At 40.3% G+C, this 243054-nt stretch overlaps 1 protein-coding gene across 1 annotated transcript; it reads right to left on the reverse strand.

The window, feature by feature from the left end:
- Positions 1-47468: 47468 nt before the first annotated feature.
- SCN11A (sodium voltage-gated channel alpha subunit 11) lies at positions 47469-157985 on the reverse strand. The gene is made up of 26 exons (XM_063115299.1): positions 157719-157985; positions 154187-154305; positions 152828-152929; positions 141213-141341; positions 139852-139946; positions 136283-136456; positions 135470-135536; positions 130595-130736; positions 129779-129976; positions 128683-128856; positions 125695-125824; positions 124402-124640; positions 120708-120887; positions 119562-119927; positions 117867-118298; positions 82680-82793; positions 81837-81951; positions 79821-79975; positions 76099-76272; positions 65622-65723; positions 64893-65162; positions 64165-64218; positions 61133-61274; positions 55886-55986; positions 51502-51772; positions 47469-48499 (listed from the first exon to the last, which is right to left on the reverse strand). The coding sequence occupies exons 1-26, from the start codon at positions 157983-157985 to the stop codon at positions 47469-47471; spliced, it is 5343 nt and encodes a 1780-aa protein (XP_062971369.1).
- Between the last annotated feature and the right edge of the window lie 85069 nt (positions 157986-243054).

Raw genomic sequence — 243054 nt, forward strand, 5'->3', positions numbered from 1 at the left:
CCACTGAGCTCTAGGCACTTTCTTGAATTCTTCAAAGGTTTTGGTTCATGATCTGCTTTAAGTCTCATTCTACTTTCTGACCACAACCTTTTATTTATTGACATTTTCAACATTTGTTCCTGTTTAAACTTCATTTGGACCTCCAGGTTACTTTCTCTTTGTCCATGGCTGAACACTTCTTTTCATAGTTAGATCAGACCCATGGTCCACCATTTTAGCCACTCCCTTATCCTTATCCTGAATCCCATGCCTAGGACAATGCTAGAGCAGTCTAAGTCAGATTTTTTGAATCTGAACTGCTGAGGGATGATGAGGAACATCAGTACTGCCTGAGAATCATATGGTTTCCTTAGTCAGCAGTTTCACCTAGTCTGAGATTTCAAATACCCTTCATGTTTTCTGACTAGTCCCTGTTTCCTCTTGCAGTAAGTGACCATGTTTCCTAGTTCTCAGAGAAAAACAGAACTCCTTGACTTCATGCCACCAAACCTCCAATTTGCCTATTCCTACACTCTTCTTTCCTCCTTCTCTCCTATCACATGTACAGGGAGGTAACATCCCTCATTCTGGCGAAGACCAATCTTTTCCCTCTGCTTAGAATCTTTTCCCCTTGCTACCTCATTTTCTCTACCTCCTTGTCTCCTGGCTCCTTCCTATCAGCATTTAGAGATGCATAACTCTACTTCAGACTTAAAAACTTTCACTCGATGCACAACCCATCCAGATCTCCCTCTTCCCTTCTCCCACTCTGTGCTGGGCTTCATAAAGGACTCATTTCCGCTCATTGTCTCCAGCCACTCTTCAGTGCTTGCAGCTTGGCCTCTGCCCTCTATCTCACTAAAATTATTCCTTGCAAGTACACCAGAGACCTTCTTATGGCTAAATTCAGGAGACCCTTCTCAGTTCTTATCCTGGTGGTCCTATTGGCCATTTTGACCACTTTCCCCTTGAAATACTCTCTTCTCCTTGGCTGCTGTGACCCTCTCCTGGTTTTCCTAACTTTTTGTCTTCTCAATCTCCTCTTCCTCATCTTCTCCCATACATGCTTTTGAATCTTGGGGCTCTCTTTTATGCTTTTTTTGTTTGTTTTTTAATAATAACAATAACAACAGCATTGATAATAACTAGCATTTACTGAGATTACATTATGTTCCAGACACTGGATTAAGCAATCTGCATGCAGGGTCACATTAACAATCACTGTACCCTATGAGGTATTATCTCCAATACATAAATGAGAAACCAGAGCAGAAAAATTTAATTTTCTAAGATCACATTACTGAGAAGTGGTGGAACAGGTACTGAAACCAGGTCTGTTGGACACAACCTCCTGGGAGCATCTCATCCATTCCTATGTCTTCAATGTCTTCAATTCTCACCTATATGCAGATGACTCCAGGGTCTTTATCTCCAGCTTTTATATGTCTTTGGGGCTCAGACCCTCACTTGGCATCTCCACTTGAGTGTCTCATGGGCATCTCACACTCAACATGCCCCCAAATGAACTCACTATTATCTCTCCACCTTGCCTTTCCTCTATGGCTCTCTCCCTCTGTTGGCACCAAATGTCTATTTCTGTGCCTGCCCACAACCTGGGTGTCATTGTTATGTCCTTTATGTTTCATATTCATATACAATCAGTCATCAAGTGTTGTTGATTCCATTTCCTCAGTATCTTCTCTCCACATCTGTCCAACCACTCCATTATATTTGTCCAGCTACTGTCATCCCAATGGCTTCCTATGGGTCAGTTTGCTTCCCTTTTAATCCTTTCTAATCCACTGTCCAACTGTAACCATATGATCTTTCTAAAATGCAGGTATGGTTATACTACATCCTTATTTAATATCCTTCTAAATCTCCCCATAGCACTTAAGAAATCCCAAACTGTGGGCTTACCTCTCCAACACTGTAGTCATCAGCCATACTACTTTTATTAGTTTCTTCTTGAGTTTGACCCATTGTTTTTCATCTTAAGTCTTTCCATTGTTCTATTTCCTTTGCCTGAATTTATCTTCCAACTTTTCTTTGCCAATCCTGTCTCATTTTTTAACTCTTAGCTTTGAGACAACTTCCTCCTTTTCTGATCCTATATGAAGTCTGTGTTAGGATTCCAGTTTCATGCTTCTATAACTCTGCAATTTCTCTATAAACCTTTGATTTGTAATTTCTGCTTGCTTTTATATTTCTTCTACTAAATTGTAAGCTCAGTGAGGGCTGGGAACATATGTATTCTGTTCAGCATCAATTCTCCAGAGCCTAGTACAGCATCTGTCATTTAGTAAACAATAGATCGAGGTAACTACAAAGCTCAGGAACTGAAAAGCTAAAGAACATTTTGTTTAGGAAAGTGCAGCAAAAATCACAGATCCGATCATAGAAATATAAGGAAGCAAACATATTATTGAGTCCAGTGACTTCTTAGAGCTTTTTAGCACACCCCAAAGTCAAGCAGATGCTGGTAGAGGCAGCATTTGAATCTAAAACCTCTATAATGGAGACCCGGCTGGCTTCCCCCAGGCCTAGAGGCAGCTCTTGTTCCCATACCCATATGAAAGAGACCTGGTTTGCTCTCAGCAGTCCTCCCATATACTGTAGTCCTGGGAGGAGCTCTCACCCCTGTGACCACCCCTCTTCCTTAATGTCCCCCATGACTTTTCCTGCCTCCCTCCCTTTCCTCCTGCCCATTTGTACTTGGTCTGTCTCTTAGGGAACTTTTCAAAGTCAACTCACATATGTAATTGAACATCTATCTCCTATTTCCTTTTCTCCTAGAAGTTCTATGTTTCATGTGTCCACATCCTAATTAACATGGTGAACTTATGCAATGTCATTCAAACACTGCTGATTTTATTGAATCCAGTCAATGTCTTTAATTCTTCTCTTTTGAGTAACAAGGACTAAGTTAACTTTCTCTCCTCTGTCTAAAGGAGAAAAGCTACTTATATTTTGGAACCAAATTTGAGTTGCAGGATTCAGTTTTAGAGGAACAATGCAGGGGTTCCCTCAGTGACACTGGAGTACAATGGTGAAGATTGACAACAGGACTAAGTCAGACTTCTGGATGCTAGAGCTGGGGCTTGAGGTCAAAGCAGACTCAGCCATGAGGCTGACTTGATGCCAGGTGTCCATAATTCTACTGGACCACCATGAATCCCTCTGGCCAAGGACAAGGTTGTTTTCAGAGTTGAGGGTGACACTGTGCCCACTGGTGGGATTTTAGACTGATGTGATGTAGGTAGAAAGACCCAGTCCTTCTCCCACATCTTTCCAATTGGAAGAGATAGCTCTGAATTTGGGATCCATTGATAAAAATTGTTCTCTCTTTTTCCATCTTTTGCCCAGCATCTTTACATGGTGCCCTGAGACAAACGTGGGTGCAAGTACTTTTTCTGAGAGCTAACTTCAGTAATCTCATAGAAGAGTGAAAAAGTAAATAGGAAGAAGAAAGCAGTATTTTTATGAGTAGATTACTTATATGGGCAACTAGGGCTCAGAATTGTTTTACTGAAGGATATGGTTACTGGGGGTTTATCTTCCAGTCCAACCCCTCACTGGTTGAGGGTCACCCCAGGGCTGTTAACTCTATAGAACTTACAGCAGTGGCCAGAGAAAGCTCTAGGCAGAGAGAGATGCAGGAAGTCAACATGTAGGGAAATGTCTCCAGATGACCTCTGGGTTAGATCCCTGGGATACGAGCAAGGTGCAGATAGTGACTAATACATTTCTGGGCTGTGTTGAAACTGTTTGCAACCCTAATTAGGAATCTTTATTTCTGGGTCCATTTGACTGTGGTGGGAAGGGATATCCCTTGTGAAGTAACCATAATGGACCTATGTGTTACAGGATTAATCTGGGCCTGGGATTCACTTCTTGGATTGACAGTTGAGGAGAAGGCAAACCGGGAAACTTTTATTCTGCTTTAGCCCCAAGCTCAGCCGTGGCTTTTAAATAGTCTGCATGACTATTTGCAGGTATATTCCCTCCAGCCCAGTAGTTGTTCCTGCTAAGCAAGCCTCCCTATTTGGTGGCCATTTGGCCCTCCCAGGATGAGCCAACAGGGCTATTTTGTTCCCATTGCCTACTTAATGTCCAGTGGGAAAGGGCCTTTCTCTATTTCTCTCCTCTAAAGATCCCATGTCTTCCGGAACCTGCAGAATCTCTGGGGGAAGGTTAAACTTCCTTGATACTAACCTCAGTGATGAACAGAGACTGTTAGCTAAAGGGCCAATACTTTCTTCTCTGTAGTGAGGACCCTGTCTGACCCTAGGTCCCAAGGGCCTGACCCAGGCCTGCAGAAATTCCTCTCCAGGCAGCCCCCCCATCACTCACATAGAGTGATCAGACATAGGGGTTTTAGCTCAGAACAGTCAGAGAGAATGTGTAACCCCGCATTTCCTCCAATGTGTTCTGCAGAATTTTAGTGTACTGTAAACAAGTGTTCTGTAGGAAAAACAATGTTGGTAAAATTTTCCCTATTAAAATGCACTTGTGAATAAGCATGGAAGACACTAACATGTTTTATTGCTCTTTTTATTACGTGATGATATGCTTTTAAGAAGTGACATTTATTCCTGAACATGTCAGGGAGATAGAGGAGAAGGCCCACCTCCTTGAGTACATAGCTGTGCTTGCCAACTGAGAGTGTGCTTTTGCCTGACACTCTACAGCTTGGCAGCATATTTATAATTTTTTTGTTCTTAATAAAATAAATTATTTAATTTCCCTCGTTAGTTACTTTTATTTATAATATAAAGTTTTTCTTTAAAAAACCCGTATGAATAAGATTTTGATTATTCCTTAAGGTGATAATTCATGATCCCATTTTTGCATCTTACATCTCCCGAGAGCCCAATGTGACTGATGACTGATGTGCATGATGATTTGAAAGTTGTTCAGTGGTCCCATAAGCTTGCAAAATCCTGGCCTACCACATGCTCTCTAATGCTGTCAGAAAAGATGTCTGGAACCCCTGGTCTGCCATGTTCCATACAAACCTAGGACAGCGCTTCAATGACTCTCTAGGTTTTCTATGGTCTGCAATATTCTTTAGGGAGCCTGTGTCCCCAAGGGCTCTTCTGGAGGTAAATAGGACAGCTTGCCATCATAGATGGGTAGAGCAATGTCTGTGTGACACTTTTGCCGCTTGCTCTAGAGAAGCTAGAGCTGATGCTCCTAACACAGGCATCAATCCTCTTAGTTGTCTACAGTAACCATTGACTCTGTGGATAACATAGTTCTCCCACCTTCTGAATGAATATTCAAGAGATGTGAATGGATATGTGAATATTTGAGGAACAGTGCTTCTTAGCTGACACTAGGATTGAGTTTGGGGAAAACAGGTAAGAGAAAGCACATGTACCTGAATTGTGAGTCTGGAGTGGGTAGAAACTGACTATATCCCACATTACTGAAGAAACAAGTGTCTTCCGTTCAATAACAACTCACTAAAATCCACCTAATTTGGATAAAAGTGGTTCTGTAAAGTGGGAGGAAGATGATGAAGACTGGAACTAGGAGGATCGTGGGGGTAGAAAGGCACTGAGTATTACAAAGATGCAGTAGCCAAAAAGAAAGAAGAACAAGGATATATCAGTGTCATAGAAACAGCAGGCAGAGAAGTTTTAAAAACTGCTGAGCCCTGTTCTAGTTGTGAGAATAATTTTAGCTATGGCGACTCAGGGGGAGTGTACATAAGTACCCTGGAGTGGAAAGGATGTGACTAGATTGCTCGAGTTTCTGAAAGAGGGTGGTTGAGATATTGGAGTAACTGCACACATGACTAAGCTAATTTTCAGAGATACCAAAAGAGCAGGGCCATGATAATGAGCTGTTTCAGATTCTGCTGGCATGACTTAGCTGCCTGGCAGAACAGCAAGCATTATCCTAGTAAGGATGTTACTAGGACTGAGAATGTGTTTGGACCTTTCATAGCACTGGATTGAGAGTGTGCTTGAGCAGGTGCTGAGAAATAGTAACCGATGCATTGGTACATATAAAGTGAAACTGTGTTGTGCTTAGTGCTGAGAGTGTGATTATGTTCTCTAGTTCATGGAACAAATAACCAAGCTAGCTTTAGCACTGGGGATATTGCTAAACACTGCATGACAATGGGAGCATGGGATTAAATGTCCCTGCTTTGGGGGATGTTGAAAGACTGGTTAAGACTTAGAGAAGATTGTCCCTGAGCATTATATATAGTCGTCTATTCTGATATATATCTAGCTAAGTGGTCCATTGCCATGAAAAATATAATCTTTAGACATCTGATTGGAGCAACAGGGCACTGGGCATGTGAGCAAGCTATCTAGGGGGGAAATATATTTTGAAGTACCCATGCCACTGGGAAAGTGTAATAAGCTGCTTGTGGTGATGAAAGCGACATCACACTATCCATAATCCTGCCCAGTCGTCAGACACCAAGCCTCAGCTATCTGTGACACCAGAAAAATAGCATGGAGCCATCTTTGAAGTTGAGTAATCCTGAGTTTCACCTGGTGCTAAAGGAATGGGGCTAGGAGGAGAATCCTTGCTGAACATGACTTACCTCTGAGTGATGCAGAGATAATAGCTAACTAATCTGTTTTTGGAATACGAACAAAGTTTCTACAGTGAGGACCAAAGCACGTGCGCTATCCATGGTACTGAAAGAACGAAGCAGGGCCTGGCCTGGGCTAGAGCTGTCCGTGGTACTGAACGAGAGAGGTGGGGATGGTTGAGAGCTGAGTGGAACTGGTTTTCTGTGAGGCTTGGTGAGTGACTGATCTGTTTGTAGAGCTGAATGAGCGTGCCAAACTGAAGTGCTGAGAATAGCTGTGTTGCTGTGGGAGCTGAAAGGGAAGAAGGGTATAACTCAAGGGGAAAAAAAAGCTAAGGATTTGGGGGAAGAAAGTGCCTAATAAGGCATTTAATCAAAACAGCTCTGCCTCCAGCATGGAGAATCAAATGAAGTTGAAGAGGAGGAATATTTCTTTCTCAAGAGTCTTTTTCTCCTTAACATCTCCTCCAACCCATTGAAAATGGAATGAGAATGAGGGAAGAGATTTCGGTTTCTAAAGAAGAAAAGAAGTTTCTCATCACAGGATATGAGAGTGTTGTGGAAACAGAAACTCAGGATGATGGGTTGAGTCACATCCAGAGACTTTGAGTTACAATTATTCAAAAACACCAGAGAGGTAGAGTGCTTTTGTTGAAACAGCCATTGGCATTGGAGACAAGGCATGAATTCTGACATTGACTGGGTCTATTGAATTCTATGACCTTCATTTCTGTGATTTGTAGACTGGAGATGATTACCTCTGCCCTGCTCATCTGACACTGTTGTTGGGGAAATCAAATAATGTATGTGAAAGCACTTTGTAAGCTAAGTGCTGTACAAATGCACAATATGAACCTTAATATTCCCATTACACATGTGATTTAGTAGCCAATAGCCACTTAGCTTATTTCAATTCGACATCACTATCTCTCAGCATATAAACCAAATAAACATGTGAGGGCATTTGCGATTAAATGCAGTATAAATAATTTACAATGTTCCACTTTACTTCTACATACCTGACTTTAGTGTGTGAATACTATTAAACATGGTTCACCTACCCCAAATAAAAGTGTTTCTTTGATTAGGTAGTTTAAATTATGATAGACCCAAGAAGTTAAAGGGGATTCTTGCTGTGGATAAAAGTTTTTATTTAAAACATATAGAATCTAGTTTTATTCTCCTGTTCCTAATCACTCTATCCCCCAAATTCACACACTATTCAACAGGACATTGATATATCAGAGTATATCACTAACTGACCTTCAGAATTCTTGGGGAGAGCACCTGGAAAGCACTGTGAGCCTTGGAATTTTTAAAACTGTGGTTTAACATTACCAGGTATATTTAAGTAAGCCAAAGATTTTGTAAGGATGGAGTGCAGACTTGATTTAACAGGAATATTGAAATCACCAATGCAAATAATTCCTTGCCATCTGTAAAGTCCTGATGGATGGTAGAATTTGGGCAGTCAATTTTATAATTTATTAAGTTTTCTTTTCTTTTTTACTTTTCCAGTTATGGGTCTGCAGCATGTTAAAGGTTTTCTAGGGATGCTCGGGTCACATAACATAGTAAAGAACATACATGAAAAACGCATCAGTACATGTTGCTACTCCTAAACCCAATCTAATATATCTCTCCCAGCCCTTTTCATCAAAGCTTTTACCAAGTTGAAAATGACCTCCAGGGTGCCAATTCCAGACAAACTTTTAGACCTCTACTTACTTGACTTCTCAGCAGGATTCAACACAGTTGATCACTTTATTTTTCTTGAAATACTCTCTCTTTTCTGTTCCCTCTAAGTTTCGTTAAAGGCTTCTTTTCTACTGGGCCATTAAATATTGGAGCTTCTTGGGATTCTGTCCTAACCCTCTTCTACATCCCCTCTCATTGAAATCTAATCTTCTCCCACGGTTTTATCTTCCACTCAAATCTCTCTTCTGTGCCAGACTTGACCACCCACCTGTTCTTTTTAAATATTTCCTCCCTAAAAATTGGCTTCTTCTTCTCTTTTCTCTATTTGTTAAATGGCACTGTCAAGCACCCAGTTGTTCATATTATAAACCCATAGACTCTGTCTCTCCCTCACTGTCTACATGTACTCCAACCACCAAGTCAAATCATCTCTTATCTGGCCTCTATGCTTGCTTATTAACTGGTCTCTCACATATTCTTTTTGCCTATGTTCACAGTAACCAATATGATCTTTTAAAAATGCAAATCTTATCATATCACTCCTCTGATTATACCTTTCAAAGGCTTCTCAACCACTTCAGACAATGTTTAAAACTATTCAGTTGGCACACCAGATCTGCTAAGATCTGATTCCTGCCTATCACTTTTTTATACATCATTCTTTCCCTTGTTTTTGCCCTAGCAGTTACCTTGGTCTTCTTTCAGTTACTAAAATTTACCAGGTTCCAATCTGCTTTGGTCTCTTCACACATGCTTTTGTTCTCTCTCTTAGTAATGCTTTTTCCATATCCTCCCCCTGGCTGATTTCTATTTTTCTTTCAGTTTAGTTTAAATGTCACTTCAAAACAGCCTTTCCTGACCCTCTGAACTAAATAAGTTTTCTTTGTTGTTTGCTTGCATGGCATCCTGCACTGCCTCGATGGCCAGTTATTTCAGTAATTATCTACTCAATGTCTGCTTCTGTGCTAGAAAGTAAGCTTCCTGATGCCAGAGACCATGTCCATCTTTTTCTCTGCTGTATCCTCAGCACCTAAGACAATGTGACACAAGTAAGTGTTTGATAGATATTTGATGTGTAAAGGAATAAATGAGTGAATGATGATGGCTCTCTCAGAGATGGACTATTTTAGAGGAGCATCATGAATGTGCAGCATGATTTTTCAGGCTCAGATATCTACTGTCAGTATGCCTGGTTTGACCTTACAGTGGAGAGATTGTTCTCAGACCTGGAAGATGCTGAACATGACTGGGCTTCTCTTGTGAAAAAAAGAGGAGCCTGGAGCTGAAATAGGAAGACAAGAAACTGATATGGAGATGACTGAAGGATTTGACTGTAGTCAAATGTGGACATAGGCTTGTGTCTTTAAGGTTCGGGGGCTTTTCTCTTGAAAATATCATAGCTTGGATAAGCCAGCTGAGCTGCTGGAGGTCAAAGGGTGAGTCAGCAAGACTTAGCTCTTTGCCATTCTGTTGACTGTTTTAAAATGCTTTTATTATTGGTGGTTGCTGAAAGCCTACTGTGCCTTTAGCACTATTAAGTGTTGTGGAAGATGGTATGGTAGTGGAAATACCATTGGGTTAAAAGTTAGGAGACTGGAGTTCCAGCCATAGGTCTGTAATAAACTGTGTTCAGTCTTTGGGCATCTTCTCTTTCTGGATTTTAGTGTTCTCATCTGTACAGTGCGGGTATTGGCCTAGGCCAATACTAAGCCCTGTCTGTCTTGACAAGAAGCTATGTTCCTTATTTTGGAGGCCTTTGAGTCTACTTGGGGAGATAAGAAGCCTTAACAATCCGGAAATAATTAGAAAAATAAATAAGGGCCGTATTATGTGGTTCTGACCATAGGTTTTTTTTCTTTTTCTTTTAGTTATTTTAATTTATTTTTTTCATTGTACATGCTTATGGGGTAGTTTGTTGTTTCAATACGTGCATATATGACCATGGAGTTTTAAGTTATAAAAATAAGTGCTTTGAGATATTACAGAAGTAATGGATCAACATAGGTGAGAGAAGGTGGTGAAGGTGTCCTGGAGGAAGCTGCTGGTAGATTGTTTTTATGACTGTATGTGTCACAATATGAATGCTATATACTCTAGCTGGGAGAGGTGCCAGTGCACTCTGGGCTCTGGGGACACTGAAGAATATGCAAATGCTTGCTTGGGCTAAAGGCCCCCACTGTGTCTGGCCTTGGTTGAACAACTCCTAAAAGCATGGGCACCTATATGGGGCCTCTGTCCAAGAGGCAATTCTGTGGTTGTTAATCTTTTTCTTAAACATTAATTATTTTAGAGCCAAGTATGTTTCTCATGAACAATAATCCCCCTTTTTCTTTGCTAAGTTTCTAAAGAAAAAATATGCAAATTCTAATAAAAATTGACAGGTAGAAATGGGTTTTGGACAAGGTTCTAAGGCAAGAGCACTGCGTACATTATGTAAATGCCAACCAATAGAACGCAGTCCTTCGGTTTATTCCCGGGAAGCAAAAGGAACTCAGAAAATTCGCTGTCGCTGCACAATTCCTGACATTGAAGGAATCTATCTTTTGTTCACAAATCACATTCTGATTTGGTCCTCCAATTTCGCTTCCAAATGGCGACTCCTGACAAAAATAGTGTATTTCCTTTTAGGCTGAAGCTTAAATGTCTCTTCCTCAGAGAGTTCTTTCTTGAACTTGCCTGTCTAAAATAGGTGGCCCCAAGATGATCATCCAAAGAATCCTGTTCTTTTCTTCCCTGGCACTTATTACAGTTTATAATTATATTTACTTGTGTGTTTGTTTAATATCTGTCTGCTTTAGTAGCCTGTAAGTTCTATGAGGACAGAAACAAAATTTATTCTGTCCTCAGCTCTGTGCCCCAGTGACTAGCACAGCCAACAACATGTAGAAGGTGCTCCATGTGGGTTGGTTGAATGTTTGCAATGAAATATTGTTATTAGGTAAAAGTGGAGTCTCAGTGAAGTAGTCACATTTTAAAAACTATAGCATGTGCTTAATGTTTCAGATTTTTCAAAATATATTAGTTTGCATCTGTTTGAGTCCTCTAAATTTTTAAATACAGTTTTACACTTATATTCTTACAATAAAATATTTTTCATTGGTTAAGAAACCAACGTTTAGAGAGGCAGCATAATGTAATGTTAGGTTCTTGGATTCTAGAACCAGACTGCCAGAGTTTAAATCCCCACCCTACAAATTACTAGCTGTGGAACTATGAGGAGATTACTTAACTTCTCTGCGTCTCAGTTTTCTCATCGATAAAACAGTCAGAATAATAGTAGTATAAGATAGTCATGAGAACTAAATGAATGAATATACATATACATATTGCTTAGGACAAGGACAGGAAGTATTATATTAATTTTGCTATTGATATTATTATTAATATTATAATAGGTAACATAATTATTAAGCAGGTGACCCAGAAGTGCTACCCAATCTGTGTAATTTTACATCAAACCATACAGTCTCCCTGAAGTACAGCTATCTACAACCAACAGATGAAGAATCTGAGACTCAGGTGGAGAATAGATCTTGCCCAAGGACTCCAGTAAGTAAGAGGCAGAGCTGGGACAACAGCTGAGGTTTTCCAGTGCTTTTTAGACTGCAGCACCAATGCTGTCAGTTTCCCCAGGATTCCTTTCTCCTGCCCTCATTCTGATTTCCCACAAAGATTGTAATAGATTGGAGCAGGAGATACAGTGCAGGGTCTGGGTGAGTAAGTCAGACCCTGACCCAGTGGGCCAATCAGGACATTCTGAGCCCTTCAACCCTCCCTTGTTTTATAGCAGGGCGACAAGCCAAGAGTCCTGTCAATGCTCTCTGAGCACCCTGCAACAGGCTCTGGGGCAGCCAGTTGACCCATGAGTGCCATTGACCCATGCTTGGCCTATGATCGTCCACCAAGCCAGCTAGCACTTAAAAAAAATTATGACTTTATTTGTTTAAAAATTGGACAAAAAGGAGATAATTATCTTGCTAATAAATACATCTTCTTGTTTGCTTTCTATACACTGGTCACAATGCTAAGTATTTTATGCACATGATGTCATTTAACTCTCACATGATCATATGAAGCAGACCCTAATATTAACCCATTTCTACAAATAAGGTCCTAAAGTCTTGAGGCTGAATTAGCCAAGGTCATAGTCTATTAGAGCTCTAAGTCATTATTCTAATCTCTTCTGCCCAGTAGGTAATGAAATATTAACACTGATTATTCTTGGGGAGTGGTATTATTGGTGTTTTGGTTTTTTTTTAAGTTGAGGAATAATATACATAACATAAAATGCACAAAATTCACTAACCTAAGTTTACAGTTTGATGCTTTTTTAAAGCATTTGTAAACACCTGTGTAACTGCCACCAACACCAAGATATAGAATAATTCCTGCACCTGAGAAGGCTCCCTGTACCCCTTCCCAGTGGCTACTCCTCTCCCATCTGGAGGTAACCAGTATTCTGATTTCTATCACCAGAGCCAGCGCTTTCTAGGTATTTCTGATTCTTTGCCTGTCACTGCACCCTGGAAATAGTATGCTCCCCTCTCTTTTCCATCTATCTAAAGCCCAGCCACTATTCAAGGCCCTCCTCAACTTCCTTTTCTCTGACTATCCGCTGATTTGTGTTGCTGGCCAGCCATGTGAGCATCTCAAAATAATAACAACAGCAACAACAATATTATTATTATTACTGCGACACCGTCCACCTTCTCTCCCTTGGGACTGTGTCTAATGTAGGTCAAGCTCACACTTGCTGATGCATCTATGCTGAGCTTTGAATGCCTTGGCTCCTCCCTGAAGAGTGTGAACAAAATTTTTCCAACAAGACTCCTGTCTTGTCACCCTGGAGCCAGTGAGTGCCAAACAGTGTTGGGGGAATTCCTCACTTTGTGGGCAGTGGACTGGCATTCCTGCTTCTTGTGCCAGTAACCAGCTATGTGACCTTGACTAAATCTCTGACACTGAAACACTAAGTCTCAGTTTCTTTATCTATAAAATGAGAGCATCAGAGTAAATATTAGGAATAAGAGCTAATAGGCTGGGCTAGGCCTGTTTTGTATATCCCCCTGTTTAATCCTTGCAATAGTCTGTGACATGGGTGTTATTATGGCCATTTCATAATTGAAGAAGCAAAGGGAAGGGGAGTGCTAATAAGTAGCAAAACTAGGACCCTATCTCAACTCTGGCTCAGACCTCAAGGCCAAAGCTCTTAGCCACTGTACTCTGTAACTGGCCATGGTCACTCTGACCCTTTCCTGCTCTTGTGGACTAGTTCATAAAACTCGTTATTTTTGGAGAACCAGAGAAAAATACAACAAATGAACAGCAAGATAAGAAGAATGATCATAGGATCTAATGAGCAAGATGGACCAGAGTGACATCTCCCTAAGAACAAATAGTTCTAAGCCTCTCAGAATCAATGCTGGCAGGGAAGGGAGAGAACATATTTGCTTGAGCTGGGAGGATGAGAGAAGGTGCTGTCATATTTGAATCTTATTCCCATGTGATCCAGGACACCAAGCCATGTTTTTTATTCAGTAAGCACTTATGGAGCTGCTAATGTGAGCAAAGTTTTGATGGGGATATAAAAATCAAAGAGACAGAGACCCTGCCCCTCATAAACTCACACTCTGGTGGGGAGAGAGCAAATACAAGCAGTACAAACAAACATAAATGAAAAAGTGAGGCGGACTCAGAGGAAGGGAGGAAGGGCACTATGCCTGGTGGGAGAATGCGATCTATCCAGGACTTGGAAAGGCAGGTAAGACTGGGGCAGGGGGTGATCATGCAGAAAGGGCAAGCCCAGCATATGCTGAGTGAATAAGAAAAGGCATAACAATCGGGGGGAGGGAGGGGAATGGATAGTGTTTCTCCGTGGGCTCAGAAGTTACAGACTCCAAACCCATAGTATTACTTTGTATCTGGACTGGTCTGTGTCCTGAGAGAGGGGAAGCTAAGGGGAAGCTTGAGGCTGATACTCATAAAAGAAGCTGAAGGTCTTAGGAGGCTTCTTGACTTGTTTGGGCTTTGACTCAAGGGAATTCATGACTGCACATGCCCAGAGTCAGTGATTTTTCCTCCTGAAATAGCAGTTCCTTGGCAATATTTATTTGTAAAAGACTCTTTACCACCATTTACCATTACAGACCATTCTCAGGCTTTTTTTCCCCATTCTTTCTGATGATTATTATCTCATTATTATTATCCTTGTAGATAAGTACTCTTTCATATGCCTAGGGTAAAAATATGCTGATATTTCAATTTATATGCTTGTTTATCATCATTATTAATACCACCATTATTTGACTGATAAGGGAGTGGATGAGGAACTAGGAAATTACTTTTTAAGTCCACTCTAAAATCTTCCTAACATTTCAAACCAACTTTAGCAATTTCAAAACAAATTTTTCCAGCAGTCTAAAAGCAATTCTTTTCTCTGTGTCATTTCAACCTTCCTCCCACACCATGTGGCTAAAAACCCAACCTTGTTACTCAAAATATATACATGTGGTTGTTTCTACCTAAAGCTGACTCAATCTGCACTTTAAGATTACAGCAGACTTTTCTCTTTTTCCAATCAGGTAATCTCAAATAGTAAAATCATGATCAAGAATCAAATTTACACTAAGTACAATAGAGCTATGGGGGAGAAAACGTCAAACAAAGCCGGAACCACAGAATTTTCTGGAGAACACTGAAAGAAAAACAGATTCCTAGCTGTCACCCCTAGACATTCAGGAGGCCTATAGTGGGATCCAGGAGTCTGTGTTTATAAAAAGTTCTCCAGTTATTCTGATGTATGACCAAGAGCGAAACCACTGCTCTGACCATTACCCAAACCTCTCTAACAAGAGTATAGTACTTGTTTGAGGCAAAACGTATCTCTGAAGGTGTATATCACCACCTACTCAAAGACCATGGAGTCTCTACTTTCTGCATCCATTTTTATTTAGTTTTAGCAGCTTCATCATACTCTCAGGATATTTGGCCTCTGTTGTCATGATTTTAGTAAAATTTCTGAATTCACACCTGCATAAAACATCTTTTTATATCAATGCGATTCATTAAAGAGCAAAAACTGGACATAAATGTGGCATATAGAAATTGATAGTTTTTGAATTTAGCTATAATTTTTCTCTCTTATTCATCAAAGGAAGAGAAGCAGTGGGGGACTTCTATACAAACAGATTAATACTATTTTTCTAAGAACTATGGTTGTTTTGGGAAGACAAACAGCCTACAAAATGTTTTTCATTTTTGGTTCATGGATAAAATCTGTAATTCTCCCCATAATACCCCAAGCATATACCTTTATACCATTAGCCATAGACTGGCCCCTGAGTCCCACAGCCAAACCTTTGCTGCTCAATCTTGCTTATCTTCTAGGTTAGAGATCCTCTCTTCTGTCCCAGATTGCCTCCACTGGAAACCATGAGCTCCTGGAACATATGTTCAGCTTAATATTCAAGCATGGCAAAAAGAAGAAACTCCATCTGATGTCTGTTCCCCCGCCAAGAGGCTAATGGGCGGCTCTGGTAGGGTAAGCAAGTCTGAGACCCCCGGCTCTGCAAAGACATACACTTGTTTGTCCTTCTCAGTGAAGGTACTCCAGCTTCTCTGATGGGAACTTCGCTGTAACTCTGGAAACTACAAGGAATTGTGCTTTCTTGGGTGTCATTCCCATTTCCCGTCACGAGTTCCACCCTGGTTGCTGGTGCTCTAGAAAGTGCACTCCTTGGATGGAAGCAGGGCGGGGGTGGGGGGAGAAGAGTAGGGAGAGGCTTATGTGTGATTAGATGGTAAAGTAGTAAATGTGATTTTAAATATTCTCATGGGAAATGCTGAAACCTGAGGAAGCAAAGAGGCTGTACTTAGATAACAATGCCTCTGACATCCACAACAGACTCCCAGCCTGGACCAGGCTGCCTTGATAGTGGAATCAGCTCTTTCCTACCACTGACCCAAAAGAGCAGAGCCGCACCCATTTGTAGGGTGCCCTCCTTGTCTTCCAGAATAACCACTCACATTTACTGAAATGTTTCTGTTCCCCTTCCCAAACTGAAACCGAAAAATTGTATTTTTGGCACTTTGGAGTAAATTCATTGGAAAAGGGTTTTGGAGAAATCGTCATATTCTTCATGCATACTCAGTAATAGACCAGATCCTATAAAACAGTAATTGGAAATAAAATTACAAAAAAAAAAAAAAAAAAAAAGAGCAGGAGGAAAGAACCACAGGGCTATGGAACCAGAGGGAGGGGAAAGTCGCCCAGAGGGTCCCTGCCCAAGCTGACATCTCCGTGGCTGTTTAATCCACCTCGGGCTAGAATAAGAGTTGTCCCCAATGTCAGTTTATAGTGCAGAAAATTGGCTAGAGACTTTATTACATTACACTCCATTTATTCAAACCCCCTCCCCCCCAAATCAAACAAAAAGCAGCTTCTTTGGCTCAGGGTTCTGTTCTCATGAAGCCTTGACCTCTCCCTGCAGGGACAGAAACTTGTGAATGGACAGGCCAAGGACAGCCAACACCCCTGCTCCAAGGTACAGCTCAGCAGAAAGGGTGGAGGTGAGAGGATATGAGCATCAGAGCAGCTCCATGGGAGGAGGGAGAGGAAGAGGAGGATAGTGCTTCTCCCACCTCCAGCAACCTCCTTAAGGTGTTTCTGCTGGCGGTCTATCCAGGTAATGGCATCTGAACTGCCTCGAAAGATGATGATTACAAAATATTTATAGGTGGAATGACATGATGTCTGGGATTTGCTGCAAAATTATCTAAGGGGGAATGGGGTGAAAATGAAACCAGATTGGCTCTGAGTAGGTAATTGAGGAATTGGAGTAAGAATTTACTGTACTTGAATATATTTGAAGTTTTACTATACTTGTGTATATTTGAAATTTTCTGGTACAAAAAGTTTTTAATATGTGATGCTCATGCAAAGGCATTAGTACTAGGCTGTCACATGAAAAGTGGATTATAACACTGTATTGATCCTAACTTTGTGAAAAAAAAATTCTAGCTATGTCCAGAGAATATTGTCTGGGAGGAAAGACACCGAAAGTTTGGTGTTTGTATGTATACAGTAGAATTACGGGTAATTCTGATTTTCTTTCTTTTTTTGTCTTTGAATATTAAATTTTTTCTACAACAAATATAGTAACTTAAGACAATATTTGAAGAGCCTAGTGAGGGCTCCATCTTTCAGAATCTCTGCTCTCCCTGTGTCAGTTTGCTGAATAAGAGGGATTGACTGCTGAGAGTGTTAACTGGGGAAGGGAATCCTTTCATTCAGGAGGTGTTCCCTGAGCACCTCCTGGGTGCACACTAAGCCCTGCCATCGCTAGTCATATGAATCTGCACAGCTAGAAAAGGTTGCTCTCTGCTTTTAGAAACCACCCTTCCCACTTGTCCTCTCTTTCCCTCCCAGCCTAGAACCAGGGCTTTAGAGCTCTTAGAGGTGGCATTGTTAGGGGAAATAGCCCTGGAGTTGATGCCGGGCGGGGGGGGAGTCAACTCTCCCACTAGCAATTTTTGTGTCTTGGACAAGTCACCTGATTTCTCTGGGCCTCATTTTCTCCACTTGTGAAAGAAACAGGTTGGGCAGGGGGACCTCTTAGCTGCCTTCTGTCTATATACTTCTGTTTGAACTTAGAAATGTTATAAAAATTGCTAGCCATCTTTCTCCTTGCCAATGCTCAGAAGTCTTACCACCCTGTGGGTATAGTGTGATCTTTCCCCTCCTGTAACTAATTACCACAGCCAGGGTTCATCTGAATACACTTACAGATTGATGTTTAAGGAAAAGCTGCCAATATTTTAATGTGGCTGTCTTTACGGTAGTTCAATTTAGCTGGAAACACTTTTGCTCTTTGGTGTGCAAGATCTGTGGCAAATACCTTCACTATTTGAGGTGGAAGAGAAGCCACGTTCACAGAGAGGGAAGGCCTGTGGGGAAAGTCACCAACTGGAACTCCGCTTCACCCTCACAACTCCCCTGTCACTCCTGGACCACTTACAGATGCTGGTTAGTGTCACGGTGTAGTTGAGAGAGTAAAGACAGTCATTCCAGGGAACTTTAGACATCTCATGGGAGGAGAATTTTCCAGCTCTGCACCAGACCCTCATTCAAATATATGTTGCTGAAATATTATTCAGCCATAAAAAGGAATAAAGTACTGACATATGTTATACAATTAACAAACTTTAAAAAGATTATGTCTGGTGAAAGAAGCCAAACGAAAGGCTACGTATGCACATTGTGCAATTCCATTTGTATGAAATATCTGGAATAGGTAAATACATAGAGACAGAAAATAGATTTGTGGTTGCCTGGGGAGGGAGGAAGAGGCGTGACTGAGAGTGGATACAGGGTTTCTTGTCAGGGTGATGAAATACCTGGAATTAGATAGTGGTGATGATTATATAACTTTGTGAATATATTAAAAATCAATGAAATGGACACCTTAAAAGAGTGAGTTTTAGTACGTGTGAATTGTACCTTAATTTAAAAAACCCCAAAAGTCAGGTATGTTAAAATTGTATAAAACTCTGTATGAAGGAAGAGGAGGTGAAGGAGGAAAGGGAGGCACGTAAAAGCTGGTGTACTCTACGTAACAGTATTGTACCAACATCAGTTTCCCAGTTTTGGCAATGTACTATGGTTATGGAAGATATTATCATTGGAGGAAGCTGGGTTAAGCATACATGGAAAGTACTATTTTTGTAAACTTTTGAGTCTTAAACTATTTCAAAATAAAAAGTTATGAATTTAAAAACATGTTAGGGCAAACCTGGTAGTGGGTGAAAGAGTGATGGCATGGAGAGGAGGCAAGTCCTGGCTTTACTGAACTCCATCACAAGTGGCCTGATTGCTTTTAGTACCAGTTATTCCTGGTGATACTTAGGGCTCTGTCCTAGATTCCAAGACTCCATTGTTTGCAAAATGTTATAGGCAGTCCTAATCAGACCTTCCTCCCCAGTGACCCACTGCTGGTTGGGAGCCCAAATCTTGAATGACAAATGTCTTTAAGCTACCAGAGATGATTGGTTTAGGGGACAAAAGAGCAAAGGAGGTGGGCTTTCAACATTCTGATGATATCTGGGCTGTGGGGTGTTTGTCCCACTCTAGTGAGCCCGTTGGAGGTGGAAGGGTGCAGCTTTCTGTGGTTAAGATGGTGGGTCTATAGCAGAATGAGGATGTTGGTTGTATATATGATGGTGAAGATGATTTCAAGGGATCGCCCATGTGTCACTGCCTGCTCACTCCTCTCACTAGCCTCCAGACTCCAGTTAAAGGGAGGAATCATCTGAATCTTGAATTCCTGTCCAGAGGGAGCAAACTGGAAGATGGAGAGGAATGGATATATCCAAGTAAGAAAGAAGCTTTGATGATGGACCCAGCCCTCAGACCCCCAGAATCCCAAGGAATTTCCATTTTTCTCCCTGTAGACTCATGAATCTGCTCTCAGTTGATCTCTGACATTGATGGACATTCTCTTTGCAGAAACATTTCCTTCCCTTGGCTTCTACTGTCAGAAGGTCCTCCTCAGCCTCTTTTGTTGGCTCCCCCTCCAACTGGCTGATGAATCATGAAATTGTTCAAGGTTCTGTACGAGGCCCTCTTTCTGGTGATTTCATTCTTTCCTATAGTTTCAATTACCTCCTATTTGAGACGGCACCCGACATTTATCTCCAACACAAAGTTCTCCCCTGTGTTCCAGACTCATATATCCACTTATACAGTGGAGTCCCAAATTTCCATTTATGGGGACCTCACGAGCATCTCAGAATGATTATGTTTAAAACTGAGCTAATCATTTCTGCACCTGTGCCTCACCCCGAAACGGTCCTCCCCGCATCCAATAGTGTCTTCATCTACCTGGACAATCAAGCCAGAAATCTAAAGATTATCTAGGCCTCTCTCCTCTTCCTCCCCTCCACACCTACCCTCCACCAAGTCCTTTAACTTGAAATCCTAGAAACCCCTGATGCCATCAGCTTCTTTTCCACATCCATGGCCACCATCATGACACAATCACCATCTTCTCTCTCCTAGATAACTTCAGTGACCTCCTAACAGGTCTCTACACTCCACTCCACCACTGTCCAGTACATTCTCCACACAGCAGCTGTATGTTCTTTATGAAAACAAAACCACTTCTGCCAAGAACCACTATATGTCTGCCCATTGATGTTACAATGAAGTCCCAAATCCCAGAAGTGGCTTAAGAGCTCTCCACAATCTCTCGGCTTTATTTCAACAATGCCTCCCCTGCTTCCACACCCCAGTGACACTGAGCTGCACTTGGACGCTTGAACACAGCATACTCTTCCAATTCAGAGCCTTTGCAGATGTTGTTCTTTCTTGTTTTCTCTCATTTCATTTGTTCCCCTCCCCACCACTTACCATCTAGTCACCTTTTACTCCTTGTACTTAACATCACTCCCTTGAGAATACATTCCCTGACCCTCCAAACTGAGGTGGATACTCATGTTGATTCATTCTTGTTAATTCATTCAACATATATTTATTGAATTCCACCTATGTGCCAGGAGCTTACAGTCTAGTGGGGAAACAAACACTGAACGATCACTAATTCTGAACATGACCATGATAATGGGTCTCGTGATGATGTGATGACATTTCCCAGAATAATACACATTCAGACAGACAGCAATCATCAACTGGCTCTCATCCCTGCCAGCTGGCTCACCCTGGTCACTTCATGAGCCTCAAGATAACGCAACACACATTTTCCATGGCTGAACTTTTTGGTCCCCACTTCAGGCGTAATGGCAGGATTTTACTGTACTACCAATTGCAATAGGAGTTTTTCGAGGAAAAATAAAGGGAATGAAGTGCTTATAACACTGTGGATATACAACACTTCTTCAAGCCACTTGTTGAATGTCTATTTTTCCTACTGTTTACTTATTTAACCAGTACTTAATGAAAACCTGCTATGTATCTATGCTGAGTGCTGAGGATACCAAAATGAAAAGATGGAGTTCTGTGCTCATGGAGCTTACATTCTAGAGGGGGAGATAGCAAATAAGCAGTTAAATGAATTAACAAAAGCACATTAAAGGACAAGAATTAATTTCTGGAAAGCAACATATTTTGCAAAGATATTTTTCTGTTCCGGACAAACAAAGTATTTTATGACACAGACCAGTGTCGGCCCCTTTGATTCAACCTCCTTTTTGCACACTACATCCCAGGAGCCTTCCTGCCTCTAATAAAGACACTCATTAAGTTCTCTTCTCCAATAAATTACAGGCTTCCTTCTGGTTTTGTAGGTGTATGTCTTGTGTTCATCTCCCTAACAAGTTTTATTTGTGTTCCTTGAGAAATGTGTGACCACGTCTATTTTGGGATGCTTCACTGGGCTAGACACACAGTAGGTCAACAAGGAATGCTTCTTTGAGGCTGGAATTTACCCAGAGCAGGGCCCATGACTTATTTCTAGATTGCCAGCCCCTACCATCATGCCTGGCTAGGTAGAGAGATACTGAGCTAAGACATTTGGAAGGAATAAAGGAATTGTTCCTTTTTATAATGTGTCAGCATCTGACATACATGCATTTATCTAATTCTTTTGAATACAGATTATATTTTAACCTGCTATAGTAACAATCCCTTATACATACAAGGGCTTTATAGCTTACACTTTCCCTTTGAATAATGATACCCAGCAAATATCTGGTGGATAAAATTGTCCTTATATTATATATGGGGAAACTGGGCTTAGAGAGGGTGAGAGGTTTCACCAATGATGCCCAGCAATGAGTATCAGAATGAAGATGAGAACTCAAAGCCTTCTGGTCCAATGCTTAAGACATCAGAAATTTCCCAGATGTGACTCTTGCCTTCTTTGGTTACTCTCTTGGGTAAGCCAACTCCTTTCAGGCAGTAACTGTGGCCATGGTCAGATGAGGTGGAAGGGAGAGAATCATGGCCCGTTTCTTGGTCTCTCTGCTTTTCCTGTTCCTCCAAGCCCCTTGACCTATCTCTGTGCTCATCATGTGCCCTGGACACAGGTTGAAAGGGGAGGGGAGCCCAGGGACAAGGATGAGCTGGTGGAGTCTGGCCTCCCTGTCAGAACTCCAACACCAGGGAAAGGAAAGCAGCTTGGTTTCCATGGCAGCCTGCCCACCCAGTCCCTGCAGCTGCAGCCCTCGTGGGCCCCTGAGGTGGAGGCTGCGGGTGCCCAGAGCCAGCCCTGTGCCCACTCAGCCCTTGCTAGGTTCTGGGGCCACAGCAGGTGGGAGGGAGTTCAGGCCTGAGGCAGGCTGCTCACTCTGAGTTGGAGCGTTGCCTGACATGGTTCCCATGGGGACGGCTGTGGACGCATGCTGTCCGTGGTCAGATACCCAAATCAAAACTGCTCTGCAATTCAGGCAGCTCCTCTTGAGTTCAGGGCCTTTGGAAGAAAGACTGAGTTTTAGGTGCTCTACCCCCTTAAATCTCCCCCACCCCAACCAAAGATGGATTTAAGAACTTGGGGCTATGGGGCTTTCTATATTTCACATATAGGGCATTCCCTCTGTACCAGGGCCTATGGACTGAGGCACAGTCACCACTTTTAAGGAGAAGCGAAGAAGACAGGCCATCAAGCTCATAATTATGATGCAGCATGGCCTAGCAATAGTGCAAGTCAGAGCAAGAAACAGAGCAGGGATCCATCAACTCTAGGAAAGTTTCAGAGGTAGAGGGGGAGCCATTCTAGGCAGAGGGAGGGGCTCCTTCAAAAACATAAGATGAAAGAACATACTCTGTGAAATCACGAAGTTTGGAGTGGAGTGGAAAGGAAGGAAGGAGCAGGTGGAGTGGGGGATGGGCAAGAGCCCCAAACTATAGAAGATTGTGGAGCTGGGGTTGTATCCCACAGGGAAAGAGGGGTTATTCTATAAAGGGCAGGAAGCAGTGCAGATGGATTAGTGATCTAGAAAGGCTACCGTGGGTGCTGTGAGAGGACCAGTTTAAGGAGGAGGAGGCATAGCTGCAAAGGGAGATGCCTGTGAGACCCTTCAGGACCTTGTATAGCCAATGTTCTGTGGGAAGATATAATAAGAAATCTGTTTGAAAGGCCTGGGGTTCTGTAGGCATGAGATTTATTGAACCACCTCCCACCCCAAACTCCTGAGAAATGAAGGTCGCTGAGATGAAAGAGAACACTCTACATAGAGATCACAGAGTCATCTAGGAGGAAATGGATCGATGCCTTGACTTTTCCCCCTAGGGTTCCAAATTACCAGGACATGCATGGACCAAGTCCAGTGAATCACTGGGATTCTTGAACTTTGCGTGAGCAGGTGGCACTAGGAAAAAAAAATACCCTCACAGCAAACAAAATGGAGCTTGGAGTTATAGTAATTTGAATACTAAAGGAGATGTGATTTTGTTTTGTACCCCAAGCTCCTAGTTACAATAAGATTGGATGGGGGTGGTACTGGTGAGCAAGATGAACTATTGCCCACATTATCTTTAAAATGGATTAACATTCATTTAAATGACAATTATTTTAGAGTCATAATTGATACCTGTTTTCATAATTTCAAAGAAAGAGAAAAAGTAGGTAGAAGAAAGGATGCCTAAGTCAGCAATGGCAGTGGAATTTGGAAGCACTGTTCCTAGGCAATAGCATTTCATTTTACAGAGGGCTTTTCAAAAGAAAATGCCTTGCCTGATGTGGATTCAGTGCGAGCTGGATAAAGGGGTTTTTATAAGAAGAGAAAACATTTGGGATCTCAAAGCTCTTAGCCCTCAGCTGGAGGAAAAACTCAGAGATGGGCTGAAAGAAGTAGAGTGTGCTCTAAGAGCTATACCATGCCCAGGAGAATCAGGAGCTCGGAAAACGACTTAATCTAAATGGACAAAGGAAATACGGAATGATGTTAATGGATATTTCAATCCAAAATGAAATATGAGTCCAAGGAGCATTTCAATATAATATATATTTAATTGAAATGAACTACATATCTTAAATCAAAAATGATGTTAGCAATTCCATGCAGAGTGAGAATTGCTCTGTGACCTTTATTTTCTCCCTCTCTAATGCCTATTTGGGGAGAGAACTGTTAGCTCAAATATTTGCTGAATGAATGATTGAGTGAATGAATGATTGAATGAAGTTGAAATTGGCAGAGGAAGGTTTCAAAAAGATACTTTTAATAATGCAGTTAATTTCCTGTGCTTTCCAGGTTTTCTTCAGTGAAATGATATTCCTTTGATAATTAGAAAAAGATTAAAAACTGAATGTGGGGACTGGTTAAGAATCTGTTCTCTTGGGGGTGAGTTTCCAAAAGAAGGCAGTGAGGTGCCTGCTCTCCTGGGCCAGAGATGGTGACCTTCTGACCCATGAATCTCCCATGGGTGACAGATAGAGGCAAATGCTGGTCACAAGGCTGGGGCAGTGAACCACCCGGGACTGAGTTTTTCTGTATCAGAAGTTGTACACGGAGCTGGCATTCCAGGGGAGGGCACTCAAAGAGCTCACAGTTTGGCTATGAAGGCTCATGCACTTGACACATAGAACTCCAGAATAACCTGTCTGCCCGTGGCTGATAAAGATAGCAGTGCTGGAGGGTAGCTGAAGAAGGAGAGCTAGCAGATAGGTAGGAAATGTGTCTATTGAGAAACTGCTGTAGCGTCAAAGAAACGAGCATCCGGCCCACAACCCCCCTCACTGGTCAGAGATGACTGAACATGACAAACAGGGGTCAGGGTGAACTGGAGCTTTCCAGGGAGGGGCAGAGCTGTATCTGGACTCTTTAGGATGCGGAGGGAAGAGAGGTAGGACAGGGAGATCCAGCAGTGGGACGGGCAGAGGGGCAACCAAATGTCATTGGCAAGAGTGTCCTGTCCAGTAGTACCTGTCAAACTTCAAAAATTGTCTGGGGTGATCCTAAAACGCATATTCCAGAGCCCCATTCCTGGAGATTTTTCCCTTTCCTTTCCTTTCTTTCTTGCTTTCTTCTCCATTCCCCCTTCCCCCTTTTTGGGTAAGTTTGGTGTTGGTTCTAAGAATCTATGTTTTTTGAAAGTACTAGGGATGACTTTGATGCAGAGGGTCAAGCATTACAGCGTAGGCACTGTATTAGGCCAGCTGCCATAAGAAAATACCACAGCCTTTTCAGATCTCTCTCTCTCTCTCTCTCTCTTTCTCTCTCTCTCTTCCTCTTCTTCCAAGGCCACCAGTCCTATCAGATTAGGCCCCCACCCTTAAGACCTCATTTAACCTCAGTGACCTCCTTAAGGCCCCATCTCCAAGTACTGTCACATTGGGGGTCAAGACTTCACCCTGTGAATTATAGCTAAACACAACACAGCCCACAGCAGGTATCACTCCTGCAGGAGCTTAAGGCCTGAATACCTGGATGAGGGTGGTGGGGGATGTCCAGTGAGACCTCGTGAAGGATCTTGTGCAAGGGGGTGACTGGATGTCAGTGCTGCCACCCTGTTCCAGGTCATTTGAAGATTTGTGTGCAGCAAGTAGGGATTTTAAGTCACTACTATGCTCTGATGCAAGTAATAGTACATTCTTCTATTTTTCTAAAATTAAATTAAATGTTTCTCTGAGTCCCCGTCCCTCGGGGATGAGAACATCATTTCAGTCATGCCCAGGGCTCTTTCTCTCTGCACCTCATCCCAGGAGCAAGTGATGTTCTCTGGGCCTTCCTTACAGTCTGGACACTAGGGGAAGGTGCTCTGGCCTTGCACCCACATCCGTCACAGTGGTACACCCATTGTCTAAGCCTGCCTGGTCTCTTGAAGGTGGCAGGTTACTGCTTGGTGCCCTGCTTAGCAAGACATCTTTTTCCAGGTCTAGGACACCCAGCGTCTGGAATCCAGCTTCCCTTTTACATAACAAGGCCGTTTTTCTCTGGTTCTGCTGTTTCTCCTAAACACTCCCACTACTCCTATCTCAAAATGTCTCCCAGCCAAATTAAATAGGGTACACAAAATATTGAGGTCTCTAGCACTCAAGTAAGTCCCATTCCTAATTCCAGGGAATGTCCACTTCATCCTTGGACCCAGGCAGTTGATGCTGCCCCACTCCATGCCCTCCTGCTGGGGGAGGGTCCCACACAATCTGTGTCCAGAAGGCCTGTGACAGAACAATGCTGTCCCTCCATGGGGATAGGCCTTGGGGAAGAAGAAGCTGAAAACTGGAGATTTGGTACCTACTAAAGTTTGAGGACCACTACCCTGCAAAGTTTAATGATCTATCCATACCAGACTCCTCTCAGCATTCAGGTCTCTTGAACTCAGGGTGAAAATCTGCCGCATCACTCAGCCCTGGAATGCAGGAAAGAGCCAGTGGGTGTATTTCTTAGCTATCTGAAAAGTAAAAGGGCCAAAAGAGATGCAGAGTATCTCCAAAAGGGTGAGTACATCTGAGAATGTCAGCTGTGGAAGAGAACCTAGAGCTCACTTTATCGGCCTCTGTTTCACAGATGAGGTATCAGAGGCCCAGAGATGGAAAGGGACTTGCCCAAGGTCACAAGCTAGTCAGTGCCAAGGCAGTACCGATCCCGAGACTCCTGACTCCCAATCTGGCCCTGCCCTGCTCATTTTTCCCTGGTGTGGGTCTGGCTCCCCTGCTCTACCTAAGTGTTGTGATTTACTTGGCTTTGCTAATTTTAAAGTTACGGTACATCTAGAAGCCCTAGGGAAACACACACACACACACACACACACACACACACACACACACACACACACACACACACACACACACATAATCGTCGCCATCATCATTGTCATCACCAGCACCACCACTACAAGGTAACCACTGTTAGCATTATGGGGGACATCCTTCCAGGACATGGAGAAAAACACCTGTCTCTAAGCTCGGGCATGCAGCTAGGGGAAGCGGCTTTCACACTTTGCTTCCGGAACATCCTCCCCACCCAAGGAGTGTGGATCACTGCATCCAGCCCTCACCACTGAGCTTGGAAAAGCAATGGGTGTCCACAAAGAGAATGATGCCAGACCACAGAGTGAAGGCAGAAGATCTAGAGGCTCCTCTTCTGCAGGATTAAGCCCTCAATGCTCCACCATTAGGAAAGTGGTGAGGTGCTTAGTGCATTTCTTTGTGACACGGTGGCCATGCATCCTGACCTGGGCCTGCTGCAGCTGAGGCAAAGAGAGCAGATGACCTGGGTGTGGCTTGGGTTCCTTAGCCAGCAATGAACATTTGTAGTAAGCTGTGCTGGCCTATGGAAGAAGAGTGAGGCCACAAAGGACAGTGAGAGCAAGGGAGGCTAGCATTAATGCCAACGGCAATCCTAGCTGACACCTTACTGGTGTCTGTTATGTGCAAAGAGCCTTACATGGGTGATCCTACTTAACTTTCAGAATGAAGTGTGACATCTGCGGGGCTGGAGTTGACAGGCTCCCTGATGGATCAGTCTGGAGCACAGAGGGTAGGGGGAGCAATGATGGCTCCCAGGTTCCTCTGATAAGACATTCTAAGTGAGTTCAGGCCTTCCCCTGAGCTTACCCATTAACTCCCCTGCCATCAGCGGGAGCCATCCACGCTGGTAAAAAGCAAGTGAGGTAGAAGGAAGCAAGGAAGGAGACTGCTCTCAGGACCCCTTCCCTGCTGATTCTGGCCCCCAAACCACATCCCCCAATCCCCCATCTCCTTCCTGACCAAAGCTGGTGGCAGGAGAGGCAGCCACCAGGAGTCAGGGGAGAATGAGTTGGCTCTCAGAAAAGAGAGGGGAAGAGAGGTTCACTTAGTCCAGTTCCTTCTCTGGAAAGCATTCCCAGGCTGAGCACAGAGAGGCCTCAGACAGGCAGACCTTGGAGCCTGCCGCTGCCTTGAAGAACACTGACTCAGTTTTTTGGGTAAGTGGCGGTTTGCCATAGTTATTCATGGGGTTCTCCCTCTTCCTACAACTTCAGGCCCAGCTCCAAGAGGGGATGCTCTAGTTCTCTGAGAGCGACCCTCTGGGAAGAAGTGAGTGGAGCTGGTAGGTGGACCCCTCAGCAGAGGTATAAAGGAGGAGATACCAGTGAGGCCAGGACTGACAGTGACTTCAGAGGGAAGATGGCATGGACTGATAGCCCCAGGGACAGGCAGCACGCCTCACTCCTTCACCTGCAACCCTCACTGAGCTCTTGCAGCAGCCCTGGAGACTAGGGGCTTGATCATTCTCATTTTAACATTGAGCAAACCTTCTCAGGGGCATATTTTTCTAAGATAAAAGTCAGGTGACATGCTGGTGGCCAGTTCCTTGAAGATCTTTACACTGTTGAGTGCCCTGGAGAAACCCATTTAGAACTTACCCTCAGAGTCCCCAGGTTCACTTGGATACTGACTCCTGGTGGATCCACCCAGAGGCTTGTGGGGGCTGGCTCCCAGGATACGGCCTCACCCATAGGGTCATTTCTTTGGCAGCATCTGAATGACTTCCTGAAAATCAAAGGCATGAAACAACTCTCTTTAAGAATGAGATTGGGGGTTCTTTGAGGGAATAGGACTGCTCTTTTGTCATCTTTGTATCTCCATTCCGACCCTTCAACATTTAGCAAATATACATATAATAAATATTTAATAAATAGCAACAGTAGTCAATGCTAATTGAGTCATATCTCATTTAAGGGTCACAGCTACCTCATAAAGTGAGTATTGTCATGATTGTCTCCATTTTTTAGATGATTAGAGCCTCATAGAGATTGAGGAGTGGGTCCAAGGTCACTCTGCTGCTATTTAGTAGAGTAGATGTGTGACCCAAGAAGCTTCCCTGTCTGCCACGTTTTCCACCACAGAATGCAACTAAGAGTTCCTGCAAAGAGGATGGAGTAGACCTGGGAGCAGACTGCACACAGCCATTCATAGACCCAATGGCAAACTCTGTAGCTCACCCCATCCATATTTGTCCATTTCTGGTCATTTAAAATCCAGTTTCAATTCCACTATTTCATTCCGGGAATGGAATACTTAAGGACGTATTGCATCACCCTTCATGGTTGATGACAGAATCATTGTATCAGTTAGAAATTCCCCACACTGCTTGGAACAGAGTCTCAGGAAAGAGTGGCTTAAAGAATATGTGGATCCCTTTTCCTCTAACATAATGATGTGCAGAAGTAGATGGTTCAGGGCTAAAGCAGCAGCTTCATGATTCCGTCAAGTCTCACACTCTTTCCAATTTTTGACTCTGCCATCCTTATGATATGACTTCCTTTCTTTAGAGTGCCTCGTAGACACAGGATGGCGACTGCAGCCCCACTCTCACATCTGAATTTCAGGCAGCAAGAAGGAAGAGGTAGTGAAGGATAAAAAGGCATATACTAACTGATTTAGTCTCTTCTTTTAAAGATCTTTCCCGAAAGCTTTTCATCCAGCAATGTCCACTTATAATTCATTGACCAGAACTTAGTAAAAGTTTACTCCTGGTTTCAAGGGAGGATAGAAATTCTAATATTTTGAAAACTGGTCACTTTGATGCTTCAATAAAATCATATTTCTTTTAATAAGAGAGGAGCTGGCTGGTTAGCTTGCTTGGGAGAATGTGATGCTGATAACACCAAGGTCAAGGGTTCAGATCCCTTTACCAGCCAGTGCCCTCTGAAAAACAAAAAAAGAAAAACAAGGGGGTGGGGGGGAGTGGATATTGGGTAAGCTCCCCACCACCTTTGCCACAGTTTTACTTTGCCCTGGCCTGGCTTTGGTTTCTGTAACCAAGGACAGCCCTTGGGGGCATTTTCATAGTGCCCCCACCATCAGAAGTGGCTTCCACCATCAGAAACCTTGCAGTGGGTCTGTCCCTGCACTAAATTCCTTCCAACAGTAGCCTTAACAGCACAGCTCCTCTCTGGACTGGTGTAGGTAGGACAGCACCTAAGTGTGTGGAGAATACCCTTGGCTTGGCTATGCCCAGTGGAGGCTCTGAACCTCAGGGGAGCTACTGCTTGTGCCAGCCCATCATAAACTAGGATGCCTCTTCCTGATGTCACCAACTCAGTTATTACTACCTGTCTTAGTCCATGTTGTGCTGCTATAACAAAATCCCTAAGACTGGGTAATGTAAAACGAACAGGCATTTATATCCTCACAGCTCTGGGTGCTTGAAAATCCAAGATTAAGATACTGGTATCTGGCAAGGTCCTTCTTACTGCAGTATTACATGATGGAAAGGCAAAGAGAGAGAGGGGGAGGTGGAACATGCCCTGTTATAAGGGCATTAATCCCAGCCATGGGGACAGAGTCCTTATGGCCTAATCAACTCTCAAAGGTCCTACCTCTTAATATTGTTACAATGGCAATTAAATTTCAACATGAGTTTTGGAGGAAACATTCAGATCCCAGGACTGACATTGTCCAGGACCTCACTATTCAAATGGGGTCCATGGGCCAGCAGAGTTGGCATCACCTGGGAGCTTTTAGAAATGAAGATTTTCAGACCCATTATAGACCTACTGAATCAGAATCTGCATTTGAGCAAGATCCTAGGTAATTCTTGTGCACATTAAAATTTGTGAAGCACTCCCCTTAATAGTGGTGGGCCTCTATAAGTGAGGCCAGGTGACAGGAGGCAGGTGAGCCCACCTGAGACATTTCCTCCAGCATGATTCAAGTAGCTTGGGAAAGTTATTCTCCCACTCTGGGCTCAGTCTTCCCACTCTAACATGGAGGGTGTTCATCAGACTCCTACTCCATGAACTGTGGTCTTGGACCAGCAGCATCAGCACCACCACGCTGTTAGAAATGCAGAATCTCAGGCCCCACCCCAGAGTGATTGAATAGTAGTGTGAATTTTAGCAGACTCCCTGGTGATGCACGTGTACCTTAAAGTTTGAGAAACCCTGCACTCAATGCTCTGTGTGTCCTGAAGTGAGAGAAATAAAAGTAACTTGGGCAACTGGTGCCAGGTTCCTGGACAATGAAGTGGATGATGGGAGGTGACCGATTCCTGCAGCTCCATGAGGTGGGCTGAGTGGAGTGAAATTTCCTTGGAAAGCTCCGTGACTGGCAGACCACAGGGTCAGAGGGCAGTGAGTGTGGTGAGCCACACGGCTAGTGCTGTAGGTCTCTGGGCTAGATCTGGGGCGGGGGTCAGTCTTGTGGGGTCCTCATCCGGCACTTCTCTAGAGCTGCATGAGGACCTGCAGGTGAAAGCAGGAGCTGCAGGCAGGGCTCTGGGGATGGCTCTGGACTACACCGCCCACCTCCCCTTTTCTCTCCAGGGTAGGTGGGCACATCTGAGGAGCATCAGTGAGCTGTGAGCACAGCACCGAGTCAAGGGAGCCTGCTTTTCAGCAGGAGAAGGAAGCGGAGCCTACCTCACCAGTCTTCTTGCTACCGAACACTCGGTTGTTAAAAGGAATCCTTTAAAACTGTTTGATGTTTTGTACTAAATAAAGCTATGTTCCCACTCCACTTGAGCTTATAATGGAGTCTAATTTTATAAAGAAGCCAATTAATGGCCTTGTAAATATAAAAGAAAGGATCCCTGCTTTTTTTTCTTGGCCAAAAGGTCCCAGAAGTTCGTCCTGTTAAAAATGTCAAATTTTGCTCTGAAGAATGGCAGGACTTCTTCGAGGAGAATAACAGGAAATGACTCACGGAGGGCACCCTGAGGCCGTTCAGCTGTACAAAGAGGCCCCCTGCATAGTAATGCCTGGCTGCTGGCCCTGGCCAACTGCAGGGAGGAAAGTGCCCCGCCCACGAGGGGGGGTGCTGCCCATCTTCTCCAGGCAGGGGCTGCTCTGTGGGGCCCCAGGGACTGCCCGCATGCAGAGATGCTGTGATGCTGAAAGCTGGACAGAGTCAGGATTTGGTGCCGCAAGGAAAACTCATCTAGAAATAATGCTAAATTAAGCACACAGAATTGCCATTCTAGGGACTCTCAGCTGTACTGGCTTCTCTAGCTCTCACCTTGATCCCATTTGAAGAGTTAGGTGGGTTCACTGCAGAGCAGGTGGAGTCCTGGAAGATACCTCTCTTGATCTCTTGCAGACTAACTCAGGCCTGAATCTTTTTCCTTCTGTCTAGCTCCCCATCTGCCTCCTCTTTACTTCCCTTCTCCCTTTTCCCCCTTTCCACACCCTTGTCCTGTTCCCTCCTCAATATCTGGGCTCTGCTCTGAACAAGGCCTTCAATAAGGTTGGGGACTCCACCCCAAACTTCCCAGATCTTTTGGTGATGGGTCAGAAGATATTTAGATGGAACATTCCAGTACAACCACAGCATTGTGAAGATACTGAACTTCTTCCATACCAGTGGTTAAGTGTGGCTGCAGCCTTGAACCCCTGTATTAGTTAGTCAGAAAACATAATCCACCTCAGATGGATCAGGAAACTTTAATGAAGCGACTATAGATGGAGTTGTATTGGTTATCAACTGTTGTGAAACAAATCACCTCAATACTTTGCAGCTGAAAACAACAAGCATTCACTATCTCTCAGAGTTTCTGAGGGATGAGAACCTGGGAGTGGCTTAGCTGGGTGGTTGTGGCTCAGCATTTCTCCCAAGGTGGTCAAGCTGCCTGCTGGGGCTACAGTCATGTGAAATCATCTTGAGACTTGCTTGGTGCTGCAGGATCTGTTTGCAAGCTCACTCCGAGGATTGTTGGCAAGCTACAATTCCTTGCTGGCTATTGTTAGTGACCTCAGTTTTTTGCCATGTTGGCCTCTCCATAGAGCTACTCATAATCTGGGGGTCTGCTTCCCCCATAGTGAGTGATCCAAGGTCACTGCATAGTAAGTGATCCACTTGAGTTGTACAAGCGACCCAAGAGAAAGCATGCCAGAAGGTACCCAAGACAGAAGCAGCAGTCTTTTGTCACTTAATCTCAGAAGTAGATGTACCATCACTTCTGCTCGATGTTACTGGTCATACAAAGCAAACCGGATACAGTGTGGGAGGGGACTTTGCAAAGGTATGAAGACCAGGAGGTAAAGACCACTGGAGGCTATCCTGGAGGCTGGCTATCCCAGGAGTTAAGGATGTTGAGACAGTCAGAGACTAGCAATAGCAGAAAGCTCTTTCCATCCATAGACTGGATGGGGAGAAGGGAAGACAGTGTTGCTGGAGCCAGGAAGAGGTGAGACAGTGGGAAAGGTATGCATGACAGGAGTTGTACCACTAGAGGAGACAGCCATGCCAGAAACACAGCCCGGAGCAGGGGGGAAATGCCCCAAGTGACTCCTCTTCTTTCCCTTCAGTCTCTTGCTGCTGCTTCCCATTCACTGAAGCCAACTGGGAGTCAGGCAGTGAGAAGTCTAGTTGATGTAGCCTGGAAGGGTCTGCCTCCCTGGACACAGACCAAAGACGAGAAGGGCAGAGAATGGCTCTGAGGTAGGCATGTGGGTAAATGGATTCTAAATAGCACCCTAAGTGTTCTCTGGCCGCCCAGCCTGCCCTGGCTCCTCCCCTGATGCCACACCCCCTAAATGTCCTGGGATTTAACAACTAAAGTGTCGCACCCAGCCACACCTCTAATTCACACTTTCTCTACCTCCCCTTTGGCCAATCTCAAGAACTGTCTCCAGCACTCAGTGACATCCATTCTGTTTGTCCGGTGCCCAAGCCTTACTAGGGGTTAAATATTTTGATTATTACCTTTGGCCAGAACAGTCAGTAAAGAAAATGATTTGAACTAAAACAGAATGATGGCCCAAAGAGAGGTGAGAGAGGGATTTTGGTCTAGAAAGTGGAGAACCCATGGTTCACACACTGTTCCACATTTCTGAAGCAGCCTCAACCCAAGGCAGAAGAAGGCTCCTACATCCCATGGCCAAGGGCTCCCCTGACTCAAAAGAGCTGCCATTTTGAATTTGGAACAAATCTCTCCAGGCCACCAGCATTTTACCAGTGGTTTGGCATGCCCTGTATGGCCCCTGTGGTGGGATGAGGGGCAGGATACAGATCAGGGTGCAGCAGACTAAGTCCATGTTCCTGAACAGAATGTCCTCCTCACCTTTGTCCAAGCTGTTCCCTGCATAGTGACGATAAGTCTTGACAGTCAGCTTGGAATAAAGTTAGGCAAAGAAACTTCCCGAGATTGAGTCCAGAGCTGTGTTGGGAAGAGAAAAGAAGGGGAGGGTATTCCCGTGGAGGAAATTGGTGTAAGGAGGATTCAGGATGGGAACTGCCAGGATTATACAAAGAGCAGCCTGGGGGCTGGCAGGGTCTGAATGGGAAATAGTGGGTGGGTGGATTAGAGGTAAAATGCCCATCACGGCCTGCAAAAGAGAGCCCCGGTACCTATGTTCTTTCTCTCCCTGGGGTCTGCCTGGGCCACTTAGTCCATGTCTGAGACCAGCTGTGGCATGACGGGCCAGCTGAGGAAAGGTCTGTGATGGCAGGCCGAATTGGACACCACACAGGAAAGGAGGCCAGGTCATTGTAATATGGACTGTACTTTTGCATAATTCTTTGCATGTTTATTATGATGTGTTTACTCTCTAAATGAGCAGAAACCCATCCAGAATTTCTCCTCTTTTCCAACAGCTCTGGTTTTCGGCATTTCTGTCCCTGACCATTCCCTCACACACCTCCAACCTGGCGTACATCTCCCTGTCCTTGCTATGCTCACCCAGAGATGAGCGCCTATAGTATGAGCAAGCCGAGCTCGGAACTCAGCGAGCACCTGAATCAGCTCTTCCATTCTATTAAGGTAAAAATTAAGCCCAGAGAGGAGATGGGTTTTGCTCAAGGTCACGCAGCGAGTTGGTGGGAAAGCAAGGATCAGCTGCCCCTGCAACACTGTGAAGAAGGGCAGGGAGGTTTACTCAGCATCATGGGGAGGGAGCGGGGAAGTAGCTGCAGCCCCAGTGGCTCTGGGAAAAGGCTGATGTTGGGCTCATCAGAGCATTCTTAAGTGTAATTGACTTTTAGACATTAAACTTTTACCAGAATGAGCTCATATGGTCTGTAGGGAGAGGGAAAGTGCCTGGCATTTCCTGCCTCTTGGGGCAGCGTCTGGGTGCGGACAGCCCATCCTCCTGGCTACAGGATGGAGCCCTCCCCGGGGAGGGAGAAGAGGGGTGAGGTCCCAGGAGAGGGTGCAGGCCAGGATACAGAGTGCTCAGTGGCCAGCTGGTCCTCACCAGCTCTGGGCAGGGAAGGGACAGGGGCTAAAATCACCCACCCAACAGCCCTCAAGGAGTCATGCTTGGTGCTGTGAGTCACTACTGCAGGAGTACAGGAGGAGAGACAGAGAACTCAGTCCCTGCTCATGGTCCCTGACTATGCTCACTCACCAGTTTGTCCCTAAATCTGTCCTACCATTTTGTTTAAATCACCACCAGTCTCTGGCATCAGTTTTCTTATCTGTATAATGAGGAGCAAGGCCAGATGATGTTGTGAAGTTTTCTGAGCTTTGTCATTCCTTAATGAGGGAGTTATAATTCTTATCCCAAGGGCTTCTTTCCAAATATTGGGGCAGCCATTCCCTATCCCCAGGCAGGGGTATCCCCAGGCAGGTAGGCGGATGCCAAAGCTTAGCAGCCATCCCTGGAACAGCAACAGCCTCTCCATTCAGACTTTAGTGCTAAAATGAGGGATCCAAAGGCTTATTGAGACTTCCATTTAGGCCCCCAAATCTCAAAGGCTTGTTGAAGTTGACATCCCATGAACTGAATGTATTTAAAGTGTACAATTTGATAAATTTTGATACATATTATTCACTGTGAAACCATCACCACAGTCAAGGTAGTAAACATCCATCATCCCCAAAAGTTTCCTCCTGCCCCTTTATCCTCCCTTCTTATCAACCCTGCTCCCATCCCCAAGTTACTACTGATTTACTTTTCATGATTATAATTTAGTTTTCTAGAATCTTACATAAATGGCATCACAAAGCAAATACTTGTTTTTGTCTAATTTCTTTCACTTAGCATTATTCTTTTGCGAATCATTCGTGTCATTACATGTATGGATAGTTTATTCCTTTGTGTTTGCTGAGTAGTATAATATTGGATGGATATACCACAATTTATTTATACATTCACCTCATCATCTGTTGATAGACATTTGGTTTGTTTGCCGTTTTTGGCTATTAAAAATGAAGCTGCTAATAGCATTCATGCACAAGCCTTTAATTTTTTTGAGCTTTCTTTTCTTTCTTTTTTTTTTTTGATGGCTGGCCAGTACAGGGATCAAACACCAGACTTCAGTGTTGCAGTCAGCACCACGCTCTAACCAACTGAGCTAACTGGCTGGCCCCTGTATTTTTCTTTTGAATGTTCCCATTTTTTAATTTGTTGTCAATCTTAATCCCATTTGGATTGCATTTACTTTCCTGATTTTTTAAAAATTATTTTTAATGACACGTAATTATTGTACATATTTATGGAGTACAGTGTGGTATATTGATACATGTATTATACAATGTGTAATGATCAGATCAGGGTAATTAGCATATCCATCATCTCAAATGTTTTTCATTTCTTTGTGTTGGTCCCATTTAAAATTCTCTCTTTTAGCTATTTGAAAATATACAATAAAATATTGTTAACTATAGTCACTGTGCAATTCTATAGAACACTAGAACTTATTCCTCCTATGTAGCTATAATTTTTTATCCATTAACCTACTTTTCCCTATCTTCCTGCCCCCACTCTTTCCAATATTTAGTAACCATGGTTCTACTCTCTACTTCTACGAGATCAATTTTCTTAGCTTCCACATTTGAGTGAGAACATGTAGTATTTTATCTCTCTGTGCCTGGTTTATTTCACTTAACATAATGTCCTCCAGGCTCATCTGTGTTGCCACAAATGACAGGATTCCATTCTTTTGTATGGCTGAATTAATATTACATTGTGTATATATACCACATTTTAAAAATTTGCTTACCTGTTGATGGACACATAGGTTGATTGCATATCTTGGCTATTGTGAATAGTGCTGCAATAAAGTTGGAAGTGCAGATAGCTCCTCAGCATACTGATTTCATTTCCTTTGGATGTATACCCAGTAGTGGGATTGCTAGATCATGTAGTACTTCTATTTTTGGTTTTCAAGAAATTTCCATACTGTTTTCCATAATGGCTGTACTAATTTACATTCCCAACAACAGTGTATGAGAGTTCCCCTTTCTCAGCATTCTCTCCAGTATTTGTTATTTTTTGTCTTTTTGATGATAGCCATTCTAACTAGGGTGAGATGATATCTCACTGTGGTTTTGATTTGCATTTTCCTGATAATGGTGATGAACATTTTTTCATGTACTTTTTGGCTATTTGTATGTCTTCTTTTGAGAAATGTCCACTCAGATCATTTGCCCATTTTACACTTGACTTTTTTTTTTGCTGTCTAGTTGTTTGAAATCCTTCTATCTTCTGAATACTAATCGCTTGTTGGATGAATGTTTGCAAATATTTTCTCTCATTTGGCAGGTTGTTTTTTTCAGCCTGTTGATTCTTTCTTTTGCATGCAGAAGCATTTTAGTTTAATATGATACCATTTGTCTATTTTTGCTTTTGTTGCCTGTGCTTTTGAGGTCTCATCCATAAAATCTTTGCTCAGACCAGTGTCCCAAAGTACTTCTCTTTCGTTTTCTTCTAGTAGTAGTTTAATAGTTTTGGGTTTATATTTAAGTGTTTAATCCATTTTGAATTGATTTTTATATATGCTGAGAGACAGAGGTCTAGTTTCAGTTTTTCTGCATATGGATATCCAGTTTCCCAGCACCATTTACTGAATAGACTGTTCTTTCCCAAGTGTATGTTCTTGGAACCTTTGTTGAAAATCAGTAGGCTGTAAATATGTGAAGGTATTTCTGGGTTCTCTATTTTGTTCCATTAGTTTATGTGTTTGTTTTTATACCAGTACCATGCTGTTTTGGTTACTATAGCTTTGTGATATATTTTGAAATCGGGCAGTGTGATGCTTCCTTTTGTTCACGATTGCTTTGACTATTTGGGGTCTTTTGTGGTTCCATATGAATTTTAGGAATATTCTTTCTATTTCTGTGAAAAATGCCACTGGTATTTTGATAGGGATTACATTGGATGGGTAGATTGCTTTGGGTAGCATGAATGTTTTAACAACATGAATTCTTCCAATCCATGAACATAGGGTATCTTTCCATGTTTTTGTGTCTTCTTCAATTTCCTTCCTCTGGAAAAAATATTTTTCAAATGTTTTACAGTTTTCACTGTAAAGATCTTTCACCTCCTTAGCTAAATTTATTCCTAGGTCTTTTATTTTTTTGGTAGCTATTGTAAATGGGATTGTTTTTTAAATTTATTTTTCAGTTAATGCATTCTTGGTGTATGGAAACACTACTAATTTTAGTATGTCAACTTTATATCCTGCAACTTTACTGAATTCGTTTATCAGTCATAGGAGTTTTTTGGTGGAGTATTTAGGTTTTTCCATCTACAAGATCATGTCATCTGCAAGCAGGGACAATCTGACTTCCTCCTTTCGAATTTGAATGACATTTGTGTCTTTCTCTTGTCTAATTTCTCTGGCTAGGAGTTCTGGTTCTATGTTGAATAAGAGTGGTGAAAGTGGGCATCCTTGTCTTGTTCCAATTCTTAGAAGAAAAGTTTTCAAATTTTCTCTATTCAGTATGATGTTAGCTCTGGGTTTGTCACATATGGCCTTTGTTGTGTTGAGGTACATTTATTCCACAGCTACGTACAAATCTTTGTGTGGTATGTGTTTTCATTTCTGTTGGGAAGATACCCAGGAGTGGAATGGTTGGGTTGTGTGGTTGGTAGCTGCATGTTAATTTTGTAAGAAATAAGGAAACTGTTTTCCAAAGTGGCTGCACCATTTTACATTCCCACAAGCAATGTTGACAGTTCCACTTACTCAATATCCTCACCAAACTTGGTAGGGTCAATTTTTTAAAATTTTCTTTTTCTTTATTTCCTTTTCACCATTTGGAAGAAATCCAGTTTATTGACCTTTTTGTTCAAAAATTAGTGCTTTATGTGTTGTGTTTATGAAATCTTTTCCAATTTAAGATCATTAAGATTATCTCCCATGTTTTCTAATAGAAGTTTTGTAGTTTAGCTCACATTTAGGTCTATGATCCATTTTGAGTTAATTTGCACATATGGTGAGAAGCAAAGGTCAATGTTCATTTCTTTCTTTTTTTTGCATATGAATATCCAATTATTACAGAACTATTTTTGGAAAGAGTATCCTTTCCCCATTGAATTGCCTTGACAGCTTTGTTAAATACCAATTGAGCATATATATGTGTGTCTATTTCTGGATTCTATTCTGTTCCTTTGAGCTATTTGTTTGTATTTATGCCAGTAACATACCATCTTGATTACTGTAGCTGTATAATAATTCTTGAAATCAGATAGGTAATGTTAGCCTCTCCAACTTTGTTCTTTTTCAAAATTGTTTTTGCTATTCTAGGCCCTTTGTATTTCCATGTAAATTTAAGAATCAGTTTAATTTCTACAAAAAACCTGCAGGGGCTTTGACTGGGATTATGTTGGGGGAAAGTTAATATCTTAACGATATTTAGTCTTCTGATCCATGATTGTGGTATTATCATTTTTAGTTGTTTAGAACTGTTCAGATTTCTTTCAGGACTGTTTTGTAGTTTTCAGTAAACAGAGCCTACACTTCAGTTGTCAAATTTATCTCTAAGTATTTCATATTTTTATGCTATTATAAATAGCATTTTTAATTTTTTTTTTTTTTTTTTTTGTGATCAGCCGCACCGTGCTCAGCCAGTGAGCACACCAGCCATCCCTATATAGGATCCGAACCCGTGGTGGGAGCGCAGCTGCGCTCCCAGCACTGCACTCTCCTGACTGCGCCACGGGGTCAGCCCACATTTTTAATTTTAACTTACAGTTATTCTTTGCTAGTATGTAGAATTACAATTAATTTTAAAACAATAATTTTGTACCTGCTGGCTTGCTAACCTCACTTTTTTCATAGATTCCATGGAATTTTCTACATAGTCAATTATGTCATTTACTAACAAAGAGAGTCTTTCTTCTTCTCCAGTCTGTCTGGATGCCTTTTATTTTTTCTTGCCTTATTTCCCTGGTTAGAATTTCTTGTACAATGTTAAGTAGAAGTGATATGAGCTGACTTCCTTCCCTTATTCCTGATAGGGGAAATACATCATCATGTAATTAGCTCTCATTTATTTCATGCCTTTCATCATGTTGAGGAAGTTACCTTCTATGCCTAAATTGCTGAGAGCTTAGAGCATTTTTGGTTTTGTTTTTTTTTTTTTATCAGAAATGGATATTAGATTTCAGTAAATGACTTTTTTGAAGCATTTAAGTCTTTCTTTCTGAGTTCATCAACATGGTGTGTTACACTGAATTGATTTTCAACATTAGACAAACCACATATTTCTGGGATAGATTCCACTTGGTTGTGATGTATTTCTTAAATATATCTGGATTTGATTTGCTAAATTTTATAAAAGATTTTTGAACTATGTTCATAAATGATATTGGTTTGCAGTTTTCTTTTCTTGATGTGTCTTGGTCTGGTTTTTATATTAGGGTAATTCTTGCCTTACAGAGTGAATTGGAAATATTATCACCTCTTCAACTTTCTGGAAGAGTTTGTGTAGAATTGGAATTATTTTTTCATTTGATGTCTGATAGAATTTGCCATCTGAAGCCATCTGGTCCAGGAGTTTTCTTTGTGGAAAGGGTTTAAACTACAAATTCAATTTTAAAAACAGATATAGCACTATACAAATTATCTATTTTTCCTTGAGTGAGGTTAGTTCGTGTCTTTGAAGAAATATGTTTATGTCATCTAAGTTGTTGAGTTTATCAGAATAAAATTGTTTGTGATAATCCCTTATTATTCCTGTGGTGATATTACCTCTTTCATTCCTGATATTATTCATTGTGATGGCTAATATTGGTGTCAACTTGATTAGATTAAGAAATACCTAGAAACCTGGTAAAGCATTATTTCTGGGTGCATCTGTGAGGGTGCTTCCAGAAGAGATTAGCATATAAGCCTCAGTGGACTGGATGGGAAAAATCCACCCTCAATACGGGTGGGCACCATTCAATTTGCTGGGGACCTGGAGAGAATAAAAACAGAGGAAAAAGTGAATCTTTGGCTCTATCCACTGGAGCTGGGATATACTCTTCTCTCCTATCTGTGGACATCAGAACTCGAGACTCTTTAGACTTTGAGTTTCAGGACTTACACCAGTGGCACCTCCAGCTTTCGGGCCTTTGGCTTCAGGTTGAGAATCACACCATTGGCTTCCCTTGTTGTGAGGCTTCCAGACTTGAATTGAGCCACATTACCAGCATCCAGTCTTCAGACAGCCTTTTGTGGGACTTCGCAGCCTTTATAATCATGTGAAAGAATTCCCCTAATAAATCCCCTCTCATCTATTTATGTACATATCTTATTGGTTCTGTCTCTGTGGAGATCTCTGACTGATATGGTCATTTATGTCTCCTTTTTCTGATCAGTTTAGCTAGAGGTTTCTCAATTTTATTGATCTTATCAAAGAGCCAGCTTTTATTTTCATTGATTTTATCTATTATTTTTCTGCTTTCCCTTTTGTTAATTTATCTCTTATTTTTATTATTTTATCTCTTCTGTTTTCTTTGTGTTTAGTTTACTCCCCCCCCCCCCCCAGTTTGTTATGATGGAAACTGAAGTCATTGATTTGGGAACTTCTTTTTTTTCATATAGCATTTTAGTGCTATACATTTTCCTCTAACTATTGCTTTAGATGTATCCCACACATTGCCATGTGTTGTATTTTGTTTTTATTTAGTTCAAAGTACTTTCTAATATCTCTTTTGGTTTCTTTTATGACCTATGGTTTATTTAGGAGTATGTTACTTTTAGTTTTGAATTTTAGGGATATTCCAGATTTTTATGTTGTTGATTTCAAATCCAACTTGATTGTGATCTGACAACATATTTTTATGATTTGAATATTTTTAAATTTATTAATACATTTTCTGGCCCTGTCTTAGTTAGTATTCCATACGTACTTAAAAATAATGTGCTTTTTGCTCTTGTTGAGTTCTAAAAATATCAATTAGATAGAGCTGGTTTATAGTTTTGTTTAAATCTTCTACATTTTTTATATTCTTGGCCAATTGCCCAATCCTAGAGCAGTCACTCCCAGCTCCAGGCAGTGTATTTCCTTTGTTTGATAAGTCTCCCTAGATGGGTGGACCATTGCTTGGGACTCTGCTTCCCTCTTATGGAAGAGCAGAAACCTCTTTCAAACTTTAGTGCTAAAATGGGTGATCCAAAACCTCAGAGATCTCCATTTAGACCCAAAGAAATTTTTTTTCAAGTGTTGCACTTTAGAGAATTAATTTGTGAGAAAACCAATCTGGAAGTCTGACAAAGGCTCATGAATCAATAGAGTATGAGCTGTCAGTGTGATTTGGCTCCAGAATTGCTTTTAAAATAAAGGAAGAGCTTAGAGTATGGGAAGGGGGTCAGGCAACTTGAAGCTGCACTGGCACATCAGGCACAGTGTTTTTACTTAACCTGTATTCTCATTCAGGGTGTCTTGAGTTGGGGGATTAATGGAGATTAAAGAAGTCTGAATTAGTACCCCCAGGATACCTGTTTGTATCACTACTGTCTGACTAGCATACTTGCAGTCTACATTAATGGAAGTATATTGTTCAAAGGGAGGGATAGTCCCACTGCCCCCTGTGCACCTGGTTTTAGAGGAGATAGATTAAGCAGAGTTTGCCTGGAGAAGAAGGGAGAGTATGGTAAAAGGATGGAAACTATCTCAAAATACTAGGGAACCAAATGTATTGACAACTGAGTATGGTAAATTTGGAGAGGGAGATTGGCCTCTCTGTGATGCATGTTCCCATATCGTAAAAAGAACTTTGAAAGCAAGAATTATCTCCAAAGGAGAAGAAATAGATGGTGAAAAAGTTTACAGACACTGCCAGGAAAACCCTGTACCCACCCTTCAACTTTAACTGTGTTATCCCTTTTTGTCTGGGAAGCAGCACAGTAGTGGTTGATAGCTTGAGACCTGGAGCTGGAATGCTTGGGCCAGTTATTGCCTTTGTGGTCTTGAACAAGCCTCTTATTTCCTCTACATGCCTCAGTTTCCTCATCTGTATAATGAAGGTTAAAAATAGTTTCTACCTAGTAGAGCTGTTGTGAAGAGGTAATGCTGGTAAAGTAGCTACCTGGCCCAGGATAAGCGCTCAGTAAATGTTAGCTCTTGTTTTCTCACTGCCTCTTTGATTACTCTTTGCATATTGAGGGACAGGATTGCCCATTAATGACCCTGAAGGTTCTATATGGGTTGCCTAGCAACAAGCTACCCGGGACCAGTGGCTGCCCCTCCTTGAGCAGGAGGAGCTGTACAGGATTTCAACTTCCCCAAGGGCATTGGGTGCTAGTAGCTGACATCTAAGACTGCTCCCCAGAGCAGATATCTCCTGAGCCCAGATTGTTTATAAGGCAAGCTTTCATCCTTGCCCTAAAAAAGGATAGAGGACTAGGGGATGGGATCTTTTTCTGGAATACAACCGTGGTGTGCCTTGACTCCTGCATGCTTCTTGGTGGAAAGAATGAAAGTGTGGGACTGTGTATCTCATCTTGTAGCCTGAGTTTCTCCAGTGAAACCTACTCTGTGCCCATACTGTGTTGAGATGTTTACCTTCACCTACCCCCCACATCCTTCCTTGAACTGTCTCACTCCTCTTTATTGTCTAAAAGCATGCCTCCAGGGCAAGTCCTCTGCCTCCTTTTAGATCTTGCTATGCTTTCTCTCCCAAAATTTCGTCTGCTCCTGGGGTTTCAGATGTCACCCTTGTGCTGAGGACTCTTGCCCACACCTTGTCCTCAAGTTCCAGGTGCGGCTGGACATTGTTAGTTGGACCTGGCGTCTAAATCTTCAAACTATTTAAAATTGAGTTAATTTTTAGGTTTTCTTCTTTCTTAGCCATGAAAACAAACATAAAGAAACCAAACAAAAAACCCTCTCTTCTCCTACACTCAGGAACTTTGTGACTTGTACTGTCATCTATCTTGTCACCCTGGTCAAAAACCCTAGGGTTCCCGCAGGCTCCTCCCCATGGCCAGTCAGTTGGCACAAGCATCCCAGAGTCTGGCTGCATTGCCCCTCCTTCCTTCCCAAATCAGGGCCTCTTCCCCACCAGCAGTACTAAGGTCTCTTTCTCCCCCATTTCACCTTGCACACCCTGTCGAGCCAATTTTCCTTCAGTGCCTCCCATTACCTAAATATAACTCTTCACTCTGGTACTTGAGGCTTTCCACACACAGTCCATTTCTAGGATTCAGTTGCTGCTGCTCCACCATCTATACTCTATGGCCAGTAAACTGGGTAACTCATACTTCCTTACACTTTCTAGCTTCCATGGTGCTGCCTGTCCTGTCTCCTCCATGTCAAACACCTTCCTAAACCACTTTCACCTGTCAAAACCCTACACATCTATCAAGCTCATGCCAGATGCTCCTCTCTCGGGAAGACTTCCTGTGAGCTTGCCTCCATTTATATCCTCTGAGAAAAGGTGTGTCCCTGGTTTATGACAACTTGTTATGTTCTATTGTATTATCATCACATGGACATGTTGTGCAATTCTTTTCAATTAGCATATATGCTCTTGAGGTTATGGCTATTAGAAACAGTTTATACAAGGTGTACTGCACTGGTCCTCATGAATATGTCTGTCAATTGAATTGAACAGGGGCTGATTTACCTGGAGAAGAGAGACTCAGAGGACTAGGGGACTGGTTTCATGTGCCTCTATTACTGTTTACCATGGATACTCAGCGTGGTCCCAGGAAAACAGAGCTTGGACCAACATCTCTGTCTCTTGGGGGTATCCTGGGTCCTCGCACAGCCAGAGGCATCTTTGGGGAGGATGAGCTTCCTGCCACCCATCCAGGGTTTTTGATAATTCACCACTTCTTGCCTTGGCTCTCCCCTCTTCAGCCTCTGGCTCTCTATGTGCCAGCCTCACACACAGATGCTATGCAGCTCTCGGAAAGGAACATGTTGGACATTTGCTGCCATCTAGTGAAGGAAGCGTGGTTCAACCTCTTGCTAAAGCCAAGCAGATCCTGTGCTCTCCTTAAAAGGTGGCCCCAGGAATCCAGTTCTGGCCAAACAGAACCAAATGGACATGTACAGGTGTGTGTGTTGGGGGGGGGACCAAAACTTCTCCACAGAGCAGATCCCATCCAAGCCCCTAAATGGTAATTTGGAATGATCAAGACCATATTCTTCCAGATCCTCCCAAGAGGTACTCCTACTGGAATGATGACCAACCCTCTTTTTCAGAAAATTTGGTAGGAATCTATAAAACACTCAGAGTTCGTAATCAGAGGCATCTTTCAGAGGAACTATAGGTCATTTCCAGTACCTCAAGGAGAACTTGGCCATGACTTCAGAACTGATGATTTTCACAAGGCCTTCGCAGTCCTGCATAGGAACCCCTATGGCCCATCTCAAAGGTATTCTGGCCCTGGCAACACCCACTCTCCCCTTCCCCAGCATGAAACAAAGGCTCAGGCTCCACAAGGTAAGTGACAATGTACAAGTCACTTAAGCTCTCTGAGCCTCAGTTTTCTCATTTTTATTTTTTGGTTTTCTCATTTTTAAATGGGGAATACTTTCCTCTTTCATTGGGTTGTCATGAGGTACAAAAGAGATTATTCATGAAATTAGCCAGTGCCCTATGCACACAGCCACTAAATAAATATTAGGCAATGATATTATCACTACTTTCACCAATGCTCCAATGCACAAGTCTGCCTACAAAACTAACAAAATTCAGGCCCTTGATGTGAATACATCAAGTCATGGTTAAATCTTGTACACACTGAAAATAATCACCCCCTCAACTTGCCACAAAATCCAGTGCTGCCCTTCTCTCTGCTGGGCAGTGGAGGAATGTCAGAGGCTTGGACCTCAGATTCCAGGCTGCTGACAGACACATCAGCTTCCTATCTATCTGAGGTATAGGATTCAGGGCTATTTCTGTGAGGTTTTCCTCCACACCTAGACTATCACGATGTAGGTATTTTGCCCCCAGCCCAGCCTCTTTGGGGACTGAAAGCCTAATACCTTTTTGGCCTTCGGGCATTTCCAGTTTTAAGGTAAGTCCTGCGCTTCTCTTGGGCCAAGCACTTTTGATAGGCCTGGGTTTTTCTCTGCGCTGCATTTCCTGCACACATTCGGCCAGAACCGAGTATACGGCTCATCAGATGGCTAAGATCACTGGCTAACCAGCATGTCTTGTGGCTCCCCGCCCTGTGGCCTGGGTGTTGCTCAGCGGGTGCTCCCTCTGTTCAAGGTGCTCACTGCAGATATTTTAACCAGCGTCAAGTGGGACTTTCTTATTAGTTCCAGCAAATGGTGCACTGGAGCCAGCTCTGGGCAGCTCTCAAGAACTTATTCAGAGCATCTCTTCCCAATTCCACATCCTAACATTACGTTAGCAGCTTGAAATCAGCCATAGTGGGAGTATTCACACCACAGAAATCAGTGAATGCTGCAGAGTGTGGCTTTTTCTCTTTCCCCCTGAAGCACCAACTGTTAAACACTTATCAGATACATGGCTGGCTCCAGCCTTTCATTCCAAGTAAAGCACAACATTTAAACCACTACTTACACAGGCACCAAACAAGAGGGAAATATTAGTATACTATCTGAAAGAAATGCAAACTGAAAGTCTCATGTATTTATTTTTCAAATATATATAACAGAGATTGCAGCTGTGAAAGATAGAATGGTAACTGACAAGTCAATATCATGCCTTTAGGTTTGAAATAAATCCAAAATATGTAATGTTGATTTAAAAAATCCGCAATAAACCATTCACTTATTGGCACATTTTGGATTTCCACTTAGCTTGGAAAAGAGCTGTATGTCATAAACCATACACTTGTACTGGGAAAAACATCCAACAAATGTATAGGGTAATGTACCTAGCAACATACGGAAAAACACAATTTAACATGTTAATGTGTTTTTTGTTTCTTATTCCTTTGTTTTGACATAATTTAAGTTGTGTTTTGATCCTAAAATTAGTGTGTCTTCTTCCTTATTAAAGCAGTAACAGTGGTTAATAGTCAGGCAGCCTTATCCTACATCTCTCTAAGAATCATTTAAAATGAACATTTAAATATCACTTCTTTTAGCCAGAGTAAAATGGAGTAGCTAGTTCAGTGAGTCCACTGCTTGTTCATACACTGAGGTGTGGCCCCCTGGAACTCAGAGGCTATAGGCAAGGCTGTGAGGCTGTGAGGCAGGGGTGGAGGTGAGGGACTCAGTCACAATGGACCTTGCCCTTGGCCACCCCAGAACTGGACAAATCTCCATTGCAGAGTGTCTGGAGTGGTGAATGAGGCCTGTCTTCCAAGGCACACAAGCTCATCTTCTTCATGTGCTTTCGAAAGGCCTTTTGAATAATAGCAGCACCTCTCTCCTCTTCCTTTCTCTTGGTGGTGGTGACAATAGGTTCGTATAACTTCTTGTAAGGATTGGCTTCCATAAACTTCTCTTCCATCATTGCTTTCATGCTATCCAGGCCATTGGAGTCACCCAGTACCCTAGTTGTGAATGCGAAGAGAATATCCATGCAGTGGAGGCGATCGCCACTCACCATAGGCAAGTCCATTACTAGAAATTGAAATTTATTTGGCTTTGCCACACGCAAAGGCTCAGGCAGGGCATCAGCAAAGTCAGAAAGGGCAGAATATTCGATAAACTGTGTTGCTTCTGGGTCAAACTTTTCCCATACTTCGTAGAATATATCAAAGTCATCTTCACCCAAAGGATCCTCACTTTCTTCCGTGGCTGTATTGAAGTTCTCTAAAATCACAGCTATATACAAGTTGACAACAATGAGAAAAGATATGATGACATAACTGACGAAATAGGTTATGGCTATGGCGGGGAGGTGGCAGTTCTCCGAGGAGGGGTTACATGTGTCGTTTGATTGCAACATGGGGCTGAGGAGGGTATCCCAGCCTGCTGACGTGGTTATCTGGAAGAGACAGAGCATGCTTCCAGCAAAAGTTTGAAAATTTAGTATGTCATCAATTCCAGACTCTGGCTTCACTTTGGAAAAACAGTTCATACCAAAAATGGCGTAAATAAACATAACCAGAAAGAGTAGAAGACCAATGTTGAATAGAGATGGAAGGGACATCATCAGAGCAAAAAGGAGGGTCCTAATTCCTCGTGCTGCTCGAACAAGTCTTAGGATTCGGCCAATCCGAGCCAAGCGGACAATTCTGAAGAGTGTTGGAGGGAAAGGAATGTGCTCCTGGTTTTCCAAGGCAGCAACCATTGTACCTTAGAAGAAGGAGAAGGATCATTGAACTCCCGGCAGGCATACTGGTTTCAGACTCAGCTTATTTCCTGCTGCAGAATCCCAGTAGAGCCAACTTTTTACTAATACTTTGTAATTTATGCACAAAACTAAGATTTTTTTTTACCAATACCAGGGAAAATATTTATCTGTGCTTTAACTTGGAAAATGATTTCCAAGGGCCATGCAATTTTAGATAGTACTTTAGATGGGATAGTACTTTAGATGCCTAAAATACTGAAGACAACCAAGGAAAATAATGCAGTTTATGAAAGGCTACTTTGTAAATTATCTCATGTACTTGAAGTGTATTATCTGTGTTGGGTTTTTAAAGCCACTCATGGGGTAACAAATAACAGTGGTTTTCCATATTTATTGAATATATAGAATGGAAAACAGGTAAACTATAGAGAGTTTCAGGTAACAAGGAGAAATTTCTGCTACTGAAGGTTGGCTTGAGCCTGAGCTGCCAGTAGAAATTGCGGAACCCCTAACTCCAAACTTCCTTAAAAGGGACAGGTTCTTATTTGTTTAGAGGAATTTGGACACAGCCTTGCTAGGGGAAGGACAGCTTATCTGCTGAAAAAGCCACAATGTGTGTGGGGCTGGAGGGAGACGGTGGCACTGGGATGCTCATCTTTAGGCTAAAACTACCCATGAATCTCTCGTATTTGTCAATATGCTCATTCCAAGACTCTTACAGTCCCAACTCAAAAAGCTTAAGGGACAAAACTTGGAGATACTTTCGCTACTGTTGTGGATGCCCCAGAAATGGCATCTCAAGCAGAGGTTTGTGCAAACAGCTGAATATTTGACCTAAAATGTCACCCTGTTCTCTCATTGTCTGCTTTGCAGGCAAGTCATATAAGGACTTAAAAAAACTCAAATTCTGGCCTAAGTATTATAGAGTGGCTGGAACATGCTTGCCTTGTGTAGACACGGCCTTGTTCTTTCTCTGAGTGTTCTGTAAAGTCATTAGGGATCATGAGCAGTCAAAATGCTTCTGTCATCACATAATGACTAAAGGGAACTAGATGATATACTTCACTATCTGCCCAATTGTACCAAAGAAGTTTAATTCATATGTTAATTGGGCAGTCAACCCTGGCAAGATATAAAATTTACTGAGTGCCAACTGAGGAACAACTAGAGGAGATCCATCCCTTAATGCCCACCTCCTCCACGAATATTTTTCTGGTCATTCAAGCCCACAGTAATCTGTTCTTTTTCTGAGCTCAATCCTTCTGAGTACCATGTGATTTGGTGTACAATTAATTTTCCTATCTTTTTCTGACACTTTAAGGTGGGTAAATTTTAATACCTCAACTGGAATGTTAACTCCTAAAGAGAGATTCACTTCAATTCACACCCATTTTGTATTTCTCTAAGAGCTTAGGAAGAAGCTTGAGAAAGTATTGAGGTGAAGTGTTGGATGGCAGACATACTAGCAAAGGCACATAAAATTCTGTCCACACTGGTGAGTAGGACTTAGCTTAATGTGTGGATCTTTTCATCCATTGGAGCAAAATGCTATACAGCATGTGTAACTGCAATTGCCTAGCAGCTGTTCAAAGGACAGAAGTCAGAGATATTTCCACAAACTGTACAATGCCTGGCACTGCCTGGAATGATGAAGCTGCTTGTCACATATCAGTGGAAGGGCTCTTTGAACTCCCAGAGGGTCTGCCCCAGACTCATCCTACAACCATTTTCTAACTTTCATTGCTGCTGTCAACTTTACCAGAACTTGTGATTGAAATTGACTCATAAAGATTAAAGGTCTGTTTAGCTGTAAACATGCAGAAGGATTTCTATTGCTAAACTTTATCTACACAAACATCATGGCTAAGAAACCAGAACAGACTATGAACTGCAGCATTTTTTCTACTCTCTGAAACATCTGCATTGCTGTGGTAGCAGTAACAGCCAAAATGTTTAGATCCATCATATCTGTTTGATGCATCCTTCTGAGATTGCACAAAAGCTTCCACTTGTGAAATCAGTTTTTCTTGTCTTTACTGCTTTTTGAACTATGAGAAGGACTCCTGGACAGTTTTACACAATTATGAAAAGTCAAATTAATGGTTTAGTTAAAAACAAACTTCGAAAACCAAGAGTAAACTCTTATAATTTAGCTATGAAAAATTTAATTTCAAGGTTGAGGTGTATGTGTGTTTTACAAAAAGGTATATAGCAATAACCCTTTTTCTTTCCTATTGTTCTTCCATAAACCTTATCACTAACCCTGCCTATGGTTAGAAAAAATATGATTATCATATAAGCTTATTTATATAAGCACATTTATATTATATATTTATAATAAGCAATAAATGCTTATTATATGCTTATTATAGTTGGTGAGTGGGGGCGAATCAGTTGAGATGATAGTTCACACTGTGGTTTAAGTTCACATGATATATAGAATAAAGAGAAAGCACTACTTGTTTGTATGATACATTCTTGGAAGCCCAATCTACAGTTAGCCATGGAGACTTGCATAGGAGGTAAGAGAAGGCACAGCAATGCCACAGGGGGCATAATAATTGTGATATCATAGCCACATGGATTTTGAACAAAGGAAAAAAACATAAGAATGAAATGCCAATTCCTCAAAACTATAAAATGCTCTTTAGGGCTTATAATTGCAGAGGAAAGGTAGAACTTTGATTCAGTTACCTAGATAAGTTAGGTACCACCACAAAAACTTCTAAGTCATCTTAATTTTGTCTGTCTCCACTGACTAAACGGTCCACGTAATTATTTAACTCTCTATTTCAATTGTGTAGACAGTCAAGGTAATGGAAATTACTCTCTATCTCCTGGCAACTTTCACATAGAGAATGGCAAAATACACCTGTCTTTATTTTTAGAAACCACATTAAGCCTAATTTTAACAAATAGTTTAGGCATACTTTCAAATGATAAGATTTACAAGTTTACTTCTAGCTGTCAGTTTAAAGCCACTCTGGCTGCTGATTTTACTTACTAACAATAGAAAGAAGCACAACCACACAATCAAATAAATTCCAGCCATTGGTGAAGTAGTATTGCCTCAAAGCAAAGATTTTGATGAGACACTCTATTGTAAAGATGACTACAAAAGCCAGGTTGAGACGCTCAAGGATGCATTTCATGGCTTCAGGTTGGTTATCTGATTCAGCCATCATGCTAATCATGTTTAGGATAATGAGACTTATGATGACGATGTCAAAGACCTGGTTTGTGACTAAATCGAACACGAGACCTTGGCATTTGCTCTGAGAAAAAAAGAAAAGAGAAATCACAGATCATTTTGAGTTGCAAGAATGAAATCACATACCTAAAAGGCACATTAATGCAAAAGAACTTGTTCTGTCTTACAATTAAAGCAGTTCCTCGAAAAATGCAAAGACTCTTTCCAAAGGGCAAGGAATTCTTGTAGATACCCAGTGTTGCCCTACATATTTTCATTTAAATTAAATTAAATAACTGGTTTTAAGTGTTTAGGCTTGTACCTTTAATTCCGTTTTAAAACAAATACAAATAAAAAAGTCTTAGTAACAACATGACTTTGATGTGATTGGTGATGTTTTGCTGAAATAAAACAGCATATGTTGGATTATATAATAAAAAGTCTCTATATTTCATCTGTTTCTGTATTTTTACTTCAATAATATCAATGCAGAGAATACCTGCTCACATAAGTATGTTGGACAAAATGGAATTAACACCTCCAAGACTCCATTTGCCAGTTCAGAATAATCAGAATTTATACTTAACCAAAACTCTGTATTTGGAGCAATTCTTGAATGCCAATTTTCTACTTCTTGTTCATTTGAAGATAAAGCTAGAGAAATGGAATTCTGATGCAATGATTACTAAAAATGAAAACAGAAAAACTGATTATTTCATATTATTACTGATGGTGAACTTCCATATTGGTTTCTTTATAGAGGACCATACTGCCCACAAAGGGAGTGTATTCTGATTATTCTTATATAGGCTCAAACTCAGGTTTTCATATCTATCTACTATGTGCAGTGAAATGACTCAATTATTTCACTATTTTCTTTAATATGACTATTGTGAAGCACTACTTTGTTCTATACTTTGTGGAAAATTGTTCTTGAACACAAACAGACACTGAAATTGTATGGCATTCTTGACTATTCATTGCTTGTTTTATAATACATCTATATATTGAATTATTATATGTTATCATCTAACTAAAGTATTCATACACTATTCTATTTAGAGAACTCATAAAGCCCTAAGAATACATCTTTAGATCCCCCATGGATCTGTTATGGTAATTCAGGAAAAAGATGATGCTGTCTTTTGTTGGTAACAGTAGGTAAAGATGTAAGCATGTAGGTTTAAAGAGCTAATACGAAGATAGAAGCAAGAGCAGAGTGTATGAATGCAGAGGCCATGGGAAAGTTAAGGCTGAGGCTATCGTTTCTGGTTGGTGGAGCTCTTTAACCAGCCAGAGAACAGAGGGTGATGCATTTTGGAGGAGATGATATCTGTCCTGAGCAAGTTGAGTTTGAGGTGCATCCAAGGTAGAAGTACAGGTTTGGAGCTCGGGTGCAGAAACTGGAATGCAGATGTGGTGTTCAATGGCATCAATATGGATATGAATTTAAACCATGACAGTGCATGATATTACTCAGGGACAGCAAGTGCAATGAGAAGAAAGAGGGTAGAGACAGCATTGGAGGGATACGACACTTAAGTTGGTGACTTTCAAACCATGTGCTGGAGCCCTATGGCTTTTATCAAGGAACCTGGAGAAGACACTTGAAAACCAAGTACGTTACCTATGTGAGAATGCATCTGGAAGGTCAGAAAGGAGCTGGAGAACAGATACTTTTAAGGATGCTCTCCAGGGAAGCAGAATGAGGGGCAAGAAGAAACAGGACGGAGGATAAATATTGGCTCTACAGTTAATTCTAACATTTATTTAGACAAATGGAGGAGAGTAAGAGCATAAATTACCTGAAGTGTTAGATGATCAAAAACATTCTGTGTCACTTTAGAATGCATAATGACTCCTGCAATTTTTAAACAAAGTAAAAGGCCACCATGTGGGGAAGCTTCAGAAGAAATCAGAAATGGTGGGCCGAGCCCGTGGCGCACTTGGGAGAAATCAGAAGTGATTCCAAATCCTTTGCTTTAGTGCTGGAAACAAAGCATTGCATCAATGCTCTGACTAAAACAGCTGGATTTTCCTCCTTATGGGATTGCTACTCATTTGTCCCAAAGGTCAAAAAATAATATTTATATTTCAGAATTTTAAAAAAAATCCCTGGAGAGGTAAAGTTGTGGATAAAGGGCTAACAGTTGATATGAAGCCTTAACTCAGACTCAGGGACATCTGGCGATATGATGTTGTATTTATCTCATGCAACACTGCTCTTTGGAATATAGAAGTTAAGATAAATGTGCAGCATTAGCTGGTGAGATTGTAATTGGTTATCAGAATCTTTCATTAAAGGCTTGATTGGTGAGTTGTAGCTACACAAGGAAGGCTATGACTTGGCACTTACTCCCAGATGAGGCATGTGACAAGCATACTATAAAAGACAGTTGAGGAATGAGGAAGCTTTCCTGTGGTGAAGTCGTCCAAGCCCACTTTAAGTTCATTTCTTGCAGGCTAGCATGCCCTGTGCAGTGCAGGGGCCAAGAAACTGTACCTGTGTTGTTGCTACTTCTTTTTGGCTGTGTGCTGCACTGCTTGAAACAAACTGGTAAATATGTGGGAACATACTGTGTCTTGTGAGTCTTTTAGTTAATTCCAAACCTAGGACCAACTGGTGTTGAGTCAGTGGTTGCGCAGCATGCACATGTAAAACAAAAATTCTTTTTGTCTCTTGTTCAAAGAAAAACTTCAAAGTGAAATTAGTACCAGAAAGTGAAATTGGTATTTCAAAGCTAGATTCGACTTGGGTAAATTGAAGTTCCACATACCGTTGATAGATTGAACCTCCCCAAATATAATTTTATTGTTAACACTGTGGTCAAAAACCCCTCACTGTGTAAAGGATAAATTCTAAATACTTAAGCCCTGACATTCACAGACATTTTTAATGCAACCCAGATATTTAATCCTAGTGTCAGACTTTATTTGTGCCCTAAAACATTTTCTTTCATTTAACAAATAGTTACTGAGAGTACATGTTATGCCCGGCTCTGTTCTGAATAAATTAAACATACTTTTGATCATTTTGGGTCTCGTGTTGGAATGAAAATCTCCAAATCCTCTGCTTGCTTCAGATTGCAAGCCCCTCTTCTATACCCCTTTCCCTGACTTCTCAGCCCTACTCACCCTCCCTGTACTGAAAGTTTTCAAACTCATTTGTCAGAGCTACTAACTCTACCTATTGTGTTAGTTTACAATCTAGTGCTGTCACATGTGTATACAGCATCCCACCTTCCCAACTGGACTGCAGTCTCAGAGCAGCACTGAGTGGTGCTTCTAGCTTGCCCCTTAGTACCCGATAAAGCAGGAGTTACAGAGAGCGAGGCTCTACAAACTGGCCCACAGGCCAAATCTATCCAAACTGTTTTCGGATAGCCCATGAACTCAGAAAGGGTTTTACATTTTTTGACATTTGGGAAGAAAATCAAAAGAAGGATAAATTTCATGACATATGAAAATGATATGAAATCCAAATTTTCGTGTCCATGAATAAAGCTGTGTTGTAACATAGCCATGTCTATTTGTTCTCTATTGTCCACAGTGGTACTTTTTGTGCTACAATAGCAGAGTTGAGTAGTAGCAGCAGAGATCATATGACTGCCAAAGCCTGAAATATTTACTAAGTGGCCCCTTACAGGAAAAGTTTGCCAATCCTTGATATACAAAATTTATCATAAATACTTGTAGAGTGGCAGTGAGTATATTTGATCTCAACTTCACACGAGCAAAAGCTAGTAAGAGGTACTACAAATACAGTTTTTTGACTTTTTAAAAATTTTAACTTCTCAATATACATTGTAGTTAATTTTCATGACCCTTTACCCATTCCTTTCCCCCCCTCCTCTCGCCTCCCCCACATCATATCTGTTCACTTGTCTTAACAAGTTCAAGGAATTGGTCAAGATTAAGTTCAAACAAACTACTAAGTTCACGTCATTGCAGTGAATATATACTAAGCACCTATTGCGTGCTCACTAAAAGTAAGTTTAAGTTGTTGCTCAGGCTCTTACTATTAAATTGGAATATCTAGTTTTCCTAAGGACTTGAGTGTATCCAGGTTGTTGTTTAGTTCTTAGATAATATTTGTAAATTTTTAAAATAAAGAAGAATGGCATGAGAGAAATCTGAGTTCTGCACAATCATTCAACTGATCTATGTGCAATATTTCGAATCACTCAGTTGCTCTCACCAGAGGCCTTGGAATGGGCTTTTGAGGTTTCTTGGATCCTAATTTTTTCATTGCGTTATAGTATTTCTTCTGTTCTTCTGTCATAAAAATGTCTTCTCCACCTAAGTATATGAAGATGAGAGCTAATTACCTTTAACAGTTTTTGAAATCAAAGTTCTAAATTTTTAGAAATAATTTTGAAGTTACATCACATTTCTATCAACAATCCCTAAAATTCCAATGGGAAGAAAAAGAGGCTGGACTCTAGGGGAGGGCTGAAAGGAAACAGGGTTGATGTTAAAGAATAAGTGAAAAATACTACTTTTATCAGTTATATATCACTCTTTATAACATATGCAAAAATTACAAATTATTTGCAAACATCCACAGAATCTTTGCAAAAACTGGATCTATTTCAGGTTCCATAAATGAAACCACAACGCAACAAAAATAGATATTAGTAACAATAATTTAGATAAAGTATATCTAAAGTATATTAGTAACAATAATTTAAATAAAGTGGCAATTGAAATTCTCCTAAGTAATGAATACATGTAACACTATTAATAAAACTGCATGAAATCTGTCCAGAGCCATTCTCAGAAAAAAGATAGAGTTTTAAAAATTTTTACTACTGGGCAAGAAAGAATAGAAAAATGAACCAGGATTTTTATTTTGAAAATTCGGGGATAAAATATTTAGAAATACTGGAGAGAATAGAATAAAATTCTTTAAAAATGTATAACTGAACTTGCACAAAAGTAAGGAAAATCTCCAGTGCCTGAAAACTGAGAAATCAAAAGACAGGATAGCTCCCAAACCATGGCTGGCCTACAAACACTTGCTAATGCCTGTAAACTAGAACCTTGGGTATTAATAACTGTAAGAGGTTCATGGAGAAAAAAGACATTGGGTTTATGCAAAGGCAATGGGCTTATGCATAGGGAGGTGAGGCACAGCAGTCCCTACAAGAATTTGGATTCTCCCAGGGCCACCAATGAAAGGGTGAAGAAGGAAACAGTATCCGTCTGTTGGCAATGGAAGACAACCGGGAAACTCTCAATCTGGACTATGAGTAAAAAGTCAATCTTTCCTAATAATTTGTGACTCCAGACCTGCTTCGATGAAAGTTTGGGGTTTAAATTTACTCCATGAGTATGGACCAAAAATATACAGCCCTAGAAGTTAACCTAGAAGTTAATCAGTTTGTTTTGGCATGCGGGGCAGAAATGAGTCTTTTAGTAATCATATTCATCATGACAGTATTAACTATTATTAACTATTATTATTAACAGTATTAACTATTATTTTGAGACTGTTGTATGTGTATGTTGTAGGATAAAGAAAATGAGTTACTGTGGAAATTTTTGATTTTATCATATCCTGCGCCCTTGAGAATCAGGTTTCTCAGTGTGGAAAAGAAGAGATACAGATGTATCAGAGACGAGGTTAAGTGAAAACTTTGTAGTCCTTATTTTGAATTATCAGTATGCATATTTCCACATATATATTTACTTGTAGTCCTGAATTTGAAGTAGCTCTCTCTTGGAAAGGCCTAGAAACAATAATAATGAGCACTCCAGATTGTGGTCTTGATATACCATTTCCTACAAAAAAAAAACAGCACTCAGAGAAGTGACTGATTCCAGATCTAGGGCAGGAAGTTTACAACCGAAGCCTGGAACATCTTGTCACTTCAGAGAAAAGAAAGCTGTCACATGGGAGGACCTTATTTGAATCCTGATTTGGAAAAAAAAAAAAAAAAGAAACAAAAAACTTTAACAGAAATAAATAAATGAATGAACGAAATAATTAATAAATAAATATTTTAAGAAAATTAAAGTCTCGGGGCAATTTGAACATAGATTATTTGATAAATTTTTAAAATTCATGTTAAACTTCTTAGGTATGATTATGAAATTGTGGTTATAATTAAATACATATAAGTTCTGAAATATTTATGAGCGAACTAATGTGATGTCTGTGATTTGCTCCATAAAAAAAACCCATGGCAGAGTTGAATAAGGGCATAGATGGCACAAGGATGTACTTAAGTCAATAAATGAAGTGCTGGGTGATGGGTATTTTAGATTCATTCTAGTGTACTCTTGCATATGTTTGAAATTTTCCATTATAAAAAGTAAAACAAAACAAAACAAAAAGATTCTGTGGACTGATCAAAACAATGATTTCTAATGTAAGCTTATATCTGAAATCACAAGGGCTAACATCCAAATTGCAGGTACTGGTTGCAATCAAGAGGCACATTATAGAGTTGACACTACACTGTATACTCCCAAGCAGCAGAAATGACATAGTTGTGTAATGACAATAAATGACTTTACCAGCAGATGCTAAGAAGGCTAGTTGGTATCAAGGTACATTTTGGATGAATTATAAGAGTTCAACCAAAAAATGAAAAAGATCCATAAAACAGTTAGCAAAACCAAAGGTGAATATTTAGTTACCTGATTTTGGAACTGAGAAATGCTTTCAGTTCATAAATGTAATAAAAGAAACCAAAAAAGACAAGATTGGGAGTTTGACTCCATAGAAATACTAATGTCTGTGGCCCACTGGGGGAACACTGGGGCACAGCATGGACAGCTGATCTGTCCTCCAGTCAGCACAGGATCACTCAGTGGAGACTGGTCAGGAATATAGAACTGCAGGGGATGCAGTTTGCTGAAAAGACTCAGGCCCAGACCAGAGTTCCCACACAACCCAGGTGTACTGGATCTCACAAGATCTAGCAGTGCTTATTAGGTCAACATTTAAAATCTGAGCTGCACAAAAAGCCTTCCCCTAAGAATCAGCAGCAAAGCAGCAATTTAGTTCAACCACAGGGCTCAAGTGCTGGTCCCCACAGTCAGCTCCCCCATTTTAGAAGGAACCGAAGGACAACAAATTAGTTCCAGTGCAGAGTTTAAGTGGGAGTAGCTAATAAGGCAACACAGAACTGAAAGAAAACACAAAAACCCCACAGATTAGAGACAAAGTTCTGATATTGACCAGTAAATGCCTAATATCAAAAAGAATACCTATAAAACCTAGAAGAGCTGGAAGCCCCCTGGGCTCCTGAGCCAGGATGAGGGGGCCCTGAGGGTCTCAGCCACATCCCCCTTGATGTCTGCATCCAGCGCAGCTATGACAGAGCTGCTACTGGAAGCTCCTGGGCTTGCAAGCTGGGGTGGGGAGCTGAGGGCCCCAGCCACACCCCCTGACATTTGCATCCAGCACAGTGCCAGAATCCTCCCAGGTCCCCTGCGGGGGTGGGGGGGACCCCCGAGGGCCTCAGCCACGACCCCCCACCCTCCACAACCAGGCCAGTGAAGGAGCCAGCCATGAGCCAGCCCTGCCCCCACTCCCACCTCTGTCCCCCTCCACCTTCCCCTCCCCCTCCCACTGCTCCACAACAACATCTTAGAATGTAAAACAATAATAATAATAGTAAATAAATCTTAAAAATACTAACGTCCGTAAGTAAAAAACACCATTACAAAAATGTAAGAAGCAAGTCACCAGTTGGACTTACTATACAAAAATGCATAAGAAAAAGGTGACAATCTCAGTCTTAAAAATAGAGGATATCAACAGATAATTTTTAAGGGAGAAATACTTGTGGCCGTCAGCCTATGAAAATGTATGTAATCTCTCTAATGATCAAATAAATAAATGAAACAATGAGATAACACTTTTCTCCATCAATCTAGAAAACATAATAAAAATAACAGAATGAAGAGAACAGAGTAACCAGGCATTCTCATATTTTGCATAAAGAAGCTAGCTGGCACAGCATTTCTGGAAGGTAATTTGACAATATATCTTTAATGCCTTAAAAATTCTAATTCTAGGAATTTCTCCTGAGAAAATAATCATTTTTATACAGAATTTCAAGAACGTTCATGATTGTTTCAGAAAAGAAGGAAATTTAGCAATGATGTAAGTATCCAATAAGAGGGGACGATCAGGATAAATCATGGCCTGTCCATAACACGTATTGTAATTCAGCCTGAAAATTCACATAGCAAAGATGATTTTATGACAAAGGTTCATAACTAATGAGCATATGAACTACAAAATTAAAAATAAAAAGTAATCTGGACTGTGTAAAAGGACTATATACTTGATTAGAAAGTAACTGGAAGAGATTGTACGAAAATGATGAGGCATTGTCTAAAGTGGTTATCATTTGGTCGTTGCCTTAGTGTTATTTAAATTTTCTTTTTGTCTTCCTTAATTTTCCACACATATTACAAAGCTCGTATGGATTTTACTGTAGCTTTTTTGTTGTTGTTTTTACATCTGGTCCCATGGATTTTAAACCAGCAAAATAGACATCTATTTATTTGCATTGAGAAAAACCTCCCTAACCATGCCTTGTCCTCAATAATCTTCTTTCCAAGTAGTCTTGATAGATTTGCTGAGGCTTGGGTGTTGGGAGCTGGGATGCAAGTTTGCTAAAAGAGAGTTCATCCTTTTTATCATGGATAAAGAGTACAATTGAAAGATTATAAAAATATTACTATAGTGTCATAAGTATTAATCTGGGTAGTTATTATTCTTTTAGGGTTCAATTATTACCAGGCTTAATCTCAACAATAACAATGTCTATTGATTAAGATGGTAAGATAGAGAGTAAAAACAATGACTTAAAACCCAGATGTTCCATTGTGTAGATGTACCACATTTTCTGTGATGGACCTTGAGAGAATTATATTAAGTGAAACAAGTCAGGCACAGAAAGAGAAATAACACATGTTCTCACTTATTGGTGGGAGCTAAAAATTAATATATAAATTCACACACACACACACACACACACACACACACACACACACACCACACACACACACACACAAACCGGGGGGGGGGAGAAGATATGACAACCACAACTACTTGAAGTTGATACGACAAGCAAACAGAAAGGACATTGTTGGGGGGGAGGGGGGGAGGGGGGGAGGGAGAAGGGAGGGAGGTTTTGGTGATGGGGAGCAATAATCAGCCACAATGTATATCGACAAAATAAAACTTAATAAAAAAAATTTTTTTTTAAAATAACCTTAAAAAAAAAAAAAAAACCCAGATGTTTTTAGTCCCCTTTCAGCATCCTTTTTAAGAATCTGCTCCAGAAATAGGTGGTAGGCTCCTTCTTTGTTTTTAAGCAGATCATAAAGGCTTTACACAATAATCTAGACCAAAATTATGTTCTTTTAAAGCCCTTTGGAGAACAGAGGTGAAATTACCAAATCAGGGCAACCCACATACTTATCTTTTTCTGTTGTTGGTTGAAGTTGTCAATAATAACACCAATAAAGAGATTCAGAGTGAAGAATGAGCCAAAGATGATAAAAATTATGAAGTAAAGGTACATGCTTCGACTCTCCTCAAAACCCGGCTGATTTTCTTTCTGTTAAGGATTTTTTAATGAGAGAAAAAAAAAAAAAACAATTACCAGAGAAAACATAAATCATCCTGACTTCCTTATCTAGAAGACCAAAGTGTTTCTCAGCAGTAACATTAACTACATAGCCTCCTTTTAACCACCATGGCCCCTCAAGAAGCCCCTCTTTCAGTTTCCCCTAGTTCAGCTTCAGTGTTACCATGTGGTGGGCGTTCAGGTGGTGGGGGGCTGAGCTTTTTCTCCTAAGGAATAATCATTGAGGGATTCTAAGAGTGAGAAGTGGCATGATCACATTTGTCTTCTGAAAATGTCTCTAGGATGTCTACATAGATATGTAATTGGAAGGAGCCAGACTGGAGGTGAGGCCATCAGAGTAGGGACATATTCACCTTGGGCAGAGGTGACTAAATTACCAATCATTGTTGAACTACTACATCTTTCATCTTAAAGAGCCCACTGTGCTATTTAATCTGTGGTTATGTCCTTTCACTCTTGAATTTCTAATGCATAGCATACCTTCTGATATGTAGATTATCACATAGAATGAATACATGAATAAAAAATGAATACACAAGCTCCAGAATGGAACACATTGACTACAACCAAGCTTGCCTAGCTCAAGTTATGATCAAAGGTATCTGAGATCCCTTTTGTCCATGTTCTTTGCATTGTCATTGACTTCATGCACTTTGGGGCAGGTAGTGAGATTTCCCCTTCCCCTCCAGTCACATTCAAAGATAAGGCTATGAGTGCTGATAGTTTTGTCATCTGTTGAATGTATTTATAATATTTGTTATCAACACTCACCATATAGACTAGTGTAATGGAGGTAATTATTTGAAAATATTATTTTTCTCTTTTGCCATAACAGCACCTGACCTTAGTCCCAGTTGGCTTGAGGCATCCATTTTCTTTGAGACAGTTAAGCGTTGGCTCGGGAACAATGTAATGGAAAGAAAGAATTAATATTCAGCATTGGACATTTAAAATAAGATTATGCAGGAGCTAATCATCTTGCAAGTTAGGTTTTTGCTTTGAGGTATAGGAATGTCTACACTCCTTCATGTCTCTTTTTTGATAGATCAAGGGCTTGGAGAGGGAGAGTTTCACATGAAGGAAGTTCAGACAAGAAAACAAAAGGACAAACACTCACTTTGTTTGCCTCTAGAGAACTGTGGGAAAAAGAAACAGAAAGACAGAGAAAATCAGAGCTAGGAATTGTGTGTCCTGATTCTCTCTCTTTGGGTCTGGAGATGGGCGTTGGGGTCCAGTAAATTGAAGTGAACATGGAAGGTAAAGAGGGTGTTCTTGCTTTACTTCTGTAATTTTCTGAGAAAAAAACTGCTACTGGGAAGGCCTGGGATATATTGCTCAGGCAGGCTGACTTAAGGGGTAGCATTATGAGACAGAGGCCTCAAACCTCTCTCAGCTCCTATGTAGCTCGGACATGGAGTCAGTAGCTATGGGCCTGCCATGATGGGCCATGTAGATAGGGATGGGAGTAGACTGCTGGGCCAGGGCCCTTGTGGAGGATATGGCAGAGAGTCAGTGTTTGAGGCCAAGAGGAGTTGAGGCAGAGAATGGCCCATGGTTTGACCAGTTTCAGCTTCAATGTTTGAGATCAGCAAGATGCTCTGTGACTATGCAGACAAGGGCCATCATGCTAGAAGCTGGCATACAACAGCTAGCACACACCAGGAGTGGCATCGGGAGAGGCATCCCTCCATACACCTCCACCCATCTGGCACTCACTCTGGAAGCATATGTAAGCCACATCTTTCTTCTACCATACGTCTGCAAAAGCTTTCCTCCCCACCCCTCATGTCTACCTCAAGGCAGATGGATGCCTAAGACAAACTAGGATGTAGGTCACGTGCTCAAAAAGATAAAAGAAATGAATACATTAATTTCTAAAATACTTCCTTTGTTATAAATTGTAATTATAAAATCACATTATATATAAATCATATAATTATATAAATACATTGTATACGTAAATAGAACAGTATAAATTATAATTGTTGTAAATAGTTAAGTACCTCCTATTAACTTTGCCTTTCCAGAAACTTGATTTTATTATCCACACCTAGAATTATGCAAACTCAGATTTGCTGCTATGCACCATCCATAATACCAGTCTATGAATGTATGATAAAAAGTAGAATGGCTGTAAAGACTAATTCTCACCTTCGGTGCTGCAACACTGCTCATCCCACCTCTATTGCCACCAGCTCACATGGATTGGACACATGTCAGTTTCGTTCTTGACTCAACCATCTCCTCACTCAATAGCTTTAGGCAACTCCCTTCCTTCCTATCCCTCAATTTTCCCAACTGGGAAATATAAAATAGACTAGATTGCTTAGTCCTTGTCCAACCTTGGAAATCCATGATTACTTTAAAAAAAAAAAAAACTAGAATTCAGCAGTTGGCAATCACTAGACACCCTTCTAGTCTCCAGGGATCCTGGAGCCACGGGAGGGTCTCTATTACTCAGACTTAGTTCAGTCTTAAGGTTTTCCTACAGTTCAAGGCAAGTACCTTTGAAATTTGGCTTCTGCCTATCTACCCGTTTGGAGAACATGTGAAAAGAAAATCAAGGCATCCTGTGATTCTGTTGCTTCTGGTTCCATCTCCTACATGTGTGGCTTTTCTTGGTTACCGTGGAGAAAGAGGACTGGACTTTAGAGAATACTGGACTTTAGAGAATACACGGAGGATGCATAAGAACCATTTTTATCAGGCAGTGGAATTTAATAGTATTTTCTCCCAAGGAAAACAAGGCAAACAACCCTGATTGCTGAAACTACGATGCAGGAAGCTCTGGACTGTCTATATAGTCATGATATCCCTGATTTGACCCTAGAACTTAGAACATGGTGGAACATAGACTCACCCCTCTAGAATCGACAGCTGCATACATAATATCCATCCAGCCCTTAAATGTTGCCTGCAACAAGAGCAGAGAGTCATGAACACAACTGCAGATTTGCCATTAACAGACACACGCCATGCAAAAGCCCAGTGGGCAGATGTGCATATGATGATGTTCCGTCCTAGCAGGACAGAGTGTTCAAACAAAAGAACCGTAGAAGGGAATTCAAGGATGTTTGTCTTGGATTTTTTCTTCTTCATTTAAACGTGATTAAAAAAAAGTTTAAAAACAAAAGAAATTTCTACCTTCACAGTTGCTAGAGAAGCTGTGGTCCAACTTCTGAGAAGAACCTGGTTAAGGCTTTTTCCTGATGCCACATTTGTGTGCACTGCCTTTCCAAAACCTGGCAACTGTGGTTTAAACAGGGAACTAAATGGCACGACCAATACCCAAGGCTCTGTTGCTCTCTGGCTGGAGCTCTGGAGAGCCAGCAAGGCATCATATAGGACAAGAAGAGATGTATAGGTCCTTTAAAGGGAATCACTAGGAGGTTGAGGCTCAGTAATCAGCAGAGTTGGAGATGCCCAGCAGCGGACAATACCAGAAGGCATTATCTCCAACATCCACATGAGAGACTAGGATTTCATTCTATTCTCTCAAGAGTCACATGTTTTTATTAACTGAAAAACAATCTATGATTCTTTCTACTTTTCTTTCCTCAGAGTGAAAAACATAACAAAAGCACTTACCACCTGCAAGAGAGCGAGGTAAGCCTTCCCCACGTTGTCAAAGTTGACCTTCATTTTGACCCAGGAGAAATTCCCACTTTCACATTGGCTTCGGTTTGCAACAATGGTATAATTTATAACTGAGTTTGTATCTGTTCCATTGATGCATCTTTCAAATTTTCCAGAGAAAAAATTTACTCCCAGGATACAAAATATGAGCCAGAAAATGAGGCAGACAAGCAAAACATTCAGAATGGCAGGTATGGCACCTATGAGAGCATTGACCACCACCTTAAGAAAACAAAACAAAAGAAGAACAGAACAGATGAGTAGTCCTCACTAAGCTCTAGATCTTCCCAGGATGGGCCTGATGTGCAGGGCTGGATCTCTTGGCGTTCCATCTTTATTCTTCACACCTACCCCCCGAGAAGCCCTGCTCTTGGATCCATATGTAATGAGTCCTTTCTGTTGTCACTGAGGCTAACTTGAGAAGTGCCCTGCGATGATGATACATCTGCCCTAGGATTTTGAAGGGAAGCCAGAACCCATCTTGGCTGTCACAGAAACTCTTTTAGGGTGGAGATTTTATCTTAGAATTTTTCTCCACCTCTCAAATTCCTAGTATGGGGCTGCATGGGAAGAAACTCAGGAAAAGCTTGGCAATTTAAGAAAAGCCTGGCCCAAGAAGAGCAGTCAGCATCTCTGCCTTTCCCTATTATGAACTTTTACCCATTCACCTGGAGAATATACCTTCATTCCTTCAAACTGAGACAGTGCTCGAAGAGGCCTCAGTGCTCGTAGGGTTCGGAAGGACTTCAGGTTTTTTAAGTCAGTGAGACTGGTCACAGAGACCTGGTGGGAAGAGAAGCACACATAGGGTACCTGACCTGGTTGGTGCCTGTGGAAGCCAGTGAAGGGTTGAGAGCCCTCTTTCTGAGAGACACAATGCATCATGTCTACAGGTCCTGCTGGAAGGGGGAAGGCAGATGAACAGTCCATTTTTCTCCTTGTTTGGCAAAACTACAGTCCACAAAGGTGGGAATGATGCATTTACTGTATTTGTTTAATGAAAGACAAAGGAAAGCTGAGAAACTGTTGTGAATTAAAGGAAACTAAAGAGACATGATAATGATAGATAGTATAGGATCCCAAACTGGATCTTGGATTGGGGCAGGGGGCAGGTGGTGAATAGTTAGAGAGAATTAGTCATAAAGAACTTTGTTGCAACAATTGACAAAATTTGAAAATGAATGTGAATTTTAGCATTAAATCATGTGAAATACCCTAACTTTGGTCATTGTATTATGATTGTGTGAGACAATGCCCTTGTTCTTAGGAAATGCACATTAAAATATTTAGGGTTAAAAATGCATGATGAAAATGACAAAGCAAACTAGTGACATTAATAACTGGTGAATCTGGGAAAAGAGTGTAAGGAGTTCTTTGTACTATTCTTGCAACTTTTCTGTAAGTTTGAAACAATACCAAAATAAAAAGTTACAAAGAAAAGATAAATTATTTGTTTGCTAATATTCACCCTCACTCAAACAGCTCCTTTTTGGGGAATTAAATGTAATTTTGTCTCCCCAAATTTTTCCTAATGGGACAGGAGTGACCATGCTGTCACCATGCTGTACAATAGATCTCTTGAATTTATTCCTCCTATCTAACTGTAATTATGTATCGTTAGACCAACATCTCTCCAATCTCTCCACCCCCTAACTACCCCAGCCTCTGGTACCATTCTACTCTCTGTTTCTTTGAGATCAACTTTTTTAGATTGCACATATGGGCAAGAACATGCAGTCTATGTCTTTCTGTGCTTGGTTTATTTCACCTAACATAATGACCTCCAGGTTCATCCATGTTATTGCAAATGACAGGATTTCTTTCTTTTTTATGGCTGAATAGTACTTCTTTGTGTATACATACCATATTTTCTTTATCCATTTACCTGTTGATGGACAAAGGTTGATTCCATATCTTGGCTATTGTGAGTAGAGCAGCAATAAAAATGGGAGTGTAGATATCCCTTGGATATACTGATTTCATTTCCTTTGGATATATGCCTTGTAGTGGGATTGCTGGATCATATGTAGTTAATTCTATTTTTAATTTTTTGAGGAACTTCCATACTGTTTTCCATAATGGCTGTACTAATTTACATTCTAACAGTGTATAAGAATTCCTTTTCTCCATATCCTCATCAACACCTGCTATCTTTTATCTTTTTGATAATAGCCATTCTAACAGGAGTGAGATGATATCTCACTGTAATTTTAATTCACATTTCCCTGATGATTAGTGACATTGAGCATTTTTAATTATACCTGTTGACATTTGTATGTATTCTTTTGAGAAATGTCTATTCACATCTTTTGCCTATTTTTAAATTGAGTTATTTGTTACCTTGCTAGTAAGTTAAGTTCCTAACATATTTTATATATTAACCACTTATCAAATGTATAATTTGCACATATTTTCTCACATTCTGTAGGTTATCTCTTCACTCTGTTGATTGTTTCCTTTGCTGTGCTGAAGCTTTTGGGTTTGATGGAATTTCATTTGTCTATTTTTGCTTTTGTTGCCTGTATTTTTGAGGTCATATCCAAAAAGTAATTGCCTAGACCAATGTCATGGAGCTTTCCTCCTATGTTTTCTCTTAGGAGTTTTATAGTTTTTGTTCTTACATTTAAGTTTTTAATCCATTTTGAATTGATTTTTGTATATGGGAGAGATAAGACTCTAATTTCATTCTTTTACATGTGGATATCCAGTTTTCCAAACATTTATGGAAGAGACTGTCATTTTCCCATTATGTGTTCTTGGCACCTTTGTCAAAAATCACTTGGCTGTAAATGTGTGGATTTATTTCTGGGTTCTCTATTCTGTTCCAATGGGCCATGTGTCTGTTTTTATGCCAATACCATGCTGGTTTTGTTACTATAACTTTGTAGTATATTTTGAAGTCAGGTAGTGTCATGCTTCCAGCTGTGTTCTTTTTGCTCAGGATTGCTTTAGCTATTTGGGATGTTTTATGGTTCCATATGAATTTTAGGATTATTTTTTCTATTTCTGTGAAGAATGTCCTTAGTAGGAATTGCATTAGGTCTGTTGATAGCTTTGAGTAGTATAGAAATTTTAACAATATTAATTCTTCCAATCCATGAACATGGGATATCTTCCCATTTATTTGTGTCCTGTCCAATTTTTTTTTCATCAATGTTTTATAGTTTTCATTGTAGAGAACTTTTACCTCCTTGGTTAATTTTATTCCTAAGTATTTTGTTTTTTGTAGCTACAGTAAATGAAACTGCTCTCTTGATTTCATATTTAGATAGTTTGCTGTTAGTGTATAGAAACACTACTGATTTTTGTATGTTGATTTTGTATTGTGCAACTTCTCTGAATTTGTTTATTAGTCGTAAGAGTTTCTGGTGGAATCTTTAGGTTTTTCTACATATAAGATCATGTAGTCTGCAAAAAGGGATAATTTAACTTCCTTCTTTCCAAGTTGGAAGCCTTTTATTTCTTTCTCCCAATTGTTCTGGCTAGGACTTCCATTACAATGTCAAGTAGAAGTGGCAAAAGTGGAAATTCTTGTCTTGTTTCAGATCTTAGAGTAAAAGCTTTCAAGTTTTCCTTGTTCAGTACAATGTCATTTGTGGGTTTGTCATATATGGCCTTTATTATATTGAGGTGCAATCTTTCTATATCTAATTTCTTGCAAGTTTTTTATGATGAAGGAGTGTTAAATTTTGTCAAATGCTTTTTCTGCCTCTGTTGGAATGAATATATGGTTTTTGTCCTTCTTTCTGTTAATATAAAGTATCAAACTTATTTTCATATGTTGAAACATCCTTGCATCCCTGGGATGAATCCCACCTGATCATGGTGAATGATCTTTTTAATGAGTTGTTGAATTCTGTGTGCTAATATTTGCTTGAGGATTTTTGTATCTATGTTCATTAGTGATATTAACCTGTAGTTTTCTTTTCTGTTGTGTCCTTGTCTGATTTTAGTAACAGGATAATAACAATGGCCTTGTAGAATGAGATTGGAAGTATTCCCCCCTCTTCAATTATTTGGAAGAGTTTGAAAAGAATTAGTATTACCTCTTCTTTAAATGTTTAGTAGAATATGGCAGTGAAGCCATTCAGCACTGGGCTTTTCTTTAATGGGAGACTTTTTATTACTGATTTAATCTCTTCTCATTATTGGTCTGTTCAGATTTTCTATTTCTTCATAATTCAATTTTGGTAGTTTGTATGTGCCCAGGATTTTATGCATTTTTTCTAGGTTATTCAATTTGTTGGCATATAATTGTTCATAATAGTCTGTTATAATACTTAGTATTTTTGTGCTATCAGATGTAGTATCTCCTTTTTAACCTCTGATTTCCTTTGTTTGAGTCTTCTCTCTTTTTTCTTTGTTATTCTAGCTAAAGTTTTGTAAATTTTGTTTATCTTTTCAAAAAACCAACTTTTTTGTTTCATTGATCTTTTATATTGTTTTTCTAGTCTCCATTTCATTTATTTCTGCTCTGATTTTTATTATTTCTTTCCCTCTACTAATTTTGGGCTTAGTTTGTTCTTGTTTTTTTTTAGTTCCTTGAGGTGCAACATTGGGTTGTTTGTATAATATCTTTCTTCTTTTTTGATATAGCCATTTATAGCTATATACATTCCTCTCAGAACTACTTTGCTGTATCCCATAGGTTTTGATATGTTGTGTTTCCATTTTAATGTCTCTAGAATTTCTTAATTTTCTCTTTTAATTAATTTATTGACCCACAGGAGAATGTGTAATTTCCATGTATTTGTGAATTTTCCAAAGTTCATACTGTTATTGGTTTCTAGTTTTATACCATCTCATTTTGGTCTGAAAAGATACTTGTTATGACTTTGATGTTCTTAAATTTGTGAAGAGTTGTTTTGTGGCATAACACATGATTTATGATGGAGAATGTTTTATGTACAGTTGCAAAGAATTATGTATTCTGCAGCTGTTGGGTAGAATGTTCTGTAGATATCTGTTAGGTCCATTTGGTTTAGAGTTTTAATCTGATGTCCTTTGTTGATTTTCTGCTGGATGATCTGTCTGTTGCTAACAATGAGATATTTAAGTTCCCTACTATTACTGTTTTGCAATCTATCTCTCACTTCAGATCTGTTAATATTTGCTTTATATATTTAGGTTTTCTGATGCTGGGTGCATATATATTTATGATTGTTATATCTTATTGCTGAACTGACACTTTTATCATTATGTAATGACCTTTTTGTCTTTTTACAGTTTTCAACTGAAAGTCTATTTTATCTGATATAAATATAGCTACTCCTGCTCTCTTTTCATTTCCATTTGCATGGAATACTTTTTGTCATCTTTTCACTCTTAGTATAAGTGTGTCCTTATAGATAAAGTGAATCTCTTGTAGACAGCATATTGAAGGGTCTTTAAAAATTTTTTTGTCCATTCAGCCACTCTGTGCCTTTTCATTGAATAATTTAATCCATTTGCATTCAGGGTAATTATTGATAGGTAAGCATTTGCTACTGCCATTTTCTTAATTGTTTTCTAGTTGTTTTGTAGATCCTTTCTTCCTCTCTTACTCTCTTAGTTTGTGGTTAAGTGATTTTTCTCTAGTAGTATGTTTTTTTTATTCCTTGCTTTTTATATTTTTAGTATATTATAGGATTTTTGCTTCGTGGTTACCATGAGACTTACAAGAAACATTTTGTAGTTATTTCAAATGATTTTAAGCTGATAACATCTTAAGATTGATCACAAAAATCTCTACACTTTATTTTATTTATTTTTATTTTATATTTTTTGGTGGCTGGCTGGTAGGGGGCTCTCCACTTTAAATCCACTTCCCCCACCCACATTTAAAACTTTTTATGTTACAATTTGCATCTTTTTACATTGCATATTCCTTAACATATTATTATAGTTATTATTATTTTTAAAAATTTTGTCTTTTAATTGTTATATTAAAAATATGTGATTTACATACCACCATTACATTATTAGAGTATTCTGAATTTGACTGTGTACTTACTTTTACCAATGAGTTTTACACTTTCATATGTTTTTGTGTTACTCATTAGAATCCTTTTCTTTCAGCTTGAAAAACTCCCTTTAGCATTTCATGAGACAGGTCTGGTGGTGAAATCCCTTTGATCATCTGAGAAAGTCTTTATCTTTCTTTCATTTATTTATTTTTTTAGGGGAAGCCAAGCTATTTTATTGAGAGGTTTGTGGTGGAGAAGGAAGATCCAAGAAGTGCTGAGGAGGACAATGAGATTTGATGTCTTGGCCAGGCTAGGATCTCCCAGCTTTGCAGTTGCTGAAAAGCTCCGCCTTATTTTTGAAGGACAGCTTTTCTGCACATAGTATTCTTGGTTGGCAGGTTTTTTTTTTTCCTTTAGCACTTTTAGCATATCATTCCACTCTCTCCTGTCCTGTAAGGTTTCTACTGAGAAGTCTTCTGCTAGGTGTATTAGAACACCCTTATATGTTATTGGCTTCTTTTCTCTTACTGCTCTCAGAATCCTCTCTTTGTCTTTGATCTTTGAGAGTTCTATTATAATATGTCTTGGGGTAGTCTTATTTAAAATATATCTGATTGGAAACCTCTGATCTTCATGTTCCTAGATATTTATATCTTTCTCAAAATTTATAAAGTTTTCTGCTATTATTTCTTTAAATAAGCTCTCTAACCTTTTATCTTTCTCTACTCCCTCTTGAGAACCAATGACTTCTACATTTGCTCTTTTGATGCTATCACATAAATCCTATAAGCTTTCTTCATTCATTTTCATTCTCTTTTTCTCCTCTCACTGTATATTTTCACATAATCTGTGTTTAGTTCACAGATTCTTCTGCTTGATCAATTCTGCTGTTGATGCTCCCCATTGAATTTTCATTTTGTTCATTACATTTTTAAGCTCCAGGATTTGATTTTTAATCTCTCTGTTAAGTTTCTCATTCTGGTCACTCATGGTTTTCCTCATATTGTTGAATTGTTTTTCCATGCTTTCTTGAAGTTTGTTGAGTTTCCTTAAAACAGCTGTTTTGAATTCTTTGTCAGGCAGTTTATACATCTTCATCTCTTTAGTGACAGTCACTGGCACCATATTTTGTCCATTTTGGGATGGCATGTTTCCCTGATTGTTCTTGATCCTTGTGGTTGTGCATTGATGTCTGAATATTGTGAAAGTAGGTATTTATTCCAGTCTGGGAATGTTTTTAAACAGTAAGCCTGTCCAGAGATTCTGGGCAGGTTTCAGGTGTAATCCATAAGCCTGTGACTACTGCATTTGTTGCAGTGCTAGGGGGCACCCTAAGCCTGGCACCACCATGGCTGGTGCAGCACTAGGCTGGAATCCTGTGATTGCCAAGGCTAGTACAGTGTTGGGGTACACATAAATCCCATCGCCACTGAGGTTAGTGCAGCACTGGGATGTGCCTGAAGCCCATGGCTATGAGGCTTGACTGTCACTGGGTTATTCAGAGCCCAAGATCACTGTAAGTTACCTGGTGGTGGTGCAGGACAGAACTAAAGTTCATCTTTCAGGGGCTACAGTTTCCTGTCTGGTGCTGGGATGGGTCTAGAGCCTCAGTCTGCAGATACTGACCAGGAGTAAGGGGCCATGTGGGTCTGCTTGTTACTGGGTTTTACTGTAGTGGGCCCAGTGTTGAGGTCTAAGTCAAAGTCCTATGTTTACTTCCCTCTCTTTCCCTCAAGCAGATGGTATCTTTCTTCATATTGCATAGCCTGAGGTTTGGCAATTGGTGACACTGGTAATATAAGACTGTACTTCCTACCCTCTTCAATGCATTTTTCCTTAATATTATTCTATAACCAGGTACTGTAATCCCTAATCTGGATTCCTTAACTCTTATAAAGGTATTTTTGTGCATGGATATTGTTCAAATAGATATTTATGCAGGGGGGTGAGGGGGAAGGATCACTGTAGAGTCCTATTCTGCCACCTTGCTCTACCCTCCTCTCAAAGATCTGAAATGTTTTTTTATTTATAATAGCTTTTGTTTGTAATAGAATTGCATGTTGGGAGAGTTATTTAAGCAGTTTTCCCACAAATACTTTTTTTCTACTTTGCTGTTAGCCAGAGGGCAAAGAATGGCAAAGCTTAGCAGTTCTTCCAGCTTTACCAAATCATCATCATCATTACTGGGAAAAAGTGTTCCTATAGTGACATTATACACCTTTTCACCTGGAAACTTACCCCAGTGTCTCTTCCACCAAACCTGGAGGCATCAATGAGGCACTCACATAAAAACACCCATATTCTTTCCCACTCTACTGTACTCTTCAAATGGGAAGTCTTCTGCTACTTTTATCATTTTTTTTTCTATCTAACTTGGATTTTTCACTCTGCACTGTTTTTGAAATCCACAATATTGATATATACATTCTTACAATTTGCTCCTTTTAAACAGCATATAAAAATTCATGTTTATTGATCCATTTCCGCTTGGGAATATCTAGCTTATTTCCATTTTTTGCTATTATAAACAACAGTAAACTGGACAGATGTGTGTTTTTCCTGAGTTCATATGCAAGAGTTTTCCTTGGAAACAGAAAGTGATATTTCTGGATTGTAAGTTAAGGTTCATTTGTAATTTTACTTAATAGTGCAAAACTTTCCCTGTGATGTCTGTACCAATTAAGCTGTTAACAGTGATTACATATTCCATTTTTCTATATCCTTCTAAATATTAGATATCATCCAACTTTAAAATTTTGCCAATTTGATGAGTGAAGAGGTATCTCATTTTAATATGCACTTCTCTGCTAACTAGTGATATAACAATGTGTATTTCTTCATACATTTATTAGCAATCTGAGCTCTTTCTCTGAATTGCTTATTTGTATCCTTCACCCAGTTTTACAATGGCTTGTCTTTTTCTTGTGGATCTTTAGGGAGTTTTTATATATTGTGGATAATAATGATCTATTATGTACATGGCAAGCACTGTCTCCCAGGCTCTAGCTTGTCTTTATCTGTAATTACAATATCACTGAATGGAAAAATAAAAATTTTACATTTAGATGTAGTTGAATTTGTATATCTTTTCTGTAGTTTATGTTTGTGTTTTTATATTACATAATTATAAAGGTCATTTTATATGTCCTTAATTGACAAGTAACATTATAGGATTCTTCATACACATTATCTCATTTAATCTGCACAGTAATGTCTCAAGCTAAGCAGCATTATATGTAGCACCTACCATATCACAGATAAAAGCACCTGAAGCTCAGAGGATTAGCAACTTACTTGAGATCATAAAGCTGAAAACTGGTGAATTTGGGATCCACACCTCAGTCTGTATAATGCCCAGGTAATACTGAACCACATTTATTGAGTGCTTTCACTGTGATTTATAAAGATAAATAATTACAAGATTATTTTCTTTTTTCATTCCATTCAGTTATGTTCTATCTATCTTTGTTCTATTCATATTGTCATCAGGAAAGTTTGCAAGCTTCCCTTCTTTTTCTATTCTTTATAACAATTTGACCAAGATTGTGGTTAACTGCTCCTTGGAAGTTTGGTAAAACTTGCCTGTAAAACCATCTGGGCCTGGTGCTCTTTTTTGATAATGTGGTTTTGAACTACTGTTTTGATATTTTAAATGGTTATTGCCAGACTTATGTTTTCTATTTTGTATTTAAATAAGGGCAATTTATAGTCCACACCCTCCTAAAAAGAAAACTAATCCATGAGAAAACTAATGTTGGGCTGACTGGTTAGCTCAGTTGCTTAGAGTATGGTTCTGATAACACCAAGTTCCAGGGTTTGATCCCTGCACTGGCCAGCCACCAAAAAAAAAAAAAAAAAAAAAAAAAAAAAAGAAGAAGAGAAGAAAACTAACGTCAAAAGAGAGGAAAGGTTTTGCCTAAGGTTACACAGAAAGAAAACAGAAAAGTTAGCTTTAGGATCCAGTCTCCTAAAGTGTAGGGTTTGTATCCAGTAAACCACAGGTGCCTATAATGGAGATAACAATCATCTATTCGCATGGCCTATAGATTTTTCACTATAATCTAATAAGATAATGGGTGCAGAGTTGTTTGCAATCTGGAAATTGAAAGAATTGTTTGTAAGCTTGTAGATTTTTTATTCCCATCTTTGAGTCCTGTTGGAGCTCCTACAGCATTGGTGCCTTTCTAAAATGCCTCAACCACATGGCCTGTTTGTGTCCACCAATAACCAGTCTACTGGGTCTCCAGTGGGGTTTGCTAACCACATGGCTTATGCTCATGCATTTGTCTTATCTACTTCCTTAAGTAGCAGAAACAAAGTCTAATTATCTCATGGTAAAAAGGGTATAGATTTTAAAATAAAGGGCTTTAAAGTGAGACTTACTAGGTTTCAATCTCACCTCTACCACTTCTCACTGGGCAATCTTGAACATGTTTCTTAGCCTCTCTATGACTTACTTTCTTCCTCTGAATATGGGAAAAATAATAGTACCTACCACAAAGAGTGGCTGTGATAACTAAAAGATAAAATGCATGCAGAGCATATAGCAAAATACCTGGTGTAGAGAAAGTACTTAATAAGTGTGGTCCATTACTACTATTATTAGCTTTAGCATCATACAGATGGAGGTGTGAATCCCAAGTTTACCACTTATCAGCTCTATGACCTGAAACAAGTTGCCAACCCTCTGAGATTCAGGTTTTCTTATCTATAATGTAGTAGATGTTGCATACTGCTGCTTAAGTTGGTAAATTGTTGCACACATTAGATGAGAGAATGCATGTGAACAATCCTTTTATGTTGCTTGACAATCAAGATGGGGATCAGCCTAGTCTGTTGGGTGCTGACCTGTTTTGGCAAATCTTGAAAAGAAATGGAAAGTTAGAAGGAAAAAAATGGATACTCAAAGTTATTCTAGGTATATCAGACATAGTCAGTGCTTATGGAGAGAAGTGGATGAGAGCCATCATGGAAAATGTTGGGATGGTGAGCATCAAAAGTGCAGTGTATGATGGGTGGGGCCAGAGAAGGGCTGGACTGCTGATGGACAAATGACAACTACTTACAAAAAGTGAAGAGGCAATAAAACAACAACAACAACAACAAATTTTTGGAGAGGTATCCATATGAGGCACATAGGAAAAGCAGTTCTCATATGATCCTCTCCCCCACTTACCCACCCAGCTTGCATGGGCCACAGAGGTGTAACTTACAATGACAATGATGAAATCAAGCCAGCACCAGGCACTGGTGAAATACTTCCGAAATCCAAAGGCCACCCATTTCAGACCCATCTCCAGGATAAAAATATATGTGAAAATAATGTCAGTGCAATTTAGTAATGCTTGAATATTGGGTTGTTCAGCAAGGTAAACATCTTCAAATATCTGAAATGACAAACCATAGTCACAGGCCAGGTTGAGTATTTACAAAGAACTACTTGTTGACTTTACTTTTTGTTTTTCTTCCTTATATGAATAAAACTAGTATTTCTATTGGTGAGGTTTTGCTTAAAAGGTATTAAGGCTGAACTTTTCCAGTGGAATCAACTCATTGAATAACTGAAAATGGAAGAAGGAAAATCCTATTTCTAGAGTTATGTTGCCACTATACTTCCCCAGTCTCTCATCCTGGCTCCCAGGATATAAAAACATCTTCCTAATGGACCACCACACCATTTCCTGTACTTCCTAATCCTTTCAGCTCTTGCCAAATATATCCTGCCAACTCTTTCAGAACCACCCAGGGGTGGACCGTCTTCTTCATCCTCCTAGTTTCCTCAGTGGCTCTATTCAGTGCCTTTGCAGTGCTTACATTAAGTTCAAATACCTTTGCCCACTGTAGATCCTGCCAACCCTAAGGCCCATCATCTTCCACCACAAACAGCTTTACCCATTTAGCCCAGTGTTCCCAACAAATATTATCATTTTGTATGCATACCATGACACACAAAATTTGGGAAGCTCTGGACTAGAACTCCCAGTGTAAATTACTTTGAATATCACACATTCATTATGGGATTATGAAAATGGAACATCATGACTTTCAGAGGTACCCTTTTCATGCAACACCCAAACATTTCTTTCAACCAAAGTGTGTGTGTGATTATGTGGAATCTATATAACTTGAATATAATCTCCCCTTTTTGCCTTTACAAAGTTACTAAGGATGAAAAAAGGGAGAGAAGGAGGCCTAGTACTAAACTTGTCTAAGACATTTAGGCAAACACTGAAGGCAGGAAGGAGATCAGCCCCGCTGTTGAGATTAAGGTAAGCCTACCCACAGCCTTGGGAAAAAAGAATGCAAAAGAGTAAAGCAGTCTCACTTCCAATTGCCAAGTGGGTTTTTGGTTGGAGAAGACCCTCCGTCTCCGCCTCTGCCCTGTTGGCTCCTTAACAGCCTTAAGATCTCAGCTTAGTTGATATTTATTAAAGGAAACTGACCTGTTCCAGCAAGATTGGATTAGGTGCCCATCCTACATGGCCCCACATCACCCATGGCTTCTCTGAGCATATCACTTAATTGCTTTGCCTATCTTGGGCTATGATTGCTGGTCTACAATTGCTTCATCTATATTCCCTACTAGACTCCAAGGTCCTGAAGGTCAGGGACTTGTCTGTTTGCCTCAGGAAAGACAAATCTGAATGGTACTGAAAGCTCATTTCCTTCCTCACTTTGGAAGTTTAGCAACAAGCTGACTCTGAAGGTCTGAGATAGCTCAATGGATGAACAGCTGATAAGCAGCAACTGAGTTTTGGAGGCTCCCACCTTGTAACTAGCCATTTCCTGAACCAGGAAGCTCCCATTGTTACATAGTTGTCTAGAAGATCAGAGCTTCTCAAACTCTAAAGAGCCCCAGACTACCTGGGGAACTTGTTACAATGTAGGTTCTGATTCTGCAGGTCTGGAGGGGGGGGCCAAGACTGCATTTCTAACAGGCTTCCTGATGATACTGATGCTGCTGGTCCATAGACCACATAAAGTGGCAACGAACTAGATGTTTCTTGTTCTCATCTTTTTACAAATATGCACAGTGAAACAGGCGCTGAGTTCCTCTCCTGGCACCCTCTGCATTGTGTGTTAAGTCTTATTCTGCCCAGCCTATACTTGCCTCTCTGAAAGCAGATGCGAACTAGGAGTGTGTGCCCTCTGCTACTTCTCTTATCACAAGTTTTCTCTCCATGGCACCACAGGCCATGTGTCTGGGGCGTTCTGACAAGACCACTGCTTTCCCACTGACTAGCAAAGGGCATGGTAGACATCAATTACCATTTGTGGAATAAATAAAAGAAACTTTACCACTTGAATATGAACAGACACCCAGTGAAAATGTAGTTACCAGAAGTCTACATGTGACCCTAGACCAAAGATTAGCAATAAAATATTAAGAGATTTCCCTGGGATAGTTTTAGAGAAATTTGTTTTTTTATTTGAGGAATGATTTACATTGCAGTAAATAGATAAATGGGGATGTATGTTGATCATGGTCTCTGGTGGGCTCTGGTATGTGCTCATCTATTTTCACCTAGAGATCACACAGTGCAAGGAAAGTAGAAAAGTTTAGTCAGGATCTCTCACCTTGTACCTGTTACAAACGGACAAGACTCAGCACATTTGCTAGAAACAAACTATAAAAGTTGTGTAACTGCACATGTGAGCTCATTTACTGATTCAGCGTGATTGTTGTAATTATGTAATACTTGGCTTGTGGCCGCTATTGTGTACTAAGAGTATGGAGACAACTGCTCTGAACTGCTGGTCGGCAGAGCATGGAAGGTTGGCGGAGCATGTAAGGAGGGCAGAGTATGGAGGGTCAGTGGAATAGAGACTGAGCTTGTGTCTAAAATAAAGCATGTCTGTGAAGCTCACATCTGAAGAATAAAGTATGTCTACCTTGCATAAAGCTGCTAGGATCTTCTTTCAATTACCTGACTCATGACCTGCACAGGAAGGGGCAGAAGGATCTGAGATTCCTGCTGAACACACAGGTATAAGGTGCTAACCAGAAGGCATGTGGTAGAGGAATAAGACATTTCCTTGTCCTATCCAATTGCTAGTGACTTAATGTGAAATGTCTGTCACTCTAAATCAATAAGGGGGCAACCAGGACTCCATTCACCTGACATAACAAATAGTTAAAGAGAGTTTAGTTCCATATTATGGTCATTTTTAGGGGAGACACAAGATAGAAGAGAAAGGAAGGAGGCTGTGAAAGAGGGAGAGAGAGAAGGAAACATGTAGGTGATAGGAGTGAAGATGCTGTCCCGAGGAAGGAGGTGGAGAGGAGACAAGAAGGGCTAGAAGGTATGGAGAGAGAGCAGAAAGGAATTTATAACTCTATGGCTATAAAGGCTGATGGTTCAAAGTTATTTCCAAACCCCATTTAGATTCATACCACACCTCGATCTGGAAGGATCATGCATATAAATCAGAATCCTCCTTTTTTTCAAGGGATCATGAATGATGGAAAATACCAAGGCAACTTATTATAGCCTAATCTGGTCCCTGTATCCCTCTCCCCTAATATTTTGCCTTTTAGAAAGCAGCACTGTGGACTTCAGGAAAAGAGAGGCTAGGAGCATTGCTGTCTAGAGGAGGAAATATGTAGGCTACAGTGAAATGGCTCGAAATACTGCAAAAATGAAAGTTAGATGGACAGGCCTGGGGCCAAGGGCCAGACTCCAGTAGCTGCTTTAATGTACAGGTTTAGATTATTCTTTCCCACAGGAAAAGCATCTCTGGCTTGGGGATTTCCCTGTTGAAGCATGACTCCAGAAGCTGTTGTGCAAAACTCTGCCTCCTAAGGGAGTCAGCAGTGAAGATCCCACTTCTGCCTGGTCTCCCCACATTCACAGTCCCATGAGGGGCCAAATCAGAACATAGCTCCCCCAGCTGCCCTGATGCCCATTGTCTTCACAAGACCATGATAATTTACCAGTGCCCCACTGCTCAGCAGTATCACAAAGATAATAAAGCTCTCAAACCAGCTGTGTTTCACTATTTGGTAGCAGGTTTTCCGCAGATTCCACCAAATGACCCAGGGGGACTTTCTCTTGTCCATGCTACAGCATGGGAAGCAGCAACAGAGGCCTGAAAGGAATCAGCAGTAGCATGATCGTTAGTGTCTGTAGTAAATTGCATTAATAGCCTCAACTCTTCACCCTTCCCTGTTTTATACCCCTTGCCACGTGACCTGTACTTCCTCCCATTAAAGAGGTAGAATCTCTTTCCAGGCCCTTGGATTTAGGCTCGGCCATGTGACTTCCTCTGGCGAATAGAGTAGAGTAGAAGTCACAGTGCACCAGTTCTGAGCCTGGGCTTTGAAACACCTTGTGTGTTTCCACTTGCTCACTTGCACATCTCCATAAGAAAGGCGTATTCAGGCTAGCCCATTGGTTCTGGGAGGAGGACAATAGACATGTGTAGCAGAGCCAAGTTGCCCAGTTGAGCCCAGCTAGATCAGCTGATTTCCAGGTAATACCACTCGCATGAATAAAGCCAGCCAAGATCAGCAGAGAAACCCAGCCTAGATCAGCTGAATCATGCAGGCATATGTTTATATTGTATGCCATTAAGATTTTGTGGTTGTTATACAGCAATTTTGTTTTCAGTAATAGTACACAGATTATGTCCAAAGGACTGCAGTGAATGAGGTAAGGATGGCCACAAGCTTTGTGAACCAACCAAGCCATACATGAAGGAATTTGATCAATTGTCGAGATGTTTGCAAGTAGCTGAACATTTGTTCTCAACACACACAAGCCTTCAGCATGGATGACACCCCCCATTCTACCTTGACTCCTCCTCCCCTTCTCCAAATTCTGCTGATCCTTACTTCATGATGATTATAACATTCCACTCCTCACCATCTTCCTAAGCCACTGTGAAGTCTCCCCACTCTTCCTTTTTCCTTCCTCCACCTTTCAGAACATCAGTAGATTAATCTTCCTAAAAAACTATTTTTTCCCTGCCTTTTGTCCCACTTCTTCCCCCTTCTAGAAATCCACCTTTCTTCTCCATTTCCACTGTTAACACCAGTCCAAATGTAAATCAGGAGAACTGCAGTCTATGGGAAATCCCTAGCCTGTCCTCTGCCCAGTGTTGGCACTGTCAAAGAACCTGGAATGTGAATTTGAAACCCATTGTTGGTGTTCTTTCTGGGCCCAGGTTAATCCCAAACTTACAGAGAAATTTTGAATTTTTAGATTTATTTATTCATTTGTTAAGTCACTTGTTTATTTACTTATCAACATTTGTTGAACCCATTATCTGGGCCAGGTTCTACTGTCACACTAGAGATACAATGCTAATTAGGTCACAGCCTAAGGAGGCACTACATTCACTCAAGGAATCAGGAAAGGCTGCATTTATTGATTGTTTATTAAGTGCCAGACACTCTTCTACGTGATTTAGATTCACTCACTTAATATCCACAGCAACCCTTTGCGGTAGGTACTATTATTATCCTTATTTTATATCCTTTTTTATAAAAGCACAGGGAAGTTAACTAAACTGAACAAAGCACACAGCTAGTAAATTTAGAGGCCAGAATTTGAATTTAGACAGTTTGGCTAATGGGCTGAAGATCCTGACTACAATGGCCAAGTTCTTCTCTTGGTCTATGACCTCAAACATCCTGACAATGGATGTACTGGGGACCATACAGAGTGGCAAGCATGTTGGCCCAGTGGGCTTCCTAGGAGTTTTCTGGAGTGTTTACCCTGCTTGTTGAGCTGTGTGAATGAAGCCTACCTAAAGCAAGAATTTCTTAAAATCCCTTATTCCTGTACTTCATAATGGCCCCAAGAATCTATGGGGCCAAAAAATCTCTTTCCTTTTGTCCCCAGTGGAAGTAGAATAAAGGCACCTACCAAAGCCACAGAGCTTCAAAGAAGAACAGAAATCCCATCCAAAGATTCTGTGAACTGGATGCGGAAATACTGCCACTTACCTTTGGGCAAACATCTCTCTGGTTCCTTTTTGGGAACCATTTCAGGTGACCATCCAAAGGTATTCTGTGGATCAATGGTGCTGCATTCTGAGAGCACACTGGTAGCATCAGATTTCTGCACATCAGAACGAAGGAAAGGTCAAATCTTTTACCAAGTCCTTCTCTCACAATGGCAGTACCTAGTTCCTCATGGTCTGATTTGTTAGAAATGAAACCAACTGGGAAAAGGCTTCTAGATACGAGGGGTGTCAAGAAAGCACCCTTCCTGTTGAGTCCCCTTCTAAGAGCTCTGCCCAGCCTGACTTCACGAGACAATTCTGTGACTACTCTCCATGGCTGAGGAGTGGCAAGGCATGTGAAAGCACAATATCTTAATCTTTTCCTCCCTACAAATTATAAACCTGATAGGCTGCCTAACTCCAATTAGGAAAGCCAGGTGATGAGGAGAAGGCTACTTTACTGAGGCTGTAATTTTCAGCTATCTCAACTCCTGGAAAAATAGGCCAGTGTTTCTCATTGATTTTGCCCTCCAGGAGACATTTTGTCAATGTCTAGAGACATTTTTGATGATGGCAACTGGGGAATGTTCCTGGCATCTAGTGGGTAAAGGCCAAGAATACTGTTAAGCATCCTGTAATTCACAGAAAAGCCCGCTGCACAAAGACTCTCTTTCCCCAAATGTCACAGCAGCCAAGTTGAGAAACCCTGGCCTACACTTTTGCTTAAGACCCAATTCTGGCAATTGTCTCTGCATTCACTCTGACATTTTTGCCTAAAGGCTATCCTGGAGAAGGTGTGTGGATGAGCCACATGTTCCTTCTAAGAACACCCTAAGAAAATTACCTTTTGGGGATTCTGTAAGGTCAGATGAGCATCATCTTCCGGGAAAACGTCAATTTCCACACTTTGAACACCTGGGCTGGTGGGCTTCCCGGTCTCCTGATGCAGTTCACAGGCCTGACACAGACAAGGCCAGAGTAGAATTAATATTCCTCCCGGACACTGCACTTGAGATGAAACAAGTCAGAATTTTATTTTGTTTTCTGTTTGTCATGAGAATAGTCTGACTTTTTTTTTTCTTTTGATTTTTTTCTTCTGGTCTTTTTTTTCTTTTTAAAAACTGTTCCTGGAAAAATTCAAAATAAAATAATTCTGGGCAAACCCTGTCGCTGCATAGTTACCTAATCAAAAGTAGAAGAAAACATAGGGGAAACACACTTCAGGGTATAGGGCTGGGCAAAGACTTTATGAATAAGGCCCCCAAAGCACATACAACAAAAGGAAAAATAAACAAATGGGATTATATAAAACTAAAAACCTTCTGCACAGCAAAGGAAACAATCAACAGAGAGAAAAGATAATCTACAGAATGGGAGAAAATATTTGCAAACTACATACCTGACAAGGGATTAATATCCAGAATATACAAACAGCTCAAACAACTTACAGTAAAAAAACAAATAATCCACTTAAAAAAATGGGAAAGGAGCTGAACAGACATTTTTCAAAGGAAGACATACAAATGGCCAACAGGCCTGTGAAAAAATCAGGGAAATGCAATTCAAAACCACATTGAGATATCACCTCACCCCAGTTAGAATGGCTGTTATAAAAAAGACAGAGAACAAAAATGCTGGCAAGGATGTGGAGAAAGGGGAACGCTTCTACACTATTGGTGGGACTGTAAATTAGTTAAGCCATTATAGAAAACATTATGGAAGTTCCTTAAACAGCTGCAGATAGAACTGCCCTATGACCAGCAATCCCACTACCGGGTACGTATCCAGAGGATTGGAAATCATTGTGTTGAAAGGATATCTGCACTCCCACGTTTATCACAGCTTTGTTTACAATAGCCAGACTATGGAATCAACATAAATGTCCATTGACAGATGACTGGATAGGGAAAATGTGGTATATATAGACAATGGAATACTACTCAGCCATAAAAAAGAATGAAATTCTGCCATTTGCAGCAGTGTGGATGAGCCTGGAGAAAGTTATGTTAAGTGAAACAACCCAGGAGTAGAAAGAGAAATACCACATGTTCTCTCTTAAGTGGGAGGAGGAGCAGAATCCATAAATAAACAAACAATAAAGAAAGACAGAGAGAGAGAGAGAAAGAAAGAAACAGCAATCACAATAATATGTTGAACTTTTAGAAGGAAACAAAAGAACTGTGCTTACTAGAGGTGGAAAAGGGGAAGGGAGGGGAAGAGACAGCTGGGGTCAAAACAAATATCAAAGACTGGCCCTAAAAACTACTTCTCTTTGAATTTCATTGGATCAAACTGTTGAGCAATTTATGACCCATGGCACTGTCAAAGACAATAGAGCAATTATCTAGCAATTAGTTGAGCCTAAAATCTGGGATATCGAATGAGGCAGATAGCTGAATAATAAGATCATAGAAAGCAACAAAGAGAGCCCCGCTAAAACAACGGTCATCCCAGACTGACTACGTGCACATCCAAGGCTGTGCTCTCTGAGGAGTAGCACCAAACACTTTACATTGTGTGTGTGTGTGGGGGGGGGGAGTGGATTGGAGAGGTAGTAGATATCACTAAAGCAATCTAGCCAACTCACCAAATAAAAACCCCAGACAGAAGAGAGGACTTAGTTCTAGAGTTGCTATATGACGAATTTCCAATTTAAAATGTCCGGTTTTTAACAAAAATTATGAAACATGCAAAAAACAGGAAAGTGTGACCCACACATAGGAAAAGAGCAGGTAAAAGAAACTATATGTGAAAGGGCCAAGATGCCAGAGTTAACAGACAAAGAATGCAAAATAGCTATTATAAATATGCTTCAATAATTAAAAGAAACGACGCTTAAAGAAATAAGGAATTCTATGAAGACAATGTATAATCAAATACAGAATATCAACAAAGAAATAGAAATTATATTTTAAAAAAGAACCTAATGGAAATTCTGAAGCTGAAGAGTGCAATAACTGGGCTGGGTGGTTAGCTCAGTTGGTTAGAATGCAGTCTTGTAACACCAAGGTCAAGGGTTTGGATCCCCATACCAGCTGGCTGCTGAAAAAAGAATAAAAAAGGACAATAATTAAAATTAAAAATGTTCTAGAGGGACAAACAGTACATTTACACCGGCAGAAGAAAGAATCAATGAACTTCAAGATGGATCACTGAAGATTATTCAATCCAAAGATCACAGAGAAAAAAGAACAAAAGTGAAAAGAGCCTCAGAGGAATGTGAGCACCTTAAGCACACCAACCAGAAAGAAAGGAGAGAAAGAAAGGAGCAGAAAAAAAAAATACTCAGATAAATAATGGTTAAAAAGTTCTCAAATTTGATTGAAAACATTAACCTACATGTCTTAGCCCATTTTCTGCTGCTATAACAGAATACCTGAGACTGAGTAATTTACAAAGAACAGAGGTTTCCTACAGTTCTGGAGGCCAGGAATTCCAAGATTGAGGGGCCAGCACCCGCATCAAAAGGGCCTTCTTGCTACATCAACACATGGCAGAAGGCATCACATAATGAGAGAGAGGGAGAGAAGGGAAGTGGACCGAACTCATTCTTTTATCAGAAAACTATTGCTGTGATAACTAGCCCACTCTCGTGATAACCACATTAATCACCTATTACATGTTGCATCTCTCAACACTGTTGCATTGGGTATTAAGTTTCCAACATATGAACCTTGGGGGGACACATTCAAAGCATAGCACTACACATCTAAAAGCTCAATGATCTCTAAGTAGGAAAAACACAAGAATATCTACACCCAGACACATCACGGTGAAAATGCTGAAAGACAATCTTGAAAGTAGCAAGAGAAAAGTGGCTTATCAAAAATTTTCAAAGTGCTCAAAGAAAAAAAACGACCATAAATCAAGATTTTTATATCCAACAAAAATATCTTTCAAAAATGTAAGTGAAATAAACACATTCCCAGATAAACAAAACAGAATTCTTTGCTAACTGACCTACCTTACAAGAAATACTAAAGGAGATTCTTGAAGATGAAAGCAAGTGACCCTAAATGGCAATAAAAACCACACACACAAAAAAACCCAGCATAAATAAAGGTAATTATGTAATTATAAAAGACAGTAAAAATGCATTTTTGTTATCTTTTCTTCTCTTAGCTGTTTTCAAAAGCAATTGTGTAAAAAACAATATGTTTAAAATTGTATTTTGGGGTATGTGACATATAGAAGTAAAATATATTTGATAATAACTTCACAAAGGAGGTGAGTGGGAGCAAAATTGTATTGGAGTAAGAAAATGAAAGCTGACTCAAATACACAGGAACAAACAAAGAGAGACAACAAAGGTAACCAAGAAGATTAGTAAAATAAACTCCATAAATGTATACTTGCATTCCTTTCTTTTCTCAGCTTCTTTAGTAGACACATAATCATATGAAGCAAAAATGATAAAAACATTTTTAACATTTATAGATATACTACGTATAGCAAAAAAGGAATAGAGCTATGTATGAGTAACGGTTCTATATCTCGCTGGAATTAAGTAAGTATAAATCTGATGTGGATTCTGATAAGATACATGTATATAGCAAGTCCTACAGCAACCCATAAGAAAATAATTGAAAACATATTGTGAAAAACTCATTAAAGGTATTAAAATATTATGCCAGAAAATATTCACTAAATGCAAATAAAGTAGTATGGAAGGAATAAAGGAAAAAACACATGGCACATTCAAAAAGAAAAAGTAAATAGAAATAAATTAACTAAATCAATAATAAAGTTAAAAAATTTTCAAAGGTACTTATTTTTCAATTGAAATACATTAATTGTACATATTAATGGGATATAGAGTTATATTTCAATACATGTATACAATGTGTGATGATCAAAGCAGGGTAATTAGCATATTCATCAGTGCAAAACAATCATTTCTTTGTGATGAGAATATTTATCTCTTCTCTTCTAGGCGTTTGAGAACATACAATAAATTATTATTAATTATAGATGCCTACCACTACTGTATACCTCTAGAACTTATTTTTCCTATCTAGCTATAATGTTATGTCTTTTAACCAACCCTCACTAACCTTGCCTCCTTTCCCAGACTCCATTAACCAAAATTCTTCTCTCTACTTCTAAAAGTTTAACTTATTATTTTTTAGTTCACACACATGAGTAAGAATATCCACTATTTATCTTTTTGTGTCTGACTTATTTTACTTAACGTGATGTCTTCCAGGCTCATCCATGTTGCCTCAAATGAAAGGATTTCATTATTTTTCATGGCTGAGTAATATTCCATTGTGTATATATACCACATTTTCTTTCTCCATTTATTTGCTGATTGACATCTAGGTTTATTCCATACATTTGTTATTGTGAATAATGCTGCAGTAAACATGGGGGTACATATATTCCTTTGGTACACTAATTTCCTTTCCTTTTGGATAAATGCCCAGCTGTGGAATTGCTGGATCATATAGTGGTTCGATTTTTACTTTTTTGAGAAACCATTATGTTTTCCATAATGGCTGTACCAATTTACACTCTCATCAACAGTGTGTATGAATTCCCTTTTCTTCACATCCTCACCAGCTTTTGCTATTTTTGGTCATTTTGATAATAGCCATTCTAACTGGGGTGAAATGATATCTCACTATGGTTTTGATTTGCATTTCCCTGACTGATTATTAGCGATGTTGGACATTTTTTCACATACCTGTTGGTCATTTGTATGTCTCCTTTTGAGAAATATCTATTCAAGTCATTTGACCATTTTTAATTGGATTATTTGATTGTTATTTTTTCCCTGTTGAGTTGTTTAAGTGTCTTGTATATTCTAGATATTAATCCCTTCTTTGATGAATAGTTTGCAAATATTTTCTCCCATTCTGCTGGTTGCCTCTTTGCTCTGTTGATTGTTTCTTTTGCTCTGCAAAAGCTTTTTACCTGATGTATTCCCATATGTCTATTTTTGCTTGTGTTGCCTGTGCTTTAGAAGTCTTCCCCATAGAATTTTTGTCCAGACCAATGTCTTGGAGTGTTTTTCCCATGTTTTCTTCTAGTAGTTTTATAGGTCCTGGTCTTACATTTAAGTCTTTAATCCATTTTGAATTGATTTTTTTATATGGTGAGAGATAGGAATCTAGTTTCTTTCTTCTGCATGTGGATATCCAGTTTTCCCAGCACCACTTATTGAAAAGGCTGTCCTTTCCCCAATATTTGTCATTGGAACCTTTGTCAAAGATCAGTTGGCTGTAGACTCATGGATTTATTTCTGGGTTTTCTATTCCATTCCATTGGTTCATGTGTCTATTTCTATGCCAGTACCATGCTGTTTTGCTTACCATAGCTTTGTTGTATATTTTGAAGTTAGGTAATGTAATCCCTCCAGCTTTGTTCTTTTTGCTCATGATTGTTTTGACTATTCTGGGTCAATGGTGGTTCTATATGAATTTTAGTAAATTTTTGTGAAGAATGTCATTGGTATTTTGACAGGGATTACATTGTATCTGTAGATCACTTTGGATAGTCTGGTCACTTTGACAACATTAACTTTTCCAATCCATGAACATGGGATGTCTTTCCATGTTTTTGTGTCCTCTTTGATTTTGTTTTTTGTGGTTCTGAGGGCTTTATTTTATTTTATGTTACTTCTCAATATACACTGTAGTTGATTTTCATGTCCCTTTACCCATTCATCTCCACCCCCTTCTCTCCCCCTCACATCATATCTGTTCACTTGACTTAAAAAGTTCAAGGAATTTTTGTGATTGTTGTGTCTTCTCCCCCCCCACCTTTATTTGTTCATGTGTTTGTTTGTTTGTTTATTTATTTATTTATTTATTTTTAGCTCCCACAAATAAGTGAGAACATGTGGTGTTTCTCTTTCTGTGCCTGACTGTTTCACTTAATATAATTTTCTCTAAGTCCATCCATGTTGTTGTGAATGGTAGTATTTCATTCTTTTTTTATAGCAGAGTAGTAATCCATTGTGCAGATATACCAGTTTCCTTATCCACTCATCTGATGATGGACATTTGGGCTGGTTCCAATTCTTGGCTATTGCTTATAGAGCTGCAATAAACACTGGAGTACAGGTATCCCTTTGGCACAATGATTTCCATTCCTCTGGGTATATTCCCAACAGTGGAATAGCTGGGACATATATTAGATCTATATGTAATTGTTTGAGAAAACTCCATACCATTTTCCATACAGGCTGCACCATTTTGCAGCCCCATCAAGAGTGTATGAGAGTTCCTTTTTCTCCACAACCTTTCCAGCACTTATCATTCTCAGTCTTTTGGATATTAGCCATCCTAATGGAGTGAGATGGTATCACAAAGTGGTCTTGATTTGCATTTCCCAGATGCTGAGTGAAATTGAGCATTTTTTCATGTGCCATTCATATATCTTCCTTTGAGATATGCCTATTCAGCTTCTTTGCCCATTCTTTAATTGGGTTATTTGGTTTTTTGCTGTAAAGTTGTTTGAGTTCCTTGTATATTCTGGATATTAGTCCTTTGTCAGATATATATTTTGCAAATATTTTCTTCCACTGTGTTGGTTCTTTTTTTACTCTGTTGATTGTTTCTTTTACTGTGCAGAGGCTTTTTAGTTTTATATAATCCCATTTGTTTATTTTTCCTTTAGTTGCCTGTGCTTTGGGGGTCCTATTCATGAAGTCTGTACCCACTCCTACTTCCTGGAGTGTTTCCCCTATGTTTTCTTTAAGGAGTTTATTGTTTCAGAATGTATATTTAATTCTTTAATCCATTTTGTGTTGATTTTCTTATATGGTAAGAGGTACAGGTCAACTTTCATTCTTCTACATATGAGTATCCAGTTTTCCCAGCGCCATTTGTTGAAAAGGCAGTCTCTTCCCCAGTATGTAGACTTGCTGCCTTTGTCAAAGATCAGATGCCTGTAGGCATATGGGTTAACTTCTGGTTCTCTGTTCTATTCCATTAATCTGTTTGTTTTTATGCCAGTACCATGCTGTATTGGTTCTTATAGCTTTGTAGTATAGTTTAAAGTCAGGTAGTGTTATGCCTCCAGCTTTATTTTTTTTGCTCAGGATTGCTTTGGCTATGCATGATCTTTGTTATTCCATGTAAATATCTGGATAGTTTTTTCAATCTCTGAGAAAAATGTCATTGGAATTTTGACGGGGAGTGCATTGAATCTGTAGATCACTTTTGGTAATATGGACATTTTCACAATGTTAATTCTTCCAATCCAAGAGCATGTGATATTTCTCCATCTTCCTGTGTCCTCTTTAATTTCTCTCAACAGTGGTTTGTAATTCTCTTCATAGAGATTTTTCATATCCTTGTTAAGCTTTATTCCTAAGTATTTTATTTTTTGGTGACTACTACAAATGGGCTAGCTTTCTTGATTTCTTTTTCTGCATGTTCACTGTTGGAATATAGAAGTTCTACTGATTTTTGTGTGTTCATTTTGTATCCTGAAACTTTGCTGAAATCATTTATCAACTCTAGGAGTTTTTTTATAGAGGCTTTAGGCTGTTCAATATATAGGATTATATTATCCACAAACAGGGACAGTTTGACTTCATCCTTTCCAATCCGTATGTCCTTTATTTCCTTCTCTTCTCTGATTGCTCTGGCTAGTATTTCCAACACTATGTTGAACAGGAGTGGTGAGAGTGGGCATCCTTGTCTAGTTCCTGTTCCCGTCTGTTCCTATTCAGGATAATATTGGCAATGGGCTTATCATATATGGTTTTAATTACATTGAGATACTTTCCATCTATGCCTAACTTGTAGAGAGTCTTTATCATGAAAGAATGTTGAATTTTGTCAAATGCTTTTCCAGCATCTATAGAGATGATCATATGGTCTTTGTCTTTGCTTTTATTGATGTGATGTATCATATTTATTGATTTGCGTATATTGAACCAACCTTGCATCCCTGGGATGAATCCCACTTGATCATGGTGTATGATTTTGTGTATGTGTTGCTGTATTCTATTAGCTATTACTGTATTGAGGATTTTTGCATCTATATTCATCAAGGATATTGGCCTGTAGATTTCTATTTTTGATGCATCTTTGTCTGGTTTTGGTATCAGGGTGAGGTTTGCCTCATAGAATGAGTTTGGGAGAATGGCCTCTGTTTCAATCTTTTGGAACAGTCTGTAGAGAATTGGCATCAGTTCCTCTTTGAAGGTTTGGTAGAACTCCACAGTGAACCCATCTGGTCCTGGGCTTTTCTTTGCTGGGAGCCATCTGATAACAGCTTCAATCTCTTTTATTGTTTTTGGTCTGTTCAGATTTTCTATATCTTCTTGCCTCAGTTTTGGTAGTTTGTATGTTTCCAGAAATTTATTCATTTACTCCAGATTTTCAAATTTGTTGGCATATAGATGTTTATAGTGGTCTCTAATGATTCCTTGTATTTCTGAGGTGTCAGTTGTAATATCACCTTTTTCATTTCTAATTTTTGTTATTTGGGTCTTCTGTCTTCTTTTCTTAGTTAACCTTGCTAAAGGTTTGTTGACTTTATTTATCTTTCCAAAAAACCAACTTTTTGTTTCATTGATCTTTGGTATTGTTTTTTGGGTTTCTATTTCATTTAGTTCTGCTCTGATCTTAATTATTTCTTTCCGTCTACTAACTTTGGGTTTGGATTGTTCTTATTTTTCTAGATCTTTAAGGTGAAGTGCTAGGTTGTTTATTTGCTATCTTTCTATTCTTCTGAAGTAAGCATTTAATGTGATAAATTTCCCCCTTAATACTGCTTTTGCAGTTTCCCACAGGTTTTGGTATGATGTGTTGTTACTTTCACTAGTTTCAAGAAATTTTTTGATTTCCTGTTTAATTTCTTTTTGGACCCACATGTCATTAAGTAGAATGTTGTTTAATTTCCATGTGTTTGTATAGTTTCCAGAGTTTCATTTATTATTGATTTCTAATTGTAATCCATTGTGATCAGAAAAAATATATGGAGTAATTCCAATTTTTTTGAATTTGTTGAGACTTGCTTTGTGACCTAACATGTGGTCTATCCTGGAGAATGTTCCATGTGCTGATGAGAAGAATGAATATTCTGAGGTTGTTGGATGGAATGTTCTGTAGAAACCTGCCAAGTCCAATAGGTCTAAAGTATTGTTTAGATCTTGTGTTTCTCTTCCGATTCTTTGCCTAGATGATCTGTCCAATATTGATAGTGGGGTGTTCAGGTCCCCTGCTATTATGGTATAAGTGTCTATCTCTTTCTTTAGATCTAGTAGTGTTTGTTGTGTAAATCTGGCTGTTCCGACATCGGATGTGTATGTATTTATGATTGTTATGACTCCTTGATGGATAGATCCTTTCATCATTATATAGTTTTATCATTGTACAGGCTCTTTTTATGGTTTTTGCTTTAAAATCTATTTTATCTGATATAAGAATAGCTACTCCAGCTTGTTTTTCATTTCTATTTGCACGATATATCTTTTTCCATCCTTTCACTCTTAGTCTATGTGTGTCTTTACAGGTCAGGTGAGTCTCTTGAAGGAAGCATATTGTTGGGTCCATTTTTTTAATCCAGTCAGTCAGGTCTGTGTCTTTTGAGTGGAGAATTTAATCTCTTTACATTTATAATTATTATTGAAAGGTGTTGATTTACTCCTAGCATTTTATTGATTTTTGTTTATGTCTTAAGTACCTTTTGTTCCTTTCTTTTTAATTTTCTGTTTGTCTTCTGTATTCGTTGGTTTCTTGGGGTGATAGAGAAACTATTTTTTTTTCTCTTTTGTTAGCATTTTCATTTTGCTGGTAAGTATTATTCTTTCATGAGTATTCACAGTGGTGATGGTTGGTTTTGTGGTATCAAACCCAGTACTTCCTTGTGAATTTCTTGTAGCACTGGTTGTGTGGTAGTGAACTCTCACAGTTTTTGTTTGTCTAAGAAATATACCATATGACCTTCATTTTGGAAGGATAGCCTTGCTGGGTAAAGTATTCTTGGCTGGCAATTTTTGTCCTTTAGTGTTTTGAATATACCATCCCATTCTTTTCTGGCTTTTATGGTTTCTGATGAAAAGTCTGATGTTAGTCTGATTGGGGCTCCCTTACAGGTGACTTGCCAGCTCTCTCTTGCAGATTTTAAGATTTTCTCTCTGTCTTTGAGTTTTGCCAGTTTGATTATCACATGACTTGTAGAGGACCTTTTTGGATTGAATGTGTTTGGTGATCTTTGGTCTTCCTGAAGCTGAAGATCTGTGACTTTCCCTATACCTGCGATGTATTCTGCTATTATTTCATTGAATATGTTTACAATGCCATTTCCTTTTTCCTCCCCTTTTGGAATACCCATGATTCGGTTATTTGAGTGCTTAAGGTTGTCTGTTATCTCTCATATTATCTTCAATTTTTTCAATTCTTTTTTCTTTTTTCTGGTCTGCCTGTGTTAATTCAAACAGCCTGTCTTCAAGGTCAGAAATTCTCCTTCTGCTTGTTCTAGCCTGCTGGTTAAACTCTCTGTTGTGTTTTTTATTTCATTGAATGAATCCTTCAGCTCTACAAGGTCTGCTACATTCTTTTTCAAGGCATTGATTTCTTTGTACATTTCTTCTTTCGGATACTGTATATTTTTTCTCATTTCATTGTGTTGTCTAAGTTTTCTTGTATCTCATTTATTTTCCTTATAATTGTTCCTCTAAATTCCTTGTCAGTTGTTTCAAAGACTTCCTGTTTTATAGGATCTAGAGCTTGAGTGTTATTATTTTCCTTTGGTGGTGATGTACTTTCTTGATTTTTCATATTTCTGGTATCTTTCCTTTGATGTTTTATCATTGTGGCAGGGAGTATCACAGTCCACTCGTTTCACCCTGATATTTGGCGTGGATCCTGAAGGGACTGCTGATTCTGGGCAGCAGGAACTAGCCTGGGCTAGGGGTCCCATAGTGCATGCCTGTTCTCGAACAGCTGGCTCAGGGTGTGAGAACCCAGAGGCTCTTAAGTCTCTCCCAGTGACAGGGACTGGCCTAGGCTGGAGGTCCCACCTCACCTGCCTTCTCCGCGTGGCTGGCTCAGGGCGTGGGGTCTCCAAGGCTCTTAAGTCTCTCCCAGTGGCAGGGACTGGCATGGGCTCGCAGTCCTGTGCTGCCTGCCTTTTATGGCATGGCTGGCTCGGGGAATGGGGGCCCAGAAGCTCTAAAGTCTCTCTAATTGGTGGGGTGCAACCTGGACTGGGGCCCTAAAGCACATGGTTCCTGTCTGTTCTGGTGCAGATCTCAGACCTTCTGTCATTGCTCCTTAATAGTTGCAAATTGGTCACTCTGTGGGAGTGAGAGACACTAGGAACAGACTACTCTGCCATCTTGACTGGAACTCTCCTGAGGGTTTTAAAAGGAGAGCACATGTGAGAGTCTCTCTCTCCATTCTGCCATTCTTGCTATGTGACCCCTGCGCTGCTTTAGAGTCACTTCACCAAATGTGTTCCCTGGATTCTCCGCTTTTATTGTTTAAATCAGTGAGTTGTAATTTTCACTGTGGAGATCTTTTACCTCACTGGTAAATTTATTTCTAGGTATTTTATGTTTTTGGTAACTACGTTTTTTTTTTTTTTTTTTGTAAATGGATTTTTGCTTTTATGAATTCAGCTAGTTTGTTATTGGTGAATAGAAACACAACTGACTTTTATATGTTGATTTCGTATCCTGCAACTTACTGAATTCATTTATTAGATCCTCGAGCTTTGAGGTAGAATCTTTAGGTTTCTCTCTATATAAGGTCTTCTTGTCTGCAAAGAGGGACAATTTGACTTCCTCTTTCCTAATTTGGGTTCCATTATTTTTTTCTCTTGTGTAATTTCTCTGGCTAGGAGTTCCAGTGCTATATTGAGTAAGAGCTTGTGGTAAAAGTGGGCATCCTTGTCTTGCTCCTGTTCAGAGGAAAAGCTTTGAACTTCTCCCTGTTCAGTATGATGTTGTCTGTGGGTTTGTCATATATGGTTTTTATTGTGTTAAGATTCTCTCCTTCTATACTTAATTTGTTGAGACTTTTTATCATAAAGAGGAACTGAATTTTATCAAATGCCTTTTCTGCATCTATTGAGATGATTATATAGTTTTCATCCTTCATTTTGTTGATGTGGTGTATTGCATTTATTGCTTTACATATGTTGAATCATCCTTGCATTTATAGGACAAATACCACTTGAACATGCTGTATAACCTTTCTGATGTGTTGTTGAATTCTGTTTGCTAGTATTTTGTTGAGAATTTTTGCATCTGTGTTCATCAGGGATATTAGCCTGTTGTTTTCTTTTTGTTGTGATTGTCTGATTTTGGTGTTAGGGTGATGCTGGCCTCAAAGAATGAGTTTGGGAGAATACCATTTGCTTCAATTTTTTTGGAATAATTTGAGAAGAATTAATGTTAATTCTTCTTTGAGGGTTTGGAAAAATTCTTCAGTGAAGTCATCTGGTCCTGGATTTTTCTTTGTTGGGAGACTGCTGATTACTGCTTCAATCTGCTTGCTTGGTATGCACAGATTTTCTATTTCTTATTGGTTCAGTCTTGGAAGTTTGCATGCATCCAGAAATGTATCCATTTTCTCTAGGTTTTCAAATTTGTTGGTATATAGTTTATAATAGTCTCTAATAATTCCCTTTATTTCTGTGGTATCAGTTGTAATTTCTCCTTTTTCATTCCTAATTTTTGTTATTTGGGTCTTCTCTCTTTTTTTCTTAGTTTAGCTAATAGTTTTAAGTTTGTTTATTTTTTCAAGAAATCAAATTTTTGTTTTGTCAATCTTTTGTATGCTTTTTTTGGTCTTCATTTCATTTAGTACTGCTGTGATCTTTATTTTTTCTCTTCATCTACTAATTCAGGGATTAGATGATTCTTGCTTTTCTAATTCCTAGAAGAAGAATGTTAGATTGTTCATTTGAAATTTTTCTGGTTTTTTGATGTGAGAACTTATTGCAATAAACTTTCTTACTGCTTCTTTTGCAGTATCTCATAAGTTTTGGTATGTTGTGCTTCTATTTTCATTTGTTTCAAGGAATTTTTTTATTTCTGGCTTAATTTCTTCTTTGAACCATTGGTTGTTCAGGAGCATGCTCCTTAATTTCCATGTACTTCTACAGTTTCTAAAGTTTTGCTTGTTATTGATTTCTAGTTTTATTTTGTCATGGTTTGAAAAGATACTTGATGTAATTTCAATTTTCTTATACTTGTTGAAAGTTGTGCCCTAACACGTGGTTAGGAGACTAATCCATGTGCTGCTAAGAAGAATGTGTATTCTACAGTCATTGGATGAAATGTTCTGTAAATGTCTGTCAGGTCCATTTGACTGTAGTTTAAACCAAGACAAATTGTGGGGTGCCCTGCAGCTCCCATGTTGAATTGAACTTCTCTGGGTGAGGTTGCTGGTACTGTGGAGGGGCCCTGTGTCCCCAAGAGAGATGCTGATGTACTTGGTAACTTTTCAGCTGAAGTGGGCCACACTGGTTAGGGTCATTGGGGTCATGGGAGATAGCCTGCTGGGGCACTCTGCAGCTCTTCAGCTGGAGTGGGCCACTCTGGCTGAGGTCACTGGGGCCATGAATAGGCCCATATACCCCCAAGAAAGACACTGAGGTGCTCTGCAGCTCCTTTGCTGGAGTGGATGGGTGAAGACAAGGTAGCTGGAGCCACAGACAGGACTTTCTGCACCCAGGAGAGGTACACAGGCACTCCACAGCTTCTAGCTGCAGTGGGTGGCTCTGGACAGGTTCACCAGAGTGACAACAGAATGCTGTGTCCCTGGGAAAGGTGCATGGGTACTCCACCAAAGAGAGCAAGGCCACTGGTGGTGGCAGAAGGCCCTGATTGGTTGGTTCTCTGGGACTGGAAAGTGTGAGCACTGGCTCCCTGTTCCCTAGGGGTGGTCTCCACACTGCACTGGACTGCCTGTTCTCAGGGATGCAAGGTGCTATGTGTGCTTGGGTATCAAAGTCATGGCATAATATGGGGCATTAGGGATGTGAAGATACCAGGATGATTTGGCCCCAGAACAAAATGCACTCTACTATTGGCTCCAGTCACAAAATGGCAACATTCTGTGGCAGCCCAAGACCTAGGAGATGAGAAGGCTCAGCATGAACTCCCGCTCCAGATTAAAGCAATTGCATGGTCTCCAAACAGTTTCTCATGCGGGGATCATGGCTGCAAGGGCTCTGTGTCTCCCTTCTAGCTTGAATTGCAGGCATCTATGACATGAGGTTGGACTGTTGGGGATTCCCTTTGCCCACCTTTTCCTGAAAGCAAGCAGTGTCTCCTGGCTCTAAGCTGGTCTGAGTTGGGTACTTCATTTGTCCCTCTATGTTTGATTTTGTCCCTCAAGTTTCTGAACCTCAGGGGGTGTTCCTCACCCTTTTGCTGATGTTTTTCCCAGAAAAACCATTCAACATGTAACTATCCACTTGGTGCTTTGATCTTTCTTTGCACCAGAGGCAAGAGCTGAGCACCTCTAGTCAGCCATCTTGATCCTGCCCCCAATAATAATATTAAATATAAATAGGTTAAACAATCCAATCAGAAGGCAGAGATTGTCAGACTGGATAAGAAAACAAGATCCAATTATATATTATTTTCAGAAGACAACTTTTTAGATTCAAAGATACAAACAGACTAAAAGTGCAAGGATGGAAGAAGATTCACCATGCCAATGAAACCAAAATGAGCAGGAATAGCTATTCTTATATTGGATTCACCATGCCAATGAAACCAAAATGGGCAGGAATAGCTATTCTTATATTGGATAAAGTAGACTGTAAACCAAAAGCCATAAAAACAGACAAAGGAAGCCATTGTATAATGATAAAGGGATATGTCTGGCAAGAAGACATAATCATAAATATATATGCATCCAACAGTGGAGGACCCAGATATATAAAGCAAACGCTATTAAAACTAAAGAAAGAGATAGACCCCAATAAAATAATAGTTAGAAACCTGAACACCCCTCTCCACACTGACCAATTCATCTAGACAACAAATCAACAAAAAATGCAGGATATAAACTACACTTTAGACCAATTGATCCTGCAGATATCTACAAAACATTTCACCCAACAACTACAGAATATACATTCTTCTCATCAGCACATGGAACATTCTCCAGGATAGATCACATGTTATGTCACAAATCAAGACTCAAGTAAGTTAAAAAATTGAAATCATTTCAAATACCTTCTCAGACCACAACTGATTAAAACTAGAAATCAATAACAAGTAAAACTCTGGAAACTACACAGATACAACAGGATCCTGAATGACCTGTGGGTGCAAAGAGAAATTAAACAGGAAATCAAAAAATTTCTCAAAACTAATGAAAATAAAGACACATCATACCAAAACCTGTGGGATACTGCAAAAGCAGCACTAACAGGGAAGTTTATTATGATAAATACTTACACCAAAAGAATAGAAAGATTTCAAATAAACAAGCTAATTCTACACCTCAAAGAACTAGAAAAAAAAGAACAATCCAATTCCACAATTAGTAAATGGGAAGAAATAATTAAGACCAGAGCAGAACTAAATGAAATAGAGACACCAGAAATGATAAAAAAGATCAATGAAACAGAAAGTTGGTTTTCTAAGAAAGTAAACAAAACAGACAAACCATTAGCTAGGCTTACTAAAAAGAAGAGAGAAGACCAAATTTTAAAAAAAATCAGAAATGAAAAAGGAGACATTAAAACTGATACTACAGAAATACAAAGAATCATTAGATACTGTTATAAACAGCTATATACCAACAAATCTGAAAACTGGATGAAATGGATACATTTCTGGGTAAATGCAAACTACCAACTCTGAGCCAAGAAGAAATAGAAAACCTAAAACAAGCTATGAGATTGAAGCAGTAATCAGCAGTCTCTCAACAAAGAAAAGCCCAGGACTACATGGCTTTATTGCTGAATTCTACCAAACCTTCAAAGATGAATTAATACCAAGTCTCTTTAAATTATTTCAAAAAATTGAAAGAGTGGTATTCTCTCAAACTCATTCTAAGAGGCAAGCATCACCCTGATACTAAAACCAGACAAAGACACAACAACAAAAGTACAGGCCAATATCTCTGATGAACATAGACACAAAAATACTAAAAAAAAATTAGCAAACAGAATACAGCAACACACACAAAAAAATTATACACCATGATCAAGTGGAATTCATCCCAGGGATGCAACGATGTATCAACATACACAAGTCAATAAATGTGATACACTACATCAACAAAATCAAGGACAAAAAACATATGATTATCTGAACATGCACAGAAAAAACACTTCACAAAATTAAGGGGATATAAATTGGAAAAGAAGTCAAATTATCCCTGCTTGCAGATGATATGATCCTATATACAGAAAAACCTAAAGACTCTGCAAAAAAACCCTCAAAGCTAATAAATGATTTCAGTAAAGTTGCAGGATACAAAATCAACATGCAAAAATCGATAGCATTTTTATACTCCAAAAATTAACTAGCAGAAAAACAAATCAAGAAAGCAAGCCCATTTACAATAGTCACTAAACAAACAAACAAACAAACAAATAAATAAATAAATTTTTAAAATGCCTAGGAATCAATTTAACCAAGGAGGTGAGAGATCTGTACAATAAGAACTACAAATCATTGCTGAAAGAAATTAAAGAGGACACAAAAAGATGAAAGACATTCCATGCTCTTAGATTGGAAGAATTAACATTGTGAAAATGTCTGTACCACCCAAAATGATCTACAGATTCAGTGCAATCTCCATCAAAATACCAATAATGTTCTTCATAGAAAAAGAAAAAATAATCCTAACATTCATATAGAACAACAAAAGACCCTGAACAGCCAAAGCAATCCCAAGCTAAATAAATAAATAAATAAAGCCAGAGGTATCACGCTACCTGACTTCAAACTATACTACAAAGCTATAGTAACCAAAACAGCATGGTACTGGCAGAAGAACAGACACTCAGGCCAATGAAACAGAATAGTGAACCCAGAAATCAACCCACATACTTATAGCCAACTGATCTTTGACCAAGGTACCAAGAATATACATTGGGAAAAAATCTGCCTCTTCAATAAATGGTGGTGGTAAAACTTGACATCCATATGTAGAAGAATGAAATTAGACCCGTACCTCTCACCATATACCAAAATCAACAGCAAATGGATTAAAAACTTAAATATAAGAACTGAAACTATAAAACTCCTAGAAGAAAACATAGGAGAAGCACTTCAGGAAGTAGGACTGGGCAAAAACTTTATGAATAAGACCCCAAAAGCACAGGCAACAAAAGAAAAAATGAACAAATAGGATTATATTAAGCTAAAAAGCTTCTGCATAGCAAAAGAGACAGTTAATAGAGTGAAAAGATAACCTACAGAATGGGAGAAAATATTTGCAAGGTATGCATTCAACAAGGTATTAATAACCAGAATATACAAGGAACTCAAACAACTTAACAGTTAAAACAAAAAAACAAGTAACTTGATTGAAAAATGGGCAAAGGAGCTGAATAGGCATTTCCCAAAGGAAGATACACAAATGTCCAACAGGTAGATTAAAAAATGCTCAACATCACTAAGCATCAGAGAAATGCAAATCAAAACCACATTGAGATGTCATCTCACAGCAGTTAGGCTGGCAATCATTAAAAAACAGAATAACTAATGCTGATGAGGATGTGGAGAAAGGGGAACACTCCTACAATATCAGTAGGACTGTAAATTAGTGCAGCCGTTATGGAGAACAGCACGGAAGTTTCTCAGGCAACTACAGATAGAATTGCCATATGATCCAACAATCCCACTGCTGGGTGTTTACCCAAAGGAATGGAAATCATGATGTCCAAGAGACACCTACAATCCCATGTTTATTGTAGTTCTATTTACAATACTGAAGAGTTGGAACCAACTTAAATGTCCATCAACAAATGACTGGACAAGGAAAATGTAGTATACATACACAACTGAATACTACTCTGCCATAAGAAAGAATGAAATTCTGCCATTTGCAGCAACATGGATGAACTTAGAGAAAATTATGTTAAGTGAAATAAGCCAGGCACAGAAAGAGAAATATCATGTGTCCTCACTCATAAGTGGGAACTAAAAAAATAAACACATAAATAAAAAAAAGAAAGATACAACAATCACAATAATTCTTGAACTTTCAAAAGGAGAGAACAGAACTGAGGTTACCAGAGGTGGGATATGGGGAGGAAGAGAGGGGTTAGTGAGAAATTGGTATAGGGCCATAAGAAAGGATTAGATTGTATAATGTTGAATAGACTAATTGTCCTGATTTGATCATCACATATTGCACACAGGTATTGATATTCAACATTGTGACCCAGATATGTACAATCAAGTATGTTTCAATAAAATAAGTAAATAAATAAATAAGATGTGGCAGCAAATATTTTTAAGTTAAACTATTTCAGTTTAGGGGATGATATTTCACTTTTTAAAAAAATAGTAGGCAACTTTGACTATGACAATCACATAAGATAGTAGAAAGAACAGAAGTTTTTAAAATGAGAAGGCTGGAATCACATCCTAGTTCTGCTAATTATTAGTGTTATAAACTTAGGCAACTTAGGTCTTATTTCTGTGAGCAATAGTTTTCTTATTCACAAAATGGGGATTAAAATATCAATCTCATAGCAACTTTTTGAGAACTAAATGAGATTGCATATAAAAAGTCTCCAAAATACTTTCTATTCTAAATTAGATACATTAATGTTATCTCTTTCCATTCTCTTTCTTCTTTCCCATTGTTCCCAGCCCAATCGCACTTTTATAACTTTTAACAATAGAGTCTGATACAAAAGAGTAAAAACAGAAAAGAGAATTTCAACTGGACTTGATATTCAACATGGATTGGCAAACTTTTCTTGTGAAGAGCCATATAGCAAATATTTTAGGCTTTGCAGTCATATTGTCTCTGTTGCAACTACTCAACTCTGCCATTGTAGTGAGTAAACATAAGTAAATGGATGAGCATGTTTGTGTTCCAGTAAAACTTTATTTGCAAAAACATGCAGCAAGACACATTTGGTCTACAGGCTGTAGTTTGCCAACACCTGATAATACAGGAAGAATTTCTAAAAATCTATGAATTGGTGCAGGATGTGATGCAATGGGGACTCAAAGTCAGAAAAAAATAGGTTCGAAACCCATCTTTGCCACCAACTAGCTGGACAACTTTGCAAGCCACTTCACCTCTCTGAGCTCAATTTTCTCATCATGAAGATGAAGGTGTTGAGCTAAAGAATCTCTGAGGAAGCTGCCATCGCTTAAAGTCTATGATTCTTTGGGAGACAGCAGTCTCCTGAAGAGAATCACCAATGGACTGTTACCCACGTTTCAGCATTTTATTTGTTTGTTCTTTTACGGTTGATCAGTGAAAGTTTTCTGTTGTAAAGAACAACAGAAGCTCTAGGTTCATAAGTTTTATTTATTTTATGAAAAAGGGAAAAGATAATATTTGGTCAAATAATTGTTATTTTCTCCACAGACACAAAGAAGCAATCAGAATAGTTATTCCATTATAAATGTCATATGTAATTTCATATGGTTTAAAGTCAGACTGCATGCAATATTAGTGGCTGAAGGCCTGAAAAGTGGAAGTCTGTCTTTTCCAAAGTGAGCAGTGCACTCACTCTAAATGTAATATATTAATTAGGGAGTGAAGGAAATCAATCAAAATTGTTTTTCAAAAGGAAACCATTGTGGAAGCATGTTTGTATTGAAACAATAAATGTGCTATGTCTTGCAAGTGGAAATGCTAATACATATTAAAAAATAAATTATACCTTATTTTAACACACACACATGCAGAAAATGAATAAAAGAAGGAGTATTACTATCATCTTTACAGAAATCAAAAGGATTATAAAAAAATGATGAATACCTGTATGTCAACAAATTAGATAACTTCAATGAAGTGGACATATTCCTAGAAATACATAAACTACCAAAATGGACTCAAAAATTAGTAGAAAATCTTTACAGCCATATAACAAGTTAAGAGATTGAATTTTTAATGTAAAATGTTTTCACAGAAGCTTCTGGTTTCCAGCCTGGCAAGTAAGAATCTTGGGAGTTTTCACTTTATCCTAACAGCAATAAGATGAACAAACTGAAAAATCAACAACCCCTCCTAGGTCTGTAAAAAAGGTGAGGTCACAGGGCAAATCAATGCCCCCAAAATTGGAGAGACAGGTGAATACAGAGAATCACATCTTACTGGAACAGAAACCTTGGTGGGAACAAGTTTCAGGTAAGGAAAATCTGAACAATAACCGACAAATTGCTGAAGGCACAATTTGTGTCCAAGAGATTAAAAACTCCAGGGGTACCAAGTCGTAGGGGAGGCCCCCACATTTTTGTGAGTTTTACCTCCTGGACCTCCCCCAGATTCTCAGAGAGAGAGTACTGGAGAAAAATCCCTTTGATCTTCTTGCAGGGAGATGAGGGAACAAAAAATCATTTTGAGATATGCCAAAATGTTCCATTTTTCTTAAGTTCTGCCTGCAGGAGAAATGATTCAACCAGAGCCTAATCTGCTGGGAGTTTATCACAGCCTAACTGACCTGGGGGAAGGAAAATATCCAACTCTAGCTGACTCTAGTCTTGCAGGTAGAGGAGGGGAAATACCCAACTCTAAAACTTCTTCAACCTTCCTTGTGGGAGAAGGGAAATACCTAACTCCAGGCCTCTTTAGCCATCTTTTCCCACCTACGGGGGTCTTAAAAGCACTTGTGAAGTTTATAGCCCAGAGCCATAGGCTCACTAAACAACTGAGAACTAATTATTAGATTATAGAATGCTCTCCTCCCCCAACACACACTGTACTGTCACTTTACTAAAGGCCTGTTTACAGGAGTTCCTTTCACCCAGTACATCATGTCTAGCTATCAAGAAAAAATGAGAAAGCACATTAAAAGGTAAAAAACAAAAACAAAAACCACAGTTGAAGAACAGAGCAAGCATCAGAACCAGACTCAGATATAACAAGGATGTTGGAATTATTAGACTGGAAATTTAAAACAGCTATGATTAATATGCTAAGAACTCTAATGGATAAAAAAAAAAAACTCTAATGGATAAAGTAGGCAGTATGCAAGAACAGATGGGCAATGCAAGCAGAGAGATGGAAATTCTAAGAAAGAACCAAAAACAAATGCTAGAGATCCAAAACACTATATAAAAGCCCCCACCCTCACCCACAGTTCTGTTTTCTGCTGTTTTAGGTACCCACCTAAAAACATTAAGTGAAAAATTCCAGACATAAACAATTCATAAGTTTTAAGTTGTGCGATCTTCTTAGTAGTATAATCAAATCTCATGCCATCCCTGTCCAACAAGCCTGGGACATGAATCATCCCTTTGTCCAGCATATACACACTGTATACATTACCCTCCCATTAGTCACTTAGTAGCCATCTCAGTTATCAGATTGACTGTCATGTTATCACAGTGCTTGTATTCAAGGAACCCCTATTTTACTTAATAATAGCCCCAGAGTGCAAGAGTAGTGATGCTGGCAATGTGGATATGCCAAAGAGAAACCATGAAGTGCTTCCTTTAAGTGAAAATGTGAAAGCTCTTGACTTAATAAGGGAAGGAAAAAAATCATATGCTGAGCTTGCTAAGATCTACGGTAAGAATGAATCTTCTATCCATGAAATTGTAAAGAAAGATAAACTTGTGCTAGTTTTTCTGCCACACCTCAAACTGCAAAAGTTACAGCCACAGTATATGATAGTTAAGATTGAAAAGTCATTAAATTTGTGGGTGGAAGATATCAACAGTAATGTTTTCCAATTGACAGCAATTGGGTTCAGTACTATCTGGTTTCAGGCACCCACTGGGGGTCTTTGGATATATCCCCTGTGAATAAGGGGGACTACTGTAACAGAAATGAAGAGTGCCTTTGAATAACTGATTAGTAGACTGGACACATCTGAGGAAAGAATCTCTGAGCTTGATGATATCTCAGTAGAAACCTCTAAAACTGAAAAGTAAGCAAAAAAGAAAAAAAAATTGAAAAATACAGAACAGAACATCCAAGAACTGTGGGATAACTACAAAAGATGTAACACATTTGTAATGGGAATATTAGGAGGAGAATAAAGAAAAGAACATAAATATTTGAAGCAATAATGAACAAAAATTGCCCCCAAAGTAATATCAGAAACAAACCACACATCCAAGAATCTCAGAAACACCAAGCAAGATAATGGTCCAAGAAACTACACCTAGAAATATCATATTTAAACTACAAGAAATCAAAGATTAAAAAAAAAAATCCTGGAAGAAGCCAGAGGAGGGAAAACATCTTGTCTATAGAGGAGTAAAGATCTGAATTATATCTGACTTTTTCTCACAAACCATTCAAGCAGGAAGAGAGTGGAGTAAAATATTTAAAGAGTTGAGAGGGAAAAACCCACTAACTTAGAACTGTGTACCCTATAAAATTATTCTTCAAAAGTGAAGGAGAAATACTTTCTCAGACAAACAAAAGTTGAGGGAATTTCCTGCCAGGAGACTTGTCTTGTTGGAAATGTTAAAAGAAGTTGTTTGGAGAAAAGAAATATGATATAGGTCAGAAACTCAAAACTACACAAAGGAAGAGTGGGAATAAGGAATAGGTTAAGGTAAAACAAAAACATTTATTTTTCTTATTCTTAATTGATCTAACAGATAATAATTTGTTAAAAATAAAAATAGCAACAATATATTCAAACACATATATGTAATTTATATGTAGTATATAGTTATGCATAAGCAAAATAAATGACAGCAATGATACAAGGTATGAAAAGAAGAATTTAGAGCTGTTTTGTTATTACAAGGTACTTACACTATATGTGCAATGGTACAGTGTTATTAGAAGGTGGCCTTGAATCAGTTGTAAATGTATATTGCAAACTCTAGGGCAAACACTAAAAAAAGTTTCTTTTTTTTTTTTTTTGTCATTTTTGTGACCAGCCGCACCGCACTCAGCCAGTGAGCGCACCGGCCATCCTTATATAGGATCCAAACCCGCAGCGGGAGCACTGCTGCACTCCCAGCGCTGCACTCTCCCGAGTGCGCCACGGGGTCGGCCCTAAAAAAAGTTTTTTGTAAAACAGTGTAACTGATAAGCTAAGAAAAAAGAGAAAATAGAATTATATGAAAAACTTAACTGAAACCACAAAAGGCAGAAAAGGAGTGGAAAGCAAAAAATAGGAAAAGAAAGAAAAAGGAAAAGAAATAGAAAACAGTAACAATTATGGTAGATATGAATCCAACTATATCAATAACCACTTTGAACATCAATGGTCTAAATGTACCAATTAAAAGACAGAGATTGTCAGAGTGAACCAAAAAACAAGACACAACTATATGTTGTCTACAAGAAATCCACTTAAAACATAAAGACACATAGATTAAAATTAAAAATATATCAAGCTAACACAATCAAAAGGAAGCAGGAATAGCTATTTTAATTTCAGAGCTGACTTTAGACCAAGAAACAGTATTAAAGAGGGATTAAAATAATGATTGAGAGGTCAGTTCTCTGAGAAGACATAACAATCCTTAACATGTATGAGCCTAACAACAGAGCATCAAAATACATGAGGCAAAAACTGATAGAACTGCCAGGAGAAATAGATGAATCCACTATTACAGTTGGAGACCTCAGCATCCCTTTATCATAAATGAACAGGTCTAGCAGGCGGAAGAAAATCAGTAAGGACACTGTTGAACTCAAAAACATCATCAGCAAAGTAGAAACAATTGACATCTATAGATTCATTCACCCAACAATAGCAGAACAGACATTTTTCTCAAACTCACGTGAAACATTCACCAAGACAGAACACATTCTGAGCCATAAAACACTCTTAACAAACTTAAAAGAATAGAAATTATACATTGTCTGCTCTTAGTTCACAATGAAATTAAACTAGAGATCAATAACAAAAAGATAGCTGGAAAATCCCTAAATACTTGGAGATTAAGCAACACACTTCTAAAGAAGACATGGATCAAAGAAGAAATCTTAAAATAAATTAGAAAGTATTTTGAAGTAAACGAAAATGAAGACACAGCATATCTAAATTTGAGATGTAGTGAAAGTAGTGCACAGAGTGATATCCATAGCACTGAACGCACATGCCAAAAAAAGAGAAAAATCTAAAATCCATAATCTAAGTTTCCATTGTAAAAAAACTAAAAAAGAACAAATTAAATCTAAAATAAGCAGAAGAAAAGAAACAACTATTAGAGCAGAAATCAATGAAATTGAAAATAGAACACATGGGAATACTATGCCCATAAACTTGGTAATTTATATAAAATGGACCAATTTCCTGAAGAGACAATCTGAAAAAAACTCACACAAGAAGGCACAGACAATTTGAATAGGGCTATATCTGGAAGTGAAAGGAAGATAACCACCATCAAGAAAATACATGAAAAAATAAAATTCACTGGTAAAGCATGTACATAAAATGGAAAGAAAAAGGAATCAAAGCTTATCATTACTGAAAAACACCAAGCTGCAATGATAAACAATAAGAGAAGAAAAAAGGAAAAAAAAATACAGAAAAATAACCAGAAAACTAGCAACAAAATGGCAGGTTTAAGTCCTCAACTATCAATAATAATCCTGAAAGTAAATGGACTAAATTTCCCAGTTAAAAGATAGAGACTGGCTGAATGGATAAAAAAACAGGATCCAACTATCTGCTGCCTTCAAGAAACTCACTTCAAATCTAAAGACAAACAATAGACTGAAAGTGAAGAGATGGGAAAACACATTCCATGCAAAATGAAACCAAAAGCAAGCAGCAATACTTGTATCCTACAAAATAGATGCTATGTCAAAAACTGTAAAAAGAGACAAAGAAGGTCATTATGTAAAGTTAAAGGGGTCAATTCAGCAAGATGATATAAAAATTGTAAATATATATATACCCAATATTGGAGCACTCAAATATATAAAGCAAATATTATTTGATATAAAGGGTGAGACAGACCCCAATGCAGTAAGGATTGGGTACTTCAACAGCCCACTCTCATCATTGGACAGATCATCTAGCCACAAAATCAACAAAGAAACATTGAATTGAAATTGCACTATAGACTGAATGGGCCTTATAGACATTCACAGAACATTTCACACAACAGCTTCAGAATACACACTTTTCTTATCAGCACTTAGAACATTCTCCAGGACTGACCATATGTTAGGCCACAAAAAATGTGTCAACAAACTTAAAAAAATGAAAATTATATCAAGTTTTTTCTCTGTCCACAATGGAATAAAGCTAGAAATTAATAGCAAGAGAAACTCTAGAAATTGTACAAATACCTGCAGACTCGACATGCTCCTGGATAACCAATGGGTCAAAGAAGAAATTAAGAAGGAAATTAAGATATCAAAGATATCCAAAGCTGTATCTTTGAAAGGGTCAATAAAAGAGGGGCCATTCCTAAAAATCCCTTAGACAATAAAATGAAAACAGAAATAGAACATACCAAAATCTATGGAATATAGCCAAAGCACTACTAAGAAGGAAGTTTATAGCAATAAACACTTGCATCAAAAAAGTAGAAATATTTCAAATAAACAATCTAACAATGCATCTTAAAGAACTAGAAAAGCAAGAACAAACTGAACCCATAATTAGCAGAAGGAAAGAAATAATAAAGATAAGAGGAAAAATAAACAAAATTGAGACCAAAAAATTTTACAAAATATAGACAAAATAAAAAATTGGGTTTCTTTTTGTTTTTTTGGAAGCTAGCCAGTATGAGGATGTGAACCCTTGACCCTGGTGTTATCAGCACCACACTCTCCCAAAAGTTGTTTTTTTGAAAAAACAAGTAAAATTGACAAGCTGTTAGCTAGGCTAATTAAGAAAAAAAGAGAAAAGACTCAAATAAAATAAGAAATGGAAAAACGGACATCATAATCGATACTAAAGAAATGCAAAGGATCATAGAGATTATTATAAACAGCTATATGCCAACAAATTGGAAAACCTAGAGGAAATGGATAAATTCCTGGACACGTACTATCTACTAAGATTACACCAAGAAGAAACAGAAAACATGAATAGACCAATTAAGAGTAAGAAGATTAAATCAGTGATAAAAAAAAAAAATCTCCCATTAAAAGAAAGCCCAGGACTGAATTGCTATAAGGATGCCTACTCTCTCCACTCTTATTGAACATAGCACTGGAAGTCCTGGCCAGAGTGATTAGGCAAGAAAAAGAAATAAGCCTATCCAAAATGAAAAAGAGGAAGTCAAATTGTCCATGTTTGCATATGTAATGATCTTACACATATAAAACCCCAAAAGTTCCATCAAGAAACTCTTAGTACTGATAAACAAATTCAGTAAAGTTGCAGAATACAAAATCAACATACAAAAATCAGTACCATTTTTGTACACCAATGACAAGCAAGAAAAAAAAATAAATCATGAAAGCAATCACACTTCCAAAAGCTAGAAAAATAAATAAATAAAATACCCAGGCATTAATTTAACCAAGGAGGTGAAAGATCTCTACAGGGAAAACTATAAAACACTGATGAAAGAAACTGAAGAGGACACAAAGAAATGGAAAGACATTCCATGTTCGTGGATTGGAAGAATTAATGTTGTGAAAATGTCCATACTACCAAAAGCAATCTACAGATTCAATGCAATCCCTGTCAAAATACCAATGACATTCTTCACAGAAATAGAAAGAACATTCCTAAAATTCATACGGAACCACAAAAGACTCTGAATAGCCAAAGCAGTCCTGACCAAAAAGAACAAAGCCAGAGGCACCAAACTACCTGACTTCAAAATATACAAAGCTATAGTAACCAAAACAGCATTGTACTGGCATAAAAACAGACACACAGCCCAAAGGAACAGAATAAAGAACTCAAATGCATCCACATATTTACAGTGAACTGATATTTAATAAACATGCCAAGAGTATTTATTGGCGAAAAGACAGTCTATTTAATAAATGGTTCTGGGAAAACTAGATAGCCATATGCAGAAGAATGCAATTAAATCCCCGTCTCTCACTATATACAAAAATAAAATAAAATTGATTAAAGACTTAAATGTAAGACTCCAAACCATGAAACTACTGGAAGAAAATATAGGAGAAATGCTTCAGGACAGTAGGCTAGGCAAAGAGTTTATGAAGAGGACCTCAAAAGCACAGGCAACAAAAGCAAAATAGGCATATGGTATTACATCAAACTAAAAAGTTTCCACACAGCAAAGGAAATAATAAACAAAGTGAAGAGGCAACCTGCAGAATGGGGGAAAATATTTGCAACCTATGCACCCAACAAAGGATTAATATCCAGAGTATACAAGGAACTCAAACACCTCAATAGTAAGAAAGCAGTGCAATTAAAAAATGGGCAAATGAGCTGAATAGACATTTCTCAAAAGAAGACATACAAATGGCCAACAGGTATATAAGAAAAATGCTCAACATTACTAATCACCAGGGAAATGCAAATCAAAACCACAATGAGATACATCTCACTCCAGTTAGAATGGCTATTATCAAAAAGACAGCAAATAACAAATGCTGGTGAAGATGTGAAGAAAGGAGAACTCTCATACACTGTTGGTGGAAATATAAATTACTACAACCATTATGGAAAACAATCTGGATGTTCCTCAAAAAACTACAGATAGAACCACCATATGATCCATCAATACCACTGCTGGATATATATATATATATATGCAAAGGGAAGGAAATCAGTATATTGGAGAGATATTTGTACTCCATGTTTATTGCAGCACTATTCGCAATAGCCAAGACATGGAATCAATTCAAGTGCCCATCAACAGATGAATGGATAAAGCAAATGTGGTATATATACACAATGTAATATTATTCAGCCATAAAAAGAGAATAAAAACCTATCATTTGTGGCAACATGGATAAGCTTGGAGGACATCATGTTAAGAGACCTAAGCCAAGAACAGAAAGAGAAATACCACATGTTCTCACTCATGTGTAGAATCTAAGAAAGTTGATCACATAGAAGTAGAGAGTAGAATGGTGGTTACCAGAGGCTGGAAAGGGTAAGGGGCAGGGAGCATAGTGAGAAGCCGGTTAACAGATGCAAAAGTACAGCTGGCAGGAGGAATAATATCTAGTGTTATGTAGCACTTTAGGGCGACTGTAATTAACAACAATTTATCGTATAGTTTCAATTGGTTAGAAGAGAGGATTTTGAATATTTCCAACACAAAGAAATGATAAATGTTTGAGGTAATGGAAAAAAATCAGTGGTTTCCAGGATTTCAGAGGATGTGGGAGGGAGGCAGAGACGGAGGGATGAATAGGTGGAGTACAGAGGATTTTTAGGGAAGCAAAACTATGCTATATGATTCTGTAATGGCTAATATATGACATTATGCATTAGGCAAAACTCATAGAACTGTACAATACAAAGAGCAAACCCTAATATAAAATTAAGTTAATAATAGTATATCAATGTTGATTAATAATTATAACAAATGTGCCACACTAATGTAACATGTCAATAATAGGAGAAACTGCACATGTGGGCGGGGGGTGGAGAGGATGTAAGACTGTTTGTACTTTCTGCTCAATTTCTCTGTAAAATTAAAACTGCTATTTAAAAAAAAAAAAACCTGAACCAAACCAAAAAAAAAAAAAGGTATGCTGATTGGGTAGGAAGAAATAAAACTGTCGTCTTTGTTCACAGATGATATGATTGTCTACATAAAAAAATCTGAAATATTGACCAAAAAACTTCTGGAACTCCTGGACGTGATTATAGCAAGATTGTAGGATACAAGGCTAATGTACAAAAGTCAATTGCTTTCCTATATACCAGCAATGAACAAGTGAAATTTGACATTAAAAACAATACCACTTACATTAGCACCCCACAAAGTAAAATACCTAGATATAAATATAATAAAATATATACAAGATCTATAAGAGGAAAACAACAAAACTGTGATGAAATAAAGCACTGAATAAATGGGGAGCTACCCCATGTTCATAGATACAAAGACTCAATATTGCCAACATGTCTATTCTTCCCAACTTGATCTATATATTGAATGTAATCTCAGTCAAAATCCTAGCAAGTTGGTTTGTGGATATCAACAGACTAAATCTAGAGTTTACATGGAGGGGCAAAAGATCCAGAATTACCAGCACAATATTGAAGAAGAACAAAGTTGGAGGACAGACACTAGCCAACTTCAAGACTTACTATAAAGCTACAGTAATCAAGAAAGTGTGGTGTTGGTGAAAGAATAGACAGACAGATCAGTGGAACAGGACAGAGAGCCTAGAAATAGACCCACATCAATATAGTTAACTGATCTTTAAAAAAGGAACAAAGGGAATACATTGGAGAAAATATAGTCTTTTCAAAATGGTGCTGGAGCAACTGGACATCCACATGCAAAAAAAAAAAAAAAAAGGAATGTAGACACAGACTTTACACCTTTCATAAAAATTAACTCAAAACTTAACACAAATCTAAATGTAAAACACAAAACTACAAAACTCCTAGAAGATAATGTAGAAAATCTGGATGATCTTGGTTTTGGCAATGACATTTTAGATACAACATCAAAGACACAATCCACAAAAGAAAGAATTGATACACAGAACTTCATTAAAATTCAAAATTTCTGCTCTGTAAAAGACACTGTCAAGATAATGAAATGCATAGGGAAACATCATTACAGGCACTGTAAGAATCCTACAGACACTAAAAGAATAATAAGAAAATCTTCTGAATGGCTTTAAGACAATAAATTCCATGATCTAATTTTAAAACATACAGATTAACCAAAATAGAACAAGAAGAAATAGAAAGTTTTAATAGTCCTGTATCCATTAAAGAAATTAGATTTGCAGTAAAAAAAATTCCAAAAAGGACCATTCCAGGTCGAGGTGGCTTCACTGATGAATTCTATCAAACATTAAGAGAAGAAACAATACCAATTATACACACTGTCTCAGAAACAGAAAAGGAGGAAGACTTCTCAACTCATTTAATGAGGCCTATATTAACGTGTTACCAAAACCAAACACATTACAAGGGAAAAAATTATGCATGCAAAATTTTTAACATAATAGTAGCAAATTGAATCCACTTGTATATAAAAGGATAATATACCATAACCAAGTAAGGATAATCCAAGTAATGCATAAGGTGTTTTAACATTCAAAATAAATAAGAAAAAACCCTATGATTATCTCAATAGATACAGAAAATTCGCTTCAGAAATTTCAATATATTTTCATGATTTAAAAAAAGCAACTCTCAACAAACTAGGAATAAAAGGAACTCCCTACACTAAAATCTTATTAGTGAAAGATTATGCTCTCTACCAAAGATCAGGAGCAAGGCAAGATAATCTCGCTCTCCACTTCTGTTCAACATTGTACTGTAGGTCCTAGCCAGTGTAATAAAGCAAAATATGTATATATACGGATTGAAAAAAAGAAGTAAAATTGTCTTTATTTACAGGTGAAATAATTGTAGACATGTAAATTCTAAGGAATCTACAAAAAAAAAGCATTTAGAATTAATGTCAGTTTGCCAAGGTTGCAGGATACAAGGTCAATATACAAACATCAATTACATTTCTATATACTAATAATGAACATGTGGAAAATAAAATTTTTAAAAAATACATTTACAATAGTATGAAAAACATTAACTACTTAGGAATATATTTAACCAAATATGTCAGGATGTGTACTCTGAAAACTGCAAAACACTGCTAAAAGAAGTTAAAGTAGATCTAAATAATTATCTGCAAAATAATCTATATACTTAATGCAATCCCAAATAAAATCCCAGCAGTCTTTTTGTGAAAATTTGATAAGCTGATCCTAAAGTGCATAAGAAAATGCAAAGAACCTATGATAGCCAAAACAAATTTGATGAAAAAAAAGTTACACTACTTGCTTTCAAAACTTACTATAAATCTACAGAGATCAAGACAGTGTGGTATGGGTATAAAGATAGATATGTAGACTAATGAAAAAGAATTAATAGTCCAGAAATAGACCTATGGATATACGGCCAATTGATTTTTGACAAAGATAGCAAGCTGATTCAAAAAGACTTTCAATATATATAGTGCAGAATCACTAAATACACACACACACACACACACACACACACACACACACACACACACACACACACACACACACACAGGAAAAAATGCCTCAACTCACACCATATACAAAAATTAAAAGAAAGGGCTTCTGGTCAAGATGGTAGAATAGACAGTCCCCAGCGTCACTCTCTCCCACAAATCAACCAATCTAAAACTATTTAAAAGCAATGACAGCCAAGCTGGGGCTACTAGAGCTGAGGGGAAGAGGAGGAGAGATATATGGAGTTCATGAAGGCAGGAGAAGCCATGATGAGAGAAAGAAAGGATTGCTCCCACCATTTCAAGCCCCAGCCACTTCAAGGATGGAGCTGGTGAGCACACGGAGCAAGAGCTGGCAAAAGCCACAGCTGTGCCTTTGGATGAAGTTGCTTAGAGGTGGCAGGGGCGAAGAGGTTTCTTGTGGACCCATGGAGGAGCAAGGAGCCACAGACAACTGAACTAAGGAGCCACTCAGAGACTGGTGAGTCATTGCAAGGGACTGGTGCATGGTCCATCCCATAGGAAGTGTTTGGAGTGTGGAGGTTGGAGGAGATAGGAGACTGGAGAACATTGGGGCACAGCATGGACAGCTAATCTACCCTCCAGTCAGTACAGGACCACACAGTGGAGACTGGTCAGGAATACAGAACTGCAGGGGGTGCAGTTTGCTGAAAAGACTCAGGCCCAAACCAGAGTTTCCACACAACCCAGGTGTACCAGGCCTCACAAGACCCAGAAGTGCTTACAGGGTTGAAAATTAAATCCTGAGCTGCACAAAAAGCCTTCCCTAGAGAACCTCAGCAGCAAAGCAGCAATTTAGCTAAACCACAGGGTTCAACTACTGGTCCTCCCAGGAAGTTCCCCCACTTTAGAAGTAAGAAAAGACAACAAATTAGTTCCAGTGCAGAGTTTAAGTGGTGGGAATAGCAAACAATCCAACACAGAACTGAAAGAAAAAACAAAATACCCACAGATCTGAGACAAAGTTTGATATTAACCAGTAAAGGTCTAACACCACCAAAGAACACCTACAAAACCCAGAAAGACCAAAAGCCCCTGGGCTCCCAAGCTGGGGGCGGGGTGGGGGGGGAGCTGTGGGCCTCAGCCACACCCTCTCCCCAACAACCGCAACCAGCCCAGCTACAACCACTGAGCTGCTGCAAGAAGCACCCTGGGCTCCTGAACAGGGGTGGTGTGGTGCTGATGGCTTCAGCCACGCCTCCCAGACATCTGCATCAAGCCCAACAACGACTGAGCTGCCACTGGAAGCCCCCTGGTGTCCCCTGCCAGAATGAGGGGAGTACCATGGGCCTCGACCACACCCCGCATTCCTCTTCCTCTTTCCCTGTTTCCCTCCATCTTCCCCTCTCTCCCTCCCCCAACTGCTCCACAACATCTTAGATTGTAAAAATATAATAATATTAATGAATACAATTTTAAAAAAGAAACTAAGAAAAAAAGGCATGTGGGTTATGTACTGGAGGATGTGGGCCACAGTGTTGCCTGCCATAACATGGAAAGCTGAAAGAATACCTCACTATTTGAGCGGTCTGCATTCTAAGGAACTTAGGGTGTGACACACAGATAGTGTGCTACACATCTGTGTTTACAGGTAAACTGAGCAAAACATACGGAGAGTTATTTAAGGACCTGTGGTTGACTCAAACCTTCAGACCATCCAGGTTTTATCAATTAATCAAGTACAACCTTCCAAAAGCTATCTACTACTACACCGTTTTAGAAGCTCCAGAAAAACCTTATTAAGGGAGTTGTGCGTTAGCACTAGGTAACCGTTCTTACTGCAGAAAACTGTTTATTTCCAGATTGGTGGTGTAAAAAAAAAAAAAAACTATCAGTACATCCCCTATGTGACTAATGAAGATGATCTGTCACACTTTGGTGTCAGCTTTGATGTCCCATGAGAATTTGTCATACTCTCTTCTCGAATTCCATATCAGTCATAGGACAAACAAAACTGCCTTTTTGCCATTATATCAGAAGGACAAGAGAAAAATTTGCACTCAACTTGGATGACTCTAAGGTCTTACAACCTGCTATATCTACATGCCAACTTGATCTTCTATAGGTACATTTTCTTTAAACTAAGATTTACTTATTTATACTTTTTCATTTTAATGCATGAACTCCATAAAACTCATAAAATACATTGTAAAACAGTGACTAAATAAACAAACAACTCACCAAAGGGGAAAAAAAATTGAATGGAAATGGATCATGGACTTGAACCTGAATGTTAAACCTATGAAACTCTAAAAGAAAACATATTAGAAAATCTTTGCAACTTTGGGTTATACAAAGATTTCTTAGAATGGAAACAAAACACATGAACCATAGTGGGAATTATGATAAATTACATATTATCAAAGTTAAAATTTTCTGCTCACTGAAGGATACCATTAAAAAAAATAAAAGGCAGGCCGGCCGTGTGGCTCACTCGGGAGAGTGTGGCGCTGGTAGCGCCGAGGCAGCGGGTTCGGATCCTATATAGGGATGGCCAGTGCACTTGCTGGCTGAGCGTGGTGTGGATCACACCAAGCCAAGGGTTGTGATCCCCTTCCCGGTCACAAAATAAATAAATAAATAAACAAACAAACAAATAAATAAATAAAAGGCAAGCCACAGACTAGTAGAAAATATGTACAATATACATGTAAGACAAACAACCTGTATTCAGAATACATAACAATCTCTTACAACTCAATAAGAAGAAAATTCTCTCAATAAAAATGGACAATAGACATTTCACCACTGAAGTATATTAATGACCAAGACATACATGAAAAGGATGTGCAATATAATTATTTATTAATGAAATAAAAATTAAAACCACAGTGAGGTATCACTACAAATCCATTAGTATAAACAAAATTAGAAAGGCTGACAACACCAAACATTGGCAAGGAGTAAATGGAACCCCCATATGTTGCTGGTGAGAATGCAATATGTTACAATCACCAAGGAAAACTCAGGAATATAAAAACAGCCCCTGTTGCATCCAGAACAAAGTTCGTAGTTGTTTATTTAGTGCATCTGTTATCATCTGAATGTTAGTGTCCCTCCAAAATTCATATGTTGAAATTCTAACCCCCAAGGTAATTGAGGTATTAAGTGGAGACTTTTTGGAGGGATGTGACCTCATGAAAGGGATTATTGTCCTTATAAAAGAGGCCAAAGGGAGCCTGTTTGCCCCTTCCACCCTGTGAGGACACAGCAAGAAGGTGCCGCCTATAAATAAGGAAATGGGCCCTCACCAGACCCAATTCTTCTGGCACCTTGATATTGGACTTCCCAGCTTCCAGAACCATGAGAAATGAATTTCTGTTTTTTAGAAGCCAGCCAGTCTATGACATTTTGTTATGTAGCCTGAATGGACTAGGACAGCATCCATCGCCCTTGCACTCCCTCAGCTCCTATCACTGCTCACCCACGAGACTGATCCTTACAGACAGTGGTCCCTGCAGAGACTGCGTGTGTTGCCACCATAGTCTCTTTTTACCATGCTATTCACTTCACTGTCTGCACCCCCTTTTCTTACTTACCAGCCAACCCAAATTTTACACTTCTTTTAGGCTTCAACCAAAGGCATATTCTTCCCCTGTTGCCTCAGCCCATTCTGATCTTGCTCCCCTCTGAACTCTTGACACCTTCCACCTGTGCCACATATGCAGGACTGTGATTAGAACTTGCCCTGGGATGTGCACATGAGCAACAAAGGGCAGCCACCATATTTTGTACCCTTATTATCCCTGCATAGTGCTCAGAACAGGGCAGGCAACCAGTGCCCTGTGGTGACTCCAGCTTTGTATTACCTCTAAATCTACGTGTGAACCTTCATACCTGTCTTTCAGCCTCAGGCTGTGTGGTGGGCTGTGCATTATCTTCACCAGGAAATTCAACATCATCTTCTTCCTCTGCAAGTGGGGCCAACCAAGTCCGATCATGCCTGATGCCCAAGGCCTTCGGTGCAGAGCTTAGTACACCAAACTCTTCCTGGGTCTCTGGGCCCCTTTTCATCTCTGCAACCAGGGGAATGATATCTTTACTCTCTGGAGCAGGGCCTCCTGTCACCTCTTTTTGCTTTGATAAGTCTTGCCTCCTGCACCGCTTGCGACAGATATGCTCAAGAGAGCGCATCACAAAACAAAAACCCCAGTAGAACCGATCCAGGGCTAACTGGACTTTGGTTTTCTTGGCCTGTCCTTCTAAGTTTCCATCTCTCTCCTCGTTGCTGAAGGAATTTAGCAATAATGCAATGAAGAGATTGAGCACCTGGGTATAGGGAGGTAACAAGGAGAATTGACAATTTAACAAAGAAAATGATGCAGTGGGTTTCCAGAACAACCTTTCCCCAAGACTCAAAACAGTCAAATGAGAGTTCTAAGTCCTATGGTTTGCCAAGTTAGTTGATCTATAAAATAAATAAAAAAAGAGAAGATTGAGGAAGGAATAGAAACAATAAGATAAGACAAAAGAAAAATAGAAATTAGAGTGTGCAAACAGCCAAATCCTGTTTATCTACATATATGCAGTATGTATTTGTAGACCCTGGCCAGGGTAAAGCAGAATGGGGGTAACCATGTGGCAAAACTAAGGGTGATCCTTCCTTGGGGATCAGTTGGATCATGAGCTTTGTTTTAGGCTGATTCTTCTCATTATTGCATAATATTTGCAGCTCTTCTGGAGGTCACAGTCATAAAAAGGCCCAGAGGAAGTAAAAGGACCACTTTCTTATATACATGTTTTTAAGAACAAGAAATCTTTCCCAAGTTCCCCCAATGGACGTCTTTTTACATCTTATTGGCCAAATTAAGTCACAAACCCCTATCACAGCCAATCACTGGCAAAGAGAATATTGGAATAATATCCTAATATTCTTCTTATTACTAATGTCTTAGAATAATCATCTGGAATAAAATATATATTAGGGCATCAGTCAACATGAGCACTGTGCGTCAAGGAGGTTTTGTGTCATGTTTATTACACTTCCCTCAAACCAAATTCAAATGGAGATTTTTCATGCTTATTTGGCATTATATTTGGAATGCTACTCTGCCATAAAAAAGAATGAAATACTCCCATTTGCAACAACATGGATGAACCTGGAGAAACTTACATTGAGTGAAACAAGCAAAGTACAGAGGGATAAATACCGCATGTGCTCACTCATATGTGGGAGCTAAGAGAGAAAGGAAGGCAGGAAAGAAAGACCACAGCAGTGCCGTGATCCAACAGAGGGAGGGAACATTCCTAGGGCTACAAATTGGAGTGGAGGGGAGAGGGGGAGGGGGAGGGAGGTTGGGGGATAATTGGGAGAGGACAAAGGGTACAAAAGTAATTCTGGTAATGGATATGCCCCCAGTATGAATCTGGCCCTCATATCATGGGCAGGAGGGGGGACAATCAGCTTTGTATCTCATGAATATTTGTAATAAATAAATAAGTAGAATAACAATTTTCACTAGTGCAGTGTTGTAAAAGAAGCTAATAATGCATTTGAGAGGCATGTATTTTTTTTTTTGAAAAGAAACTCACCACAAGTTTTCCTATCACCACGATCAACACAAAGACAATAACACACAATGATGGGTCAGCTTCTTGCATACATTCCCACATGTTTTCGATCCACTCCCCACAGAGGATGCGGAATACCACCAGGAAGGAGTGGTAGAAATCCTCCATGTGCCAGCGCCGTAAACATGAGACTGTAGGCTCACAAGATTTTTCACTCTTTTGGGAACTGAATTTAGAGCCAAAAAGCTGCATACCAACTACTGAGAAAATAAAGATCACAATGGCCAGGACCACAGTCAGGTTTCCAAGGGCTCCAACAGAATGGCCGATTATCTTAATTAGTGTGTTTAAAGTTGGCCAGGATTTGGCTAACTTGAAAATCCTCAGCTGTAAAAACAGACAACAAACAAAAATGGAAGAAAAGCCAGTGAAGGAAAAACTTCATCTGTTCATCTATAAACCTTGGAAGTTTCCCAGTTTCTCTCTCAGATGTGATTTCTCTGTAATTTTCTATCTATACCTCCCCTGGGCTCTGTCACACTCTTTTGTGTATCATGGTCCTTCTGGCCCAGTCTTGTACCATCCTTGGACTGCAAACTCCTTGAAGACAGTGATTTCCTCATCTTTGTGCCTTCCCTCTTGTCAGTTCATATTAGGTACTCTGCAAAGGTTACCAGAATGCCTCCAAACTGGTGGATAGAGGGCAAAGACTACAGAACAGGAATCTGACTCCTGCAGCAGTGAGAAGGGACCTTGTGAGACAGCACCTGCTGGAAGCACTCATCCCTTTCCTGGGCTCTGTAGTCTTATCCTCACCTCACTTGGTGAGCCCAGATGTGAGGGTGCCTGCCTCAGAGCTCCATGGAAGAAGAGAGCATTGGAGGGGTGATACATAAAGCTAGGAGAATAGTCCTGACACTTGGAGACACAATTTTGGTCATCTTGGTGATTGGGAGAGGTGGGATAGAGGTGTAGCTGACAGAAGACGCCCTGGGACTCCCAAGGCTATTGAAGACCAAGCAAGGCACAAGGAGGAGAGGTGCAAATTTGGTTCTGGGTTTAAAGTCAAATAAATTAAAGTTTAGTCCAAGACAGCCACTGAACTCACTCAAGACTCTTTTCAATTTGGGCAGCTAAGTTATTCAGTAAAATATGAAAGTGCCTTACCACTCTGAAGGAACGCAAGAATGGCAAACTTTGTTTTACAAATTTACTGCTCATCACATCTGCAAAACTCAGAAGAGCAACGATGCTGTCGAAAATGTTCCAGCCTCGGCGAAAGTAGTGGTAGGGATCGAGAGCAATGATTTTTAAGCACATTTCTGCTATAAAAATGCCAGTGAAAACCTGCAGCAGGACAAAGTAGAATGAGACAAGGAAGCTATCTCTCCTTGGACACACCCTTTTAAGAATGGTCTAAGAGAATTACTAAGAGAGTATTCTCATATTCTCACAGTTGACACAATATACCCTAAAGTCCGTGCAATAGAAACATTTACTGCTGTAGCTTGAACCTCGCCACGCCTTTGCCCCTCTCTCCATTCCTCTCCATGGTGCCCAGCTCAATGATACCAAGCTCACAGGCCTCAGGACGGAAAATGAATATTATTTCCCATTCTGTTGAAAATAAAGCAGAACTAGCTTTCTTGGTATATGGCAGGGTGACAGGAAGTATAGACAATTTTTCCTCTGAATTCTCTTTAAAATACCAATAAAAACTCCAAAATGGGGAAGGAGAGAGGATGCACAACTGCTCTGAAAACTAAGGACAAATATCTCCCACAGTTCATAATCCAGGAGGAGTTTACCTAACCACTCAATCTCAACACCTTGACAGAAAAAAAGGGGGGAGGTGGGGCAAACAGAGAATTAGAAAACACTGTCAGGGTCAGAAAAATGTCTTTGAGCAACTCAATATATGGGATAAACCCTAGATTGGTTATAGTTGAAAGAAGGATTAGTGAATCCGAATATAATCCAAAAAAGCACTCAGAATGCAGGGCTCATTATTCCAGAACAAAATATCAAAGAATAAAAAGGAGAGACAAGAGTTACAAAAAGTGTTAAATTGTGTGTTTTCCATGGACAAAAATAGTTTTCTCTTTGTCTTTGATAATTAGATAAACACAGATCTAAGAAATTTGTAAAATGTCGAGTAAGTACTAGCCAAATTAAAAACTATATCCTCTTCCATGCCTTTGGGGAAAATAAAGCAAATCATTTCTTCACAGCAAATAGCACATTCACCCTCTGTGTGTGTGTGTGTGTGTGTGTGTGTCTTTCACATACACAAATAAATATAAATAAAAAACCAAGAGTGTGAAAATAATAAAGTAATATTAAAAGGTTTAAAACCTTAAAAAATGTTGTCAGTTATAAAACTCTCCTCTGCTGTTCTGGGAGAGAAAACTATACATAATAAAATCCCCCTATTAAAAGTAACACATTATCTGTTTTTATAAATAATTCAATAGTTTACGATTTATGAAAAACATGCCTAAAAGGAAATGGCGCAAGTTAAAAATAAAAGGATAGTCAAAGTTAAACCCAAGATAGACAAATAAAAAGAAATCAAAGGTGGCAAAGGGAATCCAAGCTTATCACCGTATTTCCCCTTTAAATGTTGCTGTCTGTCCCTGCTCAAATGCCACAACCAGTACCTAAAAGCAGACAGTGGTGCCTGTCCTCAATAATTGTGGACTGATCCCCACGCCTTTTGACTCACTCTTCCTTCTCTTGTCTCCTTTAGGCTTTGGCTCTACAGCATTCCTAGACACCCTGGGTCTACCGGTTTTGCCAATTCAACAGTGTATCCCCCTGATTCAAGCAATCCCTGAGCCTGGACAGTCCATTTCCTGGTCCAGTACCACAGAACCACACAGACCAGCTTAATTCTGGTCAATCCATCAGAGGTGGGAGGTTTGGATGTATTCCACCATTACCACCCCCGGGGGGGCAACAGATGAGGGGCTTCCACATTTGTATTGCACGTCTAGGGAGGGGGGCACGTGGAATGTAAGCACAAGCTAATTGGACAGTTCTACATGTTTCCTATCAAGTTGTAGGACCTGGAGTGCAGCTGTTGCCTAGTATGCAACTTGGAAAATAACAATGTCCCTGTGGCTCCTTCTGCTTCTGGAGAGAGTGAAGAATGTCACTTAATCAGCCAGCTCCAACTGTAGGATGCAGTTTTAACTCAACACTCAGGGTTCCTAGTCTCTGGGAAATCTGAGATGGGTACTTTTCTCTTTTCCTACATTTGGACCAGCAGATGAGTTGATGGACAGACCACTTTTGCAGTTGGGAAGCCCTGTCCAGGGAGATAACTCTGCGTTCTTTGGGAATTCTCTGGAACTTATCAATAACTCCATTCCACCAGGAGGTGCTAAAAGATGGGGGTTGCTGATAGTTGAGGCATGAACCATACCCCTGCAGATGTACATTCTGCCTCCAACCGAAACAATCCTGTCAGCCCACTTCTGGGATATCTTAGCACGGGATAGTTGAATACATTGGCCCAGAACCCAGAAGATCCTGACCTGTTAGGAGGTACTGACTATGTATTAGGTTTATCACATAGCATAGAATCTAGTCTAACCTATTCACACCCACAAGGCATTTATTCCCAAAGGTAGTATGGGGAAAGGAACCTAAATGCAGACTGCCTGTGAGGAGAACCACCATAGCCTTACACTAGAGTCCCACTGTATCTTGCTCCTCATGGGAGGGATGTGGAACTGAGGGTAACAGGTACCTGTCTCTAGTTCCACACCGTCCTAAACATGATGCATAAAAGCAGCTTTGTGAACCAACTCATGATTCAATAGGTGCAGTGGGTTCTCATCAATGTAAAAAAAATTTTAAAAAAAGAACACATGCAAAAATAAAGCACAAACAAGAAAGATATACAAAAAGAAAAACGACAAAGAAATGAACAAAAATATATGCATACACATATATATACATATTGCCTTGAAATATTCTGCAGTGCTAAAAATGATCATATTTGCTGGTTGGACCATGGGAAGTGAGTTTTTTCTTCTTTCCCTTACATTTTTCCTTATTTTTAAAATTAAAAAAGCATGTATTGCTTTTTAAATTGAAAAATAAAATAGAAAATTAAGAAAAAAGGCTAGATATTATGGTAAGATTTTTAGCCCATTAACCCATTAGTTAATTAAGGAAGAACATCCAGTTCTTTCTGATATTGGGGGACTAATTTTCCCTTGATAAAAATGCCTTCAACAGGAATCATGAATTAAAGTGAAGAGTCCTTGAACACTCTGCTCCCCATCTCAGTTTTTCCAATTTAACTGAAACTAAGTCCACCCAATGAGAAACATATTGAAAGAGGCTCAAGTCCAGAAGCCCACCCCCTCCCCACCCTGAACCCTTCACACACCCCCCTCCCAGGAAAGTGAACTTCCCACAGCTGCCAGGCCCTGGCTCACCTTTCCAGGGAGAATCACACTTAGCAATGACAGTCACATTTTATGACAAATAATGTCATCAGTATCATTGGGGACCATGGTAGTCATTGCCATGGGTCTCTGGGAATGGCTATCATTTTCTTGATTATCCCAAATAGTTAACCTTTTAAGAAGTCTGCTTCTTTCTGGCTTACCATTGGATGACTAAAGAGACACCTTAACATTTTAGAGGGCCAACACAGGGCCCCTGGAAAACTGGTGACATGAACTGGGTAATAATAAAATCATAACAGTCATCTTTTCCCTCTACCCCACTCAAGGAGTCCAAGGACCTAAGTTAGGTTAGGCTACTCACACAATGTTTAAACTTTGAAAAAGTTATAATTCAAAGTCTGAAATATGTTTTATATTTTTAAAAAACCTAAAGTTACCAAATTCCCTGTATTCAACATAGTCTTAAAACCCTCCTCCATATTGTGATGCTCCATGGCCAAGAAGACAGTGTTGATTATGATGCAGATGGTGGTGGCCAGCTCAGTGAAGGGGTCAGTCATCACGGTTCTCAGGGTCTTCTTAATGCACAGCCACTGGGGGCAACAGTCCCACACAAGGTATTTGGATGCCAGGTTTTCCCCGCATGGGAGACAAGGCTCCTGTAATTTTTCTTGTTCTGGAGAAGGAGAATGAAAGAGCAGTTGAGGATTTAGCTCTGGACCAGTCTGGCTGCTCTTTGCCTGAGCACATTCCTCCCTCCCTCTTCCCCAGGGTCTCTTGTGATACAGGATCAGTCCAAAAGGACACTGACTTATATAGCTGGAAAGGTTTTTCTGCCAATCACAGTGCAGAAGAGACAGTTTCGACATACAACTAGCATGTGGTACAAACAAGTACATCAAGTCTTTACACTTTTATGGAATACTCAGGAGCTGAGCTGCACTGTTAGAGATCCACATGTGGAAGTCAACACTGACTTGCTGTGAACCCATGAGAGAGAGAGAGAGAGAGATACAGGCCCAAGCTATGCCATCTCAAGACATACCATGGTAACAGTGTAACAGAGGCTACCAAAGATGAGGGACAGAAGAGATGGTCAGACAGGGGCATCTGTAAGCACTGACACAATGAAAGGCACTCTATCAGCTGGTTAGTTCAGGCCATAAAGCAGGTGAATGCTTAATTTTTCTGGAACCATTTCAGGGACTCATGCAGGCCAGATGAGGTGATTCAATAGGCTCAAAAGTGCTGAGAGACCCCTCCGACCCCACCCTTGTAGGGACTTGATCCTACCCATAAATACCAACCCCTTAGTTGGGACCCGGTCACCTGTGTTAATCTGGTCCATCAGATGGTTCTAGACTGTCTCTACAGGTCTTCGATTGCCCAGGCCAGGTTTCTGACTCTGCTACCTCTTGGAAACTTCCAAGTCTTCTCTTCTTTGGCTGACTATCATTGTCACTCAGCCCTCCTGTGATTGTCTGGACTCATTGTGAGACCCTGTTTGTGCTATTGGTCTAAAGTCCCATCCCAAGTCTAGCCAATTCCCACCAATACCCAAGTGCCAACTTAGTGGCCCACAGGGAAGGCTCACTTCTTTCAAGCCACTTTTCCTACATGCTCCACGGTTCCAAAAAAGCCTCCTTAGCAGAAGGCTTCTGGGGGACTGGGGAGAATGGAAGGACATTATTGAAGTTAGATTCTCCCTTGGACTGGGAGGAAGAACTTACCCTGCATAGTGATGGTGAGGATGCTGACAGCACTCAGCGCCCTCTGCCTTTGGAAGGGGTCTCCATGCTCATCAAAGTGGTCCAGTGACAGATTCTGGGACAGTCGTTTGGTTTGCTTTAGGAGGTGTGGCTGTAAGAGAAGGCATGGTGGACCCTCTAAAGGCAGGGGTTGCCTCTCCTCAAAACTTCACGAACTACTTTGTTTCAATTCCACATGCAATGAAGGTGCATTTTTGACAGGTCGACTCACTTCATCTTCACAGCATGCCAGATGTTCAGTTTTCTTATTTCAAATTTGATAGATAAGAGCAATATGGTTTGGCCATTCATATTTCTTATGTGTGCACATTTCTAGAGTTGTACTGACAGAAATTTTACTTTCTCTGTGCTTGATTCATTGTCAACACAGAGCAAATCAAGTTTCCTGAAACGAGTGAGCAATGGTTCAGGGTATGAAAGCAATAAAATGTCTAATTTGGAAACAATGTTTGCAAGGGGCAGAAGTGGGAGATAAATTTAGGAAGATGGATTGGGGCCAAATAGTGAAGTGCCATGCATGTCTGCCTAAATAGATCTTAAAAGACAGTCAGTAACTAAAAAGAACAATCAAACTAAATATCACAGAATCTGTATACTAAACTTCTCAGGCTGTGCCTGAGGGCTTGTTGACTTTCACCTTATCTATAATTCTAAAGTCACTGGGGATTAAAGGACACAAACCTTCAGAGATCCAGAAAACTTGGGTATCCATAGTGGCTTATTTCCCAAAGGTTCTGACAACCAGGGCCCCAGAGGGAACTATCCTTTTGTGATAAGCTAATCTACATAGTCTTTCTATGGCTATTCCTTATTCTAGTTTAAGGGAATAGACATTTTATCTTAGATGTCTGGGTCTTTGTTGTTTTTTGAAATGAGCAAAAACTTTAAAACTTTGATAAAAATACCTGCAGTCTCTCCACAAGACTGTGGTCTGACAACAGAGAAGTCTCTAAACCATGAGATCTGTTTTCAGCAGAGAACTGATCACAGCAGTGGATGGGATCCCTCTATCTACTTCTGCAAAGGCCCCTGTACTTTCTTTCCTACTCCACTATCAGGCATGCACACCTACCTTCTACCCACTTCATCTCCCTCTATCTACCTCAGGAAAGTGGCTTTTGCCATCCTTCCCTGGCCTGTATCCTCAACATTTTCTTCTTCTAATTTTTCTCTTCACAACTAAACCGTGTCTGAAATCCCCTACCCTGATGATAAGGATAACTTTTTCTACTGCACATTCCTCCCTGGCTTCATTTCTTTTCTTTTTTTTTTTTTTTTTTTTGTCCTTGTCGTGACCAGCACTCAGCCAGTGAGTGCACCGGCCAGTTCTATATAGGATCCGAACCTGCGGCGGGAGCCGGGAGCGTCGCAGCGCTCCCAGCGCCGCACTCTACCAAGTGCGCCACGGGCTCGGCCCTCCTGGCTTCATTTCTGCATATCACTCTGCCTACCCAGTACTCCTTCTTGGATGTCCATAAGCACCACAAAATTGGCATGTGCAGAACTGAATTTGCCATTTTTCCCATGCCAAAGCATGTTCCTTTCCTGTCTCAGTAAATTACCCTCCATTGAGTCAGCCCCCCAAGCCATACACTGGGCATCATCCCCACCTTCTACATCAATTCAACTGCCACATTTTATCTTCTGTACATCACTGTAGTCTGTGAATCTCTCTTCATTCTCATTGTCCTGGTTTAACCCTAGTTGAAGCCACTGCCACCAATTATTTGGGTTACTGCAGCATCCTCTTCATCAGTTGCCTCCAGTCTTGCCCTAGTCCAATGTGCTCTCTTCAAAGCATCCAGGACTTAAAAATGTAAATCTGGTCATATCATTCTCTTGCTTTATATTTTTCAATGGTGCTTACCCCTTGCCCTCAGTGTAAAGTGTGAACTCCTTAGCTTGGTTTTCAAGGCCTTTTGTGACCGCTCCCATCTTACCATTGCAGCCTCTTGCCACCCACCCTCCCCCAACCTCTACACACACACACACACACGCACACGCACACGCATGTGCATGCACACAAGTTCCTAATGGGTCAGGTTCTCCTGCTTGCCTCCACTTCCAGGCCTCTGAACGCGCTGTTCTCTCTACTGGCAATACCCTATTCTTCCCTCTGCCTCATGAATTCTTCCTTTCAGCTTAGACACTGCTTCTTCTGGAAACCCTTCTCTGATTCATTGCTCTTTAACCCACCAAGTCTGGGTTGGTTGTCTGAAGCAGTTGATGCTGATTGTCCCATTCCTATGTCCTTGGGCCTTACTTGAGGGCTTTCTCCGGTGATACAACCCCCCTCTGCCCTAGTACACAGCAAATACGGATACAGGGGAGTTACTATGTCTGGGCCCCAGCAATCTTTAACCAGTGATGGGCCAAAGTTGATGTACACGTACTTCAACACCCTCACTCCAGAGGGATTACACTCTAACTGCCTTAGTGGCAACTGGCTTGGGGATGCACCCTCCCTGGCCACCTTACCATCCATGTATCAATTCTCCCCTCCCCTCTCAGTGCTTCCTGAGACCACTTTCCAAATAACCCACTTGCACTCTAGTGTCTCTGGGTTTGCTTCAGAGAGGACCACACTGACACCTTGCCCCCTCTCTGTTCTCCCACAGTGATCACTATATCAGTCATCATGTTGAAAAGTAACTGCCTCTTCATTAGTGTGTCTTCATCATCAGATGGAAATTCTGTGCAGTAGGAACCATGTGTCCCCAGTACCTACCCCAGTGCCAAGCAGAGACCAAACACTATAGATACTTTAAATAAATGTTTATAAATCCCAAATGGATAATTGAATAGATATATGGATGCATGAAAGTGTGTGCAAAGGGATGAATGAATAAATGAGTAAGTGAAAGAACAAATCCTTTCAATTAAGTTGGCAACAGAACTGGTATCTCTGGACAACACTGTGGTATTATTAATCCCTTGGACGAGACCTACCATTTTGTGGGAGTCTTCATCAGAATCTGATCCTGGCGCCTGGTCTTTCCCAGACTCTCTCAAAAAGAAGGACTTCCTTTTCTTATTACCAAAGAACTTTCTTTTCTTTGGAGAAAAAGATGATGCTTCAAGGGAATTAAGTGAACTTCTGTCAATTCCCATGGCAACCAGAGCCTTAGAAAGTGAACAAAAGCAATTATCAAACTGATTATACCTCCCCATAAAACATTGCAAGTGACCCCACCTTAGTGAGCCCACTCTTTTCTGGTAGCATTGTACTATTTAGATTGCTCATCACCTAATTGGAATATGCTAGCTCTGTTATTAGTTATCTAGGAGAACATGTCCTGCTTTTGCAAGGAGATTGCAGTTGTCAAAGGCAGGGTTGACCCTATATTACTTACCCTTAGCACGATGTCCAATATGTGATAAGCACTTAATAAATGTTTATGCCTGATGATCCAGATATTAGACATTTATGAGGGGCTTACCTCTGACAAATCTCTGTAGAGGATGAGAAAGAGTATAAAACATGGTTCCTGCCCTGAAAATCTTAGAATTGAACTAGAAGAATGTCAGGATCCCATGGAAACAATTAGAATGGCCTATAAATATGACAGGGATTTCAGGCAGGGAGAGTTGATCATGACTGTTGCTCTAGAGCTCCCCCTCAAGCGAAGCCCCCAAACACAAACATCTCCAGATTTCCACAAGTGCCTAGATTTATGTATACATAAATTATATTCTCTAGCCAGTAATTTGGGATAAGTCCTAGAAGACCCAGGCTTCAGAAGGTCAAAGAGCATCAAGACCAAGGGTAAGAGCCCTGTGCCTGGATGACTTTGTGAGAGACAGCAGCACAGGCAGACTGCAAGGGGCTTAAATTTCAGACAATACCAGTAGAGAAAGCACTGAGACCAGGCTCCAGGCAGCAAGCAGCCTTGAGCCTCAGGCACATTGCCTCTGGGCTCCCAACCTAACTTAACAGTTATAAGAATTTGGGGGCTGGCTGGTTAGCTCAGTTGTCTAGAGTGCAGCCATATAACCCCAAGTTCATGGGTTCAGATCCCACTGTCTGACCCCAACATATCCCTACCTCCTTTTCCTCCTTTAACAGCTGCTGGGCTTCCTGAAACATCTTTTCTTTGGCCTCTGTCTCTGCGGCTACATTCCTGTTCTGCTCCTCATAAGCCATGGTGACGACAGCCAGGGTTAAGTTAAGCAGGTAGATAGAGCCCAGGAAGATGACCACCACGAAGAAGAAGACTGAGTAGAGCCCAGAGGTACGTAGGGTCTGCAAGGAACAGAGCACATGCTTGTACCTGAAGCCTTCTTCCACAGACGGGTGACCATCAATCACCTCAAGCAAAAATTACTCAGTAGCAGACAATTGGTCTTCCCCCCACACTGGCTGGATAAGCTGACTACAGCATCATCCACAGCTTCCCCAGCCACCCGGGGACTCCTGGTGCCCTCTCTCTCAGCTGGGAGATGCCATCCATACGCTCACAGAAATTTCAGTGATTTTCCTATCTATAACTTTCTCAAGGGTTTTGCATTTTCAAAATAAAAAAGGCAAGAGAGATAGTGCTAGTTAGTGGTGGAACTTCAAGCGGTAGGGAATCAGAAGAGAGATAATATTTCTAGGAAGAGGAGTTTTCTTGGTTTTTTTTTTTTTTTTTTTTTTTTGCACTCTTCTTCCAAATATCACATTTATAATTTTCTTGAATTTTCCCACAGAACTACTAAAGTGGAATTTAACAACTGTTAAAGATGAGAGATAGATGACAAAAGTGGAGGACAGATGGTAGGGTACAAATAAGGGAAGATAAATAGATAAATGATAAACAGAGGAAGAAGGAAAGGGAGGGAGAGAGAGGGAGGAAGAAGAGAGAAACTATAAATAGACAACCTGTTGATACAGCTTCTCCCAGGAATCTTGGGTCATGAGCCGGAACATAGCAAGAAAAGACCAGCCAAAGTTGTCAAAATTCGTATAATTATAGTCAGGATTAATTTTGGTGTGGATGCATTTAAATTGGTCAGAGCAGGCACTAGATATTGGAAACAAGGGAACAGAGAAAGAATTACATTCCCTGCAACCCAGCTTCACCCCAACCCCATGACACCATGGGCTGGCACCAGAAAGCCCTGGAGGAAGGGGATATTTGTAGAGTGGCCATCCCCCTGTCTGCCAAGCCTACCAGCCCACACCTTAACATAAGTGCTCATTGAGTCTTTCTCCAATGGATTGATTAATAAATTCATATTAGAAAGTTTTTCATTGAAAAATTAAATGCAATGTCAAAGCTAACAATTAACAGTAAAAAAGCATATACAATGAACATTGAGCTTCCCTCTCTCCCCAGTTTCTAGGTCTCGTTTCCTAGAGGCAACAGTGAATAGTTACTTTTATAACTTTCCAGAAGTTTTCTGTGAATATAGACATATATATATCTATACATATCTTTTATAATATACATATGTATGACAGCAAGCCTTAAACATTCTCCTGCACCTTGCTTTTTTCATGGAACAATATAGCTTGGAGGACTTTCCATGATGGCATACCAAGATATCTCATTTCTTTTCATATCTTACAGTTACATAAATTATTTAACTGCCTTGCTAATGATGACTCTTTAGGTTTTCAGTGGTTAACAGTCTTTTGCTCTTACAAACATTTGGACAATACACGTCTTTGAACATAAATCTTTGCCCACATTAGCAAAGCTCACATTATTGAGTGCATCTATAGGATATACTAAGGGTATGTACTTTCTTCATTTTTAATAAATATATTATTTTTGTCAAAGTAATGCACACATATGATTTTAAAATTACATGCACCAAAAAGTTTGTAATGAAATCTATTGTATTTACTCTTCAACTGTCATTTGTATACCCCAAATTCAGCAACTTTTAACTCTTTTATGTCTATATCTCTAAATATAGTGCTTACAATGATATTTGATTTATCAGTTTCAGTCCTCATTGATTTGACTTCTCACTATAGTAGATGAGGGTTCACACCTCTTCATTAATACTTGTACACCTCTTTGTAGAAAAATATGGTGACCTGTATCAGTGGTACTGCTGGGTTGAATACATTTTTTTCTTGGCTTTTACGTATCCCCTTCCTAGTTTTATTTCCTTGTTTTTTTTTGGAACACATCTCAAGTAGCTTCTTAGAAGACTGAGTGATCCTGGCATATAAGAATATGTCTTTATTCCACCTCACCAATAGTTTGGCTGGAAATAGAATTCTGGGTTGGAAAGAACTTTTCTTTATAAATACAAAGGCACTGCTCAGCTATTATTCTGTGTTGCTTTTGAAAATTTTGATGCCATTTTGATTTTTGCTCCTTTGTGGGTGACTTTCTTTTTCCCTTTGGGTTTTAAGATCTTTATCCCCAAAGGTCCTGAAATGCCATAATAATGCACTTGGCATGGTCCTTTTTTATTCATTGTGTTGGAAACTTTATGGGACACTGAGTGACTTGCATCCTTAGTCCCAGGGAAATTCTTTGCATCTTTTCTTTGCTAATTTCCTCCCTTTTGTTTTTTTCTGTTCTATTTCTGCAATCCCTCCCTAGCCAAAAATTGGGCTTTTGGCCAGAACCATCATCTTCCAGTAATTCGCCAAAATGATGAATAGAAAAGGAAAGAGGAGAGGCACCCAACATACGTTCCTCTGGTACTTTTAGAAAACACAGAGCTGTTCCTCTGGCCACATACATGTGAATCTACAAGGAAGGCGATACTGTAGACACCAAAGGAATGGGTAATATTCAAAAAGGAATGCCCCACAGATGTTACCATGGCCAAACTGTAAGAGTCTATGGTGTTACCCAACATGCAGTTGGCACTGTCGCCAACAAACAAATTAAGGGCAAGATTCAGGCCAAGAGAATTAATGTGCGCATTGGGCATTTTAAGCACTCTAAGAGCCGAGATAGCTTCCTGACACATGTGAAGGAAAATGATCAGAAAATGAAGGAAGCCAAAGAAAAAGGAACCTGAGTTCAACTGAAGCACTAGCCTGCTCCCCCCAGAGAAGCACACTTGTGAGAACCAATGGCTGGGAGCCTGAGCTCCTGGAACCTATTCCCTACGAATTCATGGTATAATAGGTGTTTCTCTTGAGTAGAAGTGTAGAGTTCCCTACTCCAAAGAAATGTTGAAAGTAAATATTTTGTCCTAAAAAACCAAACAGAAAACCAAAATACAAAAAAACCCCCCAAAAACCCAGAAGTTGGAACTTCTAGATTAATATTTATTCTCATATTTTCTGTCTCTGTCTTTGGTTTCTACTTTCTGGGCTATTTCCTCAACTTTATCTTTTAATTCTATTATTGATTTTCGTTTTTTAAATTCAAAACTTTTAACATTTACTTGTACATACCTGTGGGTTACAGTGTGTTGTTTCAACACATGCACATACTGTACAATGACTCACTTAGAGTAGATAACATAGTTTTGTACCTGTTAGTCCACTACTTTGTTACTGATTTTTTATAATCATGTTTAATTTCTATTAGATCTTTCTTGTTTTCTGACTATTCCTTTTTTCATAACAGGCTATTTTTGTTTTTATGTAAGCAATATTACTTTTAAGGACCCTATTTAAAGTTTTTAAAGGCTTTTTTGTTCTCCAAATTCTTGTTTTGCCCATGGCCACTTTTCCTGTTTCTTTATCTTGGTCTCCTTTCCATCAAAGCTTTCTTCAGATGCCTGGGGAGCCTGGGCTGTTTGGTCGCATTATGCAGAGGTCCTGGCAAGCTTACTGGGAGTTTGCCTGGTGGGTAGAGTGGGACTACATGAGCAGTAGGCTTTGCTTTAGGGTGGCCGAGGAAGAGGGCATTCGTTGTGCCTTCTTTCCTACCAGACTTCGAAGACGTTCTATGAAGTCCCAGTGCCCTCTAATGTCCAGGAGCCTATTGAGGATGAGCCCACCCTACTTGATCTCCCCTGTTTCCTGGACACTATTCAAATCACAAGCCTGTTTTTTCAATCTCCTCCTGTCTGGATGCTCCTTCCCATCAGCTCACACAGGTGATTGGGCCTCTCTTCCAGGATTCCCATCTCAGGAAATGGCATCAACAGGCACACCAGAAGTGAGAAACATCTATAAGTTTTCTCCCCACTGCACCTCCACTCCTCTCTTACACGTGTATTTGTACACACATACACACGTCAACACCGCTCTTCAGTCTAAAGTCTTGTTCTTTCTATCTTCTAAATGTCTTTGGAGTTCATCTATCCATTTCTCTTCACCTTCACGGTATAGCTTCAAGGTTCTTAACCTATACTAACAATCTCATTAGTGGCTTCTCATTTACTCTGTCCGGCCATTCTCTGCACAGCAGCCACAGTGACTTTTAAAAAATCTAATCTGCCCAGGTCATTCCCCTGCATTAAAACCTTTCCATGTCTCCTGTTTCCTCTGTGATCAGGATGAAAATTCTTGGTACTGATGGGCTACCAGGTCCTGCACGGTTGGCTCCTGTCTCGCCCTCCTGCCTCTTCTCTGGTCTCTCTCCCCGACAAGCCACTGGGCTTCTGCTATCTTTGATGTGTTCTCATGCCCCAAGGCCTTCACCCTTGCTGTTCCTACTGTCTGGATTATTTGCTCTATCCCCTTAACCACTGGCACCTCCTGCTCATCCTTCAGGTCTGAAGGGTAGTCATCAGGAGATTAGTCCTCAAGGTAGGAAGCAGGGAGCAAAGGCTGAAGATGAAGCCTGGGCCCTGGACAGACAGAAGCCTGGCTGGGCCAATGGCCTTGGGCTTGCCTTCTCAGGATGCTGCCTCCTGGGAAACTACTGGGTTATGAACAATGTGGAGTTGGTTTACTGTAAAACTCCAGGGCTTTCATATTGTTCATAGACTGAGAGAGCTGTGCCTGGTACATAAACTTACAGAGACAAGAACACCATAAAGACCAGCTGGAGACCAAGGCTGCTGCTTCTGTGTGTCTAGGTGACACAATACACCTCAGATTTTGCCTGTAGTAACCACACCTGCCCTGCATAGGTGAGGGGTCAAAGAAGTGCTGTATGAAGACACCATTAAAATGAAGACACTATGGATGTAGTGTGTCCTGTTGAGATCATTCTAGAGAGCTCAGTAGACTCATGTGACAGTAAAGCCTATTGTGTCTTGCAAGTGGTGTGAGAGAAGCCTTCCCTGATTCTCCATACAGAGTCACATCCCCATCACATTTTGCTGCACCTGCACCTCTCCCTTATACTGCTCATCACACTTTCTCATATTTACTCTATGTCTACTTCCCTGGAAGACATCAATTTTAAGAGAGTGGAGCTGTCTTGTTCATAATTGCATTCCTTGGGCCTAACACAGGGCTTGGCACAATGTAGGCCCTTGATGTCTACTTGTTTTTAAGGACTGAATGTAATCTATTTCATCAGAGTGCCTCACATATTATCTTAATCTGAAGTACACTCAGTAAATCTTCACTGGATTGAATCTCTGACCACAGAGAGCCCTGGTATCCTGGAAGAAGGAAGGGTATCCCCATAGGGCCAGAGGCTCCAGCTATTGGGTGAGTATGTATGAGTGCATGTGCAGCTGCATTTGTGATTCCAGGCAGTGGTGGGACACAGATCAGCCAAGAGAAGTAGGCTCTGACAGTCTCACATTGGGGCCATGTCACTGAACAGGAAACGAGGGCCTCCTGGGGCTCTCAGCCATCACAAAACCTTTCTCACCAAAAGGTCTGGAGGTGCTCTGCTTGGGAGATAAATGGACAGTATGAACCTCTTACCTGCTACCCAACCAGCTGCCACACATTCTGAATTCAGAGGAATTTCCTTTCTTTTCAAAGCAATAGTCTGAGAGAGGAAAGAGTCATAAATTCAGTTTATAAAAACACGGAAAGGAAAGAGAATAGCAAACATATCAGATTATGCTTGGAAACAGATGGTTTAGAATCCTCTAAGGTGATCAAAGTGAGTGTCCAGAGAGGAATAGGGCCTAAGCCCTCAGGAAGGACAATGGAAGATGAGGGAAGGAAGAAGGGAGGAGAAACGGGAGGAAGAGGTATGGCATCACCACCATCACTCTGCCTCTCAGTGCACAATGCTGAACTGGAGACCACCCTGGGGCGAGGGGACACAGATGCAGCCCATGACAGACATGGAGGGAGTATGCCACATGAGATCCAGGACACATGAAATAGATGTAGGAGAGGGTGGGCACAGAAAGCAGTGTTGTCATTGGAGAAAATACTTGAGGGGGCTGGGAAGTTGCTGTTTCCTTTTGGCCAAATCCAGGCATTCTGAATACTTCCGCAAAACATGAACAAGAAGCAGGCCAAGATATAAATGTGACAGAAGCAGACACTGCTCTTGTGGATGTGGCTTTGGGCTTTTCTTTCTCTGTGGAAACCCAGAGAATGAGTCAATTCCCCAAGAAATGCATCTGCCTGTGTGAGAACCCTGGGGTGGGGTGTGTGTGTGAAGCTCTTCCTTGCTCCCAAAAGACTGTGTGATGCAGCTGTGCAGGTAGTATAAGTGGGGACAAATAAAAGTTAACCACACACACACGGGGGAGTGAAAAGTGTGGTAATTTCCATTACCTGCAAGGTGACTGACATTCTTACAGTCAATCCTGATACATTTCTGGTTCAGATGTCCCATGAAGAGCTGCTGACCTACCAGGGCAAAGATGCTGAGACAGAAGAGGGTCAGAATCATCACGTTGACAAGCTTCTTCATAGAGCGCAGCAGGGCCCCCACAATGACTTTCAGACCTGAGGAGGAGGACAGTTGTGGGGAGAAGCCCCCACCCCCAACCAGACATGGGCAAAGGGCTAAGAGGGATCAGCCAAGGTCAAATTGCAGGCTGGAATTGGAAACCAGCTTTGCCCAGGATTCTGATGCCTTGAGTTATTGTTCCAATTCTGTGCCTTAGAAGTGGTGGGTCATCAAAGCACTCAATCACTCTGGGACTTGACCTCTTCATTCCTGCCCTACACCTGCCCCTGGGCTGATCTAGGGAGCAAGTGAGGAGATTTGAGCAGAAACATGCCACATGGACACGAGGCATATCTTGTTGACAGTTGTGCATGCACCTCCAAAGCTGGTGTCACATAAAGCATTAGGGCCAAACAGGGGCCACATTAGAGAATGAGATGGACCTGTATTTAACATTTAGTAGTTTAGTAGTTACTATCATGGTACACGAGGTGCCATGAGACATAGCTAATGGGGGATGGGATGGAGGGAGAAGGAGCTTTGTCTAGACCCGAATAATGAGGATGTCCTAGGAGTAAAAACCCAGATTATCAATTACAATGGGGGGGGGGTTTCATTCATTCATTCAAGAAATTTTACTAAGCAACTTCTATGTGCATTGCACACTGTTAGGTTTCCAAAGTTACAAAATAAGAAGGGCATTTTGTTCAAAATTGGCTATTGAAGCAGGGGAAAGCCCTGATTTGCACCATTTATAGGTTTTGTTGTTTACTGAATTCTTTGGTGTAGATACAGATTCCTCCTCACTCCCACGGTAGATTTCAAGCTACCAACATGATGTCACTGAACACTGAGTTGGAAAAAGGACAAGTCAGCTCCAGTAATCCATTGAGTCATGGTCTTTGCTCTCAAGATACCTGGAGAGATATGCTCCTGGATGTGAATTATAATGTATGGAATGACTAAGTGACAAAATATCAATTGATCAGTATAGACCAAGGATGGTAGACTTGAAGGTAGGGGAGGTGAGAACACACGGCAGCATTCAGTGGGAGACCAAGCCCTCAGTAGATGAGCTTCCCATAAAGTGTGGTGCCAGATGGGCAGAGCCTTGAAGCCAGGCTGGGACATTCACTACATGTCCAACTGCAGCCAAACCAGAGGTTGCCACAGCCCCATCCAAGCCAGATTTTAATCTGTAACAAGAGGCTTGAGTCTTCCCCAAAGTGAGAAATTTAGATGAAAGATGGTTGTGATTCCTGAATAATTTGTACATAGTCCCAGAAAGATTGTACGTCACATCCTTACTTCCAAAAAGCATCCAGGGTCCTTGGTGTGTTTTGGGGCCAAAATAAAGACCATATTCACCTGCTTAGAGATAAAGGAGACAGAAACGCTGCTAAATGACTGCCTGAATGTCCATTTTACCCATATGAAGATACGAAGGTCTCAGTTCATGCAGAAAGCTGCAAATCTACCTGGGAAACTGAGGTTCTACTTGCAAGGGAGGAAGAGCTAGAGGACGGACAAATTCTACATAAGTGTCCTCTGACTGCCAGTTTCTCTACCACTATGCAGTTGCTTTTCTGGAGTTTCTAAAAATAACCCACTGCCTCTGTTTGAAAGGAACGAGATTGGCTGGAGTTTAGTTATTGGGGCTTTATGGTATAGTTTAAACCTATACAATCAGCACAACCAACTAGTTCCTGTGGCTTTTCATAGTTTGCCAAAGCCACTTATAGAAGAGAAAGGAAGGAAAGGGAAGAAGGGAAGGGGAAAGGACTCCAGAGAAGGAAGATTTAAATTTTGTTTGTCTTAGTAAAGAAACAAGAGATAAAAGGAAGGAGAAAAGAAGGGTATGCCATAATAACCTCATCTTTTTTAAAGCTGGAATTCATATTCACAACCCAGCCTGACTCATAGGGCCAAAGCACCTTCCTCATCTGGCTTCCAGGGGACCGTCTCTCATTTCCCTCCTACTTCACTGGGAGCTCCTGCTCACCTCCTTTGCTGGTCTCTCCTCTGCTCCCCTCCCATTCAAAGTTACAGTGCCCTGGTCTCCATCCTTGGGCTTCTTCTCTTCCCCATCTATGCTCACTCTCAGCGATCTCATCAGATTTCATGTCTTTAAAAACTTTCTATAGGACCATGATTCCCAAGATGGTATCTCCAGCTCAGACTGCTCCCTGGAGTTCCAGACTCATATATCTAACTGCCTACTTGATACTTTCATGCAGATGTCTCACCATCATCTCAAACACAACACGTCCAACGCTAGCTTCTCATCTGACCCCCAAGGCCTGCTTCTCTTACAGCCTTCCCTGTCTCAGACATTGATGACTCCATCTCTCCAATCACTCAGGCTAAAAACCTTGGAGTCCTCCTTGACTCCTCTCTTTTGCTCATACCACGTATGCAAGTGACCCATCAGGATATCCTATGGTTTTGACCTTCAGATTTATACAGAATCTGGCCACTGTCCACCAACTTCACTACCACCACCTGATCTGAGAGCACCACCATCTTTTGCTTGAATTATGGTCTCTTGTATCAGTTTGGGTTCTGAGGAACAGGCATTCTGGGATCAGACGTGCAAGAGATTTGTTGGGGGGAAATACCTGTATAAGATGAGGGGGAGGAGAGAGGTGTTGTGGAAAGAGGCTTCAGACTGCAATGCAGATCTGCCATCTAGGAAAGGAAGCAGGATGGGATAGGAAAAGACTCGGACCACAGTGCAGCTGTATGAGAGTCTCAGCCAGGTTGATGGGGATCCCCAGAGCCCAAGTTCCACATTCAAGGAGTCCCATATCATTAAGGAATGGGCCAGCATCAGTACCCCTGCCACGCAGGGCAAGCATGATCTCGGCATGATCATGAGTGCAGTGGTGAATCCAGAGAGGTGACAGCTGGGACCATTAGTCAGTGATGCTCCCAGCTGCAAGAGATTAGCGAATTTCCATGGTAACCACCAGGGCTCCTACCTGGTCCTCCTGCTTCTACCATTGCTCCCCTACATTCTGTTCTCCACACAACAGCTCCCATTTCTTCAGAGTGAAGCCCAAGTCCTCCCCAGGCCTACAAATTTCCCCTTCACTTCTGGGATCCCACCTCCACCACCTGGACCCTCACTTCCCCCGCTGCAGCCTCATCTGCATCCTTGCTTTTCCTCTGTGTTTGCGCTGATGGTTTCCTATGCTAGAACACTCTTTCCCACAAATCTGCTTGTGTTACTCCTCCACCACCATCAAATTTTTGCTCACCTCCCACCTTCTCAATAACGCCTTTCCTAACCACTCAACTTAAAATTGCAACCACCTTCCCCTAACCTCTGTGACTTCCTATACCCCTCATTTTGTCTACTTTTATTTTTTATTCTCCATGATACATAGCACTTTCTAATGTGTTGCATAATTTACTTATAGAGCCAGTATTGAAAGTTAGAGTGACTTACCTGAAACTACTGAAATTGCTTTCAAAGCTCTGAACACTCGGAAGGTACGCAGGGGCGACAGATTGATATTGATATCTGGAAGATATGATACAATCCTACAAGACAAAGCACAGGGAAAGCCTGGGCTTGCTCAGTCCTGCAGCTGTACTTCACATCTCCGTGAAGGCCATGCGTAGTCATGGCCTGGGGCTTGTGTCCACCAAGGTGAAATCTGTGGCCTCATTTTCCCAGCCCCACCCTTATCTCAGAATCTGGTAATATCACTGTCCATTGCTATGGACCATGGACTGCACAGGAGGCTGTTCTCAGCTAATCTTTATACTGGGACAATGAAGATGAAGATTCCTTGAAATAGTCCCTGTACTTGTGGCTGCATCTATGTATAATAGAAATTCTCCAAACATTTATTGACTAGCCCCAACACACTTCAATAAGGTCCCCTAGCCACTACATGGCCATACCTGGACATGAACCCAGGAGATCTGGCTCCAGAGCCTGTGCACTTAACCACAGCACTACACTTTGTTACCTTTCAGTAACAAAGAGCATGCAACTGTTGACCTTCAAATGTAAAAGCCTGAAATTAATAGCACCTACCTGTTTGTGAATATTAAACAGGAAATATATGCAAAGTGCTTAACACAAATTAAGTAATGTTAGATTTACTATTGCTGTGCTGGCCCTTGCTGTTCTCTCTTTTTATTTTGCTGACTGTTTCTCGTCATTCAGATATCAAATCAGTGTCCTCTTCTTCAGGAAGAACTTCAACCCTCACCACACACCAAACACAACAATTAACTCAAAATGGACCATTGACTGAAACATAAAAGCCAAAAATATAAAACTTCTAGAATTAAACATAAGTGAAACTCTTTGTAATCTTGCAGTAACCAGATTTCTCTAAGACTCCTTGGTTCCTCCTACATGCTCTGACTACCTGATAGGTGCATGGCCCTATCCTGGTACTCACCATACCATAATGTAATGTTCATTACCCATATCTTTTCCTCTCTGGACTGTGATCTTCATGAGGTTAAGAACCAAGTCCTTTTTAAAAAAATCATTGTCACAAACCCTGTGTCTTGCACAGAGCCTGGCCCATAATGGGCCCGTGTTGATGAGTGGATAGCTGATGGGAGCAGAGCCTGAGTATTGGCCTAGAAATGGATTTGGTGTGAAGGCCTCTGGCCAACTGGCTGCACAAAGCAGTTTAGGGCCAACCAACGCTGTAATCAGAGCTTGAGGCATTCTTAGGCCTACTATCCTCAGTACTCACATGGATCCACACAAAGACCTAAAGGAAGCAAAGGGGCTTCTTTTCCACCCCAAGTCTCTTTGATAAAAATCTTTAACATTCTTACGCTGTTCCAATGACAATGGAGTCCAGCCAGTTCCATGGATCTCGAAGGAAGGAAAACTCATCCAGAACAAAACCTCTTGCCAATATTTTTATAAAAGCTTCAAAAATATAAATCCCAGTGAAGACATACCTATGAGGTAAATCATTCAAAAACAAGAAGGAACATGATAAGTGATGTGAAAAGCAAAGAACCCTTCTGTCTTATGTGGCCTTGATATTTTATTCTATTTCAATGTGACATTTAACATTCTGATCTTCAGCAAACCAGAGTTCAGAAAGGGAAGCTCCTCAAGCAAGTTCTGGTATTTAGGATTTCCAAGAAATAGGCTCATGGATAAAGTTGTAAAGCTGTCTAGCTTTATAGCCATATTCCTGAGAATAGTTCCAGCCAACATGGGGCCCTATGTTTGGTGGTTGTAGCTTGTCATCATTCTATAGCTGTCAGTCTAATATACAGAACGAGCAATGGTGAGGGATCACTGAAGAGAGTAGATGACAAGGGAGCATACTGGGTCTTGCCAAGCTCTGTGTTCATGGATTGAAAAATTTAATATTGTTAATATGTCATACTACTCAGAATGATCTACAGATTCACTGCAATCCCTATCAAAATCCCAATGGCATTTTTTCCAAAAATATAAAAATCCATCCTAAAATTCATAGCCAAAACAATTTTGAAAAGAAAACAAAGTTGGAATTCTCACATTTTCTGATATCAAAACTTATTACAAAGCTACAGTAATCAAAACAGTGTGGTAATGACATAATGACAGACATATAGACCAATGAATAGAATAGAGAACCCAAAATAAACCTTCACATATCTCAGCTAATGAGTTTCAGCATGGGTGTCAATACTATTCAATGGAAAAAAGACAGTCTTTTCAACAAGTGGTGTTGAGAAAACTGGATATGCACATGCAAAAGAATGAAGTTAGGAACTTACCTTATACCATATACAAAAATTAACTCAATATGAATTAAAGACCTAAATGTAAGACCTGAAAAAAGAAAACTCATAGAAGAAAATATTTGCAAATCATGTATCTGACGAAGGGTTAATATTCAAAATACATAAAGAACTCCTACAACTCAACAACAAAAAATCGAATAACCCAATTAAAAAATGGCCAAAGAACTTGAATGGACATTTATACAAAGATGATATATAAATGGCCAACAAGCATATGAAAAGATGCTTAACATCACTAATCATCAGAGAAAAGCAACTCAAAACCACAGTGAAATATCACCTCACATCCATGAAGATGGCTACTATTAAAACAACAACAACAACAACAAAAACAGAAAATTAAAAGTGTAGACGAAGATATGGAGAAATTGGAACACTTATGTCCTGTTAATAGGATTGTAAAATGGTATAATCCCTACAGAGAACAGTATGGAGTTTACTCAAAAAGTTAATAATAGACCTGCTTTATGATCCAGCAATCCCACTTCTGGGTATATATGCAGTTCAAAGTAATTGATAGCATGATCTTGAAGAAATATTTGTGCACCCCTGTTCATAGCACAACTATTCATAATAGCCAAGAGGTGGAAGCAACCCATGTCCTTCAATAGATTAATGAATGAACAAAATGTGGTGTATACATGTGATGATTCCAGCCTTAGAAAGGAAGGAAATTCTGTGATCATGCTACAACATGAATGAACCTTGAAGTCATTATGTTAAGCGAAATAAGCAGCCATGAAAAAACAAATACTGTATGAGTGTGATTCCACATATATGAGGTACGTAGAGTGCTTGTAAGGGGCTGGAGGAAGGGAGGAATCAGGAGTTAGTGTTTCACGGGTATGGTGTTTTAGTTTTTCAAGATGAGAACAGTTCTGGAGATGGATGCCAGTAATATTGTGCAACAATGTGAATATACTTAATTCCATTGAACTGCACACTTTAAAATGGTTAAGATGATACATTTTACGTTATATGTATTTTACCACAATTTTTTTACAAACTGGGTCTTTCCATTTTCTTCCCTGAATCCTACATTATCTTATATACTCCAATTTATTTACCATTTTCCCTTCCCCCCTGCCCCCCAAAAATAGTCTATATTTTTTGTTATAATCCCAAACTGTCGAAAATGCTGGGTCTGTGCGCACATACACACACGCATGCACAAGGTTCCACTTTGGGGACTGGAACCAGTCAATTCAATCAAACAACCTGCCAGTTTGGCATAAAAGAAGTGAACTTTTTCTGGTAGAATATCCACTCATGACTAGCTCTAAAAGCTAAAGAACCAAGGACTTAGGAATATGAAAAGCCCCCAAGCAGCCAAGCCCAAGAGCAGAAATGGTCATGAGGCTGCCACAGCCAAGAGATTCTCTCTGCTTCAGATTTCTTCTGAGCTGCTCACCTTTTTAGGTGACAAATGAACACACCAGATTAAATAATGACTGTCCTGAAAGATCATCTTCTAAACTCAAATGATCTTTCAGGACAGACATTTATAATTTATAGTTGTTTGTTTTTTAATTTATAAATTTATAGCTACTTTGGAAAAAGTCTGTAATTGCAGATTTGCGGGATTAGGCAAGTCTTCATCTAGATCTCAAGCGAATGAGACAGCAGCCCTTGGCTGCCATTTCTGCCTGACCATTTTAGCCTCCCAACTCCCACCTCCATCATTTTCTTTTTTCCAGCTGTCCCAGTGGTGGGACAGGCAGACCAGATAACATCTGATACCGAATACAGCTATGCCCAGCCTCCTCCCACCTCCACTTGCATGCATTCACTGTCCATTTAAATGCTGCCAGGGGAAGAGCAGCAGATTGCCCCATCCCTTATCCCCTGCTTCTCTGCTTCCCTACAGCCCAGAAAAAGTTCCTTTCATATCTTTGTCTTAAGGGTCTTTTAATAATGAAAATGGCCTTAGCACAAATTAGCTTCCAATTTCTTAGTGCAAATTAGCTTCCAATTTCTTCCGTAATGGAGAATACTGGGGAAGGAAAACTGCTGCTGCATGAGCAATGCCTGCTCCTGATCTGCCCCATCCACAGGTCCTGCTCTACTGACCACAAAGGCTTCCAGGGAAGCTGCAAGTAAGCTACTAGCAGCAGACCCTGCACTCTCAATTAGCTCCTCACACAATAGCCAAATCTTTAAAGGGGAGACCTGATTCCCCAGTGATGCTGCCAGGATGGTTTCTATTCACAGGGGTGTCTGTGCCCTTCTCAAAACACAGCCCCTAAGCTGTTTGGCCTTAACCAGATTCTAGGTCCCAAACAGCAACAGAGAGGGATTGTCCCTACAAAGATTCCACCCAAGAAGGAGAAGAATTCTCCAAAGATAAGTGGACAGGATCAGACCTTGTAGTCAAAGAAAGCGCAATTTCTAAGGTCTGACCTCTAACCCACATCCCAGAAACTTCTAGAACCAAGTAAAGGAGAACAGATGTAGTCTGTGATTTAGAAAACATTTCCAGGAAAATGGTAGCATGGAAGAGCCTTCCCCAATTTTCATTAAAAATCTGTAAAATCATCTCAAAATAAAAACATTTTCTAAAGAAGCATGAGAATGAGCCTCACCCAGATTCCAGTAGGAAAGTCTCCAAGGTCATCAATTGGTCTTTTTCTGGAGCATCTGACCTTGTTCACGTAGCCCCTTTCCTGATAACATTGTATTCCCTGACTGGTCCCTCTAAGGTCTGGAACTCCTTGGTCCCAGAGGCACAAACAGCCGCTAGCCCACTCTAGCCTTCACACTTCTAGTGTGGGTGCTTTCTTACTTGTGTGCCCAAGTCCCTCTAGCCTGAGACAGAGTAAATGAGTCATTGCTCCAGTCATTTAGTAAGTGACAGATGAGCCATTCCATTCACAAAAAGCTTCTTACATCTGCCTGAACCTGAGTGGCTCTCTTTAAATGACTAGAGGATTTGAAAGGAAATATACAGCTGCAAGGGTAACTAATGCTGAAGAGGTAATACAATAGTAGGAATTTGCCAAGTACAACACCAGGAATACTACGACCAACATCTTTAAAAAGGAATCTGTAAGGAACTGAGTCGAGGAAGAATTAAAAACAAGAATACAAAAGGCATTTAGAAAATATTAAAAATTGAAATGTCACATATTAAAATCTTCAAGACACAGGCGAGGTTGTACCCATAAGCATTGTCCCTATAAATATTTTTAGTATTTAAGAAAAGAAGGAAAATTCATGAATTAAATATTCAAATTCATATTTTAGAAAACATTAAGTCCTAATGAATATATAATAAAGAAAACAAAAGAAGGTAGAAGGAAAGATAGATTATTTTCAAAATAGAGTTTAAGAGATGGTTTTAGAAAAACATATAAAATAGACAAGACCCTGGCAAATCTAATCACACACATAAAAAGCCTATGAACAAAATGATAAATAAGAAAAAGGATATAGCAAAATATTTAGAAAAGTTTTAAAACTAAAAAAGGACCAATTACCAAGGAAAAACTTAAAAAGCTATTAATAAACTAATTTCTTCCCATTCCACTATCTAATTTCTTATACCCTCCCCTATCCTCAGAAAAAGATTTGCAGATATAAGTTATTTTGCTGGATAATTTTCTCCCTCCCTCACTACCTTCCCCTCCCACCTCCAGAATGGCTCATGTCTATGCTATAAAAAATATTCCAAAACATGGAAAAAATGGAAGCCATCCAAGTCATCAAAAGCGAGAAAACAAATGTTGACAACAAATTTTATCAAAGATAGCACAAAATTATATATATAATATTGATGTATAAAATATCGATATTATATATATCAATAATTTTATATAATGACAGCAATTAATTACAAGATATAAAGGAAGAAAAGATCACATTTACAATAGCAACAAAAAAGAGAAAAATCCAAAAACATAATTTTAACAAGCAATATGGAAGATCTATATGAAGAAAACCTTAAAGCAATTTTGAAGGACACAAAAGATTTAATAAATGAAACACATGTCATGTTTTCAATGAGTTCCAACCTAATAAAGATGTCAGTTTTCTCCAGGTTAATTTATACATTTTGTCACCATTTCAATGAAACTAACCAAGCTGACTATAAAATTCATGTGGAAAAGTAAAACAATGAGAGCTATAAACATTCTCAAGCAGAAGAGCAATGAGGGGTGTCTTTAGTACTCTAGACATTACAACATTAGGCAATCTTGATAGTTAAAAAGTGTGGTTCTGGCAGATAAAATACAGACCAACAGAACAGAAGAGAAAGTCCAGAAATAGATCCAAATACATGAGTAGCATCTCAAATCAGACGAGAAAAGGTGGACTATTTAATAGATGGTGTTGGGACAAATAGATAGACACCTGAGATGGAAATATGATGTTAGATCTACTCATCACATCTACACCTGGATGAATTAAAAATTAGTCATTTAAATTTTAATAAAAAGAAACTATAAAAGCACTACAAGAAAATATGGCAGGTTTCTTCTGTAAATTAAGGACAGAGTAAGTCTAACTATAATTAAAAATCCATAGGCATAAGAGAAACAGTAGTTAAATTTTATGACGTGAAAAGAAAAAAACACCATAACCAAAATTAAGAGATGATTGGCACTTGCTTCTGGTGATGGATGTGTGAAGCGGTTGGGCAAATCCTTCCACAGATAATGGGTATTAAACCGGGCAAAATATGTAAGAACAATTATTTGAAGGCCCTGGAAAGTGAACAAAAGGAGGCAGAAACTGGAGGAGAGTTTCCTCTTAAAGGAAGGTAACTGCAATGCACAAGAATTGTCAGAATGTATTGCCAATAGGAGTGAACCACAAGAAATGTTAAAGGGAGTGTTCAGGCTAAAGGGAAATGAGATCAGAATATAACTTGAATCCATAGAAAGGAATGTCTTTAACACATACATGCCCATTTAAAGCAAAAATTATAAACTGTATTATTAGATTTATTATGTATATTTATATAAATATATAACAAAATAATAAACAAATGGGGAACTATACTGTGGCAACGTTCCTGTGTTTTCCCTGAAGCAATTCAATATTAACTTTAAGTATATTGTGATAAATTGAGTATGCATAATTTAATCTCTAGAGTACCAAAGGTACAAAAAAAATAGAAAACTAATAGAAAAATTACAGACCTAAATCTAAGTATATCCATAGCTATATCAAATATAAAAGGGCTAAACATTTCATAAAAAGGCAGAGATTGAATCGATAGACTGCCTAAAAAAGCAAAAACCAACTATATGTTCTTTACAAGAGATGTGCTATAAATACAAAAACACAAAAGAGTTAGAGTAAAAGTACATTAAAGTACATTCTATTAAAAAAAAATGTACCATGCAAACAAAGAGTATAAGAAAGCTGGAGTGGCTATATTAATATCAGATAAAACAAACATTAAAATGAGTATTTCCAAAGATCAAAGAAAACATTTCATAATGGTAAAAGAATGAACCCATCAGGAAGATATAATAATCATAAGTGTATATGTGCCTAATAATAGCGCTTTAAAATACATGAAACAAAATTTGACAAAAATAGAGGAAGAATAGAAAAACCTGTAATCAAAGGTGAAGATTTCAAGACTCTTTTCTACTAATTCATAAAAGCACTAGATTAAAAAAAAAAAAAGTTTTAAAAGATCTAAATGACACTATCAACCACCTTAATGTAACTGACCACTCATGAAATTTATATCAAACTGCAGAATTCACATACTTTTCAAGTGCACACAAAACATTTCCCAAGAAAAAGTATAAAACAAGTTTTTCTTGATTTTGAAAGATTGAAATCTTACAGAGTATATTCTCTGGCCACAGCTAAATTAAATCTGAGTTAAATTGGAAATCAATAACTGTAAGACAACTTCAAAAACATTAACTATTTGGAAATTTTAGAGACAAACTTCTTAATACTACATAGTACAAAGAAGAAATCATGAGAAAAAGTAGATAATAAAAACACAACATATTTACATCTGTGAATGTAGCTAAAGTAGTGCTTGGATAAAAATGTATAGCTTTATATAATTGTATAAAAGAAGAAGAAAGATCTAAAACCAACTATTTAATCTTCCACCTTAAGCTAGAAATAGAAGAGCAAATTAAAATAAAAGTAAATTGAATGAAGAAGTTAATAAAGACATTGACACTAATATATCGCTGGTAGGAATTTAAAATGGCACAGTCATTTTGGAAAAGTTTGGCAGTTTCTTACACAGTTACACGTATACTTATCATAAAACCAAGCAATTTTATAGCTAGGTATTTATCCAAGAGATGCAAACATACATCCACAAAAAGACTGTTAAACAGAAATGTTCATAGCAACTTTATTCATAATAGCCCCAAAATGGAAACAACTCACATTTTCATCAACAGGTAAGTGGGAAAACAAATTTTGGCATATCCATACAATGGAGTATAGCTATGCAACAGTAAGCAAAAAAAAAAAAACTAGTAATTTATGCAACAACATGGATGCATCTCAAAACATAATCCTAAGTGAAAGAAACCAGACACGAAAGTATGGTATTGTTAAATTAAGACATAGCGAACTGTAACCTAATTCAATGTGTAAACAGACTGTGAACTACTCTTATAACGAGTAGCCGTGTCTCAGACAATTACATGCAGCCGACTGTTCAAACTACATTCAAACAAGGCAAATGCCCAGCTGTAATCAATCCAGCTGTTTCTGTACTTCATCTCCATTTTCTGTCACTTTCTTTATTCTGTCTATAAATCTTAGCCAATGGCAGCGGCTCTGGAATCACTCTGCATCTATTCTGGTGCTGGTGACAGCCCAATTCATGGATCATTCTTTGCTCGATTAAACTCCATTAAATGTAATTTGTCTAACGTATTTTTCTTTAAATCATATGATATGTATGGCATCATACATACCATATGATTCCATGTATACAAAATCCTAGAAAAAGCAAAACTAGTCTAGAATGACAGAAAGCAGATCAGTGTTTGCCTGAGGTTGGGAGTTGGGTAGGGAATTGACTGCAAAGAGGCATGAGGGAACTTTTTGGGTGATTGAAATATTCTGTATGTTGATTGAGTGGTTTCTATTACATAGTTAAATATGTGATAGAAATGAAGGGTCTCTCATTTATTCAATTTATTATTCAATATATACCTAAAAGATTAAAACAGTTAATATGTTAAACTAGAAAAACTAGGCCAACATATAAGAAAATATTTACCAAAACATGGAACTCTAAATTTTAAAAATTAAGTTGTACATATGAAAAGCCAATTAAAAATGACAAAAAGTTAATATTTTAATTATATAAAGAACTCACTCAAAGTGACCAGGAAAGAAATAAAAATTATATATGGGCAAAGATGGGAATATACAATTCACAAACTAAAATACCAAAAAAAAGTCTAACCCACCTGAAAATTAAAGAAATACAATTATTTTTAACTCCATAAATTAGAGAAGTAAAAATTTAATGATGACAAGAACATGACATGAGTGGTTATTAGAATACACTGCTGATGGCAGAGTAAATTAATATAAAGTTTTTGAAAAATATCTTGCCAACATATATGTTTTTAAAGCATTAAAATGTGCCTTTTGACCTATAAAACCCATTTCTAAGAATCTATCCTGAGAAAATAATTTTAAAATAGCTTTGTGCAAAAATATGCTTGTCACAATTCTATTTATACTACTAAAATACTAGAGCACTTAAGTCAATTATGGTTTATTCATCTGATAAAATATTATAGAGCCATCAAAATGGATTCCTGAGAGGGCCACAGCCCCCTCTACCCAGAAGCAACCAAGAGAGCACACCCAGAGTCTTGGGCAAGGAGCCAAGGGCCTCAGCTCCCAGTACCTGGAAACAGGCAAGAGAACATGCCAGGGGGCCTAGGCAGGCAAGAGAGCATGTCCAGGGTCCTAGACAAGGAGCCTAGGGCCGCAGCCCCCTCTGCCTAGGAGCAGGCAAGAGAGCACCTCTGCGGACCTAGGCAAGGAGCCAAGGGCAATACCACCCCATCCAAAAGCGGGCAAGAAAGGTTGCCAAAATCATCACTTCCCCACAGGTGGTCCACCACAGCCACCACCACAGCCACAGCTGCTGAAAAAGTGGCTTGATGCCACAGCAGCAGCCACAGCTACCATAAAGGTGGCCCACCAGACACTCAATTGCATTGACACAAGGAGTCAACAGTGGAAACCAGAAAAAGAAGAGGCTGTGTCTTTCCTCAAAGCCCACTCCAGAGTAATAAAAGAAGCAACTGCTCCACAAGATGACCAGACATCAACATAGAGATACTAGAAATATAAAAACCTAAGAAAATATGACACCATCAAAATAGTACAGTAATTCTCAAATACCAGACCCTATAGAACAGGAAACCCTTGAAATGACTGAAAGGGAATTCTGAGCAACAATCTTAAGGAAACTCACTGAGATATGAAGACTCAGTTAGAAAACATAATGAAATGAGAAAAAAATCCAAGATATGAAAGAGGAAATTTACAGAGATTTATACCTTAAAAAAGAATGTAGCAGATCTCATAGAACTGAAAGATTCACTCAACAAAATAAAAAACACAACCAAGAACTTAAACAGCAGGCTAGAACAAGCAGAAGAAAGAATTTCTGATCTTGAAGATGGCCTTTTTGAAATAACCCATGTGGACAAAAAAAAAAAAAAGGAAAAAAGATTTTTAAAAATGAAGAAAATCTAAGAGAGCTAGCAGACAACTTTAAGTGCACAAACATTCAAATCATGGGTATTCCAGAAAGGAAAGGACATGGAAAACCTATTCAATGAAATAATAATGGAAAACTTCTCAGGTATAGGGAGAGACACAGACCTTCAGATCCAGGAGGCTCAAAGATCCTCAAACAGATTTAACTCCAAAAGATCCTCTCCAAGACACATTATAGTCAAACTGGCAAAGCTCAAAGACAAAGAGTCTTAAAAGCAGCAAGAGAAAAGTGTCGTCACCTATAAGGGAGCCCCTATCAGACAAACAACAGACATCTCAACAGAAACTCTACAGGCCGGAAGAAAATTGGATGATATATTCAAAATAATAAAGAAAAAAAGCTGGCTGCCAAGAATACTATACCCACCAAGGCTATCCTTCAAAAATGAGGGGAAAATAGTTTATTTCCAGACAAACAAAAGCTGCGAGAGTTCATCACCACACAAGCAACCCTACAAAAAATCCTCAAGGAAGTCCTGCAACTGGAATCTGAAAAATGATAATCACTACCATGAATACACAGGAAAGGACAAAACTCACTGGTAGAACAAAAATGCAAACAAGAAAGAGAATGAAACTAAATCTTACCACTACAAAAGCCATAGTGACAGTGTCCCAATGCTCCTACTTTTTTTCTGATTTTAGTAATTTCAGTCTTCTCTCTTTTTTCTTGGTCAGTCTAGATAAAGGTTTGCAAATTTTATTGATCTTTTTAAAGAATCAACTTTTGTTTTTGATATTCTCTTTTGTTTTTAAATTCCCTGCTTCATATATTTCCGTTGTAATCTCTGTTATTCTCTACTTATATTGGCTTTTGGTTTAGTTTGTTCTACTTTTTCTATTTTCTTGAGGTTGAAGTTTACATTACCAATTTGAGATTTTTCTTATTTTTAATATAGATGTTTACAAGTATAAATTTTCTTCTAAGCACTGCATGAGCCCTGTAGTCTATAAATTTTGATATATTGCTCTTTGATCTTTATCTCAAAGTACTCTCTAATTTCCCTGTGATTTTTCTTTTTCCCCATTGTTTATTTAGGATAGAGCTATTTAATCTCCACACATTTGTGAGTTTTTAAAATTTCCTTCTGTTATTGAGGCCAGAGAACATCTTTTCTATGATCTTAGTCTTTTTAAAAAATGAAAAATTTAAACAAAAACAAAAGCAAAAAGTTCATGAAAAGATTTCCTTTATCTTTCCACTCTGTTTCCACGAACTTTTTGAAGTGCCCTGTGTTTTTATTCTGTTTTATTGATTTTTTATGCAATTTGTGTTGCTAAACTTAGATTATTTAATGTTTGTTCTTGATTTCTTTTTACTAAGTGGACTTGTTGATTTACTTAGAAATTAATTTGCCTTTGAAAAGTTTGTTCATCTTCCTCTGTTGAAATTAATTTGATATTTGCATGCTTTTGGAAGACTTTATAGAGCTATTTCAAATAATTGTAGAGATCATAAAATGAAATATGTCAATTTTAATGTTTTACATCTCTAGTTTTTGTGAAAATTTGAAGCCCTACTTCCTACAGAGTATTTTGTTATTCATCTCTTTTTCAGTTTATGTATTTGTTCTTTGAACAAATAAATGTGCACATCCCTAAATTTTAAAAAAGTGAAAAAAATGAATTCCTACAAAACCTATGTAAGTACAAGAAAACCACTTAAAATCTAGACATAAAATTGTATGTGTACTATTTATTACAAATGTGATTTTAAAAGGCTTTTAAAGGCAATTGTAAAAAATATGTACAACAATAAAACTGACTCTGCCATCATTTGTGTTGGGGAATTGGGATTATTGGTAACTTTTCTTTCTCTTTATATATAAACTCTAATGCAATCATAGATATATTTAATTTAAAAACGTAGTATGGGTGAGTGATGGGAAAACACTTACTCGGCACCTTCGGTGTTTATGTTACTGCTGTCCTTTCCGTGACCTCTAGCCATGAACACACAGTTGATGATGACAGTGCAGATGATTAACATGCTGAACAATGTGACTGGCATCCATTAAGGCAGATACACAGCAAGATGGCACATGTTGTTAGTTATTGTGGCGAAGACTGTGGGTGTTCCTCCAGGCCCTTCTTTCCACAGGTACATCTATCCTCTGGCTGTGAGTGCTGGAGGGACAGCTCACAACTGTTTCTTCCTCTGGAGAATGGCAGCCCCCTGACCTAGAGAGCTACAGACCCCTTCCACACATTGCACTGACTTAGACCCTTGCTTCAAAGTTGGACGGTTCTGTGGTGCTAGTCATGGTCCAGAGATCCCCATGGAATTGGGCTGAAGCAAATTCAGCTGAGACCACATCCTTGCTTGGCTCTTCCTTTCACCCCATCCTGCTTCCTTTTCCTTCCAGAGAGCACACCTCTATTAAATCACTTAAATAAGAATCCCCATCTCAGGCTCTGCTTCCAGGAAGCCCAATCTAAATAGAAGTTCATTATCATTCTGCTCATTATTTGATTATGTCTACAGATCCATGCTTTTTTTCCAGCTCCCCTTGCCTAAAACCCCCTAGTGTCTTCTCCAGCACAGCAGAAATGCTTAATAATTCTTACCTGTCTTTATCCTTTAAGACTGAGGTTGCAAACTCTACGTCTTAAGAGCCTGGCAGGTCATGGGTGAAATGGGCTGATACTGGGCCATGGGAGGAGTACAGATGGGATGAAACAGAGCTTACATGCCCCCACTAAAAGAGGCAGCTGTTTCTCACTGCACCAATTTTTGCCAAGTAGACACATGGGTCTAGCTTTGCCAGAGGTTCCACTTTTCTGGAGAGGATGAAAATCTGAATCTGTATTCCTGTTAGAAACTGTCTCAAAAAAGTTTTAAACACCGTGTAGGTCCAACACAACACATTTATCAGCTGATATGGTGCACAGGTTGCCAGTTTACAAACCTTGTTTGGTTGTGCACTTAGATTCTCTTTCCTCCAGGAAGCCATCCTTAATGCCTCCAAAGCACAGCAGTGCCTCTCCATGCTACCACTTCTGTAAAACTGATCTCATTAAAGAAATTGCCTGTCTTTTGGTCTATCTCCTTCTGAGGCTGCAGAATCCCAGAACAGGCACCACACCTTGCTCACACCCAGCACCCAACACAGTACTTGCCACACAGCAGCAGGCATTCAGCCAGTATCTATTGAAAGAATGAGCTATTTGTCTCCACTCAATAAACATTTGAACACCCTGGACTCACACACTTTTCACATGACTTGGACAGAGCAAAAGGTGCAACAAAAGGATATGAATGGACTGAGATTCTAATGGCTAAACTTCTGATTGGATTGAAAGGTCCCAAAATGAACAAGGCACGCTTGGCACTGAAGCGGTAGATTGTTCTCTGTTTGTTCAACACCATAAATGTCTGCAAACAAACCAAACACAACAGGAATTAAATGCGGTGACAAAACAATATTTGTCATGAGTTCATTTAGAGAGAATTCAGTGGAACCATGGGTTGAGGCCTGGCTTGGCTTATTATGAGAACTGCAGCTTCTGATAGCAGGGCTGTCTCTCCAAAGCCCAAGGTAATTTTGACCAGCTACATGGTGACTCTGGAGGCCAACAGATCTCCCCATGTGGCCTGGGTCACAAGACAAGTGTTGGACTGTGGACTATTCAGGGGATACTCAGAAGGAATCAGAGATGGAGAACATGGGTCCTGAAAATATGAAAATTAGGGATATAGACTAATAACTGGGGCAAAAAAAAAAAGCCCTGAATATTGTACTGCATGGTACGTATCTAAAGGCAAGGACTAGAAAAGAACTGAAGAGACAGAAAGTGAGTTTGGACATTCAGATTCAACAGATTATTCTAAAGTATTTCGATGATTAATGAAAACTTTGTAATGAAGCTTATAGTAGTAAGGGACCTATAGAGTCCACATTGTTATGCCTCAGGGTTGAGCAATTTCAGTTTTAGTAGTTTCTTGAGGGTCTTCAAGAAAAAAGTCGCCAAGGTTCTTAGACTTGCTCTCCCATTCCCCCCATGGACATAGGGGCAAATCTGCCTGAGGTTCTTAATTGGTGGGAGAGGGAGGTATTGCCCCTACAAAAGGTGTTTGGAAATGTGTGTGGGTGTTTTGGTTGTCTGTCATAATGACTGGGAGCTCTACTGGCCTTTAGTGAGTAGATCCATTGTCCCACCCATAATGCCCAATTGGGCCCCACTGAAGAACACTAAACTCCTAGCTGTCTTCCTGGCTCTGGGAATGAAGCAGCCCCTGGACAACAACCTTTTACTCACAGGCTTCCAACATCAACCCCAGGCCTCCCCCTTTCCATTTAACCATAATATGGCTGTCCCCTTATCTGTCTCCAAGGTTGTCAGTTACAAAAGCCTTCACAGAGTGAGGGTCATTCCTGTTTCCTCATCTCACTCCTTTCATACTTGCAAAAAACAAAAAAACAAAACTGTTACTTGACCATGTAATCCAGCATGTTCTCAGATAGGAAAGACAGATGTTGGCACCCAGGCCCAAAGATAGCAGAGTGAGTGCTGCCTTGGTTTATGTTCCAGCACATTAGCCACTGCCAACCATTAGCCGTCCTTCAGTGAGTTGCTGGAACTTATTGGTCTGGTGGCCATCTGGCTGCAGGGAAAAGTGTGGACAGGGATATCTTCCTTTGCCTCCATAGCAAAATGAAATGGGACACAGGGTTCTTTAAAAGCTACGATCCCAGGAACCTAAGACCCACTTTGGAGATTCTATGCCCTTCCTTTGAGTAGACAGACAATTTTAGGGCAAAGAGCAAACCTCCCTTTCAGGTGGGTCACCCCAGATTAATAGGTGGCATGAAATGGCTCTGCTTTTGTGCCCTTTGATTTTGATATTTTATTAATGCTGCTTACTGCTTTAAATATTTTAACTAATGGTATACTTAACTATATTTGCCAGGGCTTTAATGATTAAAGTGGTAGGTACCAGCTCCTCCTGCCTGTTTGCTGATTCATCTCCATTCCTTTTCCCTGTAGCTCTTCAAAATGGGAGCTTCTAAAGAGAGTAAATGGCCTGCGACTGTAGAAAGAGCCTTTGGGTTTGTACCCTAGCTCCACTACCACCTGGTTGTTTGACCTGGCATATGTCACTTCCCCATGTAGGCTTTCTTTTCCTCATCTGTCAGGAAGAGTGCTAATGACAATCACAGGTACCTCAAGTGACTGTTGAGAGCACTGAGCATGTGAAATCATGGGTGTGCACAGCTCTAAACGAATATCATATCTTCTGGGCCGAGCCCGTGGCGCACTTGGGAGAGTGCCGCGCTGGGAGCGTGGCGACGCTCCCGCCACGGGTTCGGATCCTATATAGGAATGGCCGGTGCACTCACTGGATGAGTGCCGGTCACAAAAAAGGCAAAAAAAAAAAAAAAAAAAAAAAACGAATATCATATCTTCTGATTTAAAGAGAGGACCCAGCCCAAGAAGAGATGGTTCTAGAATATCCCCCCAGGCTGTAAATGAGCCTGTCCTTCCCGGACTGTCCACAGCACAACCAGCTGTTGCCTGACTGATGGGTTTCCCGTCAGCACTGAGGCACAAGCAGGCCCCTGGCAGTTAACTTGCCCCCAGTGACCATGCTCCCAAGAAGCCTCTGGAATTCTGGTGCCTAAGTAGAAGGAGAAATGTTGAAGTTGTTTTGCTCCTTCACCTCTCTTCGCCTTGTTTGTCCTTCCCACTTACACTCCACTTTCCTTTATACACACAGTCCCCAATTGTCCTGGCAACCCTAAGTCTGTCCCAATTTAAGGATATGCAAACCAGGCAAGCTTTCTTTGAGATGTCAGTTTCCCATTGTGCCAGCAAAGGATGCTTTTAGTTTCCCATATTTTCTAGGATTTCCCTAAGCTCTCAGCCTCCTTCCCCTCAGACCTCAGTCTGGCAAGGTAGGTTTTCCATCTCCTGCTGGATCACACAGTGAGATGATGCTAGCAAGGTTTCCTGAGACTTTCCTGGAAAGGGTAGTTTGTATGACTGTAATTACAGTCCGAGGCTTTCGAGCAGCCATCAGAGGAGCCCAAAGTACACATTTCCTCACTCAAGAGCCCTTTTAGGAAACTTTTACGAGAATTTCCCTGCAAGAACTACATCCAGGTAGGTGAAACAGTGAGGCTTTCACATATTTGCACTGGATTTACACATAATCTGTGTGTGCCCACTTGGTAACCATTTTCTTAGGCTTCATTTATTGAGCTCCTACTAAGTATCATGTGTTGGGTTGAGCTTCATTAATCTACTGATTTAATAGCCTAGGAAGTCTATTATTTAAGAGTTTTTCAAGGTTAAATCTTGTTGCAGAAATGGGCATTCCCGTTATTCACCTTTTATGTCAGTATAATGTTTTGTACTTTATAAAGTACTTCCATAGCATGTCTATGCAGTAGGGTGGGAAAACCAGGCATGATTCCCATTTCACAGATTAAGGAAGAGTATTTGTGAAGTAACTTACCCAGAGTCATCAACCCAATCACTTGAAATGGCCTACACTAACTTTTCTGATTGCTAGTCTGGTCCTCTTTCCGGACACCATTTTGTGTTTTCTCTGTTTTCCTTTTAACCTTTCTACTGCTCCTTGTCCTCATCTTCTACATTACAGGCATCACAGAAATAAAATGAGGACTGAAAGGAGTTCTCAGGACTATGAAGTCAGTAACAGGGTGTAATAGCAAAGGAGAATTATGGCCTGCCCTCTACCAATCCCAAGATTGGTGTTTGGATAATCTGTAACACCAGTTATAACTGCATGGTTAGAGCACCCCAGCCTCCCCATGGAAGTACCTTATGATTTCTGTAGAATGGGTCCAAGTCTTCCAGGGGCTTCCCTATCAGCTCACGGGGAATGCCCCCATAGAGCTTGGGCAATGTCCTAGAGGCCTTTAGGTCAAGCTGAGGTCGAGGCTGGGGCTCTGCCACTGTCTGGCCTTTGAGTTTCTTTTTCTCCTTTTGGATGGCGATCCGCTTCTCGATTGCAGCCAGAGAGTCAGAAGTGAAGGGGCGGAAATTCCTTGCATCTGGGAAGATCACCGGGTAGAACCTGTCATCCATCTTCACCCTCGGGACAGAGACAAGCCACAGATCCTCTGAGCTCTCTGAAGGTAGGAATAAAGCAGCCTGCCTGGGATTCTGCTCTCAAAGAATGCTGTCATGGGGATCTACAAGAGTTGAAGCTGAGGTGAGTGGGCTTGGGAGCTGATCGGTTGTGGAACAGGCCCGAAGAAGTGGCCACCACTGTGGCTATAGCAAGAAATTTGAGTATAGAAGAGCAGGGCATCATTCCTGGAGTATCTGGGGATAGGTGGGAAGTTAAGTACAGGAACAAGTGAGCAGAAGCAGCCTGGTGTCCACAACTGAGACCCAAACATTGAGCAAGACAATGAAGCTGAACTAGCTGAACTGCTAAAGTGAGGCCTGCAGGCAGACAAGTGGTTGCCACGGTATGAACAGGAGGAGAAGGGATAGGGAATGGAGTGGGCTATAGCTATGGGTTGCAAAAACAAAACTGTAAATGCATGGGTCTTTTCTCACATTTGGTCAGCAAAGTTTTTAAAATGTGATGAAATGGAAACAAATGATCCATAAATACAGGCATGAACATTGATACTAACACCTGTGATCCCATGACAGCTCTCTTACTTCTGGGACCCAAACTCCAAGAAAGCAGGATTTTCCAAAGATAATCAGGTCACTATACCATGGGACAATAGCTTCTGTAAGAACTTTCTCTACAGCCTCAGGGTTAAAACTAGACTCTGAGAAAAAGCAGTAATGTTCAGTTGAATGCCTGTATTCCCTATGCCAGGTATCCTCTTCCTTTCTTATCTACTGAATATGAATCTAGGATTGACTCTTACACCACTCTAAGGAATTATGGTTAGAAATCTAACACATCATTGGTTTGTTCATCCAACAACTATGTGCCCAGTGTCTGTTCTAGGCATGGTGCTTGGCACTAATGGTAAAAAAACCCCACAGTCCCTGTCCTCCTGGTCCTACAGTTATGCTGTCCTGGTGGAGTGGAGAAGAGAGATAAAGGCAGAAAATACAATAGAGTGGGACCAATGCTACTCCAGGGAAAATAAGAGCATGCCATGTCTGTGCATAGGCTAGGCATCTAACCAATTTTGGGGAATCAGGGATGGTCTCCCAAAACTTTAATGTCTAAGTTGAGACTGGAAGGAGAAATAAGACTTAGACAAGGAAAAATGGGGACGTTAGGATGGAAAGCAAATAGTGTGTACAGAGAAAGAACATGGTGTCCAGCAAACAGTTCTTTTTGCCAGGAATGGAGATTTCAAGGGATGGAATAGCCAGATAAATCTCTGTTCAGCAGAGAAAGAGAGAATGTGCAGGCCTGTGAGCCTTAGAAAAGACCACGGACTTCTGAAAATAATGAGGAGTTGCTACAGGTTTGGGTTTTTATTATCATTGTTGTGGTTGTTGTTGTTGTTGTTGTTGTTGTTGTTGTTGTAGAGGAGTAATACTCTCAGGGTTTTTTATTGTTTTTGCTTTTTAAAAATCCATCTAATTGGTAGGAATTGATAGGGCTAGAGAAAGAAGACTGAAGGTGGTGGTGAGGCTAGAGTCAGAGAAATGAGCTTGAAAACTATTGCAACAAATCAAACCACAGAGGATGACCTAATGGAGTGGATGGATTTGAGAGTTACTTAAGAAATAGCCTTGACAGGGGAGAGATTTGATGGACAATCCTTACCAAGTTTCCCAGCTTGGGCAGTTGGGTCAATGGTGGTGCCACTCACTGAGATAGAGAGCACTTGGAAAGGAGAAGACTTTGGAGGTATAAATTCAGTTTAAAACACAGAGTTGAAGGTTCCTGTGGGACCTGCAAGTGGAGAGAACCAGGAGGCACTTGATTAAAGGGAAATCACAGTGTACAGACATTAGGCTCTGAAAATAGCACAAAAGGAAAAAAATGTAGTCACAACTTCTCTCAAAAATCCCTCAGGAAAGCACCATACTGGAGAAGCATCCCAACCCATTGTTCAGCAAGCTCAGTATAGCCAGCTTTTCTTCCAGTGCCAGAGCCAGTCTTTCTTTCTTCAGTTAAGCCCCAAAGTAGTTGGATTGTGTTTATGGGCCATAATAAAGGCAACATATGTGTCTTTAAACACATATGTGTAGGGAAATGTGATGCTAATACTGTGACAGACCTATGTCTCTCATAAACATGTATGATTGAATTTGTATAAATGAAGTGGGCTTATAATAAGATTCTACTGTATTTGGCTCTAGAGCCCAAGGAAGACATTTAAGACTGGGATTAAGTCTTTTGCAGTAAACAGCATGTGGATGCTAGTGAATCCATAAAATGGGTGAGCTGACACAGATCCCAGATGGCAAAAACTTGACTCTGTGCTAAGTTACAGTAAGGAACCAAGTGGAGGGCTGCTGCCACAGTAATGTTACTGTTAAAGAAGAAACTAACCACTGACCCTGCCATTTTAACCCCTGGGGATATTTTGCTTGGGTTCTTGAGGAAAAAAGACTTGATAAAATAAATAACACAAAATAAAACTGACAAACCCTAAAACTGCACACATTAAAATTTGTTATAGATGATAAAACAGCTGAAGAACAACATCTTAAACATAACACTGAAAACAGCAAAAATAGACCCAGGAAGAAGAGGACTGTAAAAATTATCAACTCAAATCTGGCAAAATAAAACCACAGGCAGTAAAATTTTCTTATGAACTGGAAAAAATTAATTTAAAAATCAAATATTCTTTAATAAAAGTAAACTCAGGGGCTGACCCCGTGGCACACTCGGCAGAGTGCGGGGCTGGGAGCCCAGCAGCGCTCCCGCCGTGGGTTCGGATCCTATATAGGGATGGCCGGTGCACTCACTGGCTGAGCACGGTGTGGCGAGTCTCAAAAAAGACAAAATAAATAAATAAATAAATAAATAAAATAAAAGTAAACTCAGGAAAATTGGATTGTGGAAATAAAGACTGCACCCACAAAATTAATAAAATTGATAAATTAGTAGAAAATCAATATGGTACATACTATAATTGACAACATTTGGAATGACTCAAATCTTTATTGTAAAGTTTATACAGAAAATACTTAATTGTAAATTTTTTCTGTACAGAAAATAGATTGCATTTTGCTAGCAAATTGGTCAAAGAATTAAATTGGCTAAGTACAATTATTTCCCAAGTCTCACTAACAATCAAGTATTGTATTAGTCTGTTTCTGTTGCTTAGAACAAAATACCTAGAAATGGGTGATTTAAAATAAAATGAAATTTATTGCTTACAGTTTTGGAGGCTGGGAAGTCCAAAATCCAGGGAACACTTATGGTGAGGGCCTTCACTGGTGGTGACTTTACAGCAATGGAGGGGTCTCACATGGTAGAAAATGGCAGGGCAGAGAGAGAGAGACTGTCACATGCTCTCCTTTTAAAGCACTCAGATGCCTGGGGTCCTAGATAGGGGCCAAAGACAGTCCCCTCCACCCAGAATCAGAAGAGGAGCATACCAGGGTCCCAGGCAGGAGCAGAGGGCAGCATCCCCCACCTGGAAGCAGGCAAGAAGCACGCCAGAAACACCACTGCCACACAGGTGGTCCATGACAGCCACTGACAAACCCATAGCTCCTGAAAAAGTGGCTTGATGATGCAGCAGTAGCTATAGACACTGTGCAGGTGGCCCACCAGACACTCAACTGCACTGACACAAGGACAGTCACCAGCAGAGACTGGAAAAAGAAGAGGACATCTCTCTCCTCAAAGCCCATCCAAAGTAACAGAAGAAACAACTGCTCTACCAGATGATGAGAAATAAATGTAGAAATACTAGAAATACAAAAATCCAGGAAAATATGACACCACCAAAAGAATACAGTAATTCTCAATACCAGACCCCATAGAGCAGGAAACCCTTGAAATGATTGAAAAGGAATTCTAAGCAACAGTCTTAAAGAAACTCACTGAGATGTGAGAAGACTCAGTTAGACAACATAATAAAATGAGAAAAATAAATCCAGGACATGAAGGAGGAAATTTACAAAGAGATTAATACCTTTAAGAATGTAGCAAAACTCATGGAACTGAAAGATTCACTCAACAAAATAAAAAACACAACCAAGAGCTTAAGCAGCAGGCTAAAACAAGCAGAAGAAAAGAATTTCTGATCTTGAAGATAATCTTTTCAAATTAACACAGGCAGACAAAAAAAAAGGAAAAAATTTCAAAAATGAAGAAAATCTATGAGAGCTAGCAGACAACCTCAAGTGCACAAACATTTGAATCATGGGTGTTCTAGAAGGGGAGAAGGAAAGGACTTGGAAAACCTATTCAGTACAATAATAATAGAAAACTTCCCAGGTATAGGGAGAGACATGGACCTTCAAATCCAGGAGGCTCAAAGATCCCCAAACACATTCAACCCGAAGATCCTCTCCAAGACACATTACAGTCAAACTGGCAAAGCTCAAACACAAAGAGAGACTCTTAAAATCAGCAAGAGAAAAGCATCAAGTCACCTATAAGGAGGCCCTATCAGACTAACAGCAGACTTCTCAACAGAAACTCTATAGGCTGAAAGGAAATGGGATGATATATTCAAAATGCTAAAGGAAAAAAAACTCCTGCCAGCCAAGAATACTATACCCAACAAGGTTATCCTTTAGAAAAGAAGGAGAAATAGTATGTTTTCCAGACAAACAAAAACTGCAGGAGTTCACCACCACATGCCCAGCCCTACAAGAAATCTTCAAGGGAGTCCTGCATCTGGAATTCGAAAACCAATAATCAGTACTACAAATACATAAGAAAGGACAAAACCCACTGGTAGAACAAAAATGTAAATGAGAAAGAGAAAGAAACTAAATCTTATCACCACAAAAAAATCATACTGACAATGAAACAAAAACAAACAAACTCTTAGTCTCTTTGGAAGTTGACAGGGAAACAATTCATTTTTCTAAAACTAGTTAGGTAAAAGGGAAGAGTTAAGCACTCAACCTGTCTTTCCTTTATTAATTGTTCCTCAGGGTAACCATAAATAGCTGAGGAAGGAACAATTCTGTCTAGTGAAGTATCCCAGCTAGTAAATAAAGAGGGAATAAAATAATTAGAATATGGTATTTTGTAAGCCCCTATTGAAATAATGGATCTAGCAAATGATCATCGATGACTGCTAATGTCACAGAGAGACGATCGAACATGCGGTAAGAATACATATCTCTGAAGCCAAACCTAACCTGAGTGAAACCAAGCCTCAGGATCCAGCAACCAATCACCAGGAAATGCAGGGGACAAGGCACATGTTAAATGACACTACTGGGATGTTGCCAGCAAATCCAGACCTTGAGAAACCTTATGGGGTAAAGGGAAAATATTAGATGAAGGGGAAACTTATAGATTAAAAGAAACTTAAGAGACAGCTGATATAGCAACCAATGCAACAAGCAGAACTTGTTTGGATCCTGATGTAAACAAATCAATTGCAAGAAAGAAAGAGGAGGGAGGAGAGAATTGGAGAAATTTAAACATGCTTAATGCTTGGTTATATTAAGGAAATATTATTCATTTTTAAATGTGAAAAAAATTGAGTATTGGCATCTTACTAGCTGTGTTTTTTGTTGTTGTTGTTCAAACTTTCTGTTTTTCATAATTCAGTCTTGGTAGGTGGTGTCTTTCTAAAAATTTATTAATTTCATGTAGATGATCTAATTTGTTGACCGACAATTATTCATTGTATTCTCTTATAATCCTTTTGAGTTCTGTACTTTGGTTGTAATGACTCCTCTTTGATTTCTGATTTTAGTTACCTGAGTCTTCTCTCTTTTTTCTTAGTCCGTTTAGGTAAAGGTTTGTCAATTTTGTGGATCTCTTCAAGGTACCAACTTTTGGTTTCACTGATATTCTCTATTTTTTTCTATTTCTTTTATCTATGCTCTAATTTTTATTATTTACTTCCTTTGCTAGGTCTGGGCTTAGTTTGTTCTTCATATTCTAGTTTCTTAAAGCGCAAAGGTGATTGTTGATTTGAGACCTTTCTTTTTTACTTACATTAAATAAATTTCCCTTTTATCATTGAAAAAAAGAAAAAGAAAAAGAAAGTAGATTAGAGGTTTCCAGGGACTGGGGGAAGAGAGCAAGGGGAGTTATTGCTTAATGATTACAATGTTTCTGTTTAAGGTGTTGAAAAGTTTTTGAAATAGTGGGTGATGATGATAGCTCAACATTGTAAATATACTTAATATCACTGTAGTGGATTGAATGTCCCCCCAAACCCATGGAAGCTAGAATTGTGTCCCCCAAGTTTTATGTATTAGAAACTTGGTCCTCAGTGTGACTGTTAAGTGAGTGGGAAATCCTATTACTGTAATTGAAAGGTGGAGCCTTGAAGAGGTGATTAGGTTGCAGGACCATGCCATAGTGAATGGATGAAAAATGCTGGTCATGGGCATGGTCCTGAGGGCTTTAAAAAGAGAGTGAATAAGGAGGTTACTCTCTCTTTGTTCTCTCTGCTCTGCCATTTCACAATGTGATACCCTGCTTTACTGTTGCCACCACCAAGACACTCACCAGAGCGTTCCCTAGACTTTGGACTTCCCAGCCTCCGAAACTGTAAGCAATAAATTTCATTTTCTTTATAAATTACCCAGTTCGAGGTATTTTGTTATAAGCAACAGAAACAGTCTATACAATCAATGAATTGTATACTTAAAAATAATTAAAATGGCAAATTTATGTTATGCATATTTTATCACAACTTTAAAAAGATTATTAATGCAATAATACAAAAAATTGAATAGTACACTTTAAATTGGTGAGTTGTATGGTATGTGATTATATCTCAACAAAATTGTTTTTAAAAAAAGCCCTCAGAACCACACCCTTGACAACTATTATTAATACATTCATTAGGGTTTGGTACACAGAATTTAATCACCTCTTTTAATTGCCCCACCTTTCAATTACCATAATAGGATTTCCTGCCCTCAACAATTATAGTAGGGATTAAGCTTCAATGACTTTGGGGGCCATTCATACTGCAAGTATAAAGGGAAATTTTTCAGACAGTAAATGACTCTTTCCAAAAAATTATTTAAGCACATGCTCCCAAACAATGAAAGAGAATTAAAATAACCAGGATGCAAGGAATCCAAGACATAGTGTACTTAAGCCAAGAGAACAACAACAACAACAAAAAATCCAGGGTGACTATGCTTCAATAAGCTTAAAAAGCATTTGGTCCAACTAGAATTAGAAGTCAGAGAATGCTGAGACAAATCCTTCAAGTATAAAGAAAATTTTATGTAACAGAGAATACAATTAAGAAACTGGTTTTTCAGTTTGTAAATAGAAAAGTAATTAGAAATTCCATCAAAACAAAAAGTTCTTTGAAAGTCATTGTTTACATGTGAAGCCAACTAAATGATTTGAGCAGCTGACAGACTACAAGAATAGGAAAAAAAGAGATTCTGTTTGACCTTGACACTTAAAACCTTCTTCTTAATGCAGCAGAAGGTCAGTGACATCAGAGTCCATCTCCTTGACTAAGGGTCCAAATACAGTACTTGGTTTTGGAGAACAATAGCTACAAAATCATCTTATAGTAAAGGTTATCTATTAGTTTTTAATTTTAACAATCATTCTATAGATAAAGTAAAATTAATTATAATTACAGAATAGAGTACAAATGTTATAAAATTTTAGTGCAAGCTGGAGTTGGAGAGAAAAAATGGAGGGAAGCTCAGAGGCACCGATTCCATCACCTTAAACACTGGGAGAGTCAAGACATTTTATGAAAGGTTGATCGATCAAGCAATACAAGAAAAAGTTTATCATTTAAAATTACACAGGTAATCAAGTGCAAAACCAACTTTAAAATACAGATAACAAAAACTGGAAGAATCAAGGGGGGAGTAGAGGAATTATTGTCTCATCTCCCATAAGGACAATTCTCAACTGACGATTGGATAAAGAAAATTATGGTATATATACACAATTGAATACTATACAGCCATGAAAAAGAATAAAATTCTGCCATTCACAGCAACATGGATGAGCCCAGAGGACATTACATTAAGTGAAATAAGCCAGGCACAGAAGGATAAATAACACATGTTCTCGCTCATACATGGAAGCTAAAAAACATTGATCTCATTGAAGTAGAGAGTAGAATAGTAGTTACTAGAGGCTGGGAAGGGTAGCAGGTAGGGGGAGGTAGAGATAGGTTGGTCAATGGATACAAAAATAGAGCTAGATAGGAGGGATAAGTTCTAGTGTTCTTTAGAACTGCGGGGTGACTATGACCGCAGCTAACAATTTATTGTATACTTTCAATTAGTTAGAAGAGAGGATGTTGGTTGTGCCCAACACAAAGAAATGACAAATAGTTAAGATGATGATATGCTAATTCTTTGATTTGATCACTGCACATTGGACATTTGCTTCCAAATATATATAACTATTATGTGTTTTATGTATGTATATGTATAACTATTACATGGGAATTAAAAATTAACAATTAAAATAAAGAAATAGTAATATAAGTGAAAGTTAGAGAGACCCTCATAAATATATACAATTATTATTTGCCACTTAAAATAAAACTTGAAAAAAAATAAATAAAAGTTAGAAAAACAATGATCAGAAGAACTAAAAACTAAAATGGTTAAAAGTGAGACTGGGTATAGAAGTGAAAGTAGAGACATTTTATTTTTCATATATCCTTTGCAACATTTTCCCCTTCTAAGCTATTTGAATTATGTGTTTGTGTTACTTTTTTAGGCTTGCAAAAAGACTGTAAAAATCCTTCAGGGACTCAAAATATCTCCTGATTCAAAAGAGAGAGTCAAATACTCATTGTAGGTACAATGACAGGCTCTAAATCTCCTTGAGTCATGAAGAAAACAAGCATAATCTCAATTGCAGTCCTAAGCCAGAAGGCCAGTGACTTGTGAGTTATGACTTGACATGGGGAAATTGCAGAGACTGTGAGTGCCATGAGGAGGCTCTGCAGGACCTCCACAAGGTGAGGGGCTAGACCTGCAAAGCTCCTCTCAGGACTGGCCCACAGGGCCACTCCTGCTGAATAGACAGAGAACAACCACTCACCGAGGAAAGAGGACCAAGGCCTCACTTCCCTAGGAAGAGCCCCTAAATTCCTGAGGGATTCGCTTATAGTTAAGATTAACTCACTCCAGGCAACCTAATCTATAGGTTTTATAATCTGTAAGCTTACAGATGTGTGCAGATCTGAACTCTCATCATTTATTCATTCATGTGCCAGGCTCCAGTGATGCAAAGTGATATAAAACACCATCCCACCAGACCTCTCTCCCACAACCAGGCACACCACGCCAGCACTTCAGGGCCCTCATGGGGTCCCAAAGCATGGAGAAGGAGACTGGACCTCTCTCCCACAACCAGGCACACCGTGCCAGTGCCTTGAGGCCCACCTGGGGACCCAGGGCATGGAGAAGTGACCGGACCCTCTTTGCACAACCAGGCACATGGCACCAGCGCCTCGGGGCCCGCCCAGAGACCCAGGGCATAGAAAAGGGGACCAGACTGCCCTCGGTCAACCAGCACACCACGCCAGCTCCTTGGGTCTTGCCCAGTGACCTGAGGCATGGAGAAGGGGACCAGACACAACTCCCACAACCAGGCACATGGCTCCAGCACCTTGGGGCCTGCCCAGGGACCAGAGGCATGGAGAAGGGGACCAGACGCCTCCACAACCAGGCATACCAACAGTGACAAGGAGTGTACCAAAAACAGCACCTCCATGTGGGTGGCCCACTGCAGCCTCCACAATAACCATGGCTGCCACGAAAGCAACTAGATACCACAACCACCACGCAGGTGGTCCACCAGCCACTGAAGTGCATTCACACAAGGAGAGTCACCAGCAGAGACAAAGAAATGATGAGGATGTCTCTTTCCACAAAGCCCATTTCAGAGTGACAGAAGAAGCATCTGCTCTATGATAATGTTGGGGGACCTGATCACATCTCTCAGCATTGGACAGATCCTCTAGGCAACAAATTAACAGAGTAACCATTATTCTTTCAGAACAAGAAAAGAAATCTAGGGTAACTAGAGGGGCATGGGGGAGGGAATGGGGGAAAGGGAGAGGTTGGACAAGGGGCATAAAGAATAATTATGATTTGTAACAATATATGTGCTAGTAATATTGATTTGATCAACATATCTCAATGTTCAACCCCCAAAATATGTATAATTGATTTTGATTCAATAAATAAAAACAAACAAAAATAAATAAAAATAAAAAAATAAATTCTTTTTACTACATTAAAAAAAAAAACATAAATACCTCCGTCCCAGCCTTCAGAGTCTTACACTCTGTGGGGAATCAGATAAGTAGAGGACGGAGAGGAAGCCACACGATGTGATGGCTGCACCAGGGGTAATAGTGGGTGCTGTGGGAGCCCAGGGGAGGGTGTGGCTAGGAAGATGTGGAACTCGTTTGTCTGGGAGGAGAGAGGAAGGCATCCTGGACGATGGGGAGTGAAATGTGAAAGCACTGAGGGAAGCACGAGGGCTTTTGGTTCTCATTTATGAATATGCCCGTAATTACAAAAGTCACATGCTCTTATTGTGCTGGACATCTTTGGTTGCCGCAGCTTCCTCTCCATCCTCCAGTCTGCTCAGTGCCCATGAAGCTGACCCATATGGAGCCCATCACTGGGGTCCCTGGTGCTCTGGCTTCTGGTTGGGTTTGGCCAGCAGAGGCATCAGAGAATAGTGGGAGAGAAGGTCAGGAATTTTTCCCCCAGCTCCCTCCCTGATGGCGGCCACAGGCCACGGCTCTTGTGAGGTGGCCCATCTACACAGCTCTACCCAATTTGGCAGCACCTACCTCCCCTTGCCCGTTCAGATGAGGGGTGTCACAGCACCCCACTATCACCAACCTGAGAACTATCATCACCTGTTCCTGTTACTCAACTCTGTCCACACCTTTATAAAAAGTCCCTTTAATAAAATATCCTCTAAATGCCCAAATTGAACGTGCTGTCTGTTTCCTGCCAGGGCCCTGGCTGGTAGAGTCATCCATAAAATAAAATTTAGAAAAAAAAGGAAAGGACATGATCACCCACAAGTCACAGTCACCTAATACATGCAAGTTTTAACATCTGGGTGTATTTCTTTTCAGAAGTCTTTTTGTCCGTATATTTTATATGGCTGTCATTGTCATGTATAAGCAATTTTACATGGTGACCTTCACATTTAACCCTATATCACAAACATTTTCATAATGATAGCCACCATTGAATCGTATCTATTCTGTTCCAGGTAAACTTTGGGTATGTTAATGTACATTATCTCATTTAATCCTCAAAACAATCTCATGAGATAAATATTATCCTTGGGGATTTCTGAAAGAAATGTTCATCTAGAATGAAGGTGAATTATTTGTGGCCTTCTCTTCAGGGGCAGTTTTACCTCCCTTGACTAGTGTGTATTTCTAGTTTTCTCTCTAGGCAAGGAGCCTGACCCTAACCAGCAAAGGAAGTCACCAAAGGTCTGCAGCTGCTCCCCCAGAACGTTTCAGCAACGATCTGGTCCATACAACCCAGAACACCAAAGGTCTACACTGTGGTTAATATGGGCTTTGAGCTATGGGCTAAACACTGTGTCAAATGCTTAAATGGCTTATCTCTCATAACTTCCCAAGAAATCTACAAGGTGGGCATTTTACAAAAAAAGACATTTGGGCTTAGGGAAATCGAGAAACTTGCCTATGATCACATAAGTAAGTGCCGGCGAATCTCAAGCCGAGACAATCACATACCAAGCCTCATACTCTTAGCCACCGTGCATCCACCTACTTGAATATTTCTTTCTACTTAGAGCTGAGACATCCCCATGGAGACAGAAGAGAGACAGGAGGAGAAAGCCACACAGCTTCCAGCCAGGCTGGTCTGGGTCTATAACACACTCATTGTGTGTGACATTCCTCCCAAGACATCAGTCTCACTGCCACCTCCCCATTCACATGTCAGTCCCACAGGTGTTCCACTGGCCCCACCAGGACACCCCCACCCATCCACCCTAGCCAGGCAGCCTAATGACAGATGTGCCCTACAGAATGCCTACTCATCTATCGTGGGTAGCAACCTGAACAAGTTCTTTGGTGACACATAGCCATGTTCATTAATGTGAGATACAAAAGTTAATGGCTCCTTCCCCCTTTACAGATCCCATAAGAAAATCAGAAAGCAAATGAACATGATCAGACTTCAACACAACTGATCTCTATCCAAAACCAATCCCAAGATTAGTTCACTGGTTCTTCAGTAAAGAAACTGAATACAGTAATTTCTGATTAAGTTAATTAGCCACAGGGAATTCAGAATATGTTTGGAGGATTTGTATCATGGTCTCAGATGGAGACGAGATTTAAAGACACCTTTTCTAGAAAAGTCCACTAGCAAGGAGTCCAAGGTTGTGAGCACCTATCAGACTGGCCAGCCCTCTCCTGTTTCTGTGCTCCCATGCCCCCTCAGAGCATCGGAAAGCAGGGAGAACCACCCAATGGACACCATCATCTGAGCCACGCATCTCATACCTGGTCTCTGCCTCTAATTTGAGCAAGAAATGGTTACAAAAGGTCTGTACTCCACCTTGATGAGAAAAACAAACCAAGTTCCATAGTGGCAGGTCCCAGGCTTGAACAAACAGAAAAACAGGGCTTCCCCCCACCCAGAGGACTTACCTGCCTTCTGAGAAAGATAGCTCTAGACAGCAGCCCCAGTGATGTTTCTCGAAGCTCTCCACAGAGCAAGCATCTCACCAGAGTCCGAGCTCCTGCTCCTGGCAGTCGACTGCAGTCTTTCTGGGTGGGGCGGGTCAGAAGCAAGGTGGAGAGTGTGGAGAAAGGCAAATGGGAAGAGAGCCAAAGTGATCTGAAAGAATCGTGTAGGAAACCCTGTAACCGGAGAAGTGACTGAGAGGGTACTTACATCTGTACTTTGGAAGCATCTGCCTTTAATCAGGACTTAATCTAACTCTGCAGAAAGCATCATTAATAAAGAAACAGGTTATTTTTTCCTTTGGCTGCATCCAAGTGGATGAGGGACTACACAAAAGTCTATCTGAAAAGTCATGCTGTGCTTCTGCACTCAGCTTCACCTGTGGGCCACCTAGCCCAGGGGCTCTGGGGTCTCAACCCCCCAGGACCTACTGAGGGCCACGTGATGAGAAATTGCTCAGAAGGCATCCATTCAGCTTCTCCTCCTTTCTTTTCCCTTGTGCCATCAATACTGAGGTTCAGACCTACAAAAATAACATGCTCGCTTATGTGGTGGCCATAGGGGTGCCAAGAGATCCCTTGGCCACCAAAGCGATTCCATCATAGACTTGTCACCAAACCCAAAACTCCTTCATGTAAGCTTCTCTTTGGTTAATTCCTGGGGAAAATTTAAATCTCCCTGGTAAATGTCACACCCTAAGCTATTTTCAGCCATTGTCACCCTCAGAAGACTAGCTGTCAGCCACCTGAGATGAAGGGCACAGGATAGGTGTTTACCAGGAGGCAGAGTAGGAAGTAGGTGCTTAAAGGAGAATGGGATGAGAATCACAGGCAAATTTCAGTCCTGGCAGAGAGGGCACTGAATACAATAAGATCCACCACTTACATGCTGTGTGATATTCTATGAATCATGTAATTTCTCTGAGCCTTAGTTTTCTCCCTGTAAAGTGGAGAACCTTCTTACTTTTAAGGAGCAAATGTAATACCAATAGATGTAAAAACACTTGGCAAACACTACATATAAGTATCTCTTGATTTTTAAGAGGGAAAATGCCTGGTTGCTTTTCTCCCCCTACTAATCTAACACCCAGATCCTCTGGAAAGGAATTGAAACCACAGACGAAGGATTAGCCCCTGGCTGGCATAAGGTATATAGCCTGGCTTTTTGAAGGAGGTATCAGAAATTCTAAGCCCTTGCTTGATTTCAGGGTGACTTTCAGAATAAGAGAAGACCAAAGAATGAGAGAAGTACTTAGAGTTAATAATCATTTTTTATATGAATAAAAACGTGTGCATTTTAAGAGCTAGGAGGCCTCTAAATCCATTATCTTAAAAGGCTCTGGACTTTTAAAATATAAACTCTTTGCAAACATTATTTTTCTAAGCTATTAAGTCATATTCAGACTTCCTGAAGTTTCAGAGAATCTTTCTAGGTCTTTCAAGGTAAATGCAAATGATTCCAGTGTAAGGACAACTATAAGTGACAAAGAGTAATAAAAAAACAGGTCACCCAAGCAGTGTGGGCTTTGCATTCAGGACTTTCCTCATACTCCTCAGTCCTGCGGGAAACACAAACATGAATTTGACAGATGGAGCAGAGCACCTGTGCTGAATCCCCGCAGTAAGAGATGCCCACATCAGACACATGACTCCCACACATGCATCCCTGAAGCCATAAAGCACTTCACCCTCTATCAGGTGCTAGCAGGCAGTGAGGCCCTGCCAGTCTCAGTCCTGCCATTGAATAAGCTGACCAGATTCAGCACCAGTGGCCAGGTAATGCACATCAGCTTTAGCAGCAGCCACACCTCCCATTCGTTCATTTAGCAAAAATGACTTTGAGCCTCCACTATTGTAGAGCTCTCTGCTACGTCCTGAAAATAAGAAAACAAAGCTTGAGTCCTTGAGAAGCATGCAGTCTGCTGTATGAGAAAAAAAGGTGTACAACAAACTATAAAACAAGCAAGAGAGCATCAAGAAGCTGCAAGCAAGATAAGAGGCCTCCTCAGAATGAGATAGGGAGCAGCTCATTCTGGGAAGGCTTCCAAGAAGAGGTGGGGTTTGAGCTGAGGCTTAGAGGATGAGTAAGAACTCAATATGCAAAGAAAGTAGGATTGGGGTTTCCAGGAAAAGCATGAGCAAGGACACTCAGGCCTGTACATACAGGGCATATGCAGACAATCTCAAGTGGTTCCATGAGGACAGAGTACTGGCAAGGGGAGGGGCATAGAAGAAGAGGAGGCTAAGATGGATGGATGCTTTGCATGGCCTTGAATACCTCTTGAGTACCACTAAGGAATTTGAACTTGAACTTGCATTGAGTCACACAACAGGCATGGCACTGGCGCCATCTTAAGCTTTTGATTACTTTATGCATAACCACCAAGACTTCTGTTTCCCTAATATGCACCACTGCTGACATCTCCCTGACAAGAAGATATCCACACAAATAAGCAGAAGTCACTGGGTAGTGTTCAGTGCATGCTGTATACCACAGCAGAAAGGATGAACAACTGAAGGGAACAGAGCATTTTGTAGGAAAACTTCAAGTGAGCAAACCAAGGATAACTGGCTGTGACTGATTCTGTGGACATAGTTCTGAGGAAGTACAGAATTTTTCCCTGGGAAGCACTTGCTTATAGGGTTCTAATGGAGTCTCCTAGCTAGATCCTCATAGAAAACATGCTCATTGAGGACACGAAGTTTCATGATCTTGTTCACTGTTATGACCCATGTTTAAAACAGTGCATGTCACTGAATGGGTGCTTAAAAATTATTTATGAATGAGTAAAAGAACTGCTAATCTCCTCACAGTCCTTTCTGACACCCAGCCCTGGCTCCTCAATCTTTTGTGTCTGGTGCTGAGAAGGAAAAAGAGAAGACCCCTTTATGGGGTCTTGCTCTTCTCACCTCTCACTTGGACTGTCACAACATCCTTCTAAATGGACAGTCAGCTGCAGCCTCTTCCTGTCAGACCGTCCCACGTACTGAATACTCCTGTCCCAGCCACATCTGCTCTTCTGTGTCCAGGCCCTACACCACCCTGAGTATTGCTGAAGCTGCAATGCTCTCCTCTTGCCTTTTTTCTCACTGCCTTGGCCAATCCCTCAATCTCTCAATTCCTGCAGCTTTCATGAAGCTTATCTTGATCACGCAGTTCCTCTGTGAGTTCCCTCTACACAGTTAATCATCAACATTACAATTGCGCAGTGCAGTGTATACTTCTATGATCAGTTCCACCCACACTGCTTCAAAATAATTTTAGGTATTACCTTTGTGTTTTGGTTTGGGTTTCTCCAAAAGCATTAGACAAGTACTTCAGTACAGGAGTTTATTTGGGAGGGGATCACAGGAAACCGGCATGACGGAGTAAGGAGAGGAAGGCTGAGAAGGAAGAGAAGCCAATAGAGGGTGTGCACACGAGCTGATGATTGCTGCCATGGCCAGCTGCGGCTCAGCCCCTCCAGGGACCTTCTGAGGAACCACAAAGAATGTACTTGATTATCAGGAGACCGAGGCGTTCATCCTCTGGCTTATATCCCCTATTGGCAGGGGTGTCATGGTAACCAGCCTCTAAGGTGGCCCCAGTGCTCCTTATCTTCTGATATTCATGTTCTTATGTAGTCCCATCCCAAACTGAACAGGGCTAAACTGCGTAACCAACAGGATACTGCAGAAGTAACATATGATTTCTGAGGCTCAGACATAGAAGACATTGTGGATTTTGTCTTGCTCTCTTGGATCGCCCACTCTGGAGAAAGCTGGCCACCATGCTATGAGGACACTCAGTTAGCCCTGTGGAGATGACATGAGGGGAAGAACTGAGCCCTCCTGCCAATGGCCAGCACCAACTTAGCCATGTGAGTAAGCCACCTTGGAAGCAGACCCTCCAATCTTAGAGGTTAATTTCCCTCCCACCTCCAAATCCCAGGGCAGTGCTTACTCATGGGCTGAAAGAGCTCCTTCGGTGTTGGAAAAAGCACTGAGACAAAAAGCCTAAAGAAGCAAGGCAGACCCTTGAGGTGGGACACTGTTAGTATGCAAGGGAACTGTCCACCCCTGCTTTAGCTAAAGTCAGAGGAGGGCTGAGGAAATGTGGCAGCAACACCAAAAGCAGCTGCTATACTCAGAAACTTTCTAAAAGATGATTCCTCTATGTTCCTCTTCCCCCTCCACAGGGCTTGCCAAAGGGCTGCACATACGTGCAGGTACTTAGCAATGCCATCAATGCCCAGCTCATGAGATCTCCTGCAACACAGCGAAGAAAATTGCTCCCCGCTCTGACTTTCACAGTTCATTCCTTGCACCTCTATTTAGCATTGACTTCACTCTACTTCCAATTTCTGATACATATTACTGAGGATTCTTTTGGTCAAAAATAACAGAATCCTAACCCTATCTGGTATAAGCCTAAGAGACTTTATTGTCAGGGAGCAGGGATGTCATACAGAATCCAAGGGAAGAGGCTCTGCTGAGCCTCATGAAATAGAACCAAAGACTGAAGACCTGCAGGAAATTCAGGAAGTTCTGTCTCGTGTCTTGCTCTGTTGCTAGTCAACAGCCTCTTTGCTTTCCTTTCTCACTGTACACTGGTCTTCTCTGATCCCAGTAAACCTGTCGGAAAATGATCACTCTAGGCCACAATGTTTACATACTGATCTCTTTCACTCCCAGATACGCAGTTCCTGGGGAGGGGACTGGGTAGTCCCACCTGGTATGGGGGCCCAACTCTGAAGCAATTGACAGAGGTCAGGGAGATGGAGGTCAGGCAGCTGCTACTGCCAACCTGGGGATGGATCGGGGAGAAGTCATTCCTGAAGAAATGCCAAACAGGCATAGCAACAACATCACAATGTTTTGGGATTAAGTGAGGTAATATGTATGAACTTCCCTTTCTACACCCTAAAATGGCATGCAAAGGTATAACTTTATTGTTATTTGGGAAGCAGCATAGTGTAGAGGGGAAATGCGCACCCGCATGTGCGCGTGCGCGCGCACACACACACACACACACACACACACACACACACACACACACACACACACAAACATGACTTAGACCTGCCCTTGAAGCCCACTTTGTTGTACTATCCAATAGCTGTGTGATCTCTTTTTAAAATTTCTCAGCCTCAGCTTTTTCATCCAGAAAATGGCACTGATAACATCAATTGTACAAAGTATTCACGAGATTTAAATCATCAGGGGATAAGACTTTGTAAACTGTAAAGTGCAAGTCAAAATATATGTACATGGTTGTGGTAAGAGTTAGTGTTTACACTCATATATGGTCTCCCATATATGAGTCCCTACCTCACACACAGATACAACAAATACACACACACTCCAAATTCTTTAGAGCCGCCACAGCCCCTCCCACATTTAAGCTTCAGCGAGAAGTAGCTGCAATAAACTGCTGATTTCTGTGTGCAGGAGGGTGCAGCGAAGAGGTGGTTGGAGGGAGAGAAGGAAGGAGCAAGGCAGACAGGCATGCTGCCAGCCTGAGGCTGGGATAGGTGGCCAAGTCATAAGCAAGCCCAGCGAAGGGACTGGCTGGAAGTCAAAAAGGATATAATTAACTTAAGAATCACAATAAACTTGTTGCCACGCTTAATAGGTCTCAAATATTTTCTCAATTTACCCTGTCTTCATTCTTCTCCATTTGCCCTTATTGGGGAGGATGGAAGGGAGGAAGGCAAGGAAAAGTCTTAAAGGGGCAGCACCTCCCAAGCTTGTAAAAAGGAGTAACAGGTCTAGGCTTTGAACAAACACTCAGTGGCCTGCCATGGCACCAGATGTCTGCATGGCCACTCCTTAGGGAACACACAGAGGAAGAGAGTAGCACTGCAGTGACAGGAGGAAACCCATCTGACCTGGCTGTGAAGCTGCCGTCCCCAACCCCACGATCCAGAGGCTGCAGTCGATGTCCCCTGTGGAGATGAGGCCTCGTGATGTCTGCTTGTTTGGTCATTTCAGCTTTCTTTCTCTGTTTTTTCCTGATGAGGCAGAAAATGGATGTGGGTCTTTCTGGAGCAAATATAAAGGCATCTGGAAATGGATTCACAATGTGCGTAGGAAGAGACACAGTGTCTGAGAACTGACGTTCATGCTCAGAAGCAGAATGATGGGGTGTCATGGGAGGAACGGGAAACCCTTTTCTCTCAGGTCATCACTCAGCCTTGGGTGAATTGCTTACCGCCAAAGCCTAGTCTTTTTTTTTTTTTTTAAAAGATGACCGGTAAGGGGATCTTAACCCTTGACTTGGTGTTGTCAGCACCACGCTCAGCCAGTGAGCCAACCGGCCATCCCTATATAGGATCCGAACCCGTGGCCTTGGTGTTATCAGCACCGCACTCTACCGAGTGAGCCACGGGCCGGCCCCAAAGCCTAGTCTTGATGTGGCTCAGGTCTCTCTCCTTTAAAACTGAGAACACAGGGCCGAGCCCGTGGCGCACTTGGTAGAGTGCTGCACTGGCAGCGCGGCCACGCTCCCGCCGCGGGTTCGGATCCTATATAGGACTGACCGGTGCACTCACTGGCTGAGTGCCGGTCACAAAAAAAAAAACAAACAAACTGAGAACACAAAACCTCCCAGCCTACCTCCCACGTAAGGTGGCCCGACCAAGACCTCCAGCCATGCTTGACCCTGCGGCCATCAGTCACCGTTAAAAGAATGCTTCCTTTCATCTACAGCACAGATGTTAGCTCCCTGTCTGTCTGTTGTTGCCTGTATACACTTGCTTCTGGCCTCCTAAAGAGCCTGCTCTCACAAAGGCATTAGTGAGCAATGTAGATGTTTCAGAGGGACAGACTGGAGGGGGTTTCTATTGCACAACCCACAGCAAGAAAGGGATCTCTCTTGGCTTTCCCAAACCCCACTGGAGACTCAATTTCTTCTATTCACCTCAGTTTCCTGCCATCTTTCCTCTCAGGAATGAAGCAAATTTCTTTCAACACACTGAGCACAACAGTTTTAACATGCCCCCCTCTACTTGCCCCCATCTCAGGCAACTTGTCTGAGTATTTCTTTCAAGCAAATAATGTGCTCTCTCCAAAAGAAATTTTACTAATGTATTTTCAGCTCATTGGAGCACCATAATTTGGAATTAAAGGTAACATTATTTTTTTCTTTTAGTTTGCTGTCAATTTTATGTTTAATTTTAGAAATTAAAAATGGATATTGGAATGCTTACTTAATTTTCTTTGTTAAGCCCTGGTATTTGAGACATTTTACTCAAGAGACCTTGAGGTGAGCCTATGTGTCCATGCTTCTAGATGCCTGGAGAGTCAGACCATCAGCCAACCTCCTCCTCCTCAGATCACTCTCTTGGATTACCTGTGATCTGCAATCTGGGCAGTCCAGCTTGTCAGCCTCTCAGCTTCTTGGAAGGCTGAAGAGACCCCCTCCCCACAACACCCAGCATGGTGTCGCCTTTTGAGAAGAGGTCAGCACTGTGGCCTGTGGGCATGCCCTAACCATGGAATCTTCAATGTGCCCCCAGAGCCCTCAGACATTGCTCAAGAGGAGCGGCCTGCATGGGTGCTCCCTCAGCCCTTCTAAAGATCCAGGCTTCCCAACCTCCCCATCCCTGGGCCCATTCCCCACCATCAGAGAGGTCAATCGGCCTTGAGATAGGGACAGAGCTGCTACCAGGGCCCCTGTGCCACAGTGACTCAGAGCTATAGACCCCGCTGCTGTGGTTCTGCTGTTTCCACCCCAGCCCCAATTCCAGAAACCCAGGCACCTAAAACTTCCCCATGGCCACTACCTAATTTCCTCTGTAAGTTTGGGCTGCCCACACTCCAGAAACCATGGTTCTAAAAAAGAGAGACTCACAGGCCAGGTGATCCCAAAGAGGAGATAAAATAGCAGGAAGGCAGGTAAAGGGCTTTCCTAACTGCTCACGGGCCTCCCTGTCCTCACCTCCCCTGACGTTGTACCAGAGGCTCATTCCCAAACCCACACCTGTGCTCCTGCCAGGTCTCTGCCTGGGCTGCCCTCTCCTTTACTTCCTCCCCAAATCCACACCAACATTCAGAACTGGTTCATGTCCTCTTCTTCCAGGGAGCTATTCTCAGAGCAAGGTCTGACTTCTGTTGGGCCCCAGAAGCCTGCACTCAGCCATGTACACTGACAAACACTGTCCCTCCTCCTTTTTCTGCCTGTTTCATGTGCATGAGCCTCATCTCCCCAGTTAGGTCGAAAACTCATCCAGGGCAAGACTGCATCCTCTGCCTTTGTATCTCAACACCCAGCCTGGTGTTCATGTTAATCTCCTACAAAATGGGACAAAGATATTAGATGAGAGAGGGCTCAGCTGCTTCCAGAAAAACACTTGTGCTTCAAAGCTCAAGGAAGATAGGAGGAGGGCAGCAGAGGGGGAGAGAAAGAGGAGGGACGGAGAGAAAGCGCTCACTAAAAGCTTAAGGAATACACAGAAGAGCTGAGCATCAGAATAAAAACTCATTTAAAAGGGCAAAGGAAATACTAGATGGCTGTTAATGGTGAACTGAGTATGATAAATCATTCCTTAAATCACTTGGTTTCACTCCTTGTTGTTATGCACAGTTAATTGGAGGAAACAAAATGCTGCAGAGAAGAGCCTCAGAGCTGTGCCTGCTTCAATGGGGGTGGGAGGTGGGAGCCTCCTCGAAGCCCCAGGCTTGTGGCTTCTCCAGAACCACAAGCCACTATGAAGGGCTGAAAATCACTGGGCCATTGCCCACTCCCCAGCCTCCTGTGGTGGCCCGGTCCCATTTACCTAGGCTCTGTTCCCCTAGTAGGCTTGAGCTATTGGCAGCCAGGTGGCCTAAGGGAGAGAGAATCAGAGAGGTGGGCTGAGTGATGGGAGGTCGCCTAAATGGTGCCCCGGGCTCTGAACACCAACCATACCCCAGCTGGGCCCCACTCAGATGTCTCTCATCCTAGAGAAAACCAAGCATTCTTAATAGCAGATTTAATCTCTGTTCAAAACTTGGGAGTGTGTGTGTGTGTATATACACACACACACACACACACACACACACACACACACATACATGTGCATACTGAATTCCTACTGAATTACAAAGCACTTAGTGGTGAAGGGGATCAAAGAAGACATACAGAAATGGGTAAGAAGTTTTCTGCCTTCAGCCACTTGGGAAAACAGACACAAGCATATTGAACTCACTGTGGGCTTCACAAAAAAAAATCTAACACTTAATTTAAGACAAAGAATCTGTTACACTTTGAAATTTTATTAATAATCCTGTGGCCAAAGGGAGAAGAGGCAGGCAGAGTTAGTCTGATAACACCATCAGTCAAGAAAGAAATTTAGGAACATACAGAGCTGTGTTTCAGACCAGGTTTTCACACATAATTTTCCCATTACGATTAATTAACAAGGCTTGGAGAGGTTTAAGCCTTATACAGAAGGAGGCAAAATTAAAATGTTGAGGTTGTGTTGATATAGCACAGGTGTAAGTCTAAATACCATGTTACTTTTCCTAAACAGGGATTTAAACTTATATTTAATCTTATGTTTAAAAACTATTCTCAACCTTCAGTTTCACCACACACAAAAAGGTTTTAATTGCTATACTCCTTTGAATGAAACTTTTGAGTACATAAATGGTATCTCAGGAGAAAAAACTTTTTCACAAGCCTGTTAATGAGAGGCTCGTAGTCTTTTCTCACAGTCAAGAATCAACACTAACACCATATACAAAGATACTTCAAAAAGTTAGTAGAAAAAAAAGAATTAAAAGATAATATGAATATTTTCATGACGTTTTCGAAGAGCCTTTTTATATATGATGTTTGTGTATATAAAGTATATATAGAGTTTCAAGATGGCGGCGGCTGCGGCGGCTGGCGCGGAGTAGCTGAGGTGGAAAAGGTGGCCACTGGGCCTCGGGCAGCCGGGAAACTTGTGGACCTTCCTCTGGCCATCTCTTAAGGGAGGACTGCTGCTGCTGGCCGGTCGTGGGGGCTCAACGCCACTTTGCCCCCGGCAGGAGAGGCTGCCTCATTTACAGGCAACAGCTTTGAAGTGTGGAGCAGGAAAAGAACTGATTCTTAGCTGCAAAAGTGAGTCTTGAAACAGGGAACACGGCGCCAGGGCTGCTGTGGATGCAGCCAGGATCCCGGAGGCTGGGGCCGCACTGAAGGCGGCCAGCTGCCCTATCCAGGATTCGAGGTTTCAGGCCGGCATTAAAGAAGACTCCTGGGAGCGCCCGAGCGGCGCCGCAACTGAACAGCCCGAGGCGGCAGCGCCGAGAACACGGAAGGCAACAAACCAGAGACAGAGCGAGCGCCCGACCTGGCACAGCACTGTGAGTGATCCCTGGCACAGCTCTGTTCGGGGGGTGGATGCCCGCGCGGCTCCCCGCCTGCACCACCAGGCCACTCACTGCCACGGTGCTGCCTCCATTTTCCCAGGTGCGGGCAGCTCCGCCCTGCTCGGCCATCACTGAGCCCATTTGCTTGGCCTGGCGCGGGGCTTTCCGGACCCTGCGGGCCGGCCTCCTCTCCCACTCCCTCCACGGTTCTCTGGCAGGGCTGGGGGTGTGGGACGTCCCGACCAGTTTTGGGAGGGCTAGGAAGTACGGGCGGGCCAACTGTCACTCCACCACACCCTGGACTCCGGCCCCGGTAAACTTCCTGTTACTGGGAGGCAGATACCATCTCTGCGACCACCAGTTTGGAAAAAAGCCTAACGAATTTCTGGTTGGGAATAGTGTGGTAGGAGAGTTCCCAGGTCCGCTTGAACCTGCCGGAGAGCAGGCTGCAGGCGGGCACTAGACTCGGTTTATACCGGGGGGATACAAAGGTGAACAAGACCCGAGAAAGATCTACACAGTGCTACAAAGGCACCCAGAGAGACCGGTCGTCTGTGCCTAGCAGAAACCTGGTAGACTTCCTGGGCGAGGCGGTGCTGAGCAGGGTCTTGAAGGCCCAGCTGATAGACGAGGGGTGCAGAAGACACGCCCCAACCCAGCACAGTGTGCACAGAGGGGGGAGACGTGCGGCCAGGGAGGCGGAGACTCGACAGAAACCACACACCCGGTGGGGTCGCCACTGCACGATCTAACAGCCTGGGCCAGAGCACACGGAACGGGGAGAAGTCCTGTACAGAAAGTGAAAGCTCAACAGAGATCACACACCCTGTGGTACGTGATCCACCAGCCCAGCAGAGTACAAGCTGACCAGAAAGGTGGATCCCCGGAGAAGCCCAAGACCCGAGGCAACCACACACACAAGACACTAGAGGCCAACTGAGCAGTCACGGCGGGAGCCATACCAAATTGGCAACCACAGCAACATCCTAGTTAGTCATTAGTCTTAAACCGGTGGACTGTGAAACCCCCTGCCACAATGAATAAACACCAAAAAAAAGACACCAGAAATACAAAAAATCAAGAAAGTACACCACCAAAAGTTAATAAATCTCATACTCTAGATCCTATAGAACAAGAAGCCCTTGAAATAACTGACAAGGAATTTCGAGTGATAATTCTAAGGAAACTGAATGAGATACAAGAAAACTCAGCTAGACATCATGATGAAATGAGGAAAAGTATACAGGATCTGAAAGAGGAAATATACAAGGAAATCAATGTCCTGAAAAAAAATGTAGCAGAACTTGCTGAACTGAAGAAGTTATTCAGCGAAATAAAAAACACAACGGAGAGTTTAACCAGCAGGCTTGTCGAAGTTGAAGAGAGAACCTCTGAACTTGAAGATGGGCTGTTTGAAATAACACAAGCAGACAAAAAGAAAGAAAAAAGAATCAAGGACATGGAAGAAAATCTGAGAGAGATATCAGACAACCTCAAGCGCTCAAATATCCGAGTCATGGGTATTCCAGAAGGGGAGGAAAATGGAGATTCCATTGAAAACATATTCAACAAAATAGTGGCAGAAAACTTCCCAGGTATAGGAAAAATCACAGATCTTCAGATCCAGGAAGCTCAACGATCTCCAAACGTATTCAACCCAAAAAGGCCTTCTCCAAGACATGTCATAGTCAAATTGGCAAAACTCAGAGACAAAGAGAGAATCTTAAAAGCTGCAAGAGAGAAGCGTCAAATCACCTATAAGGGAGCCCCAATCAGGTTAACATCAGACTTTTCATCACAAACCCTAAAAGCTAGAAAGGAATGGGATGATATTTTCAAAATACTAAAAGACAAAGATTGCCAGCCAAGAATACTCTACCCTGCAAGGCTATCCTTCCGAAATGAGGGGCAAATAGTATATTTCTCAGACAAACAAAAACTGCGGGAGTTCACTACCACAAGACCACCCTTACAAGAAATCCTCAAGGGAGTACTGGGTTTGGTTCCTGAAAAATAACTACCACTGCCATAAAAACCTAAGAAAAATCTAAACCCGATAGTACAATAAAAATGGCATTCATGAAGAGAAAACAAGCTAACAAAAACACTATCTACAACCTAAGGAACCAACAAACAAAGAAACCAAACAGTAAATCAGAAAGCAAGGAACAAAAGACACCTAAGACAACCAAACAACCAATAAAATGCCAGGAATAAATCAACACCTTTCAATAACAACTCTCAATGTTAAAGGCTTAAATTCCCCAATTAAAAGACACAGACTGGCTGACTGGATCAAAAAGCAGGACCCAACTATATGCTGCCTACAAGAGACCCACCTCACCCATAAAGATTCACACAGACTAAGAGTGAAAGGATGGAAAAAGATTTACCATGCAAACAGAAAAGAAAAACGAGCTGGAGTGGCTATTCTTATATCTGACAAAATAGACTTTAAACTAAAAACCATAAAAAGAGACAATGAGGGACACTACTTAATGATAAAAGGACTGATCCATCAAGAAGACATAACAATCATAAATATGTACGCACCCAATGTTGGAGCAGCCAGATTTATAAAACAAACTCTATTAGACCTAAAGAAGGAAATAGACACTAATACCATAATAGCAGGGGACCTGAACACTCCACTGTCAATATTAGACAGATCATCTAGGCAAAGAATCAGTAGAGAAACACAAGATCTAAACAAGACTCTAGACCAATTGGAATTGGCAGATATCTACAGAACATTCCACCCAACAACCTCAGAATATTCATTCTTCTCATCAGCACATGGATCATTCTCCAAGATAGATCATATATTAGGTCACAAATCAAGTCTCAATAAATTCAAAAAAATTGGAATTATCCCATGTATCTTCTCAGACCACAATGGATTAAAACTAGAAATTAATAACAAACAAAACTCTGGAAACTATACAAACACATGGAAATTAAACAGCATTCTACTTAATGACATATGTGTCCAAGAAGAAATCAAGCAGGAAATCAAAAAGTTTATTGAAACTAATGAAAACAATGATACATCATACCAAAACCTGTGGGATACTGCAAAAGCAGTATTGAGGGGAAAATTTATTGCATTAAATGCTCACTTCAGAAGAATGGAAAGATGGCAAGTGAACAACCTAACACTTCACCTTAAAGAACTAGAAAAACAAGAACAATCCAATCCTAAAGTTAGCAGACGGAAAGAAATCATTAAGATCAGAGCAGAACTGAATGAAATTGAAAACCAAAAAACAATTCAAAAGATCAACGAATCAAAAAGTTGGTTTTTTGAAAAGATAAATAAAATTGACAAACCATTAGCATGGCTAACAAAAAAAAGAAGAGAGAAGACTCAAATAACAAAAATTAGAAATGAAAAAGGCGATATTACAACTGATTCATCTGAAATACAAGGAATCATTCGAGACTACTATAAACAACTATACGCCAACAAATTTGAAAATCTGGAGGAAATGGATAAATTTCTGGACACACACAAGCTCCAAAAACTGAACCGTGAAGACGTAGAAAATTTGAACAGACCAATAACAATAAAGGAGATTGAAGCTGTTATCAGAAGGCTCCCAACAAAGAAAAGCCCAGGACCAGATGGATTCACAGCAGAATTTTACCAAATATTCAAAGAGGAATTGACACCGATTCTTTACAAACTATTCCAAAAGATTGAAACGGACGCAAGTCTCCCAAACTCATTCTATGAAGCAAACATCATCCTGATACCAAAACCAGGTAAAGATATAACCAAAAAAGAAAACTACAGGCCGATATCCTTGATGAATATAGATGCAAAAATCCTCACTAAAATACTAGCAAACAGAATACAGCAACACATACGAAAAATTATTCATCACGATCAAGTGGGATTCATCCCAGGGATGCAAGGTTGGTTCAACATACGCAAATCAATAAATGTGATACACCATATTAATAAACTCAAACACAAGGACCATATGATCATCTCTATAGATGCTGAAAAAGCATTTGATAAAGTTCAGCACTCATTCATGACAAAGACCCTCTATAAGTTAGGTATAGAGGGAAAGTATCTCAACATAATTAAAGCCATATATGACAAACCCACTGCCAATATCATCCTGAATGGGGAAAAGCTGAAAGCTTTTCCTTTAAGAACAGGCACCAGACAAGGATGCCCACTCTCACCACTCCTATTCAACATAGTGTTGGAAGTACTAGCCAGAGCAATCAGAGAAGAGAAGGAAATAAAGGGCATCCAGATTGGAAAAGATGAAGTCAAACTGTCCCTGTTTGCAGATGACATGATCCTATATATCGAACAGCCTAAAACCTCTACAAAAAAACTGTTGGAATTGATAAATGATTTCAGCACAGTAGCAGGATACAAAATCAACACACAAAAATCAGTAGCATTTCTTTTCTCCAATAGTGAACATGCAGAAGGAGAAATCAAGAAAGCCTGCCCATTTACAATAGCCACCAAAAAAATAAAATACTTAGGAATTGAGTTAACCAAGGAGGTGAAAAATCTCTATAATGAGAACTACAAACCACTGCTGAGAGAAATTAGAGAAGATACAAGAAGATGGAAAGATATTCCATGCTCTTGGATTGGAAGAATCAAAATAGTGAAAATGTCCATACTACCCAAAGTGATATACAAATTCAATGCAATCCCCATCAAAATTCCAAAGACATTTTTCTCAGGAATGGAAAAAACTATTCAGACATTTATATGGAACAATAAAAGACCACGAATAGCCAAAGCAATGCTGAGCAAAAAAAATAAAGCTGGAGGCATAACACTACCTGACTTTAAGCTATACTACAAAGCTATAATAACCAAAACAGTATGGTACTGGCATAAAAACAGACACACTGACCAATGGAATAGAATAGAGAATCCAGAAATCAACCCACACACTTACTGCCATCTGATCTTTGACAAAGGCACCAAGCCTATTCACTGGGGAAGGGACTGCCTCTTCAGCAAGTGGTGCTGGGATAACTGGATATCGATATGCAGGAGAATGAAACTAGATCCATACCTCTCACCGTATACTAAAATCAACTCAAAATGGATTAAGGATTTAAATATACACCCTGAGACAATAAAACTTCTTAAAGAAAACATAGGGGAAACACTTCAGGAAATAGGACTGGGCACAGACTTCATGAATACGACCCCAAAAGCATGGGCAACCAAAGGAAAAATAAACAAATGGGATTATATCAAACTAAAAAGCTTCTGCACAGCAAAAGAAACAATTAAAAGAGTTAAAAGACAACCAACAGAGTGGGAGAAAATATTTGCAAAATATACATCTGACAAAGGATTAATATCCAGAATATATAAGGAACTCAAACAACTTTACAAGAAGAAAACAAGCAACCCAATTAAAAAATGGGCAAAAGAGCTAAGTAGGCATTTCTCGAAGGAAGATATCCAAATGGCCAACAGACATATGAAAAAATGCTCAACATCACTCAGCATCCGGGAAATGCAAATCAAAACCACATTGAGATACCATCTAACCCCAGTTAGGATGGCTAAAATCCAAAAGACTATGAACGATAAATGCTGGCGAGGCTGCGGAGAAAAAGGAACTCTCATACATTGTTGGTGGGACTGCAAAATGGTGCAGCCTCTATGGAAAATGGTATGGAGGTTCCTTAAACAATTGCAAATAGATCTACCATACGACCCAGCCATCCCAGTGTTGGGAATATACCCAGAGGAATGGAAATCATCAAGTCGAAGGTATACCTGTTCCCCAATGTTCATCGCAGCACTCTTTACAATAGCCAAGAGTTGGAACCAGCCCAAATGCCCATCATCAGATGAGTGGATACGGAAAATGTGGTACATCTACACAATGGAATACTACTCAGCTATAAAAACGAATGAAATACTGCCATTTGCAACAACATGGATGGACCTCGAGAGAATTATATTAAGTGAAACAAGTCAGGCACAGAAAGAGAAATACCACATGTTCTCACTTATTGGTGGGAGCTAAAAATTAATATATAAATTCACACACACACATACACACATACACACACAAACCGGGGGGGGGGGGAAGAAGATATAACAACCACAATTATTTGAAGTTGATACAACAAACAAACAGAAAGGACATGGTTGGGGGGGAGGGGGGAGGGAGAAGGGAGGGAGGTTTTGGTGATGGGGAGCATTAATCAGCTACAATGTATATCGACAAAATAAAATTAAAAAAAAAAAATAAAGTATATATAATTACGTACATATATATAGCAAAATCGAAATACTAACAAAGATATGTGAGACAATAGATTTTTTTTTTTTTTTTTTTCGTGACCGGCACTCAGCCAGTGAGTGCACTGGTCAGTCCTATATAGGATCCGAACCCGTGGCGGGAGCGTCGCTGCGCTGCCAGCGCAGCACTCTACCAAGTGCGCCACGGGCTCGGCCCAAGAGACAATAGTTTTTATATTAAGAAACTGTAGTGCTTAAAGAAGAACCTAGAATGACATTTCCATCAGGATGGAGAGTTAGATACCTTGCATAATTCTTGCAATCAAAACAACTAAAATACTGGATAAAATATTAAAAGACGAAAAATTAAAACATTTAAAAAGTTCTGATGATTTAAGGATTCTGCAGATAAATAGAAAACAGAAACCCTTGGATGGACGAGAGTGTTGGAACCAGCTTTTACCTGATGGATCTCTGCCTAGAGATCTTACGCTTCCATTTGGATGACTGTACAGGGTGGGGGCAGGACAGAAAGCCTGGAGCCTACCTAAAATGGAATATTTAAGAGAAGTCCATCATGTAAAGCTGGAGCATCAAAGGGCTATACCCACAGTAAAAGGTGAACAAGAAATAAAACCTACCTCTAGGAGAAGTTTGGCAGAAGCCAACATAAATCCTTTCTGGAGGAAATCCACTCTGATCCAGGCCTCAAGAAATTCCCCAAAATACATTTTAATTAAAATATCAGCTTATAATCAAAATCATAAAACCTATAAGGAAATAAGTCACCATGAGTGATAGCCAGTTGAAGCAACACACAACACAAAGACTGTAGATACTGGGATTATCAGACAGAAAATTTAAAAATTAATGGAAAAGCTCAAAAATTTTAAAATAAGAGAAAAGCTTAAAAACTAACAGAAAAGCTTAAATATGGTACAAGAGACCATAAAGGATGATCTTTGCACATTTTAAAATGAAAGAAATAGGATTTCTACATGTGAACATATTTACCAACTACAATTTGAAATGAAATGTACAAGTTAAACAGCAGATTAGACATATATGAGGAGAAAATTAGTAAACTGGAAGCTAAATTTAAGAAAATTAAATGAAAATACAGCACAGGAATACACATAAGTAAAAGGGGTTAAGAGACATGAAGGATAAATTAAGAAGGCCTAATATAAGTCTAATTAAATTTCTAAAAGGTAAAAATTCAGAGAATAAGGGAATAACAATATTCAAAGTACATTATACTAGTGAAGAAATTTCCAGCATTCTTATAAAAACACCAATCTTCAAATCCAAGAAACTCAATAAATCCAAAGCAAGATTAATTTTTTAAAGAAATCAATAACTACATGCACAATAGTGAAATTTTAGAACATCAAAGGCAACTAGATTCTGAAAGCTGCCACAGACAAAATGTAGATTATGTACTAACGAACGGCAATTTAATTGATGGCTGACACCTCCTTAGCAATAAATGAATCCAAAAAGCAATAGAATAAAATGTCGAATGTACTGAAAGAGAGAAAAACGAAAACGAAAACTGTCAACCTAAAATTCAATGCTGATAAAACTATCTCTCAAGAGTAACAGCGAAGTATAGATAATTTCGGGCAAAAACAAAGAAACGTTTATTACCAAAAGATCCCCACTAAAGAAAATTCTAAAAAATGTACTTCAAGCAGAAGAAAAATTTTCCCTTTTTCTTCTGAGACACATAAAAAGATGGTGAGTAAAAATACAAGTTAATATATAGATACAGCTATGCAAACACTAACCCTAAAGTTAATAACATGAACAAAAATAATAATGTCTAATTTGGGGGCTTAAAAGGTATGCTAAAAATAAAGTAACAAAAGATAACAGAAGCATATAAGCCAAGAGAAGACAATAGGAATTAAAGCATTCTCAGATCCTTGTATTGCCTGATTCAGCAGGAGGATTAAAATATTGATTGACTTTAGAATAGTGTAAGCATGTTAAAATAACTTGCTAAAGAGACAGACATAGAGTGTATAACTTTTTCCAGATGAGCTGAGAGGGAAATTATAATCATAAAAAGAAAAGTCAAGAGCGGAGATCGCTGGACATTATGCAAACTGAAATAAGCCCATCACAAAAAGACAAATACTGTATGGTTTTACTTACATGAGGTCCCTACAGTAATCAAATTCATACAGACAGAAAAGTAGAATGGTGGTTGCTAGGGGCTGGGAGGAGCGGAGAATGGGAGTTTGTTAACGGGTTTCAGCTTTGCAAGATGAGAAGATTTCTGGAAAGGGAAGGAAGGAAGGAAGGAAAGAAGGAAGGAAGGAAGGAAGGAAGGAAGGAAGGAAGGAAGGAAGGAAGGAAGGAAGGAAGGAAGGAAGGAAGGAAGGAAGGAAGGAAGGAAGGAAGGAAGGAAGGAAGGAAGGAAGGAAGGAAGGAAGGAAGGAAGGAAGGAAGGAAGGAAGGAAGGAAGGAAGGCAAACAAAAACAGAAAACCAAAAAAGGAAAAGAGTTCTGGAGATTGGTTTCACAACAATGTGAATGCACTTAACACTATTGAACTGTACACTTAAAAATGTTAAGATGGTAAATTCTATGTTGGGTGTACTTTACCACAATTTTTTAAAAAAATGAATGGATAGTTTATAAAATTAAAAAAACAGAAAATGCAGTATAAAAAGAAAACACATTTAATAAATTGTGCTGGGAAAACTGGAAATCCTTATGTAGAAAAATGAAACTAGACCCATACCTCTCACCATATACCAAAATCAACTCACAATGGATTAAAGACTTAAATATAAGACCTGAAACTATAAAACTCTTAAAATAAAACATAGGGGAAACACTTCAGGATATAGGGCTGGGCAAAGACTTTATGAATATGACCCTAAAAGCACAGGCAACAAAAAAAATTAAACGAATGGGATTATATCAAACTAAAAAGCTTCTGCACAGCAAAAGAAACAATTAACAGAGCAAAAAGACAACTTAAAGAATGGGAGACAATATTTGCAAACTATGCATGTGACAAGGGATTAATATCCAGAATACACAAAGAACTCAAACAACTCAACAGGAAGAAAACAAGAAACCCAATTAAAAAACAGGCAAAGGAGCTGAAGACATTTCTCATACGTAGGTACGCCAGTGCCTAACAGACACATGAAAAAATGCTCAACATCACTCAGAATCAGGGAAATGAAAATCAAAACCACATTGAGATATCATCTCACCCTAGTTAAACTGACTATTATCAAGCAAAATAAAACAAAACAAAACAAAACAAAACAAAGAATAACAAATGCTGTTGAGGATGTGGAGAAAGGGGAACCCTCCCACGCTGCTGTTGGGACTGTAAATTAGTGCAGCCATTATGGAAAACAGTATGGCGCTTCCTCAAACAACTACAGATAGAACTGCCATACGATCCAGCAATTCCATTGCTGGTATATACCCAAAGGGATGGAAATCATCATGTCGAAGGAATACCTGCATTCTTATGTTTATTGCAGCCCTATTTACAATAGCCAAGAGTCGGAATCAACCTAAATATCCATCGACAAACGATTGGATAAGGAAAATGTGGTATATATACTCTATGGACTACTACTCCACCGTAAGAAAGAATGAAATTCTGCCATTCGCTGCAACATGGTTAAACTTAGAGAAAATTATGTTAAATGCAATAAGCCAGGCACCAAAAGAGAAATACTGTATGTTCTCACTCATAAGTAGGAGCTAAATTAAATGAAGAAAGGAAAGAAAGAAAGAAAGAAGAAAGAAAGAAAGAAAGAAAGAAAGAAAGAAAGAAAGAAAGAAAGAAAGAAAGAAAGAAAGAAAGAAAGAAAGAAAGAAAGAAAGAATCACAATAATATATTAAACTTAAAAAAAAAGAACAGAGCTGTTATTACAGGTGGGAAAGGGGGAGAGGGGTTGGCAAGAAACTAGCTAAGGGTCACAAAGATTGATTACATTTTGTAAACATGAGTATACTAATTATCCTGATTTGATCACCACATATTGTACACATGTATTGATTGATATTTGATTCTGTACCCCACAAATATATATAAACGATTATTTTTAAATAAAAAAACGGTCAAAAACCCCCCACATAATAAGATAATAGAAATATTTCTTATTATACCAGTAATCACTGTAAAGGTAAAGAGACTGAGCTCTCTAGTTTCAAACAATGCAATCATATTTGATTTAAAACAAAAATTCAGTTATATGCTCATTATGAGAGCACAATTAAAACGTAAGAAAAGAGAAATATCAGAAGTTAAAGGACAGAAATATGTATACTGTCATAAACCAAGTTTCCATATTTGTGTGGATTGTTGGTCAATTTTCACACACAAACATACACTCACACCTCCCACAAGACACTTTTAAATGCAGCAGACTTTAATGAATGCTTGGGGAGATGACGGGAGGGGCCTTACATTACAGAAATACAAACCAGCCCCAACCCTCATATGATCTCACTGGCTTCTCCCATCTCCCTTCCCCTTACTCTCCCTCACTTGCACCCCAGATCTCTAAATCTTGCTGCCCTTCATGCTGAGTAATTTATCTGTCTTCAGTCCCTCCACCCAAATCCAGTCCATATGCAAACCCATGTAACCCACTGCTCAGGATAACTGACAGCTCTTTTACCCAACAAGAGCCTATTATTTCATGTGGAATTAGAAGTAACTGGGGAATATTTTAATATCTAATACTGCCCAGAGTGTAGATCGTTCTAGAGCAGTGGTTCCTAACCAGCAGTGGAATCAAACCTCTGGAAAGCCTCTCTGCAGACCCTCTTAATCAGACCTCCCACCATGAATTTGTATCCACATGCATCTCTGTTACATAGAAGAGAAAACAGAAAAGAAATTACTGTAGCTCAGTAGGTTATGATATCGGAAAAAAAGAAAAGAGAGTGGTTTCTGTTCCACTCTTGACTCCACCAACCTAGTCTGGCTCTCATAAGTTGTCTGAAATGTTGCCATGGTTTCTTCTCTGGCCAGCCACCTCCTGTTCCTCCTCCCGCTTCATCCGCTCTGCACAGACCACGTCTGAGACCAGCACTGCTCAGAAGACTTGGAAGGTTCCCCGTTCACATTAAGAGTTACATAGCCTGAGCAAATTGCTTAACTCCTCTGTGCCTCAGTTTCCTCATCTGTATGTTGTACATAACAATAGTTTGTAGGAGGGCTTAAGGTTGATGTGAAAATGAAGAGTCAATATTTGAAAAACCTTTAGAACCTTGCCTGGCACATAAATTCTCACATTCCTACTGTTAGAGTTGTTTTTGCTTTCTCTTGTTTTGATCATCACTCTCTAACTAGCAGGCAAGCCGAGCAATCTGGTTCTACCCTTCACTGCATCCCAGATTGGACTGTCTTCATCCCACCCACCCCTCAAACATGCCTGTGAATTCCCACTTCAGTGTTTTGCTCACTCTGTAACTTCCACTTGGAATGCATTTTTTCTCTCTACTTAGTGATTAATTGGTGGGCAAGTCTTTTTTTTTTTTTTTGACCAGTAAGGGGATCACAACCCTTGGCTCGGTGTCATCCACACCACGCTCAGCCAGTGAGTGCACAGGCCATCCCTATATAGGATCCGAACCCGCGGCCTCGGCGCTAACAGCACCACACTCACCCGAGCGAGCCATGGGGCTGGCCCAGGTAAGCCATTTTTTAAGGGCACAACCCAAGTGTATCTCCTCTATGGACTTTCCTCTTCTTGCCACCATCCTTTATTAAATCTGCATCACCTTATGCTGGGAATACTTGAATAGTCAAATCACCCTCAGCCTCTCGCCACCAATACCAACATACCCAGTGCTTCCAGAAAATTCTTTTCCTTTTAGAAGAGCAAATACTTGCTGATTGCCTATGATATGCCAAGCACTGTTAGAATCATTTCCAATATTTCATTACTCATCACAATCACCACATAAAGCAGGTATTATCACCCCCATTTTACAGACAAGAAAACTGACACTCAGTGCTGAGATCACAGAGCTGATGGTGGAGGATTTCAAAGCAGATCTGCTTCCTCCAGCACCCATGTTCCTTCCACTACAGTCATCTCTGTGCCACATTCATAATTTTGGCAGTCCTGCCTATTTTTCGGTCAATTTTTCATCTTAAATACATTCTTTTTAAAACTCTGAATGTCACTACTGTCCACTAAGAACTAACACTTGCCATAAATAGAAAGCAATGCTAAAAATAATACAGTGAAGATAGCATGGTGTGACTACATTTTACACATAATAAGCAAGGATAAAGAGAAACCACCTATCGTGGTTCACAGGCCCTGTGTGGTCTGGTCTTGGTCCCTCCAGCCTCGTCCCCCTTTACTCTCTCCTTTGCCCTCTTAACTCCAGCCACAACAGCTTTCTTTTTGACCTCAGTGCTTGACGTGCTTCTGCAGTGGCAGGGTATTTACACATGCTGTTCCCTCACCTAGAACGCTCTTTAGCACCACGTTTGTTTACTTACCTCCTTCCAGCACTTCAAATATCAGAGTGAGAGTCATTTCCTCAGAAAACCCTCACAAACCTTTTTGGGCCAAATCTGCGCACCCTCAGGCCTAAGAGTACTGTGGGTCTCTCCTTCATAGTGTTGGAGTAAGCTGCACTTAAGCCATCTTGGGACCTAAAACCACCTGAGCTGTAGTAAATTTTAAAAGACACAGTCTTGTTTTCTCCTTTCTTCCCATCCCCTGTCTTTCTTATCTTGCTTGCCAAGTAGAAAATCAAGGCTGTTAAAGGCTAATCAACTGTTAATGCAAAATTAACAGCTCTTCTTTGAAGCTTGTAGAGTTCCGAGAACAGATGTCTGGAGGCTGATGATGGGCACCAGCAAGGAATCAAAGTCCTGCGGGATCCTAAGACAACGTCAAGGATGAGAACAGAAACCAGATGGAGTCTTGGTGAGAATTTGCACCTGGCCCCAACACATCCCCCTCGTGTTCTTCCCTCCCCACTTCCTCCTCCTTAAAAACCCCTCAGTAAATCTCAGGCTTTGAGATTGGTTCACCTAACAACTCCTTCAGGTTGCTGGCATTCCTGAATAAAGCTGCCTTCCATTATCACCAACATTTGGCTTTCTAGTCTTTTGTTTGTTTGGTGGTTGGCAGCCAGACTTGGGTTCAGTTACAATAGCACTTTTCCCAGTGGCAGTTTTGCGTTTGTTTATGAGACTGATTAACGTCCGTTTCTACCTCTGGATACGTAAATTCCACCAGGGTTATCATCATTCCTGGTTTTGCTCACCTTGAATTTCCAGAATTGAGCATGGTGGCTGACACATTGCAGGCACTTAATAGGATTTGCTGAAAGAATGAGTGACTGAAGGATTCCCAGATTTGGGGGATTTGAGTAGTGAAGTCCTGCAATGCCTTGTGGGTTATATTAGTCTGTTTTGTGTTGCTATAACAGAATACCTGAGACTGGGTAATTTATAAAGAACAGAGGTTTATTTGGCTTATGACTCTGAGACAGCTGCATCTGGCACAGGCCTCAGGCTGCTTCTACTCATGGTGGAAAGTGGCAAGCAGCTGGTGGGTACAAGCAGATCACGTGGCAAGAGGAAGCAGGGGAGGGACAGGGAGGGAAAGAGGGAGAAAGGGAGAGAGGGGGAGGAGGTGAGGGAGGGGCAGAGAGAGAGAGAGAGAAGGTGCCAGGGTCTTTTAAATAACCAGCTCTTGCGGGAACTAATAGAGTGAGAATTCACTGACTACCCCCACCCCTCAGGGAGAGCATTAATCCGTTCATGAGGGATCCGCCCCCATGACTCAAACAGCTCCTAAGACTGCCATATTGGGGATCAAATTTCCACATGGGTTATGGGGAACAACACGTCCAAACTCTATCATGAGTGTAACTTTTCTCTTCTCTATTCAGCTTCCAAGTTTCCGACTTGATGATGAGGCATGAGAGATACCGCAAGCTTTCTCCAGTGAGGCCACAACTGCTTCTGCAGACCACAGAGGCACAGCTGGCCACTGCCATTTCCATGGTCCATTCTTTGCAGATCTGTGCCATGCCATTTACATGAGACTGTGACAGGCAGGTGCTTCCACATAGAAAATGAAATATAAAACTAGTAAAAGTTTAAAACAAATTTCCATGAATCTTTTAAACTTCACCTTTCATAAAGCACCAAAAATCTGGTCATTTCTCTGCCAAGTCTGCATAGTGTTCCTCCAAAATCTCTCTTGACTTTGTTTCCCCATCTCCACTGCCAATCTCTAACTCACACTTTTGTCCTCTGGCATCTGGACCATTATTACAGACCTCTCTAGCCCTTGTCATCTCTATTGGATTCTCTATGTGGCCAAAAATTAATATATGGTCAGGTTGCCTCTTAGCTGAGAAAAACTGGGAGATCACCCAGTTTCCAAAAAAGTCACATCAAGAGTTCCCAGCAAACAGTGAAGTCCTTCTCAGCACAGCCCAAACCTACCCATTCAGCCTCTGCTCCACAAAGGAGAAAGCAACTCACTGTTCTGTGGCCATCCTGAGATTCAACCCAGGCCTGCAGCTTGTCTGTGGCCCACATCACACCCTCACCAGTGCAGACCTCTGGGGACCAGCAGAAGGACAGTGTGGGTGTTGCAGTATACATCCCCAAGCCTGAGGAAACACTCAGAGGGCAGCAACACTGCTTCCCCATTGAATGCAGGGGGAGGCATCATTTCAGGCACAACTCTGTGGATGTGAATGAAAAGATCTCTTTCTGCCATCTTGGAGAAAAAAATTACTAACTCACTTTGTAAGAGTGGAATCAGGTATTTTATATAGATCCTGGGAAAACCATGGAAAACTGCACTCAGAGGAAAGAATGGCAGAAACAATGGAAATCACTCCCAGAGGCCAAGTGGCTTTTAAAACATCTCTCCAGAAAGGGAAGTGAATGGGTGAGCAGTGATCTGGGTTGTTAGTACGAGTTAGGAGCTGCAGCTACTGCACGCTCTCACCGTGGGAGTCCAGCCAAGACACTGAACCTCTCTGAGCTTGTAGTACAGAGACTGCAGATTGAAAGCCATTGGAAAGGCGAGAGGATAAGGAGAGAGATGTAAAAAGGTGTTTCACACTGTATCAGGCTTCAAGTGTACCCAGGCGAGAGCTTAGGGGCTTTTTGAGTTTCCTATAGGTGGTTATTTCTGGCGGGGAGGGTCTCAAGATGGGTCAGGTCAGACCCAGAATCTTGTCCTCAGCTTTGATGGTTCAGAAACAGTTCATTTAACAGAACAGTTCTGACTGCTATCAAGGGCGGCCCCTTCCCAGCCTCAGGATACCAAGGAAATGAAATTAATAACCAGAGTTTTACTCATGGGAGTGCAAACTGACGCAAAAGGGACCACATAGCCATAGACCCATTCTTTTTTTTAACCAATACTCACACAAAGTCTTGAAATTTCTGATGCAGTGGAAAAGTGATCTGTCTAAAAACCAGGGTGAGATATCTCAAAACACTAGACACAGTATCTCCCTCCCTTGGTGGCAGCTGAACAAACGCTAAAATTAACATCCTACAATTTCAGGAGAAACGCTTAGTCTACCCTCTCTGTAGACTCCACCCTTCTGCCTGCACCCATCACTAACATGTTACGGTTTCCAAGGTTACGGTTTATTTTATGTGGCTCTTGGTTTTCTTCCTTATCTTCCTAATTCAGAAGAACTCAAATCAGATCAATCACTTGTTTATAAGCCATCTCCGAGTTGAGCTTTCCATCTTTATGGAAATTCTTATTGTCCAGCAATGTCACTTTCTGACCTGATAGACGAATCCGAAGAGTGTAACTGTCTTCCTTCATACCTTAATTACATTACCAAGAAAAACAGACCTGGAAAAGGGGCTAAAGTTGGCGCCAATATGAATAGAGCTCTGCCAGCTGAGAAGACTGAAAAAGTAGCCACAAGGAAAACCAAAGAGGGACAGGTCCTGAGCCCACCCTGTGGTGGTGTCTTTAGGAATGAGTGTCTAGTTTATTTTTTTGTACTCTTCATCCACGGTCTCAGGAAAGGGTAGCAGGTCATCTAATTTACAGCATATTTTTGAGGTAACATGTCATAGTGGTCATCCCAAGACAAAGCATGAAGCTAGCAACAGGACAGTCCACAGAGAGAATTCCAGTTCAGAAAACACAAGGGACAGGGAGTGGCCCCGTTCAACCTCAGGCTTTGCAGTAAAAGGAATGAACCTGACACACAGCATTAGCTTAGAACCGTGGGAATGAGTATGAGACAGAAGTATTAACTGAGTCCAATGCCAAACCCTGTTTGGAGCCTTGATGGAGCTGTGAGGATCAAAAGGCCAAGCACTAAGGAAGAAGTGGTGGATCCTGCTGCCTGCTCTGTAGGACCACACCTGGGCAGGCACAGGGTGCAGAATTCCTGGAAACGTTAATGGGTATAAAGGGTATTTGTTCCCACAGAGCAAGAAGAATTAGCTTTGCTCCCAATGAAGTGTACAAATCTTCTTGGCCCACTAAGGGGTCATTTTTTCTTAATGGTTTAATGGGCCCTGGGTAAACTGTAGGTGAGCCCCTGACTTAAATGGAAAAGTCCAAGTTTGTATAATACAGCCCTGCAGAGCTAACAAGGTAGAGTTAGGAGCTCCTTTAAAGCTCCTTTATACTTCTATAAGAACCTAAGGGAGATGAAAGAACCCTGCAGATTGTTTCACTGAAAGAAGTTTAAAGAAAGGTTTCATTTTTTAAGGGAAGAAAATTGTTCTGAAAGTAAGGAATCAGCGGAAACAACACATGAAAGATACAGTGGCGCGGGAGTATGTATTTACCTAAAATATGTCACGCTATACAGAGAAGATGGTGGTGGCTCAGGAGTGCATGGGGTCAGGAAAGGGAAACTGGGAAGACCCAGGGTCAGGAGCCTGGACTGTCATGTAATGTCTACCACTAATGGTGACCTTGGGGGAGCCCATTCTGGGCCTTGATTTCCACATCTGTGAAATACTATAATAATAGCAACCAACACTTATTGAGAGCTTACTTCACATGCTAGACACATATTTCAAGCACTTTATATGCGTTACCTCATTTAGTTGTCACAACAACTTCATTAGCCAGGGGGGGAAATTCTGGCTTGTCTTGAAAAATAGGAAAATCTAACAATGTTGGACATTAGTCCAACCTGGTAGCAATGAGCCAGAGCTGAACAGAACTGTGTGTTTCAGATGAGATTGTTAGCCACAGACCTTACCGCTCTGCTGAGTAGTTCTTACAGCACGTGGGTTTGGGGCCCCTGCATTAGATGGTCTTGATGATTCCTCCTTCACCCCTGACAGTTGATGTTCTTCACTCCATGTCACCCTGCCCAGGCTGGTCAGGCCATTCCTCAATATTTAGACTTCAGGCAAAGCGTGCAGGACCTTGAGATCCCCCAGTCGAGGACTTCAGGAGCATTGGGGGCTGGAGAATCATGCTTACTGTGCCCTGTGAACTAGAGTTTCAATGGACACTGGGCCATCTGCAGCCTGCCCTCCCCTGTGTCAGGAACTTGAGTCTCAGTTGAATGGGAAAAGAAAGTAAGGGAGGAATAAATATTAAAATTTTGAAATCCCCAGGACAAACAAGGACCCTTGTATCCTAGAAGCAAGACCAGGTATGACACTAAGGCAAGTTACTTAACCTTTATGCCTCTGTTTCTCATCTATAAGTTACTGATAGCTCTTACCTCATAGGGAGGTTGTGAGAAGCAGAATAAGAATCTTTTGGGGATGCTGATGACTCTCAAGTTTCTGGTTCTAGTCCTTTGGCCATTTTAACAGTCCTATGGTTTCATGAAAGAACTATCTATCTCTATTAAAAAAAAAAAAAGAAAGAAAGAAAAGGCACAAAAAACTTTTCTGCTTAAGCCAGCTGGTGTTGAGTTTCACTCACCAGGAAGTTAGAAATAGAAATTACTTAGAGATAAGACTTACACGTTACAAATCCTTTAGTTCTGTGTGCTTTTTCAAATGTTCTATTTCTAAATGGGCCCCTAGTGAAGATAATGATCAGTTCATTGATTTGTTCCCAGGAGAACAGTATCAAATGAAGTCCTGCTGATTACACTTCGGATTCTTTTAAGTCCCATTTTCTGGGGAAGGTTTTCATACCAGTCATCCTTCTCCAGGCTCCCCCCCTGCCCTCTCCTCCCAATCCCCCACTCTCTCTCTGCAACCACCAGGACATAAGAGGAACCCCAGAGCAGTCTTGTTCCATGGCCAGCAGGTTCTTTTCACTAAGAACTCTCTTAGACTGCATTCCCCAAGTTGGGGTTATTCATTCTCCAGTTGAGATCTCTCCATTGGGGTGGGTGGCATATTCATCTGGAGACTGGCATGTTTAGAGATGCCTGTATCTTGCTCTTCAACATTGCCTTCTGTATTAGTCCGTTTTGTGTTGCTATAACAATACTTGAGACTGGGTAATTTATAAAGAACAGAGGGTTTTTTGGCTTATGATTCTCGGACAGCTGCATCTTGAATGGGCCTTAGGATGCTTCTACTCATGATGGAAAACAGCAGGTAGCTGGCGGGTACAAGCAGATCACATGGTGAGAGGAAGCAAGAGAGAGAGAGAGAGAGAGAGAGAGAGAGAGAGGAGGTTCCAGGGTCTCTTAAACAACCAGCTCTCGTGGGAACTAATAAAGCGAGAACTCACTCATTACTCCCCCCCCCCCCGAGAGAGCATTAATCCGTTCATGAGGGATCCACCCCATGATTCAAACAGCTCCCAACACTGCCACAATGGGGATCAGATTTCCACATGAGTTTTGGGGGAACAACACATCCAAACTCTATCACCTTCAATCAAGTGAGCTCCCCATACCTTCCCATAATTGCTATTTCAGTTTAAATAGGAAAGAGCTGGTTTCTGTTGCTTGCAACCCAAGCACCCTAACTCCAATATGGCATCTCCGTGGTGAGGGCAAGGGGGTAGATGGTGAAAGGGAAGTGTTTATATTGGGTTGTCAGGGAAGGCCTTTCTGAGAGGTGAGATTTGTGCTCAGTTTTCAATAAAGTGTGGGAACGAGGTGGGCAAAAGTCTGGGGGGAGGAGCATTCCAAGAAGGTAACAGCAAATTTAAAGGCCTTGAGTTGGGAGAATAGTCGAGGGTCAGCCAGGAGGCCAATGTGGCTAAAGTCGAGTAAGTGAGTGAGAGTGGTGGGAGATGAGGGGTGGAGAGCCAGGCAGGTGCTGGATCATGCAGAGCGTCTAGGCCACAGTGGGTGATTTGGGTTTTACAATGTGGTGTGAGCCACTGAAGGGCTTGAACAGAGAAGTAAAATATTCTGATTTTAAAAAAAAATATCTTTCTGTCTGGCTGTCTTAAGAATTGACTGTTAGGGACAGGCATAGAAATAGAAAGACCAGTGAGGACACTCTTGCAGGAGTTTAGGCAAGATGCCATTGTGGCTTGGGTATGAGTTGAGGCAGTAAAGATGGAAAAGAGAAGACAGATTTGTGATACAGGTTTAAGGAAAACCTGCCTTAAAGAATTTGCTGATGTGGGGTGTGCAGGGAGGAGAAGAATCAAAGTTGAGTCTTGGGTTTCGGACTAAATGACAGAGTAAATGGATCTGCCATTTCCTGGGATGGTGAAAACTGGGGGAGAGAGACTTGTTGTTTCGCAGCCTGTATTAGTCATCAATTGCTGCATAATAAATGACCTCAAAACTTAGTGGCTTAAAATAATGATAAACATTTATTATGTCACCATTTCTGTGGATCAGGGATTCCGGAGTGGCTTAGCTTGGTGCTTCTGGTTCACGGTCTCTCAAGAGCTTGCAGTTAAAATGTTGGCTAGTTGGTCTTGGTCAAGGCTAGAGGATCTGCTTTGAAGATGGCTCATTCACGTGGCCAAGATGTGCTGGCCGTTGGTGGGAAATGACAATTTCTCACTACCTGGACCTTTTCACAGTCTGAGTGTCCTGTATCAGTGATATAAGACCCTCAACATGGCATCTGCCTTACTCTGGTACAGATGACGTAAAAAATAAGGCAAAAGCCACAATGTCTTTTATGACCTAGCCTGAGAAGTCACTCTCCATTATTGCCACAACATCCTGTTCATTACAGGGTCAACAGTGTGGGGAAGGAGTCCACAGGGGCATGAATACCTGGAAGTAAGAATCACTAAGGGCCATGTTGGGGGATGGCTACCACACTCACACCAGAGGAACTGCAGACAGAGCCAGTAGGTGTGTCAGAATGGCCAGGCTAGTAAAAAGGAACTGGGGGATAGGCATGATTGGGCGTGGAATGTTCAGATTCTGAGAGATATAATTGGGTGAAAGGGAGTCATTGTAGATATATGGAATGAAGACTTCTGTGAAGCCGGATTAAGGGAGGAGCTGAGCTGACAGACCCTGTTTCTGTCTATATGTCAAAATCCCTTCAGATTCCTGCTTGTGATTCATGACATACTGAGGGGTCCACCAGAGTTCATGAATGCTGATGTGATGAGGGGACCAGCAGAAGGAAGAGGGAACCCCCAAATGAAGTTGTAAAAAGAAATTGATCCAGGCTGCTAGCCAATGCTAAGATGCAAGATCTGTGTGTGTGTGCGCGTGCACGCGTGTGGTGGGTATTGAATGGGGGTAAGGTTGGGGAATTGGGAAAACAATAAGCAAGAATACTCAATGGCTCTGAGCCAGGGATTAAGCATAATGGAGAGGAGCAAACATAGGACAAGGAGGCACTGAAATATGGACCAAATCCACACAATTCCAAGGAAACCTGAGTGGGAGTCTTGCATCCCTGTGATATTTGCAGTCTAGCCATGCAGAGCACAGCCTCTTCCTTGAGGTTTGTGCTGAGGCTCAAACAGGATTCTATAGAGCTACATGGCATTTTCCAGCTGTGAAACCACTTTCCCCCTTGACAGGTCAAGGTGAAATGTGATCCCCTGCATTTCTGTACCCCTCACAAATTTTTAATGTGGAACTACCCAAAACATTGTGACTGGTGCATGGTAAAAGAGGGAGGCCGGGTACCTTTGGAAGAAGTTGGGAAAATTAGCACCATGGGCATTTGTCCATTCCTCTTCTCTCCTGTCCTGTCCTCTTCGTAGCTCTCCTCTTCTCCTCTCTTCACCTCCCTTCTTCCTGTTCTCTCTCCCTTCTTCCCTGTGCCTCTCTCTCCTCTCTCTCTGTCTGTTTCTCTCTCACACACACACACGCACTCCCACACACACGCCTGTCCTGTCTTTACAAGAGTGACTGTCATCTTGCAGGCCTGGCTAATGGCATAGGCATGCCTGAGGCCATATTCCTAGCTTATGGCTTCTTCCACAGTGACAGGGTTCTCCCCCAGTGCCTGAACATTCTCAGGTACTTACTAAGGAACGTGGATTGAGAATTGAGGAAAGTAGTGATCTCTCCAACACACTCTGAGACCCAAGATTTGCCTCCCAAGAACAGGCTTCACACAAAGGAGGCAGCTCTCCACCCATGTGATCTGAAAGCCTCTGCCTTCATCCTCGAGATGGTCAACCTGGAAGAAGTTGCAAATTCACTTTAGGCACTGACATTTCAGTGAAGGCTAGTTGATCAGATTTGCTAAGTCTTACACTAAAATATAAAGACCAGGTTCCATGAGGCCACAGAGCCTACATCTGCTTTTTCAGGGAGCAGGGGTGCTTTCTTGCCCCAGGCCCAGCCTTGGGGAGGAGTTCTACTAACAAAGGATCATGTCCCAAGCCCAAGTGGCTTTACCAGTGGCAGAACATTTCCCCACCCCGTCCCTGCCTCCAGTCAACATCGTACAACTGGCACATAACTTGATTTTGCCATTCCATGAGGGATTTGGGCACAAACTCAGCAGTTGAACCTCAGAATCAAGCCTGAAGGCAGTAATCAAACTTTCCTGCTTGTAGGACTAGCTACATAACTAGTGGCACCCAGTGCAAATGGGAATTAAGCCCCTTGTCTATAAATAATTAAGAATTTCAAAACAGCAACTACAGATCACTAAACTAAGCACCAGGCCCTTCTAAGTGACTACATGGATCACACACACAGAAAGCGGGCACTGACTGCCTGTCACTTCTCCCGAGTCTACAGCTTTGATGCCTGCCATGAGCATTCTTCCAGCCAGGCTCCCTACTTGCCTCTCCCACCCTGGGCTGAGCCACACAGGCTCTGAAGGAGAAATACTCTTCCTTCTTCTGCCTTCCTCTGCTTATTGCCTATCTCTCTCTCTAAACCTGTGCAATTCCATCTTCCCATCTCCCTGGCGAGGTGCATGTCCTGTGGGGTCCATCAAAGCCTCTAGGCTGTCCCATCCCTTGTTCTTCCAGTCTCTTCCTGTCTTTGGCAGCAGTAGCACCCCCACAACTCACACCTGTCCTCTTGGACCACCTTCCATCCTCTTCTGGTCTCAGGTGGTCCTCCCGCACACCTCTCACCTCTGTCCAGCCTTTATTCCTCACTATTGTTTCTGAAAGCCCTCTCCCCATTTCTCCCTCTGTCATCACTAAGCTTCTGCCCAACAAAAGAGTTACACCTGCAGTTTGGAAATATTCCAATCCCTCATAACAATCCTGTTCAGAGTTTTATAAGACACTACATTTTAAGGATATTTTTATAAGTAACCAGAGATATCTAAAAGTTTGTTTTTACTACAACTCAGATTTTAGAAATGAGAAAATAGACATCCGGATGGGTTAAGTGTGAAAGGTCACACACACACACCTAGTGTGACCCTTGGCAAAGCCAAAGCAGGATTCCAACACCTGTTGATTCCCACTACAATTCCTAAAGTGATTAAGGATTAATAGGCTCATAGAGGAGTGAAGGAATAGAGACATAGAGGAAGAAGGCAATATGGAGGTTTTGAAAATCATGGTTACATATTCCAAGATCAGATGAGATTGGACATGTTCAGGCTGGTATGACCATTGATAATGGCTACATATTCTTTGGCAGCATTCAAATATGGGGATCTGTGTCCCTTCCCTTAAGTCCAGGCAGGTTTTGACTGCTTCAGCCAATAGAATGGGGTGGAAGTGACGCTAGGTCAGAAAAGGTCCGTGTGGTTCTCTGGGAGCACTCACTCTGGGAAAACCAGCCTCTATATAAGAACACCACATGTCCTGCAACTGCCAAGCTAGAGAGGACACATGTGGGTGCTCTGGTCAACAGCCCCAGCTGAGCATCCAGCTGACAGCCAACATCAGCTACCAGCCACGTGACAAGCAATCTTAGACATCCAGCCAGGTGGGCCTTTAGAAGATTCCAGTCCCCTGATGTCATACAGCATCATGAAGCATAGACCAGACATTCTCATTGCTGCCCTGCCTGAAGTCCTGACCCACAGGCTCTGTGAGTATAATAAAATGGTTGTCCAAAGACAATAGATTTGAGAGTGATTTGTTACACTGTAATGGTAACTAGGACAGACACGTACAACCTGTGCATCTGTCCGCTAATGTTGAAGTTATACATTTCACACGACTTCCTCTAACAACTTTTCAGAATTCCTTTAACAGGCAATGAATAGGTGATGCTTTTGGAGAAGGTGCTTAGAGAGAACAGGGCTCCCCCTCCTCAGCTACAGTCCTCGCTCCAGCCAGGTCTGCCTCCTGAAAAAAAGTGGACAGGCTAGGGTTCAACTCCAGTTCCACATGAACCTCTCCAAACTTCAGCTCCTCCTCTCTAAAATGGGAGTTAGGGAGTAATTTCCACTTTGTGGACTGTTGGAGGATTCCAGGAAAGCAACGGTGTGAACATGCTCTGGGAACTTTACAGCATATTATAAGGGTAATCATTAAGGCCACCTACAGTCTCTCTGCCCCACACCTTGGTGCCTGGTAGATACAGCCTGACTCTGTCAAAATAACTTCCCCAGCCCAAGCCATTAGCTTTCCAGAGCCTCACACAGCTGCTATCCTTCCCCTCCAGTTTGCACCTTTCCAATAAAAGCATTGCATCTTTTGATTACAGGAGAATTCTCCACTCTAATTGACTTCCAGGCATTAAAGTTTTACTGAAATGATCTCAGAGGCTCCCTGGGGAGCAGGGGAAGTGCCGAGCATTGCAGCCCTTAGGGGCCTGGTGCTTGAGGAGGATTGGCTCTAAATTTTGGCAGAGCACCTTCTGGAGAATAGAAAGTGCAGCTGAGAGCAAAGGCAGCACTCAATCTCCCTCTCACTGTAGGTGCAGGCTCCTTGCTGCATCTCACTGACCTTTGCAATGGGACAGAGCAGGACACAGACACAGAGGCCCTCACATCTGCATTCCTGCCCCAAATCAGTCCACACAATGCCTCCATGGGACACAAAGGGGTGAAAGGCATAGTGCCTGCCCTTGAGAGGTCAGCAATACACATGCACATATGATGGCTGGTGAGACAATATGAGGCAGTATAATTAGGTGCTGATTTAGGTGGCATAATTAGCACTGAAGTAGGTATATTGGAGGATGAAAGAGAAGCAGGGATTAGGGACAACTGGGGAAGGTTTTCTACTAGAAAAGCAACAAGTACACACTTATATACCACTGGCTTTGTGCCAAATCCTGCTCCAAGTCCTTTTCATTCCTCACAAAAACTCCTTGAGATAGATTCTACTTTTAATCCCCCTTTTACAGATGAGAAAATCATGGCATGAAAAGGTTAAATAACTTGGCACAGGTCAGAGCTAGTAAATGGGCAAGCCAGGGTGTGCTGCCTGAACATCTGACTGAGGAGTCTGTGTTCCTCACCACGGCACTGTGCTATCTTCCAAGTCATTAAAGACAGAAGATGAGGAGAAAGGGAAAGGCCTCTGAGCAGGAGACGCTGCAGACACAAGGGCACAGAGGTGGGACTCTGCTCTCCATTCAATGGCCAATCCCATCTTTCCTCCATCTCCAGGGAATAAAAGGAATCATGTATATGGTTTTCTATGCTTAGAAAATTTCTGAAATAATACATCAAAAAAATGTTATCAGTGATTACCTCTTCATAATAGAAATGGAGGTGAATGGAGTGAAAAGAGGGGAACTCTTACTTCTTATTTTATACTCTCTAAAAGTTAGACAATTTTGCCTCGAATCACTTTTACAATTAAATATTGTTTTGTAAAAAAATGAACAAAGGAAAGACTCTCCTCCCTATGCCCCACTGTTCCTGTAAAGGAAACAGCTGCTCAGAAGGGGAAACAGACCAAGCCAGAGCCAGTCCTTGGGCTTCAGGTATGTGCAGGGAAGATGAGCCTGAGGGAGCTGGGGACCACCCTCCTGCCAACTCCGAGGGTCCATCCTTCAGGCCCAGGCTGCCAGACTCACCCTCCTTCTCTTCCCACCTCTCTGAGCTTCCCCAGCTCTCCATGCACCACCGAATGTTTGCAGAGATCACGAAGAGAGCTGAAGACCCATTTGTTTCATCCCATGATGTTTGCCATTTAAAAAAATCTGTTGAGAACTTAAAAAAATTAACAAAATTTATATAAAGATCTCGATTTGGGGCTTCTTTTGATAAAGCCTGCATTTTCACCTGGCAGCCGGGAAGTTGAGTCAAGACTGTCTCTTTCAATAGGACATGTGCCTTCAGTTTGCCTCTGTCTTTAATGCTCCCAGCATTCTCCAATATGAAGGTCAAATGTCATCTATATTACACCCGTGCTATTGTTTTTCTTATAAGTGGCATGTTTTCTCGGCTATATCTCCTGCTGGATCTTGGTAAGCAGTTGAATTTGCAGTCTGTGGTTTAGATTGCAAATAATTTCCAGTAGCTTCACAATTCTGTTCTCCCCAAGATCCTTAAGTGCAGGAACAGAGTCCAACCATCCTTTGCATTCCACCCATCCTCTAACTGTGGAGCTTTTCATTGAAGGCTTGATGAGTTGGTCAAGTTACAGACTAAAGACCTGGATTTCAGTCTATCCAAGACTGGTTGTGGCTGCGTCACCTGTGCAGCTCAACACTCAATCCTCCTCAAGAATGCTCTGCGCTCTTATGCCTCAGAACATTGACAGACAATGCACTGCTCTCCTCTAGGTCTATGGTTTTACTAAATATAATTGCCAATTTCTGTTATCTGTCTTTATAAACAAACTGCATCCCTCCAGCTGATTTATCTTCCCCCTTGACAGTCAACTTCCATTACATCTCTCTCCTGCTCATGCATATTATATGAATGACTCATACATCAACAAAAGGAGGAATCCCTTTACCTTTTACCTGACTCATGTTCAATAGTACGAATATCCTTCCAGTCATTGTGTTATGCTGAAGTTCTTTCACACCTTTAATCTCACTCAATCCTTACAGCAACCCCCTGAGGGTGGCATGGTTGCTACACGAGTATTACAGATTCAGAAACTAATGCACAGATAGGTTAGGTGACTTGCCTAGCATCATATCTCCCAGCTGAGACCTAAACCTAATCCAGAGATTTTTCTTGATTCTTAAAGGAGGGGTAGAATTTTACTGGGTAGCTTTATACTTCTCATTTTGTTCTTGTTTACTGTCTAGCCTTTAGCAGTGTGTCAGGCTAAGGCTTCCTACGGCACTCTCTTTCTTCAACACATACCTTTTCCAGCTCAGTACCTAGGTTGGCTACAGACATCCCTGATTCTTGGGAGCTGTGGCACTAGGCCCACTCAGCCCCAGAGAATGAGTCCCTAATGTGTTGTAAGAAGAAGAAGAAAGGAAAATTCTATTCTTCAAAGGCACTCTCTGCTTCAGATCTCCTGTGACTACAGAGATCACAAAGAGAGCTGAAGATCTGTTTGTTTTATCCTATGATGTTTTGCAATTACCAAAAATTACTTGAGAACTTACAAAAATTGACATTTAGATAAAAATCTGGATTTCAGACTTCTTTTGATAAAATAAGAAGATCTGGCAGTCTTAGGCCTGCATTCTCAACTGGAAACTGAGTCAAGGCTCTCTGTTTCAACAGGAGATGTGCCCTCAGTTTGTCTTCATCTTTACCACTCCCAATATTTTTCAATGTTGAAGTCAAATGACCATGACTCCCAAGCGATTGGGGATCTACTTGGACTCTTGGTTTGGCCATGAGAGTAGAATGACCCTTTCCAAAGGGCCTTATGAGAGGCAAAAAATCCCAGACATTGGAGCACTCCAGGGAGTCTTATTTACTGCAGAATCCAGGATCAAGGCTACTGGAATAGGTGAAAAGGAGCCCCATTAAAAGCGAATATCAATGCTGCTGAGAGGCCCTGAGCCAACTGTGTCACTCCTCCTCAGCCAGTCAGGCCATATGTCGGTGTCTCAAAGTGATGCTGATCTTGGCTTCCTCTTCCTCCCTCTAAAATGACTAGTTTCCAATCAAACACTTTTATACTAAACAGGGGGATTTGTTTCACTACAGGAAAACAATCATGCTTTGATCATAACGCCAGGCCAATAGAAGCTTTCAGTCACTGAATGAGATTTCATAAAATACAGGGAGGCACTGTAAATCCAGAAGAAACAGAGATCTGAGAAAGAAAAATCTATGCATTCAAAGAAAGAAACACCCGAGCAGTTTTCATTCATTTCTTTGTTCCCAGACAGTGTGCAATGGTAGCAGTTGCTGCTTAGGCCCTGCCTGGCATCTCTTCTTAGGCCACCTAAATCCCACAAATCTGGAGATGGCTTCCAGCCCCTCAAGTTCCTACTCACCTCTCCTTTTTTTCTGCCTGAGGGTTTTCTCCTGCACCAAGGGAACTTGGGGTGGGGCGTTGCGATTAACACCCCTGGGAGCAACCTCTCCACAAATTGGGGGGGAAGCAGCCCTCCCTTCCTCTGACGGGAAAATATTGAGGCATCTTCCACACAGAATCTCAGAGGGTCCCCAGTGAGGTCGAGCCCTGGCTGTTCCCAATGGTAACCATTCATTAGCTTACCCTTACTGGCTCTCTCCTTTCCCTACCTCATGCTCCTCTGCCCTCTCTTGTTCTTCCTGGGATCACCTCCCAAATAAACTCTGTATGCACTCCTTCTTTCAGGGTCTGAAGTAAAGGAATTAAACCAGACACAAGATGAAACTGAAAACTAACCCAATGATATACTTTCAATTGCTATTCATCTTATTTTTTCTTGTTTCTAATTAAAAATTATTCCTATATATTGCCATAGCCAAATGAAGGACCAAATAATCTCCTAGATCCCTGTGTAGTTACACCTGTCACAGGATGTTAAAATGAGCACCCCACATACCAAGTGCTGCATTTAAGGTGAAGTGCTAGACTTGGATAAGAGATATCTGACACTTCCGTAACACTGGTTTTGAGACCCTTGGCTGCCTTCCCATTTATTGTTGAAGAGGCCACAAGTTGGCAAAGAGGGAGAGGATCTCTTCAGAGAGAACTGTTGGTATATTGTGATTCCTCCTTACCTCTGCCCCCTTGTCCCTAGGAGACAGTTATGTAGAGGGCTGCAGTCCCCTACCACAAATCCAAGGAGAAGGCATCAAGGAGAGCTCCTTAGAAATCTGGCCCAGGTCCTTTGGAATCTGTGGTGTCTGTGGAGCAAAGAGGCACTTGTCAAGCCAAAGAATGGAGAGAGTTATTATGGGGGGACAAGCATGAAGTAAAGGAGAGAGACAACTTAAACAGACTTGGCCCACAAGATCCACCTGGAGGCAGATGGAGACAGGAGGTACATATGTGGATTTGAGGGTTTAGGGGAGAGACAAATGGCCAGTGGAGGAGCTATTTGTCCACAACAGAGAGATTGCCAGAAATGTGGACAGTCCTGAAGACCCCACAAAAGCACTGCATGAGAAGGAACTTCAAACCCTTGCACAGCCAGAGGACACAGTACCACACCACAGCAGTATCAGACACGGACTTTTCTTGCCTCTTACTCCACCTCCCCACACCACGTTCACCCACCCTCCACACTCAGAGAGACAGACACTCACTGGGGAGCTGGAACGCATGGCAGGAAGAGGTAAAGGAGACAAAATGTAACTTCCAGACCCAAAATAGGTCCACCTGAGGGACAAGAGGTTTTAATACAAGAAGTTTAAGAAGGGAAAACCCTGACTAATTCAAAGGTGTAACCACCCAATGTGACTATATGTAGAGATAGGTCCTGTGAGAAGGTGACAAAGGTTAAATGAGGTCATAAAGATGAGACCCTAATCGGACAGGGCTGGTACCCCTGTAAGAAGAGAAAGACACCAGAGCATAAGCTTTCTCTCTCTCTCTCTCTCTCTCTCTCTCTCTATTTCTCTCTCTCTCTCTCCCTCCCTCCCTCCTTCCTTCTTTCTCTCTCTGTCTTTCTCTCTCTCACACATACACACAGTGAGAAGGTGACCATCTTCAAGACAGGAAGAGAGGCCTCACCAGGAACATAATTGGTCAGAACCTTGATCTTGAACTCCCCAGCCTCCAGAACTGTGAGAAATAAATTTCTGCTCTTTAAGTCATCTAGTTTGTGGTGTTTTGTTGTAGCAGCCTGAGCTGACTAATATATTTACATATAGTAAAGAGTAGATGGACAAAGGGACTGGTCTACAAAGAAAATACAGTCAAAAAGCAGAGTCCAGAAGTACCAGGTAGTATTATTCAGGGCAGAGTGCTTAGCAAACAGATCAGCTTGGAAGGTCTGTCCCTTTCAAGGATAGGTGCATCTTGCTATCAAGATCCAAGACATCAGCCATCAGCCAAGTAGCCCTTTTGCAGGTATCCCAGGCTTCGTGGTTAGGTGGCTTCCAGGAAACATTTTCCTAAAGGAGAACTCTAGGAAGGTGCCATAGGATCCAGGTCTCTTGGCAGTTTTATCACTCATTGTAAAGGAATAAGTCAATATCAGCCTGGCATGGTCTTTGAAATTAAGACCTTTGAGAAAACTGAAGCACTCGGAAGAGAATTTCCCCAGAAGCCCACAACCACATTGACCCACCTAATAGCATCTGCATCCATAATCACTATCTTCCCTCCTGTGGCGTATTGCAAAGATGGCCACAAATTCTTTCCCTATCTGAATCTATGGCGCATTGCAATGGTAACTTTGCTATTTCTCCCATCAAGGAGTGGAATCAATTTCTCTAACCCTTGGATATGAGCTTGGACACTTGACTGCTTTGGCCAGTAGGACATTAGTAAATGTGTTGCAGATAGAGGTTTGAAAAGTATTTGCATACTTCTTTTGTTGTACTTGGAATTCTGAGACCACCATGTGAACAAGCTTGAGCTAGTCTCACAGAGGATGAGAGGCCATGTGGAGAACAACCGAGGCACTTTAGTTGACAGCCAGTCAATTGCCAGATTTATGAGTGACACATGAATGCCAAGCAGATGATCTGAGATCACCCAACTTGCAGCCAACCCACCAGTTGATCACAGCAAGCCCAGGAAAGATCAGTCAAGCCAGCCCAGAAGGAATACCTGGCTGACCTGCTAAGGCACTAAGTCCTGTTACACAGCAAAAGCTACCTGTTATACCTCCTATTACTTTGGGTGAACTCACCATGGTCCTGCCTAAAGCCAGTCCCTCCACTGGTACACCTATCTTAACCCCTTTTGTAGATTTAGAGACATAGTTTCATCATTTCTTTCCTCCCTTCTGCATCAAAAATGTTTCTTACTTTAACGAATAATTCCTTTTTTTTTTTTTTTTTAAAGATGACCGGTAAGGGGATCTTAACCCTTGACTTGGTGTTGTCAGCACCACACTCAGTCAGTGAGCGAACCGGCCATCCCTATATGGGATCCGAACCCGGGGCCCTGGTATTATCAGCACCGCACTCTCCCGAGTGAGCATTCCAGTCAGCTTACAAACATGCTGATATTTCTCTGATGTTAAGAAATAAAACACTTGTGACTCCACTTCCCCTGCCTGTTTCTGCCCCAATTCTCTACTCCCCTTTGCAGCAAACCTCATTAAAAGCATTGTCAGTTCTTGTTGTCTCCAATCCCTTTCCTCTTGTTCTCTCTGAAACCCTATCCAATCAGGCTTTTGCCTCCACCCGTGTAACAAAACCTCTCATATCAAGGTCACTAGTGATGCCCAAATTGTTAAATCCAGTGGCCAGTTCTCAGTCCACATCCTTCTTGACTGTCCAGCAGCATTTGACACTGCAGTTGATCATTTGCTCCTCTTATGTATGGTCTCTTCTCTTGGCTTCTAGGTCATCATACTTTTCTGATTTCCCTCCTATTTCTCTGGAAGCTCCTTCTTAGTCTGCCTTTATAGGTCTTCCTGTTCTCCCCAACATTTTAACATGTGAGTGCCCCTAGACTCCCTCCTGGGCCCCTTCTCTATCTACCCCCTCATGATCTCATCCATCAATATGGCTTTAAATACCATCTATTTGCTGATGACAATTTATATCTCCAGCCTATACTTCTCTCCCAATATCTGAACTCGTATTTTCATTGTCTATTTGATGTTTCCACTGGGATGTCTAAGAGGCATCTCGAACTTAACATATCCAAAACTAAACTACTATGATTTTTCCATGCTTGAACCACTGTCTTCCCCATATCAGTTGATGGAAATTCAGTCCTTTCAGTAGCCAAATACTTGAAGTCATCCTTTCTTTTACATCACATGTCCAATGCATCAGGTTAAATTTTGGGTCTAGCTTCAAAGCCAATCACTTCCTACCACTTTCTTTGCCCCCACCTGGGTTTAAGTGACCATCTGTTCCCTTCTTGGTTACTGCAAAGGCCTCCCTACTGATCTCCCTATTTCTCTCCTTGCCCCCTGTAAAGCTATTCTCAACACAGCAGCCCAATGATCCTTTAATAAAGTAAAGTCATGTCACATCACTGCTCTGCTCAAAACTTTTCCATGGATCTTCATTTCACTCAAAGTTTCACAATGACCTGCAGAGCTCTATTTGATCTGTTCTACCCATTACATTTCTGAACACCCCTCTGATCATTATCAGCTACAATCACTCTGCTCCAGCCACACTGGTCTCCCTGATGTTCCTGGGATAAGACAGGCATGCTCTAACCTCAGGACCTTGGCATTGGTTATTCCCTCTTCTGGAACGCTCTTCCCCATCAGTCAACATGATTAATTCCCTCATCTCCTTTAAGTCTTTGCTCAACATTCTCCATAATGCCTACCCTAATTACCCTATTTAAAATTAAAAACCACAAAAAACTCCCAGTCCTCATACTGTGCTTTATTTTTATTTTTTATTTATTTTTTGTCTCATAGCATTTATCCTCTTTTAACATCCTATAGGTGTGATGCTCACTTCCTCCCCAACTAGAATGTTAGCTACACAATGGCAGGGATTTAAATCTGTTTTGTTCACTGAAATCCCAAGCACCTAGAACAGTGCCTGGCACACAAATGAGGCACTTGGTTTTTCAAATGAATAAATTAGTGCTTGGATATTAGACAAAAATGACTATGATGTCTCTATGACCATCTCCAATTTGCCATCTCAAAGATTCAGAAAGGAACCTAGGCCTCAGATGATGAAGCAATGGGGCTTTTTTTTTTTTCTGTCTTCAGTATCACATAATATTTATAAGTATTTATCATGAATACCAACCAATGTCTATTAAGGTACATGTCTGTAGATTAATACTTTAAATTCAAGCTATTTTCACTTGGGACAATGAAGGTGTGTGCTGAAATAAGAAAACCCAATATAAAAAATAAATATATTAAACATCTATAAATTAGGGATGGGAAGGGAAGCATTTTCATAGTCCCCTTTCCAAAAAAAAGAGGGATTCTTTGCTTTAAAAACCCCATCCCACAAAAGAAGGATACTCTGCTTTTTAAACATAAAATTTCTCCCAAGACCTTAGAATTAATTCACCTTATAAATATTTTATTTACATGTAATGCTTTTTAAGAAACATAGCTCCTATGTTAAGGGAAGGAAGAACAGCCAGTTATATTAGCAAGTGAATTTCTCACAAAGTCCTGAGAGTAGCTTCTGTAAGTCAGTCCAGTATTTCCATGATTCAAGTTTGGAGCAAGCAGATGCAACTATCATAGGAAAATCTCATTTCTCTTGGGGGAAGGAGATGAATCAGTGAGTCTGGAGCCAGGTTTGCAATCTCCACTGAACAAACATATAGCACATCTAAGATGCTTTCGTGCCTAGTGGACCCTGTAAGCTCTTATAGGGTAGAATTAAGGAGTTTCTTAGAAAATGCCTATTTGAGGATAATTGGTCCTGGGAAAAGGTCATTTAAACTGAATCCACTTAAATGGAAAGCAACATTTTACAGTAAATAATGGAGGTGAGGGAGAGTGTAGGTTGAGGCTTTATCTTGAAAAGAATAAAAATTATGATAATAAATTTATTTTATTTTATATTTTACCACATTTTGATTATAATTGCAACTATGGACTAATTCTCAGGACAGGAAAATGAATCATGACTTATATTTGGTGTGTTTTTTTCTGAAAAAAAATCGTAAAATAGCAAAATTTGGCATCTATCACTTCTGATTTGACATTCATTGCAAGATTTTAAAGAAGGCAAATTTTTACAAGGGCTTCATTACTTTTCCCCTGACATCACCTTACCCTTTGAATCTCCAATCATCCCCTTTTGAAGTCACCATTATGTCACCATCTTTGTTTATTTTCTCTTCTTTAACTGTTACCACACAAATTCTGCTAGGCCCTCATTTCTTGGAGGCATTCTAATAATTAATGCATCAGTCCTCCATCATCATTTTCATTATCTTAGCAAAATCCTGCATCTTTTGCAAAATTGGCCATTTCACTTTGCAATTGACTGGCATAGTAATCACAGTAAAAACATCTGACATTGATGTCAGGTGGGAGTAGATGCCAGTGTTAAGCTGGAGGGAGGTGTGAATAGGTACTAGCTTTATAAGTGATCACCTTTGCTTCCCAACTTGTTATTTATGGGGACTCCAATAGTAAATACTCTGATGAGGTTCCCCAGCACTCAAAAACAGGAATTAGTATTGTCAGTTCTAGGTAAAAAAAAAAAAAAAAAAAAAGACAAAAATAAAAATAAAAAATAAAAAACTCCATGGGGATAAGTGTGATGATAGGTCTAACACTGGGTGAAGTTGTCAGCTGTAACCTATGAGAAGCTGGCTAGGAGTGACCAAAGTCCCTTCAGGCACTGGCTCCCAGACCCTGTGGATTTAAGCCCTAAAGCTGTGGTCAACAACTAAGGCTGGAATACTGAGAAGATAAAGTAACATAAATATCTGCTTTGTGGCTACTGCCATCTGCTGAATTTAAGCTTCATTTCCAATTTTATTGTTGTAGACATTATAACCAACTCTAGGTGGCGATACGCGGCATACAGTCTATGACTCGGATAGGTTAGCTTAGCTCTAAACACGTCAGAGGTTCTTTGTAAGAGCTGATAAGGCTTAAAAACCCCTTCCTCCTTTGGGAGTCTGTTGGGAGGTCCTGGATTTGTGCCTGGTTTTGTCTGGATTGGGTGGCGTCCTCAAGGCATGCACAGTGATTAGAAAATTCACTCTTAGACTATGGCTTCTTTCACATCTGACTTTGCATATGTTCTTTACACTGCTGGCACACTCTGCATCCGCCCTTCACTTGGCAAACTGTTTTCCTTCAAAATCAAGTTCAAATGTCCCCTCTAGGAGGACGTTCTCAACTCCCCCAAAGTTGTTCTCACCTTCTTTTTGTGCTTTCAGATCATGTTTTACTCAGTTTTGCTACAACACTTACTACATGCATCTTAATTATTTAATAGTCCACTTTCCCCTCTAGACTCAAGCTTTTTGGGTACAACTGTCATGATTTGATCTTACTAGCATATGTTCCACTACCTAGCATGTTGAAGATGCTCACTGAATATTTATTAAATGAATGAATAAATACCATGATCATGCCAAAAGGCACTCAGTTTCACCAAGATTACATCAAACTCCTGAACATAGAATTCACCATTTTAATCACTTTAAAATGTACAATTCAATGGCTTTTTTTGTATCCATGATGTTATGCAATCATCACCACTATATAATTCCAGAATATTTTCATTACCCAAAAGGGAAACTTCATACCCATTAAGCAGTTGGTCTCTATTCTCCCCAGCCCCCAGCTCTTGGCATCCACTAAACAACTTTTGTGTATCTTCTTAGTAGAAATATTTATTGGGTTGTCTTCTTCCTGTTCAGCTGTAAGAGTCCTTATGAGAGCCTATGATTTACAAGTATTTTCTCCCATTCTCTGACTTGTCCTTTCACTTTCGTGATAGCATCCTTTGATGCACAAAGGTTGCTCCCTGCCTTGATTTTGTATTTGGCTGTGTGACTTGCTTTGGACAATAGAATGAAACCGAAGTTATAGTGTGCTGGTTCCAAGCCTTAAGAGCCTTTGTGTAATTTTGTTTTCTCTCTAGAAGCTCTACCATTGCTGAAGAGAAACATGCCTGAGTTAGCCTGCTATGATAGGAGAAGGATAAGAGACCCACGGAGCCAACCTGTACTGCCCCAGCTGAGCTCAGTCTACATCAGACAATCCCCCGACGCATGAGAAAGCCCATTCAAAATCAGCCAGCCTTCAGCTGACCCATAAATCCGTGAGAATAAATTATTGTTGCTCAGCTACCAAATTTTTGAGTGGTTAGTTATACACATATGAGGGGCGATATTCACTCTAGATTGGGTATTTTGTTAGTCTTTTCAAAGAATCAGCTCTAAGTGTTTTGATCTTTTCTTTTATGCTGTTCATTCACTTCTGTTTTATTTTTTCTAGTCTTAAATTTTTATTTCCTTTCATTTGTATCCTTTGTGTTGCCGCTATTCTTTTTCTAGTTTCTTGAGTTGAATATTTAGCTAATTTGTTTCCTATGTTTTCTTATTTTCTAATAAACATATTTAAGTCTACATTTTCACCGTAAGCACCACTTCAGCTTTACCCCACAGGTTCACTCTCAGACCTGGCCCTTAAAACCCTCCCATGAGTGATCTTCCATATTCTTTGCCCCTCCATTGACTGAATGGAGAGGACCTAGAAGAGCAGCAGGGAGCGCAGGATTTCTCTGTGACATTCATTTTGTGCCCTGAAACCAGAGTCTTCCCTTTGCTCAACACTACAGAGGTCAAGATGACGGAAGAGGAGAGCTGCCTGCTGCTTTTCTGCCACGAGTAGAAGCAGCCTGAGGCCCGCGCCAGATGCAGCTGTAGCAGAATCGGCGCAAAGGAACGGCTTCAAAAGGGTGTCTTCACCCTGCCGAGAACCGGGAATCTTCACCCAACCCACACATGCGACCCGCTGGTGCGCCACAGCCCGTGTCGCACCCGCAGCCACAGACGTGGAAACATGGAGGCCTGAGCAGGCGTGTGTCACCCCGGGCTGCAGCGGTGACCATGGCTTCTGATCCCCTGCGCCCACCCGCCCGTCCCTGGAGCTGGAAGCGAATCAACCCGCAGCCGAGACAGGGAGACGTCCAGCGGGAGAGGCAGAAGCTCCGTGGAGACCACATGCCCTGTAGGCCGTCACTGCGTGATCCAACAGGTAGGCTTCACCGCCACCACCCGGCTTCATTCCCAGCCCAGCCCATTGCACACAGAGTGGGGAGACGTCCAGCAGGGGAGGCGGGAACTCCACGGGGTCCACGCTGCTGCCACGCAATCCAGCAGCCCAGCCCAATGGGTAGGGAGCACAGAGTCATCCAGCAAGGGAGATAGAAGCTCTGTAGAGTCCACACACCCTGTGGGGGGGACGCCACCAGCGATCCAGCAGCAGGTAGGCTTCACCACCGCCACCCGGCTCCATCCCAAGCCCGGCCTAGTGCGCACAGAGGGAGACATCCTGCAGGGAAAGGGGAAGCTCTGCAGAGACCACACGCTCTGCGGTGCCTCAGCGCATCCCAGCAGCCCGGGTCAGAGCACACAGAACAGGGAGTCACTGAGGTAGCCATACCAAATTGGCAACCACAGCAACATCTTAGTCAGTCAACAGTGTCAAACCTGTGGACTGTGAAACCCCCTGCCACAATGAATAAACATAAAAGAAAAGATACCAGAAATATGAAAAATCAAGAAAGTACACCACCAAAAGATTATAAATCTCAAGCTCTAGATCCTATAGAACAAGAAGCCCTTGAAATGACTGACAAGGAATTTCGAGTGATAATTCTAAGGAAACTGAATGAGATACAAGAAAACTCAGCTAGACATCATGATGAAACGAGGAAAAGTATACAGGACCTGAAAGAGGAAATGTACAAGGAAATCAATGCCCTGAAAAAAAATGTAGCAGAACTGCATTTTTTGCTGAACTGAAGAAGTTATTCACCAAAATAAAAAACACAACAGAGAGTTTAACCAACAGGCTTGTGAAAGTTGAAGAGAGAACCTCTGAACTTGAAGATGGGCTGTTTGAAGTAACACAAGCAGACAAAAAAAAAAAAGAAAAAAGAATCAAAGGCATTGAAGAAAATCTGAGAGAGATATCAGACAACCTTAAGCGCTCAAATATGCGAGTCATGGGTATTCTAGAAGGGGAGGAAAAAGGAAATTGCATTGAAAACATATTCAACAAAATAGTGGCAGAAAACTTCCCAAGTATAGGAAAAATCACAGATCTTCAGATCCAGGAAGCTCAACGATCTCCAAACGTATTCAACCCAAAAAGGTCTTCTCCAAGACATGTTAGAGTCAAATAGGCAAAACTCAAAGACAAAGAGAGAATCTTAAAAGCTGCAAGAGAGAAGCATCAAATCACCTATAAGGGAGCCCCGATCAGGCTAACATCAGACTTTTCATCACAAACCCTAAAAGCCAGAAAGGAATGAGATGATATATTCAAAAAACTAAAAGACAGAGATTGTCAGCCAAGAATACTCTACCCTGCAAGGCTATCCTTCTGAAATGAAGGGCAAATAGTATATTTCTCAGACAAACAAAAACTGCAGGAGTTCACCACCACATGACCACCCTTACAAGAAATTCTCAAGGGAGTACTGGGTTTGGTTCCTGAAAAATAGTGGTTTTGGATTTTTCTTGAGTTTTTATGGCAGTGGTAGTTATTTTTCAGAAAACCCAAGAAAAATCCAAACCCACTAGTATAATAAAAATGGCATTCATGAGAGAAAACAAACAAACAAAAAGGCTATCTACAACCTAAGGAACCAACAAACACCGAAAAAAAACAGTAAATCAGAAAGCAAGGAACAAAAGACACCTAAGACAACCAAAAAACAATCAATAAAATGCTAGGAATAAATCAACACTTTTCAATAACAACTCTTAATGTAAAAGGCTTAAATTCCCCAATCAAAAGACACAGACTGGCTGACTGGATTAAAAAGGAGGACCCAACTATATGCTGCCTTCAAGAGACCCACCTCACCCATAAAGACTCACATAGACTAAGAGTGAAAGGATGGAAAAAGATTTACCATGCAAGCAGAAAAGAAAAATGAGCTGGAGTAGCTATTCTTATATCTGACAAAGTAGACTTTAAACTAAAAACCATAAAAAGAGACAATGAAGGACACTACATAATGATAAAAGGACTGATCCATCAAGAAGACATAACAATCATAAATATGTACGCACCCAATGTTGGAGCAGCCAGATTTATAAAACAAACTCTATTAGACCTAAAGAAGGAAATAGACACTAATACCATAATAGCAGGGGACCTGAACACCCCACTGTCAATATTGGACAGATCATCTAGGCAAAGAATCAGTAGAGAAACACAAGATCTAAACAATACTCTAGACCAATTGGACTTGGCAGATATCTACAGAACATTCCATCCAACATCCTCAGAATATTCATTCTTCTCATCAGCACATGGTTCATTCTCCAGGATAGATCACATATTAGGTCACAAATCAAGTCTCAACAAATTCAAAAAAATTGGAATTATCCCATGTATTTTCTCAGACCACAATGGATTAAAACTAGAAATCAATAACAAATGAAATTCTGGAAACTATACAAACACATGGAAATTAAACAGCATTCTACTTAATGACATATGGGTCCAAGAAGAAATCAAGGAGGAAATCAAAAAATTTATTGAAACTAATGAAAATATGATACATCATACCAAAACCTGTGGGATACTGCAAAAGCAGTATTAAGAGGGAAATTTATTGCATTAAATGCTCACCTCAGAAGAATGGAAAGATGGCAATTGAATAACCTAACACTTCACCTTAAAGATCTAGAAAAACAAGAACAATCCAAACCTAAAGTTAGCAGATGGAAAGAAATCATTAAGATCAGAGCAGAACTTAATGAAATTGAAACCCAAAAAACAATACAAAAGATCAATGAATCAAAAAGTTGGTTTTTTGAAAAGATAAATAAAATTGACAAACCATTAGCATGGCTAACAAAAACAAGAAGAGAGAAGATTCAAATAACAAAAATTAGAAATGAAAAAGGCAATACTACAACTGATTCATCTGAAATACAAGGAATCATTCGAGACTACTATAAACAACTATACGCCAAAATGTTTGAAAATCTGGAGGAGATGGATAAATTTCTGGACACACACAAGCTCCCAAAACTGAACCATGAAGATGTAGAAAATTTGAACAGACCAATAACAATAAAGGAGATTGAAGCTGTTATCAGAAAACTCCCAACAAAGAAAAGCCCAGGACCAGATGGATTCACAGCAGAATTTTACCAAACATTCAAAGAGGAATTGACACCGATTCTTTACAAACTATTCCAAAAGATTGAAACAGACACAAATCTCCCGAACTCTTTCTATGACGCAAATATCATCCTGATACCAAAACCAGGTAAAGATATAACCAAAAAAGAAAACTACAGGCCGATATCCTTGATGAATATAGATACGAAAATCCTCAATAAAATACTAGCAAACAGAATACAGCAACACATATGTAAAATTATTCACCACGATCAAGTGGGATTCATCCCAGGGATGCAAGGTTGGTTCAACATACGCAAATCAATAATTGTGATACACCATATTAATAAAGTCAAACACAAGGACCATATGATCATCTCTATAGATGCTGAAAAAGCATTTGATAAAATTCAGCACTCATTCTTGACAAAGACCCTCTATAAGTTAGGTATAGAGGGAAAGTATCTCAACATAATTAATGCCATATATGACAAACCCACTGCCAATATCATCCTGAATGGGGAAAAGCTGAAAGCTTTTCCTTTAAGAGCAGGAACTAGACAAGGATGCCCACTCTCACCACTCCTATTCAACATAGTGTTGGAAGTACTAGCCAGAGCAATCAGAGAAGAGAAGGAAATAAAGGGCATCCAGATTGGAAAAGATGAAGTCAACCTGTCCCTGTTTGCAGATGACATGATCCTATATATCGAACAGCCTAAAGCCTCTACAAAAAAACTCTTGGAGTTGATAAATGATTTCTAAGTCATCATTTTTAGGAAAATCGTTCTCTTTCACCTTTGATCATGAATGATGATTTAGCTTGGTATACATTTTTTGGAATATATTAATTTTCCCTCAGCACTTTAAAAATTCTGCTGTCTTGTCTTTTTTGTTCAATGTTTTTGATAATAAGGCTTCTGACAATCTGATTTTCATTTCTTTTTATGTCATATGTACTTTCTCTCTAAAAGATTTAATGATTTTCTCTTCCTCTTTGATATTCTGTTATTCACTATGATGTCCATGTGTGGGCTTTGTTTTATTTTGCATTGTTTGTACAGTTGTATGGTAGATTGCCTCCAAAGATAAACACCATCAGTTCCTTCCCTTCTTATAAGTGTCCCCTACCCTTGAATTTGGGCTGACCTTGTGACTTGCCTTGACCAACCAAATTTGGCAGAAGCAACATTGTGAGAAGTGTAGGCCTAGGCTTTAAGAGGCCTGACAGCTTCTGATTTTGTTCAGGGAAACCAACTGCCAGTCTGATAAAAAAAAAAAAAAGAAAAAAACTTGGGCTAGACTACTGGAGAAAGAGAAACAGTATTAGTCTGTAATGCCTGGAACAAGGCATTTCATATAGAAAATGAAATTTATTGCTCACGGTTTCTGAGGCTGGGAAGTCCAAAGTCCAGGAAACACTTCTTGTGAGGATCTTGTTAGTGGTGACAGTGATGGCAGAGTATCACATTGCAAAAATGGTGGAGCAGAGAAACACTAACCTCTTCATTCACTGTCCTTTTAAAGCCCTCCAAAACCACACCCCTGACCACTGTTATTAATCCATTCAGTATGGCATATTCCTACAATCTAATCACCTCTTCAAGTCCCCACCTTTCAATTACCATAATAGTATTTCCCACCCTCAGCAGTTACCATAGGGATTAAGCCTCAATGAGGTTGGTGGGGGGCATCCAATCTACAGCAGAGGCTATGTAAAGAGAGAGCCAGACCACCAGGAGCAAAGTAATTAAGTCTGCAGGTGGTTTGTTAAGCAGAAAGAGAGAAATTTAATCATTTGTTTCTAATCGTCCCCAGCACTCAGTTGACTCTTTCTGGGCTTGAATCTTTTTTCAGTTTCAATTTCATCTATGATTGCTTTAAATATTGTCACCTTTTAATCTCTCTACTTTCCCCTTCTTACAGGTCCCTTCAATTACACAGGCCCTTTCCAAGAGTGGGGCCCTCCAATGTGTTCACATGGTCACATGTTGCATGTAAAATTTGCAAAAGGGTTGCAGACCAATGGGACAGGAAAATCCAAGCAGCACTAGAGATAAGTATTTGTTTTTGTTTAAAAATTATGGTCCAGTGATAAGTCTTGAAATATAACATAAAAATATAATCATAAAATGTCTTCTAGGAAGATCCAGAGGTATTTTTTCTTTCCACAGTGAAGACTGATGGAGCCTCAATATTTGCTATATGAGAAGAAAAAAACTGAAGAGATAGTACACAATTTGTTTCTGAGTTCCAAAAATAGTTTTGATACTTAGTAACTTAAAGTCTTTAATAAAAGTACTATAAATTCTACTATTAACATTATCATGACATAGGTAATCTGAAATATTCATGTTTCCCTTCTTATTTTATTGTCTTAGGCAATAAACATAATTCCAAATTATAGTAGATACTGTTATGATACTTCCATTAACTCAATACTACTCTAAAAAATAGTCTGTATAGTAAAAAAAAAAAAAGTAGTGACTCTCTCATTGTTCTGCATAGCTGAACCTGGGGCTAGAGTCACCCCAAAAGTAGCAGCAAGGGAGTTCCCAGAAGTGACTGACCCAAACCATCCCAAGATGGGGCTACTTGGGATTCCAAAGAAAGAAGCACTAAATGCCAGGGTGATCAGTCCAAAGGATGTATACAGAGGGGTACAGCAATAAAAGAGATGTTCTACCTAAGTATGTCCACAACAAGGGGGTCGGGTTATGGAGTTTATACAAGGGTTTAAAAAACTTGGCTCAGATCCAAGGCTGGTTTCTACATGTTTAGCAACATGTTTGATCTTTCAGTGTTTTGTACAACAATCTAAACAGGTTTATGTTTTTTACATAGGAATAAAAGAGACTTTTCTGGGGAATATGGCCAGCCCAAGAAGAAAGACTGAATGATACCAACATCATGGATTCCCTGAAAACAGCCCAGTCAGGTTATCCTACAGTAAAGCCTACGTTTGATGTTCCATCAGGGTTTTCATGCCCCACCACTATATGACCAACCAAGAATCACCAGACATCTGAGAAATTTTAATCTGAAAGATGGAGACAAAAAAGCCCACAAGATAAAAACAACCTGGAGGAAGAAGGTTTTGAAAGGAGAAAAAACAGGAAAAAATATTAATATCTTCAGAATACTAAGAGATGTTGTAGTCATGAAGCAAGATAAAGGAACTATTTTTAAAAGAAACATTCAGAGGACTTTAATGCTATTAAAAGAAAATCTAAAAAATTCCATAGAATTGGAAAATAAAATTAAGAAAAAGTAGAACAAAAATAAGGCAGACATAGAAAAAATAGGGGGTTATCTGAATAATGGTTTCAGAGACAGAAAACAGAAAAGATTTAAGTGAGACTATCATCAAAGGAGAAAGTCAAGAAAATTTTCCCAGGATGAAAAGCCATGAATTTCCAGATTGAAAAGACTTAGGAAATGCCCATACAGAGGACTCACACCAAGATATATCACTGCAAAATTTTAGAACATTGGGAACAAAGAAAAAAATTCTTGTGACATTGTGATATAATAAGAAATACACATTTGGTCTTCATCCTGGTTCCTGGCACAGAACTCCTAAAACCCTTGGGATATCCTGCGTGATAGGAGTGATAGGAACATCTTTTGTTAGATTTGGTTTTGGTCCCCAGTTCCTGACATAAGAACTTCCGGGACCCTTGGCATCTCTGGAGTGATAAGTATCTTTGTATGTTATCGAGATGACTGGTGGCTGAGGGCTTCTGGATAGCTTCGGGATGGGGTCCAGTTGCCAGAAAGACCAAGACACGACCAGGGAACGGAGAGAGGCTAGTAATTGAGTTAATCACCAATGGCCATGATTTAATCATCATGGAACCTCCATATAAACCCTAAATGATGGGGTTTGGAGAGCTTCCAGGTTGGCTAATACATGCATGTGCAAGACAATAGTGCACTCCACCTCCAAGGGGATAGAAACTCCTACCCCTGGGATCCTTTCATACCTTGCCTGTGTATCTCTTCATCTGTCTGTTTGTTTGTATTCTTTATAATATCCCATGTAATAAACCAATAAATGTAAAGTGTTTCCCTGAGTTCTCTAAGCCATTATAGCAAATTATTGAACTGGAGAGGGAGGCTGTGGGAACTGTACATTTGTAGCCAAGTTACACAGAAGTTTGGGTAACCCAAGCACCCAATATTTGCAACTCATCTCTGAAATTGAGCAGTCTTGTGGGACTGAGCCCTTAACCTATGGGGTATGCGTTAACTCTGGGTTAGCATCAGAATGGAATTAAATTGGAGGACACTAAATGTCTGCAGAGAAATGGAGAACTGCTTGGTGTGGAAAACCCACACATTTGCTGTCAAAAGTGTTTTGAGCGGGAGAACAAGTTTTTCTTTTAATATTAAAAATTCCCTTAGGGTTATTGTGAGGCACCCTCCCACAAGAAATGCACTTACACGCCACTCATGCAGAAAAGGGCAGTTTATTCACTCCAGCTGGCCAGCGACCATCTCCCAAGGAGCAATCAGGGAAGAGCAGCATTGGGTGTTGGTCTTGTGGGATTTTTAAAGGCAAAAACTACAACCCGTTGGCACATGGGTTTATCCAGGTGCACAAAGCAAGCTAGGGAGCTAGGTCACAGAAGCCAAGAATGAGCTGTTAGAGCAATCAAGCATACAACTTTTCATTGTGTATGTTCCCATGTAATAGTTTATTGTGTATGGTTCCTGTTCCCATGTAATACTTTACTGTGTATGGCTCCTGTTTCTATGAGAAGGTCGATGGTTTCTCACGCAGGAGGGGGGCGGGTAGTCTGCAGGTCAGACGGGGGTAAAATGGAGTTACTTAGGTTAAGCAAGCAATTCTACAGAAGCAGATAGTGTATGTTATGAGGGTGTAGGGAGCTCTATTTCAGGGTAAAGTAACAGGATCAGGAATAACAATGGCTTTCGACTTCTCAGTAGCAACATACGAAGCTAAAAGACAATGAAGGGGCCGAGCCCGTGGCGCACTCGGTAGAGTGCTGCGCTGGGAGCGCGGCAACGCTCCCGCCGGGGGTTCGGATCCTATATAAGAATGACCTGTGCACTCACTGGCTGAGTGCCGGTCACGAAAAAACGACAAAAAAAAAAAAAGACAATGAAGTAACGCATTCAAAATAATGCTGGAAAGTTATGTCCAAATTATTATTACAAATTCAGCCAAACTCTCAATCATGTATGAGAGTAGAATAAAGGCATTTTCAGACATGTAAGTTCTGGAAAAATGTATTCCCACACATTATTTCACAGAAAGCTAGTGCAGAATATACTCCGCCAAAATAAGAAAGAGGAAGCCTTGGGATATGGGAAGCAGAGTGTGCAGCATAGAAATGAAGAGAATCTCCTGGATATTGGTGAAGGGAGATCCCAGGATAATTGCTGAGCACCATATGTAGAGGAAAACCGGTCCAGATTGCAGCAGTCAGAAGGATCCAGAAGCAATTTCTTTTTAAAAGATTAAGTTATTAGGACATCCAATGAATCTAAATATATTTAGACCCGTAATTCTCAAAGTGAGATACAGTGACCCTAGAGGTCCCTGAGACCTTGTCAGGGAATTTGCAAGGTCAAAACTATTTATATAATAATACTACATATTATTTTTCTTTTTCAATCTCATTCTCTCACAAGTATACAGTGGAGTTTCCCAGAGTCTACATGACACATGATATTATAACAGATTGAATACTGAAGCTGATATGAGAAGCCAATTGTCTTCTAATAAGGCCACCATTAAAGAGATTTGAAAATATGTAAAATAATACCACTCATTAAATTTGTTTTGTTTTAGAAAATATAGTTATGTTTTATTAAAAATATTATTTATGTTATTTAACAGAAAACTGGTTTAGTATTTTTAATGTATTAATATATTTAAAATTTCTCAGTTTTAATTTCTAACATGATAAATGTGGTGGATATGGCCTCCATAATCAAAAGCTCTTTTGGATTCTCCATACTCTCAAGAGTGGAAAGGGGTCTTGAAAACAAAAAGTTTGAGAACTGCTAGTAGACAATCAGTAGAGAGTTTGGGTTGAGTTGGTATTAAGTAGAACAAAGCAAACAACACCACAATTATAAATCTCAGAGAAAAATTTTCAAAAGAGCAGAAAAATAAAAGTAATCATAGCATGTTACATGGCTTAGCTGAAAAGAGCATTTACAGAGTCATATTAATGTAAACTGATATTGTCTAATCAAAAGTTTGACATAGCTGTATGAGGGGCTGGGAACAGGAGCAGGGAATAAAAGAAAAGTTGGAAAAGAGAGCTAAATCCTCACCTCCCCCAGTGAGAAGTCAATAGATAATAACTGTTTCTGAAAAAGAGAACTTAGAAATATAAGCATGTCATTTACAGATCTGAAAGTAAATCATAAAAAACCTGCTAAACTAGGTGGAAATGGTGGCCTCTGGAGGGGTAGATGGAGAAGAGGGAGCTGGTGTTTCCCAACAAGCCCTGTAGAACTATTTTACTCTGATCATGTGTAATTTTGTGAAAAAGAAAGCTGAAAATAAGAAAAAATTAATACAAATAGAAGTTTTAGTATTTTTTTCCTGACCTCCACTCTGAAAATTTCTGCATTAACAAGCTCCTTATGGGTGATGATCTGAGCCCCCGGAGATGCACATCGTGAATCTATGAAAGGGTGAACGAATGAAGAAGAACAAACACAAACTGATTTTCTTAAGCACAGGACTTTCAAGTTATCTTTAGCCCCTATTATACAGTATAATCTAATTTGTTTAGGGTTGACAGGTACGTGGCCAAGTTATTTCCAGATCTTGCAACATCTATATTTTTCTGTGGAAAAAGAATAGAATCTGAAAAGGGGAATAGATTAGTTTGTAAGAGCTATCAGCTTAATTTTTTGATTCAAAGACCACCATCATAGTAAATTTGGGATTTTAAATTTTGATTTGAGAAATGGAAGATTATAAGGCATTTTTCTCAATGTGGGGAGGGATTGCCAAGGAGGGGCATGCGTGGTTTGAAGAAAAACCACTATTCACTTGAGAACCACTAATATTTGTAGGAAGCAGTGAAGGCAGAGTCAAGAGAGAGGACTGTGCCACGTATTCTCCTAACCAAATCACGTGGTCTGTATTTCCTGTTAAATAAGAGGGCTGTGCATGACAGTCACTAAAATTACAATTAAGTCTGAAAATGATTCTATGCTCTGCCAATAATATTCTGAATGGCAAAGCAGGTCAGATTGATCTACACAGAAAATTCTTTCAATCTTAAAATAGAAATAAAAACATTTTGGAAAATAAAATAATATTTGATATGATATTTACAAATTAAATAATACAGGATTCTGCTTGCTGAATAAAACTGGTGTACAGGACCAGTTTCTTTATATGCAAACACCATGGCATTTTTATTTGAGCTCCTTGCCAACAGCTTCCCTGCTTCATAAATTCTTCTTAGGATGTTGTTTTCCCTTTCTGATTTCTATGTGAATAGAAAAAAAGTAGCAATGCTTAAGTAGTAAGTGATGATGCTCATCTCTTTTTCTTATGTTCATTCCTATAGTTTCTACTGTAATTCTGTTTCTTTACTAAGGATGGCTAAAAATGTACCTACAGCTAGAGCTTGTAAATGCAAGATAAATGCTTGATTAGCTGCAATTAGGGGTTCCTGAAAATAAATACCAGGTGACAGTTTGCACTATTCATCAAAGAGCATTAACAGAGGTGAGAGGAGGCATACTTTTTTCTTTTTTAAAAACAACCAAATGAAGAAAAGTCATCAATAATGCTACCACTTAGAGAAAAACCACCTTTAGTAGACTGCATCATTAACAGTCTCTTCCAATCCTTTTTCTTGGCAGACATAGCAAATCATGTGGTCTAGAGACACATTTCACAGCTTAGCACACAAAATTTCACATACATAAAATCTGTATGTGCCATAGTTAGGGCTATGGAGAAGATGATGCTGGGGCAGAGGAAGGGAAAGAAATTCTTTGGCTTCTTCCTTTTCTCTTCAGTCTCCCAGTAGAGTCTCACATTGGCTGAACCCAGTAAGAAGCCAGCTGACATGAGAGCCTGGAAAATGCAGCCTGCAGGAGGCAAGCCCCAGGCAATCAGAGCAGGAAAGGGAGAGGTACGAACAAGAGCAGGATTAGCACAGACCATCCCTTTTGCTCCTCAGCATTCGTTCTCATCCTTCTACCCATACTTAACTCTCATAAACCAACTTCATGCTTCTATCTAACATAAAACATTAGGCAGAGGGTCTGTCCTACAAATAAAGGTGTTCTCAGCCTCTCTCCAACAAGGAGAAACACAAAATACCATCTGTCATGTTATCTACATTAAGTCTAGGCTCTACTAGGGATATGAGGCACCTTCAGGTCTGATTGTGTCTCCTCATAGGTGGTTGCCATTGAATTAAAGCTGAGCACCAACAAAACTCTTCATGCAAAGTCACAGGGAGATGGGGAGAGGCTTGGAATCACTGTTTAAAATACTCATAACATAGCGGCCTCAGTCCTCAACTTTGTAACTGATCACAAAGCCATAGTTCATATTTATCACATCCCTCTTCCATCACCCATTCCATTTTACCTTTGCCTCTAACGAGAAACTTGGCTGATTAGGATTCTTACTCAGTGAGGTGACCCAAGCCTTCATTCTTAATGGGTTTTCCGTCCTTAATAATTCTGACTTTTGGAGGTTGCTGTTAGTCCCTTCTTTCATACTGACCTTTCCTATTGAACATGCAAATACTAAGAAGTACCCCAGTGAATCCCTAATTCTGGACATAGTCTTCTCTGTCTCCATTGAGTAAAACTGCATCCAATTCAATGGAACTATTGTTGTGTCTCCCGATTGAAGCATTTGCTCTTGGGAATTAAGACTTTTAGACCAGAGAAGCCAAGATTATAGAGGTAAGAAGCCAAACTCTTGCAGGTGGGTTATTAATTGTGATGAGAAGGCCCTCTCACATCCATCCCTTGGTTCCCAACCTGTGCACTCTTGCCATGAGAGAAACTGAAACATATATTAATCATTGGTTCAAACCATATCCTATAAGACAATACTCCAACTTGGTAAGGTGTTGTCTGCAGCTGGTACAATAACTGGGTCTTCAGTGGATGATTCCACCCTACAGGCCAGCTGCTCCTGGATGGCAGGACACATAATAAGACCAGTTGAATCCCTTGCTGTGCTTATTTATCGCAAAATGAGTTCTTTGGTTGGAAATAATGTCGTATGGGATATCCTGATGGTGAATAAGAATGTCATAAGTCAATGGATAGTGGTGCTAGCTGAAACAAGGTGAACAGAAAAAAATCCATATTAAGAAAAAAATCCAATGAGAACAAATCACTGCCCACTTAATGATGGAAGGACATCAACAAAATTGGCCTACCACCAGGTAACTGGCTAGTCCCCCAAAAGAATGACACCATACGAGGGACTCAGCATTGGCCTTTGATGTTGGCATATTGCGCACTCAACAATACCAATATCCAGATCAATCTTGGTACGGGAAAGTCCCAGGCATGGCCTACACCTCTGATATCATGGCCATTACTATGTTCTATAGTTTAAATGTTTGTCACCCCCAAAACTTATGTTGAGATTTAATTGCCATTGTAACAGTATTAAGAGGTGGGACCTTTAAGAGGTGATTAGACCATGAGGGCGCCACCCTAACAGGTGGGATTGATGCCATTATAAAAGGACATCTCCCGTTGTCATCTCCTTGCCCTTCCACCTTCCTCTATGTGATCATGCAGCAAGAAGATCCTCACAAGATGCTGGCCCCTTGATCTTAGACTTCCCAGCTTCCAAAACTGTGAGCCAATAAATTTCTGATCATTATAAATTTCCCAGTCTGTGGTATTCTGTTATAGTAGCACAGACTAAGACAGCCACTTTATACATGAACCCATTGAGTAAGCAACAGGATGGCTGAAAAAGGAAACTGAGTCATATCCACAGGATGGTTATTTTGTCTGCCTGACTATTGTGAGTCTCCACTGAGTGGATGACTTCTGGTGCATATTTGCATTGGACAAAAATACTTCTATACTCTGTTCCTATTTTAGGTCAGGTTTCCCAGAAGTAGAGCCTGAGACAGAGGTTTGGATACATGTGATTTATTTTTAAAGCACTCTCTGGAAAAACTGATAAGGAAGTGAGAGAAGCAGGGTAAAGAAGAGAAAGAAACTATACAAGAATGTGGTTTCAGGTGATGTCTAACTTTATCCTGATCCCACAGGGATTTCTGAAATGTAAATCGTACCACAGAATCTGTCCTACCTGGAGGCAAGGGAGAGGGCTTTTGTATCCCCATTACAGACAGTCATTGGCCATGGGCTGCCAGGGTGGGGAAGGCAGCATTATTCCCAGGTACCTGTGGGTAAGATAGCTTCAATCATTCAGGAGTAATCCCCCAGAGAAAGTTGCAAGTATGAGGCATTGCCTCAAGCACCCCCACAGCTCAAGGATGTGCACACAAACTGAAGCATTAAAAGGGATCCCATTTCTGGTGGTTTTTATTTTTGTGTGTAGAGCCAGATTTCCATCTGGTGTCATTTTCCTTCTGCCTAAAGGACATCATTTAATATTTCTTGTTGTGTGTCATGTAGTGGTGATGAATTCTTTCAGCTTTTATTAAGTCTGAAACATCTTTATTTTGCTTTCATTTTTGAAAGATTTTTGAATTGGGTATAGAATTCTAAGTTGACAGTATTTTTCTTCTAGTACTTTGAAGATGTTGCTCCACTAATGCAATGGACTAAATGTTTGTGTACTCCCAAAATTGATATGTTAAAATCCTAACACCCAACGTAATGGTATTAGAAGGTGGGGCTGTGGGGATGTAATTAGGTCATGTAGGTGGAGCCCTCATGAATGTGATTAGTGCCCTTAAAAAAAGACACAAGAGAGCTTGCTTCTTTTCTCTCTGCTCTCTACCATGTGAGGATACAATGAGAAGATGGCCACGTGCAAACCAGAAAGCAGGTCTTCATCAGACACTGGATCTGCGTGCACCTTAGTCTTGGACTTACCAATCTCCAGAGCTCAGAAAAACAAATGTTTGTTGTTTAAGCCACCCAGTCCATTGTAATTTGTTATAGCAGACCAAGCTGACTAAGACAACTACCTGCTTACTTGCATTATTTCAAACAAGAAATCTGAAGTTATCTTGTCCTTGTTTCTCTTCATATAAGATGCCTTTTATCTCTGGCTGCTTTTAAGAATTTCTCTTTATCACTGGTTTTAAGCAGTTATGATGTGCCTTTGTATTGTTTTCTTCATGTTTCTTGTGCTTGAGTATCCATGGATATTTGTGGAGTTTCTTGGATCTATAAATTAATAATTTTCCTCAAATTTAGGAAATTTTCAGCCATTAATTCTTTAAATATTTTTTCCTGTCCTTCCCTCTCTTTCTTCTCCATTGAGAACTCCAACTGTACTGTTTGAAGTTGTCCTATAGTTCACTCATATTGTATTTTTCATCTCTGAAAGTTCTATTTTAGTCTTTATATCTATCTATCTATATCTTCCATACCTGTACTTAACTTTTTGAATATATGTAAACAATTACAATAACCATTTTAATGTCTCTGCCTACTAATTCTATTATCTGTGCTAGTTCTGGGTAGTTTTAATTGAATAACTTACTTTCTTATTATTGGTCATATTTTCCGACTTTTTTGCATGTCTGGCAATTTTTTATTGGATGGCAGACATTGTGAAACTTTGTTAGGTGTGGATATTTTTGTATTCCTAAGTTACTTGGAAAGAGTTTGTTCCTTTTGAGTCTTGCTTTTAAGATTTCTTAGTTGAAACTTCAACAGTGTTCATTCTGGAGCTAATTATTTCCCAATACTAAAGCAAAACTCTTCTGCATACTTTACGCAGTGACCTGTGAATCTCAAGGTTTCTCTGTCTGGCTGGTGAGAAGAAGCAGTATTCCTGGCCCTGTGTGAGCCCTGGGCACTGTTACTTCTAATTGTTTTGGATACTTCTTTCCCTGACCTCAGGTTTCTTCCTCACATACATGAGCTGATAAGTACTCTGCCAAATTCCACAGATATCTAGGTTTCTCTGTGTGCAGCTCTTTCCTCTTAGATAGTCTTTCCTGAGCTCTCCGGCTGTTTTACTCTCCTTCAGACTCTCAGCTCCTTTTCCTTAACTCACAGAGCCTCCTGGGCTCTGCCTGGTTACCCTTTCTGTACCAAGACCTGGACACCCTTTCAAGGTAGGCTCACTTCTTTTATTTCCTGCTAGGAAACACTGTCTTTTGTTGCTTGATGTTGAGTGTCTTGAAAACCATTGTTTCATATGTTTTCTCTGTTTTTTGGTTGTTTCAGGCAGATGAGTCCAGTTTCTGTTATTTTGTTTTGGCCAGAAATGGAAGTTTTCTCTGCTATGATTTTTATAAATTTCTTACTTCCACTTTTCAAGACTGAATATTCCCTTTCATCACAGCTTTAACATACCCCTAAATTTTGCTGTGTAGTAGTCCAAGACCCACAGTGGATGCCTGAAACTGCAGACAGTACCAACTGCTGTCAATTAGAACACTTTGCTGTTCATGTCTTCCACCCACAAATTTAATGCCTTTTCCGTCTTAAGTAAGCATTTATCATGCATTGTGGTCATAACTTTTGCTGTATGAGGTGTGACAGTAAAACTAGCATAGAATTCTTTTTGCATCTTCATAATTTCACGGATAGAAGATTCGTTCTTACTGTAGAGCTTAGGAATTTCAGCATACAATTTTTTTCCTTTCCGTATTAATTGGAGAACTTTCACTTTTCATTAAAAGAAGCACTTCATGGCTTCTCTTTGACATATCCAAATTGCCAGCATCATTACTCTTGCACTTTGGGGCCATTATTAAAAAAAAATAAGGGTTACTTGAACACAAGCACTGTGACACTGCTACAGTTGATCTGATAACTGAGATGGCTACTGAGTGACTAACAAGGTGGGGGGAGGGGTAGCCCATACAGCATGGATGTGATGGCCAAAGGGATGATTCATGTCCCTGGAGGGATAGAGCTGGATGGCACAGGATGGTGCAAGATTTCATCACGCCACTCAGAATAGTGGATAATTTAAAACTTATGAATTGTTTATTTCTGGAATTTTCCATTTAATATCTTTGGACTGCTGTTGACCACAATAAACTGAAACTGCAGAAAGCAAAACTGTGAATAAGGGGAGACTGCTGTGTATGGTTTTTCTTATCATTGCTTTCATTGTCTCAGAGAAATTTTCTAAATTCCCAAATGGTTGGGATATTTATTGTTGGATCATTTACACCATTGTTATTATTAACTTCTAGTTTTCTGGCATTATGATTAAAGGCTGTGGGGAAGCACACCCAACAGTAGTTAACAGTTTGAATGCTTGAGTCAGAAGACTGGAATTTAAATCTCCTCTCCTTTGCTGGCTCTATGAGCTTGGGCAGAATATTTAACCTAAGGCTCAATTATTTTATTAGTAACTTTGAGATAATAATAATAATACCTATCTCAGATGTTTGCCCTTTCAGAGTTAAATGAAGATAATATATGTAAAGCCTTTAGCACATAGTAAGCATTCAACAAGTCTCAGTTATAATTTCTATGTAGGGGAATTTATGGGTTTCTTTGTGGTCAACTTTTGATGTTCAGTTGCACTTGAAAGAATAAAAAAGAATATTCCCAGTAGGTGTGAAGTACAATGTTGCAACAGATGTTATTGATTCCCAATTCCGTGTACCTTGTCCCCTCTGAGTTTCCCCGCAGCTGCAGTGGACAATGTGCTAACAGTGTCTCTCAAGAACCCGTGCATCTCTCTGTCCAGCAGGGTTTGGGATTTAAAATCCTCAGAGACAATTCTCAACCGGTGAGGGACAGGAGAAAAGGGATATATCCCAGCTTTGCTGTCCCTTGAGAGATCAAATCTAAGGTGCATTCTACCTGTTCCTCAGAGACTCCCCAGAGGGATTGAGTCACCCACAGGAGGGACCCATCATTTATGCACCCTGGATGGGCTTTTTACTGTTCCTGTCTCACTGTTCATGTTCTTCCCCTTGTGCTTCCTGAGATAACCTCCTAAATAAACCATATGCACCAAGACCTTGCCGCAGAATCTGCTTTCTGGAGAAACACAGAGACATATATGCATTAGATTATCCTAGTAACTGTGTTGTTCACATCCTCTAAGCAGTGGTTCTCAAATCCCATATTATATTATAATCAACCGGAGAAGAGTATATTAAAATTTCTGTGAATTGTGAAAGAAAAAACAAATTCAGATTTAGTAGGGAAAGACTATTCGAAAGGATTATTGCGAAGGGGAGTGGGGAGGGATTATTGCAATAGTAAGAGAACTATTACAACAGGGAGAACCTGCTGACCATAAGATCTGTTAAAAGATAAACTTAGGCACATTAAAATGTTAACAAGTTTATTTGGGTATTCGGAGATCATGAATCAGCAGCACCAGACCCATGTAGTTTAGTGCTCCACCAAGTGGGTGTGAGGGGGAAACTTTATAAGATATTCCCCAAAGCAAGACAATTTAAATATTTGATCGGTTAAAGTGGAAAGTCCCTACTTAGAGATTAGTTAGCCATTTCTGATTGGTAAAGTCTCTAGTTAGAGGTTAGTTGGCAGTTCCTGTTTGGTAATGCTTAAGTTTTATTTTACTGTTTGCATAGAGTTTGTTTTCAGTTTACTTAGTAGCTACGTATTTTTGTGCAAAGGAATAGGGTCAGGTAAGCAATTAAAGACTTTCCAGCATAAAAATCTTATTACCTTTTAAACAGGGTTCCGTGATCATCTCCTCGCTCTTCCAGACCACCTCTTTCCCCAGTGGTCTTCAACATTTTCTGCTTGATTGCATCCTGAAAGAATTTTGAAAAGTTATGTAGGTTATACATTTTTTAGTTGATATCTATATACTGTCATCATTTTTATACTTGCAAAGGATATAATTTAGAGTTTATTTAAAATATGAACATTTTATAATAAAGCTGTTAAATAACTTATTCCAGGATATTCAATGCAATCTAAATACCTTCCATTTGCAAATCACCAGTCACCTAAAAAAACTTGAAAGAGTTCTTATTTAACAAACGTTATGCTTTCTCTTTCTCTTTGAACTCATGTTTTCATTTTACTTCTCCCACAGAATTCTGTTTAAAAGATAACATGATTTTATGCTGGAAAGTCTTTAATTGCTTACTTGACCCTACTCCTTTGCACGAAAATATGTAGATACTAGAAAAATATTATTTTGTTAAATTTCCTCTTATCATAAGCCTCTAAGGGTTTAAAATTTTATTCTGAATTGACTCCACCCTTCCAGGTGGTCCTCTTGAGTGGAACTTAATACAGTTCCAGCCTGGATCTTTCTCTCATGTGCCCCATGTCTATTTGGTCTATAGAAAAGCCTCATCAAACCCTCACTCAAAACAACTGTGGGGGTACAGTCTGTTCCCAGCACTGTCATGGGTCCACCACCAAAGCAATTTAGTTGGTCCATTTCTTGCCCTGTAGATTTGGGAGGGTTACATTCCAGTCTGCCCAACTTGTCACTTACCAAGCTTTCAGGATGGTCTCATTGAAGATCCACCTCATTCTGCTTAGGATCAGAGAACACATCCTCTTGGGGGATAAAGGATGCACTTCACAGCACAGATTTTTTTCCCTAGAAATCTTTTCATCTCTCTTCCTATTCACTGACACTGTTAATATGGTTGAACCTGCTAGATGATCTGAAACCAGTTCTCGGGAATGTTTCCTTTGTTAATCTGTACATGGGATCCACCTGTCTTACATTTATTTGGGATGGCATATTAATCATATTTCCACCTCAGGTCAAACAGACAGAAAACACTCCATTCCATACCATTCCTTTAACTGCCTGTGTATGGCAATACTAATAACTGTCCAGATGCATCTTTATGGATGCATAAATAACTCATTGAATCTGTCCTAGTCATTTGCTTCAACAAAGTTTCAATAAATATCCTTTTACCTGTGTTTTTAAGTTAACTGCAAGTACACTTGTAGGATGAATTTCTAGAAAAGGAACTGGTAAGTCACTCTCAAAAGAGATTACAGGGATTTACTGTCCCACTCATGTATAAAATGACAGTTTTTCCACATTCTCTGAACACAGTACCTTATTAAACTTTTGGTTCTTTTCCAATCTGATAGGTAAAAAATGGCATCTCATTTAAATATGTATTTTCCTCATTATGAATGAGATTAAGCATATTTTCATACAACTTAAGCAAAAATTTATTTTCTTTTCCTGTGAGGTGCCTATTCATGTCTTTTGCCCGTTTTTTAAAATTGTGTTTTTGGTATTTTTCATGTTAACTTGTAAGCATTCTTTGTATTATTAAGGAAATTGGCTCTTTGTCATGTGTGTTGCAAACCTATTTTCCCACAGTGGGCAGGGGCAACCATGAGGAAGTGGTTCGAGGTAAGCGTAGTACAACTCGGCAGGTCCAGGATGTAGCTGCATTGGAACTGCATCTCACATTGCCTCCTGGCTTCCAGATGTGAGTGAGTTGTTACCTTCTCATTCATAGCAGCTCAGCAATGAAGATCTACTTGAAGTGCAAGAAAAAGGGTGCATTGGACAGTCACCATGGAAACTGCCCCTCCCACAGCATTTATCATTCAAAGGCCTCTGCAGGCATTCATGTACAACAAATTAGCAAAGCAAGATTTCCAGGCTCACAACTCTAATTTTGAATGCAGTTTGAAGGTGGTTAGAGGAACAAAGAATGCCTGTGGTTTCTATAGGGAGATTACTAGGAAAAGAATTGTCTTCATTTCCAGGCTCTGAGGCAGGATAATTTGTTGAGACATTAGAGTAGTTTGTTTTTGCTGTAATTTTTCTTCCTTCCTTACCTTCCACTGATGGTTGCCAGTCCATAGAGTTTGCTGGTCTCAGGAGTGGTTTATATTGCTGGGCATAAAGCAGAAGCTGCTTAAAGATCACCTCTGGTCTTGCCTTCAGTGAAAGCACAAGCTCATTGAAGAGATTAAGCTATGAATCTGGGCAGAGCAGGGTAATACTGGGGACAAATCAATTCTCTTCAGAGGCCAGAGGAGTCAGTGAAAGCAGGAGAGGCTCTGCAAGGAGTAAAGACTGTGACCACTGAAAAAAACACTTAGGATGGTGATAGAACCTGGTCGATGATAAATGGTGCTCTTAGGAAGGCAGGGCCCTAGGAAATGGGATTCCCAGCCATAACAAAAAATCCCAGTCCAACTAGAAGAAAAGACCAGTGGCCTGGCCACTTCCATGGGACCATATTTCTGAGAAACTGGGCATCTCAGCCCTAAGCACTGTGGCCTGAGAATTGTTGGTGCCTCCCAGTATATGATTCCTGGGATCTATGAGTGATCTTATGGTGGATTAGGGTGACCAGTAGGTCTTAATAATGATTGAGGTTGAATTTTTCATCATTTTGGCTGGCTGGGAACTCAAAATTATATTTAACCTTAATAATCTAATATAACACCTAAGTTGACACATCAGAGTTTGTGGAGAAAATTTATACCCACCAGACTTTTTTGGACTAGTATATTAGAAAGCCTCAGCCAGTTCAGCTCCTACACAAAAATCCCACCATAAAAAAATGTACATTTGTGACATTTTATATTGTCTTATTTTGCAGACTTAGTAAATAACTACCAATGCATAAATTTTGCTTTATTTTCTTTTTGTTTTTTCTTTTTTGTGGGGGTTGCCATTGCAAATGGGATTGCTTTCGCGATTTATTTTGTGTTGTTGGTGTATAGAAACACTCCTGATTTTTGTATGTTGATTTTGTATCCTGCAACTTTACTGAATTTGTTTCAGTTCTAAGAGTTTTTTGATGGAATTTTTAGGTTTTTCTATATATAAGATCATGTTGTCTGCAAATAGGGACAGTTTGACTTCCTCTTTTCCAATTCAGATGCCTTTTATTTCTTTCTCTTGCCTAATTGCTCTGGCTAGGAGCTCCAGTACTATGTTGAATAAGAGGGGTGAGAGTGGGCATTCTTGTCTTGTTCCTGTTCTTAGGGGAGAAGCTTTCAACTTTTCCCCATTCAGGATGATTTTAGCTGTGGGTTTGTCAAATGTGGGCTTTATTGTGTTGAAATGCTTTCCTTCTGCACCTAATTTGTTGAAATTTTTATCATAAAGGGAATGCTGAATTTTATCAAATGCTTTTTCTGCATCTATTGAGATGATTACATGGTTTTAGTCCTTCATTTTGTTGATGTGGTATATCGTATTCATTGATCTGCGTATGTTGAACTATTTTCTTTTAATTTATTTCCATGATCAATTATGGCATTTTTATTGGAGAAAATAGATGTCCTGAAAAGGCACTTTGATTATGACTTTTTATCAGTGGGAAATAAGTACAGTCGACCTTGGTGCTGTATCTGTGGATTAAACCAAACACAACCAAAAATCTTAAAAAAAAAATAATGCATTTGTACTGACCATATATAGACTTTTACTTTGTCATTATTTCCTAAACAACAGAGTATAACAACTATTTACACAGCATTTACATTTTATTAGGTATTACAGATAATCTAGAGATGATTTAAAGTATACTGGAGGATGTGTATAGGTTATGTGCAAATACTATGCCATTTTACATCAGGGACTTGAGCATTCATGGATTTTGGTATCTGCAGTAGGTCCTGGAACTAAGCCCCTGAGGACACCAAGTGACAATGGTGTTAAGTGTTTTAAGATGTACCATCACATTAAAGCCAGTGAGTTCCAAAATCAGGAATGGCTTGGATGGTCCTCTACTGCCCTCCAGTGGAAAACTAGACAGAGGTCAAAGCATTTTTGGAATGGAAAATGGACTGGTTTGTTTCTAATATTCGCATGTAAAAAATATAGACAGGAAAAGACAAAAAAAAAAAAAAAAAAGAGGCTATTTTCTTTCCAGTGTGTTCAGAAATAATTGAACTGTTGAACAGTGAGTCATTCAGCACCATGACTTCTTTCCACTTGGAAAGGAAATTTTAAGACTGTATTTAAAACTGAGGTCTTTCTGGGAAAACAAAAAATGGCACACAACTTTTGACAAAAAACATCTTAAGCTTTCTGAATCTCTATATTTACTTCTACAATCTTGCTTTTATTTCTGCCTAATTATTTAAGTATGATCTTGTAGTCTATTATGTATCATTACATCTTTACTTCTTAGCAGAAGACAATTAAAGAGTTAAAAGGAAAAAAAAGAGTTATAAGGAAATTATGTAGCTTCTCAATTTCTCCATGAATTTGATTGATATTCATTATAGGCTTGCATTAAAAAGTTTATTTAACACTTCTGAATTACCTGAATGAGTCTTAAGATGCTCTTTTTTAAAAAATCCATCTTTAAAATATCCAAATTGATGTATTAATCACTAGCAGACAGAGGCAGTTGCAAACCAAGGCTCTACGTAATTTTGTTTTTAAACAAATTTTCAAAATATATGAATTCTCCTTAAACAAACAAAAACACGAAAACATTCATATCTCCTGTCTGGTGAACCAGATGGCAAGCCTGCGGTATGGTACAAAGACATATCTGTATACCTTCACTTTGTTCAGCAAGTGGATTGAACATGGAGCCAGAAACATGCACTTAAGCACCTTATCATTTCACAAGACTTTTTCCAGGCTGTGAGAGCAAGAGAGGAGGCAAGAACAACAGATAGGAAATTTCAAGCTGATATGAAAACTTTTAGAAGTGATAGAGTCTACATTACGCAAAACTTATGAGACAATCTACTATAGAAAATTAAATACTTTAGCAATTTTTCCTGGGCAAGATGATCATTAAAAATAATACCTAAAATATATTAAATATTTCCTACATACCAGGTACTGTGATAAGATTACCTCATTTAACTTCATAAGATCCATATGACATAGGTATCATTTTTATGCCCATTTTACAGATAAAAAAATCGAAGATGAGAGAAGTTAATTAATTTGCCACAGTAACTGGCAGAGGGAAGGACCAACCTCTGGAGAAAGATTTAACAAGAACAAATCTGGTTTATTTGGAAACAGAAGGCTTCTAGAACTCATATTTATTTTTTAAATTTACTGCATTTTTATTTAATATATATGTGGGTTTTTTTTTTCAGAATGATAAGGTTTTTTTCATGTACAGTAAACAAATAATAGTTTATTGCACAGAAATGCATAAAATAAACTTTCAAGCCTCAAAGAGAACAGAACTATCATGTACCTGAGAAGTACTTGGTGAGAAAAGCATTGTTATTGCTGTTTACAGGTAATTTAAGACCTTGGAGGCTCAGGGAAATGATGTGAATTCCCAAAGGGCAAAAGGCTGACCCAGGACTTGAACATATATCATGTGACTAACTCCAGGTATGTAAGGTTGACTTGAGAATAGTCCTCAGGCCACAGTACATCACAATCATTAAGCACTGACCAGGATCTCAGAGATTCTATGGACACATCCCAGTTTTTATAATGGGGATAGAAATGAGAACAGAAAACAAGAATTAAGAAGAAGGGTGTTAAACTTTTCATGTTGTCTAGGAGTTTCTGCAGAGGTCTCAAAAGTTGAGAACAATATAATAGGTGTCAAGAATTCTTACATTTTGAATAAAGATACAAATCTTTCTATATAGGAAATGGTAAAAGATTGTTAAAGGAATTCTTCCAGCATAAGCCTCTTAGTAGAGATAACAGAGACAAACTGTTCCCACCAAGCCCTGCGCAAAGACAGGAGAAAAGGCAAAGAATTAAATGGGAGATTGAAGAGGCTGGTGGTAAGAATATCTTTGTCAGAATTGTGAAGGTTCTGTGACATTTCCCTTCCCCATCAAGAAAGAAAGGTGTATTAGTTATCTATTGCTGCATAATAAGTTATCCCTCGACTTAGCCACTTACGACAACAATAAACACTTATTATCTCACACAGTTTCTATAGATCAGGAATTCAGGAGCAGCTGAGCTGGATGATTCTAGCTTAGAGTCTCTCATGAGGTTGCAGTCAAGATGTTATCTGATTAATCAAGCTGCACACACTCTGACTGTAAGAAAGCTAGAAAAAATGAGTAAGCATCTTCACTTTCTGTAGTGGAAGCAGTGCTCACCACCATCAAGACACACACAGTGGGGAATTCCCCAAACATAGAAAGAGGGCTCACATGACGGACAGCAGAAAATAAAACCGCAAAAACGACAAATACAAAGTCATCCCTTTGGCTGCCTAGCACCAATATAACCATTGCTTCCAATGCCAACCCTTCATAAAAAGTTGCCATTTAAAACACTGCAACTATCCTTCATACAATATCAAAGATGCACTCACTCTGTCACCCTCCAAGGAAATCAATCCAAGGTAACAATGTTTTATCAGTTACCACATCTGTCCATCCACCTCCAATTCCAAAACTTCTAGTTGATGTCCCTTGTTCCTCTAATTCTGTCTTGATCTCATATCCACATTCTACAACTCATGGACTAAATAATGAAGTTTACCAACAATAGCAACCCTGCATACAACAGCAGTAATAAACCTCTAAACCAGTGAAACCCAGAATCCCAGAGAATAAGTGAGCCATTAGGTGTAATATCTCTTTGCTCCTAAATCCATTAATTTTGCCTGTGCAACTGTGCTGGTTTTAAAATATATCCATAAAGTTTTTTGCATTTTTCCCATTTTAAAAAAATCATTTAATATTTTCTCCTTAGATATAGCCAGGCTTAGTGACCATGTTGTAATGAACTGAATGTGATTTGAAGTGACATTGAATGACATTCATTGTTAGTTTAGAAAAGGCATTACAACTTTCACCCAGATTTGCCTCTCTTGGGATATTCACCCTTGGAATCAACTACTTTGTTGTGAGGAACTAAACAGTCCTATGCAAAGACCACAAATAGATGTACTGGCCATAGCTTCCTCTAAGGACTTAGCCAATACCAGCATCAGTCACTAGACACGTGAGGGAGTGGGCCTTCAGATGATTCCAGCCCCCACCTCTGTAGCTGCCTCAGCTGGTGTCAAGTGGAGAGTGGAACAGAGACAAACTGTTCCCACCAAGCCCTGTGCAAATTACAAATTTGTAAGCAAAGTAAATGTAGTTGTTTCAAACCACTATGTTTTGAGAGTTGTTATACAGAAATACATAAAAGAAACAAAAAGAAAGTGCCAAATATTGGACACTAGTTTAGAGCATATATTGCATCTTAAAAGACAGCAT

Source organism: Cynocephalus volans, chromosome 11 (assembly GCF_027409185.1).
Source record: "Cynocephalus volans isolate mCynVol1 chromosome 11, mCynVol1.pri, whole genome shotgun sequence".
In the NCBI taxonomy this organism is placed as follows: domain Eukaryota; kingdom Metazoa; phylum Chordata; class Mammalia; order Dermoptera; family Cynocephalidae; genus Cynocephalus; species Cynocephalus volans.

Excerpts from the sequence above, each read along its gene's own strand:
- SCN11A (XM_063115299.1), bottom strand. The coding sequence starts at position 157,985 with ATGGATGACAGGTTCTACCCGGTGATCTTCCCAGATGCAAGGAATTTC. Across the intron at positions 124,641-125,694 it reads CCTCACCATCACTATGCAGG|AACAAGAAAAATTACAGGAG; the intron begins GTAAGTTCTTCC and ends CTCCTTCTCCAG. Across the intron at positions 82,794-117,866 it reads AGCCTGAGGCTGAAAGACAG|GCCTGTGAACTGCATCAGGA; the intron begins GTATGAAGGTTC and ends TGTCTGTGTCAG.